General features: G+C 41.8%; 15 protein-coding genes and 2 long non-coding RNA genes across 29 annotated transcripts; 9 read left to right on the forward strand and 8 right to left on the reverse strand.

Moving 5' to 3' along the window:
- Nucleotides 1-5,883: 5,883 nt before the first annotated feature.
- ddx20 (DEAD (Asp-Glu-Ala-Asp) box polypeptide 20) lies at nt 5,884-14,101 on the reverse strand. Its single transcript, XM_026154699.2, has 11 exons — nt 13,869-14,101; nt 10,727-10,821; nt 10,234-10,402; nt 10,023-10,137; nt 9,716-9,858; nt 9,146-9,284; nt 8,954-9,012; nt 8,559-8,641; nt 8,345-8,450; nt 7,542-7,643; nt 5,884-7,411 (listed from the first exon to the last, which is right to left on the reverse strand). Exons 1-11 carry the CDS (start codon nt 14,062-14,064, stop codon nt 6,240-6,242), a joined length of 2,379 nt encoding a protein of 792 aa, XP_026010484.1. The 5' UTR covers nt 14,065-14,101; the 3' UTR covers nt 5,884-6,239.
- Nucleotides 14,102-16,724: 2,623 nt separating this feature from the next.
- Nucleotides 16,725-21,569, forward strand: parapinopsina (parapinopsin a). Of its 2 annotated transcripts, XM_026154392.2 has the most exons (5): nt 16,725-17,767; nt 18,602-18,692; nt 18,776-19,013; nt 19,103-19,345; nt 19,452-21,569. In XM_026154392.2, exons 1-5 carry the CDS (start codon nt 17,437-17,439, stop codon nt 19,590-19,592), a joined length of 1,044 nt encoding a protein of 347 aa, XP_026010177.1. In that variant the 5' UTR covers nt 16,725-17,436; the 3' UTR covers nt 19,593-21,569. The 2 variants fall into 2 exon arrangements, with proteins under 2 accessions (XP_026010177.1, XP_080151481.1); XM_080295355.1 differs by having other exon boundaries at nt 19,103-21,569.
- On the reverse strand, nt 21,233-73,663 carry LOC113013466 (cyclin-dependent kinase 17-like). Of its 8 annotated transcripts, none has more exons than XM_026154383.2 (18): nt 73,527-73,663; nt 63,569-63,729; nt 59,322-59,486; nt 44,485-44,618; nt 37,749-37,874; nt 32,217-32,273; nt 31,995-32,109; nt 31,713-31,807; nt 31,570-31,632; nt 31,353-31,476; nt 30,375-30,495; nt 29,922-30,019; nt 27,467-27,572; nt 27,244-27,286; nt 27,072-27,162; nt 26,896-26,973; nt 25,736-25,856; nt 21,233-24,565 (listed from the first exon to the last, which is right to left on the reverse strand). In XM_026154383.2, the coding sequence occupies exons 2-17, from the start codon at nt 63,696-63,698 to the stop codon at nt 25,753-25,755; spliced, it is 1,650 nt and encodes a 549-aa protein (XP_026010168.1). In that variant the 5' UTR covers nt 63,699-63,729; nt 73,527-73,663; the 3' UTR covers nt 21,233-24,565; nt 25,736-25,752. The 8 variants fall into 8 exon arrangements, with proteins under 8 accessions (XP_026010168.1, XP_026010174.1, XP_026010169.1 ...); XM_026154389.2 differs by lacking the exon at nt 73,527-73,663 and adding an exon at nt 68,818-69,248; XM_026154384.2 differs by lacking the exon at nt 73,527-73,663 and adding an exon at nt 68,701-68,825.
- On the forward strand, nt 73,457-86,038 carry LOC113013467 (transmembrane prolyl 4-hydroxylase-like). 2 transcript variants are annotated; one of them, XM_080295353.1, is made up of 10 exons: nt 73,457-73,825; nt 74,094-74,175; nt 77,795-77,991; nt 78,145-78,235; nt 79,155-79,317; nt 79,431-79,616; nt 79,920-80,010; nt 80,164-80,287; nt 83,302-83,434; nt 84,944-86,038. In XM_080295353.1, exons 1-10 carry the CDS (start codon nt 73,457-73,459, stop codon nt 84,954-84,956), a joined length of 1,449 nt encoding a protein of 482 aa, XP_080151479.1. In that variant the 3' UTR covers nt 84,957-86,038. The 2 variants fall into 2 exon arrangements, with proteins under 2 accessions (XP_080151479.1, XP_026010175.1); XM_026154390.2 differs by lacking the exon at nt 83,302-83,434.
- On the reverse strand, nt 74,393-76,997 carry LOC113013468 (secreted frizzled-related protein 5). The gene is made up of 4 exons (XM_026154391.2): nt 75,770-76,997; nt 75,095-75,270; nt 74,926-75,012; nt 74,393-74,819 (listed from the first exon to the last, which is right to left on the reverse strand). Exons 1-4 carry the CDS (start codon nt 76,294-76,296, stop codon nt 74,500-74,502), a joined length of 1,110 nt encoding a protein of 369 aa, XP_026010176.1. The 5' UTR covers nt 76,297-76,997; the 3' UTR covers nt 74,393-74,499.
- Nucleotides 86,039-86,776: 738 nt separating the features above from the next.
- Nucleotides 86,777-101,184, forward strand: LOC113013464 (sodium- and chloride-dependent creatine transporter 1). Its single transcript, XM_026154382.2, has 14 exons — nt 86,777-87,575; nt 88,878-89,174; nt 92,363-92,494; nt 92,577-92,913; nt 93,186-93,318; nt 94,461-94,595; nt 94,711-94,814; nt 97,639-97,763; nt 97,873-97,985; nt 98,780-98,920; nt 99,368-99,470; nt 99,559-99,659; nt 99,737-99,907; nt 100,129-101,184. Exons 1-14 carry the CDS (start codon nt 87,545-87,547, stop codon nt 100,255-100,257), a joined length of 2,052 nt encoding a protein of 683 aa, XP_026010167.2. The 5' UTR covers nt 86,777-87,544; the 3' UTR covers nt 100,258-101,184.
- A 1,119-nt stretch (nt 101,185-102,303) lies between these two features.
- On the reverse strand, nt 102,304-120,972 carry LOC113013917 (solute carrier family 26 member 6-like). Its single transcript, XM_026155152.2, has 18 exons — nt 120,745-120,972; nt 119,895-120,034; nt 119,524-119,634; nt 118,377-118,549; nt 118,098-118,262; nt 116,125-116,277; nt 115,830-115,912; nt 115,311-115,458; nt 108,271-108,384; nt 107,768-107,845; nt 107,554-107,649; nt 107,342-107,448; nt 107,158-107,227; nt 103,862-103,954; nt 103,593-103,703; nt 103,191-103,499; nt 103,051-103,105; nt 102,304-102,831 (listed from the first exon to the last, which is right to left on the reverse strand). Exons 1-18 carry the CDS (start codon nt 120,882-120,884, stop codon nt 102,668-102,670), a joined length of 2,310 nt encoding a protein of 769 aa, XP_026010937.1. The 5' UTR covers nt 120,885-120,972; the 3' UTR covers nt 102,304-102,667.
- A 14,286-nt stretch (nt 120,973-135,258) lies between these two features.
- On the forward strand, nt 135,259-139,938 carry LOC113013947 (kelch repeat and BTB domain-containing protein 12-like). The gene is made up of 10 exons (XM_026155198.2): nt 135,259-135,402; nt 136,134-136,309; nt 136,721-136,902; nt 137,003-137,135; nt 137,373-137,606; nt 137,720-138,078; nt 138,164-138,437; nt 138,936-139,083; nt 139,170-139,367; nt 139,448-139,938. The coding sequence occupies exons 2-10, from the start codon at nt 136,139-136,141 to the stop codon at nt 139,594-139,596; spliced, it is 1,848 nt and encodes a 615-aa protein (XP_026010983.1). The 5' UTR covers nt 135,259-135,402; nt 136,134-136,138; the 3' UTR covers nt 139,597-139,938.
- Nucleotides 139,939-140,728: 790 nt separating this feature from the next.
- LOC113013555 (bone morphogenetic protein receptor type-2-like) lies at nt 140,729-147,306 on the forward strand. The gene is made up of 11 exons (XM_026154562.2): nt 140,729-141,016; nt 141,236-141,445; nt 141,684-141,842; nt 142,308-142,409; nt 143,500-143,603; nt 143,708-143,929; nt 144,808-144,922; nt 145,185-145,342; nt 145,528-145,681; nt 146,821-146,957; nt 147,039-147,306. The coding sequence occupies exons 1-11, from the start codon at nt 140,980-140,982 to the stop codon at nt 147,153-147,155; spliced, it is 1,515 nt and encodes a 504-aa protein (XP_026010347.2). The 5' UTR covers nt 140,729-140,979; the 3' UTR covers nt 147,156-147,306.
- Nucleotides 147,307-149,017: 1,711 nt separating this feature from the next.
- On the forward strand, nt 149,018-168,537 carry LOC113013554 (NUAK family SNF1-like kinase 1). Its single transcript, XM_026154560.2, has 7 exons — nt 149,018-150,359; nt 154,545-154,665; nt 155,589-155,740; nt 158,029-158,094; nt 164,858-164,977; nt 165,451-165,583; nt 165,691-168,537. The coding sequence occupies exons 1-7, from the start codon at nt 150,024-150,026 to the stop codon at nt 166,878-166,880; spliced, it is 2,118 nt and encodes a 705-aa protein (XP_026010345.1). The 5' UTR covers nt 149,018-150,023; the 3' UTR covers nt 166,881-168,537.
- Nucleotides 168,538-169,590: 1,053 nt separating this feature from the next.
- On the reverse strand, nt 169,591-173,931 carry LOC145423167 (uncharacterized). 3 transcript variants are annotated; one of them, XR_013904277.1, is made up of 3 exons: nt 173,576-173,931; nt 171,985-172,185; nt 169,591-170,609 (listed from the first exon to the last, which is right to left on the reverse strand). It is a non-coding gene; the product is annotated as an uncharacterized LOC145423167 (long non-coding RNA). The 3 variants fall into 3 exon arrangements; XR_013904275.1 differs by having other exon boundaries at nt 169,591-170,613; XR_013904276.1 differs by having other exon boundaries at nt 169,591-170,617.
- Nucleotides 173,932-174,088: 157 nt separating this feature from the next.
- Nucleotides 174,089-179,878, forward strand: nanos2 (nanos homolog 2). The gene is made up of 3 exons (XM_080295356.1): nt 174,089-175,922; nt 178,589-178,649; nt 179,135-179,878. Exon 1 carries the CDS (start codon nt 175,242-175,244, stop codon nt 175,740-175,742), a length of 501 nt encoding a protein of 166 aa, XP_080151482.1. The 5' UTR covers nt 174,089-175,241; the 3' UTR covers nt 175,743-175,922; nt 178,589-178,649; nt 179,135-179,878.
- Nucleotides 179,879-180,541: 663 nt separating this feature from the next.
- Nucleotides 180,542-184,520, reverse strand: LOC145423168 (uncharacterized). Its single transcript, XR_013904278.1, has 2 exons — nt 184,449-184,520; nt 180,542-181,201 (listed from the first exon to the last, which is right to left on the reverse strand). It is a non-coding gene; the product is annotated as an uncharacterized LOC145423168 (long non-coding RNA).
- A 19,362-nt stretch (nt 184,521-203,882) lies between these two features.
- LOC145423170 (uncharacterized) lies at nt 203,883-208,496 on the reverse strand. The gene is made up of 7 exons (XM_080295358.1): nt 208,235-208,496; nt 207,974-208,148; nt 207,789-207,872; nt 207,541-207,686; nt 206,560-207,346; nt 206,054-206,231; nt 203,883-205,885 (listed from the first exon to the last, which is right to left on the reverse strand). The coding sequence occupies exons 2-5, from the start codon at nt 208,052-208,054 to the stop codon at nt 207,088-207,090; spliced, it is 570 nt and encodes a 189-aa protein (XP_080151484.1). The 5' UTR covers nt 208,055-208,148; nt 208,235-208,496; the 3' UTR covers nt 203,883-205,885; nt 206,054-206,231; nt 206,560-207,087.
- A 2,442-nt stretch (nt 208,497-210,938) lies between these two features.
- On the forward strand, nt 210,939-215,211 carry LOC145423169 (uncharacterized). The gene is made up of 3 exons (XM_080295357.1): nt 210,939-211,733; nt 213,176-214,490; nt 214,849-215,211. The coding sequence occupies exon 2, from the start codon at nt 213,446-213,448 to the stop codon at nt 214,415-214,417; it is 972 nt and encodes a 323-aa protein (XP_080151483.1). The 5' UTR covers nt 210,939-211,733; nt 213,176-213,445; the 3' UTR covers nt 214,418-214,490; nt 214,849-215,211.
- An 8,415-nt stretch (nt 215,212-223,626) lies between these two features.
- LOC145422792 (uncharacterized) lies at nt 223,627-228,714 on the reverse strand. Of its 2 annotated transcripts, XM_080294599.1 has the most exons (9): nt 228,579-228,714; nt 226,663-226,971; nt 226,402-226,576; nt 226,215-226,298; nt 225,967-226,112; nt 225,689-225,772; nt 225,390-225,571; nt 224,806-225,030; nt 223,627-224,720 (listed from the first exon to the last, which is right to left on the reverse strand). In XM_080294599.1, exons 2-9 carry the CDS (start codon nt 226,959-226,961, stop codon nt 224,323-224,325), a joined length of 1,593 nt encoding a protein of 530 aa, XP_080150725.1. In that variant the 5' UTR covers nt 226,962-226,971; nt 228,579-228,714; the 3' UTR covers nt 223,627-224,322. The 2 variants fall into 2 exon arrangements, with proteins under 2 accessions (XP_080150725.1, XP_080150724.1); XM_080294598.1 differs by lacking the exon at nt 228,579-228,714 and having other exon boundaries at nt 226,663-228,492.
- A 444-nt stretch (nt 228,715-229,158) lies between these two features.
- On the forward strand, nt 229,159-244,018 carry LOC145423250 (regulator of telomere elongation helicase 1-like; the record flags this gene model as incomplete). The annotated part of the gene is made up of 22 exons (XM_080295516.1): nt 229,159-229,409; nt 230,668-230,857; nt 231,717-231,810; nt 232,314-232,395; nt 233,799-233,859; nt 234,490-234,565; nt 235,905-235,989; nt 236,156-236,221; nt 236,964-237,120; nt 237,408-237,446; nt 237,536-237,608; nt 237,778-237,875; nt 238,004-238,059; nt 238,302-238,373; nt 238,577-238,658; nt 238,847-238,979; nt 240,394-240,507; nt 241,061-241,101; nt 241,608-241,693; nt 242,486-242,563; nt 242,714-242,791; nt 243,986-244,018. Coding segments are annotated over exons 1-22 (1,896 nt in total), but the record flags the coding sequence as incomplete, so codon positions are not given.
- Between the last annotated feature and the right edge of the window lie 3 nt (nt 244,019-244,021).

The raw sequence follows: 244,021 nt of genomic DNA on the forward strand, positions 1-244,021 counted from the left end.
AAGCTGGTTCCTCGAACATGACCGTGAGTTCACTGTACTCAAATGATCTCCACAGTCATCAAATCTCAATCCAGTAAACTCCTTTGAGCTGTGTGCTGCTGATGTGGAGCTGACAAATCTGCAGCAACTGCCAGATGCATGATGTCAATGTGGACCAAACTGTGCAGCTATTAGAGGTGATTTTAAGCACATCAAGTTGTACAGGGAGTGCAGAATTATTAGGCAAGTTGTATTTTTGAGGAATAATTTTATTATTGAACAACAACCATGTTCTCAATGAACCCAAAAAACTCATTAATATCAAAGCTGAATGTTTTTGGAAGTAGTTTTTAGTTTGTTTTTAGTTTGAGCTATTTTAGGGGGATATCTGTGTGTGCAGGTGACTATTACTGTGCATAATTATTAGGCAACTTAACAAAAAACAAATATATACCCATTTCAATTATTTATTTTTACCAGTGAAACCAATATAACATCTCCACATTCACAAATATACATTTCTGACATTCAAAAACAAAACAAAAACAAATCAGCGACCAATATAGCCACCTTTCTTTGCAAGGACACTCAAAAGCCTGCCATCCATGGATTCTGTCAGTGTTTTGATCTGTTCACCATCAACATTGCGTGCAGCAGCAACCACAGCCTCCCAGACACTGTTCAGAGAGGTGTACTGTTTTCCCTCCTTGTAAATCTCACATTTGATGATGGACCACAGGTTCTCAATGGGGTTCAGATCAGGTGAACAAGGAGGCCATGTCATTAGTTTTTCTTCTTTTATACCCTTTCTTGCAGCCACGCTGTGGAGTACTTGGACGCGTGTGATGGAGCATTGTCCTGCATGAAAATCATGTTTTTCTTGAAGGATGCAGACTTCTTCCTGTACCACTGCTTGAAGAAGGTGTCTTCCAGAAACTGGCAGTAGGACTGGGAGTTGAGCTTGACTCCATCCTCAACCCGAAAAGGCCCCACAAGCTCATCTTTGATGATACCAGCCCAAACCAGTACTCCACCTCCACCTTGCTGGCATCGGACTGGAGCTCTCTGCCCTTTACCAATCCAGCCACGGGCCCATCCATCTGGCCCATCAAGACTCACTCTCATTTCATCAGTCCATAAAACCTTAGAAAAACCAGTCTTGAGATATTTCTTGGCCCAGTCTTGACGTTTCAGCTTGTGTGTCTTGTTCAGTGGTGGTCGTCTTTCAGCCTTTCTTACCTTGGCCATGTCTCTGAGTATTGCACACCTTGTGCTTTTGGGCACTCCAGTGATGTTGCAGCTCTGAAATATGGCCAAACTGGTGGCAAGTGGCATCTTGGCAGCTGCACGCTTGACTTTTCTCAGTTCGTGGGCAGTTATTTGGCGCCTTGGTTTTTCCACACGCTTCTTGCGACCCTGTTGACTATTTTGAATGAAACGCTTGATTGTTCGATGATCACGCTTCAGAAGCTTTGCAATTTTGAGACTGCTGCATCCCTCTGCAAGATATCTCACTATTTTTGACTTTTCTGAGCCTGTCAAGTCCTTCTTTTGACCCATTTTGCCAAAGGAAAGGACGTTGCCTAATAATTATGCACACCTGATATAGGGTGTTGATGTCATTAGACCACACCCCTTCTCATTACAGAGATGCACATCACCTAATATGCTTAATTGGTAGTAGGCTTTCCAGCCTATACAGCTTGGAGTAAGACAACATGCATGAAGAGGATGATGTGGACAAAATACTCATTTGCCTAATAATTCTGCACTCCCTGTAGTTGTTGTTTTCTGTTTTTAAAGTGACCATTTTATATTGTTTTTATGGTCCTCGTTAAAAGAGCTTACTAGCTTTTTATGACTCTTTTAAATGTATTTTGTAACATCAATCATGAAATCGTCAAAAGATTTTTTTTTTTTTTGTGATTCAGAGGCAGAACGGTGGCGTGGTGGTTCGCACGGTTACCTCACAGGAAGAGGGTCCTGAGTCCACCATGAGGCCAGGGTGTTTCTGTGTGGAGTTTGCATGTTCTCCCTGTGTTTGTTTGGGTTCTCTCTGGGTGCTCTGGCTTGATCCAAATGTCCAAAAACGTGGGGTTAGTTTTATTGGAAACTCTAAATTGCACATAGGCGCGAATGGTTGTCTGTGTTAGCCTTGCAGCGTGTCCAGGGTGTACCCTGCCTCTCGCCCTAAGACAGCCGGGATAGGCTCCAGCAACCCTGAAAAAGGATAAGCAGGAATGGGTGATGAAATCATCAAAATGTTGTTTTTGTTATTTAGAAATATATTCTTCTTCTTGTTGTCCTAACGTCCTTGGGCATAGTGAACTCTGGCACATCTTTACTCTGAAACACTCGTCGAACTCGTCACACATTCAAACTAAACTAATTAGTTGTGTTTTGTTGCCTGATCCCCAAATTCCTTCATTTCAAAACCTCTCGTGTTGCCTTTGTATTACTTTCAATTAAATATAGATATTAAACGAAGAACAAGGAATTGCATTGTATTTGATAATTTGCACAGCATTCTGACGTTGTTGGAAATTGAGTTGTAATAACGTGTTTGCTCACATGTAGCTGATGATGACTTTGCTGTAGACGTAGACTGTTTAAAACTACTGCCAAATAGCAGCAAATATTACAAACCTTTAAAAAATATATATATCTAAGCATCTTAAGATGAAGACATCTGAAAAGCTTAAGCAGTTTAACATATACATTTGTACGAAGCCTTAGAAAACATATCATAAGCCATCAGGTGGAGATATAACATACTGGTACAATACCAGTGCATCAGGTCCCTTGATTCTGTGCTTTAGTTCTGATCTTGAGGATAGCATCAACCCCTCAAAAAGCTGAACCTATTCTGCCACGTTGGAACAGGATGTGTTTTATCTCTGATATTCCTAGCAGTGACTTAGTGCTGTCACTGGTAGTTTAGTACTGTACACAAGAACAACCGCATAGAGGCAGTATTAGTGTTTAGTTAAACTGTGTGCAAAATTTACATGGGGTTAAAAAAACATAAAAGCACAGACAGAGCTTTTTTCAGTGTTCTTTAAAAAGTGGGGTTAGAGACAGTGTCTTTATATTTACAGCAAAAAGTCTGACATTTAGAATCTGTTAAATCTAGAACGAGGGTGTGACAGGTGTCGGCAGAAGCGAGGCTCCCTGCTTTTTTTTTTATTTCAATTTTTTGCTAAAGACGGCGGTTCATTTCCTGCTTCCCTGTTTCACAACAGGTTGTTTTGTGTCAGCTGCTTACAAAATGACACAGTTTGAAATATATGTAAACATATATTCTGCTCAAGGTGTCAAAAGATTTCATTTTTCTTTTACAAACAACTAAAACAGGTCTGTTGTTGTGTTCGTCTCTCTTTCTCTGTTATGTATCCTCCTTTGATTGTCCTTTTTTTCTGGGCTCAGTTTTCCTCTTACTCTTTGCTTTGCCCTCCTATGCCACCTGTCGTTGTTGAGACTACTGCTGTGCGTAACTTGTCAGGTGTTGGATATTATTTATGACCTTGTCTTGTGTCCCAACTGTGAAACGCCTGATAAAACATCTATATCTGCCACTAATACATAATCTCTGGGCTCCCTTATTCACCCACCTTTAAATCAATGCTTTCAAGTGTGTACATTTTTACCATAGATTCGGCGTCTCTTCCAATAGTGCAGTCCTTTTGACCCAAGTGTTCATGTCAAAATATTCAACCTTAAGTCTCGCAATTTTGGGGGGGGGGGGAACATCCTGGGATGAACAGGAAGATCGTGTTCCGAAACAAAAGAGCTAGGTAACAGAGGAGGAAATGAGGTCTATTGGAGCCTGCACACAGGTCAGCAGCATAACTTTCCAGCTCCAGCTGCTCAATTGTTTTCTTTTCTTTGGTAAAACTGAAGCAGTCGCTCTTCTGCATTTTTCTCGATAAATTGACTACCTGATAGAACGTCAATTAGCAAACCTGTGATAAACGCTTAAGCTCATCTTTTGTTGGGACGGCTGCTTTCTGTTTGGCTGTGGTTAAGCTGTGAAGACGCTGTGTTGGAACTATATGGAAAGGTCTTCTAATATTTACAGTGCATTTGAAGGTGAAATCAGCTAACCTTTACATAGTAACCTACCTACGTCAGGAACTGGGACTGGTGTGGAGGGCCAGACTAATAAATTAATTTTATCCCTTTATAAGCTCATTCGCACAGCCCTCCACAACAGTCCCAGTTGATGACGGTTTCCAGTTCTCTATGAGCAGTATGGCAACTGTGGGAAGGAAAAAGTCAACTTTAACAGGTAGAAACCTCCAGTAGAACCAGGCCCAGGAAAAGGCAGCAATCTGCTGCAACCGGTTGTGGGTGAGTGGAAAGAGACGAGGGCTACATCCACACTAATGTGTTTTCGTTTGAAAACGCATCGTTTTCACTCCGTTTTGGCCTCCCGACCACACTGAGATGGCGTTTTCGCTCAAGGAAAACGCGTTTTGAAAACGCTCTCGAAAACGCACACATTTGAAAACGGTGCTTTCGCGTCGCAGTGTGGACAGCGAAAATTGACTTTTTCAAAACGATGACACATTTTAGTCATGTGATGCAGTCAAGTGACCAATTAAACTAAGATAGCGGAGGGTGTTATACAGCAGTTGTTTTGTTTGCTCTCAATTCTGACAGCCCTATCAGTCTGCACATGCTTCAGAGAGCTTTTCTTCATAATCTTTAACTCGCTTTTGCAACTTTGTACTTTTGAGTTACCCGCAGCAACAAAAATCCCAGTGCTTTTCCTTGACCTTTTGCCGCGACGTTTCAACGAGCCAGAAAGTAAATGAACGGCAGACATAAATGAGGCAGGTCGAATCGTATTGTGCTTCACGCATGCGTAGTACTGGAACGTAAGCGTTTTTGGCTATTTCAATGTGGATGCACAACTCTGTGAAAATAACTGAAAACGATGGTGTGGACGCAGAGCGTATTCAGACGAAAACGCTGTTTTCAAATCTATCCGGGCTAGCGCGGACGTAACCAAGAGCAGAGGGTGACTGGACAAAAGACTCACTATGCCAGAGTTTAATAATTAAATGCCCATAAAAATTATATTTTCAAGCTACTATTTCACACCAAAAAGCCAAGAAGGAAAATGAGAAGACAAAGGTATGCCAGATTACACAAGAACCACACTGAACATCTTTGGGGGGGAACCACACACACACACACACACACACACACACACACACACACACACACACACACACACACACACACACACACACACACACACACACACACACACACACACACACACACACACACACACACAATGGAGCACCATCAGTCATGGATTGGCCTCCCCACCGCCCGGACCTCAACATTACTGACCTGGTGTGTTTAACAGAGAACAAAGCGAAGGACAGCCAGCAACCAAAGAAGAGTTTTGAATGTCCTTCAAGAAGCCTGGAGAACTTTTCCTGAAGAGTACTCAAAGAAATTACAAGAAGGCTTGCTTAAGAGAGTTCATTCTGTGTTGAAAATTAAAGGTGGTCACACCAAATATTAACTTTCCAGCTTCACAGAATTGTACAAAATATGTTTTATGCCTTACATGCTGCATTTGCATTTATATTTCTATCCACCACTGCACATATTTCCAGTTTTTCTAGCAAGATGTAAAGAAATGAGGGATGGCTCAAGAATTACAGCCAGCACTGGTGCCGACAAACAAAATGTAATCTTCATGAGGACCCGTTTAAACAGAATAAAGCAGCTGCACATGCACACTTACTCACTCCGACAGCGTTTGGAAGATTAAATCACCTTCCAATATGAAGAACACACATGCTAGATTAAGATGATTACAGTTAAATGCAGATGATTGGGACCTGGGTGGGTCTAACATGCTTTTACTCCAGGGACTAAAGATCATCTTTGAAATGGTTTTTAATGTAGTCAAGAACTATCAGGTAATCCTCTTCAAATCCATTTTAGAGCAGAATACTGCAGTGAGTCTAAGAGGGCATACCGTCAGGAGAGACGCACAGAGGCCAACACAGTACTGCACTTGAAATTTACTTTTTACATCACAACTTGACTGGGAAAAAACAAAACGTGTGTAATTTATTAGAAAAGTATTTATGACACCAACATGTTATGGGGGAAAAAAAACGTATACTAGCCAAAGTGCAAATATGAATCAAGTGGCGTAGTAAAGACACTTTATGTTTGGAAAACAGGATGATTTAAAAAAAAAAAAAAAGCCTGGTCACGGTATCCACAACTCATTTTCTCATCAGTTCTTCCATGTAGACGGCGTTCATACGATAAGCTGCCATCCAGTTGTAGGCTACATTATAGTAGCTTTGGTAGCCTTGCTCTTGAAACGGGGACACGGAGGCGTAGTAATCATTCCAGGCGCTGTAGCAGGCTCTCCAGTACGTTTCAGCACACCACTCGTCCTCTTTGTCAGTGCAATCTCCGTCTTCCTTCTTCTCCCTCTTCCGGTCCCTTTCCATCTTTTCTTTCTGTTTTTCAGTCTCTTTTTTCATCTTTTTTGATTCTTCTCGGCGTGCTGGGGCCGGAGCTGTCTGATTGGTTCGCCTGCCTGATTTAATGCTCAATGCAGATTCCCGGCTATCGGGAGGAGGCACAGCTCTCCCACGTGTTGCACACAGTGTCTGGTCAGAGTTTCTGAGTGGAGGAGGAGTATAAGCCTTGGGTTTGGTGGGGCTTGCTTGTTGTGTGGGTGGAGAAGGTGGATGTGTCATTGCAATCTGAGGCTTAGTGACAGCTCTGTTCTCAGCTCCTGTGGTCTCATTTGAACTTTCCAGTGTCGCATCATCTTCCATGTCAGATTCAGAACTGGAAGAACCAGAGATGGACCTTGGAGGTGAAAAGTTAGATTTAAGCCGTTCGACATTTTGTGTAAACATTTGCGCTCCATCATCATCAAGTGTAAGATACTCCTTATGCCCATTCTGATCGCTGGGTTCACCATCCTCTCTGCCTCTGAACTCTCTGATGATCTCCACCGATCTCCCCGGACCTGTAGTGATGAAGTCCTGGAAGTCCCGCTCGGCCTCCTCAAAGGTCACAAACTTTGACCTGCAGTGCTTAAACGAGCTGAGAGGAGGGATCTTCGGCAGACTGTCTTGGAGCTCTTTTCGAGTCTGTGTCACCTGAGCAGGCAGAGTATCCTCTGTGGAAGATATCTTTCTAGCATCCTCTTCACAGACTGCCTCTCGCCTGGGCGTTGGATGCTTCTTCTCTGGCTTTCTTTGACTGCCGGGCTCCACAGCTCGATCCTCAATGCAATCAGACACAGAGACGTCAGGCTTTGCACGTCTTTTCTTCTCTGCTCTGGGAAACAGCCGGGATACCGGGTCTGGAGTGGACGCTTCAGTGCAGACATCCCAGTCGCACGGCTCATCCATCAACCTGGGCTCTATCGTGGCTAAAATGACAGCAGACAGATGAGACCGGAATGACTTTTACCGATTAATATTGAATCAAAAGTAGACATGAAGAGAAAAGTTGTGCGTGCTGCATGTAAAAGCCCCACAGAGACGTGAACAGGGACTCACATGGCAGCGCAGACAAACTAAGGCCACACTTCTGAGCGATGGCCATCATCTTGTTCTCCTCCTCGCCATGGCAACAGTAGGTCACAGCCAGTCCCTGAGTGCCTACAAGCAAAATGTAATCTGGATGAGGACCCACTTAAATAACAGGAAGGGATAAAGATGAATGCAAGAGTCGCGTATAATGGGATGGCAGCTGCACACAAACACACGTGCACTTAGAGAGCGTACAGAAGCTAAGATTGAATAACCTCAATTCTGGGAAAAAAAAGTTAAATGCAATTAAATGCAAATGACTGGGAACGTTCTGCCTTTGGTGGTTGGGTCAAAAATGCTATTGATTCAGAGAGAAAAGAATTTGCTAAATTATTTATAAAAAAACATCAGTCTAGGTCAAAGACATATGCCACCAGAAGAAAAAGCTTTGCAACATTTTTTTATTTTATTTTAGGACAATGTTGACAATGTGCCGGTGAATGGCCACTCAAATTGAAAGCAGCATAACTAACCTTTTCATCAATTTGTAAACTCTAAGTAATATTTTTCCCGGAGCTATTCTAGTCTGTGTTTCGCATCAAGCTAATTGCACATCTAAAGAATAGTGTTTCTTCCAAAATGTGAGATGGAGGGAGAATCAATTCTACAAAAAAATAAAAAAAATGATGCAATTTCTCTTCAAACATATTTTCCTGCTGCGGTGCCATTAGCCACCTGTGCTGCCTGACTTGGTGATGTGACAAGGTGAAAATGCTGAATGTCAAACAATGCTTGCTCTCGCTGCCTCTAAAGCAGCGCTGCACACTAACCAAAACGTCCAGCTCGTCCAATTCTGTGCATGTAAGTTTCCCAATCCTGCGGCACATCCAGGTTTATCACCAAGTTGACCTTCTCTGCATCTATACCTCTTGAAGTCTGAAATTGTGAAACACAAAGATTACTCAAAGTTATTAGGCTAACAGAAAAATGATTTCGAAAAATTCATGTAGATGTGTGGAAAGATGGAAGGTTTCTGCATCTCACCAGGTCAGTGGAGATGAGCACCCTGCACTGGTACTGCTTCAGTTTTGACATTGCCTCCAGTCTCTGGTCCTGACTCAGACCACCTGCAGAGGCCAGACACGACACCTCATTAAATCTGATAACGTCAACTGAAAGTCGCTGGCACGGAAGCATTAAAAATACACACATTCACAACACTGTATGAAGGTCATTTTAAATATGTGCACTGAAACGTTGCCAGGCAACACTGCAAATCATAAACCACCTGGCCAAAGAAATAAAGTCAAGAAATGAATGAATTCCAATGTCTAAAATTCAAAAGCAGCTGGTATACCAGTATAGAAATGCCTCAAATCAATTACCTGATTTTTCACAGTATTACCATTTTTACATTACATTACATAAAGCAGTCTTACCAGAGATGCAAACAGCAGGCAGACCTTTGGAGGACAGGATGTCTGCCAGGTGCTGAGCCCTGTGGTAGCAACTCATCACATTAGCATTTGAGAAAGCTTTTTTAAAAATAATTAATCCTCAGATCTAATGCATTCTATATAAAACAAGTATAAAAAATATACTTTTTCTTGGCATTAAATGCAATCACATACCGTGTGTGTAGGTTTGAAAACACCAGCGCTTGGTTGAAGGGGATTTTACTAAACAGCTCTAGCAAGTGCTGCACCTTCTCCTCAAAAACCTTGTGAGGTAACGGATGGGACTGAACCAGCTTGTAATACTGCTTCAGACCTGACAGGGGGCGACACAAGGACGACATACATGCTGTCATTAATTCAACCTGACCTAACAACTTTGGTCCTTCGAGCAGGACGTGCTCTGTCAGTGATGTGTGTGAATTAAAAGGCTCGAGTTCTGAGCTACAGATAAATCCATTTTCTGACATTCACTCAAAATAAGCACAGAGCTTAAAATAGGATCCTGTGGAAGAGAAGAGTGTTTTTAACTTAGCCTTATTACTGTCAATCATATCTCATTCCCCAAGAATCTTCTGTCAGGAAATAATCCCATCAAACATGTCAGTTTGCAGACTTGGTTATCCATGCAGTCTTATTATGCAGAGTCTCTGTTGCTATGACAGCAATTTAAATACATTAGAAAATGTCAAGAGAGGCCAAAACTCAGGAATCTTTATCTTTTCCATTTATTAAAGTGGGTCTTACCTTTCAGGCCCATATCACTTGGATTTAGCCGTACAAAGGTGGGCTCTCTCATGTAGCGGGTGAGGTGCTGAGCAAGGGATTCTGGGTAGGTGGCGGAGAGTGCGAGCATCTGTTTGTTCACAGGCAGCGAGGAGAAGATCCAGCTAAAGAGGACCAGGATGATGGGTGAACTTTAGGTTATGTTGGTTTGTAAATGTGGTTACGACACGATATATAAACGGCTTCAGTCTAAATGTACTGCTTGCTCGCTACAGCGGCCTGCTGCTCATTTAATAGGAGTATAATCACAGAAATTGTATCCTCATACTTTATCTGTTCCTGGAAGCTGCCCTCCTCCAGCAGCTTGTCTGCCTCGTCCAGAACAAACAGTCTGATGCTGGCCGTTGACAACATGCCCAACTCGATAAGCTGCTTGATGCGACCTGAGCACACAACCGGAACACTGTTACCGAACAAAAACAACAGCGGCGTGGCAATTACGTGACGTGGCACTGCCGACTACTATCCCGGGTTCCTACCAGGTGAGCCCACGGCTACATGACACTTCTTCAGGTGGGTTTTGTCCTGACTCACAGGCCTGCCGCCAATGAAAACATGGCACTCCAGGCCCTCCATGGCACAGCCTATGGCCATGACCACCGAGTGGATCTGCACTGCTATCTCACGTGTCGGAGCCAGCACGAGAACCTGGAGGAGGGAAAAGTGTCCAAAATGAAAAAAACAAAAAGGCTTATACTCGATTGGGAGAAGATTAAGGATGAACAGTAAGACCCCAGAGCTAATAAGATTACATTTGTTCTACAAGACCAGGTGTACCTCGTCTTTATCAATCATTCTTCCCTTTCATTCATGCATTTGACACTAAGCAGCTTAAATTCAGCAGAAGGCCATCTGCTGGTCATGAAATGATTAAATAATAAAACTTCCCCTTTCCCTCTTCTGATGATGTTTTACTTTAACCGTCCGAGAGCAAACGTAGGTCATATCCTCATAATCAAATATTACACTGACCTGGGTTGAAGGATTCTCCAGGACCAGAGAGTCCAGGGCGATGGTGCAGAACACGCATGTCTTTCCTGTCCCAGACTTCGCCTGCACAATCAAATCTAAAAGAAGAGACTCAGTGAGCGATGCACAACAGGGCTGGCAAATGACAGTTTTGGCATCAGCAGTTAATTACCATGACTGGGTGAAGTACTGCTGCCTAATCCTCAGCATCAAATCAATTGTCTCCCACCATGGTTTAAATTAACAAGTGTTTACCTCAAGTACAATGAAATTAACTCATTCACTGCCAGCCATTGGCAGTGAATGAGTTAAACCCATTGACTCATTCACTGCAGTTGACGGCTATAGACGTCAATGGCAGTGAATGAGTTAAGCACATTCTGCATCACCGCTGCAGCCGAGAGCTTTTTCAACACACGGGCAACCTCCAAGTGGAAAGCAACTATTCTGAATTTGTACCTCGTAAAGGCTGTAAAATGTTTAAAAGCAATAAACGCTTTTGATCCCCAAGAGTGATTTAGCACCATGATGAACAGTTGTGGTATCTATGATAGTCAAAAGAAGGACTAAAATACTTAAACTGTTTTCTCTGCAAATGATTTAAAAAAATGACCACTTTTCAACTAATGTAGTTGTTTCGAGCTTTTCAAAATAAAATACTTTTAAATATCCTTTAGAACTAAAAGATTTGTTCACATTTGACCACGGCTTTGAGGCAAGTTCACAACAAAAGTCAGTGTACAGTCTGAGTGTAGTACAGCTACAGTAGATGGAAACTTGATTTTTCTAACAATAAATTTCTGTGATTATTGAACAAAACAAAAGCAATATTCCTAAAAATAGTAATAATGTTTTGCCACCATTTCCAATACCATGAAAGCTATGAGGATTAAAAAGGAGTCCATCCGATGAGCATTTTTAACCCAAGCTAAGCTGCTCTACTGTTTCGTAATTCAACTAGATTTGGACTCATCAGATATCATAATCAGAATCCTTTATTATTCCCTAAAGAATTATGTGGTTACAGTTGCTCCAAGACAATAACAACGGTAACAGACCGAACTAAAAGTTCACAAAATAGAAGAAACTCTCTAATATATAGCTCAGTTATGAATATCCAGAATATTACACAGATGAAATACATATTATTGAAACAGATAGAAGCTGAAAATGTGTAATTTGATATTGTATGAAGAATTTTTATAAGGAACTACATTAAAATGTAATACATGATTGAATTATTCAGAGTAAAAACAATTTTTGGAGTACAGCTGAAGTTGCGGGGCCATATTAAACCCTTTTCTAAACTAATAATATAGCAGACCTCTGCAGTTAGTCGATAAATATTCGGACAGTTACACAAAGTTCTTTTTCCCTGTGTACACCTCACAGTGGATTTCATGTCCACCCCAGTAGTCACCCCAGTCATAAACTGTTCAGACTACTTCCATCAGGAAGGAGGTTCTGCAGCATCCGGTCCCGTACCAGCAGACTGAGAGACAGCTTTTTCCATCAGGCCATCAGACTGCTGAACACGTCATAGACACCTCAGCTTCACTACTGGAACTTTAACATTATGCACTCCATACTGTACAGTAACGCCACTGTTTTGCACATATTCAACTCTGTATATTTTATTTTATATATTTTATTTATTGTTTACTCTATTTAATTTGTAAAATATGTGTACACACACACACACGTAGAAAAATATTTAGTATACACATCCAGAAATGCATATACTATTATATATTGTACATATATTTATTAGTTTCAGATTTAGCCATTCTTGTATTTTGCTTGTTTACATTATTGTATTTGCACAACTCTGTTGCTTGTGAAGCTCGCACACAAGAATTTCACTCACATGTGCTGTACCAGTGTACCTGCACATGTGATGTGACAATAAAAGTGATTTGATTTGATGAAGATGTGACTTTCAACTTATTTCAAGGGGTTCAACAGAAGTATTGCGTTAAGTGTTCGAGAATCAGAGGCACCATCTGTCAAAGAGGGCGGAGTTAATGTTACAAACTACGACTGTGAAATCGCAGGGATGCATGGCTGCCTGTGAATCTGGACCTCGAGTGTTTACTGACGATGTGCATGCTGGTAGCAGGAGCAGGATGTACCTTGAAGTGTAAAGGGGAATTCAGATTCCTCCAAGTGCTGCAAAACTGATGGAGCACTGCATCACAATGCAAACGGAAAATGACTCAGAGCATACAGCAGAAGCAACCTGAGAGTTTCAGAGGGCAAAGAAAGTGGGAATTCTTCCTAAACCAGCTGTTTAGGGTCTGGGGTCTTACTGCTCATCCTTTTGTCAAACCTCTGAATTAAAGCTGAACGTTTTCCCTTCAAATACATTTTGACAATTTGATTTAAAATTCACAAAAAAAGCATCAGTGTCCAAATACTAACGAACCTAACTCTAACACACCCAGCTATTGTACAAACAGATTTTTAGATCAGATACACGATGGTTTGTCTCTACTGCCATGATATCAAATGTAATAACCTTTTTACATTACGTTCTTTTAATAAGCCTAGAAGAGCTGGGAATCGAACCGCCAACCTCCCAGTTAGTAGATGCGCTACCTGATTACCCACAGCCAAGTTTTATGTCCTAGATTAATAATCTGCATAAATTTGCCCATAAGTGTGTTTTTTGATTGCAGTAATAATAGTGATAACAGTATTTTTTCATTTCATATTTATGAGGAGATGCATTGGATAAGCGGACGATAATGGATGGATGGATTTATGAGGCATAATATGTCACATCACATTAATCATGTGCGTCTAAATATTTACGACCAGTATGCTTTGCAACAAAAAATTAAAATACTTTAAAAAGCTGTAAAAAAAAAAAATAATAATAATAAAAAAAATCTTAACTATAGTGCCAGTCATGTATCTGAGCAGACATGCAAATTATAACTGATGGTTAACAGACAGATTCTGATCCCTGATGTATGTAAATGCACTAATGTAAGTTAGTGGTTTTATTTCGCGTGCATACATAAGGTATTTTGTTGCTCTTCTTATAAAAATCAATTATAAGTTTTATACACTGAAAACTTTAATATTCCTGCCCCCAGCACACACACATGTGGACCCTCCCGCAGTTTTGTTTTGCACCCACCGAGTCCGCAGCGGCCGAGCGGGATCGCCTTGAGCTGGATCGGAGACGGCTTCTGAAATCCCGCGGCGGACAGTCCGTCCAACACGGGCTGAGACAGCAGCAAGGAGCCGAAGTCGATCCCCTCCGACAGAATCACGTCTTCGGTCCGTTTTCGCGCTTCGATATCGTGAGCTGCTTTCCTCACGGAGGTAGCCATGTTTGCTGTGCTGTTCACTGCCGGTGACCCGGGTAAAAAAAAGCAGAGCCACAGCTGCGCTTTAGCCCCCTCTAGCGATGCGGAGGGGGAATTAATTTCTCTGCACAATCATCTGGGTGTGATTGGTCGATTACACACTTTTTGGCAATAAATCGTATATGGTTGGAAACCCTGTTTATTTCCCCCTTAGTGGTGCTAAATTTTTAAGGAAAATGCATTTGTGGGCTGAGCAGCAGAGTTGACTATGTGGGCTGTGCCCATGAAAAACTTGCAAAATCTTCTCTCCCAATGCCAAAGAAAGTATTCTGCTATTGAATCTTGTTTGGTGCAGTTTATGGGATTGAATTTTTGAAGTCTGAAGAGGCATATTAGCAATTTAATGGTTTATTCATTTGGTAGCATGTGGAAGAACCATCTGAGAACCATACCTCCTCCTCATGCTGGTCACCAGCTTGGTCACGTACTGCTGTGGGATGGTATCCCATTCTTTAAGCAGCATTTGTTGCAAGTCAGCCAATGTGTCAGTGTTGGTGACTCTGGCACGAACAGCACACCCAAGTTGACACCAGAAGTGTTCAATGGGGTTGATGTCAGGACTGCAGGCACACTATTCTATCATGCCCACTCTTGAACTCTGAAGATAGTCTCTGATAAACCTCATTCTGTGAGGCCGAGCATTATCTTCTTGGAGGATAGAGTTCGGTCTCAGACAATGGAAATAATGAATTGGTATTGGTTGGAGAATTACATGTTGAGATCTCTTTGCATTAACAGTACAGAAGTATTCATTTATGGCAAAAGGTCAATAACCCAAAAGTTCTTATTGATGGCCTTTAACAGATCAGTGCAGGAAACTGTCTTTTGATGAGGTTACAGCCAATGTTAGTTAGTGTCTTAACTCTTAAAAAGGATGAATTATTCATTGAGGTTTTTCACCATGCCAAGAAATTGCAAATGTAATCACATATATAGGGAGTGCAGAATTATTAGGCAAATGAGTATTTTGTCCACATCATCCTCTTCATGCATGTTGTCTTACTCCAAGCTGTATAGGCTCGAAAGCCTACTACCAATTAAGCATATTAGGTGATGTGCATCTCTGTAATGAGAAGGGGTGTGGTCTAATGACATCAACACCCTATATCAGGTGTGCATAATTATTAGGCAACTTCCTTTCCTTTGGCAAAATGGGTCAAAAGAAGGACTTGACAGGCTCAGAAAAGTCAAAAATAGTGAGATATCTTGCAGAGGGATGCAGCAGTCTCAAAATTGCAAAGCTTCTGAAGCATGATCATCGAACAATCAAGCGTTTCATTCAAAATAGTCAACAGGGTCGCAAGAAGCGTGTGGAAAAACCAAGGCGCAAAATAACTGCCCATGAACTGAGAAAAGTCAAGCGTGCAGCTGCCAAGATGCCACTTGCCACCAGTTTGGCCATATTTCAGAGCTGCAACATCACTGGAGTGCCCAAAAGCACAAGGTGTGCAATACTCAGAGACATGGCCGAGGTAAGAAAGGCTGAAAGACGACCACCACTGAACAAGACACACAAGCTGAAACGTCAAGACTGGGCCAAGAAATATCTCAAGACTGGTTTTTCTAAGGTTTTATGGACTGATGAAATGAGAGTGAGTCTTGATGGGCCAGATGGATGGGCCCGTGGCTGGATTGGTAAAGGGCAGAGAGCTCCAGTCCGATGCCAGCAAGGTGGAGGTGGAGTACTGGTTTGGGCTGGTATCATCAAAGATGAGCTTGTGGGGCCTTTTCGGGTTGAGGATGGAGTCAAGCTCAACTCCCAGTCCTACTGCCAGTTTCTGGAAGACACCTTCTTCAAGCAGTGGTACAGGAAGAAGTCTGCATCCTTCAAGAAAAACATGATTTTCATGCAGGACAATGCTCCATCACACGCGTCCAAGTACTCCACAGCGTGGCTGCAAGAAAGGGTATAAAAGAAGAAAAACTAATGACATGGCCTCCTTGTTCACCTGATCTGAACCCCATTGAGAACCTGTGGTCCATCATCAAATGTGAGATTTACAAGGAGGGAAAACAGTACACCTCTCTGAACAGTGTCTGGGAGGCTGTGGTTGCTGCTGCACGCAATGTTGATGGTGAACAGATCAAAACACTGACAGAATCCATGGATGGCAGGCTTTTGAGTGTCCTTGCAAAGAAAGGTGGCTATATTGGTCGCTGATTTGTTTTTGTTTTGTTTTTGAATGTCAGAAATGTATATTTGTGAATGTGGAGATGTTATATTGGTTTCACTGGTAAAAATAAATAATTGAAATGGGTATATATTTGTTTTTTGTTAAGTTGCCTAATAATTATGCACAGTAATAGTCACCTGCACACACAGATATCCCCCTAAAATAGCTCAAACTAAAAACTAACTAAAAACTACTTCCAAAAACATTCAGCTTTGATATTAATGAGTTTTTTGGGTTCATTGAGAACATGGTTGTTGTTCAATAATAAAATTATTCCTCAAAAATACAACTTGCCTAATAATTCTGCACTCCCTGTAGTTTTGGGGAGCAATATATTAGTGATTAGTAAAGAGCTTTTTTCTAAATGGATCCATAGATCTGTTGGGCAGAAAATGTATCTTCAAGGTGAATTTCATTCAACAAATCACAATGTCATTTTTTTTCTTTTATTGCACCTTTTCTTTTTTAGCTTTATGGATTCATTCAGAGTTGTGTAGGTATTAAGGATGATTATAAACAGAGACACTGACACTGAGCTCATTCTCAAATAAGCCACTCTTTGTGTCATTAAGTAACTCAATCAGGCTAACATCTCATTAGTTTTTAACAAGAGAACATAAAAAGGTAGGGATAGGTATCCATAAACTACCAGTTTATTCCATTATTGGCTCCAAAATGTGTGACAAACCAGCGGGAATTCTGTAGACATATCGGTCGATCCTGTATGAACGTTTTGCATCATTATTAGCAGCTGCAAATTGACCAATCATGGAAAGTGCAGTCTTAGAGGCTATCAGACAGACTTATTCTCTCCACAATCCGGCTCGGCGGATTTTGTTTTCTGAGAATTGCAAATCATCTGCGGCCTCCTCTCCTCTTACTGGGCTTATTTAGAGGGCCTCGCTTCCCTCTCAGAATATCAAGCACGCAGTATCTGTTGAACAGTTTTGTAGTTGTTCTGATTGCTACATTATTTACCAAATGATTAAAAAAATACTAAACACATACCTGAACCTGCTCTTTCTTTGCCTTGCTGACAATGTGGCCATTTTAGAGTTAGATGTGTTGGATCTGACACTTTTTTGTTTGTTGTTTCTTACCAGGCATCACTGAGGTTTTTCACACTGTGACCAGATTCTTCTCCTGATCTTCACAGAGCAAAATGGAGAGTGCTGCCTTCCACAGAAACTCTTCATCATCTAACAGCTCAGCCAACACGGAGCTCTTGTCCCGGACTGGTTACACAATTCTGGCCGTTATCATGGGTGTGTTCTCTGCGGCAGGGATCATCCTCAATGTCGTGGTGATTGTGGTGACGGTGAAGCACAGACAGCTGAGGCAGCCACTCAGCTATGCCCTGGTTAACCTAGCTGTTTGTGACCTGGGCTGTGCTGTGTTTGGAGGCCTGCCCACCACAGTAACCAGCGCCATGGGATACTTCAACCTGGGACGTGTGGGCTGTGTGTTAGAAGCCTTTGCTGTTTCCTTTTTCGGTGAGTCTACTTTTTCTTTTTCCTCACATAAACAAAAGAAGAAATACCTTAATGTATTCTAGTACAAGTAAAAGTACCTCAAGTAAAACCACCTGAAGGGAATTTTGTTATTTTATGTAAGATTTGCAAAACTGCATCTGAATAAACAATCACAAAAACACAAGACTTCTGGAACAGTGTCCTTTGGACAGATAAGACTATATTTGACATGTCTGCATATATATTGCACAGTGGTGAAAACCAAATATAGCATATTGGCACAAACACTTCATACCAGCTGTTAATCACAGTGGTGAAGAGGTGATGATTTGTATTTGTTTTGCAGCTGTATACCAAAGCATTGTTGAGACAAATGTCAGTCTGACAGCTAAAGCTTGGCCACAATGTGGTCATGCCACAGATAAATGTGTCCAAGCACAGCAGCAAATCTACAACAGAATGGCTGAAAAAGAAACGAGTCGAGGTGCTGTAGTGACCTGGTCAAAGTCCAGACCTTGCTTAGTATTTCAAATGCACACAGTCTGTGGAAACTTTCATTTTCTCATGACTGCTTTTGAACTTTTTGAGCTTAAAAATAGTTACTTAAAATGAATTATTTAAGATATTTTGAAGGGAAGCTTTTGTTTTTAGTTACATTATGTACTGTATTTCATGTATTTATGTAAAATCTAATGTGGAAACTAAAATTTAAAACTATAGTTATTGTCATTGAATTAAGATTAGCATTTCTTCCTTGAAATGTAGCACTCAGGTATAGGACAGGTGTCTCAATAGTGCGCACAAATGCAACACTTAGAAAGCAAAAGTCATAAATTATTCTGTCTTTTCTTGCAGGTATAGCAAGTCTGTGCACAGTAGCAGTCATTTCTGTTGAACGCTACGTAGTGGTGTGTTATCCCATGGGTGCGGTCCTCTTCCAGACCAGGTACAGCAGTGACCATCAAGATCTCACTTGGGAATGTTCCTTGCTGTACCAAGCATGTCAGACACCATCTCTGTTGTCCTTAGGCATGCAGTTGCTGGAGTGGTACTGTCCTGGGTGTGGTCATTTGTGTGGAGCACTCCACCTCTGTTCGGGTGGGGAACTTTTGAGTTGGAGGGCGTCAAAACCTCCTGTGCTCCTAAATGGCATAGCCGTGATGTTGGGGACATGTCCTACATGATAATATTCTTCTTCCTTTGCTTTGCCTTGCCCTTTTCTGTCGTCATGGTTTCTTACTCGCGGCTTTTATGGACTCTCCGCCAGGTGAGCAACAAAGGCTGCGCACACCATATATTTTTGTTGATTGTACTGAAAACATAAAGGAGTCCTCTGCGCTTGAATTTTTTTCCTAGGTAACCAAGCTGCAGGTATCTGAAACAGGAAGCACAAGTCATGTAGAGGTGCAGGTGGCACGCATGATAGTAGTGATGGTGCTGGCCTTCCTAGTCACCTGGCTGCCATATGCTGCGCTTGCACTTGCTGTCATGATAGACTCCAGTCTATATGTTGACCCTGTCATCGCTACCATTCCTGTGTACTTTGCAAAAAGCAGCACTGTCTACAACCCCATCATATACATTTTCATGAACAGACAGGTAAGCTGGTTTGAAGTACACTTAAATTCACACATACAAACAAAGAAAAAGAGGAATTCAGGCTCATGCTGTATGTTCATGACCAACCATGATCGTGTGTTTCCAGTTTCGAGGCTACACTGTTGCTGCGGTTCTGTGTGGATGGGACCCCTGGTCCTCTGAGCCGCAAACATCTGAGAACGAGACCACAGTTCCGTTTTTCATCAAGACCCCCAAGAAAATTGTGCCTAAAAAATCTTTGGAATAGAAATGTGTAGAAATTATTATAGTCTCACTGTTCTCATTATCAACCTCTGCAATGTAGTGCAAGATGGTTTTCACAAATGTAAACAAAATATCAGAGAGTAAAAATTATGCAATGGGCAAGAAGGTTGCACAAATCTTATGTATTAAGGCATAAAAAATAACAGTAATAAAAGCAGCAGTAATAATAATAATAAAAAAAAGATTTCCCTGTTCAGGCAGGCTTCTTTCCTGTTGTCATAACCTTTAATGTATTCAGACAACAGCACAACATCTTTCTTGTCCTCTGTCATTGATATTGTAGATGCTGTCATTGCTTTTTATCTCTTTTAAAGAATAAAAATACAGTTACATTAATCAAGAATAGAGATTGCACAACTCACAGTTTGTTTACAGACATTATTTAAAAGATAAAAAGATAAAACCTCACATATGTGAGCAAAATAGCCTCTGTTTACCTCAGTCTGTCAGTCAGGACCTGAATTATCTCTCCTGGCTGAAACACTGGCACACTTTTTGGGTACGCCTCTTTTGCTTTCAGATGTGGTTTGATTTTTTTGTGGCATAGATTCAACATAGAGGAAACATTTCTCAGAGATTTTGGTCCATATTGACGTGATAATATCACACAGTTAATGCAGATTTGACAGCTGTACATCCATAATGCGAATTTCCCATCAGACCTCATCTTAAAGTTTCTCTGTTAGATTGAAACCATCTGAGTACAGTCAACTTGTCATGATCAAGAAACCAGTTTGATATGATCTGAGCTTTGTGACATGGTGTGAGCAGTAATCAGAAGATGAATACACTCAGACCCCAAGTTACACTGCCACTATGCACATCAGCTGTTGATACAAGGCAGGATGAATCAAGGTTTACATGTTGTTTCTGGCCCTGACACCTGAATGCTGCAGACGAAATCAAGACACATCAAACCAGACAAAGTCTTTCCAGTCAATTTTGATGAACATGTGCAAACTGTAGCACCTGGTGTGGTTTCCCGCTGCTGTAGCCAATCTGCTTCAACGTTCAATGTGTTTTGTGCATTCAGAGACGCTCTTCAGCATGCCTTGGTATCTGAGTTACTGTTGCTTGTTCTTAGCTGGCAGAACAATCAGTTATTTAGGTTACTGTTGCCAGTTTGAAGCGACCTGTCCATTCTCCTCCTACATCTGGAATCAACAAGGTATTTTCTCCCAGAGAACTGCTGCTCACTCTCTTTTTTTGGACCACTCTCTGTCGACCCTAGAGATGGTTATGTACACAAATATCAGCAGCTTGTGAATTACTCTGACCAGCCCATCTGGTGCTTCATGCTACAATCAGAGTCACTTAAATCATTCTTCCCCCATTCTCATGCTCGGTTTAGCTTCAACAGGTCGTCTTGATCATGTCTACATGAATAATTGCATTGAGCCGCCGCTATGTGATTGGCTGATTAGATAGCTGCATTAACTAACAGTTAAATAGGTGTAGCTAACAAAGTGGACCTTAATTTTCACAATGAAGAAATACAGGCAAAAGCTAAACTAGAAATTTATGTTTTGCAGCAAACTGCTAAAACCCTGTGAAAGTAATAGTAAAGAACACTTGATAGTAACGTATATTCAAAAGATTTAAGACAAGAAAAAAGTAATTACATGATTTTTAATTTTTTATTAGGTATACACATCCTCTTTGCTTCTTAAGGTCTGTCCTTCTATATAACCTTTATGGCTTTCATTGATTGAAAAACATAAAATAAAATCAATCAAAATCATCAGTGTCTTGTACTCATTTTGCAACATGATACTTCATTTCAGCCTTTTGGATCCAGCATGTAGAACAGAAAACAACTAAACCTGTGATAAGTTATGTCACAGTTTGATCATTCACAGTCTCTCACGCCTTCCTAAATAAACACAAATGCAATCATACCCATCCTAGTACCATGGCTTTATTGATTACAGAAATATTGCTATGACGGAAGCCCCCCCCCCCCCCCCCCCCCAAAAAAAGCCAGAATGTTAATAGCTGTATCAAACCTGTACACTTTTGTATATACAGAGTGGGGGACCATCTATGTACATGCTACATACTGTCACACTCTGGGAAAATAAGTAGTCCTTCTGACAGTTACTGACATGTGATCATTTTCTGAATCAGTTTTATAAAAAATTAAGAAAGATGCAGAAATGACCCTGTCAGTGCCCGAGGTACAGGAAAATCCAAACTAAAATCACAGGCCATCTCACAGATACAGTACATGTTAACATGTCAGCAGATTTGGGTGTGTGAAACAGTTGTGTGCTTGAACACCTGGTGCTTGGAGGACTTACTTTGGTCCTATTTTTCTTTTGTTGTTGTTGTTGTTTTATGGCAGCCTGTAATAATAACAGCATGAAACAACAGTGTGTCTGAGCGCTTCAAGTCCTGTTAAATACTCAGCCCAGTTAGACGCGCTACATGACAGTTTCTGCTGTATTATACACGTATTGGATAAGTCAGATTTGTCATTCAAACTATCTAGTCCCAGTGCTGCCTGCACATCACACTTCTGTCTTCGTGTACGGTCTCCAGATGGTAAGGTGGTGTTTGGTGTAGAGATCACGCGATAAGGTCATAATGTCTCATGCAAAATTTAAAGGAGGTATTCCTTCTTCAGCAGCAGCTATTTCATATACCAATTAAAACCACTGGTGTTCAATACAGAAACATGCTTAGAGAGATGGCAAGAATAGACTTGGGTAAGTTAGTCTCTTAACATCAACATCTGGGTCAAATAAACAAAGAACGAGTGACAGAAATCGACAGGTTGATGCTGATAAATTGTACCTTGCATACAATTTAAGCCAGCTTTGCAAAGGGTTTCAGGCCACTTCTATCAGGGATGAAACATACAAGACCATCTGTACCTAACACAGCATCCACAAAACAACACAAGGAATAAGTCCTGAGCTCAAGGAATGTGCAACACGTCCCCAGCCAGTCACCTACTGTAAAGACTGAGAACAGCATCCTGGAATTATCTTTGCTTCTGACAAGTAACACATATGATCATATATACAACTTAAAAAAATACATAGAGTTGGGATGGAAAAAGTGGGGATGTTGGATGATCCACTCATGATTTAAAGAGGTAAAATTGGGTGCAAATACGAGGTGTGATCAAAATGTTCTGAGAACCTGTGCATAAAAATCAAACGTCTTACCAGAATAAAATCTACCAATACAGGTCATGGCATGTGCAATCAGCTTCCATCGCAGCTCTTGTTTTTTGATCGCTCCACTGAAGTCTCGTTCTGACCACACAGTGTGCACTCTGAGATTGCACCATGGACTAAAAACTTCTAATAGAAAATATAAACTTCTGTTTCAAACTGACACGGATTTTGTGCAAAGGATCAACCCTGATGATGAGACCCGGGTCTTCAGCTTTTACCAAGGAGTGTTCTGAAGGCAGCATGTCAGAGAAGGAGTGAGACTGGGAGTTTCCTATTGTAATGTTCTACTGTAACGTCCTGAGGAGCCTGATGGGGAATCCATCTGAACTGCAGTGCATACCAGTGTACCATCACGTCTTGCTAACCAGCACAATCGCCATGGATGAAGGGTCGTCGCTTTAAGGAGATCCGGCATGAATCATGGAGGCACAGGTATGGGGCTAACAGAACTGGGCTTCCGGTGAGACAGCTTCCTGTGCACCTCTGCACTGCGCTGAAAGCGGTCCAACGCGAGATTGGCCCTCTTTGGGTTTTTATGGACATGTCCTCAGGACTTTTTGATCACATCTTGTAGAAGAGCTCAACATTAATACCTGCACATCAGACAACAAATCCGGACAACTTCTGAGTCAAGGCAAAAGAGGAGGGAGGTGTCTAATAATAAGCAGGTTAGGATTTGTACACTTTTACCTCTCTGTCCTTCAACGATAACTTCCTCGTGTATAGAAACAGGAGCATCTTGTAGCGTAGTGTTCTTTACAGCATATAAGAACGTGACAAATATAATTCATGTCTACTACTAGTATGTGGATTGCTGAGTGTTTTTAACTGCAGTAATGATTTGTGCAATATATCTGTCCATGGGTGGTGAAACTGTTTTTTGTTGTTGTTTTTTTGGTTTATCTGTTTGGGTCTTCTTCATTTCAATATCACTGGTGTGTACTTGATGAGGTATCATAATGACAGCCACCCGGACCGCTAATGAACAATAAGGTGCAAAAATCTACCTCTGTAAACTCCAAAGATCTACACACTTTCAAGTGAGCATCAGCATGTGAGTGTGTTTTTAAGAGAAAAGAGAAAGACGGACAATGACAGAAAAGCAGAGACTGGTTGCATTTAAGGGTTATGTAATAAAGGGCTGAGAGATCAGGCGAGGGTTTAGAGTTGAGGTGCAATATTTAGAGTTTGGATTCAGGCTGAGGTGCGGCATGAAAAAGCTTCTAGTTCTACAGCTCAGTCTCTTTATATACAGCAATAGTCTGAAAGAAAAAACCATGGAAGAGAAAGTCGGGGTTCCAGCTTTCTCTTTCTTTTCATTCAAGTCCATTCGAGACTCCTTCGTCCTCAAACAGCAAGGTCTGTTTTAAAACCAGCTCACATCCTGAACACTGCCCCATACTGGGCAGCAGTAGTAGCAGCAGCAAGGAGATTCATATACTCTCCGACTTTTCTTCCAGCATCACACACATTTTTTTTTCTCTTTTTTATGTTTGGGTTCGAGCTGAGTCTTTATTTTTAAGAATGAAATCTTCAGCCTTAGTTTTGTGTGGGTTTGTTGTCATTTTGCAGTGTGTGTGTGTCTGTGTGTGTCTTTTTTTTCCTGTCAGTATGTATTTATGTGGCAGGGTGCGTGTGTGTCACTCCTTCAGTGTGTAGGCGGCAGGGTCAGTGGATGTATGTCTGACAGACAAGCTCCACGTGTCACTGTCCTCCTCATCTCATCGCCGGCACTAAAACAGCACACTCTGCCTCCTGCTCTTCCCTTGGGCTGAGAGAGAGACAGAAGAAGACAGGGGAGAGAGAGAGGGAACGATGTGAAAAACAAATAAACAAACAAACATTTGGATGTGATTTGGACACTCAAACATTGTAAATTTCACTCCATGCCAGCGACACAATAAATTCAGTTGGGTCCAGAAACACTGGACACACTTTCATGAACGCTGCAGCAATTTGTTTCAGTGTGATTAATCACACAACTTAAACTTAACCAACTAGTCAATCAGTCTAGAAAACATCACAAAACAGTGAACAGTATCTGTGTTGCACCTTTCAATCACTAGTTGATAAACATTAATATTTTACTAGATTGCAAACCTACCAATCATCCAGTCATTTTCTCTGCATTGACCACTCGACTGACAAGTTTTCTAGGGGCTTGATGTGAATCCTGTTAGGTTCAGTGAGGGTGTATGTGTGCTGGAAATGCCTGGCTCAATGTGACAAACCCATCTTCATTGACCTTGCTTTGTGTACATAGGGCACATAGTTGCTGCTAATGACACTTCTCTACTGGAAATGTGAAGAAATATAATGAAATTAAAAAGAGCAGTTTGCGTAATGCTGCTTAAGCTAAATCACACTTACCAAAAGTATAACATACAGCACAGTAAAGCACTCAAATCCATGCTAATTTAAAAAGACTTTTGCACACAAAAGTCAAACAAACCCACAGCACAAAAGCCTCACTTACAGACGCTACATCTCTCGCTGCAGAAATCTAAACAGGACTGGAAAAAAACAAAAAAATCTAATGACCCCCTGTCCTCAGATCACATTCTTTGCTCTTATGAACAAACTGTTGCCCCTTTGATTCCCTCACATGAATATTAGGAGTGGCTTGCTCTGAGAAAAAAAAGGGGATTAGTGAAGTGAAATCTGAAGAATGCTTGTGGGAACAGGCTTGAATATGAAGAGGAACCAACAAAACACAGACATGAAGAAACAGCTAATAAATAATATGTTGTTTTAGTTGACAGGGTGCAGGGAGGGAAGATGGATATAATTAAATGCAATTCAGGAATGGTCTTATATAAAGTGGTGTTTGCAGCAAAGGAGCGGTGCTGACAGAGAAGAAGAAAAAAAGGCCCGGTGGCAGCCAAACAAAAAAAAGAAAGCGAGAGCGAGATTACTGACACATGAAAGAGACTGTATTTACCAGAACAGTAGGGCCACTCAGCCAGTGGAAGTAGAGGAGAGATTGTGACTCTGAGCCCTGGGATTGGCTGCCTCTCTCTGGAAGTACTGCGAGGGTGCGGAGCCTAGCTTATTGGCCATCGCTTTTTTGGGTTAGGGAGAAGGGGGGGAGGTTGGGAATATTGAGGTGTTATGGAAGAGTTGGAGTAGGGTACACAAGGGAGATTAGAGAAAGGATTAAGGAAAAGATGAGCAGTGCAGAAGAAGAGAGCATGGGCACCAAAGAGAAGGGACAGTTTATCAGAACATGACAGCGAGGCAACACAAGCAGAAAAACAAAGATACACACACACAGACTGTGATAAGGACAGAAACTGTGAAACAAATCGAAGCAAATGTTGAAGGGTTAGGGTTAATGTACAGAGACTCAGACAAAGGCAACTCTCCCCAGCTGCATTTCAGCAGCCATGTATACAAGGTTTGGTGGACTGGTTTGTTTACATGTGACGGGACTTCAGGAAAGCTAAACATACTCTAAAATGGATCTAAGGCCACATTCACGTTGCTGTACTGCTGTACTTGAAGCTGACTTAAATGCTAACGCTAGCATGGCAACCAGATCACAGTGATGTGAAGTCTTTTTAGAAAGTGTGTACATTATTGTACTTTATTGAGCCCCGTGGGGAAATTGCTCTCTGCATTTAACCCATTCACTCAGTGAAGCAGTGGGCAGCCATTGGGCGCCCGGGGAGCAGTGTGTAGGGACGGTACCTTGCTCAGGGGTACCTCAGGGTAGCTGTTAAGGGGAATCGAACCCCCGACCTTCCGATCATGGGGCAACCACTCTACCTACTGAGCTATCCCTGCCCTTATGTCAGTCACAGATAAAACTAGATTGTGCTATTTGCTTCCACTATTCGTGAATTTAATATTGCTTCTGAGTGAATGGCATTGTGCGATGTTAATACTGGAACTGGGGGATCTGTGTGTGGTGAAGGCTGAACCTGGTAATAGACCACACAGTGGCATGAGAAACGACAAAAAGCAAACACTTAGAGGAAGAGCGAGAAGAGGAGGAAGACAGGGAGCAAGTCCTATCCTGTATCATACTTTTATCGAGGATTCCTGATTTCTCTCATTTCATCCCTTCCTTCTTTTTCTTTTTAAATCTTGAGCACTTACATGACTCTGGGTAGACTGAGGATCTCTTTCCGGGATCTTTCTGGAGTTGAATCCCTTTTACAGAGAAGATGGATGCAGCTAAAAAAGAAAAACAAAAGAAAAACAAGCAACAAAGGTTATGTGGGACAGTGTTTGTGCAATTAATGTGGATATTCAAGTCAAATGCATGTACTCACTGTCAGCCAGAGTCTGAACCTGTTCTCCAAGACATTTGAAATAAGAGTGTTTGAGAGCATCCTCAGCCAATATCCGCTTCTTTGCTTCAAACTAGGGACACATAAAGACAAAATCATTATGGTGTACATGATCTGTAAACAGCAGATAATTGTAATTAATTATGTTCTTTACCTGTAAGAGTTTTGAGAGCAAGTCATGACCTTCATTGTCTATCCTGTGTGACAGAAAGCAGAGAAAAAAATTAAGAGCGGATGGAAAGAACCGAGAGGAGTGGCAGTGAGATCAAAAGCTGCGCAGGAATCTGGTGTTCCCACTGTTTCCAAATGGTCATTACGTTTTCCTCCAGAAAATGAATCTTAATCTGCACATGCAGGCCTCCACTAGATCTTTATACCTGGGTGCGTGGTTCACAAGGGGCTCTGCGTGGTAGCGGGGAAAATTGTATGTCTTAAACTCTTCACTGGTGGTGATACCAGGCCAAGTCTCTTCTGTGGGAGTACCTGGAGAAGACAAAGAGCATAATTTAATACAGGGAGTGCAGAATTATTAGGCAAGTTGTATTTTTGAGGAATAATGTTATTATTGAACAACAACCATGTTCTCAATGAACCCAAAAAACTCATTAATATCAAAGCTGAATGTTTTTGGAAGTAGTTTTTAGTTAGTTTTTAGTTTTAGCTATTTTAGGGGGATATCTGTGTGTGCAGGTGACTATTACTGTGCATAATTATTAGGCAACTTAACAAAAAACAAATATATACCCATTTCAATGATTTATTTTTACCAGTGAAACCAATATAACATCTCCACATTCACAAATATACATTTCTGACATTCAAAAACAAAACAAAAACAAATCAGCGACCAATATAGCCACCTTTCTTTGCAAGGACACTCAAAAGCCTGCCATCCATGGATTCTGTCAGTGTTTTGATCTGTTCACCATCAACATTGCGTGCAGCAGCAACCACAGCCTCCCAGACACTGTTCAGAGAGGTGTACTGTTTTCCCTCCTTGTAAATCTCACATTTGATGATGGACCACAGGTTCTCAATGGGGTTCAGATCAGGTGAACAAGGAGGCCATGTCATTAGTTTTTCTTCTTTTATACCCTTTCTTGCAGCCACGCTGTGGAGTACTTGGACGCGTGTGATGGAGCATTGTCCTGCATGAAAATCGTGTTTTTCTTGAAGGATGCAGACTTCTTCCTGTACCACTGCTTGAAGAAGGTGTCTTCCAGAAACTGGCAGTAGGACTGGGAGTTGAGCTTGACTCCATCCTCAACCCGAAAAGGCCCCACAAGCTCATCTTTGATGATACCAGCCCAAACCAGTACTCCACCTCCACCTTGCTGGCGTCGGACTGGAGCTCTCTGCCCTTTACCAATCCAGCCACGGGCCCATCCATCTGGCCCATCAAGACTCACTCTCATTTCATCAGTCCATAAAACCTTAGAAAAACCAGTCTTGAGATATTTCTTGGCCCAGTCTTGACGTTTCAGCTTGTGTGTCTTGTTCAGTGGTGGTCGTCTTTCAGCCTTTCTTACCTTGGCCATGTCTCTGAGTATTGCACACCTTGTGCTTTTGGGCACTCCAGTGATGTTGCAGCTCTGAAATATGGCCAAACTGGTGGCAAGTGGCATCTTGGCAGCTGCACGCTTGACTTTTCTCAGTTCGTGGGCAGTTATTTGGCGCCTTGGTTTTTCCACACGCTTCTTGCGACCCTGTTGACTATTTTGAATGAAACGCTTGATTGTTCGATGATCACGCTTCAGGAGCTTTGCAATTTTGAGACTGCTGCATCCCTCTGCAAGATCCATCCATCCATCCATCTTCATCCGCTTTGTCCGGGGCCGGGTCGCGGGGGCAGCAGCCTAAGCAAAGAGGCCCAGACCTCCCTCTCCCCAGCCACCTCCTCCAGCTTATCCGGGGGAATACCAAGGCGTTCCCAGGCCAGCCGAGAGATATAATCTCTCCAGCGTGTCCTGGGTCTGCCCCGGGGCCTCCTCCCGGTGGGACATGCCTGGAACACCTCACCCAGGAGGCGCCCAGGGGGCATCCTTGTCAGATGCCCGAACCACCTCAGCTGGCTCCTTTCGATGTGGAGCAGCAGCGGCTCTACTCTGAGCCCCTCCCGGATGGCCGAACTTCTCACCCTATCTCTAAGGGAGAGGCCAGCCACCCTTCGGAGGAAGCTCATTTCCGCCGCTTGTATCCGCGATCTCGTTCTTTCGGTCACTACCCACAGCTCGTGGCCATAGGTGAGGGTAGGGACGTAGATCGACCGGTAAATTGAGAGCTTCGCTTTTACACTCAGCTCCCTCTTCACCACGACGGACCGGTGCAGCGTCCGCATTACTGCAGCTGCAGCCCCAATCCGTCTGTCGATCTCCGGCTCCCTTCTCCCATCACTCGTGAACAAGACCCCGAGATACTTGAACTCCTCCACTTGGGGCAGGAACTCATCCCCGACCCGGAGTGGGCACTCCACCCTTTTCCGGCTGCAAGATATCTCACTATTTTTGACTTTTCTGAGCCTGTCAAGTCCTTCTTTTGACCCATTTTGCCAAAGGAAAGGACGTTGCCTAATAATTATGCACACCTGATATAGGGTGTTGATGTCATTAGACCACACCCCTTCTCATTACAGAGATGCACATCACCTAATATGCTTAATTGGTAGTAGGCTTTCGAGCCTATACAGCTTGGAGTAAGACAACATGCATGAAGAGGATGATGTGGACAAAATACTCATTTGCCTAATAATTCTGCACTCCCTGTATACACATGCACACAGTGTACACGCACACATAAAAGCAAATGCTCATCCAAATTCCATTGGTGTCTCACCAAGGATGCGGAATATGAGATGAAGCTCATCCTCCACAGTTGATCCAGGGAAGAGAGGTCTGCCTGTGATCATTTCATAGAAGATGCAGCCCACACCCCTGGAAGAACGACAATAAAGTAGTACAAAATTATAGTGTTTTAGTCATCTATTATGCAGATTCAGGCTGCCAGGGGATGTAAAACTATAAACGAGTTGCAAAGTGGTTGTTTTTATCTAATGCATAAAGCAAAAGATTTTTAAAAATCTAACTTTCTCCAATTCTATACATAAATATGAAAAAAGAACCTTTTTAATCAAATTCTACAATGTTTATGTCCTAACATCCATACAAAGTATTTAAATGCTGATGAAAGACAAAAGAAACAACTCTACTCTGAAATATGCTGGTACCTCAGAAGTGACAGCTGCACAAACAATGAAAATGGGCAGTATTGATAAATGTGTCCACTCACCACATGTCAATGGGTGTAGAGTACTCAGTGGAGCCCAGCAGCACATCTGGTGGTCGGTACCATAATGTCACAACTTCATTTGAGTAGGTCTTCGTAGGGACCGACTTAGCTCGAGCCAAACCTGATTTTAAATAGTGAGACTAGTTCATAAACATACAGTTTTGTAATGTGGGCCACCACCTGTGAACCTGTGAGAAGATGTCTTATCCAAACTCTGTAACAGCTTTTCAACTTTGCATAGTGTCGTAGTTGATGAATTTTAAAGTTTTGTGTTCTATGACATAGATCAATTCTTGTTACATTTTTTAACTTTACATATTTACTGTTTATTTTTATAAAGTACAAAGCTTGCTATGCACAAGGATGGGCCTTTAAATTGCATAAAAATGCATTAAATATAATGAATACATACATTAAGGAGAACAGAAACTCAAAATACAGAAAGGCAAAATAGTATCAGGCACAAAGAAGATACACAATACCTGAAAAAAGATCATGCATAAAGCTAGCTTCCATATGAAGTGATATGGAATTAATGAAATATCATGTTACAACTTTTACCAAAGGAGGGGAGTGTTGGGTAATTACTCCAAACTATGTTGTTTTGAGTAGCATGACCTTTAGGAGTTGCTAGTGGGACTCGTACTTGTTTGGGTTAGGGTGTATATAAAAGGCTACTGGGTTCTAAAAAACACACACACACACTTATCTCACTCTGATGGATCCATGTTGCGTAAAAATACTTAAACATGTGGACTGGAGGAGGATTGATCCATCCTCCTCCAGTCCACACGTTTAAGTATCCTTGTCCACATGTTTTTTGAGCCTATCTTTGAAAACTGAAATAATCAAAATGAGACAAAAATAATATTTTAAGTAATTAGCTTGTGAGAACCTTAGAAAACTAAGCAATAAAGGAACTTTCAGCATATTATACAAAACTATCTGCCCTTTAAGTTAATGACAAAGGTGACATACCAAAGTCTGCCAGTTTGAGCTCTCCTTTTTCATTGATGAGCAGGTTCTGGGGTTTCAGGTCTCTATGGAGGACCTTCCTCCTGTGGCAGTACGCCAGACCTCTTAAAAGCTGAAATAAGAAGATCTGATGTGGAGAGAAGAGGATGTAAACAACACAATCAGCCACCAGACACATTTCCATTTTTCAATACTGACCGCTTGTAATACTCTAGATTACCTTAACGTTGTGAACGCTCATGATGCTCCCACAGTCGTCCATATATTGCTTCAGGTCTTTTTCCTGATGAGAAAGAAAGAAAGTGCTCATCTGTAGTTTCTGGTTTCATGTAACTCACACATTAAAAACAAAGTGACACTCACCAGATACTCAAACACGAGTGTTAGGCACTTGTCAGTGTGGATAATGTCATGGAGAGTGACAATATTGGCGTGCTTCAAGTCTTTCAGTAGAGACACTGGAGGAGAAGACAGATTAGACACTGTCAGTCAAACAGAGACAAGCTGTGAGACGTAACACGGCTCATACTTCAGTCACAGCCCGTGGCGCTACAAGACACTTTGTCAAGTTTTTGTCTGTATGTACAAGTGTGCCATGTTGACTTTGGAGGTGTGTGCTTCCAAATCACAACTGTTTGTCAGTACCTTCTCGGATAGCGGTGCAGGGCGCGCCCTCCTCGTGCTCTAAGCGGATCTCTTTCAGGGCGACCAAGTTATCTGTTAACTTACTTCGCCCCTTAAATACTGTCGCATAGGTCCCCTGCAGAGATGTAAAAAAAAAAACAGTAAATGAATGAGTAAAATACAGTGGATGAACACTTTGTTTGCATTGCATTGCTTCTGCTGGTGGCTCTTTATTGACCTCACCTCTCCTAGTTTGTCCAGTTTGATGTAGGTTTCAAGTTTCCCAAAGCCGATCTCAGACTGTGGAGGACAGAGAGAAGGCGTTTGAGGAGGCTGGCAATGACAGGTCAAATCTTGCTTTTGCACAGCCTGATCGGATACTGCATCATATTTAATTTAACTGTCAGCCTCACTACTTTTGAAATATCTCCGACAATTGCAGGTTTCTGAGTCACCAGGCCTTTTTTTATCCTGTAATGTGTACAAATTACAGGGCTGCTTGAGCAATTTTTAGGATTATTCTGTATTTTTGAGTGTGATTCATCTTGAACAACAGTCTGCAGACATAATATTTTCAAAAGGAAAAGGACAAAAATATCAACATTTATCTAGAAATCTGCATCTCTTCAAAGGTTCTTTAACTGTCATTACTGGGAAGGTGTGACGTAATTTACAGATGCACATATACTGTTTGGCCACAAGGTGTCAGTGTAGCAAAGATAATCAAATATGGCAACTACGTTTTTATATCTAAACATTTTTATAGACTATAAAGATGTGGAAGGTAAACACTGCAGAGTGATAACTGAAATAAACCTGAGCTCAGTTATACATGGTTAGCTGTATAATGTATGTGGCTCCTGGGTTTTGAAGTCATGAATTATGGATGGGTGTCGCTATATAAAGCAGTGATGCCCACAGGTCTGTCAGGGTTTATGCCTGTCACTTGTTTCTCACTTTTCCTCAATAATTTGTCTAATTGTGTGACGTTTCCTTTACATTCATTATAATGAACACACTCAACCCTCTTAATTTAGTCTGTCCCATCGTGACAATCGTACAAAGTCCCAGGCCAATGCATGTACGTATGCGTGTGCGAGGGAGGGGGAGGGTCTCCGGTGACCAAGTTAGCTGTTGAAGCATGTGATGTCTTTAAAGGCATGCCTAGAAAAAACACATCTGAATAAGCTCGGATACAAGATGGCATACTTACACACTGAGACAAGTGAGTGTGGACATGGGTAAGCAGGAGTTTAAATGTGCAGAAGTTGTTAATTAACTGACACATTCTTATTTGTGTATTTAAATCAGTGCTTTTATTTGTTACACGTCAATTTCAGCCCTTCAAACTCACAAAAAAGATGAAAGAAACACATCAATCAGAGTAGATATATGAGCTTTTATGTGAAGCAGGGGCATGTACTTTATAATACTCAGCACTGGAGCCCCCCAGGGGTGTGTTCTGAGCCCCCTGCTGTACTCTTTGTACACATATGACTGTGTGGCCACTACCAGCTCCACCACCATCATCAAGTTTGCTGACGACACCGTCGTGGTGGGCCTGATCTCTGATAACAACGAGACGGCCTACCTGAAGGAGATTAGGAATCTGGAGAACTGGTGCCAGAGGAACAACCTCCTTCTAAACGTCAGTAAGACAAAGGAGCTGATAGTGGACTTCAGCACTAAGCAGGAGAGGAACTACCAGACCCCCGTCATCAACGAGTGCCCAGTGGAGAGAGTGGACAGCTTCAAATACCTCGGAGTTCACATCACGCAGGACCTGTCATGGTCCTGTCACATCAACACCGTGGTGAAAAAGGCCCGACAGCGTCTCTACCACCTCAGACGCTTGAGAGACTTCCAACTGCCCTCCAAGGTGCTCAGGAACTTTTACTCGTGCACCATAGAGAGCATCCTGACGGGAAACATCTTAACCTGGTTCGGGAACAGCACCATGCAGGACAGACGAGCTCTACAGAGGGTTGTGCGGTCAGCTGAGCGCACCATCCGCTCCGAGCTCCCTGACCTGCACTCAATCTACAGCAGGCGGTGCTGGACCAAGGCCAGGAAGATGGTGAAGGACCTCAGCCATCCCAACAACAGACTGTTCTCTCTGCTGAGGTCAGGAAAGCGATTCCGCTCCCTGAAGACCAACACAGAGAGACTGAGGAGGAGCTTCTTCCCGCAGGCGATACGGTCTCTCAATCACACCACCACACAGTACTGACCCACACATATGGTTCTTACACACACACTGGACTTTCTGGACTTTGGTTTTGCACAACACTGGTCACTATATTCTTCATTTCCGGTTAATACTTGTACAGCTGCTGTTATTGTGTAAATATTTATTTAGATTTAGATTTCTTCATACATTCTTATATAGTTCTATATTGTGTATTGTGTATTTTGTTGTACAGTTATTTTAGTTTCAACTTTAATTTATATATTTTATCTTATTCTTCCCAGTTAAATTTACCCTTCATTCTAATTTGTGTTGTACAGTTATTTCATTTTTAACCTTAATTTATATTTTATTCCTTCCTAGTTAAATTTACCCTTTTTAATTTTTCATATTTATTTCCTATCTTATTCATAGCCTTTTCCTTTTTTGTTTTCTTTAGGTCACGAGCAGTTGTCCAAGCATTTCACTACATATCGTACTGTGTATGACTGTGTACGTGACAAATAAAAATTTGAATTTGAATTTACATACACTTAGACACACTTTATGCTTAAACGTAAATCTAACACAAAAAAACACCCACACACAAAGACGTTATTGCCACCTCCCCCACAGCTAACCCCTATAATAACAATCATATAATAAATCTTGCCTCGTGAAGGAGTGCGTGCACACAGAAAGGCGCACCTCTCTGCTACCGGTGTGCAGCAGTGCTCTCCGACTGCCTTACCATGTTTTTCATAAGTGTGAGCTTGTGCGCCTGCGTATGCTTTTGATGGCAATAGGTTCATTTCATTCCCAACGCTCTAGCGAGCTTACTCAGCAGAACTAGGTCAGGCCAAGTTTTAGTGACAAAACTGAAGTAAGATAAAACCAAACAATATGTGAGTGTAAGTGCCTTGTCTCAGGCTGCAGGGCAACACAGGCTGATGAACTCATAGTACAAAAAAATGCAGGATGTGAAATGTCTGCAAGAAGATATTTATTGACAAAGAAATCAAACGAATTATCCATATTTCACTTGTAATTACAGTTTCTTTATGTGGTACCTAGAAGAAAGCTTAAGTTTGAGAGCGAGGCTGGATTTATAGTATTCAGTGGGAAAGCTAAAATGATAGCCTTCTGAGAAGAGAAGAGGTGGCAGGAAATGAGAGGTGGGAAGAAAGATGAGGCCATTCATTAACACGAAGCTTCCTCAGAACTATAATCAATCGGCCAATAAACCAGCTTGCACTGTCACCATGTTCATGTAAACCTGCCAACAGCAACAAAAAAGAAAACCGAAGGACTGCACAATACTTAGCAGTCCTTTTGGCTTTCATCAGTTGACAGTTACATCATATGTGACTTACAATGAAAACACAACATGAGCAAAGAGAGAGGGACATAATAATAGGCATTGAAGTTTTTTTAGCTCAGTGTTCTGTTGCTGTAAGGTTGAACGGGTTCGTGGAAAGAAGTGAGTGCTGCATAATATGATTAAGTGTTGTGCTTCGAGATAAAATGACATCTCGCTCCTCAGTGCCATGGAACACTGAGTTTCACTGGACTGCTGTGAATAATTGATTACCAATGTGCAACAGCCATGAGCGAAAACTGATACCGACTTCACTTGCATTACACTGGCAACAATTCGACGCTCAAAACACGTGATTTCAGAGTCTGCGATGGAATACCGGAAACATGATCTACATTACCGTAACATATGACAAGCGCACAGGCAGCCCCGAGGCTATTACATCAGTTTTCTCAGAAACATTTTTTCCAAACATAACAGGATAACTGGTATTGCTTGTTGCAACAGGAAATACCACAAAGGAATTTTTTTAAGCAATTTGGGAGGTGTTTGTTTGCCTGTCTGTGGACAAATTTTGACTTGATAGCATCACAACTCCACAGTAAAAATAAAGGCTGAGAACCAAGAAAGGTGTAGTAAAATCCACAAGCACTCAGGACTCATGTCATACCATTGAGTACCCATGGGTCATCGCAGCCAATGGGATTCCTTCACTAGATAATCTCTAGTTAAACTTAAATCTCTTGTGAAACCATTTATTTTAAACATCTTTAGCTCCTTTTAAATGTACTTAAACTATTTCAGGAGCAGATGAGCAGTGAATGAGGAATTTCTGCAGGCTAATTCATTTCATAGCACAAATTCAAAGTAATTAAATACCGTACATACTGTGCAAACCATGTTCAGACTACTGCACGGTCAGAAACACACTTTTGCATGGATGCATTACCCTATATAAAGGAACGACCAGGACTAATAGAACAAAAACAGTCTGGCTGTGATGCATCTTCTGAATACATGGGCTGCAAGCTCGGCAGAGTGCTCGGGATCAATCAAAACCTTGTTTTCCTGGTATAAAACCTAAATCCAGCTACAGAGTGGCACTAATGTTTCCATTTGTCTTTACTTACATTTGCTTAGCATTTTTCAGTTATCCATGCCCTTTTTAAACCTGACATCTTATCATTCAAGCCCTTTTAGTCCTCTCTTTCCATCTCCTTTTGTACATTTCCTTTCTCTTCCGTGCTCTCTAGCTCATCCCAAGGTGTCCTGGGGTGTAATCCCAGTCAGGAGAGGAGCTGCAGCAGATGAGACTGACACTTCTGCTGAATTATTGATTGATCTATTACATCACACACATACAACAACTCCAACAATACACAGCTCCACACAGCTGGGCAAACCCAACAAAACGCACACTATACATCTAATATATATGACTATCCTCTTCTTCTGCTCCACCCTATACCATATACTTCCCCTCAGAGACTCTTTGCTTTCAAGTCTGTGAGCCTCCTGCAGAAAAGCTACGTCATTAAGTTGCTTCAAGCAGAGAGATTGAGGCGGGCAAATGGACCTGTTTGATAATAACAGCAAAAACGGTTGATGGAGGATGAGTCCTTCATATTTTCCCAAAGAATATCAGGCTTTCAGTAATCTTGTTTAATGTAATGCATTGACTAAGTACACTGAATTCCCTTTAAAATTACGCAAGCCTGTGGGTGGAGTGAAACAAAGGGCACAATAATGTATAACAGGAAACTTGAAAGTTGGAGCGATGGCAGAAACAAAACCGTAATTTGGAAAAAAAAAGTGTGACCAAAATAAAAACCAAGTGACAGAGCAGGGGCACTTCAACAATTAAAGGACATGCTGCATATTCATGAATACAAGCCTATTTCTTTCCCGAACAACCCCTCCTCTCACTGCCAGACCCCAATTCATACCCATAATGCTCTTGGCCTGTATGCATAATTCAGAATCTATCATTCATGCCCCTACTGAGGCATTGTAAGCACTATAGCATAGCCCAGTGTGTGTTTAAAGTGAGTCTATGTTTGTGTCGTTGCTCTGTGTGTGCGTTTTAGACAATAATGGTCCTGGTCAAGCATTTAAGTAGTGTACAATGGCATTGAAAGCTTACATTACTTTTGTTTCTACACAAAGCAGCATGAAAAAGGGCAAGCACACACCCAGATAAAATGACAAAATGACATCAGAGACTAGCTTCAACTGCTTTGCACACATATATATAGATGCAAATGTGCACACAGATAAATTAAGTACTGACCAATGATGCGCGCCGTAGCCTGCGGCTCATGGGTTTGTCAAAGGGCGGGCTGTTCATGGCAAACTTCTCCAAGTAGCCCTCTGGTAGCCTGATATCAGCTGGGAGAGACAAACGTTTGTTTATGTCCTAAAAGAGAAGAACAAATAAACAAAAGGAGACATGAAGAAACTGAAACATGATTTTCAATATTAAAAACCTTTTTCCATTTACAATTATACTATAAAGACATTAGTCCTGAAATATTCAGGATATTCCATACCTTTTAAATTTGGTTTGGTATGATATGTCACAAAAAAAGATTTACAAATGCGCATTAAATAAATCTCGTTCCTTCATCATTTATCAGCTTGTTATTACTTCACCTTAATTAACCATTATGATCTGGTATCAAATCAAAGCTTTTTTTCTTTTTAAATATTATTGGTTGCTTGTCTACTCACAAGCAGCTTGCTCCATCTGTCTCTCCTGGCTGCGAGTTTGTCAAATGAGAGCAGACCTTTGGTTAACAGGTGCCATCTGCTGCTGTGAATGACTGACGAATGATGATGTGGATAACACCTATACTCGCTATGGCTGAATAAGATGCCAGTGCAAGACCACCACATGATCAGGATAAATTCCAGCTAGTTACTGGCTAGTTTTGGCTACATTTTCATAATGCACTATTAGCATTGAGTTTGCATGTTTTCCCCATGTCTGCTTGGGTTCTCTCCGGGTACTCCGGCTTCCTCCCACAGACCAAAGACATGCCAATAGTGGGGTCTAAATTGCCCATAGGTGTGAATGTAAATGCAAATGAGTGTCTCTCTTCAAGATGAATGACAACTGGGATAGGCTCCAGGCTGATCTGCATTTCTTTCAAAATGAAAGCACGCTTGATATTTTTATCTTTTACTTTTTTTGCTAATTAATTCATGTTGTAGTTCTTTTTGACTTCAATTGCTAAGTGCAGCCTCTCCCTCTGGAAGTGTTTAGCTTTAGACGATCACATTTTAGACACAATTTTAGGAATTAAACATCATCATATATTTGAGTCAGTGTTGTTAACAGCTTCTAGCCACTGCAAGAACTTTCACCTTCCAGTCTTTGCTGGAATGCAAATTTCTGTGACACGATCACCGGCAAGGTGCCAGTCACACATTGTTTCCATGGCAGCAGTAGTTAGGTGACCCAGTCAAAACACCCCTCAAGTGTGTGTCCTCAGTGTGAATATGTAGTGATACGTTTGTTTACATGTAACCGTGCAATAGGAGGATATTAAAGTGTGTATATGCCTGAAGATGAGATGTAGAGGTACTGTATGCCTTTAATAGTTTTATCTGAGCTGACTGGCTGACATCACAACATGCATGTCACATGAAAAAAGTATATATAAACTATATGGATGGCGACAACTGACGAATCCTAAAGCAACGCTCTGCATGTTTTAGCAGTATATGCGAGACAATGTAAACGTGAGCCACAGTCGCTTGCACAGAAATGCCTCCTAGCTGTAGTTAGCACATTTGTAAGCTCAACTTAAAATTGGAATCATAAAAGAGAAGAATACGTGTAAGCACTACAACACCATATATACGGTAGTGTTAGACATATAAATACAAATGACTGCAAATTTCATCAAGCAAAACATTTGATATTTTATGCAATTTATAATGAAAGTGACACCTCGTGATCACAACAAAAGTCTTTCACACAAAATTCACTGTCCACACTGTCTTTCAAAGGCGTAACAATAGACAAAAGTTCACAAACACAGCCACTCCTGCCCTCTTATTCACTGGTAGAGACTGAATAAAGATCTAAATACAAAACAAAACATGTGTGCCCCTGTACTCACAATGCAGAACAGCTCTAGTAGCTCCCTCATTGTCCTCCTTAAATGTGTTTTTCTATGCACTCACACACATGCGCTTTCAACGATGCATGTCTCTAACCTGATACATGACTGCACACACTGAGAGAGAGAGAGAGAGAAATAGAGTGAGAGAGGGCTGGCACTGTGGTAGAGTGCCATCCACATACTTAGGAAAAGAAGTGGGGGGGGAAGGGTTGGAGGAGGGGGATGCAGGAGCAGAGGAAAAGAGGAATAGACAGATTCCTGAGGGGAGAAAGGCAGATGGGGGGAAGGGGTGAATGGAGGGGGTGGCACAGAGAAAACATTGTTTTTTTGTTCTCTCCTGCCATCATTTTGTCCTCCATCTCTTCTTTACTTTCTCTCTTATCATCTCCTGAGCCCTATTCTCCTGGATCTCCCTTTTCTTTGTCATTGCAATAATTACACCGACATACGTAATTACTCTCACCCCAACATTTTCCTCTCCCACACTGCCAATCCATCTCCTTCTCTTTCTTTCTCTCTCTCTCGTAAACATGGTCTAAATTAGTCCCATCCACTGCTCACAGCAGTGAGAGGCTCTGTATCTAGAGGCATTTCCCGTAATACTGCTGTGCTCAACACTCTGCAGCTCCTTCAAACGGACACACGCAGCCTGACCGAGACATGACGGCACTCAGAGATTCAGCAGCAAACAGCAACACTATCTGTCAGATAGCACAGGTGCACTCGCATATACACACAAGTTAGGGAAAATAAAAAGAGCCTGCTATATTTTTCTCTCATAAATGTGCAGTTGCAATAATAGATGTTCAAAATTTAAAATATTGAGGTCACTGAATACATACAGTACACAAATACTTAACGCACAAATACTTAAATACACATACAAACACATCCGTAATTACTATATATATATATATATATATATATATATATATATATATATATATATATATATATATATATATATATCCTCTCGAGCTCTGTTTATATATATATATATATATAAAAACACCCAGCACGCCCCTGTGGGCGGTTTATCCTTCAAGCTCGGGTCCTCTACCAGAGGCCTGGGAGCTTGAGGGTCCCGCGCAGTATCTTAGCTGTTATATGGATGGATATATATATATATATATATATATATATTCTCTTTGATACCCAACATCCACAATGACGGCGAAACAACTAGTAGCTCAGTGTTCCAACATTCGAAAGAAGCGACTGCTATCACAGCTAGAGATTGACGAGGTACAACATAAATGCTACGGCAAGGAGGAGTCAGGACGCCAGGTCAGGGGGGAGATATCATCACCCCTACCCGAGATTGGGTACATAGCCCCAAGTGCGATAGGAGAAGGATCGTTGAGTGCGAGAGCAACTGACCTGAAAAATAGGATCATGGCCAAGCTTGAAACCTGGATCCCCCGTAGCCGGTTACCAAGATTACGTGAAGTACCCTCAGAAGGTCTGCTAGATGATGTTAATGCAGCACTACGGACGATACCTACAACCACGATTACCGACACTAACAAGCTGATCTACAATACAGCAGCAGTGATCAGTGAGATGCTTGGCTACAAGTTGAACAGCCACAAGGGGCAGTACCCTCCATGAAGAAGGAGGCTAGAGGGCAAGATCAAAGTAGCACGGAGGGAGGTAAGCCAACTAACGGAGTTGCAGAAAGGTGCGGCAAAGAAGGTGCATAAGAAATACAGCAAACTGTCCATACCTGAGGCCTTGGAAACTGCCAAGCAAAGACTCACAGCCTTGGCCAGCCGCTTGAGGAGGTACACCAGAGAGATAGAAGGCAGGAGAATAAACCAGCTGTTCTCCACAGAGCAAAAGTGTACTCTCAGTGGCAAGGGAACAATAAGAGAACAGCACCACCAAGGCTGGAGCAATACTGGAAGAGCATATGGGAGAAGGACGCAACCCATAACGGCAATGCTCAGTGGCTAGTGGATCTGAGGGCAGACCATAGCGACCTCCCTGAACAGGGTCCAGTAACCATCACAGTGGCAGATATCCAAGAAAGGGTCTCCAGTATGAAGAGTTGGACAGCACCAGGGCCCGACATGGTTCACGCCTACTGGCTGAAGAAGCTGACTGCACTCCACGAGCGTTTGGCAGCACAAATGAACCAGCTGCTAGTTAACGAGAGACACCCGGAATGGCTAACCGAAGGTCGAACGGTCCTGATCCCCAAGGACCCCAAGAAGGGACCGGTCCCATCCAACTACCGACCAATAACCTGCCTCAGTACTACATGGAAGCTCCTGTCAGGCATCATATCGGTTAAGATGAACAGGCACATGGGTCAATACATGAGTGGGGCAAAGAAAGGGATTGGCAAGAATACCAGAGGCGCAAAACACCAGCTACTGGTAGACAGAACAGTCAGCCGAGACTGCAAGACCAGACTGACCAACCTGTGCACTGCCTGGATTGATTACAAGAAGGCCTATGACTCAGTGCCCCACAGCTGGATACTGGAATGCTTAGAATTGTACAAGATCAACAGGACCCTAAGAGCCTTCATCAGGAACTCAATGGGGATGTGGTGTACAACACTAGAGGCCAACTCCAAGCCCATAGCACAAGTCACCATCAAGTGCGGGATCTACCAAGGAGATGCTCTGTCCCCACTGCTGTTCTGCATAGGCCTGAACCCCCTCGGTGAGATCATTAACAAGACTGGCTACGGATACCGACTACGGAATGGAGCAGTTGTCAGCCACCTCCTGTACATGGATGACATCAAGCTGTATGCCAAGAGTGAACGAGACATCGATTTACTGATCCACACTACCAGGCTATACAGCAATGACATTGGAATGTCGTTCGGACTGGAGAAGTGTAGTCGGATGGTAACAAAGAGAGGGAAGGTAGTCAGAACTGAGGGGATTGAACTACCAGAAGGCAACATTGCAGACATAGAGGACAGTTACAAGTACCTGGGGATCCCGCAGGCAAATGGGAACCATGAAGAGGCCACTAGAAAGGCTGCAACCACCAAGTACCTGCAGAGGGTCAGGCAAGTCCTGAGGAGTCAGCTGAATGGTAAGAACAAGATCCGGGCCATCAACACCTACGCCCTGCCCGTGATCAGGTACCCTGCTGGGGTAATAGGCTGGCCAAAGGAGGAGATAGAAGCCACTGACATAAAGACAAGAAAGCTCCTTACCATGCATGGAGGGTTTCACCCCAAGTCCAGCACCCTGAGGCTGTACGCTAAGCAGAAGGAAGGGGGCCAGGGACTGGTGAGTGTCAGCACCACAGTCCAGGATGAGACATGAACATCCACGAATACATTGGGAAGATGGCCCCAACTGACCGAGTGCTCAGTGAATACCTCAGGCAGCAGAAACCCAAGAAAGAGCAGGGAGACGAGGAACCATCATGGAAGGACAGGGCCCTGCACGGTATGTACCACCGGCAGATAGAGGAGGTGGCTGATATCCAGAAATCCTACCAGTGGCTGGACAAAGCTGGACTGAAAGACAGCACAGAGGCACTAATCATGGCAGCACAAGAACAAGCTCTGAGTACAAGATCCATAGAGGCTGGGGTCTATCACACCAGGCAAGACCCTAGGTGCAGGCTGTGTAAAGATGCCCCAGAGACAATCCGGCACATAACAGCAGGGTGCAAGATGCTAGCAGGCAAGGCATACATGGAACGCCATAACCAAGTGGCCGGCATAGTGTACAGGAACATCTGTGCCGAGTATAACCTGGAAGTCCCGAGGTCAAAATGGGAGATGCCCCCAAGGGTGGTGGAGAATGACCGAGCTAAGATCCTGTGGGACTTCCAGATACAGACGGACAAAATGGTGGTGGCTAACCAACCGGACATAGTGGTGGTAGACAAACAGAAGGAGACGGCCGTAGTGATCGATGTAGCGGTTCCGAATGACAGCAATATCAGGAAGAAGGAACACGAGAAGCTGGAGAAATACCAAGGGCTCAGAGAAGAGCTCGAGAAGATGTGGTGGGTGAAGGTAACAGTGGTCCCCGTGGTAATCGGAGCACTAGGTGCGGTGACTCCCAAACTAGGCGAGTGGCTCCAGCAGATCCCGGGAATAACATCGGAGATCTCTGTCCAGAAGAGCGCAGTCCTGGGAACAGCTAAGATACTGCGCAGGACCCTCAAGCTCCCGGGCCTCTGGTAGAGGACCCAAGCTTGAAGGATAAACCGCCCACAGGGGCATGCTGGGGGTTGTATATAAATATATATATATATATAAATAAAAGTAAAGAAGGTTAAAAATATGGGGTTGAAAAGGTGAATAAGAGATCCCTTTAAATGTACCACATAAATGCCATGTGTTCACTATTCACTTTATACAGTCTATCATATAATACACTGTGTATAGTGTATACTAACTGAGAGACAGCTACCACTGAGAAGTGTACATGCAAGGAAATAAGACAAAGGAATGGTCTTATTTCTAAGGTCTAAGTGTAAAGTAACAAAAAATAAGAAGTGTCCCCTTTCTATTTGTTTAGGTTTTACATACAGCACAGACAGAAAATTATTCTCTTTCTTTGCCTAATTTCTAACTTGGGATTTCTTTTTATGTATTTTCTTGTCATTTATCAACCAAAAAAAAGTACCAGTATATCAGCAACAGGCCAATCCTGATATTTGGGCCTGTCCAATTTATCATTTTAGTTCTAAAATTAGCCACAAGGTATGGTTTCCTACATAAAATCTACTTAATATTGTGAGGTGAATAGTGAAGGAGTGAATGATTTCAGACAGTCTTTGGCATCACTATTGAATTTCAATTAATAATGTTGAGTGCAGGTGCATTTTCCCTCTTGATCAAAGAGTACAGTACGCCCGGGCTAAAGGTATGTGTGTGTTTGTGTGTGGGCGTGTCCCAGATCATCATACCTCATTAGAGATGCGCCGATGGTGATTGTTCCTCATACGGACCCTCACTGGACTCTGAACCTCATCAGAGGACGTGCCGGATGCTTGGTCACTCTCCCCATCTGAACCCATCTTCACATTTTCATGGACAATGCCTGTGAAACACAAACGTGCAAAGACTTGAGACTTTTTTCAGGGATTTATGTCTTAGAAAAAGTAAAACAGGGAGAGACAGGAGATGCGACATGCCTTTGGTACAAGGGCGGCATGTCCTACCCACTAGGCTAAAGGGGTGTCCCTTGACATAAATACCTACGCGCAGGTTTTTAGATTGTGTTTAATGACACCCTATTTCATTTCACTACTCTCTCTATGGGATCAGAAGAAAACAAAACATCTGTCTTAAATTTCACTCACCCATTATGTGAATGACACAGTAGGACCCCAACCCCCAAATGATGAATCATACCATCAAGCCACACAGGGGTGTAAAACAAGTGTATAAAATGGTATTGGTAAGATGAGTAAGTACGTAAGTACGAGATCAATATTACCCTGCGTGCAATAGGAGCTGCCATCTCTGTGTGCCAACCCCCCCACCACCACACACCTTCATGTGCCCCAGAATCCATCTGATTAATGAGTCACGGTGCAGCAGACAGGACTGTCTACTTCAGTGATGTGTGAGTTTGTGAGTAAATGTGGGGGAAGGGTGGAGGGCTCTCTCTTTGTCTGGGTCATGTACAGCACACACAGTACGTGTGTGTGTGTGTGGGGGGGGGGGGGGGGGTCTCCCTGGTGTTTGTTTTGGTAAAGATAACTTTTTTCATGAAACTGAAGTAGGCTGAGTGCAGTTGCAAGATCACACCTTACAATCATGTACCGTTTACCCATAAAACATCAGCTCCCAACAGCAGAGCACAGACAGATCGAGGGAAGATTAGGAGACAGTGGGGTGGATGGTTTTGGTTGGAAGAGCTGATGAAGTGGAAAGAAAAATGAGTCCCCAGAGTGACTGCAACACCTCAGTTGTGGGATTTAACAACTGAGGGCCGGTTAGGTAAAGCTATTTATTACAGTGTGCTGTCTGTCAGCTGTGAAACATCTGAGGCTTATTCTAGGATTTGAAACAGGCTGGTCTCTGGACCAAAAAATATTTGAAAAGATAGAAAACATAGAAAAAAGCACAGATAAGTACTTCTAAAACTGGTTTAAATTGGTCTTTATTCAGTCTTTATCAAATTAATAAGAGGGCATAGCGTTAAAAATAATCCTCTGACTCTGTAGTTTCCCATTAACCTAAAAGCTGAATGATACCTATAGTGTGAAATTATACCTTCTGTAAGTCAATTACACAGTGATTCTTGCTCTCGAGAGTTTAAATTTAATTTTCAGGTTCTATAAAAGTTCTAAAGGCTTGTTAACCTAACCTCCTACAGTGATGAGGTGGTGGTACAGAGACAAACAGCCATACTGTTGCATGACCTAGACACAATATCTAGACAGCTATTGCTGAAATGTAGGCATCTAGTGGGCCTCCAAGTCTGATGTATAGTGCGCAGCCTCAAAGACAGGCACAAGGATACAGGGAATGGATATACCTTTGTAAGAAAATGTCTTTTGTCGCATCAGGAATCAGGAATTAACCCTCACAACCAAGATGGTGAAACATTACACTGAAGGTAAGTGACACCACAGGCTGGAGAAACTGATCCGGGATATCTACTGACAGATACACGCACAACCACACGCATGATGAGTAAGCATCACTGATCATGAGTATCACATGTCTTTCTCACTTTCTGAGAGGTCCCGATCTTGTGTGTTTATGTAAACAGCAGATGTGGGTAGATGAAACAGGATGATCTGACCAGGGAAGTAAAATTCCAGTTAGGGCTGGGCCATATTATACCGTTCACGGTAATACCGGTATAATGTTAGGCAACGATAGGAAAATGAAATATCGCAATAGAATGGGAGTAAAACGCGCATGCGCAGTGCCTTTGTTTTCATACGCACATGGCCGATTGTTGGTTTGTAAAAATGGTGCAACTTCCGTGATGTGGAACTGGTTTGGTGTTTGTCCGTCAGATACACAACAAAGCACATTTTTTTGCAGAACATGCAAGCGGCCGTTGTTATTGTCGTATTTGTCGGACTAAGATGCTCTTAAATCTGGGAGTAATCTGGGTCCCAAACTCCGTATATTTGACTTCAGGTCAAACAACACTGCAGCATCACTGAGAGTTGAAAACTGTCTAAATTCTTTGATCTTTAATAAAACGATCAGCATTGCTGCTTTACCAGGTGTAACTATAAAGTTTAACTTCCAGGCATCCATGAAAACAAAAGTTATTACATTTAACGGAGTTAGAAGTTAGCAGGAAGCTAGCGGAAGTTAGCTCGCTAGTTACCTAAGCATGATATAGCATGTTCTGACGGAGAGATTTCTGAAAAAATTCAAACGTACAGCTCTGCTATCACTTCCAACATAAATGAAGACAGGAAACTAAACAGCAGTGACGTTTGTAGGGTTACTGAAGTTGGGCTAGCTGGTATATAATGATGTGCTACGTGATCGCTAGCGACACAGCTATGTTAGCATAACATAAACAGTGAAGCTGGAGGACGAACACTAACACTTTTCCACTTATAAAAGTTAACGTGAAGGTTCCTCATGGTTAGAGACAAATGCAATCTCATGGCAGGATGCTGTAAACGGACCAAACTTCAGTCAGGAGAACAACTGAGATAATCCATCCACAATACGAGGTTAGTCATTAATATACTGCAACGACATGGGAATAGAGCAGCTGCCAGAGAATTCAACATTAATGAATCAATGGTACAGAAGTGGAGGAAGCAAGAAGAATGAGTTTAATAAAGTTTGATTTATCTGACTGCTTTGTTTCGCTTAATGTGCCTTATAATCCCGTGTACCTTATGGTCCGAAAAATGCGTACTGCACACTGCAGTTTAATGTCGCAAAGCACCTCTTTTTAACTTCAGTGGATATTATACATGGTTATGCTCAGGATATGTCAGCCCATTTCTACTGGAAATGCCTTTGGGTTAAACTTTCAGCAAGGAATTTGCATTTGCACTGTTACATTTTTATAAAGCTTTAATGTACATAAAAACCAGCTTCTTGTTTACGTGAAAATAAATGGAAGGTTGTCTTTTTGCGCTAGTAATGTTGTGGAGTTGTATTTTGTCTCGCATCAATTATATCGTCAGTTATATCGTTATCGCAAATTTTCAAATATATATCGTGATAAATATTTTTGGCCATATCGCCCTGCTCTAATTCCAGTATCACACCATTATGTTACATTCTTCACACTTTCTGTCCTAAACATTCCTCTTAGTCACATTTCTTTCAGTCTTCTGCAGTTTCTTTCTCTTCCTTTCCCATAGACGCCTAAGAGCAGACAGTAAATGTCACAAGCTACCACTGCCTCCCCACATGGAGCCAAGCTGGCCTAGTTAGGGTTGCTGACTCCCTGCTAGTTTGTCTAGAGGAGGGAGTGGGCTACTTTTAGGAGTGTCCTTACTTCACTCTGCTCTGCAAATACTACTTAGTTGAAAATCCATCTCCAGCACATGATAGCAACACGTCAAAAATAAAGAAAAATCCAGGGGAAAGAATATCAAAAGAAGTAAAGGAAGACTTACTTGAAAAGCCCTTCATGGAATAGCATTGGGATTTTTTCACATAAGCCCTCACTCGGCAAAGCCACACATTGAATTCAGTACATTGCTCAAGGGGGAAACGGGCGGTATTCGTAGCCACCGTCCACATCCACATTACCCAATAATAATAATAATACCACAGGCTTTGGCTTTGAACTGAATCCTTTCACTTCTCTTTCATGCTCTCAGGTGAAAAGTTCTCAAACTCCTTTTAAAGCACAGGACATCGTGCTTTTTGAATTTGTCCAGAGCAGCACGAACAAAGATACTGCGGTCATTGTGCTGACAAGTAAATGAATAAAAATTCAAAAGAAGAACTTGTCGAACTCTTCACTTCTCTAAGGAGCTCATAGAATCCCTGTAGATAAGCATGTTGCTTGGGGCCAACATGTTGCAAGTTAAGCAGGCACGCAAAGCAAATCATATTTTCACAGTAATAGGTTAAAGATGTTCAAACATGTATGATGAACAGATTCTACTTGCATAAATCTGTGTCTAAGTATAAAGTAAAAACCTGGAACATGCTTGATCGAGCTACTAACATTAATGTCCTACAAAGTCAAATAAAAGTATACAGACAGCATGTATTGATGTTTGCCACAAAAATGTGCCTTCTACCTAAATCCAAACTCTATATTGTAACAACAATCTGATCAGTGGATAAAGTCAGGATGTAGATGAGCTTCTTGAAGACGATGACAGTGATGAGACTCACCAATGCGGTTTCCTGGAGGCCGGCATGAGTCGAGCACTCGAAGCATACGGAAAGGTGACAGCCTCAGTGGGGTGTCTCTCTCCACCATTCTTACCCCCTCTCCCGTTCTAACCTCCCCCGTTTTAAGGTCTCCGACTCTGGGAACACGGGCAGAGCATCCTTGCAGATTGTCTGCCATATCCATTGCTCCAGTGGGTTTAAAGCACTAACATTTGAAGGTGCATTTAATAATGCAAATAAACATTTCATTAAAAAAATCCACTTCAGTTAAGTCCTGGAGCCCAATCAAACCGTGTAGGTGGCACCCAGGTTTGAGTAGCAGTAGCTGATTAAGGATCCAAGCTTCCTGGGAAAAACCCAATCCTTAGGCTACCTCTGTACTGCCAGAAGAGCCCCATGCAGTAAAGAACAGGTCTGACATTATAGGAATTGTGCAGACTGCACAGGCACACTAATCAAAATCCAACAACTCCCTCGGCTGCTACTCCACTTTAACACACTCTCCCTCTTCCTGTGTGTTTTTCTTAGCAGACGTTCCTTCTCTCCTCCCTCTCCTTTCTTTTTCCTCTCTGCAGTCGCTCTCTGCGTGCTGACTAAGGAAGGTCAAACACTGTGCAGGTATGCAAAATGCTGCAGAGACGGTCCAACACGTGCAAGCTAGAAACTGTTACAATCTGCCATCTCAGAATAACAGGTGTTCTGTCATCATCTGCCTTCGTCCGGACACAAGCCCGCAAACAAGGACTGTGTGCAAGGACTCACAACGCACTTAACTTGCAGCTCCTAGCAAGGAAAACACAGCCAGACCTTCCCTTTGCTTCTGTCCTTTGTGACTTCTTCATTTGCGTTCATTTTTCTTCTTTTTGCTGATGTTTTTCTGCGTCTATGGCAGATCTCTTCTCTTTGTCCTCCTTCAACTGTTATTCAACATAGCACTCTATTCAGGCTGTTGTGCTGCTCTCCTTCTTTCCACTCCCTCTCCTGTTCAGTCCCTCCTTGCCTCTGGCGCCGCTATCAGTGTTGTCAGTGCTCCTGCTCCCTCCCTTCACCTTGCTATTACTCCCCTCCCTCTCACATGATAGAAATCTCCATCTCTCTCCCCCCTCCATCTGTCTTTATCTCTCCCTCCCGATTTCTTGCTATCACTGTCTGGGTCCAGAGATGGTGTTGAATATCAGTACAGTCATCCTCTTTTTCTATTCACGAGCCGATGACATTTTCTGCCTGATCGGCCTCTTTCTTGCACTCCATCTTGTTCACCACCTCTTTCTCGTGCTCCCCACCCTCCCTCCTCATGCTTATCGCTCTCTAGTGTAGAAAAATGAAATCCTGAGGCTTCAGAGTGATGCCTATGGCATTCTCTCTGCTCTCCCCTTTCTGCCTCAGTCCCTTCTATATTGACATGAAACACAGGACACAGCAAGCACGCGCTCTTTCCTGCACATCCCACTGCACACAGAGTAACTGTTACAAATACAACTCACATGATGCTGACTATTGGCTATTAGACACACCTGGAGAGCAAACAGACAATTACATCTATACAAACTAACAGCAAGTTCAAAATAATATTAAGAAACAGAACTAAAAGCATTAGGAGCTGATTAAGTAATTTTTTCTTCAAGCTGAGGGATCATTGGGTTGATATTTGTTACATTTATGTGGTACGATCAAAAGGTCTACCCCGCAGAAATCGTTTAGTGCAAAGGCTGTTTTTAGATGAATTCCTGAGAATCCCATTTACGTAGCACTTGTAGCTCTGCGATACATGCTGGCTCTCCTCCTTAAACCTGATTGTCATTTTGTTGAAGTTTGTTTAAGTTGCAAGAATGTCCCCTTGACCAAAACACCACGTCCTGTCCTGGCACATGACAGCATGCTGGGACGCAACATACTCCTGGTCATTACTGCTGAATATCCTCTTTCAAAAGATGCTGTTATAGTACAAGTCCCCAATGACCTCTCATACAAGGGACAAATTCATGTTGCACAACCTTGTTGAACAGCAGCATGCTCGTAATCAGACCTGACTTGGGATATGAAATTTACCACTTCAAATGAAAATTGCTCAAAAATGTCCAGAGACAATGTTCCTATTTCAACCAATACTTGAAATATAATTAACTCTCTGAAGAGCACAGTACCAATACGTCCTAAATTGGTATAGGATACAATTTGCTCAGCATCTTTGCGCATAAACCTAACCCTACAGCCTCTCACGTGTTCGCAAAAAAACGGTGGAACAATATTGGGCATCGGAGGTGGGATTCATAGCAGAGAACGAGACCTGTTAACAATTACGAATAAAAACAGTTGTATATGCTGTCTCTGATTCAAATTATTGCTAGAGGCAACAGTCGGTGGATATTGGTAGGACTTAGTCTTCCAGTTCCTACCACATTCTAAAACCTTGCTTACACCCATGACACCTAACATTAGAAAAGTGTTTAGAGAACATGACTGCATCCAAAATGTCAGCATGATAAGGTGTTAAATGCCATCGTTTTGCCATCACACTTCAAAAGCCTATTTTTGACTACTGCAAAATAAAACCCTACCTCTCCCTCAAGGCCAGTGATAGGCTTGTCTTCTAAGCCTTAGATAACCAAACACACTCATGTGGAGAGCCTCACACACCCTACATGTCAATAATGATGGGCTTAAAAAGACTTAAACAAACTTTGTAATTGTTTTAGACTCTGTAAACATCTTGGGATCTTTGAGATACCGTATTCTTAACACGCTCTGAAAGCATTTTTTAATCTGGATAGGTTACCTTATTCAAAGTGACTTATTTGGGATCATTAAGTACAGAGTAAAGGTCATCTACAGAAAATTAACAGACAGGTATCGATGTACTGTGATGAGCTGCTCAAAACATCAAGAACAAAAGCTCTCAACCCTCCAGCCATCACTGTTTCCCCGCCTTATTAGATTCACAAGTGCAGCTTGTATACATGGAAGATTTCTGTTTTGCTTTGCAGCCACCTCCACAAAGCTTTTTACTTCCCTCCAGGTCTCTGTTACTGTCACTTTATTTGTCCACCTTGTCTTAAACTACATTTTCTTGACTACATTTAAGCTTCTGCATTGTTTTCACCTCCTTTTTAAATCATAAATATTACGATGTGCCTCCAGACAAATAACACAGTAAAAATCAAAGTGCATACAACATCCCTCAGGAACAGGCATACATAGAGACGCGCACTCAAGGCTGCAGGGTGGGAGAATTTAGACTGCAGTAATTACCTCTAAACCTTTTATCTTCATCTAAGGAATCTCATTATTCAATTACTAAGACCAAAGAGCCTACTGTAAGCTACCAGCTCTGTTTATGCTGGCCGGCTACATCTCAACCCCACACCCTACCCCCACCCCATATATGCAGCTCTGAAAAATACATGCATTCATTAGTAACATCTTCCTTCGCTCAGCCATAAGATTCTCAAACAGCAAGTCACCCTAACACACATAAAAAGCTTATGAGACCGACTACATAAAAGGAGTCCACTCCATTGTTCTTCCTAAAACCAATCCGGGAGTGAGCAAATGGATGGCTGAGCATGTATGCAGTGAGGCAGAGGACTACAGCAATTAATACAGCATTAATGCATTACATTAAATCCCTGGCACAGACAACGCGGTCTCTCGTGGTATGGGTGGAGATAAGGGTGGTCTTAACAAGGTGCCAGCTTTTATCTTTTGCACCATTCTGGTCTTATTTGGAGGTTAAATACAGTATTTTGATGTGTGCAGAGGGAAAGAGAAAATACAAAGGGGGGAAAGGAACAAGAGGAGACTTCTTTGACAGTACTGAAAAACAGCAGCCTGAGACAGGTTTTGAGAAAAGCAGGCAGCTTTTAGCACAGCAGTAAAAACAGACGGGAGGACCAGCTAATCCCCAACCATGTAACTACAATTAGAGCGAGCAAGAGACAGAGAGAGAGCGTGACAGAGAGAGGAAGACAAAAAGATGAGGTAGTGGTGAGAAGTAACACTGAAACTGCATTGCTCATCTTTCCTGACTGTAAGTACAGTGTGCTGGGAGTGGGTGTTGGCCCAGATAACAACAGATATCACAAATCTGCAATACCTTTTGGACTCAGACTCCTGGCCAAACACATATAACCCCACAGCCCATTTACACAAATTAAAAGTGTATTAAATTAAACTGATACAACGCAAGTTGGACAAACACAGAGGGAAAAAGTGAAAGGGTGGGTAATCTCTTTAGCGCAGGAACAAGAGATTGCATCATCATGTCACTCTATTAGAGGCTGCAACGTGCTCTGACTGCTGAGTAGCACACAGTGAGTCAGCGAGACCAACTAGTGGGAAACACACACACAGACACGCACAGACACACGCAGTGCCTCTCAACATTTTAAACTATACCTTATCAAGACCTAAATAATAGAGTAGCCTTCTTTCTAGGCTGAGTCAAGTCTATGTCCTTTTAGGAGCTTCTGTACACTCAGTGGCACCCGTGGATTTCCTACAATGAAGTCACTGCCAGATCAACAACTTGTGGGCTCAAGAAGGTAAGATGGTCAACAAACCAATGCATAGTTTTTCTACCAGAAAACACTGATAGCTTTTTTTAAATATGTAAAATATCCCTGAATCTCATAATGAAATGAAACATTTGGTTTGTTTCTATTTTAAAAAAGCACTGTTATCTTAACAATATCGTCAATGTCGACATATAAGCTTTAAAAATATAGTATCAGTATATTCAAATTGGGAAATAAGCAGCATTATTATTATACAAGTACGGCACCATGCAATAGTACATTATCAACCCTCCCCTATGTTGCAGTATCTGTTTTTTCATTAGGATTGTTTTAGTTTTATTCAAGCATTGTCTAGTTATCATATTCCCAGCTCACAGGATTACAACAAACCATAAGCTGCTGTTATAAGTCGAGTTCCCTTCATCTAAAGCTCAGTGAATGCAAGGAGTCTCGTTGCGGTCTATCTCCATCTCGCAGGGTATTCACAACACAAGTCTGATGTGACTCCTGAAGGAGCTGATGTGAAAAACCCTACCATTCCTCCTCACGCTTTTATCATTTCTACCTCTCATTCTCTCATAAATCACAGTTTGTTAAGCTTTATCTCATTCGAAACCCATCTCCGGCATGATCATCCTCATCTTTTCTTTCCATCCATCCCAGACTTTCTTTTCTTCGGTACATTCTGCCCTACTGCTCCTGATATAAGCCGTTCTGCCACAGTGGGAAATGAGATTACTGGGATCCATATAGCCACAGACCACATTACATAATGTAGAGAGAAGGAAAAAGTAATTGCATGTGAGTGCTGTGAGCATGTGTTATATGTGCGTGTTTGTAAATGTTGGATTAAGGTCATTAGAGTTTTATCCCTCCACCCTCATAGTAAGTGTTGCCAGGATAGAAAAGTTGTTTCGGTAAACACTGTTTTACACTCACACACACACACACACACACACGCATGTACACACACACTCACACACACACGCCTCGCCTATAGGAAGCAAAACTGACACGAGTTCAGTACGTGACTATTTCAAAGGGTGGCAGTATTACTCTGGCCTGATGTTTTGTGCGGGTCAAGGTTTATATATTATACAGCTGCAACAAGAATCCTAGTGGATCATCTGTATTGCTAAATATGACCTCAGCATTAACTACATTTTTGCAAAAGTAGATAAAGTTAATCAATTTTACAAACCCAAATGCACAACTGAATGTTATAATGTTTCTAATGAAGTTGTGGTAAAAAGGTGCATATGCTTCTGGTGCCTTCCAGGGCAGCTGTCTGGTCGGTTTGCTCTTCGTATCATTTGTGTTTTATTTGCTTTCTTTTTTCTAAATCTTTAAAGCAGTCGATATTGAAGCACGAACACGGTGTCCCTTATTACTTCCTAGTTCTCTTTCACAAAGTTCTATATTGTTCACACTCAGATGCATCTTGTACACAAAGCACATGCTCACAACACTCACATGCAAAAAAGGATCAAACACACAGAAAACACATGACTGAATGACACTGAAAACAATGAGGAAACTGACTTGTCAAAGCAGCAATGTTCACTGTGGTTATCTGATCATTTTACACAGGTGCATCATTGAACATGAACTTATGATCAATGGCGTGTCCAGCGGGGTGGCCTGGGGGGGCACAGGCCACCCCCCAAACCAGACTGGCCACCCCAGGTGCCACCCCAAAGGCAAAACAATAAAATTCAATCAAATATCAAATGTCCGATTATGTTTTCACGGTGACGCTCAGATATCCGAGTGTAAGTGAATGCAGCATCGCTTCTGCGCTATGCGCATCACGTTAGCAAAGGTAGGAGAGCCAAGCGCGAAAGACGGCACTGCAGGAAACAATTTTTCGGTGAAAGAAAATGACAGAATAAATGTCCCGGTAAGTAATATCAAGTTTGTTGAGTTTAGTAAACTTCGGTGAAATTAGAATACCAAGGAAAAAATAACACTTAAAGAATTATTGCAGCTGTGGAATATTTCAGACAGTATGCTACTGAGGGCAGCTAACATAAGAGTTATGAGTTATAAGATATAATCTAAGTCGTAACATTGCTGTATGGAGCTGCAGATTTGGTTGCAGGTTAACATAGCTGGACTGGCCATCGGGCATACCGGGCATATCCCCAGTGACTTATTTTTTATTTTTTTTGTAATGGCATGAACAATGAGAGGTGGTGGATTGGCCAGATGCAGGTCGATGTGTAGAAATAACTCCGTTGTTTGGTGGTGGCTATGACGGGGCTTCCACAGAGGCAACAGGTGGACTAGGGAAGGGGAGGCAGGAGGAGGGACCCGAAGCAGCCGCCAGTCCGAGTGTCAGGTGAACTGAACTTCAGGTAAGAAGTTATGACCTGCAGTCTATCTGGGTCAGATATAAACCAAGTTTAGGTGGAGTTTATTTTCATGTTGCTGACTTTTTACTGTCAGTTGCAATAACTCATACTGCGTTCTAGCCAGTTTGACGGAGTTTTTATACAGCTGGGTGGGTGCTATGATGTTACTGATAGTGAACTTTATTTTATTCATAAGGTTAGTAGAGTTGCTCCTTAAAAAAATGGAATGGTCCCTCATTCAGAGAAAATATTACGAGTTTCGTATTGAGCTGAGAAGAGACGCAGTTTGTCCCGGACTTTAGCTAGAATGGAAAAAAGACACAAAGCTGGAGTTATTCTGTCTTTATGCTGCACAGCTGCCTCTTCTCTCATTCTCTCCCCCTCCCTCTCCTGTTGCTACTTCAATCATGAAACTGATCAATGATCAGCTGATCGGCTTTTCTCTCTTGTTTGTTTATTGCCCACTTTGCGCCAGAAAGAGGAAACCAGTGGATATTGCGCTAAACAACAGCAGCACGTTTAAGCTTGATCAGCTGTTGTTAGAATGTATTTAATATTAATTTCTAGTATCAGCTGATGTTTGCTGGAGCCACAGCTGTAAAGCTGCTGGTCATGATGTCTGTTTAGATATGTGGTGAGAGGGAAACATGAAGATGAAACCAGGAGATGTCCTTACTGAACCATCAGAGCTGAACAGGTGATGGAGAAACAGGTTTACCTTTTAGGTGACATGAATGAGTTGAAGTTATCAACTGTTTCTGAGAGATAAATAACACCAGGATCCTTTTTTATGTAGCTGACAGCTGGTAACTGTGCAGGGGCGGGTCTAGCAAAGTTTTGCCAGGGGGCCAGGTAGGGCATTAACCCTCCTGCCATCCTTTAAAAAACTCACACCCATCACCCTAGGGACCATTCTCAGCCACGCCATAAAAAGACCATATATCCATATCTTATTCCACTTTAAATTAGCCAACCTTGTAAAACTACTTCTCCCTGAAATATTCATGTAAAGTTTTAATTATATTTTCGTTGTTTTAACCCTTCAAATCCCAGTGTTATTACATGAGCGCCCTGTGTTATAAGCCCCAAAAACCAAAAAACGAAACTAAATATTTCCACAAAAAACCAGTTGAAGTAATATGTGATTGTCATTATAAGTAGGCCTTTAGATGGACCAAAGATTGGCACCAACATACATTTTGACCTGCCATTATTTTTTTGCATTTTTTTTTGCAATTTAAAAATTAAAACTTCAAGGCCCTGAGTCTTCATTGACATCCAAGAAAAGAAGAAAAAATAAAATCATATGATGATAATTTGGGGTTGAAAAATAGCATTTATAATGGAAGTCAATGGGCAGAAAATGGTCCCCAGGGTGATGGGTGTGGGGATTTCTGCTGCTCAGCCATTTTAGGCTGATTTAAGGAATTCACACTGGAATATTAACATTGACAGGTAAAAACTATCCTGTGGCAAGTTTGGTTATATTCCACTGAACACAGTGGAAATGGCAGCCATTTAACACATAGCAGTGGCACAAAAAGGTCCCAAGAAGGCAGGAAGGTTAACAGGGAAAGGGGGGCACAAAGAAATACTTTTCTTTCTTATTCTCATTTAAAATACCTAGTTTTTATTAAATAATTATCTAAATCTTACAACCAAAGTTTTTATCTGACGTAAAATGTATAGAAATCATACATATACCAACAAGACTGTACATCACTGTCACAACAGCATTTGTTTTCATTCAAAGTCTTTATGGCTTTACTACCTGGTGGGTCGGTCTGTAGTCAAAATGCCCGATTTTCTGTCCCAGTCCAGCCCTGCAGGTTATACTGGCAGTGTCACCATGCCAGCTGACTGTATTTTATCATCAGCCAGTGTTGTTCTTTATCAATATTACCAAAGTTTACCATAAGGCAGCATAGAAAGTATTTACTTGCTTTCAGGTTTTATTCAAATGTTAGTCTTTTCATTTGTTTCCCCACTTTTTTCCTGTTTCAAAATCAAACACCAGTTTGTGAGAAGATTATCTTCTTTTTTTAACAGGCAGATAAAGTTTTGCATTGGCATTGGCTAATTTGTCAATTGTTTGTTACAAATGTTCGTATTTTAATTTTCAAAAATGTTTTTGCCCAAAACATATGTGCACTATATGTCAGTAAAAATACTATGCAAATATTGATGTCCTTGAATGCTGAGTAAGCACTGACAAAGCACTGATTGTATCTCTTGTACTTTATCAACGCAGTATCTAAAAACTTTGCACCGTAGTGGTTAAAATCTCATTCTAATAAGAGTTAAAAGTGCATTTGGTTATTAGGTTTATAGGATTATTGAATTATGGTTAAGGGTTGGTAGAATTTTTTTTTTTAAACATTATCTGCCAATTAAATCTGCCACCCTTCTCCAAATCTGTGCCCCTACCTGGCCCCCCCAACAAAAATTTTCTAGACACGCCACTGCTTATGATGTAACTGTAAAAGCCAGTTGGTATAATAAGTACTTTATACAGTGCTATGCAAAAGTATTTAGCCACCCCTCATTTCTTTATATTTTGCTAGGAAAACGGGAAACAGATGCAAACGTAAGTGAAGATACATTATGTAAGGCAGAACAGAGTGTGTACAGATCTTATGAGTTTTAATGTGAACCCCTTTTCCAAATTTTTCTTGTTTCTTTAAGTCTTCACAAACCGTTAGTATGTTGTGCACGTGCATGTGTGTGCGATTCAGATGCTTTCGAGATGGTATTGCATCTGTGAATCAAAATCTGATGGTACTCTTCTGTGTCCATAAATCTATGAGTTTAGTCATCCCAGCTAACAAAGAGCAAGGGGCAGGGTACACCTCGGACAGGTTGACAATCTGATGCAGGCTCATTTTCCAGTTTCCTAAATTTTTTTAAGGACACACTGCACACCATGCTGAAATATGCCAGGTTTAGGGTAAATAGCTCTTTGCTAGTGCAAAAAAACTATTTTATCCCTGTCAAACTGTGATATTTGGTATTTTTTTATAGATTCAACTAAAGAAATGTGAATATTTTTTGTGACAGGCTACTAATAACAAAGCTTACTATCAATTTAAAACTGGAACTTTGCTAAGATTTCTGTTATCTGTAGATACGATAATGGTTCATCCTTGAGTTTGGTGCATTTTTCCTTGAAAAGGCAGGTATAGTGTTAGTGTTAAATAGCTCAACAGACCAAAAAGGGAAAAAAAAGAAACAAGGAAACCGTTCCTCTGAACACGGTCAAGGACTGGGCTATAAACGAATGAAAAAGCAGCCAATGCGCAAAGAAAATTTTAAAAACCTCCAAAAAGCCTGGAGAGCTAGCGCTCATGATCACTTCAAAATTACAAGACAGTCACGCTCCTTGGAATCAAAATATAAGAAAATGAACGGCACTCTGTACAGCAGTGTCAGCAATTCAATTAAATGCCTATAGTGGCATACAGAGCAGCATAAAATATGAATAATCATGAATATTCAGCACCTTTTGTATGTTTCTTTGTTTACTTACAGGTTTCCGTGTGTGTGTGTGTGTGTGTGTGTGTGTGTGTGTGTGTGTGTGTGTACCCAGAGATCCAGTCCTGTGCAGGCTCAGGAAGGCTCTGTCTCGTTCTAGCCCCCCACCTGGCTCTCTGCGCAGGGCGGTGCGGCCCAGATGACCAGCATATTGACGCAGGAAGGAGGGAGCGCTATGGGAGGCGGGAGGGTGTACAGAGCACACCACCATGGGCTCTGAGATTCACAATGAAGACAGACAGCCAAGGAGAAAGAGAGTCCCACAGTGGATGCAAAAGAGAACAGAAAACTCAGAAGGGAAAGAGGTTGATCAAAGAAAAGAGAAAGGGGTTCAGGCGAGAGGAAGAAAACAGTGAAATAGAGAAAAAGATGACAGGAATTGTAAAATGGAATGAGAGAAGAAGAGAAAAAAGATGACACAAAGTCACACACAGACAGGCACAGAAAGGTAGCAGAACATGTAGGAACAGTACAATATGTAGTAGTAAGAGATAAAAGGCTGGAAATGCACACAGCTCCTGTAATCATGCTGTAATCATTCTGTAATTATGTGAGGAGCCGCTGTAGCACGGAAACAGAAATGAAAATAGAAAGTGTACGAGGCATAAGGCATGCATCGTGGAAAATCTGTTGACTCATAGAACTCACAGTGAAGTAGCAGCAGAAAGAAATGCAGACATGCACACATAAAACTTGCAGACACACTGTAGCAGACAGGTCACCGAGCTATGGGAGTAATAATAATCATTGATGTAAGGGCTACAAGAGATTTTTGGTTGTCTGTGTTAGGAAAATGAACACCTAAAGGTCAAAAACTCCTTGAGTTTTTCCAAAGCAAAGCACCTAAACTAAGGACGTTTACATGCAGCATACATGTACTGTCAGCTTTCTTTCACACAGATTAATGTGTAATTATTGAATTCTGTTAGTAGAGTGTGGGTGGAGGCCCACACGACATAATTCTCTTCAAATTGCTCTTCAAATTTCACTCAAATCACCAAGCAAAGGTAAATTCACCAGCCGAGTTTCTTTTTTCTCCGTTTTACTTAAGCAAAACAAGCTAACTGGTCCAGTAATACACTGACAGAAAGGAACTGCAGTGAACACGAGCCTTGACATTGCTTCTCATTAGCAAGAAAAATGTGAGAAGTATTTTCTACCACTCTTTTGTACAGTTTGACTTATATAGAGAGATGCTGTGCACCCAGGGGGAGAAGGGGAGGATACAGCAAGGGAAAAGGACAGAAGGAGATAGTAATGTAGAGCAGTTGGTTAAAGTTTAATGTCTCTCCTCATCACTAGCTCCATTCCACTCCTTCTCTCACTTGCTAGCTGGACTCTTTGGAAATGACATCGGTTTAGCTATCAAAACAAAAGCAAGGGATGTAAAAATAGAATGAAAAGGAGAAAGAAGCCAGTAAGCAAAAATGAATGGGGTAGAGCTATAGATGCTGCAGCCCAGGAGCTGTAGTGACAGCAACAAGCAAGCATCATCGCTCCTTGCCAAGCAGCCAACAGAACACAGCTATATTTGAACACTTAAGCTTTGTTGTTTTGTTTGACACAAAAACCATCTGCCAAAGCTGAGACAACCTCCTTTCTCCCTATGTTCTGACAAACACATACAAAGATAGTGCCTGGGTGCGAGGTCTCTGATTCTTCCCAAGTGGGACCTGCAGTCACGGACGATGCCCAGCAGATGGCACCCAGAGTGTCTTAGGATGACACTGTTTTTCAGACTTTCTTCTAGAAGCAAAGACATTTTCTATCTCTTATGTGAAAACATGAAGAAACAAACAGTGTGTCTGAGTTCTGACAGATTTGGGAATTCCCACACATTCCCAGCGTACACTGCCATTCAGTCTTGATGACTGAGTGGTTAACTGAATTGTTAGGTTAATTGTGATGAAGATTGTGGTAAAGATGATGATGGTTAACATGGATGGCTTCAGTGGGTTATAGAAGCAGATGAAGCTACCATGAATATGCTTCTGTGTAGCATTTGCATGTCTGTATGACTTTATGAGAGTAGTGGACATGAAAAAAAGTGACAAACACACATTTAAACAGGCACATACAGTTTATGAGATATTTGCATTAAGAAATGTGTTATTTCTGAGAGGGCATCAGTGTAAATGAATGACATAAAGTGAGGAAAAGTGAAAGATCTGCTCCCTTAATTCTGTATGACCTTCATCCATCATAAAGGACCTTTGCTTTAACCCTCTCCACCTACACCATCATTTAGTTATTGCTTGGTCTTCTTGTACTGAATAAAAGCTCTAAATGAAGTCGTAATGTCTTGAAATGTTGCAAAACAAGAGCAGGTGTCCTTTAATAACTGCAGTTGCATGAAAAGAAAATCTGCATAACAGATGCTGGAGTCAGACTCTGCAACTCCTACAAGGGTTATGGAGATGACACATCTATTCTTTATCATAAGAACAGTATAAGCTGTTTGTCTGTTTCTTCTACTATACACTGTGTTACTGTAATTCCAGTATATACAGTGGGGCAAAAAAAGTATTTAGTCAGCCACCGATTGTTCAAGTTCCCCCACCTAAAATGATGACAGAGGTCAGTAATTTGCACCAGAGGTACACTTCAACTGTGAGAGACAGAATGTGAAGAAAAAAATCCATGAATCCACATGGTAGGATTTGTAAAGAATTTATTGGTAAATCAGGGTGGAAAATAAGTATTTGGTCAATAACAAAAATACAACTCAATACTTTGTAACATAACCTTTGTTGGCAATAACAGAGGTCAAACGTTTACTATAGGTCTTTACCAGGTTTGCACACACAGTAGCTGGTATTTTGGCCCATTCCTCCATGCAGATCTTCTCGAGAGCAGTGATGTTTTGGGGCTGTCGCCGAGCAACACGGACTTTCAACTCCCGCCACAGATTTTCTATGGGGTTGAGGTCTGGAGACTGGCTAGGCCACTCCAGGACTTTCAAATGCTTCTTACGGAGCCACTCCTTTGTTGCCCGGGCGGTGTGTTTTGGATCATTGTCATGTTGGAAGACCCAGCCTCGTTTCATCTTCAAAGTTCTCACTGATGGAAGGAGGTTTTGGCTCAAAATCTCACGATACATGGCCCCATTCATTCTGTCCTTAACACGGATCAGTCGTCCTGTCCCCTTGGCAGAAAAACAGCCCCATAGCATGATGTTTCCACCCCCATGCTTCACAGTAGGTATGGTGTTCTTGGGATGCAACTCAGTATTCTTCTTCCTCCAAACACGACGAGTTGAGTTTATACCAAAAAGTTCTACTTTGGTTTCATCTGACCACATGACATTCTCCCAATCCTCTGCTGTATCATCCATGTGCTCTCTGGCAAACTTCAGACGGGCCTGGACATGCACTGGCTTCAGCAGCGGAACACGTCTGGCACTGCGGGATTTGATTCCCTGCCGTTGTAGTGTGTTACTGATGGTGACCTTTGTTACTTTGGTCCCAGCTCTCTGCAGGTCATTCACCAGGTCCCCCCGTGTGGTTCTGGGATCTTTGCTCACCGTTCTCATGATCATTTTGACCCCACGGGATGAGATCTTGCGTGGAGCCCCAGATCGAGGGAGATTATCAGTGGTCTTGTATGTCTTCCATTTTCTGATGATTGCTCCCACAGTTGATTTTTTCACACCAAGCTGCTTGACTATTGTAGATTCACTCTTCCCAGTCTGGTGCAGGTCTACAATACTTTTCCTGGTGTCCTTCGAAAGCTCTTTGGTCTCGGCCATGGCGGAGTTTGGAGTCTGACTGTTTGAGGCTGTGGACAGGTGTCTTTTATACAGATGATGAGTTCAAACAGGTGCCATTCATACAGGTAACGAGTGGGGGACAGAAAAGCTTCTTACAGAAGACATTACAGGTCTGTGAGAGCCAGAGATTTTCCTTGTTTGAGGTGACCAAATACTTATTTTCCACCCTGATTTACGAATAAATTCTTTACAAATCCTACCATGTGGATTCATGGATTTTTTTTTCACATTCTGTCTCTCACAGTTGAAGTGTACCTCTGGAGCAAATTACTGACCTCTGTCATCATTTTAGGTGGGGGAACTTGCACAATCGGTGGCTGACTAAATACTTTTTTGCCCCACTGTATGTAGGTGCACACAGTGTAGTGTAGTTGAGCATCACAAACACACTACGTTTCAGTCACAAAAATTTTAACTTTGGCTGTTAATTTAACTGTAGGTCTCTGTGCACATACTGTATGTCTGAGTGCCAATGCTTGCTAATGTGTTTGCATGTACATGTGTGAGGGCACTCGTTCACATCTCTCACCATTGTCCCTGGCTGTGGATGCCTCATCCAAGGCCATCTGTTCTGCAAGTTCGGACAGAGAGTCATCAACGGGCCGAGCACTGCGTAGAGACATGGACAGCCTCCGCTTGATGATCTTCATCCTGTCCATCTTTTCAGTCACACCACTGGGGCCCTCAGGCCTGAGGGGGAAGAAAAGCACCACCTTCATTATAATTATATAATCAAAAGCACTACCTGCAACATGTTCAGAGCTGTCATTATCACCATCGGCAACCACCACATCCATGCTACCCTGTTATTCTATCACTGTGCAGGTAAACTATTGCAGTGCAACCCGTGCGCATTTTCTGCATTTCGTTAAGCTCCCAGAAATTCTGTTTGCTCATACAGCCTGTGTCCTCATTGTTATGTATCCCAAGAGCAAACATTGCAGAATAAAAGACAAAGAATGAGATGAAGAAAACCCACGGAGGGGTAGAAAAAGAGAGAAAAAGAAATGTACAAACAAAAAAAGTACAGAAAATAAAACCAAACTGCTGACAATGCAACTTCCCGGAGGTTTCAGACCAGAGCAGCTTTCCCAGATGAGCTGTGATTGACAAGCATTTCACTGGGTGGTCCATAAACTACATGCAATGAATTAATTGCGTATGAACTGCAGTCTAAAGTATTATCATACGACGCATCGACACATCTACAGCAAATCCTTCAATATTCCATTTTAGCCTGCTGTTCATATGATAACTAAACTGGTGGAAAGTTAGTTGTAAATAAGGCACAGTGTCTATGCATCTGCAGGACAGAAGTATCCCATCCTTAAAATAAATGTGGACAAAGGGACATAGTGTTTTTACAGCAACTTGCTCTATGTATTCAGTGGTACAGCCACACTGTGTGTATTTGTGCTTGTATACCTCTTTGTAAACCTCAGTGAGCTTTCAAATATATATATTGTTTAGGGCGCCTCTCAGTAGACATTTCTATTTCATGAGTGTATGTACAGTACTGTGCCTTTGCATGTGTGGAGTTCTGTGTATGGAAGTCAGTTTGTTATGTCTTCTACTCTCTGCCTTAATGGCCTGAAGGTAGGCACAGCTATGGCAGAGTATTCCTGTCTCCCTTCCACTTCCTGCTCCTTCTATCAAACCCATAAGGGCTTGTGAGCTGGCACGCAGAAGTGCGCAGACACACACTCACACTCACACAGCGACATGGGCAAATACACACTGCACCCACTGCCTTTCTCTTTGTGTCCAACTTTGGAGGCCTCTACAAAAGCCATTCATCCTTTCAGGCTCTACGTTTTTCAGGCCTATTAGAGACAACTAGTGCTCAGAGGGAATTCAAACATTAGCGCTGGGGACAACTGGCCTTTTTTCACCAGAAGATGTGCTTAGGACAATATCTATTGCTCACAACATTGCCTCTGCCAGTTTACATGAGATTACTGTAGTTAGATGTCGTTTACACCTTAGCTGCAAGCTTTTCTTTGAAGATAAAAAAACAAGCCAAAGAAGGGAAAAAACAGAGAAAAAGGAAAGTAACTTGTTTATTTTGTATTATGCGCTACATGGATTATTAGTATGCAATAAATCCCCCCGAATCCTCATTTGCATGCTTTCCCAGACTTCATTAGAGAAGGTGGCTGCTTGGACAAGAAGATTGGGTTCTCCTCACGTAACCTTGGAGTGACTATCCATAAATTTTCAGGAATAAATGAGTCATATTAGGGGGAAACACTTGAGATATAATTTTCTGCCTATTACCCAGATAAATAAATGCCAGTGTTATCATTAAGACAGACAGATATTGCTGGTATCCAGGCAAGCACACACACATAGACATAGACACAGACAAACAGGCACACAACAATAACCAATTCCCCAGTCTTCCTCTTATCTGGGTTGAATTAGCATGGACAGTAACACAAATCTCAGCATCCAGTGGGTCATACAGAGAAGCACTTCTGGGTATCTCTGTATGTATAGCAACTTAAGATTTCCTGTTTTATCATAGAACAAAATAAGGGTCTCTAATAGACTGTTATACAAAATAAACACATAGCATTCATTATAAATATTTCATTTTATGGAAATATAGCTTACTTAATCCTCCTTAAATTGTAAGGTTTGTTATTTTTAAAGATGTTTTTTCAGGAAATTCAAGACAGACAGATTTTTTTTCCACTTGATGAGCTTTGTTTAATAAAACTATGAAGCTAAGGCTATACCACATTTTATTCTTAATGACAATATAAGATGTGTTCAGATGTTCCGGAGCGTTTAAGTGCAACAGTGATGGTCAAGAATCAAATTGACTGTGCACTCAATTTTGAGTCTTGTGTGATGCAGATGGAGCTGCGAGTGTGACGAAGTTGGCAGAGCCCCATCAGTGAATGAGATAGGACATGTGGCTCCATGCTGCAGCATGTGCAGACGGACACCTGGCAAACCACAAATAACTCTGCTATGCATAACTCCCACTTAATGGAGGGACGCACTCCAGATGACAAAGGCTACACTCATTCTCTAGGACATTCAAAAGCATAACAAGCACTGGTGTTTTAGCTCTGAAAGCAATACAGAGCATAAACTCATATGCATTAAGAAGGGCTGTGTAATAAAACAACACAAGAGATCAAAGGTCAACGGAGTAATTGATATAAAGCAGGAAAAAGATAAAACCTCTGACTTTCTACCACACTGTGTTTTCACATGCATGTGTGGGGTGGTTGCATGGATATTGTAGCCTGGAGGTGAACTAAAAGACTCCTGAGGAGGAAAGAAGAGGAACAGTCTGATTTATTCAAGACACACCATTTGGGTTGCTAGGTTACAGGCCCAGACTGGAACCGCAGTTTCTGTCTATGAGGTAAAGAGAAAAGGAAAAGCGAGAGAGAAAGAGGCAAAAAAAAAAGAAGCTGATAATTCAAAATTCGCATCTCTCAGTACTGACACCCAAACATGCCAGTGTCAGCTTCAGAAACTTCCTGCCAAACTTCTTGGGATGAGAGCATAACGGAGCATCATTCATCCAACTTGGCTCTAGGATTATGCCAATTATGACTTCTTCAGAGGAAAAGTAATGAATGGACCACGGGGCCGATGCCTGCACAATGAATGTGTAATATACACACAAGCTGTCCGATGCATTCATAAAACACACATGCACACACACAGAGTATTTCAGCTGTTTGTGTGACCATGGTCTCCATTTTCTTCAGCCATATTGTCTTACATCCAGCACCTATTTTTCTTTTTCTTTTCATTAGAAATAAACAAGCGTTACTCTGAAATTCAATGACACATGAATCATACGCATGCATGCACACACATGCAATGTGGCAGAGTGGAACAGGCACTCAGTGCCACTCCAATGCCACAACATTGCTTTTGCACAGCAGCCTGGGGATGCATGAGTAACGCACAAATCTGCCCAACTACAGAATCCGACACACATCCACCCAGACAATAGTCCCTTCTCATTATAAACCCAAGGGCTTCTTGTCTGCATCCCATCACTAAATCTGAATCTCCGGAGACAGATTAAGAGAATAATATATGGAAAGAAGTTGAATGAACAAGCACAACAAAATAACAAATAAAACATATTGGAAAAGACTGAGCAAAAGATCTAGAATGTCATTGTGTGCCATGAGAGGAGAAGAAAGTGTGACTGTATGATTGTTGGCAGATCTGGCTCATGAGGATCAGAGAAAGTACAGAAAGATTAGTACATGTTCATTTCAGCCTTTGCAGTGTGACTGTTATCATTATCACGATATTAATACAAAGGGACTTTAGATACATAAATGGCAAATATATAACTTTTAATCTTACTTATCTCTTCAGACATAACAATATTATGATAACATCATGGTACAATAACATAGATGCAGGCCTATACACAGAAGTAGATCCGAAAAGCTCATTTGGGAACATTGGGAGAACACTACATTACAATACTGTCATCTATGGAAAGTTGGCACAGTTTAACTACTGAATAACTTTCCATCCAAAACGTTATCATTATGTAACAACAACAACAACAACAACAATAGTAATAATAACAAGAATACACTGTTCTGAATATAAACTACCTTATTCGATTATAAAAATGAACAACATTCAAGAAAATTCTTCCTACTGTGTAACGAAGTGATTTCCTGGCAATACATCCCCACTTTGAAATAAAGAGCTCTTTGCCAAAGAAAAAGGAAGAGTAGAAGGGTCAGGAACTCATGACCACAAATTAAAATACATATTCAAGATCATCACGCATTATTACTGTTCGTGGATTATTAGTGTCATTTTATTTTATTCGGGGTGCATTGCAAGGGCAACAGAAGTAACGGATGCGCGCAGTGTTCAATCTGGACTTCCCACTTTGAGATGTCCATAAATTATTTAGCGCACAGTGATACTCCCAGCACACTTTAAGGAAATAATGTGGAGCCCTGCGTTCGCCAGTGACGTTAATTGTTCAGCGTGTGCGGTGTGGGTTTATGGCGAACATCCACGAGGTTATCGACAGCACTGCAGGACCGCAGCACACTCTCTCTGGACTGTCACATATACGGGCGAGATATCCCGTACAGTCTCGACGTGACTGCGGGCAGGGCGCACACAAGTGAACAGCACAAAGCAGCCCCCACACAGCACCACGTACAGCAAACACACCAAACATACACGGTGGCGCTCCGGCTCGGGCCTGGCTGGGAGATTCCTCCACCTTCCAGGCCTTTTACACTTTCGGCCAGTTCCTCTCTCCCCGTGTTTTCCTGACGCGAGTATCCGGTAGGAGGAGAATCCAGCAGGGCAAAGAAAAGTTAAACATCCGCCAAGCAAGCTCAGAAACTCAAAGGAAAGGGGGGCTGGGGTCATCTTTGACGCTATCCTGACCTTTAAGTTTCTATTTGAACGGCGTAGGGCGCCGAAATGGTTTCACACTTTAGGCTCTGTTGCCCAAGGGACTTAAATTTGGATTGGACTTTGGTGCCCGTGTCGCCATTTATCGGCTTTATCTGCTACTGCGATTCAGTTTTCTGCAGTGATCTGTCTACAGCACTTCCACACAGACGCGCAATCTGACCCCGGTCACGCCAACTTATAAACGGCATCTTTGTTTAACGACTCGAAAAATAAGCCTACCTGGAACGTCAGGTGATCGGACACCCGTGGTTGGGTATCGATGCTGGTTATTATAACACAGCCAGAACGACGACACGACCGAATATAAACAAACAAACGGGAACCGCTGCCACTGACCTGCTAGTGTTTCTGCTGCAGGAGACTATTGTTCCACTTCTGTATGGTAATCCAGGCAGCACGTTGGGATGAAGCCACTGCGACAAGTTCCTCCAACTACTTTGCTGCAAAAAAAAAATACACCAGATCGCCTCCAATCCTTCAAATAATTTGCATCGGAGCGCCGTACGGTGTGTCGCAGTGTCCGGTCGCTTGGATGACTACATAGCTGGTCCGCTGTATTTCATTTTTCGCGTTAACTTTCGCTCACAAACTGCACCGTCCCGTCCGGTGATGATCAGCCATGTCGCTGCTGCTGCTGCTGCTGTGTAGATCCCAAGTGGAAGCAGTGGCGTGATCCCGGAAAACAACGCAAGGGATGTGCGTGTGTGAGATACACTGTGAACGTGTGCGTATCGGAGCCTTTCATCATCCACCCCCAAAACCACCAACTCTTAACAGTGTCTTTCTCAGGAAAAAGGGGGAGGTCAGATAGATTAATTCGGGGTAGCACCGTCACCGGGGAAATTAGCTTTCATTATCCAAACCCCATTCCCATCTAAATATGCACCTCAGAGAAAATTCCCAGTGAATAATGCATAGATATTATGGAAATTCAGCAGAATGATCCACCCCTGCATAGTTGGCATCCACATCAAGGAATTACTGCCAAGTTTCGCTTGCCAGCATCAAACAAACACTCCCGAAGATCCATAATCGCGAAGGCTAAATTAAGACTGATTTTATTCGGCAGGGATTTTTTATTTTTTGGTTTTTTGGTTTGTTTGTTATTTGTGCTGGTGTGGATGAGTTTAATTACACTCCTTAAAAGCCCCGTTTCATGCAGTAATGACCTTATTAACATTATCAGCTTTGTTCTCCTTGTAACGTGGCTACTTTAGAACATACTTGAACAGCTTCGCATGTTTTTGAAGACAATCATTAAAAAAACAATACGTTATTACAGGTGATCCCTTTGTTTTTAGAGGGGATCACCTGGATTCCCCACCAATTGCGTGGGAAATCATAGATGACACAGCAAACAGTTGATGGGGATAACTCTGCCTGCTGAACTTCATCGCCACCACGTGGCTAAAGCAAGAAGCAGAAGCCTGCATTCACGTATAAGACAAATTCTGCAGGGACTGTTTAAAGTAGTCCCTGTACACTTAGCACGCATAGAAGGAGAAAAACATTGTGTCTGGCTTCTAAAACTGCACCAGAACATTGCCTAAACTCTGCGCAACTTATTGCAACAAGATAAGCAACTACAGTAAGCATATATTTTGAAATAAAATTAAATAATAAACACATTTGAGTATGAATGTAGGAAGCATTAAAAAAACGAAAGTACACAAATCATAATAACGATCAAGTAAAATAATTCCAGATATGCCATAGAAATTTTTTCTTATTAACATCAACAAAGACACATGAAATGCTCCCTGTACATTTCCAAACCATACACACTCTATCCATTAAATTCATCTGCCATAAGAAAATGCCACAAACAATAGAGCAGACGTAAATGGCAGTTACATATTTTACACTTTATAATAAATATGTTCTCACATAACAACCATCTTCCTTTTATTTTCCAGCTGCTCCCTTTAGGGGTCCCCAAAACATATCATCTGCCTCCTTCTCACTCTATCACTAGCATCCTAGTCTGTCACACCTCTGCATGCCCTCTTTCACTGCATCCACAAAGGTCTTCCTCTTCCTCCTGCCTGGCAGCTCCATCTTCAACATTCTTTGCCCAACAAATCCACTCTCCCTCCTCTAGACATATCCAAACCATCTCAGGCTCACCACTCTTAAATAAACTTAACAAATTTTACAGCATAATACAATAAATGTCTGCATTGCTTATCAAATTACAAAACACTCTTGAGCAGACAGAAGAGTACAATCTCATTAGCCCCACATCATCATATGATGATTTTTTTTTTATTAAACAGAAATGATAGCTATACATTCGAAAAACTGTACAGGGAGTGCAGAATTATTAGGCAAGTTGTATTTTTGAGGAATAATTTTATTATTGAACAACAACCATGTTCTCAATGAACCCAAAAAACTCATTAATATCAAAGCTGAATGTTTTTGGAAGTAGTTTTTAGTTAGTTTTTAGTTTTAGCTATTTTAGGGGGATATCTGTGTGTGCAGGTGACTATTACTGTGCATAATTATTAGGCAACTTAACAAAAAACAAATATATACCCATTTCAATTATTTATTTTTACCAGTGAAACCAATATAACATCTCCACATTCACAAATATACATTTCTGACATTCAAAAACAAATCAGCGACCAATATAGCCACCTTTCTTTGCAAGGACACTCAAAAGCCTGCCATCCATGGATTCTGTCAGTGTTTTGATCTGTTCACCATCAACATTGCGTGCAGCAGCAACCACAGCCTCCCAGACACTGTTCAGAGAGGTGTACTGTTTTCCCTCCTTGTAAATCTCACATTTGATGATGGACCACAGGTTCTCAATGGGGTTCAGATCAGGTGAACAAGGAGGCCATGTCATTAGTTTTTCTTCTTTTATACCCTTTCTTGCAGCCACGCTGTGGAGTACTTGGACGCGTGTGATGGAGCATTGTCCTGCATGAAAATCATGTTTTTCTTGAAGGATGCAGACTTCTTCCTGTACCACTGCTTGAAGAAGGTGTCTTCCAGAAACTGGCAGTAGGACTGGGAGTTGAGCTTGACTCCATCCTCAACCCGAAAAGGCCCCACAAGCTCATCTTTGATGATACCAGCCCAAACCAGTACTCCACCTCCACCTTGCTGGCGTCTGAGTGGGACTGGAGCTCTCTGTCCTTTACCAATCCAGCCACGGGCCCATCCATCTGGCCCATCAAGACTCACTCTCATTTCATCAGTCCATAAAACCTTAGAAAAACCAGTCTTGAGATATTTCTTGGCCCAGTCTTGACGTTTCAGCTTGTGTGTCTTGTTCAGTGGTGGTCGTCTTTCAGCCTTTCTTACCTTGGCCATGTCTCTGAGTATTGCACACCTTGTGCTTTTGGGCACTCCAGTGATGTTGCAGCTCTGAAATATGGCCAAACTGGTGGCAAGTGGCATCTTGGCAGCTGCACGCTTGACTTTTCTCAGTTCATGGGCAGTTATTTGGCGCCTTGGTTTTTCCACACGCTTCTTGCGACCCTGTTGACTATTTTGAATGAAACGCTTGATTGTTCGATGATCACGCTTCAGGAGCTTTGCAATTTTGAGACTGCTGCATCCCTCTGACATTATAGACATTATAGAATAGACGAGTAATACTCAAAAATCGATGGAATCAAATCTATGAATTTCATATAATGAAAAATGTTAGAAGCAAAATGGGAGGAATGATTATTAAAATACTGTTTGGGGAAAAAGTTATAAAACTTTTTAAGCAGTTTTTGACTTTGAATAATGCATCTGGTTATTAATATAATTGTAGTTATGTTCCAGTAATAATTAAAATTAAAGCAAAGTTAGATAATGCTTTAAAATAACTGTCCAACAAATGTGGTTGTTGTTTAGCAAGACACTTTACCAGGAGTTTGACACAAATAACCTGAAGAGTAAATTTTAGCTTACTTCAGATACACTTTAGAGGGAACACTTTGTTTTCTCCCAGAATGCTGATTTGACTACTACATATTAACATTTTACAGCTTTTAGGGTAATAAAACGTAAACGGGGCAGTATTAAACTTAACAAAATTACTGCAGTCACTCTTTAACCTCCTAGGACCTGCGGTCCACATATGTGGACATCACATTTTGGGTTATTTAGACCAAAATACTCAATTTTGCTCTACATGGGCCTGATATCCACTTACGAGGACATTATACTGCTACTGTTTTATCAAAATTTTAAATGAATATTGTCATTTGTGGCTCTCATTTTTCTTAAAAACAAAAATAAGGTAAAAAAAAAAAAATCTGGTAATTCTTTGTTTTTACATTCATCGGGCCCCAATATGCCCAAATATCAAAGAGAAATTAAAAATGCATGTCGTGGATAAGTTCGGGTCTTAGGAGGCTAAGAGTTGTTGCACCAGGCAGTTCCTCTCTAAACCTCTCAGACGGTCAACTGCGTGGAGCCTGAAGAAGTAAAATCACGGGCACCAAAGTAGTTCAGCAAAGCTTAGAGAAAAGTCGAAAATCATTTAAAACGAATAATTAAATACAAGCTCTTTTTGTTCGGCTGTGCGCCATTAGAGGCCGCTATGGATTTACCAAGACTTCCGAAACGACGACCTGCTCCATCGTGACTCTTTGGCTTGTCCGTCCTGTTGTTAGGCAGGTTGTCAGGGGCAGCGCATCTGTTAGCTAAAGGGGGATTAGGTTTACGTCAGTTAATGATGAATTATATATTAAACAAAGTACACGGCTGTGGGCATACCTGCTTTTTTGCGCGAAGCTGTCTGACTTCTTTGACTGAAAGCGGCAGAGACGACAAGGTTTATTTTTCTCGAAACGGTCAGAGGTTTTCCGCCGAGTTTGCTACATAGGTAGCTAGCTAGTTGAGGTTTACTAACGTCGAGCCATCTGACAAACCAAACCTTTTGACTTTTGCTATAACTTTACCCAATAGTTATCCATATTTATATCCAGCTTTCAGTTGGTGCAATAATAATTATAATAACAACATGGAAGCCGCTCAGGAATATCTAAAAGAGCAGAACGAATTTGACGACAATGACGAACCTTCATCTTTACCTTTCAATTCCCCGTTTCGCTCCACTCGTCTACACATCCAGAGGAGTAATGTCTGCTCTCGGGCTTATTTCGTCGTGGTCATGGTCTTCTTTCATGTTTACATCCTAAATGTTATCGCCCTGCTGCTCTACGTGCACTACAACAACGGGCCTGGGGATCTTGTGAGTGGAGACGGAGGGTCCTCAGCTGCTGACAGCGATAATGGGAAGAGTCTACCCCATCCTGCCCCGTCCTCCAGAGAGCTGCATGTGGAGGATTACAGTCAAAGCTTCAGTCTCCCTCGCATTGAGGGAATACGGGTAAGAAACGGGGACTGTATCGGTATGATAGTTTGACATTTCGACTCAAAGGTTATTGCTCCCATATACATTACTTCCTGTAAAGTTAAGTCAGCATTTCTTTCTAGTTAAAACACATTTCAACTACATTTGACCAACCTGAAGTATTTAAACATGTAAAGTAATTGGTGTGACATGGAAGTGCTATAGCAAAAACCATTGTATGTGTTAGCCATTGTATACTTGGCCAATAAAGCTGATTCTGATTATGTGTTTTGTGCGTCTGCAGGTTGGACATGTTCAGAGGGTGTCTCTTGTCCCAGACAAAACACATGAAATGAAGACGCTTAGTCTGAAACCATTGCTGTTTGGTAAGCCTTGCAAATAAAGACCAGGTATAAAGAAACTTTAAAAAAAACTCTGTAAATTTTCTATTTAACATCTTTTATTTCTTTGAACTACTCTGCCTGACTGGCACGGTGCTGATATTGATTGAGCACTGTAGTTGTGACCATCTTACTGTCTGGTAACTTTTCCTCAACCAATAGTTTGGATATGATTTGGAAAAAAGCCCAACAAAACAACAAATGAAACAAGAAAAGGTTTATTTACAGGCTTATGATTAAACATTATCCCCTAACCACAGCTGTTTAGTGCTTGTTTCAGTTCGACTTTTTCTACCTAAACATATAATCCTAGTTTCTGCATCGATATTGTTTCCACTTGCGTGCAGCTGCCGTCAGGTTCTTGTCTTGTTTCTGCCAGGTGAAAGCTTTGTTGACCACCAGGCGCTCCCCGTGCACTGTTCCTGTCACAAGAAAGGTGCCGCCTCGTGGGTGTTGGCGTGTCATGTTCCTCACGCAGGTGGCATCTCTTTCCAGCCACAGCTCGATGCGCGAGCGCAGCTGACCACCTAGCAAGGGTCCCTGCTTCAGGACGTCCAGTTTACTAGCCAGTGAGAACAGAGATAGACTGACTGGGCTGTATTTGAGCCTTGTCAGTCGTAGTTTCACGACTGGGAAGATGGCAGATAAGCACAAGTCCTTAGTCACATTTACTGTTTATCAAACCTTACATGTGTGTGATAATTATAAAATCAAAAAATATTTATTGAAACTCACCAAAATCACTCCTACAAAAAGTCTCAAGTAAATCATTTGATGAGGAGGCCTCTTCCAGCTCACAGTCCCGACAGCTCGCCTGTGGTGCTGAAATAGTTAAACCACTAATTGAATCACTTGTTGAGTAAAGTCAGCGTCAGCAGGTGTGTCTGCGTAGCCAGTTTCTCACCTCTACGCCCTGCTGTGTCAGCGGTGGTGTTAGTGATGGACGAGATACACATGAGATGGTCCGCGGGATACTGGTCGCACCGCAGAATTTCGGGCCATGGGTAGCCATAGCAACTCATGATCGGTGCACAGCTGTCCTGTACGGATTCACACAAGCTTCTGCAGGGTGAGATAAATCTGATGAAGAAGAGATGGAGAGGGAAGATGGGCAGCAATTAGTAGATGATGGGTTGAAATCAATACCACAGTGCTGGACAACACAACACTTGATTAAAAGAGATTTGGTCCTTGTTTTTTTGTTCCTCACACCTAGACTGCACACAGACTGCTAATGTGATAAAGAGGAGATTTAGGGTTTTTCTGGTGGCCTGGATTCTCTGTGAAATCAGGGCTTTCCCGCTGAGACTGCTGCACAGTTTGCATAGTTGTCAAAAGCGTTATCCCTTGATGACTGTGCTCCTAAACAACATTTTCATTAACCTAGCATTTTGGAATTTTTTTTCTGTTAATAAGTCTGTAGCTACTTGTGGTTATCTTGTGCTTTCAGCAATTATGACTCCTCCAGTATTACACTATCCACTCCATTTCTAAACAAAAACATGGGATATAACGGTTCCTATAAAAAGTCAGATTAATATGAAAAAAATTCTAGTACAAAAGATACATAACAACTTACCTGTCAAGACAGATGGGAGCAAAGAGAGAGCAGAGGAAGATGCGGGCATCAGGGTGGCACTCTCTGGCAAGGAGTGGCAACCAGCTGGCGCTCTGCTGCACAGCCTCAGCAGGAGTCTCGTGGCCCAGCAGGTTGGGCATCCTCATGGTGTTATAGCCAATATTTTGGCACAGGGCCATGCCTGATGGGATAGAGACACAGCGAGAGGAGCTGCTGGGTTCCCATAGTTCGTCTTCGCTGATAGAAAGTGTGGACTTGAAGTTACTAATACCAGGCTCTCCTAGAACTTCGCTATCCCCTCCTGGAAAAACTCTTGGTTTAGAAACACTGGTATCTCCAAATCCAGTTTCACTGTTGTCCACAATACTTGCCCTGTGTCCCTTGTTCTTTACCCCAGATCCAACCTTACCCTCTGTCCTCACTTGTTCCTCCATCCCTGTACTTACTCTCCCGGGACTCACCGCTAACAGATTAATAGGCCCAGCAAGCAGAAGGATGAATAGCAGGGAGGATGAATGGGAGGACATTCTGGATATTTAATGAGGACAGAGCTCTTCTGCTCAGAAGGCAAAAAGTAGAAGAAATCCTCAAGTGTCTCTTTTGAGTAATCGATGATCGCTGTGTGAAAGTGATGGAGAGGATGGCCAAATAGGTGTATTTATAGTGGGTGGTGAGCAGATCTGCACAGGAAGGGGGTAAGGGGTGGTGTAGAGAATTAGGAAAAGGAGAAGAGTGCATATTAAAAGAGAAACATGGATGCACTTACATGGATCAGCAGATATAAATGTGTATTGTAGAGCCAGGTTAATCATTTGGCATTTGCATACATTAAGGCAGATGCAGACCCTGATAGTAGTGAAACTCGTCACTTCTTTCCAACCCACATTTTCGGTCAACCCACACTTAACTACCTTGTTTCCCTCTGTTGTCTTTGTTTATGCATTATTTATGCATCTTTTTTTTAAATTATAAATACTTCTTTCTCATTAGAAACCGATATTGTTCTTAATAGTAAAGAGATTGTTACTGCCCACAGGAGGGGGTAACTTTCCACAAAGAAATGTTCAAGAGAAGTTCATCAGATATTATTCTGAAACGAGAGAACATCTGAGACCCATGTGCAGATAGTAAAGTGCATGCTTTTGCATTTTGTTTAAACATTTGCGCAGGATGCAAATAAAATTGGCGTTGTCCTGCTGTGCAGCCGTGGCCTGATTCCTGTTCAGACAAGCAGGTCACTTCCTTTCCGGGGGAGAAAGAGAGACAGCGGTGGGAGGGAGAAGAGGAAGGCTCAGTCCCCCTTCATTCATATCAGTTGTCACAATTAATGAGGCTTGACTGGACTGGGGGTTAACCAAGGGTGCAGTGTAAAAGGCACGGGTGACAAACAAGGCCCCTACTGTACAAGCGCCAGACCTGCCGGAAGCCTTTTATTAGGATGGAAAATGACTGAAGGCATGGATGAATTATAGGAAATCACGTTTGTAATGTTTGCCTTTATATTGTATCTAATTTAAGAATACTTAGTTTTTTGTCGGTGTAACATATTTTGGGGGAAAACACAGGTAGACTTGCTGAAAGAAATATTTAGGAGCCAAAGAGGAGAAGTAGGAACCTCCTTTTGTTGTTGAAAAACATCCATTTTAAATACTGTAAGGCAGTTTGTTGTTAAAGTTGGCATCACCCTAATGTAGAATGAACTCACACATCATTAGAGACATAAGATTCAAAGAGTCAAAATAAAAGGTGTAAAATAATATAAAAAATGAACTTAAAAAAGAGGAATATGTATGATTTATTCTAATTGTCTATATGGAAGTGAGGACTGGGGAGAAGCTTACATTATTCTCATTCTGTAAGCTGGGAAATTTTAGATTTCCCATAAAGTTTGTAATGGACAGTCACATGGCTTTGTGTATTAGATAATGTGAAATAAATTGGTATTTCATGCAGTATGGAGTCACATGTGCCAAAGGCTCCAATGGATCATAACATCTGCTACTACTGTCTTTATGTTCCTGTCAGAGATCCCTGGCTTCCTGTCTGAGGAGGAGTGCCGTGTGGTGGTGCAGCTGGCTCAGCTCAAGGGCTTAATGGACAGCCAGGCAACAGCATCCAGCCAGGAACAAGAGGAGTCAAACCAGCCCCTGCTTTCACTCAGCACAGAAGAGGTCTTCAGCCTATTGGACCTAAACCAAGATGGGCTGCTTCAGAAGCAGGAGGTGATGAGAGAGAAACATTATGCATCTGCAGTTGCAGGAGGAAAATTGATTTCCAGAAAAAGTCATTTTCTATGTAATGTAAAATTAGATGAACTGTCAGAACATGTTTTGCTTTCTGCTGAGATCAGAAAAACACTCTGGTCTTTCCTCTAGATTGTGAGTCATTCACATTCTCAAGATGGAACTTGGTTGAGTCCCGACAATCTACGGCAGATACTGACCGGTCTGGAATCCTGCCCAACAGGTCCGTGCTCATGTAGTTCAAACATGCATCTCTTCTGTCCTGAGTGACTCTATTTAGAAAAGCATAATTGGATGAAGATGTAACTAAAATTAATTTGGAAGATACTGTTTATAACCTAATCGATTCCTGTTTATTCCACCATGTTGTACCTTTGTTATTTGAAAAAAAAAATTTTCAATTCTGATTGGGCTTTTCGAAACCTGTGTCTCTAAAATACTTAATGTCAAAACATGCTATTCTTTTTTTTTAGCTAGTCGCAATTGGTCTCCACCTGCTTTCAGCAAACTTGTCACATACTCAGTAAATAAGTGCAGGTCAAGTGTGTAAATACTAGGCTAGTCTCCTTCAGTTGTGTGTGAGTGCTTCTGCAGTGGCTGTGTACTGGTAAGAATGGAGTTAACTGCTCACTGGTGGCTGTGATTGCGTGCGAGTCTGTGAGTGGCAAGGCAGGAAGAAGAGTGACACCCTTTTGACCTGATAGCATTGTGCCAGGCGTTCTACACGTCCCAGTCCGGATGTGCCTCGTCCCATCTCATTAAAAACCAATTATTCTCCAACCCCTTTTCTTAATTTTCCCCCGGATACCCTGTATCCCCCCATCTCCCTCCTCCACACTTTTTGGTTTACCAACCCACCCCCCTTCCCTGGCCATCTCTCCTCTGGCACCCTGGAGCTATTGTTGTGGCTGGGACACTGTCTCCCAGGGGAACTGATGGGGACCAGACAATCATTTTTGCTGAGAGTAAAAGCATATTTTTACAGATAGAGGCAAAAGGAATTGAAGAAAAGAAAGAATGGAGGCTGTTATAGTTTACCGTTTCCTCTAGTAGAATTCAAACATAAATCATACTGAAACTGAAATCATGACACTGCTTAACTGAAAGACTGGTTTCTTCTTACTTATGTGTATGTCTGGCAGGGATGCTGACATTGGGGGATTTTAGGCATGTTTATGATGTATCCCAGCATCCAGGACAAGAGAAAAGTGGGAAGCTTCATAGTCAGTTCAAACAAAGGAGCAAGCATACCTGGCTTTTCCAAGGCCCAGGATCTCACCGTGTGCTGCGCACACTCAGGAACAGGTCACTATCCACACACACGTGCGCTTTATTGTGGCGTTATTCATTCACACTCCTGTATCTGAAGTCTTACGATGTGTTATTGTTTTTTAAATTTTTCTTTTACTTTTACACAGAGTAACCAGTCTGACACGTCTGCTCTCTGCATTAGTTGAATTGAGCGAACCACTGCAGGTCATTCGCTATGAACATGGAGACTTTAGTAATTCACACTATGACAGCAGCCCTTCCAACTCAGAGACAACTTGTGCGCATACACGATTGGCAGGAAACACATCTGCTCTCACCGAGGTCCCTTGCCGGTATGCATCTCTTCTGTTGTAATATAATGTAACTTTTTTTTTTTAGAAAGTACTTTTAAAATTCACTTTTATTAACTCATTCACTGCCAGCCATTGGCAGTGAATGAGTTAAACCCATTGACTCATTCACTGCCATTGACGGCTATAGACGTCTATGGCAGTGAATGAGTTAACAGGTTGTTGTCAGACACTTTAATTGTATTTGTGTAACAGAACAATGTCCCCTTTCATAGGGAGGAAACCCCTTTTTTTGCCCCATTTTTTGCATCTCCATTTATTGCTTCCTTTCTTATTTTATTCCAGGTATCTTACAGTTTTATTCTACCTCACCTCTGTAGAAGAAGGTGGTGAATCCACCTTTCCTGTGGCAGACAATCGCACCTATGAGGAGCAGGTGAGTGTCCCTTCATATTGTACCTTACTTTTTCCACTGTGTTTAAAACCTACATATGATAATTCAGAGAGATGATGAGCCATGGAAAGAAATCTGACACTTACTAGACTTATTAGACAAAAGCTGTTTACAGTTTTTTTTCTCATGTCCTAGGCACTTGTCCAGGATGGAGTTGATTTAACAGACACCCAGGAGACGTGTAGCAGAGGGAATCTGAGAATTAAACCTACTGCTGGGACAGTTCTCCTGTGGTACAACCATCTCTCTGATGGTAGAGGTAAGAATAGAAGATTTTAGCTATATTTATTGCACACACAAAGCCAGTAAGCAGTCCAGTATGCTAATTTTGTCTGTCTGCTATTTAATAGTTTTATTTCAGTCTTATTGAATTGTGACAAAATAATCTCTGTACATCTGAATGAGTGGCAGGAAAATTCTTTGTAAAGCACAAAAGCTCATTTACTACTGAATCATTTGAAGAACAGGATCACAAATCATTCAGTGTGACATTAGTATTCATGTAACCTCAGAGCTCGCCACATCCATGACACAAATAACTAGGTTTAAAAGCAGGGGTTCAGCAATGAAAACATCTCGATAACTTAACAACATATTGTATGATTTAAAAAAAGTCCTGGTGTCGCGAAATCGATCAATGTAGAGCAGTGAGACAAACCACAGAGGCCCCAGAAAAGTGCAATCAAACGTTGAGTTTATTAACAGCCAGGAGAAAACATCAACATATGTCTTCTGACCAAAATACGTGTTGTGGACATTTATAAAGCAGTGGGGTACACGCCCCCCCATGCCGTCAATGACAGATTAAAATAGGTTCCAGACCTTAGTCACAGTTAATCGTACATCTCTGTACATCTTTAATAGCTATAAACAGACATAGAACTTCTCATGGTAAATGGTAAATGGCCTGTATTTATAAAGCGCTTTACTAGTCCCTAAGGACCCCAAAGCGCTTTACATATCCAGTCATCCACCCATTCACACACTGGTGATGGCAGCTACATTGTAGCCACAGCCACCCTGGGGCGCACTGACAGAGGCGAGGCTGCCGGACACTGGCGCCACCGGGCCCTCTGACTACCACCAGTAGGCAACGGGTGAAGTGTCTTGCCCGAGGACACAACGACCGAGACTGTCCGAGCCGGGGCTCGAACCGGCAACCTTCCGATTACAAGGCGACCTCCCAACTCTTGAGCCACGATCGCCCCATTTTGATAACACCTTCCATACAAGGTAATAATCTTAAGCCCTCAGGGTCTCTGAGGCTAATTCTTGACTCTGCTCATCTGTTACCAAGTAGAATAAAATGCAACAGGTTTGCAACAAGAAGCTGGAAACATTTGGGCCTCTGCTCAGACCTATTCCTAGATTATATGTATTATATGTACTGTAAGCATGCATTGCAGTTATCCTTCTATGTTCTAGTTTCCCTCAGCATGGATCACCTGGACAGTCACGCCAGTGAAGCTTAAAACCCTTAATGAACTGAACATCAACTCAAAATAGGCACAGATAGGCAATGTGTATAAAATACTTCTAACCGTACTTTTAATAAAGGTTAACATAACGGAAGGATCCTCAAATGGACATCTTCAATAAACAACTGTAATGCAGTATCAAGACTGTGAGAAATATTATTAGGTGAACTAATGCTGTAAAGAATGTTATTAATGCAGTTATAATGATGCAGATTATATGGCAGCAATAAAAGAATTTCTGTATCTCCACACTGGTAAAAGGAAAATGTGTCCTCTTTCAATTCTAAGGTTTTCCATATCAGTCCACAATCTTCAGTCAGGTAACTGCAACCTCAGATGAACATGATCACACGACATTTTACACAGTCATTATTTTTTAAAAGCACTAAGCCAAACAGCAGAGTCAGTGTATGAAAAACATATACCCCATGATTAAATGGCTTGTATAACCATCTTTAGAAGCAGTCACTTGAGGTCAGTGTTTTCTGTACGAGTCTGTGACTTCATATGTCTCTATGGAAGATATTTTGGCTCGTGCATCTTTACAGCTTTGCTTCATTTATTTGAGGTTTGCAGTTATCCATTCATGCACAGCCCTCTTGAGTTTCTGCCACAACATCTCAGTCAGGTTGAGGTCTGTTCTTTAACTGGGCCATAGCAGCACCTTTACTTATTTCTTTTTCAACCATTCTGTTGTTGATTTGCTGCGGTGTTGGGATCATTGGCCCTAATTTACTATCAGTGCTTATGAACAAACAGAAAAATCTGTAATTGATCAATAGTTTCGTACCTGAATTTGTTCTTTAGGAACAAATTTAGAAGTCCTTCTGGCCATGTGTATGAACAAATCACAGCCTGGCTGCCTTGCCAATTAAAAAAATCTTTGAACTGAATGCTACTACTAAAAATAATGATAAAAATTGTTGCTTTTCAGTTAATATTTACGGTGTTAAAACTACCGTAAGTAATCAGAATACTCAAAATTGTTATGGAATCTGGATTCTTTTTCTTTCTTTTTTATTGCATTGAGTTTCTAACGTGTAGACAGTAGATTAGGCTATATGGACCTTGGCCTCCACTAGTTTTTCTTTTTTTCGTGTCGTCTTGTTCATATCACTTTTGATCCCAAAGTTTGTTTGTTTTTGTTTTTTTACTTGAACCACGGTGTCTGTCTCGGGGCAAATCATATTCAGCACTCCTGTTATTTCAGCCTGAGTGTCGCTATTCATCTATTTATTTGAACAATTGTCACTCCTGTGGAAATACTTCAGAAACCTGTTCCTTTTCTGGTTTCCTCCTTGAACTTCAGACACTATTATAGAATGACTTTCTCCTTATTTTTACTCTACAAATGCAGGCTTCTCTCCTGCCATATCATCGTTTCCACTTTCTCTGCGTCACCTGGAGGGAAATGTGTTTCCTTATATAGAAAAATTGGGGCAGGGTAGTATGCAAATCAGTCGTCCTGTCCCCTTGGCAGAAAAACAGCCCCATAGCATGATGTTTCCACCCCCATGCTTCACAGTAGGTATGGTGTTCTTGGGATGCAACTCAGTATTCTTCTTCCTCCAAACACGACGAGTTGAGTTTATACCAAAAAGTTCTACTTTGGTTTCATCTGACCACATGACATTCTCCCAATCCTCTGCTGTATCATCCATGTGCTCTCTGGCAAACTTCAGACGGGCCTGGACATGCACTGGCTTCAGCAGCGGAACACGTCTGGCACTGCGGGATTTGATTCCCTGCCGTTGTAGTGTGTTACTGATGGTGACCTTTGTTACTTTGGTCCCAGCTCTCTGCAGGTCATTCACCAGGTCCCCCCGTGTGGTTCTGGGATCTTTGCTCACCGTTCTCATGATCATTTTGACCCCACGGGATGAGATCTTGCGTGGAGCCCCAGATCGAGGGAGATTATCAGTGGTCTTGTATGTCTTCCATTTTCTGATGATTGCTCCCACAGTTGATTTTTTCACACCAAGCTGCTTGCCTGTTGTAGATTCACTCTTCCCAGTCTGGTGCAGGTCTACAATACTTTTCCTGGTGTCCTTCGAAAGCTCTTTGGTCTTGGCCATGGCGGAGTTTGGAGTCTGACTGTTTGAGGCTGTGGACAGGTGTCTTTTATACAGATGATGAGTTCAAACAGGTGCCATTCATACAGGTAACGAGTGGGGGACAGAAAAGCTTCTTACAGAAGACATTACAGGTCTGTGAGAGCCAGAGATTTTCCTTGTTTGAGGTGACCAAGTACTTATTTAGGGGCGACCGTGGCTCAGGGGGTTGGGAAGCGTATCTGTAACCGGAAGGTCGCCGGTTCGATCCCTGGGCTCTCTGTCCTGGTCGTTGTGTCCTTGGGCAAGACAATTTACCCTACCGCCTACTGGTGTTGCCAGAGGGGCCGATGGCGCGATATGGCAGCCTCGCTTCTGTCAGTCTGCCCCAGGGCAGCTGTGGCTACAACCGTAGCTTGTCTCCACCAGTGTGTGAATGTGAGAGTGAATGAATAGTGGCATTGTAAAGCACTTTGGGTGCCTTGAAAAGCGCTATATAAATCCAATCCATTATTATTATTATTATTATTATTATTATTTTCCACCCTAATTTACGAATAAATTCTTTACAAATCCTACCATGTGGATTCATGGATTTTTTTTTTTTTCCACATTCTGTCTCTCACAGTTGAAGTGTACCTCTGGTGCAAATTACTGACCTCTGTCATCATTTTAAGTGGGGGAACTTGCACAATCGGTGGCTGACTAAATACTTTTTTGCCCCACTGTATAACATAGAGGATCTCTCTTAAGAAACACTTCCAAACAAGCCACACTTATTCAATCTTTTTCTAATTGTACTGTCATGAACATTAGCATTTTACATGGTAGCTGAGGTCTGTAGAGTCTGAGATGTAGTTCATGGGGATTTTTGCGGTTTTTCTAATTACTGTGGAGTCTGACCTAAGGGTGAAATTGCTTTGATATCCGTTCCAAATGTTTTCCACTTGTGAATAATATTTTTTTAACTGCAGAACGATGGACTTTAAATTGTCTTGGAAATGGCTTCATAAGTCTTCCTGTCATTGCTGATGTTTTTCTTCTTTGGCATTTTGTTAACACACAGCTGAATTCTCCAGACCAGCAAACTGCCAAAACGTCTGCTTTTATAGAGTTTCTCACACTCGCTGATGAATGGTTAATCAACTGAATTTGTTCAGCAGCAATGGGCTGCTGCTGCTACTTATCATCTTAATTTTATTTTTAACCTGATTATATTTAACTTGTGGTAAATGGTCAGCACAGTGCAGCAAACATCAAATCTGTAAATCATTCAGTTGTACGTCTAAATGTTTGTCACACTTGTTGTTGGTATTTTTCAAGACTCCAGTAACTGCTAAAACTTTTTTTTCTTCTTAAATGCTGCTTCTCTCCTGGCTTCCACAGGTTGGATGGGTGAGTTAGATGAGTATTCCCTTCACGGCGACTGTCCGGTCAGACGTGGAGTGAAGTGGGTGGCCAACAGCTGGATAAATGTGAACCCAGATTACCAGCAACAAGCCCGCTACCAGAGAGTAGTTGCTCAAAGGCATCAAGCTAAATCAGGCATGGATTATCAGTCTCTCTCACACAGCGACCTCCACCAGGATCTATAGCTGGCTGTTTTTATTGAGAAAAGTCATTCTAATTTTAAAATTAGGTCAGTTTTGCGTCATTGCAGCCAGTGAGTTCTGACAGATGTTTTTTTTGTTTGTTTATTTTAACATTGCCAGATGTTGTAGTCAGATTAAAAATTGCACAAAACAGCACCACATATCTCTGTCTTGCATGTTTAGTGAATTTTACTAGGGAGCTTAATTTGCAGTTATGGAGGCATATTTATATAGCACAGTTAACAAGTACAAATAAATGTAACAGAGGCAATGCCATTCTTTATGAAAATCAAGCCTTACAAATGTAGAGTAATAGATTATATATGGGGTCCATGTGTGAACAGGAAAAGATGCAGTTATGTTTATTAGGAGAGAAGTCTGCTTACCTCCCTTCCTTTTAGGCTTACTACGCTGCTCCTCCTCTTGCAGGTCTATGTCATTTATTGTTATGGAATTCAAGCCTTTTGTTACAAGCCATATTCATCACAGTATACATAAGTGAATGTGTTACCGAGGGAAATTCCTGTGAACTCTTGTATGTCTATTTTGTTCATCAGTTTTCCTTACAGTGAAAATGAGCTTTCGTCATGATTTAATAAGGTGATTGCAGGAATCTTGTATACTGTATAGAATGATCACCTGTCACACTGGCTGTACAAGGCCAGTCCTTCAGGAGTAATTTAAATTAGATTTTCTAGTATTTCAACTTGCGTGTTTTTATTCTCACAACTCAAAGCGTGTTTAATTGTCTGAGACTATTTATTTCAGTGTTATTTATTGTCACCGTCTGGTGATTTAAGTTAAATGAATGCATATTTATAAAAGTTTGATGTTGCGGTGGATCTGTGTTTTATTGTATTTGATATGTCATTAAATACAGTATACAAAACAGTGGTACAAAAATATTAGTGGTGTTGTGTAACTGCTCACATCATGTTATATAAAGAATCGCCACTAGATGTCGCCAACAACATGTACAGTTATGTCTGTGACTTGAATATGAGGTAGTTGTGATATACACGGGGAACTTGTCGGCAATAGTCCCTTTGGATGACCAGCTGATGACGTCAGCGCATATGCGTTACTGACGTTGGTTGATGGAGGTTTCACATTGTAGGCAGACAGGTGCTGTACGTGTCTCAGAAAACTCCAATCGAAACTAACTGAAAACCAACAAGCCTCTTATTAAAACGGCAGCAATCTTCAGTCTTCATTCAAAGTTGTCATGCATTAAAATTTTTGCTCGCATGAATTAAACCTCATATTTCTAAATGTGAAAAATAAATTAAAAACAAATCTCTGAATCTATATTTATCTTTGGGGTGTATTGAGATTTGTATCTTGGTAAGCAGATCCGTAACTACGCAGAAATACCTCTGACAGTGACAGTGAACGACAATCTGCAGGCGATTACATAAAACTGAATTTCTAGAGAAATCTAAATGCGTAGGCTACCTCTGAGTGTGCACACACCTGAGAATTCTAGCGTTTTGACTGGCGTGCTGTAAACACGCACAGCTCGGCTGGATCTCGGAACCACCTAAAACATTTTTACGTTTGTTTGTTTGTTTTTCTACACTGTCGTGGCGGATCTCCAAATGCTTGTGAAGACGCATCTACGGATATGGGTTCTGTTGCCCTGACTCAGGACTCACAGGCTCACGCTGCCGGGCTGACATGCCGTAGTAATGCTGTGCTGCTGATGCTGTGCACACCGCACTGGGCTCTCCTCAGCCAATCACGTCAGCTGACGGCGGGAGGAGGCGGGGGAAGCGTCGGTCACAGCTAACGGACCGCGGAGCAGGTCACATTCTTCGTCCGTCGAATTGCGGCATACCGTTCGGGATAATGGACTTGTAACTGGGCGATTTAAACACAAAAATCATTACCCTAAGGCGCAGTATAATTTTCATTTAGCTCTTATCCATGAGATTCTTCAGGCTTACCTTCAAGTGCTTCGTGGACTGCTTTTGAATCTCCTCCTGTCAACGGCTGAACTGACCGCGGCGCTTTGTGAAATTTTCCATCTCTTGGCTGAGCTGAGGGGTTCCAACGTGAAGCAATTGAAAAAAAAAAACTGAGATTTTTTTTCAAGAAGGAGAAATAACAAACTCAGAAGATCAAAAAAGAAAAAAAAAAGGAAAAAAAGAGACAACTGGAGCACTGAACAGTGTGGTTGCATCTCCCTGTCTGCCTCTCTGAGCCCGCCGGGTGCCTTCTTTGGCCAGGCATTTAAAAACTTCAGCTGCTTCTGGCTAAATAAAAACAGCCAGCTTGCGCTTTTAAAAAATATAAATATATATATATATATATATATATACACATACATATATCTATCTATCTATATATATATATATATATATATATACATTTTTTTGTGCCGCCACTCAGCAGTATGTCACCTGAGTTGGAAGAGAACAGCCAAGGTGAGTATGACGTACGACCTCCACTGCTTAAAAATGACTTCTTAGGTAGGGTACCATATGAGTCAGCCACTAGCTAAAAACATAAACACAAGTAGGTGAATTAAAGCATCCCTGCTTCTGCCACAGTTTTAACATTATTGGATGACGATAAAAGCTTCCACACACCAGCTGCGCTTAACCTGCTTCAAATCTATTATTTTACTGCATCATGCTTGTACAGAGAGGAAATATAAATAAACACGGGACCAGAAGCCAGTCATTTAAGGGTATTTGAGTCTCTAAGGCTACATCTCTAAGCCAGTGTAGCCTTAGAGATGTTCACTGGTGGTGAATACAGAAGACCCTCATGTCAGGGTATAGTCATTCAGCGTTCAGCTTATGAATTTAATGTGCCTCAAGGATATGATGCAAAATACTTAGATCTGTGGTGAAGACAGACAGTGTATACCTGTGTTGCCCGCCAGGTGCCTTCTTGGCCAAGCATTTTAAAAACTTCAGCTGTCTCTGCATTATGTCCTTGAGGCATGGCCATTTTATTTAAGGGCAGATTTTTTCTTGACTGGAAGCTGTTCCTCACACAGATGATTCTTCAACCACAGAGCAACCTTAAAAGAGAGGTTGCTCTGTATATGCTCACATCCCTTACCTTCCCCACTCTTTTCTCATCCTCTGCTCACACACCCCCTCAAAACTGCTCTGATCTGGATTCAGCTGCCTTTGAATCCAGCAAAGAGCGGCTCACTCTAATATTGTGGAAAGACACTAAGAGCCACGTTGCATTTGTGTTTGAGTGGCGCATGAGAAAGAAGAAAAGCTTTGTAAGTAGCAGGGGAGCTTGAGCTGTACCTTGAGGCGGCTTTATGCCGTGTTGTACCGCAGCACGCTAATCAGTCTGTCTGTGAGACAGAGAGAATGAATATCGGGGGAGGGTGCAGTGATGACAGTATAACTGCAACTGAATGTGGGCAGTTTGCAAAAACAAATCTCATGTATGTGTATATTAAGATGTATTACACTCCTGTTACCGCTGGGGGGGAAAGTACGTAATAACTGGCCAAGCTTGCATTGACTATTTTAATGAATGGAAAGCGTGCAGCCTCTCTTTCTCTCTATTCAGCACGAGTGTGGCCTAAGAGACCAGAGCTTGTCTGTCCCCAGTGCTGACGTGTGATGTAAAGATCTGAAACTGTATACTTGCCAGATGATGTGTTGTAATATTTTATGCTGTTGTTATATTAATGCCATTTAGTCATTTCCATATCTTTGTGCTTGTTTTTGAATCAACCCTGTTCTTCTGTCCAGGTGAAATCAGTGTTCCCCAGCTGGACGCAGGGATACTGTCTGAGGAGGAGGGCAGCGCATCAGCTCGCCCTCTGGTGCCTGTGCCTGGGGTGGGCTCAGGGTGCGATGACGGCGGAGGGGGTGGCCCAACGCAGATCCAGGACGATACTGCGGCTGGAAATGGGTCTGTAACAGTACCAGCAGCGGAGAGAGAAACCTGGACCAGACAAATGGACTTCATCATGTCCTGTGTGGGTTTTGCTGTTGGCTTGGGCAACGTGTGGCGGTTCCCTTACCTGTGCTACAAAAATGGAGGAGGTGAGCTCCCAGAGCACTGTGTAAATGTACTCTGAGTAAAACGTTAAGTGTGTATGACTGAGCAGCAGCATGGTGGCTCTGTGTTTAACACTGCTGCAGAGGGCAAGAAGGTTACAGGTGCAAACCTGCTGGTTGGCTTTCCGTATGCATTATCTTCCTAGCACAGATGAGAGACACGCATGTTTGGCTAATTAGCGATTCTAAATTGGTAGTAGATGTCTCTGTTGGACTGGCACCCTTTATCCTCCAACTGTTGTCTGGTGGGATAGGTTCCAGCCATAGCATAAAATAGATAAATGACTGGTATTAAAAGCTAAGGAAAAAAAGCTACCACTAAGAAAAAAGCTTCCATAAGAGAAAGTTAGGGTCCAGTTTGAATACATTGAAGCTCTTTTCTTTTAATGCATTCTTCATGGATGCATCATTTAAAATAACCAATTTAGGAGCTCCTTCACTTCACACTACTGGTGCCATCTGCAAAGATTATACCAAAATTATACCATGATAATTGCCCTTGTATAGCAAAGAAAAGGTGGCTCAGCTATCAGCCCTGAGGGTCACAATGCTGGTGAAAAAGTCCACCATTTAGCCACGAAACCACCATGGGACTAAGTCCTTACTGACCTCTTTATAATTATTAAAATACTATGAATACAATATTCAGCAACAAGAAATTCAACAATTTCCATGGTGATATGAATAAAGTATTTATCCATCTGTGTATCTATTTATAAAATATTATTTAATGCAAAAAAGATTACGAGTTACAATTAGCTTGGTATCAAAATGAAACGTCTATTTAAAAAAGAGATTCTGGGGAAAAAACAAAGTTTCTCAGTAATCCTTTAAAGTATGATCCTCTAACTGAACGATCATTCAGCAGTGAAAATAAACTCAGATAGGCAGAAGGACAACCGTGAAAGTCAATGCGATGAGATAAAGTTAGACAAAGCAGGGCCTGCGTGGCTGTGAACACGTAGCTCAAAAGCCATGCCCCATCATGTGATATCGCCATATTTATTATAGCTGCCTGTTGCTTCATAGGCAGACTTAGGCCGAGCTGCACTACGATCTTCCTCTTCCTTATGTTGGCATATGATGTTATTTGAGCTGTTCCAAGTCCTCCTTTCATCTGTGCCAACTTTGTTCCCTCGTTACCTGACCTGACTGCAGCTTTTGGCCTAGACTTTTTCCTTATCTCTCTTATCTCTGCCCTACCCACTTTTCATTTTATTATGAGGTGTTTAGTTGAAGTAAAACTAAATGAGAGACTGTGTGTCTTAGTCCAGCCCTTTTTGTCTCCCATCTATGTGTCTTGTGACGAGTGGCTCTGATACCCACCTTCTGGTATCATATAACAATAGCCTGCCTCACACAGTCCACCCCCCTGTGTTCCTGCCCAGCGCTCATGAGACAAACAAAGGTGCTCTTTCCCACCCGCCTGCTGATAAGGAGGCATATGGATATGTCACACAATAACCGTCCTGTGACTGCGCCCCGTCCTTTCCCTCCGCGTCAGCGCAGTAACATCCGCTATAGTACTTCACTTTCCACCTTTGACCAACCCAGGGTACACCTTGTAACTCAACAAAAAGTATCCGATAAGAGCTGAGGCTTTAAGTGAGCACTGCTTGTTGGTGAAACAAGGACACGCTCCTCTGGAGACAATAACAGGTGAATACACAAAATTATTGCCCAGACAATCTCATCGATTTATTTGTAACCCAGCTGTTAGGCCTGATGTGTCCGGTTTAGCTATGATTAGAGAGGATTTACTTAAGCCTATTAAGGATGCAGTTGCGTGATGATTTGGCCAATTTGTTTGGGTATGTCAGCACAAGAATTTTCTCCACTCATTCCATTCAGTCGTCCTATCGCATCTTTCTCCCCTTCTCTCTCTTTTCCTCTTTCTGCATCTCTCTCAGTCTCCCACCCCTTTCTCTCTTAGACTCTCGCTCACGAATGTTTCCTTATATGGCTACAGCCCTCTCCTCTCAGAGAATCACATAAAGAAAAATGAAGCGGATGAGAGAGAAATTGTAAAGCATTTGCACAGCGAACCAGGTCAATGCCTTTGTGTGTCATTTTTGTTATTTGTTGAACCTCTGACACGTTGATGTCCCAATTTTTCTGCCAGCCTCTCCGGTAATCTGTCCATCTTTCCCTCCTTTCTTCTTGGCCTCTTTCTGCTCTGCGTCATAGCTGGTCATGTGACTCCACTCCCATCTGCACGCTGTGGTGGCATAACCGAGTTATGTTTATTACTATTCCACCCAAATCATTGCAGGTAGATACAGGGAAGTAAATTCCTTGTGCTGCCTTTTTTGCACCTTTTTGCTATGTTTTCTTCTTCCTCATCAGAGTAGGCTACAGTGTGAGAATTCAAAATGAAGTTATTTATAGAAAACACTTGCTCTGAGCCAGCTGCTGCCGATCAAAACAAAACAAGTCCTAGATGTCTCTATCAGGACTAATAATTCCCATCTGAGTCCACTGTCGTCTCACATTCCCATTTTTCTGTCTCCTCACCTTGCAGTTTTTGAGTTCAAGGACAAACTAGTGCAGTTGCCTCTGCACGCGGGAGACATTGTCTCCCACACTGACTTTCAGCGCAGCTTTTATCTGTGGGCTTGTCTGTCCTCCTCCCTGACTCCCCCCCCGTGTTCTGTGTTGCTTCTTCCTCCTTTTAACCGTTTCTTCTTGAGCTGAACGTTTAATTACACTGTGTGTGTGCACATTCTTAAAGACATTAAACATGACTTTCATGTCACGTTTTCTGCCTGTTTCATTGTCACACATATTCAAAGAGCCTGAATTTGTTAATGCTGCAGTTGAAATTAGAATAAATTATAATATGAATTAGTTGAATTTAATGTTAATGATATAATTAGTTGAAGATTTGAAGATATTAATGAATAGCATTTAATTGTCTCTAAATATGCTTCCTAGCATAACGTCTGTGGGAGTGCGGCTTTGCTAATTTTCTTTTTCAAAGTCAGTCCTTGGTCTATTTACATTTTTAAACATGAAAAAATTAAGTAATGTATTTCTCCAAAGTTTCTCATAGTTGTTTAATTTAGCACATGAGGCATTCATTGTGTTTATTAAACAATATTAATATTACAATAGTACAGTATTGAACACTGTTTCTACCTGTCCGTGATGAATATGAGTGCCGTGTGTTGCAGGGGTTTTCCTGATCCCTTACTTGTTGATTGTGTTCATCGGGGGCATCCCAGTTTTCTTCCTGGAGATTGCCCTGGGACAGTTCATGAAGCAGGGAGGGGTCTCTGCCTGGAACATCGCACCCCTCTTTAAAGGTACGTGCAACACATTTATCTGAAAAGCTATAAATCTAGCCACCATTTTTTGATTTAGAGCTCACCTCTCCTCCTTCATTAGGTCTGGGCTTGGCCTCAATGGTGATCGTGTTCTTCTGTAACACCTACTATATCATGATCCTGGTGTGGGGCCTCTACTTTCTCTTTCACTCTTTCACTAACCCACTGCCCTGGGCCACCTGCGGACACCCCTGGAACACCCCCAACTGTACACAGGACTTTCGACGCACCTGCCACAACCGCAGTACTGCCCAGCCTGCTCTACCATCGTCTGCCGCCACCAACTCCAGCCTCTTCTCCTCCGCATCTCCGCTGAACCTCTCCTCAGCCCAGCTCCTCCTCAATGGCAGCTGCATGGATGCTGAGGGCCTGCGTTCTCCTGTCATTGAGTTTTGGGAGTATGTCATCCCTTGATTAAGCAGGCTTTCTGCAGTTTTTAAGTACATTTTTAAGGCTGTGCACACAGGTTTTTTTTTTACCAGTTGCAAAATGCATCTTATTTTAAGTTTTGCTGGCATTTATATGCCATTTGCAGGATGTATAAGGAAATATAGTTTCAATTGAAATCCAGCTGTGCACTTTATATTTGAACATTAATTACCTCATAGCTTTAAATGTCTTTGTTGTGTTTGGAAACAATGTTTTTCACATCTTTTGTTCTTTCTTCTAGACGTAAAGTGCTTCGTCTGTCTGGAGGGCTGCACGAGCCCGGTGATATAAGCTATGAGATGGTGCTGTGTCTTATAGCCACCTGGATCATTGTTTACTTCTGTATGTGGAAAGGAGTTAAATCTACTGGCAAGGTAAAGTATTTTCTGCCTGTGCAATACAAAATACATAATGTTACAGGGCTGAGTGCAGATTAATATTTATATCCGTTAGTATGCTGCACATAAAAGGTTGTCAGGGATCATGGAGTGCAGTCTAATGTTTGAACGGCTTCATGGAAAGATTTAAATAATTGCAGCATTTTTGCCCTTTGACCCCAAATCAGCTTTAGTGTAATGTGGGGATCAGTGTCTAGACTGAAACACAAATTACTCTAAATATATGCATACTCTTGTTCTTTTAAAAGTTAGTCATATTCTGTATATCTTTTCACTCGGGCTGCAATCCCTAAATCTTTATTATGTAACACTCCGCATACAGACTGCTCAGCCTTCCGTTTTGTAAAAAAAAAAGCCCATTCCTCATTCTTTTGAATCTCCTTATGCTGTAGCATATTGAGATGTGTGTGTTTGCATACTTGTGTCTCCAGAGTAGCCAAAGCTCATAGAAAGAGGGGAAAAATAATGAAAGCCACTGAGCCAGCCAGCTATAAGCCGATTAGTAACTTTCCACCATGTTTGAAAGCTGGAAAGGGGCTTTTCTGTCCATGTTCTCCCCTAGATCAAGGCAAATATGTGCTTTCTCACTGCTTTGCTCTCACCATACTGAAGCTTGGACTTGATTTTTCTATAAGGTAGCAAGGTAGCAAGCTGTGACTTTCTCTGTATAATGTGACAAAGACTGCATTCTGAAAAGGACTGCCAAAACCCCCTGCTATTGCAGGAGGTTTACAAAATATCTGGCTTTCCATTTACAGGCTACCTTTTCTCCAAAGTAATATGACAGGCCTCATTACACATCTACTACAGGAAGGACCTAATGGGCTTCTACTTATGACACGAGTATTTGCAAAGCAGGTAATTGTTTAATCAAAGTGATAAAAACATGCTTAGGCCCAGCTAGATAAGCTGATGAACCATGTTGATAAGCATTAAGCATTTCCAGCTAACCTGTTCATTTAATATGAGGGGCCCAACTGTTTAGTTTTCTCCTTTCACTCAATGCAAGTTACTGCACAGTCTTCAAACTTGACCTCCCCACCCCAAGTATGTCCCAGAAATGTTCCTAAAAGTATTTAGAGGTGTGCTTAACAGGTCTTGTTTTTATCTCTCTGCAGGTTGTGTACTTCACAGCTCTCTTCCCTTACCTGGTTCTGGTTGTTCTTCTTGCCCATGGGGTCACTCTGCCTGGAGCATTGGATGGCATTGTTTATTACCTGAAACCAGACTGGTCCAAACTGGGAGAAGCACAGGTTTAACTTTTGCATAAGCTTTGCTTTGGATAAGAACTGTTCAAATGACATCTAAGAAATGTAAGTCAAAACAAATTTGGGGGGAAATTACTCACACGTGTCTTTTCTATAATAGGTGTGGATAGATGCCGGCACTCAGATTTTTTTCTCCTATGCCATCGGACTAGGTGCCCTGACTGCGCTGGGTAGCTACAATCGCTTCCATAACAACTGTTACCAGTGAGTTTATACACAACATAGAATCAGACGCTACTGTCACTGAAAGGGGGCCAAAATCAGCACAAAGTCATAGCCTGAATCTGCATTCTGCTTCATGTGACTGTGGACTTCAGTACTAAAATAAACCAAAAAAAAATGTATTTCCACTACAAATAGGCTTTCTTTCACTATACACCCAATGACAGGGAGAAGCGCAACCTCAGTCTGACCTTGCTAATGATCACATGAAGACCCAAAAAGATCTGAAACATTCCCTCACTTGCACTTTGAATGCTTTATTGTAAGATCTGATCTTTTCTCTGAACACCACTATGACTATTAGACTAAAACACTGTGCATTAGAAGTCTGATCGAAGATTCACAGTCATAAATAGTCGTAAATATATAAGAGATCTATTTTATCTTCAAGCAAACACCCCTTTATGCATTTCCAACAAATGTAGAATATCAAGTATGCACTCAATGAAAACTCTCACATGGCTTCAATGAAAGTTTTCATTGGTTTGTAAGCTTGCATATGTTTAGCCAGAAGAGACAGATACGTAAACCTATTAAGAGCCTTTTGAGGTATTTGGCTACACAGTAGTAACAAGGATTTTATTTTTGTAAATCTCAAGCACGTACTTATTTAGAGGGCACTTAACGGTATGGGCCACATTTTTTTCCTCTCTTGACCACAAGTTGAAAAATGAGTTCACATGAGAGCTTTTCAGCCCTGTTTCTTACACACATTAAAGTAGGCCCAGAAATAGATGGCAAGATTTCTATAAGCTATTCTTAGAGTTCAGCATGTAGTATATTTTGCATCTGGGTTACAGATTTCTTGCTTTAAAAGTAAAGCAAACATAGCTTGATTAATGATCTGTTTAGGGATCAAACTATCAGCATCTCCACCTGTTGGTTCACCACTTATATGCCCCAAAGTGCACACACTGCCATAAGAGAGAATCTTTTACTGACTCAGGTGTGAATTGTTTAGAATATAGCAGTCAAAGGTCACAGTCCTTGTGACCTCGCAAAACATATTCCTGGCCATAATGCAATAATTCCTCTGCTGATTCATATAAACACAGCCTAAGAATGCTAGCTGTGCACAAAAACAGCCAAGTAGTGATGCAAGCAAGAATAACTGGATATTTCCATATATATCATTTAATATTTATGATCATTTGACATATCTCTTCAAGCTATGACAGGAAAATGCAGTTTTATCGAGCAGTTTCTGGTGCCTAAGTTGCAAAGAAACAGCACACTGTTTTGCACCAAAGTCCTGGTCCAACCAACCTTTTGGCTATGAGGGCAAAAACCTCACACATGCAAGGGGGTGAGAACCGGCCAGTGAAATTTGCCCCTGTAGTGATGCTGGCAATTATTTTATTTTTAGCCTGTGGCGATAACCTGTTCTGGATTGAGCTTGATAAACCACTTATTGAGCTTTTTTCAAAAGTTTAATCATTTACAAGCGTGCTACAGGTATAGATACAGGTATGTATTTTTTTTGCCTCGCTAGCCAACACAGGAATTTCAAAAACGGACACAGAGTGAAGTCTTCAAGGGAAAAATTCATATAAAATAAAGAAATAACAGATATAAATGACAGACAAAATACAGTTTTTTTGAAAGTCCATCTATAAGTTGTGGAATATTAGGAAATGTAAATAAAGTTTTAGACATTTATTGTAGATAAAGTTAACATCACTTTTTAATAACCAAAAGATGAACAGTTCTAGTATTTTATAAAAAATAAGTAGTTTATTAGAGTGAGTGATTGGATCCTCTGAATATACTTACACAGTGTTTACACATAAATAGTAAGCTAAAAAACAAAAGTAAAGTTAGGCGTGGTTTTAGATAGATGGTAGCAGCTCTGTTATGTTGAGTATAACTTTTTAAATTCAGCATTTAACAGCCATGTTTCCTGGTGTGTGATGACAGTTACAGCCTCAAAGAGCGGCTCCATAAAGAGCGGGCAGGGATAGCTCAGTAGGTAAAGCGGTTGCCCCGTGATCGGAAGGCCAGGGGTTCGAATCCCCTGAACGGCTACCCTGAGGTACCCTTGAGCAAGGCACCATGCCCACACGCTGCTCCCCGGGCGCTGCACTGGTGGCTGCCCACTGAGTGAATGGGTTAAATGCAGAGAAGAATTTCCCCACGGGGATCAATAAAAGTGTACATTATTATTATAACTTTAAGTTGTTTGAACAGGTAGGGTCTTATTACGGACTGCTTTCTTAAAACAAACTGTCATTCTGACTTGTTTTGATTGTTTACATCCACACACATGCTTTTGTGCGCTGCCTCAGATTCGTACAGATAGTGTTGACTGAATGGACTGAATTGCTGTTGAAAGCATTTGTGTAACAGTGTTATAATAATCATCACAATGCAACTGCTGTTTGTACATTCTTCATATCAGTCAGCATTCTTGGTTAGACTTGTCAGAATAAACAAAGGAATCCTGCTCACCGTGTAGGCAGATAACAGAGACGTTGTTGACGTAATACTCATTCGAATCTCCTAACATCACTGCATCATAGATATCGGATATTTTCCTTTCATTCTGTATCATCCGTGACCTTGAGACAGGCTTCTTTGCTCTCTATTCTCCACCTGACAACTGCAAAGACAACATCTGCTTTTAGAGAAATTGCTATTGATCCCCAGTTTAGCTTCCCGGCCCATCTCTACTCTCTATGCCAGTGTCTTGAGTCTCTGACACAGGCCTTATGTTACAGCACAATATAATGCATCCTTCTATCTCATTTCATTTATTTTATGTGATAGTTGCCTTGTTTTTTTTCTTCTTCTCTGTATTTCTGTGTAGGGATGCATTTGTGCTCGCTCTCATCAACAGTGGAACCAGTTTCTTTGCCGGCTTTGTGGTATTCTCTGTGCTGGGTTTCATGGCTACAGAACAAGGAGTGGACATCAGTAAAGTAGCCGAGAGTGGTATGAATACACCTTCCCCCCTGAAACGCTGTGCAATTTGTATTAAGTAATAAGCATCACCAGTGAGAGCCACATGTCCACAGTGATGGCTCTGTTTCTTAATGTGCAGGTCCAGGCCTGGCCTTTATAGCCTATCCCAAGGCTGTGACTCTGATGCCTCTGGCACCGCTCTGGGCAGCACTTTTCTTCTTCATGTTACTCATACTGGGGCTGGACAGTCAGGTACTAATGACTGACTTTCCTTTATATCATAATTTTGGAGAAAGAACTCATCTTACACAAGATATATACTAATTTTACTTGAATCTTACGTGCTTTTATTTTTTGGTGTCAATCTAATTCCTTCTCTTTTTCTATCATTCTTTCATTCACCAAAGAGAGACAGAAACAGCCTGAAATACCAGTTTTAGGATTGCATTTCTCAGCTGCCTGTTTGTTGTGTGTCTGTTTGAGCCACTGCCTACATCCATTGTTTTACAGCCCAGGGATTTGTCAATGAGCTTCTGTGTGATTCACACAGAGAGCGTCTGTCTGCTCTCCATTCATTTACTCTCATTTTCAATTCTCTCCCTTTTCTTTCCCTTCTTTTTTTTTTTAACTGGCATAGCCTATGAATATCCTGCCATCTCTGTTAAATAATGTAAAAATAGCTTCGCAGCTGTTATCTGCTCCACTCTTTATGGTTGCTGTAATATGTTTCGAAGAGATACGCATAAGCATTCTTTAACAGGGAGACGGCTCATGATAAAATGCTCACTTGCAAACTTTTAAGTGTCACTTCACTGCATCTGATGTACAACGATTGTCTGAAAGAGGAGTTTATAGAGTAGTTGGTGGGATGACACAGCGTCCACCTCTGTACTGGAAACAAGAACTAGCTCATTTCTGCACCTTTATGGATATTTTTGTGTGATATTTAATGTGTCTGTGATATCAGACAAAAATACTAACACACACAGAGTCGAAGAATTCTCATTCACTTTTGTTCCTCTACGTTCCCTCTTTTTCATTTCCAGTTTGTCGGGGTTGAGGGTTTGATAACGGGAATCATGGACATGCTGCCCCCAAAATCTGCCCTGGGCTCGCTTCGGCGAGAGGTAGTAGCTGCCATCTGCTGCATCATCTGCTTCCTCATTGACATGTCCATGGTTACTGAGGTAAAGTCAAATTTTTGACTAAATGTCATTTAGTTGTATTCTTCAGAATTAGGTATTTTTCTAGTTAGCTATTTGTAGATTACAAATTATTCTAATTAGGTAGATTTAATTTCTTACCAGTCTTGTAGTAAAGATAAGTGTCCTTTATGGAGCTTCTCAACATTTGCATCATAACCTCCTTTTACTAATAATAAAATGTGCTTGTTGGAACTTGTAATTGGAACTGTAAACCACTCTTAGAAACCAACTGCTCACATATTGGCCCTTTTAGCCTTGTACCACTGCTGTGCTCCTAAATTTGTTAGAGTGAATGCATTCTGTCATTCAGACGTAGCTTTCACTTTAGATTTGTGGAAAGATTAACGGAAGGAACTGCATGTCTGAAATGGGTTATGAATTATTAAAAGGATGGTTCTGATGGTCTTCTGCTCTCACCGTTTCTATCAGGGAGGGATGTATGTCTTCCAGCTGTTTGACTACTACTCTGCCAGTGGCATCACATTGTTGTGGCAGGCCTTCTGGGAGTGTGTGGTGGTTGCATGGGTGTATGGTGAGACAGCGCTGCACAAACACAGCACAAATTATACAAACTGCACTGTCCAGGGCATTCTCACAACATCCTTACATTACCCTGTCAGGCGCAGACCGTTTCATGGACGATGTGGCTCGTATGATCGGCTATCAGCCCCTACCCTATATGAAGTGGTGTTGGTCCTACATCACACCTTTTGTCTGTGTGGTACGTGCTACTTCATTTTTTTTTAAGTAAACTGTATCTGCAAGTGGAAAACTAGTAATATCTTGGCATTCATATAGGGAGTGTTCCTGTTCCATGTGGTTAACTACAAGCCCCTGACCTACAACACAGTGTACACATACCCCATCTGGGGTGAAGCACTTGGCTGGGCGCTGGCCCTATCCTCCATGCTCTGTATCCCTGTCACTGTTCTCTACAAACTACTGCGCTGCAAAGGATCTTTGCGGGAGGTCAGTGTTCATGGGTGCTGGCATGTCTGTTCACTTGCATTCTCCTGTTTCTGTTTACTTTTGATCAGTAGGAATGCGTCTCCTTGGATGTTGCCATCACTCATCTATGAGTTATTTGTTCAACTGATTTCCTCATTAATCATTAAAGAGGACTTATTGCAGAAAACTAAATTGTCCGTCCCGTCCCAAAAAAACCATCTCATTGTGTTTTTACTCTGTAGCGCTGGCAGCACCTAACCACACCAGTTTGGGGCAGACATCACTTGGAGTACCTGGCCCCTGAGAGTGAGGCCAAACTGCTGCCCCCTGCAGGAACCAAGGGGACGCTGCTCTTTGAGAGTGTCATCTGATGAGTTGAGCTCCACAGAACAAAAGGGTCATCTTTGACAGCAGCAGACACGTACATACGCGAACAAACTTACAGATTAATTACACACCCTTCCACTTTAAAACTGTAAGAAAGACCTGGACAATGGACCAAAGATTAGATTGGAGAAAAACAACCATGTATTCATCACATGCTGATATACCCTCTGCTCTGTTTTCTGACTCTACCTCGCTGGCTTGCCCCTCTCTTTCTGTCCCACTCCTGCGTTTGTGCTGTTCTGTCCTGTATTGCTTTGTCTGTGTGATGTAGTTTGTAGTTTGCAATATCTTCCCTTTCCACGCCTTCCTGTCCACGTTTTAACAGCCTCACTCAACCCAAGCAGTCATGCCATCTTCAATGAGCATAAACTTAAAAGAGTCTGATGAGTTGTTTTAAAATTAAAGACCTCATATCTGCTGCTGATAATGCCACGGTCTGAATGCTTATGTGTGTAGATGCACGTATGCCTGTGCCCTTGTGTTTATAACCCATGTCCCGTGCGTGTGTGCGTGTCTGTGTGAACGGGTGTTGCGTTAGACCGTGGGTCACGTTCTGTGGCGATGGTATTTTCCATTTATATGTAACATTGCCTTCAGCCATTGTTTCCTGCCAACTGTTCTCTGTGAATTAACTGTACAAAAAAACAACTTCCATTAGTTAAAAACTAAAATTATCATGACAAGCAATGCACCACCAATTCCAGCTATGTATTATAAACTAACTTAAGTATCCAGTGTGTTGTACGGTCTGTGAATCAGTGTTAATATTTGGAGGGGATGATGATTATTATTTCCATGTGAAGAGAAGGAGAGAAACCTCTGGGTGAGCTGTTTAAAGAGCAGGAGGCTGGGATGACAGAGAATTGCTGTGACGCCTGATGAGATGCAATAAATGGCCAGATAAAGATGGATGTAATGTGTTTTTATGGGTCTTTATTTACATTCTCATTCATTTTTATTCAAATAAGATATGTACAGAAAGTACAGAAAAACAAAAACAAACTCCATAGATGTTCAACAACTGAATGTTTTCAACATTTTAACCTTTGTGTTGTCCTTGGGACATTTTGTCCCTGTGGACCACAGGTGTATGGAAATCGGGACGATTGTTTAGTATGTAAAAGATGGATGAAGTCACTGTGATGTCATTCAGTGGTCTTTGGACTGTTTGTTTTATGGAGATAAATGTTTAACCTCAGTTTGCTGCTCCGTTTGGTCTCATTTCATTAACCCTCATAATGTCCTCCCGATTTCCATACACCTGTGGTCCTCAGGGACCACCGTTAGTTAACATCCAGGTAGTTAAAAAAATAGCTTAGACCTTTATCAGTGTTCCTGCAGGCTCATCATTTATTTTGTTAGCATCTCATTAATTAAGAGTCATAAACATGTCTATTATACAGTTTACACATAAATACACATTGTACGCTGTCTAAACATTTGTGCACTATCAAATACAGTTCCTACATTTTTGAAAGCTAAAAAGTAAAAGATGAGGGAAAAAAGCAGGCAGTTATCAGCACACAGACAGCAAATCATATTCTCATTTAGCTTCTAAACAGGCGCACTGTTTAGCTTCTGATATGAGCAATAGCAGATGACACGCAGCCCAAAAATAGAAGGGAGCTCAAGATGTCAGAGCAACCACACATGTAAATAATGACTGTAAATAGACACGCATTTTGTTACTCTAAAATGTAACAGCTATTACACAATGCATGCCATTCAGCTCATTACTGCGGGCTTTGGGAAGGGGTACTGTAAGAATTAAGGCTTTGTGGGGGGGGGGGGGGTGCACAGCTAAACAGTAACACTGTTCAGATTTTATTGGTTATGCGTTGGAGACTTTTGGCTTTTGTTGTCTTTAAAAAAATATCAACTGGTAGATGCACGCCTCTCACATATGAGTGTCCCTCTGGGGTCAACCTTTCTTTCTAACACTCTGCTCTCTCACACTGGCTATAAATACAGACTCCTATTAGTCCACTGTTACATTCTCCCACTAAAGCCCCGCCCCTTCCCTGTCCCTTGCATGCAACACAGTGTGAGAGAGCTGCAGTGACGTCTTGCTGTATATCTCATTAGAGGATATCATAAAAAGCCTGTTGCCACAGCAACCGCTCCCTATGTTTCCATAGCAACCGGGCGCCATGTCAAGGTGGTTCATTCTCCCTTTACTGAAAGGGGAGGAGACGATGGTGAGTGATGAAACAGAAAGCAGCCTGAAAAGAGGAGGAGGAAGAGGGCTAAATTTGAGTGAATCTGACCCCTGCTGGTCACATCTGGGTGTTGCGGGACACATCCTGAAAGAAATTGGAAGATCCAGAGCTCAATGTGTGAAAATATCTCAAAGAATGTATTTCTTCAATGGCAAGTGATAAATAAACAGAGAAGTCAAAAGTGTGATAAGTATTGATGGTGACCCACAAGCACAAAATAAGCCTTCCACTGTTTCTTGCGAATATAAAGCACTGCATCGTGGACGGTGATAAACAGCCGGCTCTTTGGGATGGAGGCTGAGAAGAAATCCGCTGCTTCCAGCTGTTCCACGACACAAGCTGTTTTACCACACATAAATGGAGAGAAATATGCATGACAATGAGAGAGCATATTGTAGTCATCTAAATAAATATTCATGTGTCATTGTCATCTGACAGGGCGTAGCAGGGCTCCACCGAGGCTATGACCTTGTCGCATTCATTATGTTAAGCTTCAGTGCCTTAATTCAGCATTAAGGAGAACCCTCTGTCTCTGTTTTTGTCCGATGTGTCCTTTACCTTGGCAGCCTGCTAAGTAGATGTCCAAATCAACTTCTCCAAAGTCCCTGAAAATCTGGGAGAAAAGGACAAATCTCACGTTAGTTCTCTCTTTGTCATCCGTTAGAAAAATGATAACATTTCAGCAGGCACACACATACATTTTTCAGTGTCTTCACAGTGACTGTGTCCACAAAGCTGGTTGTGGAAATGTCCAAGATGATGCTGTGCGTGCCCGATTTGCAGGCCCGTTTTTTCTCTTCATCGCCGTGCCGAGAAAACTCTGTGATGTGGTCAGAACCTGTGGCTGAGTCTGAATCTGACATGGTTATGTCAGGTTCATAAGCCAAGTTCATTTGGCCTTTATGAAGGCCATCTGTAGCTGTTTCTGTCATGCTAAAGTCCACACTATTCCCGTTTCTCTCTCCTTTTGTTCTTTCAGAGACAGTTTCTATGTTCATCTGGGACTCCTTTAAAGAGAATGTGCAACTTAGTGACTAAAGATTCTGACTTACTGATATATTTTGGAAGAATTAGCAAAACCTTAATTTCAGATCTCATACTTGTTTTTTTGCCTCCTTCTTGGTTTTCTTTTTCTCTTTCTCTTGTCTACGCTTCTGCTTTGCATCTCGTTTCTTCTTTGCTGATAGCAGCTTCCCAATCTCGATTCCAGTCTGCAACAAGAGCCAAGCATCACATTAAAACAGAAAGAGGAGAGAAAGTGAGAAGAGTGAGAGAGATAGTGAAAGCAATTGAGGGTGCTGTAGAAAGCAGAGGCAGATTTCACACATACGCACACAGAGCACAGATTATTGAACACGCAACCACATACCTTCTCCTGCAGGACCTCCAAGAACATCTCGGCATTTGTGTAGTAGATAGTTGCAGATGAACGGAAGATTTTAATTCCAGGAATCTCTTTTGCCTGCATGAAATCACACATTAGAAGGTTTAAGAAACTCACACCCTGCTCTTATTTCATTTGCAGTTTCTGCTTTCCTCAGATGTTGTTTGACTAAACGGAGCTCCTCTACCACTTAATGATTGTAAGTAGATGTAGCCTTACTCACAGTGCCCCACTACCAGGGTAAATCAAAACAAATTAGCATCTAGAGAAGGTAGTTGCACGCTTGCCACCTTACTGCAATCGGTGTAAATGGAAAGGGAACAACCTAATTTCTAAAGTCTGCAATTCTGTGAAGCTGTGATTACAGCTCCAGGAGGAAAAAAATCTGAATGTTTAAACAAACATGCCAAGGTTTACTCTTGTTTTTTTGTCTAGGAAACCCTTTAATACAGAAGTGCTTAACAAACATGTTTGACCACCTGTCATAAAAACAAGAAAATTAAAATATTTTAAAATTTGCCAAAAGCTTGTTTGACACTAAAAGTTAACCAAGCACAACATTCAACACTAACATGTCAAAGGATGCAACTAAGTAGCTGCAATTTGGCATGCTAATAAAAAAATAATGCGCTGGACTATTTTTGCTGCTTTTTTGGTTAAACAGTCAATTTGAAAAATCATGGATAGTTTGGTCCCGCCTTCACTGTTGTGATTGGTGTGGGGGTAGGGACAGGCTTAGGGCGTCGGGGGGTTCCCCGGAGGCATTTTCCTTGGGGGGCTCAACCCGGGGTAGCGGTCATGTCCGGTTAGGGGCTCTGTTGGCTCTCAGGTGACTGTTTCCTCGCGGCTGCGTGCAGCGGGACTAGGGGAGGGTCTGTGCTGACGGACGTGGGTTACTGACCTGGTAGCCTGGTTGCCCCTGGGTGGGTCCGGGATGGGCGTGAGGTTCTGGGGGCGCTCCGTCTCTGGGCTGGGGCCCGGGCCGGGCCTCGGGGGCTTGGGTCCTTGTTGGTGTGTTGCCGGGGTTGTGGGCGGGTGGGTGCATGGGGGCCCAGCCCTGGAGCAGGGTGCCGCCGGTGCATCGAGCCACCTGGGGGGCTCTTCAACTGGTGGGGGAGATTGTCACATCTTGCAGGAGCTTTCCTCTCCTCAGGGGCTCTCTCTACAGGAGGGGGAGATACAGGAGAGGTGGAGGAAGATCTCAGCCTGGGTGTTTATTGTCTTATGTAGTCTGGAAGAAGAGTGGATGGTGGGGTGGGTGCAGTTTTCTCTGTGGTGGGGTTGGGTGGACTGTCCTGGGCTCTGTGGGGCCGGGGGGCGCTGCTGCGCTGGGCCCCGGTCTGGATGGGCATGGGCCCCCTTTCCCTGGTGGGTCGCGGAGTATGGGGGTGCCTACTGGGGTCAGCGGGGGAGCTGGCCCCAGGGAGGGGTCACTTGCCCCTCCTTTCCTTCCCTCCCCAGTCGGCCGTCCGACTGCGGTCTGGGGCCTCCCTGCTGCTGCGGAGTCGGGGCGGTCTGCCTCCCCCCACCGCAGGGAAAAGGGTAACACCACCTGGGTCTGGGTGCAGTTCCCCCCCTCCAGGGGCAAGGGTACCTAGACCCGGGGCTTAGAGTACGCTTGGGGAGTGTGATCGTGTGTACAGCGTCTCTTTATGTCTGTCTCCACGTTGGTTGAGTGTGGAGTAAGTGTATATGAGAGCATGAGGGTGGGAATGGATGTTTGTATCTGTGTGTGCCTGTATGTCTGTGTCTATATGTCAGGTTGGGTGTCAGGCGCCACCTCTCTGGGGACATCTCAGGCCCTCCAAGGTTTGGAGGCCTATCTCCCCCCACCACCACTTCCCCTGCCAGTGGCGGACTCCCTCAGACATCGGTGCGTTGGTGGTTCTTTGTGTCCGGGGATGGGCGTCCAGGTACACACCGGCTCACTCCTTGGCGGCCGCTTATCGGGGCCTGGAGCCTGGGGCTTGCTCGGGCCACTTCGGAGGTGGGGTGCCCCCGGCCTCTCGGCCTGGGGCTCGGTCACTCAGGCACAGCTGGCTGCCGGCGGAGCTCACGGGCGCGTCACTGCAACTCCCCCTGGCTTCTGCTCCGCGGCTGCTGAGTGAGCCCTCATCTGGGACTCTCCTCAGCTCTTTCTGGGACAGTGGCGCAGCTGCCCCTCTGTTGGTCTTCCTTGGTCTCTTGTGTTCTGGGGGCCTCTGGATGTCTGGAGTTTTGATCTCCTCCATACCTGCTTCATGCCCTGGAGGACGGGGCTGTGGCCCCCCCACACCCTCTAGCAGATCATTACATGAAGGAACCTTTTAAAAAAACAAGCGCGTCCATGCTCACAGGTGTACACACGGGTGATCACACCCACAAACTACACCCTTTTTGGCTGCTACCTCAAAGCACACTGTGTTCTGTTGATCTTATGTGCTGCACAATAATGTTTAATATTTAGTATTTACTGTCATATTCCCATATATCATTGTGATGTTGTTTATTCTATTACTCTTGTTCTCTTCTGCTTGTTTTCTTTTTTCTTTCTCAGCAGGTGACCCAGGTGATTGATATATGCATTTTTTTCTTTTTTTCTTCTTTTTTTTCTCTGCCCGTTCTGTTGGTTTTTGGTTTTTGCCCTTCTCCCCCGTCCCTCTTCTCAGCTGTTTCTCTTTCCCTCTTTCTTTCTCCCCTTCTTTCCCCCAGTCAAGTCTGTCCCATATTCAGTAAGTGAAAATAAAATAAACAATAAAAGGTGAATCAAATGGACCATTATGGCAAGGCTGGGATGGTCAATTTGGTAAAGTAAATCCGTTGGCCATCTTTCTTTGCCTTTAGACAACAATTCTGATGGCAAAAGAGCCAAACGGGACAGGCCAAAAAAAAAGAAAAAAAAGAAAAAAAAAAAGAAAAATCATGGATAACAACAATAATTATATTTAAGCATTAAAAATATGTTTTTGATTGAACAGCTTGGATTACAGAAACGTAACGACAGATTCTAGCCCCACTATTACTTTAAGGCATAAACACTGAGTGGTGGTCCAACAAACTTGTTGAGCACTCTGTTTCACACGTTCATGCGTCAGTCTAGTGGTGTCTTTCATTTCAACTAGTAGCCTTTCAGTCGCTTCCTTAAAGCTGATATTAGTTTAACTAGTGGAGAAGTGGAGAATTCTAAAACTCAGATTTTTAAAAATCTACCACTATATGCATGGTTAATTTCCTCAAGTAATATATTTATTGTTGTTATTAGAATTTGGGCCAGCTTAAACTTTATTTTATATTTAATTTACCTCCTTGTAGGTGTCTGTGTCCAGATAAAGTTCAGTGCCTGGTAAGTTGCCCAAGATTGAGTAACGTGGTCTGAAAGGCATTAAAAATGTCAAAATTACACCAACAATTTCCCTGCATCTCATTTAAGTACCTCATCGTGATTGCATAGACATTACTAATTAATAATTAGAGTTGTGTAGTTACAGTTGTGTTCTGAAGATGAAAGTAAGCATGGAAAACGCAACGGAGACAGCCAGGCCCAGGTCCAAGTTGAGCACGATGGTGCTTATGAATGTTACAAGCCACACCAGCTAGAGGGCGGTATGAACACAAAACGTTAACAAGGTCCACGGTGCCACAAAGGTCACACAGTATTCAGCTGAGCAGAGTGCCTGCTAAAGAGGATTAAGTCTTACCAAGTCAACCTTGTTGGTCTTCCACAGCAAAGAGACATCCATAAACTGCTTAAACATTCCTTTCAAGTTCACAAACACGATTGTGGATAAGACGGCCTGAGGAGCAAACACAGACACTAATGAAATCACGCATACCCATAACCTCACCGGCTCAGAAACTGCCAGGAGGGATGGCGATCATTAGCAAGAAATGGCTCAGGAAGGAGAGTGTTACCTTGGGGAGATCTTCAAAGAGAGGACCTATTTTCAAAACTGTGATCAGCACAATGATGGAGGAAATCACCCCCGCAACCTTCCAAACACACACACACACACACACACACACACACATACACACACACACAATAAATGGTCTCAAGATGACCATAAAAATCAGGTGTAATTTGTTGTAAATGTCTGTGCAAATGATTCAGCCAGTCCAGAAGTTTTCCTTCTTACCCTTCAATGTAAGATCATCATGAAGGCAGATGACCCTCAATCCATGACCCGAGGGTCTCTAATGACTTACCTGCCATACGTCTGTGTGTGTTAACAGTTTAAATGGATGTGTTTAAAATCTTATGTTTGTCACATCAAATACTGATTTTTTTTCCTGTATATTTGAAGATTAATTTATTAAAAAACTGTTCTTCCTCATCCTTTTTTCTTATTTTAGTGCCTGAATTGTTTGCACAGTTGCAGTTTGTGCTGTTCGATCACAGAAGTAGTTGTTTTTACTTGTGTCTTGCCCCCTGTGCTCTCCTGGACAAGACTCCGTGACAACGAGGAAGTTACAGAGTAACAATGAAAAAATCCACCAATAGTGTTACTGAGACCCAACGCGACGAGCTCCTGGAAAGACAAAAGGCAGACAAGACGCAACACTTTGGTTAATGGTATTGATGTGACTTCAGGTCAGCACAACTTTTGGGTCAATGACATCAGTGCACTCCTTATTAATTTTTTTGACCAGGCCAGCACGTCACTGCCACGCTGAGAGACGTGGTCGCAGTAGTTAAGATTCCTGATTGCAAAAAAGCGTGTTGGGCGTTAATTTTTTAGCAGTCTCGCCCTTAGAGCATTTGACTGTTCACACATTGCCTCTGATCCCAGTTAAATAGCTCTGCACGTGTGTCAAAGTGTGCAAACAACAGAATGATTTTTAATCAGTGATGGGAATAACGGCGTTACAAGTAACGGCGTTACTTTTTTCAGTAACGAGTAATCTAACTAATTACTATTCCTATCGTTACAACGCCGTTACAGTTACTAACAAGAAAAATAGTCCGTTACTATTTTTCAACAAACAGACGGTTGAAGCTGTGTTCAGCTTACCGCATCTTATATCAGTTGCATGGAAGTAGCTGACTACGTAAGTAATGTGGACGCTACAGCTTTAAGCAGCTGCGCGCTCTGCAACAGGGCTCACTTAACACCCAAAGAGCCATTTGGACCCGGGTTCCACGCAAAAGAAAACACTTTTTGACATCTAAAATGAAGATAATACTGTATATATTGTTTTTTACATTTATGCTTTGTGTGAACAACTAAGGTGTGTTCCTTATGAAATCCATGAAGTGCTACAGAGAAAATTACATTTTATTTATGTAATTAACACATTTTGAACTCTTAAAGAAATATAACAAAAGGAAAGACACCCAGCTGAACTAAAATGATCCAGCAAACAAAAACTGTTGTGAGCCGCCACCCTTATATGGCCTTTGGGATTTTGGAGCCTTGAACTGATTTTTAAAAAATAATTGGAAAAAAAGCTCTATGCTGCTAAAAGATGAAAAATAGATATTTGCAAAATTCTGCCTAAATATGTATTTTACCTGCTTAATGTGTGTGGCAGGGCGTGGTCTGCAGCGCCGTTGCAGGGGAGGAAGACGCACCTGAGCACCCGCAGTCACGACTCGCCGCCTTTACGTCTGCGCTCTCTCTGCTGTTGTGTTGGTGTGTGTTGGGCTGTGAGCTGCAAAGCTGCAGTCGGCTGTATGCGTACAGCAACCGTGTGTGAAAAGTGGTCAATAAAGAGATGCTGAAAAGCGTGTTCATACAAACATCGTCGGGTCTGCCGTGATATGTTTACAATGGGACTTCTGCTCCTGAACCTCTGCGCACAGTGTCTGCAGGTCGGGGCTGTACGAAGTCACTTTCATCTTTACGCAGGACTGTAAGCTGTCATCTGTGAGGCGTGAGCGATGTTTGTTTTTAACATAGTTCACGGTGGAGAATAGCTGCTGACATAATGTGGATCCGAAGAGCCATATTTGGGCTACCTGGGGTTAAAAATCTCGATAAATGCACGACGTTTCGGCGGGTATACCGGCTTCCGCCAGTGTGACGCTTATTTTGAGCGATGAAAAAATAATAGAATATAATTTTATTTTTATATTTCAATATCACAATAATCTTCCAATTTAGAACTACAAGTTAAAAAAGAACTAACATAAATAAAATACACTTCAGCTAAATAAAATTTATTTTCCCAAACCACGCGGAGCCGCACTATAAGGACTAAAGAGCCGCATGCGGCTCCGGAGCCGCAGGTTGCCGACCCCTGGTCTAGCACGAGACCTGGAGCTCAGGGGGCAAAACAATCGCATGAGTGCTGCTGTTTGACTGAGGAAGAAAAAAGTAGTTGTGGTAAGCCTTACATGACCACTTAAAGACAAAGCAACAAGGTGACATATACCAGTTTATAAATTGTGTTGATAGGCCACGTAAAACCAGAGTCATGATTAACAATATATACGCCTGTTTTTTCCTCAATAGTTTCGTCACGTTTACTGTCTAAGGACAGCGCAGAGCACTCTCTGCCTATGACCCCCCCCCCCCCCCCCCAAAAAAAAAATAAAATAAAAAAGGGGAAGTTTTAGGAGAGAGAGAGAGAAAGACAGCAGAAAAAGAGAGAGAGAGAGTGAGTTTTGAGACGTGAGAGATTTGTGACGTTTAGCGTGTTTGGAGTGTGTAGTTAATGTGTTGTCTTGTGTAGTTAGTGTGTAGTGTTGTGGATAGTTTTGTGTTGTGTGTCAGAACAATGAGGCGACTGCTGTCTCCTAGAAACAGGAGTGATACACCTGCTGCTGTCAGACCTGCAGGTATCAGGCTGTGATGTTTCCTTTATAGTGGACAGAAATGATGTTTTTGGAGAGGCACAAATAATTTGTGGCATCTTATTGAAGAACAGCTGATTGTTCTGTAAATAGTTTGAAATGGTTATTTAAAACAAGGGTAAAAGGTAAATGGATGCAAATAACTTGTGCATATGATTTTAAAATTGACAATTTGTACTTGCATTTAAAGTTATGAAATATGATTCATTAACCCTCATAATATCCTCCCGATTTCCATACACCTGTGGTCCTCAGGGGTCAAAAATGTCCCCATTTCATTTGACTGTTTTTTAAAGTATAAAGTATAAATTGTCAATCAATTCAGTGTTACACCTGAGTTTTACTTAAGACCAACACATTAACCCAAAATTTACCCTACATTATACATTTTAGGGCCACCAGGCCTTGTTTACATAAAGTACACTCTGTTTTTGAGCGAAAATAAAACAAGACAATAAAATATTTAAATGTTCAGATTATTTTGACTATCTGACTAACTACAGAGTCCTGTATGTTGAACTTTAGTGAGAAAGTTAAAGCATAATACACTGTGTATAATGCTTTCAGTGCTCGAGTAGAAAAGCGACTGAAGGAGTATGGGACCTGGCATATGTGCTTGGACTGTGGTAGATTGTCTTTCTCTGTGGCACATGAGAGAGTCATGTATCGTCTGTCACTGGGAAGGATAGAAGACCAGATCAATGTTTCCTCACATCCATCCATCTATCCATCCATCCATCCATCCATCCATCTTCATCCGCTTTATCCGAGGCCGGGTCGCGGGGGCAGCAGCCTAAGCAAAGAGGCCCAGACCTCCCTCTCCCCAGCCACCTCCTCCAGCTTATCCGGGGGAACACCAAGGCATTCCCAGGCCAGCCGAGAGATATAATCTCTCCAGCGTTTCCTGGGTCTGCCCCGGGGCCTCCTCCCGGTGGGACATGCCTGGAACACCTCACCCAGGAGGCGCCCAGGGGGCATCCTTGTCAGATGCCCTGAACCACCTCAGCTGGCTCCTTTCGATGTGGAGCAGCAGCGGCTCTACTCTGAGCCCCTCCCGGATGGCCGAACTTCTCACCCTATCTCTAAGGGAGAGGCCAGCCACCCTTCGGAGGAAGCTCATTTCCGCCGCTTGTATCCGCGATCTCGTTCTTTCGGTCACTAACCACAGCTCGTGGCCATAGGTGAGGGTAGGGACGTAGATCGACCGGTAAATTGAGAGCTTCGCTTTTACACTCAGCTCCCTCTTCACCACGATGGACCAGTGCAGCATCCGCATCACTGCAGCCGCCGCACCAATCCATCTGTCGATCTCCGGCTCCCTTCTCCCAAACTCACGAACAAGACCCCGAGATACTTGAACTCCTCCACTTGGGGCAGGAACTCATCCCCGACCACTCTTTTTCGGCTGAGAACCATGGCCTCAGATTTGGAGGTGCTGATCCTCATTCCCGCTGCTTCACACTCGGCTGCGAACTGTTCCAGTGCGAGCTGGAGGCCCTCACCCGATGAAGCCAACAGAACCACATCATCTGCAAAAATCAGAGATGAGATTCTGAGGCCACCAAAGCGAAAGCCCTCCGCCACTTGGCTGCGCCTAGAAATCCTGTCCATAAAAATTATGAACAGAACCGGAGACAAAGGGCAGCCCTGGCGGAGCCCATCACCCACCGGGACGAGTCCGACTTATTGCCGGCAATGCGAACCAAGCTCTTGCAACGGTTGTATAGGGATCGAATGGCCCGTAGCAATGGGCCAGACACCCCATACTCCCGCAACACCTCCCACAGGACACCCCGAGGGTCACGGTCGAATGCCTTCTCCAAGTCCACAAAACACATGTAGACTGGTTGGGCAAACTCCCATGCACCCTCAAGTATCCTGGAGAGGATAAAGAGCTGGTCCAGTGTTCCGCGACCAGGACGAAAACCGCATTGTTCCTCCTGTATCCGAGGTTCGACTAGCGGACGAACTCTCCTTTCCAGCACCCTGGCATAGACTTTCCCAGGGAGGCTGAGGAGTGTGATCCCCCTGTAGTTGGAACACACCCTCCGGTCCCCCTTCTTAAAGATGGGGACCACCACCCCGGTCTGCCAGTCCACAGGTACTGCCCCTGATCTCCACGCAACATTGCAGAGACGTGTCAACCAGGACAGCCCTACAACGTCCAGAGCCTTCAGGAACTCGGGGCGGACCTCATCCACACCAGGGGCTCTGCCACCAAGGAGTTGTTTAACTGCCTCAGTGACCTCGCCCCCGGAAATTGGCGGGTCATTCCCCTCATCCCCAGACTCTGCTTCCTCCTCGGAAGACGTGTCAGTGGGATTAAGGAGGTCCTCGAAGTATTCCTTCCACCGCCTGACAATTTTCTCAGTCGACGTCAGCAGCGCTCCACCAGCACTATACACAGTGCAGGTAGAGCACCGCTTTCCCCTCCTGAGACGCCTGACGGTTTGCCAGAATCTCTTCGAGGCAGTCCGAAAGTCTTTTTCCATGGCCTCTCCGAACTCCTCCCACACCCGAGTTTTTGCTTCAGCCACTGCCCGAGCCGCACTCCGCTTGGCCTGTCGATACCTGTCAGGTGCCTCCGGAGTCCCACAGGCTAACCAAGCCCGATAGGACTCCTTCTTCAGGTGGCTCCCTTCACCTCTGTTTCCTCACATTACTGCAAATATTCCTCTGTCTCAGCTGACTCCTCTTTCTTGCTTGATTCTTTGTCTTCATCATAATTGAAATGGATGATGTGTAGTCCTCTGACACATCTTCTATTTCAGTTTCACATTCTGAAAATTCAAGAAACTTCAAGAAGCCCAGTCACTTTCTTTCCAAGCTCCTCAGACTACCATGTCCTGGATGCCTGAGAACCTACTTGAACATAGTTCAGATTCTTCATCACTTTTCTTCACATAGCCTTCTTCCACTTCTGCAGGTGGGTGATGTGCTTCTTCAGAGAAAGGGTAGCATGTGCTCTAAATATTGACAATATTTTCTTTATCTTCTAACCCTCGATCTTCCTGATCATTGATTCTTCCTCCTCATTATACTAGAGGACAATGTGCTTTGTTCTACTGCTCATTACTTTGCACAACATGGTAAAAAAAAGTATGCTCACAAGCCTCCAGTGCAATGGAGGCCTGTGAGCATACTTTCCGTGTATGTATTATTGTAGGGTCTACCTTACAATATGAAGCACCTTGATGCGACTGTTGTTGTGATTTGGTGCTGTGTAAATAAAATTTAATTGAATATAGAACACCTGCCAATTATACCCTGAACCCCAGAGGGTTAAACATTTTTTTAAAGTAACGCAATAGTTACTTTTCAAGTAATTAATTACTTTTAGAATATTGTAACTCAGTTACTAACTCAGTTACTTTTTTGAAGAAGCAACTAGTTACTATAAATCGTTACTTTTTAAAAGTAACTTGCCCAACACTGTTTTTAATACACCTCTATGTTTGTTTTGGCATTTAAAAAACAAAACATCCAGGTTCTTTTTTTTTTGCATGCATCTAATTTAACCAAACATTAATCATTTCTCTAATGAACTGATTACAAAATCTGATTTACCAGCAAATTATAAACAGTGCAGTTCAGTTCCAGGACATGAGTTTGCATGGGGAATTATTAATCAGGTTACAAAGAACAAGCAAAAAATCGAAAGTGATGCTTCTGTACTGCTTGTAACTCATTTAATTTCTTCTTGTTTCACACAATGTATCTTTTTATTTTAACATTGAATCATGTAACTGACTGATTCAATTATAGTCTGTTATTATTATTTGGGTAATTCAGACACCTGTGACACTTTAAATAACTCTGGAGGGTGCTGAAGAAATAAGAGAAAGCCATTTCCCAAAATTGCACTACTAGTTAGAACTAAGTGAATAAATAAAAATGCACTGCATGAATAGCGTAATCTCTCTCTTTGAAGCTTTAGAAAAAACAATAAGAGTTAATGAAACAATGTAGACAAGTATTTTTGTTGCAGCTCACACTGTCTGAGACTACAATCTAAGCATAAGATCTAAGAATATAATGCTTTGGTTATTTATTCTAATGCAGGGATGTCAAAAATCGTTTGACATCTGGGGCCAAATCCAGCACAGTTTGATCCTAAATGGGCCAAACTAATAAAACTCCCCTTTCTGCCAGTGTAGCAGATACAGAAATTGCAGGAACTTTTCCTTTATTTAATTGGTTATTTGTTTATTAATTACTTTGATGTAGTATGAATAGCCATAGGGAAGTTGGTAAAAAAAAGAAAAAAAAAGAAAATACATTTAAAAGACATTTACATTTTAAAATTTATGCCCTGCATTATATTTGGTAAAGCTGTCCAGCGGGTCAAATTGGAGTCTTTGACAGACTGAATCTGGCCCCGGGGCCTTATGTTTGACACTACTTTTCTAAAGCATTAGCTGAAGTAAATTTATTTCAATGAACTAAGCACCTGAAGCAAAATGAACAGAAGCCTATGCAGCTGGGCCAAAGCTTGATCAGTGACAACCTGAGTGATTGTTTCCACTAATGTGGCAGGAATAGCAGACTACAGAGTAAAGTCTAATTTTAGGCCAAAGTTGTACTCCTCCTTGTTATGAGAGAGTCAGAGGACTGCTTGTACTGTTTGTGCAGGCCACTGTGCGTGTATGCTTTCCTCACCTGGTTGCTGTCCACCTTGTAGCCATATTTGAGGCCAAATGTTTTGCTCAGAGAAATGTTGATGGCAAAGCCCACAATGGCCACAGCAAAAGCATCTCCTATAACGCCTGAGAAGAAAGTGGTATCTGGAGCACGAGGGGCCTTGAGCCTGGAGCAGAAGAAAAACGTGAGCTGTTTTATCAGCGACACACACAGGAATCTGTTTAATAATTTAGAAACACGTCAAATTAAATTTTATGAATCCCTCTTTAAAGGCCAGTAGCTGTTGTATACATGTATGACATTAATCTCCTATTATGGCTAGTGTTTACCCCACGCTGTTTTATGGCTTCCGTGGGGAAACCTGGATTTTTCCATAACAGGAGCCTTCAGGAGACACGCTGTTACACACACACTTCTTTGCAGATTGTGTGACAGTCTTATCAACAAATTCTGGATTTCTGGCAGAAATGAAAAGGGAGGAAATTTTGTGCCCTGGGTTTACTCCAGCACTTTATTTCCACACAAAGATGAGCTTACCCACTGGGAATTTCTCCAACCACGTCAATGTTGTATTTACTAGGAAGTTCACAGAAATGTGTAATGATTGTTGCTGCTATGACCTGTTGATTAAAAAAAACAATGTCACTCCAGTATCATTAGTTCTTTTTATATTTCTTTCTTGCAAACAGCCCCTTTCGTGTGCAACTATAGCGTTCCCTGGGTCTAGTGTGATCATTGGTGTCAAGACGCTCCCTGCTGGGTGCATAAATCAATACACCTGCTGTTTTACTGGCAGAGAAAGGATGAAAGAAAAACTAAAAGGAAGACTTACAACTACGAGCTCTATTGGAATAGGCAACGGCAGCTTCTGTCGGTAGCAGTCATTGATTTCTTTGACCACAATGAGAACAGCGAGTGCCACCAGGCTAACCACCAGCTCTGGCACCTGAGTCTGCGGCAGCAGGCTGCAAATGTCCAACACAGTCTGTGAAAAGAAGAAAAACAAACAAGTAAGGCAATACAAACAATGATAGTACAAGAGGACTGGAAATTCGGCTAGTACTTAAAGTCAGCAGAAATCTCCAGCAGTGAGGAATACATGTCATCAAAATGCAGCTTCCACTTAAACCCAGCCATCTTTGTGTCTGAAGCAAGTTAATTTAAAGCAAACTTGTGCCTGTCTAATTCAATTCAATTTTATTCATATAGCGCCAAATCACAACAAAAGTCGCCTCAAGGCGCTTCATAGATACAGAGAAAAACCCAACAATCATATGACCCCCTATGAGCAAGCACTTTGGCGACAGTGGGAAGGAAAAACTCCCTTTTAACAGGAAGAAACCTCCGGCAGAACCAGGCTCAGGGAGGGGCGGCCATCTGCTGTGATTGGTTGGGGTGAGAGAAGGAAGACAGGATAAAAGACATGCTGTGGAAGAGAGACAGAGGTTAATAACAGATATGATTCAATGCAGAGAGGTCTGTTAATACATAGTGAGTGAGAAAGGTGACTGGAAAGGAAAAACTCAATGCATCATGGGAATCCCCCGGCAGCCTACGTCTATTGCAGCATAACTAAGGGAGGATTCAGGGTCACCTGGTCCAGCCCTAACTATATGCTTTAGCAAAAAGGAAAGTTTGAAGCCTAATCTTAAAAGTAGAGATAGTGTCTGTCTCCCGAATCCAAACTGGAAGCTGGTTCCACAGAAGAGGGGCCTGAAAACTGAAGGCTCTGCCTCCCATTCTACTTTTAAATACTCTAGGAACAACAAGTAGGCCTGCAGAGCGAGAGCAAAGTGCTCTAGGGTGATATGGTACTACAAGGTCATTAAGATAAGATGGGGCCTGATTATTTAAGACCTTGTATGTGAGGAGCAGGATTTTGAATTCTGGATTTAACAGGAAGCCAAAACAGGAGAAATATGCTCTCTCTTTCTAGTCCCTGTCAGGACTCTTGCTGCAGCATTTTGGATTAGCTGAAGGCTTTTCAGGGAGTTTTTAGGACTTCCTGATAATAATGAATTACAGTCGTCCAGCCTGGAAGTAATAAATGCATGAACTAGTTTTTCAGCGTCACTCTGAGACAGGATATTTCTAATTTTAGAGATGTTGCGCAAATGGAAGAACGCAGTCTTACATATTTGTTTAATATGTGGGTTGAAGTACATGTCCTGGTCAAAAATGACTCCAGGGTTTCTCACAGTGTTACTGGAGGCATGTGTGTATTCTCTTAAACTGCTTGATCTGACTTCTTCAAAGTGTGTTTCCAAGTTCAATATTGTCTCATTACAGCAGGTAAAATTACAACTTCATCTAATCTGATATGTGTGTAATAACATCTAGCATGTAAGCTCCTGTAATTCCCTGCATAGCTCCAGTGAGATTAGCTTCAGCTACTGGAACCATACTGGTGACTGTAATTGGACTGGTATATTTCATGAAGCTCTTTTCTGGCATTACTGGCCAAGCAAAACTTTTACTCTAAAAGCCATGTTCTTATAGTATTTTATATCATGCACTTTGTTGCACTCAAGGACACAAACACACAAACTTTGTATTTATTTACAAAGGTAATAGGAATAACTCATCCATTTATGTAGGTGCAGGCATCATAAAACTGTTGTAATTAGTCCAGTGCAGTCATTAAAGAAAAGTTAATGATATAAATTTTTAACTTTGCAAAATTAATTTTTTAAATGTTTAATCGTAAAGGTCAAAGTAGCACAAAAAGTAAATAAATAGTGACAGCAATTTAAAATGTTAGTGTACTTAAGTGTGAATTGGATAGATAATGATTAACACACTCACATAAATGAGGGAGAGGGGGCCAGTGAAGCGAGACGGTGTGATTCCAAACAGGTACTTGAGCTGGGAGACACACACGTGGCATGCCGATCCTGTGGTGTAGCCACGAATGAGGGGCTCAGAGAGGTAGGTGACCACGAAGCCAAACCTCACCACACCCAACAGAATCTTAGGATGTAAAATGACAAAGTCAGTGAAGGAAAGGAGGTGAAATATGCCCTGAAAGGTTTGCTCATCACTTCACTAAAAGCTGTACGTCTGACACACAAAATAGACACACACCTGAAAGATTCCTGTCAAGACTGTGAGGGAACATGCCACCTGTACTCTGTAAGCATCGCGTTTATCGATGTCCACAGTTTCCGTCCCATTAGTGCCATTCACAATAAAGTTACTGTCAGGTGCCAGCCTTTCTGTCACACTCCCGACCATGATGCTGATCACAGCAAATGTACCTGAGCATACAAAATACAGCCATGTGGACACACAGATATTCATAGAGACATGGAAGAATCAGATTAGCAATGCTCCAAAAGGTTGATTCTGTTCATCTGGACGTAGCGTTTTCAGTGGGAGAAACGTTTCGACACTCATCCGAGTGACTTCTTCAGTCTCAGCTGACTGCAGGTTAGGGTTAGTTCATACAGATTTTACAGTAAATCTGTATGAAACTTGGCACAGAGGTACAGTAGGTGTCCCAGAGGAGGGATGTGTTGAAAGCTGGACATCAACTATTCAGGATGATTTTTAATGAATTTAGGAAATTGGCATAATTGTAGTGTATTGGCTGTATTGAATTGAATATAAATGTCATTTAATTTCTGAGGAATTTTACAGTAAATCTGGATTAAACTTGGCACAGAGGTACTGTAGGTGTCCCATTCGAAGCTTCCTTGGGATATCAGCCTTCCCTATTTCCTACTGTGGAAGGTCAGCACTCTGTACCCTCCGTCCAGGCTCATCTACGCAGGTGTCGACGGGTTTGGCGGGCCACTACGCACAAAGGAGAACAACAAACGCATCGCAGACCGGCACTGGACCCCAGCACCCGAATACTCTGCCGGTCAGAAGGTATGGCTCTCTACCCGCTTTGTTCCCGTCAGGACCGAATTCAAAAAACTTACACCCAATTTCATCGGTCCTTTTGAGATCTCTGCCCTAGTCAACCCTGTCTCTGTGAAGCTGAAGCTCCCTCACAATATGAAAATCCATGATGTCTTCCATGTTTCACAAATCAAACTGTGGTCTGCGCCTGAGTCTGCCTCACTATCCATGACAGTTTCTCCCACTGAAAACGCTACGTCCAGATGAACAGAATCACTTTTTGGAGATTTACTTACCTGGATGATTGAGAATGCATCAAGACAGATTAGCAATGATGTTAAAGCTTTTTTGAATTAGGAAAACAGACATTTTCCACATCACTTACCTATAGAAATGTGTCTCGATGTACCGAAGATGAAGTAGACCAGCACTGGGAAGAGGGAGGTGTAAAGGCCATACACTGGTCGCAGGGAAGCCAGAAGAGCATATGCCATGCCTTTTTAAAGAAGATAGAACGCATATATGTCAGCTTAAAGTCCTTCAGACACATTTTGGTTGCTTAAAAGATTGATAGAAACATCCTTTTTCTGTTTACTGATTAGAGTGGGGTGGGAGAATTGATATCAGCCTGTGTCCTAATTATTGTCTTCAGATTTGGATAAAATTAAGGTAGCTGCTTCTATTACAAACATTTGTACTGAATTTGTGTGGCTAAAGAGTGAGCTCCCTCAAGTGCACAAATTCCCACATACAAACCCTGCGGCAGATGCATGATGCCGACACTGCAGCCAGAAATCAGGTCTCCTAAGGCATTTTCTCTGATGGAGTAACGAGGCAACCAGCTGAGAACAGGGACCCAGGTTAGAAGTATGTGTTTCAGCCTGGGCACCGAACATCTGCAACAGTCATTCCAGAAAGACACAATTTAAGTGCTGATATCGACTTTGTAGTTTGTAGTTTTAATCTTAAATAAATAAAGAATATCTATGTACCTTTTTATATCTATTAGTCTGCTGAAGAGGGATATATACAAAAAGACTGACAATGTAACTTGTGAACTGTACCACCTGTTACATCTTTTATCAGCTGGGGCTGTAAAAGATTAAGTCACTGTGGCTTAGGGTAGAAATGTGATAAGCTTCCATGGAGTAATAACTAAGTATTTAACAAAAATAAATAAATAAAATAATTAATTGCCTTTCTCCTGCATGAATATTTGCCTTCTTTGTCCCAAAGAAATATGTAAGGTAATAAAGTAAGTCTCGACCTCCTCTGCCATGTTGACGCGTTAACAGTTATGAATTCATGTAATTGAACTGTCAATAATTGCTTTTGTGATTCATCAGTATCACTTTTATGGTCAGATATGATGTGCTGTATCACAAGTTGTTTTAAAGGTTAACCAGGGAAAATTTTCAAAAATGATGAACTTTGCTTTGAGATAACAAAACAGTTAACCAACCAGACAAGTCAAACCTCTATCTAAACATGCAAACTCATTCTCAGCTCTTTAGCTCACTTCATTAATATCTTTTAAATGTTGAGAAGTTCTAACCCTAACCCTTTGTCTTTGCGATAACTTCCCATGTCTTTTAAAAAAAATTACCTCAGGGGCTCTTTCACCTGATCACCCAGTGTCAGTTTAGTGGACCAGGTCTCTTTTTGAGCCACTTCATCCAGGCATAACTCATCCAGAACCTCCCTCTTCACAAAATACTCAACGGATTGCAAGTCCTTCTCCTCCATGTCCTTGTCTACTTGAGCAAATGTCCGAGACCTCTGTAAAGTTGGGTTTGTTTTGAGGGTCCTCTTGAGTGGTACGGACAGTTACAGGTGTCACCACTGTGTGAAGAGAACGAACCCCCCTCAGTGTTCTGTAATAATGCGTCTGTGGGAGTGACTGTTCCTTTTCCATCCTGGTAAGAGAAGATCCACCTCCCCGCATGTCCCTGACTGCACACTTGCACACACCTGATGTAATGTGTGTCTGTGTGAACATACATGTGTGTTGGCCTATGGCAAATAATTTGCTAAAAGTAACTTAAAAGGATGAATTGCAGAAACTGCAGAAAACTGCAACTGAAAAACAGAACACGTGTTGTATAATGTAACGAATGTGCATGAATACAGAGGTTTTTTTAAACACTTACTCAATTTTATTTTAATTTTATTTTTCTTCCGTAAAGTGTATTTCCTCAGTGAGGGACAATAAGGGATATTTCTATTCTATTCTATTCTGAACCATTCTCTCATGATCTGCTTCTAAATCATCTATAAACACTTTCTAGAATAGAATAACCTTTTATTGTCATTGTACATTTAAAAATGTTTACTATCTTTATTGTTTATCTATTATCTTTATTGCTGTTGAGCTTCAGTAAAGAGATAAAATAACATCATTTTCATTGTCAGCAGAAAATCCATGCCAGATATTTCTTACGGTGTCTGATATGTTTCTTTGAACCTGGCAGACTAGTAAAAACAGGCAACACCCTCGTGGTCTAAATGTCACCAGCTAATCTTATGTATCCCAGCTGCCTGTTTACATATAAGGTAACTTTGTTACACATGCCATGTTTGAAAAATCAAAAAACAACATAGAAAGGTTTTATTTTTGTTAGAGATATTGAAAAGTCATCTGGGGGGGATGTCAAACCCTAAAAATTTGAGTCTGTACACATGATCTGTGTATGTCTGTCAGTACGGCCACTTAAATATAAAGAATTCTGGCCATTTAGCCTTGAACCATTTGGCCTTATAAAACAAACTCATCAATCACACCGCTGGCATCTATGCAATGTTTAATGTTGAGCTGGTTAACATTTAAAGGTTTTTGTCAAAATGACTTCAACTATTGATTGGGCTCTTCATACCTTGAACAGAAAAAGATAGATAACATAGTCAGTGATATAGCTGGGAGGGAATCATTGAACTAAATGAAGGATTTATATTTTGCCCACACTGAAAAAGGTATTTATATTTTGAAAAGCATAGTCTTTGTTACTTTTGGCAAATATGTTAATATTTACAAGAGAATTGTATCAATCTTTATCAATCCTTTTTTAAAAATTTTTTTCTTTTGCATCTAGGACGACATGTCAATGAACTGTACTTGGCAGAACACATAACTTTAGTCAGACATTGTTTATGATTTTGTGTTCTAACTGGTTCACATTTTAAATGCTGTCCTCAGACATTTATGTTTTTATGATGTTGTAAATGAGGATGACAGGTTGATGTACAAGACAAAACACCCATATCACTAGGAGATGAGCCCTTGAAGCCCAGCTTTTGTTCTGTTTTTGGTTCATTTTAGTCATGGATAAAGTGTAGCAGTTTGTCCCTCTGCTTCTCTGACTTTTTTTTCTGTTCTAAACATTAAAAGAAAAAGTTTCGTTTCTGCACGTGCCAGTTTGAATTTTTTTCATGCTTGTATGAAACTATACATTTATTTTGTCATTTAAGCCTCTTCATGTTTTTGTGTGATCAAGTGACAGCTGACAAAGCAATCATTATAAGCAGATTGCTCCAAGGAGGGCATTATAATTATGAGCTTCATACATATATCAAAGAGTACAATTTAAGTGATAGAGAAAAATATTCATAAAATGAACCCATTGTTTTCTTATGATTGATGTGGCACTTTCTCTGTAGGTTTTTCAAATACTGGATCTCACCACACATCCCTTTGTTTGTATTAACGCTTGTTAACATGTAAACACTCTAACTGCAGGGATGGAAAGGTGAAGCCTTGTGTGTTTTCACTTAACACATATATACATTTTTGTGTTGACTTTTAAGGTTCTGCATGAAAAAGCTCTAGCATACATCAGTCAACTTTTACATGCATACTACTGCAGGTCGCAGAGGTCATGTGATCAGGGTCTGCTGGCTGTGCATCATACTAGGTTGAGAGCTAAAGGAGATGGAGCGTTTACAACAGTGGCCACCAGACTCGGGAACTCTCGCCCACTGAGCCTGAGATCTGCAGATTCAGGATTTCTTTTAAAAAGCAGCTCAGATGTCATTCTTTTAAACCAGTTTTTTGTTTTTATGTTTTTAACATTATGTTGTGAAGCACTTTGTGATATTTATTTTAAAAGGTGCTCTGAAAATGATTTCTTTTCTCACTCGCTTGTAAAGGGTTTCAGATTGTTTTGTCACCAAAAAAGCTTTTCTCCCTGACTGAGTTAGAAGTAAAAAGGTTAAATATAAATGGAAATTCCTAAAGAGCAACCGACCAAGCAACCAACAAAATGGATTCCGCTTTTTCAAAACTGCTTTTGCATTCTGCATTTGGAAAAATAGTAAAGACAGAAAAGGAAATACAGAAGGGTGCAGCAAAGAAAATTCATATCAAGCTGTTTAGTCAAAGGAGCTTGCAAAGAAAAGCGTCTGGACTTCTTTAAGTTACTTGAAGACGTTTCACCTCTCATCCGAGAAGCTTCTTCAGTTCTAAGGTCAAATGGTGGGGAGTCCCAGATTTAAACCTAGTGGGAGAATCCCTACGAATACTTACGAAGCCTTGAAGCTAGACCCCACAAGCAGCTACAAAAAGAAAGTTATAGTTTGCCTTCAAGACTTTGAAAAGGACAAAATCATTGACCGCCTTACATATCACCGCCTTTACCCAGGGGATGCCATACCCTGCATTTACGGACTTCCTAAAATCCACAAGGAAGCTGTCCCACTCAGACCCATAGTCAGTAGCATAAACTCAGCCACTTATAACATTGCAAAACACCTTGCTACCATCCTGGCACCTCTCGTGGGGAACACCCCACACCACATCAAGAACTCCACCAACTTCACCGACAAGGTCCAGAAACTTCCCCTGGATCCAGATGAAACCATGGTGTCCTTTGATGTAGTCTCTCTCTTCACCTGCAAACCCACCATGGAGGCCGTGGAGACTGTCAGAAAACGACTACAAGAAGACAGCTCCTTGAAAGACAGGACCAACTTCACACCCGATCAGATCTGCACACTGTTAGACCTCTGCCTCACAACTACATATTTCAAATACAACGAGGGTTTCTACAGACAAAAACATGGCTGTGCCATGGGCTCCCCCGTGTCACCTATTGTAGCCAACCTTTACATGGAGAAAGTGGAAAGGAAGGCTCTTGGCTCTTTCAAAGGAAGAGTACCCAGCCACTGGTACAGATATGTAGACGAAACCTGGGTCAAAATCAAGACACAAGAAGTGGAATCCTTCACTGCGCACATTAACGCTGTGGATAAAAACATCAAGTTCACCAGGGAAGACACAAAGGACGACTGTTTGCCTTTCCTGGACTGCGTTGTGCACATTGAAGAGAATGGCAACCTCAACATCGAAGTTTACCAGAGGCCCACACACACGGACCAGTACCTCCTCTTTGACTTCCATCACCCGCTGGAGCACAAACTTGGAGTAATTAGGACCCTACACCACCGGGCACAACATGTTCCCTCTAAGCCTGAAGGAAAAAAGAAGGAACACACACATGTAAAGGAAGCACTCAAAACGTGCGGCTATCCTAAATGGGCGTTCTTAAAGTCAGCAAAGAGGCACAGAAAAGAAGATCAGACACCAGCGAGGGAGGATAAGAAGGACAGACGCAACAACATTGTCATCCCCTATGTAGCCGGTGTATCAGAGAAACTCAGTTTTCTCCAAGCACGACATCCTGGTGCATTTCAGACCCAGCAACACACTCAGACAAAAACTGGTTCACCCAAAAGACAAAACTCCAAAACACAGACTTAACAATATGGTGTTTGCTGTACAGTGCAGCGAGGAATGCCCAGACCTCTACATCAGAGAGACCAAACAGCCACTTCACAAGCGCATGGCACAACATAGAAGAGCCACCTCCACAGGACAAGACTCAGCTGTCCATCTGCATCTAAAGGAGTGACCTTTGTCTAAAGGACAAACGTCTTCAAGTAACTTAAAGAAGTTACACATTTGCTTATCTTTTTTTAAGGACAGTGTATGCAAGTGGTCCTCATCTTTGGCTCAAAGTCACGCTTCAATCAGCTTGTGAACATCTATGGTCCCAACACCTGAGGGATGACAAATCTTACTCTGCAGCAATATCTTGAAATATGCAAACCACAGTGACTGTCATTTTCTCTTCTTTAAGGTCATGCTAAGGCATTGTTCTTAAATGCTAAAATGATTTAAGAGCTCTCCAGACCCATATCTTTGCAGGGAGTGTGAAAAATGTGTGCAATATTCTGTGGCCTACTCTTGTTTATGTTAATACTATTGGTCAACAACAGTGCTATACATGCAGCACATGTAGTGTTACATGTTTTCCATATGATCTTGTGCCTTAGTAGCTGAGAAAGCAGAACTAAAATATAGAAAGAACTTCCGTATAGGGGAGTAAAATTAAGTTTTAAACACAGATATATTTTCTTTTACACTTTTCCCTCTTTATTGTGAACTCCACTCTGGCACTCTGTTCATCTGGACGTAGCGTTTTCAGTGGGAGAAACGTTAAGTCACTCATTCATGTGACTTCTTCAGTCTCAGTCTCCACTCCGGCTTCTTTTCTCAGTGAAGCCAACTTCTTAAACATTTAGCCTGTGACCTACAAATAATGTCATCCCTGCTAGGTGAGATGGTATAAATTTCTCTGTAGCCTCAACCTTTTGTTTTTGCACAGCTAAAGACCTACGCAAACAGACACCAAAGCAGTGCCATAAGTCCTGCATGAAACAGCCAGTTTGGCAAGATAACGGCTGAGTGTGCTCAGTGTGGCCTGGGCTGAGCCCACTTGTGTAATCTGTGTAAGTTTAGTAAATTTAGGAAGATGTCACTTTTAAGTTGTCTTTTTTTTTTTATTTAAGAAATGTCTTATATTTTAGCCTTTCCCATTTTTTCCTGACTGCTTTTTTCCTTTCTGTTGACATTTTTGTGGAAACATTTCAGGGAGAATGAAAAAATAACTAATATAATATATTAAGTTTAAGGGTTTGTTCAAAACAATAACTGCCCTGTTGCATATAATAATTCAACATTTTTTAAGCAGCTCTGCAGACACTTTTACTTTATCAATGCACACACATTCATCATCATAAACTGTGGTAAATCTGTGGACAAAGGTCCTGTTGGAAAACTGGGATAGGGGCTGGCCATGTGACAACAGTTTCAGGATGCAACATTTGCAAGGAGGCACATTTCAGAGATGTTAATGTACAGACGACCGGCGTATGTGTCACTGATTAATCTACACTTCCTGTAATCTGCGAGCATCACGCTTCTTGTATCTACTGTTGTGTATTGCAGTATGCTTGACTGTCTGTTAAAACAGTTGTGAATAATTAGCCAAAGTGTGACCTTTACGACCCGCCCAGGAAGCAGACACACCTCCTGAAAAATCTTAATATGTGAAAAAGTTTGTATAATTGCCATTATGTACTTTTTGTGTGTCAAGGCCTTTTTGGGGTTTATTTTCAGCAATCATTTGCTTCAGTAGATGTTTGAACAAAGTTGCTGCATGCCTCATGCCAATGTGCAACATTTGTCTAATCCAGTTCTAGCTATTGTTATCTTTGATGTGTTTGTACATGAGTGTTTAGACGTGCATTCATGCGAGCTTGCATACAAGACACATGAGAAAATGAAGACACAGTACTAGTCGATATTTTAAACATTCTCTCATTCTGTGATTTTTCTCTGTGTTTACTGTTTTTTTCTCCCTGTGGTGACATCAACACATGTGAAAATGTACAATCACCAAATAAAAGTAAGCATTTTGTACACAGTACAAACATTTCTGACTTTTGATATTTGTGAACAAAAGGTCAGTTTTCCCCAAACTAGGATCAACTTTCCTGCTTTTCTGTTCTTTACTTTACTTCCTTTCCCCCCCACGTGTCACGGCACAAAACAGATTCAAACTGAGACTCAGTAACTTTTATTTACAATAACGTAATGGAATAACAGTGTTGAAACTAAACCTAATGCAATGCTAAAGTGAGGAAACAAACTATTAGCTAACAAGCTAGATGACTTTTTTACAGTGAACGGGAACTGCGAGACACAATGATATTCAAAAACTACAATGAATGTAAACTGTAAATAACTGCGACACACCATGAAACATGAACCATGGGAAAGCTATGAAAAACCAGTGGCATACTATGATATACAAACTATGAAGGTGGGTGAGACACTATGTACATGAGCTTTAGGGGATTTTAAACTAGAATATCCCAGAACATGAACTGTGGCAGACAGGGCACAGCAAGGGGAGTGGTGGTGCGAGAGTCAAGGACGGAGAGGCACTGAAACAGATGGGAAGAGTCAGGCTGGTTCTTGTAGGAACAACAGAATAAATCCAATCTGATTTGTCTGAACAGTCTTACTTGATTGCAGGTGGATTAATGAGAGAGAGGAGGAGGCCTGGGTGAGTCAGTAGTAGTGATCCGTGATTCCAAAACAGCAAGAGCAGGGAGGCAGGCAGACTGAGAGTTTAGTGGCTGTTGAAGAGTGACTGGAGATTAGCGTTCAGGCGAGTGAAGCTATTGTAGGATTGCAATCACACGCGTCCAAGTACTCCACAGCGTGGCTGGCAAGAAAGGGTATAAAAGAAGAAAAACTAATGACATGGCCTCCTTGTTCACCTGATCTGAACCCCATTGAGAACCTGTGGTCCATCATCAAATGTGAGATTTACAAGGAGGGAAAACAGTACACCTCTCTGAACAGTGTCTGGGAGGCTGTGGTTGCTGCTGCACGCAATGTTGATGGTGAACAGATCAAAACACTGACAGAATCCATGGATGGCAGGCTTTTGAGTGTCCTTGCAAAGAAAGGTGGCTATATTGGTCGCTGATTTGTTTTTGTTTTGTTTTTGAATGTCAGAAGTGTGTGAATGTGTGTGTGAATGGGTGAATGACTGAATGTAGTGTGAAGCGCTTTGGGGTCCTTAGGGACTAGAAAAGCGCTATACAAATGCAGGCCATTTACCATTTACCATTTGTGAATGTGGAGATGTTATATTGGTTTCACTGGTAAAAATAAATGATTGAAATGGGTATATATTTGTTTTTTGTTAAGTTGCCTAATAATTATGCACAGTAATAGTCACCTGCACACACAGATATCCCCCTAAAATAGCTAAAACTAAAAACAAACTAAAAACTACTTCCAAAAACATTCAGCTTTGATATTTTTATTTTATTTTTTTTCTCGCCTGTCCCATTTGGTTCTTTAGCCATCAGAATTGTTGTCTGAAGACCAACAAGGATACCCAATGGATTTACTTTGCCAAATGGATCATCGTGGCATTGCCGTATTGGTCCATTTGGTCGATCTTTGTTTTTATTATTTATTATATTTTATTTTCAGATGTTACAGACGGGACAGACATGAGTGAGAGATAGGAAAGGGAGAAAAAAGAGGAAGGAAAGGAAAAACAGAAGGGGAGAGGGACAGTGAGAAAGGGGGGGAGAAAAAAAATAAAAATCTCCTGGATCACCTGTTGAGAGAAGAATAGAAAACAAACAAAAAAAGACAAAAAAAAAAACAAAGCAACATACTAAACACAACACCATCGCATTAATCTAGCTAAGTGTAAACAGCAGTAAATACTAAATATTCAATGTTGTTGTGCAGCACGCAGGACAGATGTGCTTCGAAGTAGCAGCCAAGAAAGGTGTAATTTGGGTCTACGAGCAGTGAACACCCGTGTGCATACCTGTGTGGATCAGCGCGCTTGTGTTCCAAAGGTTTCTCCATGTAACGATCTGCTAGGGAGTGTGGGGGGGCCACAGCCCCGTCCTCCAGGGTGTGAAGCAGGTATGGAGGAGATCAAAACTCCAGACATCCAGAGGCCCCCAGAACACAAGAGACCAAGGAAGACCAACAGAGGGGCAGCCGCGCCACTGTTCCAGTAAGAGCTGAGGAGAGTCCCAGATGAGGGTTCACTCAGCAGCCGCGGAGCAGAAGCCAGGGGGAGTTGCAGTGACGCGCCCGTGAGCTCCGCCGGCCGCCAGCTGTGCCTGAGTGACCGAGCCCCAGGCCGAGAGGCCGGGGGCACCCCACCCCCGAAGGGGCCCGAGCGAGCCCCAGGCTCCAGGTCCCGATAAGCGGCCGCCAAGGAGTGAGCCGGTGTGTACCTGGACGCCCACCCCCAGACACAAAGAACCACCAACGCACCGACACCTGAGGGAGTCCGCCACCGGCAGGGGAAGTGGTGGTAGGTGGAGATAGGCCTCCAATTCAGCTTTGATATTAATGAGTTTTTTGGGTTCATTGAGAACATGGTTGTTGTTCAATAATAAAATTATTCCTCAAAAATACAACTTGCCTAATAATTCTGCACTCCCTGTATCAGTCACAGGTGGTGATCCTGGGAGGAGCGATGGTGGCTCCGAGAGCAACCACTGTGGAAAAGTACTGTGACTCACCCAGACCATGACACCATGTTGTCATTCTCAATTCCAACATTATTACTCTAGTCCATCATCAATCATCCAGGCCTCAGGTGACGGTGTCCTGCAGGTTTTAGATGTGCCCTCCATCTATCACAGCTGATTCAAATGCCTAAATTACCTCCTCAACATGTCTTGAAGTTCTCGGTAGCCCCGGTAATAAACTAATGATTTAATTCAGGTGTGTTGACACCAGGTGAGAACTAGAACCTGCAGGACACTGGCCCTTAAAGCCTGGAGTTGGACACCCCTGGTTTAAAACCCATGCTCTCCGTCATTCTCCCTTTTAGACTCCAACCTCTTCCCCATCTCCACCTCAGTCTCAGTCTTCATTTTCACCACTACCCACGTCTAGACTTTGGGGGAGGGGGGTCCTCTCCTAAATCTTCTCACCGCTTGGGTTTCTGTTCTGTCATGATGGGTAATTGGAGTCAAATCGCCAAATTGATTAATTTCTCTATCTCAGTAAATCACGTTCAATTCTTCCAAAGGATCTGTCCTTATTAAAGTAACACTTACTTGTCAATTGATATTGTTTCACTTTAGATAAAGTAAATAGCAAGTGTGACCAAAAACACCTCAAAAAGCATTTATCAGCAAAGAAAAAGAGCAAAAGTCTGTGGACTGTAAAACATATGTGAGTGAAGTTGGCCCCCCCACCTTCTTCAAATCCAACAAAAATGGTATCAAACGTTTGTGCTACGTTTGTGCTGGTTTGTGCTGCTAAAATTTTCGTTTGTGCTGCTTCTGTTTTAAAGATATTAATGAAAATGTAAAGGTCAAAAGGTCAACCAGCCCCCCCACATTACCCAAATCAAACAAAATTGATGTCAAAAGTTTGTGCTACGTTTGTGCTACGTTTGTGCTGCAAAAATTTTAGTTTGTGCTGCTATCATTTTAAAGATATTAATAAAAGTTTCTAGAGGTCATCAGAGGTCAACCAGCCCCCCCACATTAATTAAATCAAACAAAATGGGTGTCAATCAACTGTGCTACGTTTGTGTTGGTTTGTGCTGCTAAAATTTTTGTTTGTGCTGCTTCTGTTTTAAAGATATTAATGAAAATGTAAAGGTCAAAAGGTCAACCAGCCCCCCCACATTACCCAGATCAAACAAAATTGATGTCAAAAGTTTGTGCTACGTTTGTGCTGCAAAAATTTTAGTTTGTGCTGCTATCATTTTAAAGATATTAATAAAAATTTCTAGAGGTCATCAGAGGTCAACCAGCCCCCCCACATTACCCAAATCCAACAAAAGTGGTGTCAAACGTTTGTGCTACTATCATTTTAAAGATATTAATGAAAATGTAAAGGTCAAAAGGTCAACCAGCCCCCCCACATTACCCAAATCCAACAAAAGTGGTGTCAAACGTTTGTGCTACGTTTGTGCTGGTTTGTGCTGCAAAAATTTTCATTTGTGCTGCTTCTGTTTTAAAGATATTAATAGAAATTTCTATAGGTCATCAAAGGTCAACCAGCCCCCCCATATTAATGGAATCAAACAAAATTGGTATCAAACGTTTGTGCTACGTTTGTGCTGGTTTGTGCTGATAAAATTTTTGTTTGTGCTGCTTCTGTTTTAAAGATATTAATGAAAAGGTAAAGGTCAAAAGGTCAGCCAGCCCCCCCACATTACCCAAATCAAACAAAATTGATGTCAAACGTTTGTGCTACGTTTGTGCTACAGGCAGAAATCTAGGTGTGCCATGGGTTCCCACAGGCCCCTGGTCAAAGTCACCAAACCAGTTCGTAAGCCGGTACAGGTGTGGCCAGAAGGGTCCTCAGAGGCACTGCTTTTCCACCACAGGCTGCCACACACGACACCACAGACTTTCAGGAATATACAGAAACGGTCACTGCCTACATCCCAAAATGCATCGATGATGTCACAGAGACCAGGACTATCACTGTCCGGGCCAATCAGAAACCATGGCTCACAGGTCAGGTTTAAATGCTCCTAAGGTTGAAAAATGCAAGCCTTCAGAGCCGGGAATTAGGTGAGTCTAAGAACAGCAAGGGCAAACCTGTCACGTGGCATCAGCTACAGCAAAGCTTCAGCGACAGCAGAAATACTTGAGGCAGTGGCAAGGAATACAAACCATCACAGACTACAAGCCCACTCTACAGACAGTGGTGACACAATCCCCAGACAGTGTGTGGAGATCCCTTGCCAAAATCAGTACACGCAAAGCTCCAGGTCCTGATAACATCCTTGGACAAGCACTGACGGACTATGCTGTGGAACTCACAAATGTCTTCACAGACATCTTTAACACATGACTAGGGTCAGGCGATCGTTCCCACATGCCTCAAAGCCTCCACCATCATTACTGTACCCAAGAAGTTATCTATCTCCTGCTTTAAGGACTACCGTCCTGTCAAACTCACCTCCATCATTATTAAGTTAAGTGCTTTGAACGGTTATAATAATAATAATGGATTGGATTTATAAAGCGCTTTTCTAGGCACCCAAAGCGCTTTACAATACCACTATTCATTCACTCTCACATTCATGCATCAAATCAAATTATCGCTTTCCCCCAACCTGGATCCATTTCAGTTCGCATACCGGTCAAAACGCTCAGCCGATGATGGAATTTCAACTGCCCCTCACTCAGCCCTCACACATCTGAACACTAGAGACTCATATGTCAGAGTGCTGTTCATAGACTTCAGTTCAGCATTCAACACCATCATTCCCCAGCAACTCATTCACAAACTGGATCTGCTGGGGATCAGCACCTTGCTGTATAACGGGCTGCTAGATTTCTTGACAGGAAGACAGCAGACAGTACGGGTCGACAGCAACACCTCCAGCCCAAGAACACTGAATACGGGGGCTCCCCAAGGATGTGTGTTGAGCCCCCTTCTCTTCACTCTGCTGACCCACGACGAGATCTACTACAGGGGTGAAGTTAACCATCTGGCAGAGTGGTACAGCAACAACAACCTGTCCCTGAATGTGGAGAAGACCAACAGTGACTCTACTTCCTCTGCAAACTGAGAAGCACAAGCGATTCAACCCCCATTATGAGCACCTTCTACAGAGGCACAGTTGAGAGTATCCTCACCAGCTGCATCACTGTGTGGTATGACTCCTGCACTGGGTTCTGCAGGAAAAAATGACAACGGGTAGTGAGAGCAGCCGAGAGCATTGTGGGGACCTCTCTTGCCTCCCTCCCCAGGAGATCTACTGCACCTGCCTCATCTGGAAGGTCGTCTCCATTACAGGTGACTCCACTCATCCCTTCAACAGCGTCTTCAATTTGCTGCCATCAGGAAGGATACTGAAGAGCCTCTGGGCCAGAACCAGCAGACTGAGAGACAGCTTCATCCATCGGGCTGTCAGGATGCTGACCATCTCTGAATCGAGAAGGGGGGCCCAAGGGTACATCTTTTGCCATCTTACAATGCTGTGATTGTAGCCATTCCCCACTTTCTGTGAATGGTACTCATGGCCATTGATCAGTAGGCTTTGATTAGTTGTCATTGATCAATGGTCATAAGAATTTGCATACTAACAATCATGGAACTAACCCCCCAGCACATTGTTCATTCAGTGGTGCTAGTTTCCTTCACTATGCAAATGTACTGTTTATAAGGTTGGGGAAACCTGCAGTCAGCTGAGACTGAAGAAGTCACTTGGATGAGTGACGAAACGTTTCTCCAACTGAAAATGTCCAGATGAACAGAATCAACCTTTGGGATTTACTTACCTGGATGATTAAGCACGCATCAAGACGTTATTTTATTAAAAATTTTAAAATGTTAGCAGCACAAACAAAAATGTTTGCAGCACAAACCAGCACAAACGTTTGACATCAATTTTGTTTGATTCCATTAATATGGGGGGGCTGGTTGACCTCTGTTGACCTCTAGAAATCTTTGTTAATATCTTTAAAATGATAGCGGCACAAATAAAAAATTTTGCAGCACAAACGTAGCACAAACGTTTGACATCAATTTTGTTTGATTCCATTAATTTGGGGGGGCTGGTTGACCTTTTGACCTTTACATTTTCATTAATATCTTTAAAACAGAGGCAGCATAAACAAACATTTTTGCAGCACAAACCAGCACAAACGTAGCACAGTTGATTGACACCCATTTTGTTTGATTTAATTAATGTGGGGGGGCTGGTTGACCTCTGATGACCTCTAGAAACTTTTATTAATATCTTTAAAATGATAGCAGCACAAACTAAAATTTTTGCAGCACAAACCAGCACAAACGTAGCACAAACTTTTGACATCAATTTTGTTTGATTTGGGTAATGTGGGGGGGCTGGTTGACCTTTTGACCTTTACATTTTCATTAATATCTTTAAAACAGAGGCAGCATAAACAAAAATTTTTGCAGCACAAACCAGCACAAACGTAGCACAAACGTTTGATACCACTTTTGTTGGATTTGAAGAAGGTGGGGGGGGGCCAACTTCACTCACATGTAAAACATTTATACAACAGCAGCATTTCAGAATAGTTTTTTGTTTGCTTGTTTGTTTGTTTGTTTTATAGATTTTTGATTTTTGTAATAAAAATGCTTTGATAATAAAGCTTACATGGATGATACCGATTTCTTTTAGTTCAAAAAAGGTTATAATTTAAATTATTTTGGAAAGCACCCTTGAAAACCAATTTCTGTTTCTTATCTGGACTTGTTGTTGATATGTTATTGTGATGTTTTTCAACAGTGATTTGATTATACCTTCTAGAAAATGTCCACTCTTTCTTTTTTTTGACAGACTTTCAGGAAAAACAGAAGCTGTGGATTGAAATGTTGCCTTTGTATAAATGTTTAAATAGTTTTTTTTTGTGTGTTTTTTGTTTTTGTTTTGTTTTTACTAGAGAGCCAAATGTGCTCAGACCTTTTTCCCCATTTTTTTTTTATTTTTCTAGTATCTGTCACTACTATGAACTTAGGGCCCAACAACATTTAAAGCACCAAAATGGTGTAGGTACCATCTGTAACCAGAGAAGCTGCTCCAGCTTTTTAAAATTTTAAGTGACAGAAACGTCAAATTATAGACTTCCCAACTGAAACTTCTGGGAATATTGTTGGAAATGGAGAAAATAACTTACCATTTCACTTTAAATTTTTTTTTACTTATTTCATAATTTTAACAAATCATTTTTTTTGCAGTGGCAGAAAAATCAATAGAACTTTTTGAAAACAGTTGACTCACAGTCTTGTGGACATCCAAAGCCTCAACAATCACCTGCATTAAAGCCTCATCAGTGAGTTTCCCAAATTAACAAATAGTTAGTTTTATATTCTCCTTAGTTTTAATTTATTTGTTTTAATTTCTTTCAAAGTCTAGTTTTTAATTTTTATTTTATAAAAAAAAAAATCACATAACTTTAGATTTTAATTTAATTTTAGTTAACTATCTTCAAACATACCTGTTCACGTCATGTTAATTATTCATGTGGTCTCTTAATGAAATTGCACATTTTTCCTTAAAATAATTCTATAGAATTATTTTAAGGAAAAATGTGCAGATTTCTCTTTATAAAGAGAAATCTGCACATTTTAAAGTAATGAGAGTGAAACGCTGCATGAATGAGTTTAAGGACAGACTGTTCAGTCATGTATAGAAACCTGAACAGGCCTGCAGCCCCACCAGCACTTGCTGGTCTATTTTAAACTCGTTTTTGACAGTGAACATGCTGTTGACCCCCACTCACCAAAACAAAATGGCACAGAACACGAGAGAACTGGCAGCAAACAAAAACTTGACACAAACAGCCCAGCCTGTGTTGTAGTTTTGGCAAGGAAAACTGACGTAATCTCATTTTAATACTTCTAATCTTGGTTCTTTGGACAACACTGGTATGGTAACTGTTTTTCTGCATGTGCTTAGCAAATATAATGCATGCTATTTCTGCTTCTCTGAACCGTGTGTGCGTGTCTGTGGGCTGTTTATGTGTAGCTCACGCACACAGAGTGTGGTTATCAGCTGCAGGGGTGGAACCACAGGTCAACATGTAGTAGAACGTAATCTACAAACAGGTCAATGCTATTTAGCTTTATGAAGTATATTAAATGTTGCATTAGTTAAGGCAGACTCTTTAACATGATTGGTGTACATGTCAACATAATTTATAAAAACAAAAGAAAGATGTGCTCATTTGAACCGCTGTTCACACTTAAAAGCATGATCAGAGTTCACACTGCTCATGTGTTCATAATATAATGGCCATTGTGACTGGCATGAGTTAGCTCACTCATGCGAAGCACTCCCGGCTGAGCTAATGAATACACTTGGTACTCATTAGCTCAACGCGAATAAACAAAAAGTGGAACTAAATATGCTCCGTGCATGGATCAGACCCACGGAGGAAAAGTGCATAGTCATTCAGTCTCACGTGGGAGAAAACTTTCCATGCAGTACCTACTGACAACAGCGAAGCTGCGATAGTGAAGAGCAGGTAGATGCAGTTGAAACTGCATACAAGTGTGCATAGACCAAACTTTCACAGATGTTCACTCATTTTGTTTATTGATTTATTTAATTGTAATTACTGATGCATTTTCCACAACTCCCCTCTCTTCAAAACAAGAGTCCATGGATGCTGAGGTGCTGCACTCTGCTCAAGCAGAGCATGGCTCACTTTTGCTAAGGCAGCTAGAGAGGATGAGAACAACTAAGGAGCTCACTGATGTGGTGCTGCTAGCTGAAGGGATCCCCTTCCATTGCCACAAGGTGGTGCTGTCTGCATTCAGTCCTTACTTCCAGGTAAAATAGTCAGGAACAATAAACCGTATGCTTGAAGGAAAATGAAGAACACTATTTAAATTATTTGCAATGCAATTATTTTTATTTTCCTGTAAAATACCTGAAGATATGCAATACTCAAAAGCACTTATGCACTACATAAAATTACTTCCATATTACTTATTATTCTAAACATAATACTAAAATCTACTTACAGTATAATTATTTCTTTGTTTCCGGTAATTTCAAATAAAATACATTGGAAATCATGTTGTATTGCAGGGGAATTAAGCCGTTCGTTGCAGGCCATATTATAAAGTGTTACCATATTTTTTATTATTTTTTTCTGAACTACTCCAAGCATATGCATTAATGAGATGCAAGGCTGTAGTTGTATCATTTCTTACTGTTCTGGTGAATCATTGTGTCCAGGCCATGTTTACATGTGGTCTGAAGGAGACGCACGGAGGAGAAATACCACTCAGAGACACTTCTGCACAAAGCTTAAGGCTGCTGCTGGACTACATGTACTGTGGCGAGCTCCCACTAACAAACAACAACATCCAGGGAGTGGCCGTTGCTGCCTTTCTGCTACATGTAGACGGAGGCTTCAGGTGCGGTGAAACTGACAGAGGGGTAATTGGTAAAGGTGTCACCTGCTAAAGTGCAAGTTTTATGCTTAAGAAGTACTCTCCTTGTTTTTACTGAGGTAAGGTTGTGCCAGAGTCACATGGAGGCCTGTATGGACCCGTCAAACTGTGTTGGTCTGTACCACTGGGCCAGGAACTTGGGAGCAACTAGCCTCGCTGACTGTGCCTTGCGATATCTTTGTCAACACTTTTCACAGGTAGGGTTTAAGTATTACCAATGTGAAAGAATCCCTCAGTCATAGTCTTTAAAAATGTTCATGAACCTACGATTAATGAAGTTAGGCCTGCCCTAAATTATCAGAAGAATCAAAGTTCAGTGAAGCTTTTGAACACTGAGGAAATCTCTGAATATCTTTTGTTCATTTTGCAATGTTATTCTTATTTTATATTCATTACTTACAGTATACTGTCTTTCTTTATCTTTGTTTAACTAGGTTTGTGAAGAAGAAGAAGTGCTAGAGCTGAATGCTCAAAGTCTTGGGGAACTGCTTGGCTTAGATGACCTTAACGTATCACAGGAGGAGGTTGTTTTGGAGCTGGTGCTGCGCTGGGTGGAAAAGTACAGGGGTGACTCAGAAAGGGAAGCCCAGGCTGTGGAGTTGCTCAGGCATGTCCGACTGGAGCTTGTGGATCCTGGATTTCTTTGTAAAGCAAGGAGGAGAAACCCGGTATGAAGAGATTGGAATGAGGTCCAAATATAATAAGGAGCAAGACTCCCTATTTATATTTGTCCTGAGATAAGTATATAGATATATCATTCTTATACTTATGATTCTCTCAGGTGCTTCTGCGGGATACTGAGTGCTTTGGGATGATTGATGCTGTTCTCCAGACGTCAGGTCTCTGCGAGGCCGCAGCTCCTCCTCGCCGAGCTCTTCGCTATGGCATGGAGACAACAGATTTGCTCCTTTGTTTGGGTGGTGTGAATAAGGAGGGCGTCCCTGCGCGGCGTGGAGGACTTGCTGACCTCAGTTTTTGCTTTGACCCCCATGCTAGGAAGACTTACTACATCCCCTCTCCCCTGAGGGGCTGCAGCATAGTGGGACAGATCACAGCAGGCGCAGTGAGCCGAGAAAACATCATAGTGGTGGCCGTAGAAGCAGAAGACCAACATCGAACGAAGGGGGTTGATATCTACAGGTTTTAATCCCTTTGCATATCAGAAATCTTTTTATCAATAGGCACCACACTGAATTAACAAATGAACTACTTGTTTATCTTCCAGGTATGACAGTTCAGAGGAGAACAGCTGGGGGAAGTTGTGCTCAGCAGCTTACAGGGACATGTATGCTTTAGGGCTCATAGGAGATGCTCTCTATTTAATCGGTGGTCAGATGAAAGTGCGTAATCACTACGTCATCACAGACAGCATGGAGCGATGGTCGCTGAAGAGAGGAGGCAGCTGGCTCAGCTTTGCTCCTCTGCCTCTTCCATTAGCCAGTCACTTTGTTGTGACACTGAAGGAGCATCTTTATGTGCTGGGGGGGTGGACACCACAGGTACCCAGACTCACCATCTTAACCGTTTAAAGCCTGAGCCATGAAATAATTGCCCCAAAAATTCATCTTTTTAAACTGAGTATTTATGGAACCTTCTTACAAAATAAAAGAAAAAATGTATTTGTATATGTGAGTTTGAATTTTTATCATACTTGTTGTGTCTGGCCTTTTTTTTTTTACATGGTATTAGTTTAAAATGTAATGTAAAATTTATTTAGGTTTTTCACGGGGAAAAAAATCATACTGAAGTTGTGGAAATCTCAAAAATTTACAAAAACTTGCCATATAAAATCCACAAACTGGTTGTTTTTCCCCTGAACATTAACATCAGTATTGTACTTTTATTTAAAATCATTTTCGTTTTTTAAAAACAATTCCACACGATAGAGATGGTGAAATAGTTACTGAAATATTTCTGCTTCTCATTTGTCCAATATGTCCCCATGTCCTCATCTTTTTCTTCATCTCTCTGCCTAAATCTCTCTTCCTGCCATTCAGGATCACCCTGACGACGAGCCTGACAAGCTCAGCAATCGTGTGTTTCAGTTTGACCCCGGCAAAGACAGATGGACAGAGTGTGCCAGCATGAAGTACTCCAGGTACCGCTGTGGGTCAGCTGTACTCAATGGAGAGATCTATGTATTAGGTCAGTCTACCAAAACACATAACTGTATCTATGTTAGTATTGTGAAATTTCTGCACTGGAGCAAGAGTAGATGCGTTTGTTTCCAGGTGGTATAGGATGCGATGGAGAGGACCGTGGGCAATCGCGTCGTTGCCTGAGCTCCGTGGAGATCTACAACCCAGATACAGACACCTGGAGACCAGGACCAACCGTCCCCACATCCCTACTTTCCCTTCGAACGAACGCCTCCAACGTAGGAGTAGTGGATGGAAAGCTCTATCTCTGTGGATACTACAAGGGGGCTGGTCAGTTACTGAATGCCTGTCAAATAATTTTTAAAAGCACTTTTGCATGCGCTCAAATAATTTTTCTCTAATGGCTGCAGGCCGTCATGAGATCATCACCAAGGAACTTTTGGAATTGGACCCTGCAGACAATGTGTGGACAGTTGTGGAAAGACGAGCAGCCATGCACGACAGCTACGACGTCTGTCTGGTGGCTAATCTTAATCCTCGAGATCTCTTCACACCCTAATCCAGCTCCTGCTGGGCCAGTGTGTGTGGAAAGTAAGCGTCTATACGCTAAACCCGGAAAGTCTCATTCAAAAAAGCTTTATTCACTCTTGGTATTTGGAAAAAAGAATAACCAGATTCATTTTCACTATAATTAACTAACAACTTATTTTTTTGCTATATGAGTATCCAAAGTCAAACTTTAGATAATGCAGTTTTATGTTATATATCAATGGGACATTAGCTGTAATTAAATATATATTGTGTTGTATGATATGTTCAGTCAAAAGTCTGTTTGTTACATGTCTTGTCCAAGCAATAAATTTTACCTGTAAATGTAAGAATAAAAGAAAAATCAACATTCTGTTCTGTGTAATTTCTATATGTGGTATAAACTGTTAAACTGCACGTGTTAGTTTAAGGTCACAAAATCTTGCCTATACAAAAGTCCCTTCCACCACTTTAACTCTTCTTTCAGTAAAAAGAAGGATGGCAAGAAAAAAAAGCTAATTTTATATTTAACAAGCTATTTATTTTGCTCTTCCATCAAACTACAGAAACCACAGAAGCCTCACACTGACTGCTACTTGTTTTTTGTTGTTGTTTTTTTCTGTGTGTTGTCAAACATTACTTGGACTGAAAGGATGTCAGCAGAAGAACTTGGTGACCTCTTAGTGAGAAAACATTTTAAATATATTTTCCTCTCCTTTTTTTTGGATAACTGCATGTTGAAATGATATAATAATAAAATGAAATAATAAAGTGACGTGAAAAAGATGGAGGATTCAGGTGTGTGTTAACGCAATGCCACAATCTTACCAGGAATGGACGTCCAAGTAGATTTGACCCAAGGTCAGACTGTGCAATGCTCATTAACTACAAAAATCCCAAAAGACTCTCCATGCTTCAATCAACATGGTAGAACAATGAACACCAATGAACACATCTGTATACCAAAGTATTCTTGGGTCAGATCTGAAGACAGTGGGTCATAAAATTGGAAATTCCCAAGCATTCACACAATACCTGGTCTTTCATGCACTTTTTTAAACGAATAATAGTGATATAGTCAGTCTAAAAAAACTCTACATTGCCCTTAAAAAAACATTTCAATTCATTAAGATGAATGCAGATTTCACTGTAGTATTTGATACAGCAATCGTGACTTGAGATAACCTAGCGCATACTTCCAGAGTTCTTTGAAATTGCCATTTTGTGAGACCTTGATGATGATAGATGATGCCGATAGTCTGGGAGGCTAAATTTAATGTTTTAGACAACAAGTGTCCTCGCGCAAGGATACAAGAGCAGGTGTGGGCTGGTGGGAGGTGCGCTTGCAAGCATGAGAAACGAATCTCACATTCTCAGGACAGTCATTCAACTTCGCCGCTCAGGGTGAATAAACATGCTAGTAGAAAGGTGGTGGCTGATTTTGGCCTTGGGTGAGTATTTTTAAAATCATCTGCCAATCTGCTGTGTTGTTTGTTCCTTTTTCTGTGTCTGATTTTGATTAATGATGGCTGCTAATAGTTACAGGTTGTGTTGCTTGTGTTGTAAAAGGACTGTTGACTAGGCTAATTTAGACTCCTATGTTATTAATCACCGTTGTCATCTTACATTATACGTCCGACTTTCTTTTTATTCTTTTTTTTTATTCCCAGAATGTATTATGTGCATCTACAGCAAGCCCTTACAGCAGAAGAGAAGGTGTTTTTTTCAAATAACAGAAAGTACAAAGCATAACTACAGGCAGAATAAGAAATACACTGCTGCGGGCAGTGTGAGCGGGTCAGTGCAAGTTTGTGAGACCACGGACTGTTGCGTGGGCTACTACCGGATCATTAACGGCACACCAAAAGCTGACATTCTTGGTAAGAAGCCCGTATGTCTGGGCAAGTACGTGGAGTGTATAGTGGGTGATTGAAAACAACAACAACAACAACAACAACAACACATTTTTAGCACATTAGCAAAAAAAAATCTAATGATTGATAAGCTAGTTTAAAGAAAGCTCCCGCGCCAATTGTAACAGCTGAAATGTGCCACGTGCTGTGAAGTATAATGAAGTATGTAATATTGTTTGTCGTGCTCCTGATTTTTCGATTGCAGCTTGTGACAGAATTGAAAAGTCATGCCCAGATGAAACCTGCAAGGCACAAACACGCATCAACAATCAATTCTTGACGTGCATGTGCAACACAGACCTCTGCAATGGCAACATTACTTGGGGAAAAGAACAGACTTCACACCCCTACTCTTATTTTTCAGGTATGGTATTAATAAGGTTATATAACCGTGAATTACTAAATAAATGTATAATTTAAGAATAATACATCATAATACAATTAGAAGCATTTAAAAAGCCTAAAACACTTCATGTCCTTCCCGAGGCAACCCCAAAGGAATTTGTGCCCCTCGGGGAATCAAACCAAAGATCTTTTTCTTGTTAGGCTCTTGTTATGCTGAATATATATTCAGGTGGTTGACAAATTTAAGGAAAAATCATCATTAAGTGTAACATTACCAGACACCCAACACTTGGCATTGATTTGTCAGTATCTGGAACAGTTAGCCATCACCATGCCAGCAAAATGGCTCACACACCATTACAAAGATCTCTAGCTCAAATTGTTGTGTTTTTCCTTGAATTCTTCACCCATTCGCATGTGCGATAGATATGATCATTCATTCAGAATTCAACTGGCACCTAATCCTTTTTTCTCCCCTTTTTAGTCGTCTTCATGAAAAAGGCTGTGAAACCTCTGGTTGGGATTTTGCTCTTTATGTGTTTCTGGATCGTTGCTGCTCAATGGAGAAGTTGCCTAAAAAAGAAAAGTAAAGTTCTTTTTTCTTCAAAAACATTATTTATGATTTAAATACCACTTGAGTAATTCAGTTTGACCTGACTGACTCCACTGCAAAAAAAGAAAAGAAAAGAAAAGAAAAAATAGTGAATCTTCTTTTACACCTTCAAAGTTATGCTTTACCCTCAGATTTCTCAGAGAAGTCCAGCATGCAGGGCAAAAACACTCAAATTCAGTTTGCTATTTTCCTAAAAATAACAATGTCACTTTTAATGCTTTTTTTTTTTTTAATGCTATAATTTAATTAATTATTCATTTTGGCAGTCTTAATTCCTAGGGTCAGGACTGCCAAAATGAAATAATAAAATTATCATGAAATAATTAAATGTGTCAATAATTAATTAAAATGTGAAATAAATAATTAATAATTAATTAAATATGTCCAAATATGTATTTAATTAATTAACTACATATATATATATTTGATTAATTATTGACACATTTAATTAATTATTTCATGATGTATTTATTTATTATTTAACGGTCTATTTAATTAATTCATTTTGGCAGTCCTGGCATTCCATACTTGTTGAGTCGTTCTCTGGGATGTGTAACTTGCGTGAATTTCATTAAGGGATAACATCGCATGTGATAAAAGTTGACAACAAGCTGGCCAGCTCAGAGGTTGAAGACTGTTTTGTTTAAGGTCCATTTTCTGCCTTCAGTTTTACATTTTTAGTGTTTAATATTTGCATTGCATGTTCACATCAATCAACTGTGATGAGATATTAGGTTTACCCGTCTATTTTTAGTATTAATATGGTAATAATGTGTCCATTTGTCTTTTTTAATTCCACAGAAGAATAAAGCTATTGTTTCTACATTTTCTCAACTTAAATTGAGTTCCCATGATGTCTTGGCCTTGAAATGCCTTCATTCTATGTGCTACGCTGACCTTGGTTTTTATCTGTGTTACGGTACTCCCTCTGCTACTCTTCAGTCACATTTCCATGCTCTCAGTAACTAATCAGGAAGCTTTCAAATGAATGGTGGCTTTATTGTACTACCAGATTACTTTCTATGAGTGGCAACTAAATCACTTCTTTACTATAATATTTCAGAGAAGAATCTACAGTCCCCCAGTCATTACCACATCCGACCCTCCTGTTCCTGCCAAATGACAAAAACCTCTGAGATCGACATCAGTCAGATCGAGCTACAGCAGGTATGCTCTGCTATGAAACAGGTTAATTCCACAGTAGGTAGTGTGCAAATTATCAGCAAGAAATGCATACAGGTTCTGATTCTTTACTTGTTTATGTCCTGCAGATTGTGGGCCGAGGGCATTTTGCAACTGTTTTTCAAGGGACATACCAGGGCTCTGTGGTGGCTGTCAAATTTTTACCTGCAGCCTATGAACATAATTTTAACACAGAAAAGGAGATTTATGAGCTACTGCTGTCAAAGCATACTAGCATTGTGAACTTTCTCGGTGCTGGGAGGAAACCAGATGACAAAAGCTGGTTCATCGTGCTGCAGTTTGCTGAATATGTGAGTGAAAACCTTTGCACGAAGACAACAGCTGCTCAAGGAAAAAACTGCATGGAACAGACCAGAGAAATATTTGTAAATAATACTAAGAGTCTGTTACAAGTGACAAATAGAATATATAGGTAAAAGAAAAATATTTATTCAAATTATCTAAAGTAACGTGAGTAAATGTTAAAGAAAAATGAATAAATGAACAGGCGCTAAAAATGTCAAATTATATGCCAGGTTAAGCCACTGTGTTTAAAAATATTTATTAAACCAGCTATTCTACCCACATCTCTTATTTAATCACAATGACTTCAGCTCCTTTTTGATCCCATCGGAGACTGAAGGAAACATGTCGCATTATGTGACTCATTCATCATTAAAACCATTTCTGATCAGATGTCTAGTCCGAGACAGAATTATCGTAGAGTAAGGCTAATAAAATTATTGCAAACACTAAGTGGAAACGATTGTAAAGATTTTAAGATGGGTATACTGAACAAAACCATTAATAAAGGTTTAATGGGTCAGGGGTCAGGATTGCTGCCTCACAGCAGGAAAGCTTCCTAGTTTGAACTTAGTCTTTCTGTGTGGAGCTCTCACATTCTCATAGTCAGAAGACATTCATGTCATATTAAGCTGTTATTCTAACCTGGACATAGATCGGATAATCCGGTACTGTATGGTTAAACCTTGTAGGACTTCAGTTGATCAGTAAGAGTAGAACAGCTCTACATAAAGTTTAAAACTAATGCTAATGTGTGAAACATAATTGCTTTTCTATATTTATGGTTGAATAGTTTATGTTCGATGGCTCTAAGTCTATAGCGCTTTATGTATTTGAAACCACTGTATGCTTCAAGTACGAATGACTATTATCCCTTTGATTTCAGGGATCTCTTCATTCCTTTTTGTCAAAACAAACCACGAGCTGGATGTTCTCACTGAACCTGTGCCAGTCGCTATCACAGGGACTTTCCTATCTCCACTCTGACCTTCTCAGCCATGGTACTGGCCAGAATAATATTGCAACAAATGCATGTGTGCATGGGTTGTCTGTTTGATGTGGGAAGCATAGAATGCATGTTTTTAAACTATTATCATCAAGAATAAAGATGAGTTGTTTTTATCCAAACAATGGATCTACTGCAGTGATTCATCTAATGTGGCCACAAATCTTAAATAATGATAAGCTGTTTATGTGAGGCTGTCTTGGTATGTGAGAGTAAGCTACAGGAACAAAATATTGTTTATTGGATTTTTCATACAGATTTGCACAAACCTCCTGTGGCCCACAGAGACCTCAGCAGCTCCAACGTGCTGGTGAAGGCGGATGGTACCTGTGCCCTGTGTGATTTTGGATGCTCCACCATTCTGCGTTCTTGTTCAGAGCCTTACCGCAGGCACAACCAGAATAAAAACACAAAGGTGAGACACAGGTACTACTGTTTATCCACTCAAATCCTCTTATTTAAATAACAAAACAAAACAACTTGAAGACCTAGACTTGCTGCTGTTTTTTGAAGTAATTAAAATTTCACACTAGAATTACATGAAATCAAAACATCCAATATTATTACTTATTTCTAATAGATACATTTGTATTTTTGTAGTGTATTCAACTGGGCACGCTGCACTACATGGCTCCTGAGATCCTGGAAGGCTTTGTGAACCTGAACGAAAGCGTGTTTCTCATGCAGGGTGACGTTTATGCTTTGGGTCTGCTGCTGTGGGAGATCTGGATGTGCTGCTATGATTTATTTGAAGGTTAGTCATTATGAGTAGATGATATGATGTTATGATGTTCAAAAATAAGTCCAAGGCTCTTTAGAGTAGTACAGAAGGCCAAGGTAAAGTTATTCAGAGTACCTAAACGGCTTGGCAAACTGTAAAAAGGTTGCTGTATATTGTGTAGCTGTAAAGTGCAGCTTTATTTGACTAGAAATTATCTTTTTTTTTTTTTTTACATGTAAGGTACGTACTACAAGAAAAAGCTTTTGTGTTTCTGTTCATGGAGTGAAACTGTGGAACAGTTTGAATATGGAATTAAAGCAACGTCCAAACAGAAAACAGTTGAAAAAGAGTTATAAAAATATGATCTTCTCGAACTATAAAGAAAGGGAAAATATTGATAATAAGTGAATGTCTCTATTTAAAAAATTTCATGATGTGATATTATAGTATATAGTATATATTATTTCAGAAATCTGTTCACTATTTTTATTACAAATTATATCAGTAAGGAAGCTGACTAAATATTAACTGATAACTTATGGCAAAGGGGTGGGATTAAATAAGTTTGTACTTCTTCCCACTCCCTTTCAACATGTAAATGAATCAGAACGGTAGCAATATTGAAATGTATTGACTTTTGTATAGTATTTTCTCTCTCTCTCTCTTATTTTCTTTACAAAGTGTACCTGTATATTGTTTACACGTTTGAAATAAATTAACAAACAAACAATAATGGTGCAGCAGTGCAAATGATAAATGTCATGTCATACACCTGCAGTGTTTCTGATGTGTTTGGAGTCAAATATGATACTTTTAATGTAGTCTGAATTTAGAAACAAAAAACTGCAGGTCATTCAGTTTTCTCTGCTTTAAGGCGAGCCTATTATTGTAATGGGTTGTCATTATCAACAGTACAATTTCAGGCTGTTGCTAGAGTGTCCAGCTTTCATTCCTCTCAGAAAATATCAATTACCACACTGGCTTTTCAGTGGGTGTGTCACTGAAAGGGGAAAACTGATCTGAATCAGAAACTGGTGAATAGTGCGCTCCAGCCGGCCTGGTTTCCCAGTTGCTTGAAATCTGATAGTTAATGCATTGGTTTCTGGGCTGACAAGTCATATTTTCAATTCACTAAGCCTAGAAAAAACTAATAGCACTGCTTCCACCTGCAGGCGGAGCTGCACCACAGCATCTTTTGCCATATGAACTAGAGCTGGGAAGCAATGTAACACTGGAGAGCCTCATGCTGTACGTGTCCTATATGGACAAAAGACCCTGTATACCTGAACACTGGGAACTGCTACCACAGGTATTCTTGCATAGGGGCTTTGTGGTACCACTTACACCTGTGGTGTCTGTAATGTGTGGACTAAATGTTTATTGTTCTCAGGGAGCTGCGCTGAGGGAGCTCCTGGAGGATTGCTGGGACAGTGATTCAGAAGCCCGACTGACAGCTCACAGTGTTGTGGAAAGAATAACCTCTCTTCAGTCTTCTTACTCTCTGTGACTTCTTTTTCTGTTGTCTTTTCAGGTAGACATGATTTTGGACTGCTTTCCTTCAGAAACCTTTTTCTGCACCAGCTGCCATAATGATCTCTTATCTGGCAGTTCTGATATAAAGTGAACTCTGATAGCATTACTCAGCAGGCTCATAGGCATTTCTGTCCCAGTTTACTCAGAGCTATACTGACAAGGAGACTGAATTTCATCTCATTAATAGTACCACTGACGCCTTACTTCAGCAGGAACTGGTTTCACTGTTTCTTTTAAAGCCCACAGGATTTGTGTTCGTGCTAATGGAAAGCCCTGTGGTATATATTACAAAAGAGAACCGACCAAAGTAGCAGCCATGCAAGTTCAAAACATCTCAGAAATGCAACAAATATCACCCAAAAAGCAAATGTTTCATACGCATAAACTCAATTTAAATTGAACCTCTCCCTAAACGGTCACTCCTAAAAAAACGAAAAAGAAAAAAGATAAGATCAGAGTGTTTCCTTTGTTTCTTACTAAATATTCCATGATCAACTGTAAGTGGGATTATTGGAAAGTGCAAGTATTTATTTCAGTTTTAAATTTCAAGCTAAATCTAATTTTTAGGTCTTCAAACAAAGAAACATGAAATTCATGTTTTATTGACATTTATTCTTCATTAACTTCAGTATCTCAATGATTGAGTGCTGTTTACTAAGTTACTGTTACTGTTGAAGTTACTAAGTAACTGTTGAATCCCAGGAGACTCCCCCAGTGCATATATCTTACACTGTGTAACTTAGCTGCCTTTAAATTAATGTGCATTATGTTACCTTTTTAATCCCATTTATCACTTATGAAAGAGAGGATAGCAACAGGGACAAACTCCAAGCGTACACCGTTTGACTGCTGTGGCTGGGCTTTGAAGGTGATGCAGAATACCAAATATAATATTCATTTAAAAATGTGTAATCAAGGAAACTTATGAATTAGAGAATTTTCATTTATTAAATTAATTATAAAGATTATTTTAAAACTGACCACTAGATGTCACTGTTCACTCACATCTATTTGTTTGCAGTGGAAACAATGGATTGTGATCTCATCACAAATCTATTCTCAACACTACAACAAGGAAAAAAGCCAGCATGTTCAACATGTGGCCACATTCTTCTGGCTTACACTTGAAATATATTTATTTAAGCATTTCGTTGTTTAAACTTTTGCATTCAACTGAAATGTTGTTTTCATGCAAAAATGTCACTGATGTTTCAGAGATGCATGCTCATGCCTCAGCAGCATGTCTTTTGATCTCCAACCTTCAACCACAAGTTTAAAACTGTTTCTTTGGCATTGCCTTATTGTATGCTGCATGCACTGAATTCCAGTATGTAACTGTCATTACAAATGTTGCTGTGATTAAGTCAAAAGTTTGCACAAAGCTCCAAAAATATGACTTTATATGTCATCAAATTTTAACAACAGTAGAGAAACAAATGAGAAAGAAGTATTTGAACCAGTATAATATGCTTGTGGTGGGTAACCCAACGAAGGAGTCAGTCGAGGATGAATAAGTTTAACAATTTCCAAAAATCCACAAAGAACAGTAAACCTCATTTTAACCCTTGTCCTACTTTTAAGCCCACTTTCTGTTAGTGTTCTTTTGATGTTACCAACCACAAAAGCCAGAGACGTCATGTACTGCAGTCTAATGGTCTTGCAGATATTCTGGGTGATTTAGTCATGCACGGAAACATCTACTAGAGAGCTCACAGTTATGCTGGTGTCCTGCCTGATGCGGTTTCATTAGAACTAACAAAAGCGTTTCTTTTAATAAAGCAGCAGAGCCACTGTGGTATTTTAAAATGCTATATCTTCAGTTTCAAACACATTGCTTTCCTCAAAATATCTTGTAGCTGTGAACTCCTCGTCCAGCATATGATAAAGCTCAGTCCTTTCAGCTGAAACTGCTACTGACACTAATGATTATTTGGAATAACTTGTAGTTTCCACTTTTTTAAACTCACCTTGTATCACATAAGCTGGAGTGGGACCTGCTGCTGCTGCTGCTTCACTCTCTCTGGCTGCGTTTTAAATTAAGGGCCACACATTACCTGGTGTTAAGTTCTGCTAGGGAAATTTGGCAGATATAGTGCAGATACTGGTTTAACAACTGCTGACAGCTAAACCATCCTTAACTTGTTAGTTGTACTCTGCACACAACACAGCCACAGAGCATGTATCTCTCACTGTCCTTTGCTTCTGCTGTCTTATTTCATGACGTTTAACCGAGGTTACTTTATCTATAACAGTTTTTTTTGTTTCTTTGTTTTACTGTTTAAAATGTACGTTTTAAATAAAAGAATAAAATCCCTTTTCTTTGACTGCAAAGTCTCTGCCAACTTCCTCAGAGTCTTCGAAGCTCGCCGCATGGCACAGCATCACCACAAATGTCTGATTGAAGTGATGGATTTAGGGTAAATCTGACCCGCAGGACATTCCCCGCATGCCTTCTTCCCCCGTGTTTCTGCCGCTGGGTAGGTCAAGTATTCGCTGGAAAAACCCAAATTAATCCCAAACGAGTGTGACGCTCGGGGATGTTGCCTTGTGGAGGCTCCACCCCTCGCCTCGGAGCGTGTGGTTCCCGTCGCTCCTGTTGCTGTGTTCCTGAGACTGAGAGTGGTAGTAGAAAACAACAGCTGGGCCGATAGATCAGACGGCTTTGGGGCATTTCTTAATTTTCAGACCATTACAGAAGCCTCCTTTAAACGTGTGAGACTCTATATGGACAACCCGATCATTAAAAAGAGCTCCAGCTGCTTTTTATCAAAACTCAAATTGATTTGGGGATCCGGTCCCGAGGAAAGCTGCTCCTGACAGGTGCGCAAAGTGCGCAGAGAGGATGGGCAGACGTGAGGCGGACAGCAGAGACGCAATGAACACTAGCGGACGCTCCGAGCTGGGCTGCCTGCAGGACGCGGCGTCCAGCAGCCAGCATGGCGGCGAGCAGTCACCGAGAATGGACAGCCGCCGTGCCTGCAACGCGGAGAAGCGACAGAGAAACATGAAAGTAGGCGTGGAGGCGCTGGGCCAGGCATCCACAGCCACAGCGTCCATTGAAGTAAAAAAGCATCAGCACAAGCACAACTTAAAGCACCGTTATGAGGTGATGGAGACGCTGGGGAAAGGCACCTACGGCAAAGTGAAGAAAGCGGTGGAGAGAGCGAGCCTGAAGACGGTAAGATGGTCACCATAACCCATCATATTATACTGCCTCAAGCTTTTCGGAGCTGTGTGGCTGAAGGACTCGTTATTTCCTAAACAAAGGGCGAAATGTGGTGAAAGGAAACGATAAATTATCAGTTTCTGAAATTGATCTGACCTCCTAACCTCGTCTGCTGACCCTGTAAAAAGCCTATAAAAAGTGTAATGTGATTCCCATGCTTTTACTTTTCGCCTGTGTCTTCATGCGTCTGTGCTTGCGTGCTGCACTTGCCACAGTGTTGCTCAGTGGTAATTAAATATTAATTTGAAGGTGGAAAGAACTTCGTGGGGGGCGCTCTGCGTGTGGTAGGATATGCGTTGATCCTGAACCCATTTCTTGTGCTGCCAGCTTGAGATGCCTTTGGTCTGACTCACTCAGCAATTGAAAAAGGGGATAAAATCACTACAATAGGTCTGCTCCAACTAGAGTCTGACCCCTAAAAACCCAGACTTAAGCACACACACACAGAGAGCAAGACATAATACCATAACAAGTTTCTATTTAACTTCACAATCTGAATATCTAGGTTAAAACAGAATGTGGTGCCAGATTAGTTTGAATAATCGTGGGTTTATGTCTGGTCAGACCTTAATCCCTCCCTCTGTGCTGTGATCTGAGAGGACGGGGCCTCATCAGTTTCCTTTCTGGTTTATTTTAGTAAATAAACACAGTTCCATAATCTGATTGCGACAAAAAAGATGATCCTGATTAGAGTGAGTTTCTCACAATTTGTCTGGCTCCTTCAACTGTGATTGCCAGATCTCCTCACTGATAGTAACCCCCGCCAGGTGTGGAGACGTCGTAGCCCTCACCAACTAGAAAATGTCTCAGTATATCAGAGACTGCCTACCCCCCTTCCCTCAACCCCCACCAGTTTGCTTACAGAGCAAATCATTCTCAGCCCTCTATTGTACACCTATGACTGCACACCAACCCAGCCAACTAATGACATCGACACGTATGCCAATGATGTCCTGACGGTGCTCAGAAAATAACCTGAAGCTTAACTCCCTTAAAACAAAAGAACTCATAATGGACTTCATGAGGCAAAGATAGGTCTACTCCCCACTCATTATAAATTAAGAATGGGTGGAATCTGTAGAATCACCCACATCTCCATGGATCTCACCTGGAGCCACAACACCCTGGTAAAGAAAGCCCAACAGCAGCTTCATTTCCTCTGTGTCCTGAGGAAGAATAACCTGGACCAGAAGTGGCCTTCTACAGCTCCTCATTGGAGAGTGTGCTCTTCTACTTCCTGGGTGTTTGCTACGCAGGGGCCACAACAGAGAACACGAAGCCTGTGCAGAGCGTAATTAACATCACCTAAAACATCAGTCACTGCCCTCTACCACCCTTGGAAGCCATCGCCAGATCCTCCTATCTCAGGAAAACCAGGGCCATCACAGGCGACCCTTTGCACCGCGCCCACCACCTGTATGACCTGCTGCCTTCTGGTTGGCGCCTCAGGTCAATCAGGTCCCACACCTTCAGACTCAAAAACACCTTCTTCCCCTGGGACATTCAGACTGTCAAAAAACACTTTCTCCCCACACCCCACCCCTGCCCAATCACCTCACTAATCTGAGCCATGGCCTGAGTTACCCTCATCACTCATGCCACTCACACACGGACTCTATTCATACCAGGTCATTTCTTTGCACGACTTTCAAGCACTTTGCAACTTGTTTTCTGTTGTGTACAATTCAATTCTATTCTATATCTTAACATGTAGTGAAGCATGTATAAGAGACTGCTGGTAGGATACAGAGAGATGAACAAGGCCGTGTGTGTGTGTGTGTGTGTGTGTGTGTGTGTGTGTGTGTGTGTGTGTGTGTGCGCGCGCGCAGGGTGAGTGGGTTTGGTAGGACAAGGGGGAAAAGCTGAATTCCTTGAGCCATTAGCAGGCACATACCAAGGATTCTTTGAAACAAAACAGGCATTATTTTTGGAAACAAGGCTAGCGGGCTGTTTTGTGAGCTTGGGGAGATGGGAGAGGAAAGCAGGAAGAAGAGCAGGAAGAGAAGGCACTATGAGTGATTTTATATTAAGGAGCTCACTTGAGACTTGTTCCTGTAAAGTGTCTAAGTGGTTTTCCTGTGACGCTGCAAGAAAGGAATGTAAGTCATCCTCATGAATGCACAGGGTAAAGCAAAAGGAAAGATGAATAACCAGCCTTGGTTATGCAAGCTAAGTATTCTGTGGTCACTTACCCTGGTTTGGAGCCTCACTTGTTTTTAAAGCTTAAATATCGTAGGCAAGAAAGAAAAAAAAAAAGGAATTGAAGCAATCAGATAATGCCATCAGAAAAAAATTCTTGTTTCCTTTCTTGCATTTAATGTATATGTCTTTGCCCAGTTTCCCATCAGTTCTGCAATTCCTGGTTAAGGAAAGGGACGGCTTAAGGCTGTGTGTAGATGATTGGAGGTCAAGGGTCACTCTGGCAGGAAGCCTGTATAATTCTGCCGCTAAATCGTTCACAGATGCAGCAGGGACCTTTAGTGATGCTCAGGCTCCTGGGATACATTTGTGTGTTTGTGAGAATAGCAGGGTAGGAAGGAAGTTGGTGCACACCCCAACCCCCATGATGACTTCATACAGACAAACACACCTGCAATAAGTCAAGACTGGAGTCAGCAGGAAAACAAGAAGGGGATGGGAAAGCTAGTACATCCCTTTGCACATCTAAAATTGCCATGCCATCATAATATAGGCCGTGATGATGTCAGAGAACGCCTGAATGACTCCCACATGCTGCGTTGTGTTTCCTACACATTGTTGCAGTTTGCATGGTTGCAGTTTTTAGAGGAAACGATGAGATGTTGTTGGTGAGAAGGATACTTTAGAGGTCATATCTCTGCGTGATGCATCTGCAGGATATTTGCAGGCATAAGGGTGAGATCACACAAACAACCACAGCTTCCTCTACTCACACATGGCCCCTTGAAATCAGTCAGATAAAATGCTCACTTTGCCCTGAACCATACCCAGAGGGTCTGTATTCCCTGTGTCATGTGTCACTTCAAAGTCTTGGTAGTAAATTAGAGCTGAGACGGCAGTAGAATTTTTTGACTCCCAGTCTATATCTTGATGTGTCTAATCCATAACTTTTATCTGTTATATTGCACTAAATCATCCCAGTAACTGATTTTACAGTCTCCCCTTCTCTTCCTCACATTGCTTTAAGTATTTGGGTCATAAATGGCTCTTTAGTGAGCATCAGAATCTGCCTCCCCAACTTTTTAATATCTGCCCTTCAGCTGATGACCTCATAAATCAGAAGGTCACTTCAGTCTCAGGGGTTCCCTGGATGGTGTTCGTGTTGTGTTGCATAACTATCATGGTTGATGGAGCGTGCGAACTGTGTCTCTTCCAGTTTTTCGGAGACATTTTTTTCCCCCCGCCAGCTGAGAAAACTCGAGTTTTGACCTGTGGGAGCTCACCCACAGGGACATGCAAAATTATACAGCGCATGTTTCGTCCCATGTTTAAATATCAGCCTCACAAATTAGTCCCATGGCTTCAGCTACTTGTTATATTCCACGTCTCTGTTGTCCTTTGTGTATTTTAGGCACACTCCGATGCCTCGTTGTCTGCCTGCATGCACTTGTCTCGTCTTTGTAAAGTGTTGATTATGTGACACTTATTCTATCCAACCAGTTTTATAGGTTTGTTTTAGGATGCATGTTTTTATTGCGGGCCTGCGTGTGTGTGTTCAGAAGCTTCGGGTTGCACTGGTGTATGGGATTAAAGAAGCAGAGTGTGAACACTGCAGCTGTCAACCTTCTGCCTCTGAACATCTCACATCACGAGATCTGCTCTCACCATGCAGCCTTTAAACCCACATAATCATGTCTAATACCCAGAGATTTTATTAGTGTATGAGCGTGTGTGTTTTTAAGCATCAACAGTATGTACAGTATGCCTTTGTTTCCATGTTTGGCTGTGCAGATGATGCATGAACTGTTTATTTATTTGTTGCTTTGATGGAGGTAAAGCAGAAAATGGTTAAATTTGTGTGTTTTCTGAGGAATTTATGGAAATTAAATCTACTGGCTCAAGTTTTATTACTCAGTCACTAGATTTAACACATGGTGTATGAAATTTGGATACAACCTTTTTTGTATAACATCCTCTAAACTTTGTCTTCCTTCCAAGGTGGCGATCAAGTCAATCCGCAAGGAGCGCATCACCGACAACCTGGACAGAATTCACATCCAGAGAGAGATTGAGATCACATCTTCACTCAGTCACCCCAACATCATACGCTTCCATGAGGGTAAGATGACACTGACACACCTTCCCACGTAATCAGACAATTTCATAGTTTGGTATCCAGCTAGCGTTTAGGCAGTCAATATTTTAAAGAACGTTAGTTGAAAGATATTAAGTTCCACAACACACACAGCAGCATTTACAGCAGTGTTGTTTAACAATGCCAGGGGCTAAGGGATAACGCTGGTAATGCTCACAAATCCTATTTGAAGCCCAAAACCAACAATGACACGACCCAACTAAGTATTTCCTATTTGTACAAAGAATCGTACACATGTCTTCTTACTCCGTTCCATAAACTTGCATTGTTGTTAAATACTTAACTTAAAATCATATCACTGATGCACTAATTTGGGAAAAATATCCCAAAACTACTACAAATACCACTCTGGGTCAATTCAGGCTAAACCACCAAAATACTCACTGCAGCAAGAAGGAATCTCCCCAAAAATGATTTGCTAAAAGCTACAGCACCCAGAAATGAAACAATATGATGGAAAAGAATTGTAAAACTTCTAAAACAGCCTTGAGAGATGGTCTTTGGTATCTTGTTTCATCATCTTGTAGTGTTACTTAACAATAAAAACAGAAGATTTTTACCCTTATTCACTAAAGGTCTCCCATTTATTGTTGGATGGGTATTGTTGTTCAATAGAACAAATGAGGAGGATGTTATAGTCATCAATAAGATAAAAAATTCCAGTTAGCCCCACACCTGTCACTATACTTAAGTATATCATTTCGATTGGTAGCCATTCATCAGGTGAGACTCTTTTAAAGTTGTACAAATGACAGAAACTGCAGATATTTCTGTTTCTATGAAGATTTATTGAAATCAATAAGCATTTGCATACACGGATTACACAGGAGTTGAAAACCTACACAGCCAAAACAGCATTAAAGGTTTCTGTTTTCCTGTGTTGACAGTGTTTGAGAGCCGGGATAAGATTGTGATTGTGATGGAGTACGCCAGCAGAGGAGAGCTGTATGATTACATACAGGAGAGGAGGCGACTGCCAGAAACAGAAGCCCGCAGCATCTTCAGACAGATTACATCTGCTGTCCACTACTGCCATAAGGTTTATACACACCAAACAACCTACCCACATGTGTTCTGCAGGTGCCCAACAGGAATACATTACAAGTTAGCAAATTGCACACAGGCACGTGTGCACACATGCAAATACTGTACCGCTTAAACCAATAAATCCTAATCCTATTACTGCAGAAAAACTTGACTTGAGTTTTCAGATCTCTTTGGGTTAAGAGCGCATTATAAGGCTCGATTGTTCTTTACAGTCACACACTGACACATTTAACAAACGCTAAATGAGCCTCCTTCAACATTATTGTAAGCCTTGGCATAGAAACAAACACTTCTTTGTTTCTCTGATTTATTGTTGTGTACATAAAATCAGGCCAGAAAGCAGGAATTATCGAGGACTTATAGGGCTTTGGAGTTGACGTCACGCCGCAATGCATTGTGGGAGCGCAGCTCCATTTTCGGGGTCTACGAATCAAAACAAACACACTGTGTTGGAACGACGACGACAAGAAACATGCTTAAAAGCAGCTCAAAAGAAAACGGACGGTATAGAGACCGATTGCGTCCAGAGGCGAAGCAGCGGTACTTGAAAAAAAATAGAGTGCATCGCAAATCTGGACCCATTTGAAATACGGCAGTGGAGTAAAGACCCAGACGACTTACCGCCACTGTCCTACCCCGATATCTTCACGTATCTTGTTTGTGGAGTAAGCGCTTACACAGCGAACCAGTTTCGTAATTACAAGTCACTGGAGGCACACATCCAATTTACAAATGGCTGGGTGCAAGATTTGGCTATTTTCAAGCCGCCAAACTCTGAGTACGTCGTCAAAGTAAGTCAGCTGGAGTGCACCAAGTGAAATAGCCATTTTCCACCCCCCACCATAATTAATGTTACACATTTATCATTTAACTGCTAAAATATCGTTATCATATTATATGCCCATAATTGTAAAGTACATGCAAGTTAACACATTGATAATCGGGTAAATTATTAACGCCAATTTGTGTCCTTCCTGTCTCATTTCATTTATTGTCTTTACATCAACCAATCAAGTCACTCCATTCTATGTTTGATCGCAATTTCTATAACTTCTGAGACCACCAACGATGATATTATTCAGCTATAAAGTGTGATGTGAACATATTTAGAACTTACCGGAATGAAAATGTCTTGAGCACACCAACTGATATCTGGAGACGTAACAGAACTTGATATCAGCTCGTCTCACGGCTGCTATCCAGGCTAGACGCCTTCGTTTGGTAATATCTGATACATGAGCTCCTTCATGTTGCTTCCAGGTTGGGAAAGCATAAAAAGACAATCCAAACTTATTCCCGTGCCAGTCGTAAGATCGAACATTGCAGCCGACCACACAGCAAGTACGAACCATGGCTATGCTTTCGCTCCTTACTTAGACCCCCAAAATGGCGGATCGGGCCAAAATCCTTTCCACGCCCACCCCCGTGACATCACGCTCCAAACCCCTATTAAGTCCTGTTTAAACAGAAGTGCATTACAGTGGAACTTAGGATATCTGCCTGACTGTCAGCTGAGCTGGACATGGGGAAAAAAAGGCAGTTGTTTTGCTTTTCTTATTTTGGCAGTTTGGACTCTGTGTGAATCTGCTCACGTTAAACTTATCATTCAGCTTCTGCGTCTCTGTGGTGTGCAGGGTGATGGAATTTGGGCTCCTCGTGCCCTTGAATATTGTCCCAAAATAGACATGAATGTTCCAGCGTGAATGAATTATTGAATGTGCCTCAGAGGTATGCGGTGCACATGGAAAGATGAGCAAGACTTCACGAGAAAAATGGAAATAATCGAGGGCCATTCACTGCTCCGTTCACAGGCATTTTAAACGATAGTAAAATGCCTGTAAACGACCTGATAAACCACATCTAACCATACGTGTGTCTGCCGTGCTTGCACACATACACACATAGTGCAGTTACATGTAGCACACAAAGCACTGTCTGAGGTCATTGGCCATTTCCTTCACATAAGAAGAGAATTTAATAAATGAAATAAAGTTTGTTTAAGACGAACTGACAGGAATGTTTAAAGTGTCACATGATTTCCTGGGTGACCACACCTAATGAGGTACTACATATGCAATTTATTTTGCTACAAATAGTGTAGATTTTGAGTCATCTGCCTTTTCCTTGCACACTTGTGCTTAATGCCAGTCGGCGACTCAAACCGTCATCCGATGAAAAAACAGAGCACCTTCTCATGCTTGAGAATAATTAAACAGTCTGATGATCTTCCTTCAGACTCTCCAAGAGCAGGACCTCAAGTGTGTTTCTCCTGTCTTGCAGAATGGGGTTGTGCATCGAGACCTCAAGCTGGAGAACATTCTTTTGGACCAAGATTTGAATGTAAAGGTAGGATCCTAAGAAAATATTGTGCACTAACTGAGCCATCTTGCCACATTTCCTTAGCATTTAATGAGATAAGATAAGATAGAACTTTATTAATTCCTCGGGTGGGTTCCTCTGGGAAATTCTGTTTCCAAAAGCACAGCACCGACAGAAGTTACAGTTACAGAATGTTTTATATATATATATATATAAACAAAAAAAAACACCCAGCACGCCCCTGCGGGCGGTTTATCCTTCAAGCTCGGGTCCTCTACCAGAGGCCTGGGAGCTTGAGGGTCCTGCGCAGTATCTTAGCTGTTCCCAGGACTGCGCTCTTCTGGACAGAGATCTCCGATGTTATTCCCGGGATCTGCTGGAGCCACTCGCCTAGCTTGGGAGTCACCGCACCTAGTGCTCCGATTACCACGGGGACCACCGTTACCTTCACCCTCCACATCCTCTCGAGCTCTTCTCTGAGCCCTTGGTATTTCTCCAGCTTATACACACACATATATATACATATACACACACATATATATACATATACACACACATATATATACATATACACACACATATATATACATATACACACACATATATATATATGTTAATGCAGCACTACGGGCAATACCTACAACCACGATTACCGACACTAACAAGCTGATCTACAATACGGCAGCAGTGATCAGTGAGATGCTTGGCTACAAGTTGAACAGCCACAAGGGGCAGTACCCTCCATGGAGAAGGAGGCTAGAGGGCAAGATCAAAGTAGCACGGAGGGAGGTTAGCCAACTAACGGAGTTGCAGAAAGGTGCGACAAATAAGGTGCCTAAGAAATACAGCAAGTTGTCCATACCTGAGGCCTTGGAAACTGCCAAGCAAAGACTCACAGCCTTGGCCAGCCGCTTGAGGAGGTACACCAGAGAGATAGAAGGCAGGAGAATAAACCAGCTGTTCTCCACAGAACCAGCAAAGGTGTACTCTCAGTGGCAAGGGAACAATAAGAGAACAGCACCACCAAGGCTGGAGACGGAGCAATACTGGAAGAGCATATGGGAGAAGGATGCAACCCATAACGGCAATGCTCAGTGGCTAGAGGATCTGAGGGCAGACCACAGCGACCTCCCTGAACAGGGTCCAGTAACCATCACAGTGGCAGATATCCAAGAAAGGGTCTCCAGTATGAAGAGCTGGACAGCACCAGGGCCCGACATGGTTCACGCCTACTGGCTGAAGAAGCTGACTGCACTCCACGAGCGTCTGGCAGCACAAATGAACCAGCTGCTAGTTAACGAGAGACACCCGGAATGGCTAACTGAAGGCCGGACGGTCCTGATCCCCAAGGACCCCAAGAAGGGACCGGTCCCCTCCAACTACCGACCAATAACCTGCCTCAGTACTACATGGAAGCTCCTGTTAGGCATCATATCGGCTAAGATGAACAGGCACGTGGGTCAATACATGAGCGGGACACAGAAAGGAATTGGCAAGAATACCAGAGGCGCAAAACACCAACTACTGGTAGACAGAACAATCAGCCAAGACTGCAAGACCAGACTGACCAACCTGTGCACTGCCTGGATTGATTACAAGAAGGCCTATGACTCAATGCCCCACAGCTGGATACTGGAATGCCTAGAATTGTACAAGATCAATGGGACCCTAAGAGCCTTCATCAGGAACTCAATGGGGATGTGGCGTACAACACTAGAGGCCAACTCCAAGCCCATAGCACAAGTCACCATCAAGTGCGGGATCTACCAAGGAGATGCTCTGTCCCCACTGCTGTTCTGCATAGGCCTGAACCCCCTCAGTGAGATCATTAACAAGACTGGCTACGGATACCGACTACGGAACGGAGCAGTTGTCAGCCACCTCCTGTACATGGATGACATCAAGCTGTATGCCAAGAGTGAACGAGACATCGATTCACTGATCCACACTACCAGGCTATACAGCAATGACATTGGAATGTCGTTCGGACTGGAGAAGTGTAGTCGGATGGTAACAAAGAGAGGGAAGGTAGTCAGAACTGAGGGGATTGAACTACCAGAAGGCAACATTGCAGACATAGAGGACAGTTACAAGTACTTGGGGATCCCACAGGCGAATGGGAACCATGAAGAGGCCGCTAGAAAAGCTGCAACCACCAAGTACCTGCAGAGGGTCAGGCAAGTCCTGAGGAGTCAGCTGAATGGTAAGAACAAGATCCGGGCCATCAACACGTACGCCCTGCCCGTGATCAGGTACCCTGCTGGGGTAATAGGCTGGCCAAAGGAGGAGATAGAAGCCACTGACATAAAGACAAGAAAGCTCCTTACCATGCATGGAGGGTTTCACCCCAAATCCAGCACCCTGAGGCTGTACGTTAAGCGGAAGGAAGGGGGCCGGGGACTGGTGAGTGTCAGCACCACAGTCCAGGATGAGACAAGGAACATCCAAGAATACATTGGGAAGATGGCCCCAACTGACCGAGTGCTCAGTGAATACCTCAGGCAGCAGAAACCCAAGAAAGAGGAGGGAGACGAGGAACCATCATGGAAGGACAGGCCCCTGCACGGTATGTACCACCGGCAGATAGGGGAGGTGGCTGATATCCAGAAATCCTACCAGTGGCTGGACAAAGCTGGACTGAAAGACAGCACAGAAGCACTAATCATGGCAGCACAAGAACAAGCTCTGAGCACAAGATCCATAGAGGCTGGGGTCTATCACACCAGGCAAGACCCCAGGTGCAGGCTGTGTAAAGATGCCCCAGAGACAATCCAGCACATAACAGCAGGGTGCAAGATGCTAGCAGGCAAGGCATACATGGAACGCAATAACCAAGTGGCCGGCATAGTGTACAGGAACATCTGTGCCGAGTATAACCTGGAAGTCCCGAGGTCAAAATGGGAGATGCCCCCAAGGGTGGTGGAGAATGACTGAGCTAAGATCCTGTGGGACTTCCAGATACAGACGGACAAAATGGTGGTGGCTAACCAACCGGACATAGTGGTGGTAGACAAACAGAAGAAGACGGCCGTAGTGATCGATGTAGCGGTTCCGAATGACAGCAATATCAGGAAGAAGGAACACGAGAAGCTGGAGAAATACCAAGGGCTCAGAGAAGAGCTCGAGAGGATGTGGAGGGTGAAGGTAACGGTGGTCCCCGTGGTAATCGGAGCACTAGGTGCGGTGACTCCCAAGCTAGGCGAGTGGCTCCAGCAGATCCCGGGAACAACATCGGAGATCTCTGTCCAGAAGAGCGCAGTCCTGGGAACAGCTAAGATACTGCGCAGGACCCTCAAGCTCCCAGGCCTCTGGTAGAGGACCCGAGCTTGAAGGATAAACCGCCCGCAGGGGCGTGCTGGGTGTTATATATATATATATACATACACACACACACACACACACACACACACACACACATATAAATACAGAGACAAATAAAAATAAAATATACGAAGGGGATAAATAGAATAAATAGGAATAAAAATAAAAATACAAGTGAATTGCACATTTCAAGTATTGAGTCTATTGCACCATTGACCATTTACAAAAGTATTGCACAAAAGGTATTGCACAGTGAGGTGAAGAGGCACTACAACTTAGTTGTTCCCCCCTCCTTTGTCCTCCTGTCTCCCCTCCCTCTCCCCTCCAGAGAGGAGTTAAACAGTTTGATGGCGTGTGGGACAAAGGAGTTTTTAAGTCTGTTAGTTCTTGTCTTGGGGAGAAGCAACCTGTCACTGAACAGACTCTTCTGGTTGTTAATGGCCGTGTGCAGAGGATGCCCAGCATTGTTCATAATGTCCATCAGTTTCTTTAATGTCCTTTTCTCTGCCACTGTCACCAGAGTGTCCAGCTTCATGCCGACCACAGAGCTAGCCTTCCTGATCAGTTTCTCCAGCCTGCATGAGTCCTTCTTTGCTGTGCTGCTCCCCCAGCACACCACAGCATAGAAAAGTACTCCAGCAACCACCGACTGGTAAAACATCCTCAGGAGCTTCCTGCAGATGTTAAAAGACCTCAGCCTCCTGAGGAAGTACAGTCGGCTTTGGGCTTTTTTATACAGGTGCTCTGTGTTGCATGACCAGTCCAGTTTATTGTCCACCCACAGCCCGAGGTACTTGTACTTGTTGACCACCTCCACCTCCTCCCCCTCTATCTGAACCGGCAGTGGACCTTCTCTGGACCTCCCGAAGTCCACAACCAGTTCCTTGGTCTTTGAGGTGTTGAGTTGCAGGTGGTTTGTGTGACTCCATGCGACAAAGTTCCTCACCAGATTTCTGTACTCCTCTTCCTGATCATCCCAGATACACCCCATGATGGCCGTGTCATCTGCAAACTTCTGAATATGGCATAATTCAGAGTTGTAGCAGAAGTCAGAGGTGTACAGGGTGAGGAGAAGAGGGGACAGCACAGTTCCCTGTGGTGCTCCTGTGCTGCTGACCACAGTGTCAGACGTGATGTCCTTCAGCCTGACGTACTGTGGCCTGTCGGTGAGGTAGTCGGAGATCCAAGCGACCAGGCAGGGGTCCACCTCCATCCTGTTCAGTTTTTCCTGAAGCATACAGGGCCGGATGGTATTAAAGGCACTGGAAAAGTCAAGAAACAGGATCCTGACCGTGCCTTTTCCCCCATCCAGGTGTGAGTGGGCTCTATGCAGGAGGTACAGGATGGCATCCTCCACTCCGACACCCGCCTTGTATGCAAACTGTAGTGGGTCCTGGGCATGTTGTACCTGTGGTCGGAGGAGGTTGAGGAAGAGCCGCTCTAGAGTCTTCATAAGATGTGACGTCAGTGCCACCGGTTGGAAGTCATTCAGCTCATTGGGCCGGTTCCTTTTGGGGACCGGGACGATGCAGGATATCTTCCATAGGGCGGGCACTCTCCCCAGTCGCAGACTGAGATTGAAGACTCGTTGTAGCGGCTCCCCAAGTTCAGCAGCACATGCCTTTAGCATCCTAGGACACACCTTGTCTGGGCCTGCTGCCTTCCTGGGGCGAAGCTTCCTCAGTTGTCTACTGACCTGATCCACTGTGACACTTGGAGATGTTTGGGAGGAGGGGAGGGGGGGAGATGTCTTGCTGCTGAGAGAGGGATTGGAGGAGGGGGTGTCATGGTGTAGGAAGGGGGGGGGAAGCGAGGGAGGTAGGAGAGTGGGGAGAGGACTCTGTAGTAAAGGTGAGGGTGAGGGTGGGGGGGTTGTGGGCTGGTCAAACCTGTTGAAGAAGTTGTTGAGTTCGTTTGCCTTCTCCACAGTCCCCCCCACTGTGCTTTTCTTGGTGTTGTGGCCTGTGATGGTTTTCACACCATTCCAGACCTCCCTCATATTGTTCCCCTAACCCTAACCCCTTCCCATTATCATCTGATCCATGCTACGTGGATTGTTTTGCCGCCTCCAACATAAAATGCAAACACAGTGTACTTTCAGGATATATGTTGGAGCATTTTCTACCCAGAGGAATTTCAATGTGTTGTTGAGCAATGGACAGTGAATGTGAAAAAACACAATGTAAGGCCTTACAAAAGAACCCAGGGAATATTTCTTGCCTTATTTGGGCATTGTTCTCCCTATATCAGAGCTGTGCATGGTCAGCAGGGAATGCCGGGAATTTAGCGACAATCTTGAGGATTCATGCCAGTCAGGGGGTTTACGTATGTGTGCTCTGTCTGTCAAAAGAAAACGCTATGTGCAGACTTCTCTGCGGGTCTTCATTCGCTGCCAACCACATCACCGGAGGTTCACCGCACCGGCCTTTCTCGGCATCTGCTGCAGGAAATCACCGAGGCTCTGTGCAATGCGTTGTTATGTCTGCACAATAGCTGCTTAATGGCATCTGTATGGGGCAGAGAGAGGCAGATATGTGAAATGTTAGGTCATGTCAGGTTTAAAGTAGAATATTAGTCTGTAGAGTGTAACTTTGTGTTTGACTTTGTTTTCGTAAGCATTTGGTAGTCATTCATTCACTCTTCCAGCTTCATGAAGAACTGTCTCACTATAGACTGAATGCATGCAAACATATGGGAGTCCAAAGAAATGTGCTAATTGCCACTGGATATATATGAACAGTGAGCTGGCTTGCATTTACAGTGTTGTCTTCTTCAATGAGGTCTTTGTTTCCCCGTATCTCTCTACCATGGAAGTGAAGCTGTCATTGTGAATATTTTTAACACCACGAGGGCTGATAGTGAGCCAGCATGCATGTTTATAATCTTCGCAGATAGAGGAGAGACACAGTATGTCTGCGTATGGCTTTCAGAGCCTCGAGTGAGTGATTGTTCCATTACGTGGGCGTAAGCAGCCTGATGCTTTTGGCCCGCTCCCCTTTTCCTCGCTCACACTTACTCTGGCAAAAGCTCAGCATACCTGCAGTATTTTTGGCTCCTTTAAAAGGAATTGCTTTTGAGTTATTGTGTATTTTCTTTCCCACATGACTAAAAGCTTTCCGTACATAGTCACTGAAAAGGAATTTAGATTGTGTGAGGCCGAGTGCTAAAGTGAATGAAACTCAGTGCAGGATTCAGTGTGAACTGATTAGTTCACTGTGACATAAAGTTTGAGATATCAGTGTTTTGAGTTTGTGGAGAGACATCTGGACTGAGATCTGTTGTCTTGTAATGTGACAGTTACGCCATCTATGATTCACAGTGTCACATGAACCTCTTGTGTTTACTTGACACAGAAAATGAGCGCAGACACATCCAGCAGCTGTGAAAGCTTTGAATAGTGTCAGCAGTAGGAAGAAATAAAAATAATTATTAACAAAATATGTTAATTTGCATTCTTTCTTTTTTGCAGCTGGCTGATTTTGGCCTCTCAAATAATTTCCACAAGGGCACGCTGCTGCAAACCTACTGTGGAAGTCCGCTCTACGCTGCCCCAGAGATCGTGAAAGGGCTCCCATACCAGGGACCAGAGGTTGGTCAACATGCTGTTAATTCCCAGCATTATGGATGTTAGGTTGTTTTAAAATGTTCACAGAATAATCAGTTTTGTTTACTGCAAGACTGGAGGGCTGCTTTTGGTGAGATTACATCATCATTTAATGTCACCACATGTGGCTGGTTTTCTTTTAAAACAACAGCTTTCTAGTACATTAGCTAATTCTAACAACTTGCATTGTGGGTATTGTACGCACCAGATGCTGGCATGAAAAAAAGCTCTTTAAAATGTAAAAAAATTATGATGTCGCTGGTTCTGCTGCATTTTGTGTCTTTCATGAATCCAACATTGTTATTTATATTAGTGCAATGCTAAATTACACTAATTTAGCAGTGTAAAATTCATATCTTCTGGATTAGTGTAGCTTTAAACCACAGTACATCTTCTTTTGTTCATGAATATGCTTTAAAATAATATAATATTTCATTCTGTATGTGTTTGTGTCTTAGGTGGACTGCTGGGCACTGGGGGTGTTGCTGTATGCCCTTGTTTACAGCAGCATGCCATTCGATGGTGCCAGTCACACAAAACTCACAGAGCAGATCAGCCAAGGTCGCTATCGCAGACCCAACCCCCCCTCTGGTAAAGCTTCATAACTTTATTTTTTATATATATTTTTAAATCTGTCAAATGGGATCTGGTTTGTCAGCGTAGTGGCCATAAATAACTGTTGACTCTGTCCCCTCCAGACGCCTGTGCTCTCATCGGCTGGTTGCTGACAGTGCGTGTGGATGAGAGAGCCACGATAGAGGACGTGGCTAACCACTGGTGGGTGAACTGGGGATATGAAGAGAGTGTGTGTGACTGCCCTTCATTTCCACACCAAGAGTGCCCCTCCCCGCTGCTGGCTCGCTACATCGACTGGCAGAATCAGGTTGCTGCTGCTAGCAGTTTGACGGCGGATGCAGACTGCCTGTCCTCAGACTCTTCCGGTCTTCCTCAACACGCTTCCAACCCCTTTTACTTCAGCTTACCTCTAAAGCACGAATGTGGGGGAGGTGCAAGGGTGCGCGGTGGAATATCGAGTCTTAGGAAGTCTCGCAAGGAGAATGCGATTCCCCAGACTGCACAGGGAGCTTGCAGTGACGTTTGTTTAGCAACTGCTTCTTCCGTGGTGATTTCCTCCAGTTCCACTTTTGAAAGAAAAAAGCCCAAAGGTATTCTGAAACACCAGAGAAGTTTAGATTCAGTCTTTCACACCCCTCCCAGGGATAACTCCCCCTCTCAGCTCTGTAACACTGCACCGCAGCCCTGTCGAACACACAGTCTTACTCATGCGTATGTTGACGTCCTATCAACCAGCCTTCTGTCTCCAACTACATTCAGTCAGCCGTCGTCCAAAATGCCCAAGAAAGGGATACTAAAGAACTTGTATGGTGGGGAGTCAGGTTATGGTTCCTCATCAGACAGAAGGGGCTCAGGTGTAGGAAGTACAGACAGTAATGCAGGTCAGTCCTGTTCCCACAAACAACAAACATGTCTCCCTGGAGTTGAAGACAGTCCCACAATGCGCACAGAAGCAGTAAGAAGACGTAAGGGTATTTTGAAACGTAATGGAAAGTTTTCTCGCAGCCTGGATCTTCCTGACAACCACCAGTCTTCTCCCTCTCCAACTCCTGCAATATTCCCAGAGGCTCTGCAGCATCTCCTCCAGACTGCAGGGGATGCTGAGGGCCGTCATAGCCGCCCCTCTAGTGTTGTGAGCGAGGATAGCCTCTTCTCCTCCGATTCCTTTGATCTGCTGGACCTTAGCTCCCAGTCACGTCGCAAGATTTTCTCAAGGGGGGTGCGGCACAGCTCAGAGGACGATTTGGAGCAGCTGAGAGGCGAGGCGGACAGGGTTGTTGGACAACGACAAACAAAAAAGGAAATGCTGTAATACGAAGCGTATTAGAAACTTTAGTGTGCTGAAAAACTGGGTTTAATTCCAGCTCTTCAGTTCAGTTTTATGTGATAATCAGTGCCTGCGATCTTGAAAAGACTTCATGAACTCTAGAAAGGTTGCATCTCAAGTACACAGACTCTCATGACCATTGCACTGCCGATGTAAAGCACCATGTCTCAGCATATTTGCAGCGATAAATTAAAGTGTAGCCTCTGACTGTTTAACTGTGTTCCTCCAAATGGGACCTGATTTCCAGCAGTTTGCAGAGACAGGACAGAATAGTCTGTTTAATGGACTCGGTCCGACCTCACCTGCACAACAGACTCTCCTTGTAGATTTTTGCAGATTGATGTTGACAACTCTCAAAATCTTTGTCTGAAGGCTGTCATCTGCTAACATGGTAATCCATGCATCTTTGATTTATCGACAATCATTGTATGAGTAAGTCAAAAGACTTAAAGATATTTCCATCCACCTGCATTTTTTGACCATTTTGGATATAAAATCTGAGGTGTAAGTTCAGAAAAAAAGAAGAAAAAATACTTTTAAAGTTCAAAAAAATATGTGTGTATTGATAACAGTGAAATGTGGCAAAGTGCAATTGAAACTAGCTTTTTATACACTAATCGTGCATGAAGCATGTCAGATAGAAGCATACAGTATGTATGTGAGAACTAATGGCGAGGAGGAGCATTAGTTAAATTAATATATGAAACAAATGTAAATATAATTTCATTTTTTCTGCATTCTTTGGCAGTGCTACTAATTTTGCTGGTGATCTTTTGTAATATATAATTTGCACACTGTTGTTCTGCAGTGGTTGTGATAACACCCGGCAATAAATTTAACATCATCAGCTACTTATACTCAAGTATCCACCTTCATGCAGTCACACATACATATGGAAACAGATATGCATAGAAGTTTGCTTTTAGCTTAATGATTTTCTGAAATGTGTTCAAATGTGTGCAGTGTTTGGATGGAAACTAGACTGTAGCAACTTCTGTTATGATGATAAATTCTGCTCAGTTGACCTTTGGGATACTTTGTGGCAGCACTTTATAAACCTTATATAAACATTGCGACATGGTTATAGCGCACTAAAATGTAGCAGATATCAGGACATTTTAAGTGTTCAGTATTAACCTGTATAATCTGTCAGAAATTCTAATTTCTCATCTGAGAATAAATTGTGTTTTTATTCATTATCTGTTCATGCATCATCCTGCTTATGTTTATGCACTGTGGGCTTGCACAAGAGGAGCTATGGTTGTTAACAGACACTTCACATTGGTTAAACCCCATTTGTTAAATGTTTATATTCCGCTTATCTAAAATGCTAAGGAAAGTAATGCCGATGTCAATATTTTTTTTCAAGTATATTTATGCCACACAGTGTTTCACTGTGCACAGTTTGCTTCTTTGCACCAACACACACAGTGTGAATAGCAGATAGATCACATTGCTTTTTACCGTGACACCACCTGTGCTGCTCTGGATGTTTAGGTGATGTATGCAGTAGATGTATGCAATATTAAATCTGTGATTTTCATACTGTGAGAGGAAATACAAAGAATTCTCTTTAACTTTTTTTGTTTGTTTTTTTAAAATATTTTTGTTTTTCTGGGTAAAATAAATTATTTGAATCTGAGCAGTTTGCAGTGTCTTTTCTGATGAAACGATAAATAAAATCAGCAGCATGTTGTAAGACGTATTGCATCTTGACCAACCATAGAGTTTGTACTCGAAAGCAGGGATGTTAGTTAGTTTGATTATTTGTCTGAGTGTGGAAGACAAAAAGATGTCTATTTAGTTACCTTGCTGTCTTCTTCTGTGTTTCTGTCTCCATAAACTCAGCTCTAGTTGGCCCACAGATTGTTTTCATAGTTTTTAATGGACTTGGTTATAAAAAGAAGTAGGCACAGTTTCTTTCTTTAAATGCTCTACAAAAAGGAAACATTAACTGTGGAAACAGCAGATTTGAAAAAGCAGGTTTCATTAAACAGTTATTCCAATGTTGTGTTTTGAAAGCCTGTCCAATGAGTAAACACTTCATAGATTGTTGTTTGGAGATTTTCATTTTAAGGATTACATTTTTCTGTATGGATTAAAAAAAAATGCCAACATCTCCAAAACAACAAAACTCACCAGAAGGCCTTGTTTAGATGTGAAGAAGCCCGGCATGGTCTTTGATAAACATTATTATTTTATACCATTCACTTGCCTGGTTGTAAATTTCTTTAAGTCTTCTCCCCATTTTAGGACACTTTATATAATTTGAATTGATTGATTGGAGAAAAAGTTGGCCAGCAGAGGATGAAATCCAGAGCAAAGGTCAGATGGTGACTTTTCACAACACTCATATCCCGTCAGTGTCATGGGGACTATTTTGTTACATAAGAACAACCATTTAACTGTGCTGAGCTAATGTTTATGCTGCATGCACAGCGAGTAGATGAGTAAATGTGATACAGCCTTTATCTACACCCAAGACTTCTGGATTCTCAATCATTGCTTAAGATGGGTTGTCATCAAAACTACTGTACTGGGAGGTGATTTGAAGAAATATGTTTAAATCATCAAAACATCCATCTATCCACGTTCTTCTTCTTATCCAACTCAGGGTCAGTGGCACAGCTGGAGGCTCTAGCTTTGAAGTGCAAGTTAACCTAAAATGCTTGTATTAGGACTTTGGGAGAAAGCTTGGGTATCCAAAAAAAGCCCACAAGGGCATGGAGAGACAAACTGTAGGAGTGCTCCAGAGGGAACCGTGCTAACCACTGCACTGCCATGATGCCCAAACATATAAATTCCTGACTATTTAATGACGCTTTAGACTCCAAATTGTGATCTATGTCCCAAGGCACGCTCATACAGTATAGGATGTTTTTAATAATGATTCTCTTACAGTTGAAGGTATTGCAACATTAGCCCCTTTAAGACAAAGCACCGTTATATTTAATGGATTTGTTCCAAGCAAATTATATTTATTTATTTATTATCTCATGTTTCTGTGTTATTTGTCTGGACATTCATTAATAGGTACCACATGATGATTATATGTTTGCCTGTGCAAAGATTTATGTTGCTCACATGATTTTTTTTGTAACGCAATGACTTTATGAACAATAACGATTGATTATTAAACAGCCAAGTTTAGAATTAAAAACAGCTGTTTTAGCTTGTGGTGTTACACAACAGCACCTCATCTGGATACTTCAAATTTCTCCGAATTCACACATTTGTTTTAAATTAGGGTTAGGTTAGGTTAGGTTAGGGTTTAGGGGTTATGGGAAAAAAGCCAGGAGAGGATGGGACAAAAGTGGAATAACTGAAAAAGTAAGAGGTGTAGAGGGCTGATGTTGGTGTCTAGGTGGGGGTTTTGGTGGGTGCCGGACGCTGTGGCGAAGAGGCCACGCCGATGGCTTCTTCGGTTCTGGAGATATGGCGAATCGGACCAAAAAGGATGGGACAAAACGGTCCCAGTCGGAGAAAGGAAGGTGCAGAGGGCCTGGGTCCACCACCACTGTACTCAGCAGGCCCTGCCGGGTCGTTCGACACGCAGCATGGCAGGGATCGGTGACATAACATGTAGCAGTTTCCCTTCACAGAAGCGTCTGCAGCAGGTGGGTGGAGGAGGAGGCAGCAGAACCAGGCCTTTGGAGCACTGTGTCATCTCCTGGTCCTGATGCTTTGAATCTCCCTCTCTGTCTGTCTGTCTGTCTGTCTGTCTGTCACACACACACACACACACACACACACACACACACACACAGAAGCTGGTCAAGTGCTGTGCAACTGGGATTGCACCTGTCGTCCACAGGAGGGCGCCTAGCTGGGAAGTCCAGTACATTCCATATTAAAGTTGTTGCAAGTGCATTTTTTGTGTAAAAGACAGACACACACACACACACACACACACACACACACACACACACACACACACTGTAAGGTCTGAAGTGCAAAATTTGAATTACATTCCTTTGTATCTCTCCCTCTCTCTCTCTCTCTCTCTCTCTCTCTCTCTGTCAACACACACACACACACACACACACACACACACACACACACACACACACTGTAAGGTCTGAAGTGCAAAATTTGAATTACATTCCTTTGTATCTCTCCCTCTCTCTCTCTCTCTCTCTCTCTCTCTGTCTCTCTCTCTCTGTCAACACACACACACACACACTCACACACACCAAAGCACACAGACAGAAGCTGGTCACAACTGCTGTGCAACTGGGATTGAACCAGGGGGGCTCCCTCTGCTGGCTCAATGCGGTACAAAGTGTCAGAAGGTGTTAGATATCTGCTTTTGACAATCAATTGCACCTGTCGTCCACAGGAGGGCGCCTAGCTGGGAAGTCCAGTACATTCCATATTAAAGTTGTTGCAAGTGCATTTTTTGTGTAAAAGACAGACACACACACACACACACACACACACACACACACACACACACACACACACACACACACAGTAAGGTCTGAAGTGCAAAATTTGAATTACATTCCTTTGTATCTCTCCCTCTCTCTCTCTCTCTCTCTCTCTGTCTCTCTCTCTCTCTCTCTCTCTCTCTGTCAACACACACACACACACACACACACACACACACACACACACACACTGTAAGGTCTGAAGTGCAAAATTTGAATTACATTCCTTTGTATCTCTCCCTCTCTCTCTCTCTCTCTGTCTCTCTCTCTCTGTCAACACACACACACACACACACACGCACACACACACACGCACACACACACGCTCAATGGAGTATAAAATAAAGACCGGGGCAGTTCTCTCACTGGAGTCTCTTAGAGTGGAGGCTGCCCTTGCTAGCAAGAAGTTCTGTGTGTTTCTCTTCTCTGAGTCTTTACTGAAGAAGTGTTTTATAACATTTTCCTTAACAACTGACATGTGTTTTTTGTGTAAAAGAGAGACACACACACACACACACACACACACACACACACACACACACACACACACACACTCAGCGGCTCAGAGATGAGGGAAAAACAACAGAAATCAGGATAGATTTTAATGTCAGGAGATGCCCTGTGATGCTGGGGCCATTGTGTAAGATTGGAATGTGTACCAGTGGCTGGTGGGTGGTCCTTGAAGGTCCCAGGAGGAGGCGGCGAGGAGGCAGCGGGTGGCTGGGCTTGAGCTGTGGATCAGGGACGTCATTAATTCTGCCTGGTGCTGCGTGTGCCCTGTGCAGCTTGGATGTCTGCCGCTGACGCTCTGTGGTTCCTGTTCTGCTGATCTCCTGGTCCACACACGGCTTCAGGGTGCACTGTACAAGGGAAGAAGAAATGCATCATTGGTTACCAAAATAAAACAGTGTCTTTCTGCCTGTGTCATTCTGTTTGGTTTCTTTGAGCGTTTGTTTCTTAAATACACAGCAAGTGTCACTCTCTCTCTCTCTCTCTCTCTGTCTCACACACACACACACACACACACACACACACACACACACACACACACACACACACACACACACCAAAGCACACACACCAAAGCACACACACACACACACACACACACACACACACACACTGTGTATCATCACTGATTTCTATAATCCACTTGATTCCGATTCACAAGGTCCAGATTCGATTTGGTGCAATTTTTACTCAGAAAGTGAGAGATCTTATAATTCTGATCATTTATCAGTACTGACACTAAACTTTATCAGAGATGTGACCATCACAGCACATGCCGTTGTGTCAAAGTAACTGAGAATAAAAAAATAAAAAAATAAAAACATAAAGGAGATTTTCCTGGCATGGATTTTATAGCAGATAACCTTAAAAATATTCTGCAATTATACCTAATTTGAAAAAGTTTACATTTCTTCAGTATTGAACAGCAGAAATTAAGCTTTCTTATCCGACGTCATTTACAAAGGAAAGAAAAGACAGCGGCCGCCAGCGCTGTAAACAACGGTAGACTGATGGGTAATAAGCGAATGAGTAATGCAGAAAACACATGTTTGAGATGGGAAACTTTTCTTGAAGTTTCTCTCACAGTTAGCTGTGCGTGAACTGTGGGTTTCATCGTGTTGGAAGCAAAACAGCAAAAGTAAGAAGGAATTAAGGATGATATTAGCCCCCACGCCGACTAAGCTAATTCTGATGCTCTGTTTACGTCTTCGTGTGGAATGCGTTTCCTGCTCTCATTTGCTGGTTGTTGTTGAAATAGTTTTGTGAGCTTTAACCTGAGATTCTGGCGTTTCTGGTAAAACACATTTATATTCATTCAATTCAGGATTTAATGAATCGATATCGCTTCATTCAAGCTACTCACCTGTCTATATCCACCTCCACTTCCAGCTGGACCACGGACAGAGGTCCCGCCCCGACTATCTCTGATTGGTTTAGACCACGAAGGGGAATGACGTGTGTCTGTTGTTGAACACATGGACGTCTGTCGCTTGGCGAGCGATCGGGTGGTTTAGCGAGTGTCAGCCTCTTAAGTTTAAGACAAGCCCGGCTGCTTTTTAAGCGACGCGGCGCTAGCTACCCAGCTAGCTCAGTACACAGGAACTACTTCCGGTAGTTATACAAAATAAAAGCGTCCCCCATTATAATCCGCTATAATGCCATACTTCCGCTGCGCGCGCCGTTGATATATACCTTGGCTTTACATTAATTGTGAGAAAACAAAACAAACAAATAACTCACCGTTGAGTCGATTGTGAGGTAGTGTAAAGACGAATGAATCGGCTGGGTTATTGCACGCTGTCAACTGGTCTGTAGTGTAGGATTTGTCGATATCTGACAAGTAGGCCAACCACAGGGACACAGCGGCCGCCTCCATTACTCCCGACATACCACTAGAGTGAGCCAGCACACCACAAATGAAGTTTTCTTGTTCTCCATTCATTTCAATGGGAAAAAACTTGCATTAAAATATTCATATTTAAAAAACTATAGAAGTAATAAACACCAAAAGTCATAGCAACTCATTCCAGCTCCAGCCGCACACAATGATATATCATATGTGAACCTTGTCTCAAAACTGTGGGGCGAGTTAAGGTCCAAAATAAACACCAAAAGTCATAGCAATGGTTAAATTTCTGAACTGCAGGCTCAGTAAGTAAGTAAGTAAGTAAGTAAGTAAGTAAACTTTATTTATTAAGCGCTTTTCACAGACAGACATTCACAAAGCAGCAGTGATGAGACGCAGGTCTTGCGTCCATGACTGCCCTCGTGAGTTAAAGACAGCTGCAGTGTTTGTGTTTTCTAACTCAGGTCTCTCAGCTGAAGAACTGCGGGGTGATTTTAAGAAATCCCCTGTCAATTGGTTATGAGCAAAAATTGTTTCTATAAAATAAAAATTAAAAAAACACAAAAAAAAAACCCAGTTTCAACCGTAACGTGAAGTACACATTTTATTATTTTTTTCCTTTTAGTGAAAGGAAACAGCCGTCGCCGGTATGCTAGTGCGCACGCTCCACCCCCTCCTACGCCTCTTTTCCCCCCTTCTTTTTGCTTTGTAAATAAACAGAAATGTGACTTTTGCTTCATAAACAGTTTGACAAACAAGTGGTGCCTGCAGGGTGTATATTCATGGTATAACCGGCATAAACACAGCCTCACTTCGTGTGTGATTGTGCAGGAAATACAACTGTGCGCTCAGCTACGAAAAAGGACCGCATCTATCCATTTATCCTCATCTCACCTCTATGTATGTGCTCTCTTTGAGCGCAGGTGCGGCTCTTTGCTGTGACACATCTCTAATGTAGTCTAGACGCTCCGGCGCCAGGGGTCATCGGGTGACACACACACACACAAACAACAAGTAACACAACATGGACCATGAACTCTGCGTGACTCAACTATACCAAGACAGTTCACCTATTACGAGCCTTTAAAGTAAGCTTATTGCTAAATAGTCTTGATATTTAATCAACAGGTAAGGTAACACCTGATTCTGTTCACATGGACGGAGTTTTTTCAGTGCTAAATAGTCTGCACATCCCGGCTCTTATTATTTATTTTGCTGCGTTATTTTGCAAAATTATCTAATCTAAAAATAAACTACATAAATGAGTGCGATGCAATATTTTGCTCTTGGTGTTTTCAGTCCTTTATGTCCATCTTATGTGTCCTTTTTTTCTGTTATCAATCAACCAACCGATCATTCGATTAAAGGCCTGTCAACGGGCTTCGTAAAGGTTCTTTTAAGGTCACCAGAAAGCTACATAAAGACTGCACCTGCACCTGCACCAAAGTTCTTTTTTTTTTTCTCTCTATCTCCGAACATTGTTGCATTTTAAAACCTTCTTCAGTGAGCTATAAATATGAGGCGCTCCAAACACACTCTCAGTTTTACTTCTGCCAAAAAATGACCACAATGCCGAGACGACTGGAGGTCCAGAACTCGATCCTCACTGGTGGGGACAGCTTTAACATGTGGCACGACTACATGAATCTGAGCCAAGTGTTCGAGAAACTGTGCAGCAACCGTGAGGTTGATAACCGAGACACCGAGCGTCCAAAGAAGGGACAAGCGCCCCCTTGGAGTAAGGTCCACACTTCCACTCGGGGGAAGAAATCCTCCAAAAACTCATCACAGTCCAGTCCGACCAGCAGCGCGTCGGACACCAGCAGCAGCGCCTCATCCTCGGACTACTGCCGCTTATGCAAGCAGAACGGGGAGACTCCGAGGGTGTACCTATCTCACAAGCTCAAATCAGACGACGGGAAAGTTTTCTGCCCCGTCCTCCGGAACTACACTTGCCCGATCTGCGAAGCCACCGGTGACAGCGCTCACACACGCAAGTACTGCCCGCAGATGAAGTGCGAGGCTGCTGGGAGGATGCAGACGGTAGGCAAGTTCTGGTAGCTGCTGAAAACTGAAGCTGCGAGAAACTGTACATATTTACCGAACTGTTTGGGGTATGTGTTCGTGTTGGCAGAGACCGTTTCAGTTCCAAAGACTGTTTCAAGTTTGACTGTCAAACACTCCGCTGCAGTCTGCAGCAAGGAGCTCTCATCCAGCACATCTGTGGAGCCCCGAGCCGGGGTGAGCGCTCTCAAACCTCGGAAAAAATTAAACTCTTTAAAGTCCTCGAGTGTTTATTGTTGTTGTTATTGTTGTTGTTGTTGTTTAATATGATACAATTTCGGGGGTACTTCATAGGTCACAAGTGAAACACTAAAGTGGCTAACCTTTCTGTGGAATTAAATAGATTTCTAAAAATGTGCCCATAGTGTCAGTGCGCGAGTCTTTTAGTTAAAATGCAAATGCTATATTATCCCTCATGTCAGACAGATTATTCGACAAAAATGTCAGTATTTTGTCTTTTTTTTTTTTTTTTTTTTGGTATTATAGAAAATTTTTAACTCACATGCAACTATTCCACTTGAAGTTACAGATGTACCTGAACTCACCAGAGAACATGCGTCATAAAAAAATAATTAAATTAAATTAAAAGTAACACTTCAAGGCAAAAGTGAAACGATTATGTGAAGTGAGAAATTGAATTAAGGTTCAATAGTTTTAGTTTCAAAATAGAGGGGCTGGGGAAATACAGTATACAAGGTCAAAACAGAGTTTGTACAAGTTTGTACAAAGACAGCTGCAGTGTTTGTGTTTTCTAACTCAGGTGTCTCAGCTGAAGAACTGCGGGGTGATTTTAAGAAATCCCCTGTCAATTGGTTATGAGCAAAAATTGTTTCTATAAAATAAAAATAAAAAAAAAACACAAAAAAAACCCCAGTTTCAACCGTAACGTGAAGTACACATTTTATTATTTTTTTCCTTTTAGTGAAAGGAAACAGCCGTCGCCGGTATGATAGTGCGCACGCTCCACCCCCTCCTACGCCTCTTTCCCCCCTTCTTTTTGCTTTGTAAATAAACAGAAATGTGACTTTTGCTTCATAAACAGTTTGACAAACAAGTGGTGCCTGCAGGGTGTATATTCATGGTATAACCGGCATAAACACAGCCTCACTTCGTGTGTGATTGTGCAGGAAATACAACTGTGCGCTCAGCTTCGAAAAAGGACCGCATCTATCCATTTATCCTCATACCTCACCTCTATGTATGTGCTCTCTTTGAGCGCAGGTGCGGCTCTTTGCTGTGACACATCTCTAATGTAGTCTAGACGCTCCGGCGCCAGGGGTCATCGGGTGACACACACACACACACACACAAACAACAAGTAACACAACATGGACCATGAACTCTGCGTGACTCAACTATACCAAGACAGTTCACCTATTACGAGCCTTTAAAGTAAGCTTATTGCTAAATAGTCTTGATATTTAATCAACAGGTAAGGTAACACCTGATTCTGTTCACATGGACGGAGTTTTTTCAGTGCTAAATAGTCTGCACATCCCGGCTCTTATTATTTATTTTGCTGCGTTATTTTGCAAAATTATCTAATCTAAAAATAAACTACATAAATGAGTGCGATGCAATATTTTGCTCTTGGTGTTTTCAGTCCTTTATGTCCATCTTATGTGTCATTTTTTTCTGTTATCAATCAACCAACCGATCATTCGATTAAAGGCCTGTCAACGGGCTTCGTAAAGGTTCTTTTAAGGTCACCAGAAAGCTACATAAAGACTGCACCTGCACCTGCACCTGCACCAAAGTTCTTTTTTTTTCTCTCTATCTCCGAACATTGTTGCATTTTAAAACCATCTTCAGTGAGCTATAAATAGGTCACAAGTGAAACACTAAAGTGGCTAACCTTTCTGTGGAATTAAATAGATTTCTAAAAATGTGCCCATAGTGTCAGTACAGGATTGTGAACATCGCAACGCAAAGTTTTTGATTTCTCTCAAAACATATATTTCTTTTCATGTTGAACAGATAATATCTTTAATTTGAGTCAAAGTGATTTGCACTTGAACACGCCCACCAGAAATAGACCGGGACCCATTTTTATTCTGCATGGCTGCTGGAAACATCATGTCACATCTTTGATTAATTTCATCTGAAAATAAACGTAAGTAAAGCCAAGTGTGTTACAAAAGCTTTTATAATTTGTATTGCCAAAATCGCAGAAAATAACCCCATTTAAGCTGGGTCGACAGCCACCCCTAATTTTTGCATGATTGTAGCTGCTAGCTATAAGCTAGCTAGCTATCCTGCGCAACGTTAGAACTGGTTACCAGAAACCGACCATCACAGTCGGGAATACAAGTTAGTATACTGGTAAAACACGGCTTTTTGCCTAACTAGCTAGCGTTACCACGATGCATCGGTGGTGGATAAAGCTAGCTAGCATAAGTTCATAGTTCATAACATTCATAGTATAACTCCGTGCTCCGCTTCGTTTGAATTTTTCTGGTGAGCTCGCGGTTTCTAGACACAAGCTTGTGTTTGTGCGCGCACGTTTGTCTCTCTTCATATAAATATGTGTTATGTGTGTGTACACCGAGCGCAAAAGATAATTATTAATGTGCATGATTTAGAGACAGAAATAACAAGCCAGCATATAAGATCAATGACATAAGACTAATTCCTTTAATTGACTTTCAGGCGCGGCTCGGAAAAATGTGCATTTTCTGAAGAAATTTTAATTTTAACAGCAAAAAATTGACCCTATGCCAAACTTAGTTGCTAATGGCTGGTCTGTAGACTGTTTGGTATGTCATGTTACGTATTTCTTGGTTTTTCTATGTAATGTGTTTTATAGAGAAGTAACATTATTCTTTTTTTCTGTATGCTTTCAGAACCACAGATCGCTCCATCCATTCCATGGCTGAAGCATACATTTTCATTTAATCTGAACAGGTATCATTTTGCATTTACACTGCACATCCTTTTTAAACATTTCATAATAATCTAGACTCTCCCTCATTATCCTCTCATTCACCTTGCTGATGTGTTGAGGACTTGATAAAAGAATACATGGTATGTCCATATCTGTTCTGTCTCTACATGAGATGCAGTCTCTTGATGTAAATTTGACAACTCTGCTATTAAATGCAGTGATTAATGTAGGACAGCAACGATTAATCAACTCATCAAGTTAATATCTTAGGGTTCTGTATTGTTTTCTTTTTTTTTCTTGGGCTTTGTGGAACATTTATGAAAATGTTCCACCATTGATTTAATTTAATGATTATGCAATTCACAATCTGATTAGTCAAATAATTGTTCTAATAGTCTGTGACCAAACAACTATCAAAATAGTAGTTTATTATGGTCAAAGATTTATCAGGTGTGCCAGACTTCAGTTCTTCACTTGTACATTTTGTTCCATATTTTACCTCAAGATATCCCAGAAAGATGAAGCTGAGGAAGAGCTGCAGAGTACCACCATGGCACTCTTCGTCTTCAGGGACAACTCAAGCCTCCTACATCAGCCTCGAGACATCGGGATAATCATTGATGGTGTGGAAGTCCTGAATGAGTTGCCTTCTGTGGCAGCTGGAGTGGCAATGGTCTTTGGACTCTGTTATGCTCTTAATATGGAATATCCACGAGGATTCAGGTTCACCTTTGAGGCTCTTCAAAAGATTATGATGGAGCTTGACTTTAACAAGATGACCTCTAAGATTCGCAAACTTAATTGTGAACTTAACACTGCACAGTAGTGTGTTTGCATGCATGTGTGCATGTGTATGTGCACATGCATGTGCATGTGTGCTTGGTTATTTTGCTTGGTTGGCCTGCAGTGGTATTCTACATTCAAAATTTATAAGAACACCCATTTGAAAGGGAGATTTAAGTTGATTTCATTGATACATGTGTAGATTTTTTTTTTTACATTGTACAGGCACAGTGCACATATAAACATTTTTGAGTACTTGCAAATTGGTTTAAAAATAGTTTTTATAATGGTTTTATGCCAGTTTTAGACAGGTTGCAGGTTTTATACTGGTTTTCAAAAGATTGCAGGTTTTATAAAACAAACATTTCTCTAATCATTTCTGCTGTAGCACTAAATCTGTATATTACTAATCCTCTCTATTGATTATAGTTAAAATGGTTTGGAACAATAAATAATTTTGAAATAATTGGTTGGCCAACTGTCTTGTTTTTTATAGGAAATGCAGAGCATTTTTGAACTGAAATGAAATGTAAAAAATATAGTTTGAATATATGTAAATCAATTACCTGGCTTCAACACAAACATATTAGTTCATGTTAATTTGGTTCGATGTGAATACATTAGGTTGGTTAAATTTCAATATATTAGCTTGGTTCAATAATTAAAATATGGTTCTATGTAAAAAAATCAATTTGGATCAATGCAAAATTTAAAGTTTCAGTCAAGTCTAGTAATATTGTTTATATCAACATAAAAGTATCAGGTCATATCAAGTGACTCAATTTGGATTCTATAAAGCCAAATATTTTGGATGTGACAACTGGACATCATTTTTTTTAATTTGAATAGGGTTATTTTTTTTACAGTGTAGTTTCTCACAGCTTTTTAAAAATTCTCTTGCTTTATGGTTCTTAGCGCTGTTACCAGTCTTTGCATTTATCATCGTTTTTTCTCTTTTTTCTTTCATGTTACACAAACATGATTACATATTGCATATGAATCAAGGTTGCGCAGAGGTGGTTGCATTTCCCAGACAATCATGCAAAATATATACATTTCTTTTTTAAAAAATGACATGGTGCGACAGGACTGTAGCACAGTAATACAGCAACATCAGAGGCAAATTCCATTCAAGTTTTGCAAGCCTAGCTTTGAACTTTATTTAAATAAACGGCAGTGACTCGTTATGACAAGGATCATTCTTAATCTCACTCAAACCATGCTGAACGGCTCTAACCCAATTAGGAACATAGGGTTGTTTTTTTTGTTTTTTTTAAAAAGAAAAGAAAAACATAACTGAACACAACAGTATGTCAGTGCAGTGACTAATCAGGCAGTACAGTTTCAGGAACCGTTTTAACTGAGGCAGGATGGCATTTTGGTTTTTAAATGGGCATTTAAAACCTGAAATAATCCTAAAGGCTTAGACAAAAAGGTGACATTTGTTTTCGAAATTGAGGTGATGGGCATCTTAGTCGCTGTCACTCCTCTCTCCTCTCTGGAGCAGCCTCTTTCCACTGGAGGGCACGGGAACCTCATGCTTCACTGAGACCTTTGACTTGCTTTTGCTGTCCTTGTCAAGCAGCTCCAAACCGTCATTGATCTTCTTCAACATCTCGTAACGCTCACGCCCACGAACAGGGAGGAGAAAAACCTCCTTGTCGTCCCCCTCAGCACTGGAGGTACATTTGGACTTCTTTGTGGATGTGGTGTCAGGAGGTGGTGCGCTCTTTCGTTTTTTCGCCTCTTTGGTGCCGCTCTCCTTCTTCTGTTTATTGTCCTCCTGTAGCTGTAACAAAGAGGGACGAAATAACAAAAAAGAGAAACATATTTGTCAAGTAATTTTACCCCCCCCCCCAAAAGTGGCATTTAACATGATGATATTCTACTGCCTTCTGGGGGAGGGAAGGAACAGCGGTTTTTCTTTTGAGTTTATATTCAAGTTTTCTCCTTCTTGCCCCCTCTGGTGTACAATTTCTTCCTTTTTCCTGTTTAAAAAGAGTTCACATATTTTGTCATTTGACTGTAAGCAGTGCAAGGAGGAGATGCTCGCTTTTTGCATGACAGTCTGCCACTTCAGTCTTCCCTTTCTTTATAAGGCTGGAAAATACTTCAGACCCCTCCTCAGGCAGTAAGGGGCCTGAGGTGGGGTCTGAACTGTGGGTACCGGTATGAGGAGAGAAGGGGGACAGGACTGGATAGTGGCTTAAAGTTAGGATTTGGTTTGATTAGGTGAGCCGGTTTTTGGTTGTGTCTGCTTATGATTTGAAACAGGTCTGAAATGAGAGAAAGAGGAGTTTGTTCCTGGGCAATTATAAGACAGTGGTGTCCCGTTTTCCTTCTCATTAATCATATGAGAAGAATGAAGGCGTTTTAAAGATTTTTGAGTTGAGGTTTGTCCTTCTGCAGCTATCAGTTTTCTAAAGAACTCGTCCTCCTCATACTGCAGACTGTTTAGGAAACTTGGCTCAGAGCTGCAGAAGTTCTTGACTGTCGTACATTTGTGGTTAGTCTGATGAAACTCATTTTCAGTGTACTGACTGAAAGTGAACAGCGGGTCCTGACTCCACGTCTGTGGTAAAGGGTTAGGGTGTTGAAAAAAGATCAGGGAACCAGCAATCGCCGGTTCCTTGAGATGCACTCTCCACCGTGGGACAGGATGGTGGTACCCCTGCCCCAGTTCAAAAAATTGCCCATCTTGGGTTTACTAATTAAACGGCGCATAACCACAGGGCAACAAAGACAGTTGGCATTACTTGTTCAACCAGCTATTCTTATAAACCAGTAAAAAGCGTTGGCACTAACAGCACAACTGAGTTACCTCAAAACTACAGGAAGACAATAGTCCTAATGCTTCACAAGTCTGGGCACCACATACGTACATTTCTCAAAATAAAAAAGGATAGATGAGGCTGAAAAACAGCACCAAAGACAATATGGTAAAAATTTTATTAATTACATACAGTATTTATAGTTTTTTTATTGCACTCTCAAGTTAGTTTCAAAACAAACAATAGTGCAATTAACTATACACAAATAGAAAGGTACCATGCAACATACAAACAAGCGTAATACAAAGAAAAAACGTGTAGTTTGATTTTTCTTCTTTCCTTTTCATACAGCTTGGAGCTGCCTGCAGCTGCAGTAGAAAAAGCAAAGACCTGCTTCTGAGCAGGATACAGGGCAGACTGCAATGACTTGTCAAGGCCTTCCATGGTGAGAAAAAAAAATGAAAATTAGGCTGGTTATATTGCATGGGGCAGTGTAGCAGACAGTACTGGACTATTATCTTTACAAAGCATCTACTGTCTTAAATACTACACTAAGAAGACGTGTACAGCAGGAAAATGTTAATACAAGTGGAAAGAGTTGCATATAAATTAGGGAATCTGTCCGCATTTGGTTAATTTCTTCTTGTAAAAGCTTATTAAAATACGCACATCTTTGGTCCGTGCTCAAACCCACGACTTGGTGAAACTTTGGCTTCAGAATAACCAGTGAACACAAAGGAGGAGCTACATAAGATTTACACATAAGAGCTGCTTTAGGGAGCATCTACAGCTCTGATCAGTTAAAGCAAACTTCAAATGAATATATGTATGGGTCTGAAATTAAGACATAAAAGGAGCGTTGAAACAAAATAATACTAAGACAGCATCTGTGGCCTGATTAGAAAAGTGTTTCTTTAAAGTAGGGGCACTGTTCGATGATCCACATTGCCGACTGGGGCTGAGATTTTTATATTTATATATGTATAACATAAAAGCACCTTTTTTTTCAGCAGACTACAGCTGCATTAGGATATTTGTCAACATAAGCAAAATTACACACGTAAACCGCGTACACACACACACACACACACACACACACACACACACACACACACACTGTGAGGTCTGCAGTTCAAAATTTGAATCTCAGAGCTTGGTGTTTTTGTCTCCCTCCAGTGGACAAATGCAGGTATGATTAGGGTTGGTTAGGGTTAGGTTAAGGGGATTTAGCCAGAGCTTGACGGAATAAAATGGAATAACTGGGAAAGTAAGTGTCGTAGAGGGATGAAAGTGGTGTCTACGTGGGGATTTTCTGCCGCTCCGCACGCGCTGGTGAAGACCCCATGTCGATAGCACCAACGGTTCTGGACTTGGTGTAAATGGGTCCAAATTTGACGGAATAAAAAGGTCAAAGTGGCAGATAGGAGTGTCCGATCGGGCCGATTCCACCACCACTGTACTCAGCAGGCCCTGCCGGGTCGTTAGACACGCAGCATGGCAGGGATCGGTGACATAACATTTAGCAGTTTCCCTTCACAGAAGCGTCTGCAGCAGGTGGGTGGAGGAGGAGGCAGCAGAACCAGGCCTTTGGAGCACTGTGTCATCTCCTGGTCCTGATGCTTTGAATCTCCCTCTCTGTCTGTCTGTCTGTCTGTCTGTCTGTCACACACACACACACACACACACACACACACACACACACACACACACAGAAGCTGGTCAAGTGCTGTGCAACTGGGATTGCACCTGTCGTCCACAGGAGGGCGCCTAGCTGGGAAGTCCAGTACATTCCATATTAAAGTTGTTGCAAGTGCATTTTTTGTGTAAAAGACAGACACACACACACACACACACACACACACACACACACACTGTAAGGTCTGAAGTGCAAAATTTGAATTACATTCCTTTGTATCTCTCCCTCTCTCTCTCTCTCTCTCTCTCTCTCTCTCAACACACACACACACACACACACACACACACACACACACACACTGTAAGGTCTGAAGTGCAAAATTTGAATTACATTCCTTTGTATCTCTCCCTCTCTCTCTCTCTCTCTCTCTCTCTCTGTCTCTCTCTCTCTCTCTCTCTCTGTCAACACACACACACACACACACACACACACACACACACACTCACTCACACTCACACTCACACTCAGCGGCTCAGAGATGAGGGAAAAACAACAGAAATCAGGATAGATTTTAATGTCAGGAGATGCCCTGTGATGCTGGGGCCATTGTGTAAGATTGGAATGTGTACCAGTGGCTGGTGGGTGGTCCTTGAAGGTCCCGGGAGGAGGCGGCGAGGAGGCAGCGGGTGGCTGGGCTTAGGGTTAGGGTGTGGGGAAAGAATAGGCCCGGCTATGCCGGAACCTGAGTGCACGGGCCATCAATGGGACTGGTGTTGGTGCCCCCTGATCAAAAAATTACCCTAAGCGGGTGTAGTGCACTGTGGTGGGCCATTCGCGACGTTTCGGCTTCTCTGAGCCTTCTTCAGGCTTGGCCCACCCGCTTCTTGTGTTCAATTTCGCCACTCTGGGCCTTTTATACTCTTGCTTTTCATTTCTGTTTTTCTTAACTTTTTCTGTTTCTTATTTTTTCTTGTTCTCAGTTTTTTCTGCTTTAGCTCTCCCTTTTTCTATCTTTTTCTGTTGTTCTTTGTTCTTTCTGTTTTTCTTTATCTTCCTCTTTGTATTTCTGTTTTTCTTTATTCTTGTTCTTTATTCTTTCTGTGATTCTTTATCTTTCCCTTTATATTTCTGTTGTTCTTTATTCTCTCTGTTGTTCTTTATCATTTCACTTTATTTCTCTTGTGTTCTTTTCTTTATTCCTTCTCATATTTCTTTAAATGGCACCCCCTTCTTTTTAGACATCCCGTCCTGTTCTGTATTTTTCTTTTTCTTTATATGGCACCCCCTTCCTGTAAATCCTTTCCTTTTGTACTTTGTCTTTTTTTCTGACCTTTCTTGTCTTTTTTCTCTTAGCTTAGGCTTTTAGGGCTCCCTTAGTTAGGGCTAGAAGGGGAGGGGGGAGGGGGGCAATGGGGTTAGGGTAAGGACAGGGTAGTGGGTGGGGGGCTCCCCACAATGAGGGAGAGAGGCAATGGGCAGGGGCACCACCAATCCCAGGAGGCACAGGCTGGTTAGGGTGTGGGGAAAGAATAGGCCCGGCTATGCCGGAACCTAGGTGCACGGTCCATCCATGGGACTGGTATTGGTGCCCCCTGATCAAAAAATTACCCTAAGCGGGTGTAGTGCACTGTGGTGGGCCATTCGCGACGTTTCGGCTTCTCTGAGCCTTCTTCAGGCTTGGCCCACCCGCTTCTTGTGTTCAATTTCGCCACTCTGGGCCTTTTATACTCTTGCTTTTCATTTCTGTTTTTCTTAACTTTTTCTGTTTCTTATTTTTTCTTGTTCTCAGTTTTTTCTGCTTTAGCTCTCCCTTTTTCTATCTTTTTCTGTTGTTCTTTGTTCTTTCTGTTTTTCTTTATCTTCCTCTTTGTATTTCTGTTTTTCTTTATTCTTGTTCTTTATTCTTTCTGTGATTCTTTATCTTTCCCTTTATATTTCTGTTGTTCTTTATTCTCTCTGTTGTTCTTTATCATTTCACTTTATTTCTCTTGTGTTCTTTTCTTTATTCCTTCTCATATTTCTTTAAATGGCACCCCCTTCTTTTTAGACATCCCGTCCTGTTCTGTATTTTTCTTTTTCTTTATATGGCACCCCCTTCCTGTAAATCCTTTCCTTTTGTACTTTGTCTTTTTTTCTGACCTTTCTTGTCTTTTTTCTCTTAGCTTAGGCTTTTAGGGCTCCCTTAGTTAGGGCTAGAAGGGGAGGGGGGATGGTTAGGGTTAGGGTTAGGGGTTAGGGTTAGGGTTAGGGGGTTAGGGTTAGGGGAAGATAAAGTTGGGGGGGGGGTTAGGGGTTAGGGGGGTTAGGGTTAGGGTTAGGGAAAATGAAGCTCCCCCCTGCACGAGGAGGGCGGGAGCAGTGCACGGGCCATACTTTACTGTCCCTTCCCAAGACCCACTACGTCTGCCACTCCGTCTTCCGTGTCCGTTACTCTCCGGTTCCGAATCAGGTAAGTACCTTCCTTATTTAGGCTTCCAGGTAAGTACCGTATTTTTATTATTGTTGTTTTTAATCCAATTGCATTAATATGCTTTTCTTACAGGTTTTTAAATTTTTTACTATGCTTTTAGTTTTCAATCAACTGGTTTTTAATTGTGCTTTTAATAAAATTTATATTTTTCCAATGAATTTCAGTCTCCGTGTTGTTTTTCATGAATTCCAAATTTTAGGTTTCAAATTAGTTTTTTAGGCCATAAGTAAACATGAAAATGAATAAAATTTAAATAAACCTCCCCCAAAAATAACAAACTAAAATAACAAACTAAAATAACAAACAAAACATTTTTATTAGTGATGCATGGCTTGCGCTAGCTTTCGGCGGTGTTGTGCCTTCTTCAGGCTGTGCTCATGCATCAGTGGCCAAATTCAAATAAAGGAGACTCCTCTCTGCCCCCTCCTTTTATAGGCTTTTGGCTCCTCCCCACTGCATAGCATCCAAAGTGCCGGATATACGTGACTTTCCGTTTTTCCTTTTTTCCACTGCTTTCTTTTGCTTAACACTATCCATTTCCCTTCCTTTCTCCTTTCCTACCCTTGCTTTGCCTTCTGTTTCCTTTTACTCCTAATTCCTGCTTCCTTTCCTTTGGTTTACATACCCTCCTTTCCTAATTTCCTACATGGCCGTCATTTGTGTTTATTTCTTTGTGTCTTGGCCTTAATTTTACTTGGGGTTCTGTTCATTGAGGTTAAGGTTAGGGCTGCACCATGGATGGGGCTAGGATTAGGGCCAGGATTGTGGCTGGTTAGGGTTAGGATAGGATCCTGGGGTGGGGATAGTTTAATTAGGGCCGAATTGGCATAGGGGTTAAATTTTGGGTCCAGATTTGGGGTCAGAGGTAATTGAGGGTGGGGGGCAACCAAACAGGGCCCGTAAGCGGCTTTGGCAGTAGGCCTTGGTCAATCTGGTGAACCAGCGGGTACACAGCAGGCACTGGCTGGTAAGGGTTAGGGAAAATGAAGCTCCCCCCTGCACGAGGAGGGCGGGAGCAGTGCACGGGCCATACTTTACTGTCCCTTCCCAAGACCCACTACGTCTGCCACTCCGTCTTCCGTGTCCGTTACTCTCCGGTTCCGAATCAGGTAAGTACCTTCCTTATTTAGGCTTCCAGGTAAGTACCGTATTTTTATTATTGTTGTTTTTAATCCAATTGCATTAATATGCTTTTCTTACAGGTTTTTAAATTTTTTACTATGCTTTTAGTTTTCAATCAACTGGTTTTTAATTGTGCTTTTAATAAAATTTATATTTTTCCAATGAATTTCAGTCTCCGTGTTGTTTTTCATGAATTCCAAATTTTAGGTTTCAAATTAGTTTTTTAGGCCATAAGTAAACATGAAAATGAATAAAATTTAAATAAACCTCCCCCAAAAATAACAAACTAAAATAACAAACTAAAATAACAAACAAAACATTTTTATTAGTGATGCATGGCTTGCGCTAGCTTTCGGCGGTGTTGTGCCTTCTTCAGGCTGTGCTCATGCATCAGTGGCCAAATTCAAATAAAGGAGACTCCTCTCTGCCCCCTCCTTTTATAGGCTTTTGGCTCCTCCCCACTGCATAGCATCCAAAGTGCCGGATATACGTGACTTTCCGTTTTTCCTTTTTTCCACTGCTTTCTTTTGCTTAACACTATCCATTTCCCTTCCTTTCTCCTTTCCTACCCTTGCTTTGCCTTCTGTTTCCTTTTACTCCTAATTCCTGCTTCCTTTCCTTTGGTTTACATACCCTCCTTTCCTAATTTCCTACATGGCCGTCATTTGTGTTTATTTCTTTGTGTCTTGGCCTTAATTTTACTTGGGGTTCTGTTCATTGAGGTTAAGGTTAGGGCTGCACCATGGATGGGGCTAGGATTAGGGCCAGGATTGTGGCTGGTTAGGGTTAGGATAGGATCCTGGGGTGGGGATAGTTTAATTAGGGCCGAATTGGCATAGGGGTTAAATTTTGGGTCCAGATTTGGGGTCAGAGGTAATTGAGGGTGGGGGGCAACCAAACAGGGCCCGTAAGCGGCTTTGGCAGTAGGCCTTGGTCAATCTGGTGAACCAGCGGGTACACAGCAGGCACTGGCTGGTAAGGGTTAGGGAAAATGAAGCTCCCCCCTGCACGAGGAGGGCGGGAGCAGTGCACGGGCCATACTTTACTGTCCCTTCCCAAGACCCACTACGTCTGCCACTCCGTCTTCCGTGTCCGTTACTCTCCGGTTCCGAATCAGGTAAGTACCTTCCTTATTTAGGCTTCCAGGTAAGTACCGTATTTTTATTATTGTTGTTTTTAATCCAATTGCATTAATATGCTTTTCTTACAGGTTTTTAAATTTTTTACTATGCTTTTAGTTTTCAATCAACTGGTTTTTAATTGTGCTTTTAATAAAATTTATATTTTTCCAATGAATTTCAGTCTCCGTGTTGTTTTTCATGAATTCCAAATTTTAGGTTTCAAATTAGTTTTTTAGGCCATAAGTAAACATGAAAATGAATAAAATTTAAATAAACCTCCCCCAAAAATAACAAACTAAAATAACAAACTAAAATAACAAACAAAACATTTTTATTAGTGATGCATGGCTTGCGCTAGCTTTCGGCGGTGTTGTGCCTTCTTCAGGCTGTGCTCATGCATCAGTGGCCAAATTCAAATAAAGGAGACTCCTCTCTGCCCCCTCCTTTTATAGGCTTTTGGCTCCTCCCCACTGCATAGCATCCAAAGTGCCGGATATACGTGACTTTCCGTTTTTCCTTTTTTCCACTGCTTTCTTTTGCTTAACACTATCCATTTCCCTTCCTTTCTCCTTTCCTACCCTTGCTTTGCCTTCTGTTTCCTTTTACTCCTAATTCCTGCTTCCTTTCCTTTGGTTTACATACCCTCCTTTCCTAATTTCCTACATGGCCGTCATTTGTGTTTATTTCTTTGTGTCTTGGCCTTAATTTTACTTGGGGTTCTGTTCATTGAGGTTAAGGTTAGGGCTGCACCATGGATGGGGCTAGGATTAGGGCCAGGATTGTGGCTGGTTAGGGTTAGGATAGGATCCTGGGGTGGGGATAGTTTAATTAGGGCCGAATTGGCATAGGGGTTAAATTTTGGGTCCAGATTTGGGGTCAGAGGTAATTGAGGGTGGGGGGCAACCAAACAGGGCCCGTAAGCGGCTTTGGCAGTAGGCCTTGGTCAATCTGGTGAACCAGCGGGTACACAGCAGGCACTGGCTGGTAAGGGTTAGGGAAAATGAAGCTCCCCCCTGCACGAGGAGGGCGGGAGCAGTGCACGGGCCATACTTTACTGTCCCTTCCCAAGACCCACTACGTCTGCCACTCCGTCTTCCGTGTCCGTTACTCTCCGGTTCCGAATCAGGTAAGTACCTTCCTTATTTAGGCTTCCAGGTAAGTACCGTATTTTTATTATTGTTGTTTTTAATCCAATTGCATTAATATGCTTTTCTTACAGGTTTTTAAATTTTTTACTATGCTTTTAGTTTTCAATCAACTGGTTTTTAATTGTGCTTTTAATAAAATTTATATTTTTCCAATGAATTTCAGTCTCCGTGTTGTTTTTCATGAATTCCAAATTTTAGGTTTCAAATTAGTTTTTTAGGCCATAAGTAAACATGAAAATGAATAAAATTTAAATAAACCTCCCCCAAAAATAACAAACTAAAATAACAAACTAAAATAACAAACAAAACATTTTTATTAGTGATGCATGGCTTGCGCTAGCTTTCGGCGGTGTTGTGCCTTCTTCAGGCTGTGCTCATGCATCAGTGGCCAAATTCAAATAAAGGAGACTCCTCTCTGCCCCCTCCTTTTATAGGCTTTTGGCTCCTCCCCACTGCATAGCATCCAAAGTGCCGGATATACGTGACTTTCCGTTTTTCCTTTTTTCCACTGCTTTCTTTTGCTTAACACTATCCATTTCCCTTCCTTTCTCCTTTCCTACCCTTGCTTTGCCTTCTGTTTCCTTTTACTCCTAATTCCTGCTTCCTTTCCTTTGGTTTACATACCCTCCTTTCCTAATTTCCTACATGGCCGTCATTTGTGTTTATTTCTTTGTGTCTTGGCCTTAATTTTACTTGGGGTTCTGTTCATTGAGGTTAAGGTTAGGGCTGCACCATGGATGGGGCTAGGATTAGGGCCAGGATTGTGGCTGGTTAGGGTTAGGATAGGATCCTGGGGTGGGGATAGTTTAATTAGGGCCGAATTGGCATAGGGGTTAAATTTTGGGTCCAGATTTGGGGTCAGAGGTAATTGAGGGTGGGGGGCAACCAAACAGGGCCCGTAAGCGGCTTTGGCAGTAGGCCTTGGTCAATCTGGTGAACCAGCGGGTACACAGCAGGCACTGGCTGGTAAGGGTTAGGGAAAATGAAGCTCCCCCCTGCACGAGGAGGGCGGGAGCAGTGCACGGGCCATACTTTACTGTCCCTTCCCAAGACCCACTACGTCTGCCACTCCGTCTTCCGTGTCCGTTACTCTCCGGTTCCGAATCAGGTAAGTACCTTCCTTATTTAGGCTTCCAGGTAAGTACCGTATTTTTATTATTGTTGTTTTTAATCCAATTGCATTAATATGCTTTTCTTACAGGTTTTTAAATTTTTTACTATGCTTTTAGTTTTCAATCAACTGGTTTTTAATTGTGCTTTTAATAAAATTTATATTTTTCCAATGAATTTCAGTCTCCGTGTTGTTTTTCATGAATTCCAAATTTTAGGTTTCAAATTAGTTTTTTAGGCCATAAGTAAACATGAAAATGAATAAAATTTAAATAAACCTCCCCCAAAAATAACAAACTAAAATAACAAACTAAAATAACAAACAAAACATTTTTATTAGTGATGCATGGCTTGCGCTAGCTTTCGGCGGTGTTGTGCCTTCTTCAGGCTGTGCTCATGCATCAGTGGCCAAATTCAAATAAAGGAGACTCCTCTCTGCCCCCTCCTTTTATAGGCTTTTGGCTCCTCCCCACTGCATAGCATCCAAAGTGCCGGATATACGTGACTTTCCGTTTTTCCTTTTTTCCACTGCTTTCTTTTGCTTAACACTATCCATTTCCCTTCCTTTCTCCTTTCCTACCCTTGCTTTGCCTTCTGTTTCCTTTTACTCCTAATTCCTGCTTCCTTTCCTTTGGTTTACATACCCTCCTTTCCTAATTTCCTACATGGCCGTCATTTGTGTTTATTTCTTTGTGTCTTGGCCTTAATTTTACTTGGGGTTCTGTTCATTGAGGTTAAGGTTAGGGCTGCACCATGGATGGGGCTAGGATTAGGGCCAGGATTGTGGCTGGTTAGGGTTAGGATAGGATCCTGGGGTGGGGATAGTTTAATTAGGGCCGAATTGGCATAGGGGTTAAATTTTGGGTCCAGATTTGGGGTCAGAGGTAATTGAGGGTGGGGGGCAACCAAACAGGGCCCGTAAGCGGCTTTGGCAGTAGGCCTTGGTCAATCTGGTGAACCAGCGGGTACACAGCAGGCACTGGCTGGTAAGGGTTAGGGAAAATGAAGCTCCCCCCTGCACGAGGAGGGCGGGAGCAGTGCACGGGCCATACTTTACTGTCCCTTCCCAAGACCCACTACGTCTGCCACTCCGTCTTCCGTGTCCGTTACTCTCCGGTTCCGAATCAGGTAAGTACCTTCCTTATTTAGGCTTCCAGGTAAGTACCGTATTTTTATTATTGTTGTTTTTAATCCAATTGCATTAATATGCTTTTCTTACAGGTTTTTAAATTTTTTACTATGCTTTTAGTTTTCAATCAACTGGTTTTTAATTGTGCTTTTAATAAAATTTATATTTTTCCAATGAATTTCAGTCTCCGTGTTGTTTTTCATGAATTCCAAATTTTAGGTTTCAAATTAGTTTTTTAGGCCATAAGTAAACATGAAAATGAATAAAATTTAAATAAACCTCCCCCAAAAATAACAAACTAAAATAACAAACTAAAATAACAAACAAAACATTTTTATTAGTGATGCATGGCTTGCGCTAGCTTTCGGCGGTGTTGTGCCTTCTTCAGGCTGTGCTCATGCATCAGTGGCCAAATTCAAATAAAGGAGACTCCTCTCTGCCCCCTCCTTTTATAGGCTTTTGGCTCCTCCCCACTGCATAGCATCCAAAGTGCCGGATATACGTGACTTTCCGTTTTTCCTTTTTTCCACTGCTTTCTTTTGCTTAACACTATCCATTTCCCTTCCTTTCTCCTTTCCTACCCTTGCTTTGCCTTCTGTTTCCTTTTACTCCTAATTCCTGCTTCCTTTCCTTTGGTTTACATACCCTCCTTTCCTAATTTCCTACATGGCCGTCATTTGTGTTTATTTCTTTGTGTCTTGGCCTTAATTTTACTTGGGGTTCTGTTCATTGAGGTTAAGGTTAGGGCTGCACCATGGATGGGGCTAGGATTAGGGCCAGGATTGTGGCTGGTTAGGGTTAGGATAGGATCCTGGGGTGGGGATAGTTTAATTAGGGCCGAATTGGCATAGGGGTTAAATTTTGGGTCCAGATTTGGGGTCAGAGGTAATTGAGGGTGGGGGGCAACCAAACAGGGCCCGTAAGCGGCTTTGGCAGTAGGCCTTGGTCAATCTGGTGAACCAGCGGGTACACAGCAGGCACTGGCTGGTAAGGGTTAGGGAAAATGAAGCTCCCCCCTGCACGAGGAGGGCGGGAGCAGTGCACGGGCCATACTTTACTGTCCCTTCCCAAGACCCACTACGTCTGCCACTCCGTCTTCCGTGTCCGTTACTCTCCGGTTCCGAATCAGGTAAGTACCTTCCTTATTTAGGCTTCCAGGTAAGTACCGTATTTTTATTATTGTTGTTTTTAATCCAATTGCATTAATATGCTTTTCTTACAGGTTTTTAAATTTTTTACTATGCTTTTAGTTTTCAATCAACTGGTTTTTAATTGTGCTTTTAATAAAATTTATATTTTTCCAATGAATTTCAGTCTCCGTGTTGTTTTTCATGAATTCCAAATTTTAGGTTTCAAATTAGTTTTTTAGGCCATAAGTAAACATGAAAATGAATAAAATTTAAATAAACCTCCCCCAAAAATAACAAACTAAAATAACAAACTAAAATAACAAACAAAACATTTTTATTAGTGATGCATGGCTTGCGCTAGCTTTCGGCGGTGTTGTGCCTTCTTCAGGCTGTGCTCATGCATCAGTGGCCAAATTCAAATAAAGGAGACTCCTCTCTGCCCCCTCCTTTTATAGGCTTTTGGCTCCTCCCCACTGCATAGCATCCAAAGTGCCGGATATACGTGACTTTCCGTTTTTCCTTTTTTCCACTGCTTTCTTTTGCTTAACACTATCCATTTCCCTTCCTTTCTCCTTTCCTACCCTTGCTTTGCCTTCTGTTTCCTTTTACTCCTAATTCCTGCTTCCTTTCCTTTGGTTTACATACCCTCCTTTCCTAATTTCCTACATGGCCGTCATTTGTGTTTATTTCTTTGTGTCTTGGCCTTAATTTTACTTGGGGTTCTGTTCATTGAGGTTAAGGTTAGGGCTGCACCATGGATGGGGCTAGGATTAGGGCCAGGATTGTGGCTGGTTAGGGTTAGGATAGGATCCTGGGGTGGGGATAGTTTAATTAGGGCCGAATTGGCATAGGGGTTAAATTTTGGGTCCAGATTTGGGGTCAGAGGTAATTGAGGGTGGGGGGCAACCAAACAGGGCCCGTAAGCGGCTTTGGCAGTAGGCCTTGGTCAATCTGGTGAACCAGCGGGTACACAGCAGGCACTGGCTGGTAAGGGTTAGGGAAAATGAAGCTCCCCCCTGCACGAGGAGGGCGGGAGCAGTGCACGGGCCATACTTTACTGTCCCTTCCCAAGACCCACTACGTCTGCCACTCCGTCTTCCGTGTCCGTTACTCTCCGGTTCCGAATCAGGTAAGTACCTTCCTTATTTAGGCTTCCAGGTAAGTACCGTATTTTTATTATTGTTGTTTTTAATCCAATTGCATTAATATGCTTTTCTTACAGGTTTTTAAATTTTTTACTATGCTTTTAGTTTTCAATCAACTGGTTTTTAATTGTGCTTTTAATAAAATTTATATTTTTCCAATGAATTTCAGTCTCCGTGTTGTTTTTCATGAATTCCAAATTTTAGGTTTCAAATTAGTTTTTTAGGCCATAAGTAAACATGAAAATGAATAAAATTTAAATAAACCTCCCCCAAAAATAACAAACTAAAATAACAAACTAAAATAACAAACAAAACATTTTTATTAGTGATGCATGGCTTGCGCTAGCTTTCGGCGGTGTTGTGCCTTCTTCAGGCTGTGCTCATGCATCAGTGGCCAAATTCAAATAAAGGAGACTCCTCTCTGCCCCCTCCTTTTATAGGCTTTTGGCTCCTCCCCACTGCATAGCATCCAAAGTGCCGGATATACGTGACTTTCCGTTTTTCCTTTTTTCCACTGCTTTCTTTTGCTTAACACTATCCATTTCCCTTCCTTTCTCCTTTCCTACCCTTGCTTTGCCTTCTGTTTCCTTTTACTCCTAATTCCTGCTTCCTTTCCTTTGGTTTACATACCCTCCTTTCCTAATTTCCTACATGGCCGTCATTTGTGTTTATTTCTTTGTGTCTTGGCCTTAATTTTACTTGGGGTTCTGTTCATTGAGGTTAAGGTTAGGGCTGCACCATGGATGGGGCTAGGATTAGGGCCAGGATTGTGGCTGGTTAGGGTTAGGATAGGATCCTGGGGTGGGGATAGTTTAATTAGGGCCGAATTGGCATAGGGGTTAAATTTTGGGTCCAGATTTGGGGTCAGAGGTAATTGAGGGTGGGGGGCAACCAAACAGGGCCCGTAAGCGGCTTTGGCAGTAGGCCTTGGTCAATCTGGTGAACCAGCGGGTACACAGCAGGCACTGGCTGGTAAGGGTTAGGGAAAATGAAGCTCCCCCCTGCACGAGGAGGGCGGGAGCAGTGCACGGGCCATACTTTACTGTCCCTTCCCAAGACCCACTACGTCTGCCACTCCGTCTTCCGTGTCCGTTACTCTCCGGTTCCGAATCAGGTAAGTACCTTCCTTATTTAGGCTTCCAGGTAAGTACCGTATTTTTATTATTGTTGTTTTTAATCCAATTGCATTAATATGCTTTTCTTACAGGTTTTTAAATTTTTTACTATGCTTTTAGTTTTCAATCAACTGGTTTTTAATTGTGCTTTTAATAAAATTTATATTTTTCCAATGAATTTCAGTCTCCGTGTTGTTTTTCATGAATTCCAAATTTTAGGTTTCAAATTAGTTTTTTAGGCCATAAGTAAACATGAAAATGAATAAAATTTAAATAAACCTCCCCCAAAAATAACAAACTAAAATAACAAACTAAAATAACAAACAAAACATTTTTATTAGTGATGCATGGCTTGCGCTAGCTTTCGGCGGTGTTGTGCCTTCTTCAGGCTGTGCTCATGCATCAGTGGCCAAATTCAAATAAAGGAGACTCCTCTCTGCCCCCTCCTTTTATAGGCTTTTGGCTCCTCCCCACTGCATAGCATCCAAAGTGCCGGATATACGTGACTTTCCGTTTTTCCTTTTTTCCACTGCTTTCTTTTGCTTAACACTATCCATTTCCCTTCCTTTCTCCTTTCCTACCCTTGCTTTGCCTTCTGTTTCCTTTTACTCCTAATTCCTGCTTCCTTTCCTTTGGTTTACATACCCTCCTTTCCTAATTTCCTACATGGCCGTCATTTGTGTTTATTTCTTTGTGTCTTGGCCTTAATTTTACTTGGGGTTCTGTTCATTGAGGTTAAGGTTAGGGCTGCACCATGGATGGGGCTAGGATTAGGGCCAGGATTGTGGCTGGTTAGGGTTAGGATAGGATCCTGGGGTGGGGATAGTTTAATTAGGGCCGAATTGGCATAGGGGTTAAATTTTGGGTCCAGATTTGGGGTCAGAGGTAATTGAGGGTGGGGGGCAACCAAACAGGGCCCGTAAGCGGCTTTGGCAGTAGGCCTTGGTCAATCTGGTGAACCAGCGGGTACACAGCAGGCACTGGCTGGTAAGGGTTAGGGAAAATGAAGCTCCCCCCTGCACGAGGAGGGCGGGAGCAGTGCACGGGCCATACTTTACTGTCCCTTCCCAAGACCCACTACGTCTGCCACTCCGTCTTCCGTGTCCGTTACTCTCCGGTTCCGAATCAGGTAAGTACCTTCCTTATTTAGGCTTCCAGGTAAGTACCGTATTTTTATTATTGTTGTTTTTAATCCAATTGCATTAATATGCTTTTCTTACAGGTTTTTAAATTTTTTACTATGCTTTTAGTTTTCAATCAACTGGTTTTTAATTGTGCTTTTAATAAAATTTATATTTTTCCAATGAATTTCAGTCTCCGTGTTGTTTTTCATGAATTCCAAATTTTAGGTTTCAAATTAGTTTTTTAGGCCATAAGTAAACATGAAAATGAATAAAATTTAAATAAACCTCCCCCAAAAATAACAAACTAAAATAACAAACTAAAATAACAAACAAAACATTTTTATTAGTGATGCATGGCTTGCGCTAGCTTTCGGCGGTGTTGTGCCTTCTTCAGGCTGTGCTCATGCATCAGTGGCCAAATTCAAATAAAGGAGACTCCTCTCTGCCCCCTCCTTTTATAGGCTTTTGGCTCCTCCCCACTGCATAGCATCCAAAGTGCCGGATATACGTGACTTTCCGTTTTTCCTTTTTTCCACTGCTTTCTTTTGCTTAACACTATCCATTTCCCTTCCTTTCTCCTTTCCTACCCTTGCTTTGCCTTCTGTTTCCTTTTACTCCTAATTCCTGCTTCCTTTCCTTTGGTTTACATACCCTCCTTTCCTAATTTCCTACATGGCCGTCATTTGTGTTTATTTCTTTGTGTCTTGGCCTTAATTTTACTTGGGGTTCTGTTCATTGAGGTTAAGGTTAGGGCTGCACCATGGATGGGGCTAGGATTAGGGCCAGGATTGTGGCTGGTTAGGGTTAGGATAGGATCCTGGGGTGGGGATAGTTTAATTAGGGCCGAATTGGCATAGGGGTTAAATTTTGGGTCCAGATTTGGGGTCAGAGGTAATTGAGGGTGGGGGGCAACCAAACAGGGCCCGTAAGCGGCTTTGGCAGTAGGCCTTGGTCAATCTGGTGAACCAGCGGGTACACAGCAGGCACTGGCTGGTAAGGGTTAGGGAAAATGAAGCTCCCCCCTGCACGAGGAGGGCGGGAGCAGTGCACGGGCCATACTTTACTGTCCCTTCCCAAGACCCACTACGTCTGCCACTCCGTCTTCCGTGTCCGTTACTCTCCGGTTCCGAATCAGGTAAGTACCTTCCTTATTTAGGCTTCCAGGTAAGTACCGTATTTTTATTATTGTTGTTTTTAATCCAATTGCATTAATATGCTTTTCTTACAGGTTTTTAAATTTTTTACTATGCTTTTAGTTTTCAATCAACTGGTTTTTAATTGTGCTTTTAATAAAATTTATATTTTTCCAATGAATTTCAGTCTCCGTGTTGTTTTTCATGAATTCCAAATTTTAGGTTTCAAATTAGTTTTTTAGGCCATAAGTAAACATGAAAATGAATAAAATTTAAATAAACCTCCCCCAAAAATAACAAACTAAAATAACAAACTAAAATAACAAACAAAACATTTTTATTAGTGATGCATGGCTTGCGCTAGCTTTCGGCGGTGTTGTGCCTTCTTCAGGCTGTGCTCATGCATCAGTGGCCAAATTCAAATAAAGGAGACTCCTCTCTGCCCCCTCCTTTTATAGGCTTTTGGCTCCTCCCCACTGCATAGCATCCAAAGTGCCGGATATACGTGACTTTCCGTTTTTCCTTTTTTCCACTGCTTTCTTTTGCTTAACACTATCCATTTCCCTTCCTTTCTCCTTTCCTACCCTTGCTTTGCCTTCTGTTTCCTTTTACTCCTAATTCCTGCTTCCTTTCCTTTGGTTTACATACCCTCCTTTCCTAATTTCCTACATGGCCGTCATTTGTGTTTATTTCTTTGTGTCTTGGCCTTAATTTTACTTGGGGTTCTGTTCATTGAGGTTAAGGTTAGGGCTGCACCATGGATGGGGCTAGGATTAGGGCCAGGATTGTGGCTGGTTAGGGTTAGGATAGGATCCTGGGGTGGGGATAGTTTAATTAGGGCCGAATTGGCATAGGGGTTAAATTTTGGGTCCAGATTTGGGGTCAGAGGTAATTGAGGGTGGGGGGCAACCAAACAGGGCCCGTAAGCGGCTTTGGCAGTAGGCCTTGGTCAATCTGGTGAACCAGCGGGTACACAGCAGGCACTGGCTGGTAAGGGTTAGGGAAAATGAAGCTCCCCCCTGCACGAGGAGGGCGGGAGCAGTGCACGGGCCATACTTTACTGTCCCTTCCCAAGACCCACTACGTCTGCCACTCCGTCTTCCGTGTCCGTTACTCTCCGGTTCCGAATCAGGTAAGTACCTTCCTTATTTAGGCTTCCAGGTAAGTACCGTATTTTTATTATTGTTGTTTTTAATCCAATTGCATTAATATGCTTTTCTTACAGGTTTTTAAATTTTTTACTATGCTTTTAGTTTTCAATCAACTGGTTTTTAATTGTGCTTTTAATAAAATTTATATTTTTCCAATGAATTTCAGTCTCCGTGTTGTTTTTCATGAATTCCAAATTTTAGGTTTCAAATTAGTTTTTTAGGCCATAAGTAAACATGAAAATGAATAAAATTTAAATAAACCTCCCCCAAAAATAACAAACTAAAATAACAAACTAAAATAACAAACAAAACATTTTTATTAGTGATGCATGGCTTGCGCTAGCTTTCGGCGGTGTTGTGCCTTCTTCAGGCTGTGCTCATGCATCAGTGGCCAAATTCAAATAAAGGAGACTCCTCTCTGCCCCCTCCTTTTATAGGCTTTTGGCTCCTCCCCACTGCATAGCATCCAAAGTGCCGGATATACGTGACTTTCCGTTTTTCCTTTTTTCCACTGCTTTCTTTTGCTTAACACTATCCATTTCCCTTCCTTTCTCCTTTCCTACCCTTGCTTTGCCTTCTGTTTCCTTTTACTCCTAATTCCTGCTTCCTTTCCTTTGGTTTACATACCCTCCTTTCCTAATTTCCTACATGGCCGTCATTTGTGTTTATTTCTTTGTGTCTTGGCCTTAATTTTACTTGGGGTTCTGTTCATTGAGGTTAAGGTTAGGGCTGCACCATGGGTTAGGGTTAGGGGTTAGGGTTAGGGGTTAGGGTTAGGGGTTAGGGGGTTAGGGTTAGGGTTAGGGGGTTAGGGTTAGGGGTTAGGGTTAGGGGTTAGGGTTAGGGTTAGGGTTAGGTTAAGGGGATTTAGCCAGAGCTTGACGGAATAAAATGGAATAACTGGGAAAGTAAGTGTCGTAGAGGGTTAGGGATGAGGTAAAGCAGGTCCCCCTAAAGGGTCCTGGGTGCACTGTCCATCAATGGGGGCCGGGAGATGGAGACCCTGCCCGGGTGGGTTAGGGTTAGGGTAGGGTTAGGGTTAGGGTTAGGGTTAGGGTTAGGGTTAGGGTTAGGGTTAGGGTTAGGGTTAGGGTTAGGGTTAGGGGTTAGGGTTAGGGGGTTAGGTTATGGGGAAAAAGCCAGGAGAGGATGGGACAAAAGTGGAATAACTGAAAAAGTAAGAGGTGTAGAGGGCTGATGTTGGTGTCTAGGTGGGGGTTTTGGTGGGTGCCGGACGCTGTGGCGAAGAAGCCACGCCGATGGCTTCTTCGGTTCTGGAGATATGGCGAATCGGACCAAAAAGGATGGGACAAAAGGGTCCCAGTCGGAGAAAGGAAGGTGCAGAGGGCCTGGGTCCACCACCACTGTACTCAGCAGGCCCTGCCGGGTCGTTAGACACGCAGCATGGCAGGGATCGGTGACATAACATGTAGCAGTTTCCCTTCACAGAAGCGTCTGCAGCAGGTGGGTGGAGGAGGAGGCAGCAGAACCAGGCCTTTGGAGCACTGTGTCATCTCCTGGTCCTGATGCTTTGAATCTCCCTCTCTGTCTGTCTGTCTGTCTGTCTGTCACACACACACACACACACACACACAGAAGCTGGTCAAGTGCTGTGCAACTGGGATTGCACCTGTCGTCCACAGGAGGGCGCCTAGCTGGGAAGTCCAGTACATTCCATATTAAAGTTGTTGCAAGTGCATTTTTTGTGTAAAAGACACACACACACACACACACACACACACACACACACACTGTAAGGTCTGAAGTGCAAAATTTGAATTACATTCCTTTGTATCTCTCCCTCTCTCTCTCTCTCTCTCTCTCTCTCTGTCAACACACACACACACACACACACACACACACTGTAAGGTCTGAAGTGCAAAATTTGAATTACATTCCTTTGTATCTCTCCCTCTCTCTCTCTCTCTCTCTCTCTCTGTCTCTCTCTCTCTCTCTCTCTCTCTCTCTCTGTCAACACACACACACACACACACTCACACACACCAAAGCACACAGACAGAAGCTGGTCACAACTGCTGTGCAACTGGGATTGAACCAGGGGGGCTCCCTCTGCTGGCTCAATGCGGTACAAAGTGTCAGAAGCTGTTAGATATCTGCTTTTGACAATCAATTGCACCTGTCGTCCACAGGAGGGCGCCTAGCTGGGAAGTCCAGTACATTCCATATTAAAGTTGTTGCAAGTGCATTTTTTGTGTAAAAGACAGACACACAAACACACACACACACACACACAGTAAGGTCTGAAGTGCAAAATTTGAATTACATTCCTTTGTATCTCTCCCTCTCTCTCTCTCTCTCTCTCTCTGTCTCTCTCTCTCTCTCTCTGTCAACACACACACACACACACACACACACACACACACACACACACACACACACACACACACACACACACACACACACACACACACTCACACTCAGCGGCTCAGAGATGAGGGAAAAACAACAGAAATCAGGGTAGATTTTAATGTCAGGAGATGCCCTGTGATGCTGGGGCCATTGTGTAAGATTGGAATGTGTACCAGTGGCTGGTGGGTGGTCCTTGAAGGTCCCGGGAGGAGGCGGCGAGGAGGCAGCGGGTGGCTGGGCTTGAGCTGTGGATCAGGGACGTCATTAATTCTGCCTGGTGCTGCGTGTGCCCTGTGCAGCTTGGATGTCTGCCGCTGACGCTCTGTGGTTCCTGTTCTGCTGATCTCCTGGTCCACACACGGCTTCAGGGTGCACTGTACAAGGGAAGAAGAAATGCATCATTGGTTACCAAAATAAAACAGTGTCTTTCTGCCTGTGTCATTCTGTTTGGTTTCTTTGAGCGTTTGTTTCTTAAATACACAGCAAGTGTCACTCTCTCTCTCTCTCTCTCTGTCACACACACACACACACACACACACACCAAAGCGCGCGCGCACACACACACACGCACACACACACGCTCAATGGAGTATAAAATAAAGACCGGGGCAGTTCTCTCACTGGAGTCTCTTAGAGTGGAGGCTGCCCTTGCTAGCAAGAAGTTCTGTGTGTTTCTCTTCTCTGAGTCTTTACTGAAGAAGTGTTTTATAACATTTTCCTTAACAACTGACATGTGTTTTTTGTGTAAAAGACAGACACACACACACACACACACACACACACACACACACACACACTCAGTAAGGTCTGAAGTGCAAAATTTGAATTACATTCCTTTGTATCTCTCCCTCTCTCTCTGTCTCTGTCTCTGTCAACACACACACACACACACACACACACACACACACACAGTGAGGTCTGCAGTGCAACTGGGATTTAACAAGAGGGGCTCCCTCTGCTGCAATTGCATCTGTGGTCCACCGGAGGGCGACCAGCCGGGACGTCCTGTGCTTTGCATATTAAAGTTTTTGCAAGCGCATTGACATGTGTTTTTTGTGTAAAAGAGAGAGAGACACATACACACACAGAGAAGCTGGTCAGCTGCTTTGCAACTGGGATTGAATCAGAGGTGCTCCCTCTTCTGGCTTTTTCTTATGCACACTATTAAAAAAAGTTGGGCGCACCCAAATCAGCGTTCAAAGATTGATGGCTCCCTGTCAGAGCACTGGCTATGAATTTCAGATCGATCAGGCCTTAACTTGACAAAAAAGTTATCAATCGTTCTTTTCATCTTTTCTCATTGCCCACGGTCAGTTATATCCACTTCTGTCGGTCCTAGGATATTCACAAGGCCTGTGTATCATCACTGATTTCTATAATCCACTTGATTCCGATTCACAAGGTCCAGATTCGATTTGGTGCAATTTTTACTCAGAAAGTGAGAGATCTTATAATTCTGATCATTTATCAGTACTGACACTAAACTTTATCAGAGATGTGACCATCACAGCACATGCCGTTGTGTCAAAGTAACTGAGAATAAAATAAAATAAAAAACATAAAGGAGATTTTCCTGGCATGGATTTTATAGCAGATAACCTTAAAAATATTCTGCAATTATACCTAATTTGAAAAAGTTTACATTTCTTCAGTATTAAACAGCAGAAATTAAGCTTTCTTATCCGACGTCATTTAAGTACAAAGGAAAGAAAAGACAGCGGCCGCCAGCGCTGTAAACAACGGTAGACTGATGGGTAATAAGCGAATGAGTAATGCAGAAAACACATGTTTGAGATGGGAAACTTTTCTTGAAGTTTCTCTCACAGTTCACGCACAGCTCGCTGTGCGTGAACTGTGGGTTTTATCGTGTTGGAAGCAAAACAGCAAAAGTAAGAAGGAATTAAGGATGATATTAGCCCCCACGCCGACTAAGCTAATTCTGATGCGTCGGTCCGCTCTGTTTACGTCTTCGTGTGGAATGCGTTTCCTGCTCTCATTTGCTGGTTGTTGTTGAAATAGTTTTGTGAGCTTTAACCTGAGATTCTGGCGTTTCTGGTAAAACACATTTATATTCATTCAATTCAGGATTTAATGAATCGATATCGCTTCATTCAAGCTACTCACCTGTCTATATCCACCTCCACTTCCAGCTGGACCACGGACATTTACTGATTGGTTTAGACCACGAAGGGGAATCACGTGTGTCTGTTGTTGATCACATGGACGTCTGTGGCAAATTTTACAAACACTTCTCATAATGAACGAACTCAGGAGGTTCAACGTTCCAGCGGTGAGCTGCTCTGTGCCACTTCCTTGAATATTAGCTGGGGAAATCAGCCAGATCAGCAGCAGGTGGACACAATCACACAGGTGCGTGGGCCAAGAGCGAGAGCCCGTAAGGATCTCCACCCAGGCAGAGAGGAGGAGGAGAGACAAAGAAAACAAAAACGAACAACAAGAACAACAAAACCTGTAGCCAGCGTGAGCGAACCAGAGAGACACGGGGACCGTGACACATTTTCCCCACCAAGTTGAAGTCACTGATTTTGCTGTTCCAGACTTTTGGACTGAAAGTGAACAGCGGGTCCTGACTCCGCGTCCGTGGTAGAGGTTGACTGTCATGTTGTGTAAAGGTGGCATCCTCCTGCCCTCGTAGGAGTTTTTTGAGCTGTGGATCTAAACAGCTTTTTTTATTATTATTTTTATTTTTGCTTTGCCAGACTTCTACAACCTCAACTGAAAACTGTACGCTCCATGGTAATCCGCTGTTACTGGGAAAATATAAGTCAATGCAGTACTGTGTAAATACAGGGAGTTTATTGAAACACAAAGAACTTCAACAAAGCATAGCATGTTAAACCATGCAATCTGAATGGGAAAAAAAGCCCCCCCCCCCCCCCCCCCAAAAAAAAGTGGCATTTAACATGATGATATTCTATTGCCTTCTGGGGGAGGAGGTGGTGCGCTCTTTCGTTTTTTCGCCTCTTTGGTGCCGCTCTCCTTCTTCTGTTTATTGTCCTCCTGTAGCTGTAACAAAGAGGGACGAAATAACAAAAAAGAGAAACATATTTGTCAAGTAATTTTACCCCCCCCCCCCCCAAAGTGGCATTTAACATTTAACATGATGATATTCTACTGCCTTCTGGGGGAGGGAAGGAACAGCGGTTTTTCTTTTGAGTTTATATTCAAGTTTTCTCCTTCTTGCCCCCTCTGGTGTACAATTTCTTCCTTTTTCCTGTTTAAAAAGAGTTCATATATTTTGTCATTTGACTGTAAGCAGTGCAAGGAGGAGATGCTCGCTTTTTGCATGACAGTCTGCCACTTCAGCCTTCCCTTTCTTTATAAGGCTGGAAAATACTTCAGACCCCTCCTCAGGCAGTAAGGGGCCTGAGGTGGGGTCTGAACTGTGGGTACCGGTATGAGGAGAGAAGGGGCACAGGACTGGATGGTGGGTTAAGGTTAGGATTTGGTTGGGGGAGGGAATTGCTAAAAGTCCTCATCTCGTCTTCAAATCCCTTCTTTCCTGTATTAATGAGAATCCTGCGACAGTCTGTTCAGACCCCTCCCTGACTGAGGAGGGGTCTGAACCGGGTCGGGTAGAAGCTGGAGTGGAAAATGGGTTAGGGTAGAAAGGGAAGGGTGACAGACAGTCACACAAAAAGCAAGCATCTCCTCCTTGCACTGAAGTGGCTGCAATCAGCTGGAGGTCCAGGCTCCAGTGGATGAGGGTACAGGTACTCAACAGGTACAGGGGGCAGCCACGGCATGTTGGTCATGAACTGTTGAGATGGAGATGAATGGCTGCTGGGGTAAAAACCAAACAACCCAACTATGGAAGGCTCCTCACATACCCTCGAGGATACTGGGCAAACCCCACTCAATGAGGGCACCTCAAGAGCCGAAAGAAACATCCAAAATTATTGTTTTATATTATATTATATTATTTTATATTATATTGTTTTATAAAAAAGCAAGAAAAATCTTTTCATTTCAGACTGTTGAGGCACACTTGGTTGAGTGGAGCTTCAGTGGCACTGTAAACTATCTGAAAACACATTCACTTCAGTAATTATAATCTTTTAAATGGAAGTAGATCAAACAAGCAACAAGAAAAACTACTCTCGTTCAGTGTAACAAAAAGCACTGTAACAGCTTCATATAGCAGAAGCTTCTCCTGACCACTGGAGCATAGCTGATTCTATAATGAACAGAATAAACAATTATTGAAAGAAGAAGAACTTATTTCTGTCCAAAGGACCTACTGAGCATTGGAACTTAAGAAAGGTGAATCACTCCTCCCACTTTTCCAAGGCTTATGGGGATGGCTCATTTACACACTGGTTCCACTGTTCTAACATACACATTGCTGCTCTACTAGTCGAGTGAATGTTGTCCTTCTGTGCCGAATATCACAGTAGGAAGTGCAGGAATCTGTTCATCTAAACCTGTAATAAAGTTGTTAAGATCCAACATTGTGGCTTGTTCTTTACAGATAAGGGCCTTAGAAAGATTGCTGACTGCTCTGCCTTTAGTCCCATTTTCAGCTCCATCACTGGTATTCAGTCCAAAGTTATAAAACCAGATTTTCCACAGGGTGCTTTCTCCAACTGGGCCTCACCGGGTGGCAACATTTCGCTCATGGAAATCTGTCGATCTGTACCCCTCTGCTTTATAGGACGGAGGAGTCTGTGCACATAGGAGTCACCGATGATCACAGATATTTTCTTCACATGAAGATTCCAGTCCTGCAGTTTCCTCTGTGTGTTGGGGTCTCTCGTTGGAGTGCAGACCTGTCGTTCTGGTGAGGATGGAAGACAATAAGAGGAGGAGTCCTCTGTTATTCTTGTTTGGAGGCAGGTCTGCACACAAGGTTTCAATCTGTGTAGGTTTGTGAGTGTAACTCAAAGCTGTATTGTTTCAGTGAGGGGTTGACACGGTTATTCAGCTGTGTCGTTTCCCTGCTCACCTGTGGCTGTTGTTCTGGTTTACTGGGTGTGTCACTGCTGGTGTGGTAGCTGGATTCCAGTCTGCTAGCTCGGCTATAACCACCGCCTGGTTCTGGTCCAACGACTCGGGCTGGAGACGGCGGCCCAGGTTCCGTTTCTCCCAGGATGCTGCCATCTCAAAGGGGCCTCTCTAGAAAACTGAAAACAAATTTTAAACTCATACTCTATGCTTTGGTTATAATAGTCATGAAGGATAAAAATTGATCTCTGAGCTGAGTTTTTAGCATCTCCTCAATTAGAGTCTGTGTCCTTCTATTGAGATAGCTGGTTTAATCAAAGTTACTAAGTTTGTGGTTATTTTTATTCAGAGATTGATGATAACGGTCTTCTGAAACATTTTTCTGATGATCAACCGCTTTAATAAGTCTGTAAATTTTGCAAACTTTAATAAAAAAAGTGTGGATCATCCGATTGTACTCTATTCCTCCGAGGTTCAGCTCTTTCATTCAGGGTGGATTTTACATACCGTTTGTCTCTGGCCACTCCTCGTTAAAATCTCCGATCTCCACCAGTCTGTACAAGGTAACAGATCATGTTGTTTTTTCATGTTAGGCTTCTTCTGGGTTAGGCCTTCCTGTTGCTCATGGTGGAAGATGGGTGCCTTTGTTGACCTAGGAGGGATAGCTGGAGACAGGTATTCTGAAATTGCCTTCTTTATTTTTTTTAACGTAATTTGAGATGGGCTACGTAAAAGGTATTTGCACATACCAAGGCAACTCTTTGGATTCCCCGTCCATAAACATCCGACAGTTCTGAAACATGGTTTTTTCCACACAGAGGATGGGAGAGGAGGAGGGGTGAGGAGGGGAGAGATGGATGGGGAGGGTTCTGTGGGTTCATAAAATGGAGGTGGTCTGGTCTGATGGATTCCTCAAGCAAACGTGTCCGGTGGCAGTTTTATTTTCACCTAAATAACATTTGGGTGGGAGGAATCGGATCCAACGCATGGCTTCTTTTTAAACAATTATTCCCCGTTGTTGTAGCCGTTAACTTTTTAAGTGTCATGAGGGACTGGTTGTCTTGTATACTGGGCTGCGGAGCAACCCAGGCCTGCAAGATGGCATTGACAGTGGGCTTGTTGGTGTGCCATTTCTCCTTGTCCAAAGCCATCTGCACACGTGCAGGCTGAGGTGGGTAAAAGTATTTTCATTCTGAAATACATACAAAACAAACAAAGCAATGCAACAGAAGAGGCTTCTACTGAGCTTGATGCTGACTCAGCCATAGCATCCCCAGGTTCAGTGCTCAGGTATCTGTGGTTTTTAATGCATGCAAATTAATTAGAGCCAAGAGAGATGAAAAAACCAAAATACAAGGGGCGAACATCTCTGACATACAGCAACATATGTGGCTGACTGTTATGAGTCCAGGGTTAGGGTTTCTCTGTCAGATCAAAGAAACAAATCTTTCTTAATATGCTATTGATCCAGTTAGGTCAAGCACTCACCTCGCTTTCAGGCGTTTTACATCTAATGATGGGTTGGACAGTGGGACCCCACATTCTCCTAGGAAGAACTTGCCCCTGTCATCGCTGCCAGCAATTTGATTTTGCAAGGACACTGGACGGATGTTCCTAAAATAGCAGTCCAACAACTGCAGAGAAAAAAAGGAATCAATGTTAAATATCTCATAAAATCAATTCACAAGGTGCCTATAGAGCAAGAAGAGAGTCGCTGCTGAGAATGAATGACTTACTTGTTCTTCCTGGCTGGTTATCTTCAAGTTACCACTCAGCTCAACACCATCAGCTACTGCTTTCCGCGCCATCCAGTCCTCTACCTGTGTATGTAAAAAAAAGGTGTTGGAGCTTAAAGAAATACAGACTTACATCAGCTGTCATTTCACTTATCGTGCACTTTGGTTGTTGGTGGCGCACTTACACAAAGTTCTTGAACAGCATTTCCTGTCAGTCCATGTTGTAAAATCAGGATGGCCTCGCAGTACTGTCTGAAGGTAGTCATTGCATATGTGGGGATGCAATCACCGCCTGAAAGTCTTGCGTGGAAATATTCAATATCCTTCTTGGCCACGGCAAGAATTTCCTTCTTATCAGACCTATTGCAAATGTGACAGAGGTAAGACATTATTGAAAGTTTGTATGTGTCATCCAATATGTGGAAGTGGCAATAAGGTCATCATACCTCGCTGTTGGCACAACTGTCGAAAACGCTTGGGGACTGTTCGTGATGATAAATCCACGTGTTTGAAGGCGAGTGCAGAGTTTAATGCAAGATTCTTCATCCTTGCAGTACTCCTGGAGCTCTGAGAAGTTCCAGACTCTACCTTCATTAGAAAACAGCTTCTGTGAAGCAATGGCTCTGGAAGCTTCTTCCTCACATTCCTGTGGTGTGCAGTCTTTCAGGCACACTCTGCTCAGGTCGACACACACGACTTCAGGAGGCACTGTACAAGGGGAGAAAAGAGTAGTCTGTTGCCACAAACAGTACAATCGCCTTCTGCGTCTGTCATTCTCTTTCGTTTGTTTGAGCGTTTGTTTCTTAAATACACAGCAAGTGTCACTCTCTCTCTCTCTCTCTCTCTCTGTCACAAACACAGACAGAAGCAGGCACGTGGGGGGGGGGGGGGGGGGGGGGGCTAGACGGGCTTGAGCACCCGCCCCTTTCCTGATGGGTGCCCAAAGTGGCCTTTTGTTGAGGCAACTTTTAAAAAAAATTATTTTTTTTTGTGTGTGTGTGCGTGTGTGCGGAGTCCTGTCTGTGCCCCTCAACAATAATATTTAACTAGTAATCTGGCTTGCATCAGTCAGATGATCACATTTAACCAATGATCGCCCTTGACGGCAGAACGCGCTGGTTACAAGCCGGGAACGAGCTCACAAATAGCACGCGCATTTTTAGCGGTCCGGAGCTGTAGGAGAAACACAAGTTAACTCAGAGACACAGACTGATGCGACAAAAACCAGTAAGTAGGTGTACAGCGTACACTGTAGTGTGTAGCACCCAGGAGTATTGGCTTATTACGTACACGTTGGTAAGTTGTCTTGTTGCAACTGACGAACTGAAACAAATGAGCGTGCTGTGTGTGCAACAGCGCGACAAACATTACCTGTCCTTGTATTAACTGCACAGGTAGTGCTGGTCACAGCTGCTGGCTACCTGTGCAAGGCTGTCATGGGTCTGTAGCTTTGTCCCCGTTTTAGGGAACATATTTAGTTTTAAAGTAAGTTTTCGGGCTTTTCCTGCCTTTCTGGAGGGATTATATTTCACTAAAAAACGATCTAATATGGATGTTCACTTAATTATGCATTATTATAATTATAATATATTTTTTTAAAAAGCTGCATTTTAAAGAACATACATTAAGAAGCAGATTATATTAGATTTATATTTTAAATACGACAACATTTGGATTTTACAGCAGTAAAATTATTGTATCTCTACAGTTTAAACATGTAATAAGCTTTCCCCCTCCACAGAGTGGATAGTGAAACAAATGGAATCATCATAATGACATTATTTCATATTTATTACTTCCCCCTCCTCATTGCTTTATTATTGTAGCTCTAGTAATAAATAAATATGTAAGGATTCTGGATCAGCACAGTGATGCCCATAGTATATACAGTATTCTGAAGAAGGTCTAAAATGTCACTGTGTGTGCATGTGTGTGTTTTATTTAGATGGATTTTTAAAAAATAATATTACTCATGATATAACATTGTCCAGACATGGCTGGTAAGGACATGAGGAGGAAACAGTAGGAGCTGTGTGAGGCTACTAAAGGCAGGGCTATAAAATTTTTCTGTCATCATTTTATTATAGATTAAGTGCAAGAGTTGTGGATAATTAGATTATTATGACTGAATGACTGAATGTTGTGTAAAGCGCTTTGGGGTCCTATGGACTGGAAAAGCGCTATACAAATGCAGGCCATTTACCATTTACCATAAGCGCATTGTCCGCGGGTAACAACAGCAGGCGGGCAGGCTCGGTCGGGTTTATAAGTGTCCAAGATTACATGTGCAACCTTATCACCGACGTTTAGAAGCGATCTGCTCTCGTTTACTATAAAACTAAGGGACTTGGGCCCTGTGCTTCGTACGTCGCTTACTACATCCAAGATTAAATGAAACATCCAAGACCAAATCATCGCGCTAACTCTGAGCTCGCTATTCCGGTTCCCCGAACACACCTGTTGTTGACGATTAGTATAGCTGGATGAAGTAATGTGAGATCACTGGGTGGCCCAACAGGGGCTACGCATCGATAGTAGAAACATTGATCGGCAACCCTTTGATTGGTCGGCGAAAATGTCGAAGGAGCGCGCTCGGTATTTTTCGGCAGCAGAGCAAGAACTCTTGAGTGAGGGATTTCAGGAGTTTCAGAGTTTAATTAAAACGCAAGGGAACACTGCAAAGGCTGCAAAAGCAAGGAGAGAGGGCTGGCAGAAAGTTGCTGACAAATCAAACTCGTAAGTAATTCAATAATAACAATAATAATGGAGTGGATTTATATAGCGCTTTTCAAGGCACCCAAAGCGCTTTACAATGCCACTATTCATTCACTCTCACATTCACACACTGGTGGAGGCAGCTACGGTTGTAGCCACAGCTGCCCTGGGGCAGACTGACAGAAGCCAGGCTGCCATATTGCGCCATCGGCCCCTCTGGCCAACACCAGTAGGCGGTAGGGTAGATTTATCATATCACACCATATTATCCAATATTATATTACATTATATTATATTATAATATGTTATATTATATCCCCTTTCACATTAGAGCCACAACAGGACCCACTAGAACATGGGAACAAGTAAAAGTGAAATATAAGAATATTCTACAGAATGGTAATATTTATCACTTATATTGCTTTTAGTCTCTTGGAAAGAGACCCTGGAATACTCTGTTTGTTTGTTCATAACAGCAACCAAGAAAAGGGCAGAGCAAAAAAAAAGACAGGTGGTGGTCCTGCACCCCCTCGTCAACAAGTTGGTTAAGTGAATAATACCCTCACGGGAAAATCGATATCTCTCTATGAGCACACTGTCGCGCTGAGCTAAAGGATCCTGTCTGTCCCGCAATATACGCTGAATTCTGAGGACTCTCCTTATCAATCTTGCACCTTCCGCAATGGGTTGCTCGCGTAAACGGACAGGACATGGCTGCGACAGACTTCCCAAATCCACCTTCGCTTTTATAGCCGTGGTCTCTCATCTTGATTACACGAAGTAATTTACAATTACTACTCTGAAATATGAATTACATCTGTAATAATCACATACATGTAATAGAATGTTAATAGTACATTTCCCTTTTTTAGGGAATGACCTGTATGTATCTGTGTGACATCAATAAAAGGATCAAGTGCTGCATTATCTTTAGTTACATTGATGTTATTTATTTATGGTGAAACAGTGGTGGAATATCGCTGTTGCTTTCGTATGAATGACGCGGACATACCTGCGTGGCCGCGATCTAATCCTGTTTACATAAAGTAAGCCTGCTCCCGAGCAGGTTTACGCTTACGGCTCTGTTGCTATGACAGCAAGTCCCGGATGGGCTTCGGGGAACCGAACGATCCAGGATCACGCGAAATCGTCAACAATCTAATCCAGCTAACTTACTTAGCGCGGTACGAAGAACAGGCCCTTGGTGACATAAAACTTATCGAGAAAAAGGTAAACAACATAGACTGAAAGGAAGTCGTCGTGACGTCAATCTTAAGGCGACAGCCTTAAGATTTAAAAACATTATTAAAAACATTACTTTTGTCGTAACCCTCTAATTCAGTGGTAATGTAAGAATGCTTATGGATGAGCACTTACCTCCGAAAGCGTTAGCGGAATGTTCACTGTGCACAATTTCACGCACGCTGAGTCCAGCCCTGTATATGCCGCTTCAGGAGCAAAGGTATTATCATCCAATGGCTGTTCCCATCGATCTCCGCTTCGCTCACAATTTGCAGATAATTGGTGTCTCTACATGATCGATTGACAGTGTGAGATGACAGAAGCTCCATTTTCTGCTCAATGCACGTCTATTTCCAAAGCAGTTTAGCTCAGCTTTCTATCAACGACTACTTCCGGGTCATAGGTCATTCAACGCAGCTGCATTTTAAAAATTATTTTGAAGGTAAAAATAAAATCTATTTTGCTTTTGGTCCATGCTTTTATATTTAATTTGTTTGTATTGCAGTGTGGCTGTCTGAGAGAAAATACTTTTGAAAGCTTTTGAATACATTTTAAGATTGAAAGTGTGTTTGTGTATTTTTTTTCTTTTTTTTAGGCATAAAGACCTTTATATTGTTTAAAAATATGAAGGTCATCGATAGTGACACACAACACCACTCTTTTTTCCCACTTTTTAAAGCAGAAAGACATGCTCAAAACCTGAATTTTTGGCTTGAGTTTGTTCAATGCTCAAAAATGAAAAAGAGAAGAAACAGGGCGCCACCTGGTGGACTAATAAAAAAATCACAACTCTAAGGCCCCTACCTCAAATCGTCAGTGAACGTGAAAAGATCACTTTTAAATTAATGGTAATGGTTGGGCAGTGAAAAATAGCGTTTATAATGGATTTCAATGGGCCAAAATTTGATAATATAATTTGTTTTGTGTAATAAACAACTGCAAGGATAGATGATTACAACGAATAGGTGACTAATACATAAAAGTAATACACAGATGAATAATGATTATGAGTTATGATGCGTAATCATGGGAACAAGCGGGTTTACAAACGGGAGCAGCTGATTAGCATTAGAAAAGCTGAAATAATACCTCAACTGAAGCCACAAAGCCTGAATAAGTTGACACAGAAGAGACTTCAGTTTCAAGGCAAGGCAGAGATCCTTCCTTCCCACAGTGATTGTGGTCTTCAACAACTCTTTGAAGACTTGATTAGTCTGAGCTGCAACAACACCTAATTTCCCTCTGGGATTAATAAAATACTACTGAATTGAATATATATAAAGAATACACATTATATTGAAAACATACATATATATGACCATACCCATTTCTTACAAGTTGCATGCGTAATTTATATTTTAAAGTCAGTTGATAAACTACACAAACTATACAGATATACTGTAATATATATATATATTTCTATTTTATAGGTGACTGCTGCAGAGGTGACCCATGTCTACCACACTGTAAAGCACGGTTTAAGTTATAACTCGGGTGACTGTGCACTCAAACTGAATGTACGAACGCTGAATGACTCCAGTATTGCCAAAAAGATGTCCTTTGGGAGGACGAAAGCTGAAGCAGTTGTCACAGATGTTGTGTCACCAAAGGCAATAGAAGAGGTGATCAAAAAATAGAACAGTGGTGCAACTTCACCATTCTCTCTTCACACTGATGCTTCAAATAAGGGAAATCGGAAGATGTTTCCCCTTGGCCTTGCAGTTTTTTACACCAGAGGCTGTAGTTGTCAACAAGATATTGGATTTTGTAAAAATCCAGATGAGTCTGCAGAGGGAATAGTAAAAATAATACAAAGCTCTCTTGAAAACGTGGGGCTATCCTTAGATCAGGTTTCTGCATTCAGTGCTGACAATGCAAATTATGGCATCCACAACTCAGTCCTCACAAAATTCAAAGAGACCAACAGTGAGATCCTTCGTGGCAACTGCCATGCACATATTATTAATAACACTGTGAAAAAAGTCCTGGACAAGCTCTCTGTTGATGTGGAAAATATTGTCCTCAAGATATACAGCTTCTTTTCCACCTCTGCCAAAAGGAGAGAGTCCCTGAAAGAGTTCTGTGAATTTTGTGACATTGAATTCCATGATATCCTGCGCCATGTTGTGACGAGATGGCTGTCACTCAACCCTGCAATCACCCGCCTGCTGCAGAACTGGGACCCACTGAAGTCATATCTCATCAGCATTGGTGAGGAATGTCCAAGGCACCTGAAGGAATTGCTGAAGTTGACAGAAGATGCTGCTGTAGTTGAGGGAGAGGCAGACATTGTGGAAGTCTACCTCCTCTTCTGTAATAATGTCATGTGTCTGTTTGAAGAAGTGGTGAAAAAACTGGAGAAGAATGTAACCACGTCTGTTGACCTCTATTCCATCATGGAGTGTTTCCTGAAAAGACTTTTTCAGAGAAGAGATAATGGGTTCTACGGGTACCTAACAAGACAAAAGCTCCAGCGTCTCTCGCCATCTGATGCTGATGGTGCCAGGCAGGAGTTTACAGCCTTCCTAGACACTGCCATCAGTTATGTCCGGAAGCGGTTTGACTTTTCAGAAGAAAACTGGTATTTCCACCGGCAGCCCATCTCTCTAGCATCTGTGAAGATTTCCTTTGATGACATGGAGAAGATCATTGAACGGCTTCACCTTGTTTAGCCTCACTGTGTACTGTTAAACTGTATATGGTTGAAGTGACAATAACGCCGACTTGACTTGACCTGGCTGGCAGGTAAGAAGAAAACATTTGCCAGTGAAATGATAAACCATGTTTTAATAGTATTGATGGTTAAAAATAAACAAATACAATTGATAGATAACATATATAAATAAAACCATAATCATTAACTTTGTTTGTAGTGTATATACACACGCATGCAATCTTTTATACACTGTTTTACAAATTCAAGGAGTTCATATACTTAATATAATGATGGATAAATACATAATAAATAAACTATACTTATTGTATTGTTTAAATGCTATACAACGTTATAAACATATACAATACATTTTTTCCATTTATTTACCACTGTAAATGTTCTATGTACCACTTAGGATTTATGTCAACTTCTCATCTCTATTGGCAGGTTAAACATCTCTATGGCTGAGCTTTATGAAGAGTGTGTCACTGCAACCAGCCTCCTGAAGCACCTCACCAAAGAATTCAATTCAATTCAATTCAATTCAATTTTATTTATATAGCGCCAAATCACAACAAAAGTCGCCTCAATGCGCTTCATAGAACATCAGGAGAAGGAAAAGTGGCAGTCCAAGGGAACAGCAGAGAAGTGGATGGAAATTCTTCAGGCAGCTGACCTCCCCAATATGCAGGCTGTTGTATCCTTTGTACTCAGCATCCCATGTCTTGCTCAGAGTTTTACTCTGCAATCCTGAACGACAAACAACTCCTAACTGCAGCAAGAGCTAAAAAAAAAACACAAATGGAAAAAGTAGTCTGTTTCCACATAATGTAGCATTGAGCTTGAGTTCATGAGTTTGTTGGGTTTTTTTTACTTCAACTTTCAGCTACAGTCAAGGCCTTTGAGGCACAAATGTTGTGTTTACAGGTGTTCCACAGACTTTTTTTTTTGCACTTTTCTAATTGCACTAAATGTGCACTGTTACAATAATGTTTTTCTTTCTATTGTTTTCTATTAATTTATATAATTTTAGTTTAAGCAGGACAGAGTTCTTTGTGTTAATTTTGTCATTTTGCACAAAAAGTGAAGCGTACCAGTCTTTCGTTTAGGAAAGATACCTATTTTATTGTGTTAATGTTATCATTTTGCGTTAAAAATAAATGGATAAATTATCATTTGTTTCCCATGTGTTCATATCACAAAGAATATGCATCTACTTAAATGAACTTCAAGTCAAATGGTTAAAAAAATAATGTCACACACAAAAAAAGAGCTAAAAAAATTCACCACACAGGGAAGGGTGAAGACAATTGGGCCACGAGGTGTCCCTTATTTATTTTTCAGGGAGTTGGCAACCCTACTTGGAATTGAAAAATGCAAATGACCAAAAATGGTCCCACAGACAAATTTCGTGTTTGTGTAATTTTAGACATTAAAGTTCTTCTTGTCAATAACTTTTTGAAAAAAGAAGTAAACCTCAAAACTTATTTCTACATTGAGAAACACCACCTATAAAAGGGCAACACCTCTCAGTTCACTCATTTTGGACCTAACATTCAGACCATCAACAGCTCTCTTCATTGGGGATTTATCTTCTTTGGACCTTAAGGTAAGTTCAGTAATTTTTGGTGTGTGTGTGTGTGTGTGTGTGTGTGTGCGTGCACTTACCTGCTGTGTGTGTGTTAGTGATGGGTTTTCCGGCTATCCTGGAGCACTTCTGTTGTCTTTTGTACGTGTTTTGAGTTTTTATGTCCTTCTGAGTTTTTACCTGCTTCTGAGTTTTTACGTGTTTTCACGTGTTTTGGAGTTTGTACATGCTTCAGCGTTCGTACGTGATTTGAAGTTTGTATGTGCTTTGTCTCTAGGGGCCACCGTAAATATACTCTTATTTATTCAACTTCTGTTGTCTTTTGTACGTGTTTTGGAGTTTTTACGTGTTTTGGAGTTTGTACATGCTTCAGCGTTCGTACGTGATTTGAAGTTTGTATGTGCTTTGTCTCTAGGGGCCACCGTAAATATACTCTTATTTATTCAACTTCTGTTGTCTTTTGTACGTGTTTTGAGTTTTTATGTGCTTCTGAGTTTTTACGTGTTTTCACGTGTTTTGGAGTTTTTACGTGTTTTGGAGTTTGTACATGCTTCAGCGTTCGTACGTGATTTGAAGTTTGTATGTGCTTTGTCTCTAGGGGCCACCGTAAATATACTCTTATTTATTCAACTTCTGTTGTCTTTTGTACGTGTTTTGGAGTTTTTACGTGTTTTGGAGTTTGTACATGCTTCAGCGTTCGTACGTGATTTGAAGTTTGTATGTGCTTTGTCTCTAGGGGCCACCGTAAATATACTCTTATTTATTCAACTTCTGTTGTCTTTTGTACGTGTTTTGAGTTTTTACGTGTTTTCACGTGTTTTGGAGTTTTTACGTGTTTTGGAGTTTGTACATGCTTCAGCGTTCGTACGTGATTTGAAGTTTGTATGTGCTTTGTCTCTAGGGGCCACCGTAAATATACTCTTATTTATTCACTCTACATAAAATGTAATAAACAAATCATATAAAAAAAAATCAACTATTCACAATTAAACTTTTAACTATTTAAATTTTCAGCTTTTTCCTTTTACAAATTTAAAGTGAAAACAACACAAAACACTGCAAACCACAACACAGTGCACTTACCTGCTGTTTGTGTGTGTGTGTGTGTGTGTGTGTGTGTGTGTGTGTATGCACTTACCTGCTGTGTGTGTGTTACCTGATTTTATTGTGTGTACTTACCCAATTTTTTTCTTTTTACTTACCAGATTCCACCAGCCATGGAGGATGTTGCTAGGGAGAACATGGATGGTTTGGCCACAGCATTTTTGAGTTCCTCCAGTGTTTCAGATTTCCTTACTGACCCAGAGATCCTCATTCCTCTGCAGGCCAGTACTATTGACAATGCTCATGAGCAACTAGATGCTCAGTTTGATTTCGATGGCATCGTTATCGAACTGAAATTCCTGGAAAGGTTGAAGCTGTTGTTTTCAAAGTTCAACCTTTCTCTGTACCGGATCCAACAACTGCGCAATTCTTGGCATTTAATCAAGAAACATTTGGATCTCACCAAGTTTTCCATTCAAGGCCTGGAAGTGCTACACAAGGTTCGAGGCATCGACCTTATTGAGCTGGACGAAGGTTATAAATTGCATGTTGTTGCAATTCCCAGATCCCTTGTTAAGGTGGACAAAGCCTGTCAGTCCCCGGGATATTTTCTCACAGAAACCATTGAACTCATCAATGGTATGATGGTCAACTTTGTGAAGAGTCTTAGAACCCTCCCAGTGGGAGATCTTGATCGACCCTCTGTACAGAAGACAGTCCTGCAGAACAAAGGGTACATGAATGTCCTACCTCAGGATCAAGAGTTCGTGCTTTGTACTATTGATCAGTCCAAGGATTTGTTGCTTGAACATCCGACATTGGATCTCCATTTTTTTGTTTACAAGTTTGGCCAAAAGTCACATGAACCACTCATTTTATCCAAAATCACAGATTTCCAGAATATCGTTCGGTGTTCTCTGCATGTGGCGTGCAATGTGATTCCAGATGACACCAACACCCAATTTTTTTGGTCTAGAGCTGGTTTACAGTTGTTGGTTGGGCCAAGAGCAACACTTTTCACCGCCATGTCCATGCACGAGTGTGCAAACTTTCAGACAGTGCTGGATCAACATGAGCTGGATGTTGCTCCAGCTTTGGCTAAAATTGCCAGTCTGCCGTTTGTCACCTTTTGGCAGTTTTACGTGTCCAGTCCACACACCCACTATCAATCAACCTTCCGACACCCAGTAAGTGGGTTGATAGTGAATTGTGGGCTGAGCCACCCCAACTACCAGAAAGCTATTCACACACGTGCGGAGGATTACTACGTCCACATGCAGGACCTTGCCATCAAGTCCAAATGCAACTACCCCTTGCGCATTGAGATGGTCCAGGGGCTGGATGAAGAGCATTTAGGAGAACTGAAGGAACCCATTCCTGCTCACTCTTTCTTCCGGATTCCTAATATCCAAAGGTTATTGGAGAACGTCCCAATGCTCGTACCTTTCCAATGGAAGGAGGAAGAGTTAAGCCTCCAGTCTGTCCTTTCGCAGTGTCTAACCCACATGGTTGAGGAGCTCTGGCAGCTGGGCCAACAGCACGAGGGCAAAGGTGGGTTTCTGCCCACGTGGAGAGCCTTTCAGCTAGAAATAGCACTAGAAGAGGCATTCCATGGACACCCCTTGTCTAACGTTGACATTGTGTATTCCTCTGCCCTGGGCACAAGTTCTCGGCATGAATTCAGTGCCACACATGTCCGGGGCTTCATGGCGCTTGGCCCTGCAACTGGGCCAGCAATTGAGGACACACCTCCCCCTTTGTTACACTGGACCAAGGATCCCCTACAGGTTCTTCGAGTTCGCAGGGTGTTTTCCCTCACATGTAACATGGGGTGTGAGCCTGCCATAGTTGGTCCCTCACTTCTCCTCCTTCTGCTGCAAGATATTTTTCGGCGAAATGAAGAGATCCCCGTCGCTGCGCTCCAGGGAGCCAAGTGCCCTGAGAATTTGAAGGGACACGTCAACCTTTCCGCATTGGTTGAGAACCTCGCCATAAGGGACTCTTTTCCAACACCTTTCACCTTCTCCAGGGCCAGGGTGCTCATTGAAGATTGTGGCAAAGATGTTCAAGAATGCCTGAAGGCTGGCTTCGTTGAAATGAAGATCAGGTGGTTCCCCGACTTGAAATTTCGTGATCTCCGGGGAACCCGTAAGGCAACTTGGAACTTCGTTGACTTTGTTGAAGTCCACAACGATGACCAACAGCCTTCAGTGGAGGCACAGTCATCAGCCATGGTTGGAGATATTGCAATGGAGATGGAGCGACGTTCGCTTTGCTATGCCCGGAATCTTGACAGATACAAGGAACATGGCATGCCATGGTTGGTCGATGTACTGAAAAGGCTTCCAAAACAGATCGATCCTGAAACTCAGAAGAAAATTCTCGTTCTGGTGAGTTCAGTTGGCCTCCTGATGAACCGGGATTTCGTATCTTTTGAGAAAATCAAGGATCTGCTACTCGAGCTAAAGGTCAGTCAAGCGGACCTTCAGAAATGTAAGATTCTGTCTACATCTCCATGTCAGCGTACGTTTGGATTCACCCTGTACAAACTGTACTACGACATCCCATATCGTATGGTGATCCAGCCAGTGCATCCAAAGAAGAAGCCTCCAACACTGCAACTGGAGCTTGATCATGTGGAACTTCCCGTCCTGCTGGAGGATGAAGAGCCTCAGGTTGTGAGCACAAGCGCAGTGTTCATCCCTGCCAATGTCAGCAGGCGTTGGTCAGACATAGAGATAGGCTTTGTGAACACGGACCCTTCAGTCAGGGTAAAGAATGCATATGCACAGTATGTGCGGGATTGCAAGGCTGCAGGCTTGTCTGCCCGGTCTTACCAGGCATTTGTCAAGAAAAGACTGCACTTGGTGTCAATGTTGGACAAATAAAGAATTGGTGTTACAGAATTCACCAATCCAGTGCTTTTTCAAGTTATGGTGTGATGAAAAACTTATTGTCTTTTTTTTTTAAACTAAGTTTTGATTTTTTTCCCCATGTTACACGAGTGTGATGCCATGTTACGGTTGTAAACATGTTTCCAAAATTGTTAATTTTACCTTGTTTGCTTTGAAAACGTAATTCTTGTAATCAAACAATAAATGTTCGCTTTGTAAATATATCTGATAATTCTGTTTTTGACATCATGTTCTGTTAAAAAATCATTGTTGAGATGAAAATAATGTATGTTATTTTTGTAAACATTTGTGAGAGAAAATGAAAAAAAAAAAGTTAAATTTTCTGCGTCTGTCATTGTCTTTCGTTTGTTTTTTAAATACACAGCAAGTGTCACTCTCTCTCTCTCTGTCTGTCACAAACACAGACACACACACAGACAGACAGACACTGTGAGGTCTGCAGTGCAAAATTTGAATTTTAGTGCTTGGTGATTTCTCTCTCTCTCTCTGTCTGTCTCTCTGTCACACACACACACACACACACACTTATTTCTGCACAAACTCGCCTCACCTGGGAGACATGAAAAATATTATCCATCTTCACCTTAATAGGCAGAACCAGCTGAATGGTAACAGGATTTAACTTTGCTTCCGCTGGGAAAGGACCAATAAATCGAGAATATAAACCCTTCATGCTCCTTTCAAGCTCCCCTACCCTGATACTATGTACATTTAAGATAAAGCTTTTTTTGTTTTCAGTAGAGCAGGGCGATATGGCCAAAAATATTTATCACGATATATATTTGAAAATTTGCGATAACGATATAACTGACGATATAATTGATGCGAGACAAAATACAACTCCACAACATTACTAGCGCAAAAAGACAACCTTCCATTTATTTTCACTTAAACAAGAAGCTGGTTTTTATGTACATTAAAGCTTTATAAAAATGTAACAGTGCAAATGCAAATTCCTTGCTGAAAGTTTAACCAAAAGGCATTTCCAGTAGAAATGGGCTGACATATCCTGAGCATAACCATGTATAATATCCACTGAAGTTAAAAAGAGGTGCTTTGCAACATTAAACTGCAGTGTGCAGTACGTATTTTTCGGACCGTAAGGTGCACGGGATTATAAGGCACATTAAGCGAAACAAAGCAGTCAGATAAATCAAACTTTATTAAACTCATTCTTCTTGCTTCCTCCACTTCTGTACCATTGATTCATTAATGTTGAATTCTCTGGCAGCTGCTCTATTCCCATGTTGTTGCAGTATATTAATGACTAACCTCGTATTGTGGATGGATTATCTCAGTTGTTCTCCTGACTGAAGTTTGGTCCGTTTACAGCATCCTGCCATGCGATTGCATTTGTCTCTAACCATGAAGAACCTTCACGTTAACTTTTATAAGTGGAAAAATGTTAGTGTTCGTCCTCCAGCTTCACTGTTTATGTTATGCTAACATAGCTGTGTCACTAGTGATCACGTAGCACATCATTATATACCAGCTAGCCCAACTTCAGTAACCCTACAAACGTCACTGCTGTTTAGTTTCCTGTCTTCATTTATGTTGGAAGTGATAGCAGAGCTGTACGTTTGATTTTTTTCAGAAATCTCTCAGTCAGAACATGCTATATCATGCTTAGGTAACTAGCGAAACTAGCGAGCTAACTTCCGCTAGCTTCCTGCTAGCTTCTAACTCCGTTAAATGGTAAATGGCCTGTATTTATATAGCGCTTTTCTAGTCCCTAAGGACCCCAAAGCGCTTTACATATCCAGTCATCCACCCATTCACACACACATTCACACACTGGTGATGGTAAGCTACATTGTAGCCACAGCCACCCTGGGGCGCACTGACAGAGGCGAGGCTGCTGGACACTGGCGCCACCAGGCCCTCTGACCACCACCAGTAGGCAACAGGTGAAGTGTCTTGCCCAAGGACACAACGACCGAGACTGTCCAAGCTGGGGCTCGAACCGGCAACCTTCCGATTACAAGGCGAACTCCCAACTCTTGAGCCACGATCGCCTGTAAATGTAATACATTTTGTTTTCATGGATGCCTGGAAGTTAAACTTCATAGTTACACCTGGTAAAGCAGCAATGCTGATCGTTTTATTAAAGATGAAAGAATTTAGACAGTTTTTAACTCTTAGTGATGCTGCAGTGTTCGTTTGACCTGAAGCATCACTAAGAGTTTAGGACCCAGATTACTCCCAGATTTAAGGGCATCTTAGTCCGACGGCCGCTTGCATGTTCTGCAAAAAAAATGTGCTTTGTCGTGTATCTGACGGACAAACACCAAACCAGTTCCACATCACTGAAGTTGCACCATTTTTACAAACCAATTCTGGTTCATCTGTTTCACTCAACAATCGGCCATGTGCGTATGAAAACAAAGGCACTGCGCATGCGCGTTTTACTCATATTCTATCGCGATATTTCATTTTCCTATCGTAGCCTAACATTATACCGGTATTACCGTGAACGGTATAATATGGCCCAGCCCTAGTTTTCAGTATATGTAAAAGTATGGCTTTGTTATTCTATGTAATAATTTCTGAAAAACCTTTAGGTATTTATTTTATAAAGTCCATTTTTTATAATTTCAAGTAACATACTAACAGCTTCACTGTTCACCTTTCGCTCTTATAATCTAGCCAACCTTTATGTACTTGAGTAAGAAAACGGTATCTCACTGTACGGTAACTGATCAGCCAGTATGGTTTTAGGAAATTTTGAATTAGGCAGAATGACATTTTCATTATTGTTTTTATTTTTTATTTATTTATTTATGTATTCATCTTTGCTTTACCACCCTTCTGAAATCTCAGCTGAAAACCATATTCTCCATGGTAATCTGTTGTTACTGGGACAGTGGAGGCTTGGGATGTAATGCCATCTTTTTACAAACTGTCATTTGGTATCTCTCCCTTAATTGCTGGTCATTGATGAGCAACACATCGATGCAGCTATCTGTCCTCCATATGTACAATTATAGAAACATACAGACACACAGACACCTTTTAAGCCCTTGTCCTCTGATCAGGTGTCCATGTAGCATTTACCTGGACCACTGTCACCAAACCACCTGTTTCATAATACATATAATGTTTAATCTGCACTGGTCACTCCACGTTATTGTCATTGATATTTATATTTAAAAGTGCAATACTGTAATTTTCTGCTGCTCATTCCTGTGCAATATCCCATCTGCCCTCCCGTCATATTTCTTTTCAAGATTTTCTTATTTAATCACTAGTGTACATATATTTATATTTATAGATAAATATATATTTAGTCATCTTTTCTCTTTTACCATGTCTCTCTAATATTTTGCTCCTTACTATTTTTATTTTTTCTTATTATTTTATTTTCTTATATTTTCTCCTACTGTATCATGCTGCTGAGTGACTGCTGCTCGTCAAACACATTTCATTGCAATGTTGACCCTGTGCTAACTTGCATATGACAAATAAAACTGAAAACATGTAAGCTAATGGTCCCAACGTGCTTAAAATACATTTTTTAATTATCTGTGTAATTTCTGTTCATATTTAAATTAAGAGGGGGTGGCAGTAAAAACTCTAACAGAAATGTCATCAAGTACACTTTCAAACGATTGCGCTGTACGGACTCGCGTACTTGACTACTGAGAAATGACTTTCACGTCAGACTTAGCGGCTCTTATTTATCCAAAGTGCGACACCTGAGCGCAGACCCGGGCTGTTAAACAAATATGAGCAAATGCAGATGTCAGACAGACTGTCCAAATTCTCCCAAAAAATCTGCAGGCACCTGTTTAAAATTAGGGTTAGAATAGAAAATTCTAAGTCTATTATTGAGATATTCTTATTTTCTGTTAGTAGTTAATCTTTGCAAATGACAAGAGATAATGCCTAGATATCTCACCTCATCTTTCATCTGTGTATTACATATTAACTGCAGGAGACACTCATGTAGAGCTAGTATCTCACATTTATTATTATTATTGTTATTATTCATCTGTAAACCTGACGTGTTTCATAATTGCCTTGGCTATGTTAATCCTCATGCTCTTCAGGAGGCGTCAAGACGCGGGGAACACAAATGAGAAATTAAAATGGAGCCACAGTGGAAGCAAAACCAGACACCTGAACATGGAAACACAAGACTTTCACAATAAAACACGAAACGGTGAACGTAAATAATACAATATGAAGCAGAGTTAAATTTGGAAACATCACACTTTATTTCAATACGTAAATTAAAACAAAACAAAAAACCCTCAAACCACATTTAAATTACATGCAAGACAATGTAAAAACATCTGTGTTTTTTTAGAATAAAATCACTACATAAAAAAAGCCCATGCAAAGAGAAGAGGAAAAGAACAGATAAAATGAAAGTCAGCTGTCCAGCCACTCCAAGTCTTCCCCTTCACCACCATAAGATTTCCGAGTTACCCCGTAGTCCCATAATACCTCCTCACCAACTGCGATGTCCTTCAGGGCAATGAAAAGTATTGTCTCCTGAGGTCCTGCAGGGAAGTTCATTGTAAACTTCTGTGGCTTGGTGTTTGGATTTTTCCGGGAATGGTTCATTCGCCTCCCATAGGTGTCAATGTCGGGATGACAGGCACAGGGGAATGCAGTGGCATCGATGCACATCCCTCGGTCACACTCGTCCCTGAAGAAGAACAGATACCCCGACTGGGGCCTCCGTTTCCCTTCTGCTTCAGTGATATATGTCCCGTGGTAATCGCACACTATATCCCCTTTGTGGAAAGGCATAAGTGCGATCACACCTGTAAGTTGAAAGAGACCATCGGTCATGACAGGGCTCTTAGAAACGTTCACTTGCAATTTGTCTAAATGTTGTGTGCATTTTACCTTTGCCCTTCCGTTCCCCGAAGTCTTGCAAAGCCAGGCCCTTCCACTTCTGCTCTGCAATCGAAGACATGAGGGACTGGTTGTCTTGCATACTGGGCTGCGGAGCAACCCAGGCCTGCAAGATGGCATTGACAGTGGGCTTGTTGGTGTCCCATTTCTCCTTGTCCAAAGCCATCTGCACACGTGCAGGCTGAGGTGGGTTTCCTCTTCTGCCAACTGACTGACCTAAATGAAGTGGTCACAAAGCGATGTACAAGAAATAATGCAAGTGATTATTGCGGCTTAAAAATGAAAAATCAACCATATGCATTTTAGTCAATCACGTATTTGTACCTTAAAATATTCCATATATTTATAATTGAGCTATCTGTGTATATTTGGGTGTACAACATTGAGTCGGTTGAACTTACATGTATTGTATTATTTAATTAGTTCAGACTGTTACTGCTATTGTCTCTACACAAGTGTATTTCCACATAATTTTCTTAGAGATTATTAAAGTATTTTCATTCTGAAATACATACAAAACAAACAAAGCAATGCAACAGAAGCAGCTCCATTAACATGACATGCCCAGGCCTTACCGAGAATGTACCCAACTCTGTTCTTCAGCTGAATATCCCTCCATTTCTTGTAGTGGTGTCTGTGCTGTAGAAAGCCAGCCTGTACACACTGCCGTTTGGATGGTGGCTCTCCAGTCAGCGTGACCGGGAAGGCCTGCAGGAAGGCATCCCATTCTTGGAGTGGCAGATGCGTAGATGATGTGCTACATGAAAGGTGTAGAGGAGGGGATGCATCAAATCCATCAAAAGTTTTTAAATGTGGAAACGTGTAACACAGGTTGACTTGTGGTAGTGTGTGATATTTTTAAAAAAAAGTGTACCTGGCCTGTCCTGGTGTCGGTAGTCCTCCTACTGAGCTTGATGCTGACTCAGCCATAGCATCCCCAGGTTCAGTGCTCAGGTATCTGTGGTTTTTAATGCATGCAAATTAATTAGAGCCAAGAGAGATGAAAAAACCAAAATACAAGGGGCGAACATCTCTGACATACAGCAACATATGTGGCTGACTGTTATGAGTCCAGGGTTAGGGTTTCTCTGTCAGATCAAAGAAACAAATCTTTCTTAATATGCTATTGATCCAGTTAGGTCAAGCACTCACCTCGCTTTCAGGCGTTTTACATCTAATGATGGGTTGGACAGTGGGACCCCACATTCTCCTAGGAAGAACTTGCCCCTGTCATCGCTGCCAGCAATTTGATTTTGCAAGGACACTGGACGGATGTTCCTAAAATAGCAGTCCAACAACTGCAGAGAAAAAAAGGAATCAATGTTAAATATCTCATAAAATCAATTCACAAGGTGCCTATAGAGCAAGAAGAGAGTCGCTGCTGAGAATGAATGACTTACTTGTTCTTCCTGGCTGGTTATCTTCAAGTTACCACTCAGCTCAACACCATCAGCTACTGCTTTCCGCGCCATCCAGTCCTCTACCTGTGTATGTAAAAAAAAAAGGTGTTGGAGCTTAAAGAAATACAGACTTACATCAGCTGTCATTTCACTTATCGTGCACTTTGGTTGTTGGTGGCGCACTTACACAAAGTTCTTGAACAGCATTTCCTGTCAGTCCATGTTGTAAAATCAGGATGGCCTCACAGTACTGTCTGAAGGTAGTCATTGCATATGTGGGGATGCAATCACCGCCAGAAAGTCTTGTGTGGAAATATTCAATATCCTTCTTGGCCACGGCAAGAATTTCCTTCTTATCAGACCTATTGCAAATGTGACAGAGGTAAGACATTATTGAAAGTTTGTATGTGTCATCCAATATGTGGAAGTGGCAATAAGGTCATCATACCTCGCTGTTGGCACAACTGTCGAAAACGCTTGGGGACTGTTCGTGATGATAAATCCACGTGTTTGAAGGCGAGTGCAGAGTTTAATGCAAGATTCTTCATCCTTGCAGTACTCCTGGAGCTCTGAGAAGTTCCAGACTCTACCTTCATTAGAAAACAGCTTCTGTGAAGCAATGGCTCTGGAAGCTTCTTCCTCACATTCCTGTGGTGTGCAGTCTTTCAGGCACACTCTGCTCAGGTGTGTGCGAATGGACTGTTGCGGCTTTTTACAAAGCAGGCAGTAGACAATGTTTCTCTCCATCTTGTTTGCACTGTAAATACAAAGAGTGAGAGGCAGAAAGTGAGAGAGAAAAACTGCATACCAATTTAGTTTATTTTGATAGTATGAGAAAACAAACAAAGAACAACAACAATACATCCACACACAAACTTTGCTTCCATCCCACCCCCCCAAAAAAACTTAAAGAAAAAAAAGTTTTAAAACAAGTTTTAAAGTTTAAAAATGAGGAGAATGGCACATGCAAGTTTTACATGTTCAACCTGTCACGGCTGCCGAGGCGAGCCGTGTGGATTTAGAAGGAGGACCCAAGATGCAGGCAGTGGATGAGATACCGGTGGTTTTATTTACAGAGGTGTAGAAGCAAACAAACAGTGGGGCATAACAAACAACTAAAGACACCTAAACTGGGAGAACTAAAATAACAGACCTGGGAGCATATGACAACGGATGATGAATAGCAGAGAGACGCAGACGAGGAACAGGACTCCGTGGAACACAGGGTAACAGACTGACACAGAGTTACACAGACTGACACGGAGGAACACAGACGAACCGGCAACAGGCAGGAGAACACACAGGGCTTAAATACACACACCAGTAATCAGGGGTTGAGAGACAGGAGGGCAACACAGCTGGGAGGAATCTGGGCTGACGGGACAGGGGAAACGTAAACTGATCACACTCACATACGACGCGGACCTTCACAATAAAACAGGAAACTTGCATTAAAATATTCATTAAAATACCTCATTTGTAGATACCATCATTTTGTAGACCGCGGCTGAATACCCGCTAACTAGCTTTAGCATCCAGCTTCACCACGAGACAAAGAAATCACCCAAACACGCATAAATTCCAATCCAGGCAGAGAGACATACGCATAAATAAATCACTTTCAAACCGGGAGACGCTTAATATCCACTAAATAGCTTTAGGTGCCGAACATGACCACGACAGACAAAGAATCACCCAGTCACATGAAAAAAATCGCGATCGCCAAGATACACATACAAAGAAAAAATCACTTCGCTTCTTACAAGTTTTAATTACAAACGATACCTCTGGAATAAAGTGACGTCCAAGTGCTAACCACACCATCATTTTGTAGATACCTCATTTGTAGATACCATCATTTTGTAGACCGCGGCTGAATACCCGCTAACTAGCTTTAGCATCCAGCTTCACCACGAGACAAAGAAATCACCCAAACACGCATAAATTCCAATCCAGGCAGAGAGACATACGCATAAATAAATCACTTTCAAACCGGGAGACGCTTAATATCCACTAAATAGCTTTAGGTGCCGAACATGACCACGACAGACAAAGAATCACCCAGTCACATGAAAATAATCGCGATCGCCAAGATACACATACAAAGAAAAAAAATCACTTCGCTTCTTACAAGTTTTAATTACAAACGATACCTCTGGAATAAAGTGACGTCCAAGTGCTAACCACACCATCATTTTGTAGATACCTCATTTGTAGATACCATCATTTTGTAGACCTCGGCTGAATACCCGCTAACTAGCGTTAGCATCTGCCGAACATGACCACGACAAAGAATCACCCAGACACATTAAAAAATCACTTTCAAAGCTAAATTTTAAACCGGAGAGAGAGAGATACACTTACCTTGTCAAACCTTACACTGTTGTTCCGAATACTTCAGAAAATGATGTTCAAATCTCAATTTCAAAACGTAGGAGAGGTGGACAGATGCATGCGGGTCCAGCATACGCTACGGTGTCTTCTAAGGTCAAATTCAAACTGGAGGAGGGGCGGACTGACGCGCGCCGTTGATAGTGTCATCATTACGTTAATCCGAATAGGCCGCACCACTCCCGGCATACCACTAGAATAAAGGAATTATCGGCCCATATTAACGAAAAATAAGTCCAGTGTGAAACAGTCGCTTGGCGAGCGATCGGGTGGTTTAGCGAGTGTCAGCCTCTTAAGTTTAAGACAAGCCCGGCTGCTTTTTAAGCGACGCGGCGCTAGCTACCCAGCTAGCGTCAGTACACAGGAACTACTTCCGGTAGTTATACAAAATAAAAGCGTCCCCCATTATAATCCGCTATAATGCTCTTATTGTGAAGGGCAAGCGGGACGCCATACTTCCGCTGCAAAATGTATTCTAAACGCTTTTAGGTTGTTTTTTTAACTCACTTTATGTGTCTTCCACAATGTTATTTCTCTTTCCTACAGTGTCTGTTACAAATGCTTAGGCAGGACCAATTAAGTAAATTATGCGATTAGTTATCTCGCGACTTCTTGGACAGCCAATAGCGATCGTCCTTACGTAGGCGTTGACAAAACTGGGCGCGATTGGGAACTGCTTTCTACAAATCGTCAGAGGACAGGATGCCTTCGCTGACTCTTAGGGGAGTGACAGTGAATTTCCCCTTTTCTCCGTATGAATCTCAGAAGGCATACATGAACAAAGTAATCGAATGTCTTCAGGAGGTAAGAATCGACTGTCATGTGTATGTCTGTTGATGGAAATGGGGGCAATACCGAGTAGTCATGGCTGCTGGGCTTTGGAGTTGACACATTTCTTGCAAGTATCAGCTCGTCTCACAGCTGCTATCCAGGCTAGATGACTTCTTTTGGTAACATCTGATACACGAGCTCCCTCATGATGCTTCCAGGTGGGGAAAGAATAAAAATAGAGCCGATTTTCCAGCTTATTCCCTTCCCGATCGTGCGATTTAACAACCAACAACACATTAAGTGCGAGCCATTGCTGATGCTTTCGCTCCTTCAGCCCTTTGTTTGGCCTGCTAAAATGGCACTTCGGCAGTCACACCCCCTCCCGTGACATCACGCTCCAAAGCCCCATGAAGCCACCATGCTTACCATTTGCCGAAAGACAAGCCGTCTGACGTCTGCTTGTCCAAAATGTAGCTTCACATAATATAATGATAATAATGGGGAAAAAAACATATGACAAAAGAGGCTTCATGTCATTGACCTGTCCTTAGAATTTCTTTACAGTTTCTATGTAATACAATAAATAGCACTCTGCTGACTTGTCTTGGGTTTACCCTGGCTCTTGACAGCTGACAAACAGCTCAAATACCCCCGATGTTTAATCAAGAACTGATTTAAAAATCTGCCTTTTCATGTGTATGAATGATTACAATGTTTTTCAATCATAAAATATTTGCTCTGGCAGTGAAAGCTTACTGAACCTGAACCATCCTTATGTTAGGCTCCCGAGACAGTTTTGCACTAAACATGTGGTTGTGTACTCTCTCTGATAGTTTTTTTCTACTTCTCACCACACTACACATCTGGCCAAAGGTCTGATCAGTTTATGCAATTGCAAGGTGTATATCCACATATCAGCCACAAGTCACAAGAATTTCTACTTCTACAGTGCTGGTCAGAGTTTGATCAAACTTGTACACAATTGTCACCTAATGGATCTTGACACACGCTGTGCTGTTTTATTTATTTATTTATTTTTCACCTTACCTTTTAACTGATCTGTGCAGATATCTGCCCTTTTATGAACCTGATCTGCTAGATATTTCTTTCTGCTAAAAGGGAGATCTTTTTCCACAATGCCAAATCTTTGCTCATAAAAGCGTAGTCTAATACCTGGAAGTCTCTAATATTTTAATGTTGTTACCATCACAATTTGTGTTTTTGGGTTTTCTCCGTTTGTTTTTTATTTTATTTTATTTGATGTATATCTTTACCTGTCTGGTTATTTCAGAAAGTCAATGGGGTTCTGGAGAGCCCAACAGGCACAGGTAAGACTTTGTGCCTGCTGTGTGCCACCCTGGCCTGGAGGGAGAACTTCAAGGACACCATGTCTACCTGTATGATGGCAGAGAGGCTGGGCCAGGAGATGTTTCCAAACACACCTATGTCTTCCTGGGGGACAGCTGACGGTGACAAACCATGTATGTTTGTATCATCTGCAAATCAAGAGTCATTTGTAATTTTACTTGTCAAAGAAGAATAACAGATACATATACAAAAACGCAAAGGATATAAGCTACGAAGACATGCTGTGTGCTTACATCGCTATGCAATAGAAAATGAGCTAGCACTGATTTCTTTATATTTTGATAAATGGTAAATTGACTGCTTCTTCTATAGTGCTTTTCTACTCTTTTTGAGCACTCAAACCACTTTATATTTTGTTAGGAAAATAGGATTTAACGATTCACTCAAACATGTAATGTTTCCAAACATACATGGAAATATTCTACATATTTCAAGACAGCATTTGTACTACTCTAACAAGGTTGTAAGTCAATATTTGGTAGGATGTCCTTCTTCCATTCCCTGTCAAGATGGGTTGTCATCCCCATGTTTCAGCTATGCATTCAAATCGTACAAAGAATGGTTGAGATGTAGGAGGCTGCTCAGCTTGGTGTTCAGGGGCTCCATGAGGTGGTAGCACAGCTAATAGCTGTGGCAGGTGCTCAGTCTCTCGCTTTGGGAAAACAGCTGTTGTAGAAATGTCAATCTGGACAGAAGGCTGATATAGAAGTTTAGAATATACATCATGTTGCAACTTTTGCATATTTATTGCTCAGCTGTTTAATCTGTTCAAACTGTATTGTCTGTGTTCTTTTGGATCATTGCATAAATTCTCAAATTTCTTCAAAGACAGATTTGCGCATATACACTGTTAGTAAATGAGGCCCAATATCCCAGAAGTTTGACTTGATGGTATACTATGTTAAAAAGTGTTCAGTTAATTTTTTTCAGCAACGTATAAAGCCCTAATTGTCTTTTCTTATTGTTGTCAAGCCTACTACACTGATGTCCCCAAGATCATATATGCAACGAGGACACATTCTCAGCTTACACAGGTTATTAATGAGTTAAAGAACACTTCATACAGGTAAGCATTTCTAACTTTTTGATCATGCATGATTGTCTGAATGACAGCTATTCACAATATAAAACAACATTTCTAATAGGTTTTGTGATCATGGTGTAATGAGGACACCAAACCCCTACTGTTAGTATATACTAGGGAGATACAAATTTTAATTACCAGGTTTACAGTATACATTTTAGTATAGCTGAATTTGATCCTGGAATGGTACAATAGCTACCGTTTTTATTTTGTTTTGTTGTGTAATGAGTTCAGTTTCACAAAAAAACACTCAGGCCTGATAACTGAAACCTAATAACAGAATGTATCTGACAAAGTTTAACAGGCTAAAAGATCTCAAAAAGCAACACACAAGTCCCAATTAACCAAATACTACTGGTGCTTTAAAGGGTTATTACATAAGCTATAATCATTTTGAAGTCTTACTGAGTGCAGCACCTTTTGTCTGTTCTGGTTTTTTTGGCTATTTGTGGTAAACCAGTTCTCCCATGTCTCTTTCGATTCAGCCCAAAGGTGTGTGTGATGGGCTCAAGAGAGCAGTTGTGTATTAACCAGGACGTCATGTGTCAGAAGAGCAACCACGTCAAAGTAAGTTATAAAGGCAATATTAGAGATATAAATATAATGGGATGTTTTAACTGCTATGTCTAATGAATTGTTTTAAACACAAAACAGTGAATTTCTTCAAGCTCACTGCTGGAAAAAAAGGAGGAAAATCTACTTAAAGTTTGACTACATTCACAAAGAACAAAAATCAGTTGTGCCAACTGTATTCTATTGGACTTCCACTCGAAACAGTAACTTCATCCTTGTTCTGGTCAGCCGCCAACAGTAGCATTATAAAATCAGTTCTCCACCTGCTGCAGGTTCTGGTTGGTGTGGTGCCTTCAGTGTGCATTAGATCTCAGGAACACAAGCACTACTATCGCCCGCTCTAGTTCAAGACGGTGGAGCTTTATTATATCTGAGAGCAAGATGAATTCCTCATTTTTGTGGAAGCAGCTCAATGAAACCAACGGCCACCACACCAGCCCCTTTACATGAATTCCAAATCCTGCTCCTCACATACAAGGTCTTAAATAATCAGGCCCCATCTTATCTTAATGACCTTGTAGTACCATATCACCCTATTAGAGCACTTCGCTCTGCAGGCCTACTTGTTGTTCCTACAGTATTTAAAAGTAGAATGGGAGGCAGAGCCTTCAGTTTTCAGGCCCCTCTTCTGTGGAACCAGCTTCCAGTTTGGATTCAGGAGACGGAGACTATGATCATGCTTAAAACCTTCCTCTTTTCTAAAGCGTATAGTGAGGGCTGGATCAAGTGACCCTGAATCCTCCCTTAGTTATGCTGCAATAGGTGTCTACTGCTTCTACATTTTAAATATTTACAACATTACATCATGACAATTTTCTAATTTTGGTGGGCTCAGGCCATTTGCTAGTAGTTGTCTTTCTACTGCGTGCCAATAGTGCCTCTACCAACTTGTTATACTTGTTCAGTGTCAAACAGGGAAACCTATCCAGGGTAAATTTTCTCAGAGTTTAAAGTAGGCTACTCCTCCACATTCAAACGAGCCAGTTGAGGTGGTTTGGGCATCTTACAAGACCTCACCAGCATGTCAAAAAATAGTTATTTCATCTGCAACAAGAGTGTCTCAACCGTGTTTTTCACGTAACAGTCACATGAAGATTCACCTTCCAAGGCCTCGCCCCGCAGGCCCTCTCAGTCCCAAAGGTCAGAGACGGGTCTCCTCTTCTCCAGTGATTTATGGTGCCTGGGTGTGCCAGTCTACATATAACTTGCAATACCTAACTGTGTGTGGAATAAAGCATAAAAGACATATGTGACGCTATCCTTTCTAATGTCTGTATGTGTACTATTAAAAATGAGCCAATGAGCTAGCTGGTGGAAAAAAAATGATAAGTAACGGGTTATGGGTAGATAGTTAGTGATTTTTGTCTTATTGTGGAATCAATTTTTTTGTTTTTCAGGTTCATATGTGCAGAGGAAAAGTTTCCACCAGGTCATGTGTCTACTACAAAAAACTTGAAGGTAATGGTCTAACAGAGTGACTATATCCGTGTAGCATAATAGTCTAGAAAAGCATGTAATTTACCTTTTTTGTTTGTGTTGTACAGACTACATATATCATTCAAATATTATATTATTCAACACTAATAACTTTCTATGTATCGCACAACCTTGGCCTCACGTACTACTGTGAGGAAGTTTGAAGTCCAGGAATGTCCAAAATGTGGATATTAATGAAATGTCTACTGCCTGCTTTTAGTGGCTGTAAAAATTTGAATGAAAATTGTTATGTTGAGAATGTGGTCCATGCATTTGTTACTTCGAGGATAGCAAATTATAATAACTTGTTATGACGCCGTTCTATAACTTATATAAAAATCCCCCATTTGATAGAAAACAGGAAACTTGACACGTGTCATTTTTATACATCTCTCTGTAAATTTTTATCTGCACATATGAATTTGGTTTCTTGTGTATAAAGGACTACTTGTGTTTATATCTGTCTTGCTATAAGAGCTGTGTAACCATCCCAAATTTCTAATTTCTGGGAATATAAAGGTTTAATCTATTCTATTCTATTCCATCAGTGATTTATAGCAATTTATCTTATAAATACTCAATCTTAAGCTTGATCTTCTTTTTTTCTTCTAGAAAAGAGCACTGATAGAGACTTTGTTAGTTCTATCCTTGATGTGGAGGATTTGGTCCAATTTGGCAACAAGCAGAGGTGTGTAATTGATGTGTTCTTTTTTTTTGTAAATTTCTGTTTCACTAATAAGTCTCTGTTCTGCACTTTCTTACTTTGGTAAGAAATAATCAGCATTGGCAGGTGGGTATGTCTCTGTGTGACACCAAAGTATTGTCTTAATAGTAGCTAATGAATCAAATAGTATTTTATTAATCAGTCACTTGATTAGTAGTATCCTCTTTACTTCAGTATAAGATGCTATTTAGCGCTGTCCAGCAAAACCCTTTAAAACTGTAGCCAGTGTGAAACCCCTGTAGGTAATCTATAGATGGGTCACAACTTAAAGTTAAGCTGAACTCTTGATTGGAACAGTGAGGTGACCCAATAAATATGTTACAAAATAGAGGCATTTCATTATAGTGGGTGGAGTGGGTTAAGTGACTTGCAAAATGAATGGGGCTTAACAGATATTTGGTGTTAACCGTTTAGGAATTGCAGCCATTTTTAATGCATCGTCCTCTATTTTTAGCAGTTTAAAAGTAGTTGGATAACTGACTGATAGACAGTTTCATGGCCAGGTAAGGACTGGTCTTTCATCATTTCATGACAAATTAAGCAGAAAAAAGATCTAGAGTTGATCAAAGTGTTGAATTTGTATTTTGTATCAGTTCACTAAAACTTTCAATACAAGGACCAAAGTCATATCAATACAATTGAAGGAGAAACATCATAATGCTGAAAAAACCCAAAGAAATCCATCAGAGGTCGAAAACAAAAATAAATAAGAGTGGTCAAATCAACAATCTAAAAGTACCTGGGTGTACCATAGCCGAAATAATAAAATGGCCACTGACACCTTATATAGGCTACTGATATCAGGACATACGGTGTCCTCACAGTTTATAGAGATCTTCACCCAAACTCCAGCACCCCAACCAATAGAAAGAGGCAAGGTGATTAGTGAGTTCAGGATGAAACCCTCAGCATCCATGAAGACACTAGCAAGATGGGCCACCCGAGATGAGCTGCTTGGGTGACTCAAATACATGATAAGGAATTGTCATGCACAATCCCTCTAGCACACGCACCATTGACATGGCAACTAGCAAAGGCTGGCTTAAAGGACAGCACAGAGGCTCTGATTGTGGCACCACAACAATAGGCCCTAAGCACCACTTCAATAAAGCCAGGAGTCAACCATAGCGCACAGGACCGAAACTGCAGAGTGTGCAATGGCTCCCCGGAGACTATCCAACACACAGTAGCAGGATGTAAGATGTTATATAGGCCTGGCTACACTTAGACCCAGCTATCAGGATGGGTCTGTTTTTGTTTGAAGTTCATGTATTTGATTTCGGATTTGCACATTTTTCCACAGAGTCTGTCCTTACTACCTCTCTCGTTCACTGAAACAAGAAGCAGATGTCATTTTTATGCCATACAACTACCTGCTAGATCCAAAGGTGAGCTCAGTCATCCATCCTCATTACATCTCAGGATGATATATGTGACCATAATTGAGCATTGAAAGAGACTTTAGTGTTATGATTGGCACTGTCATTTCCAATTTCCATGAATCCTAATATTCAACTGCCACTCTCTCGCTCTCTCCGTCTTTCCATTCCACAGAGCCGTAAGGCACTCAGTATCGACCTGAATGGAGCTGTGGTTATCTTTGACGAGGCTCACAATGTGGTATGGTTATATCTTTCCTTTGTTAAATGTATTCACTAAGTAAACTAAATTAAAGCTTCGAAGACCAGAAGTGACCCACTACTAAGGCTTTCAAATTCATTTTAACTTGTATGCCACATAGAGCCTAAATAAAGACCGCTGGGCTGCTCAAACCCTAAGCACATATTAAAACAAATGCTTCCAGATTTTCCTTTTGTTTTAGTGTAGAGAAATACAAGTACATGCACAAATTCACATTAATGAACTATCCTTTTGCAAGCCAGATATTGAACAGCATAGCTTCACAAAAAAATGCATTTTTTAATAAATCCCATGTCATTACTGTGCATTACAAGTGATTGATTACAGTAGATCTACAATTTCACAAAATGCTCAGTGTACAGTATTTAAACATGAACAAATATTTTCTTTTATTAATTAAAGAACCTAAAAAACATAAATTCAAACTCCTGTATGAAATGTACTCTTGGGCATACTAAAGTACTAATGTCATCATCATGCCATAATAGTTGAAGTGAAATGTATTAAAATTTCCAGTTACTTAAGCTTTACAAACAATTTGTAATAAATAAAACACAATGTGGTGCGATCACTATTATTTATAGGCTGATACATATTCCATTTTCAAACATGAAGAGAACGTTTGCAGACCTTTCAATTTGGGGTAGCAATGTTTATATTATATTATATTAGATAAAACTTTATTAATCCCTCCGGGAAATTTTACTTCTTTTATTTGCAGGAAAAGACATGTGAAGAATCAACATCATTTGATCTCACTCCCTACGATGTAGCCTCAGCCATTAATGCTGTGGACAGGCTGCTTGTGGAGCAGTCTAAAGAAATCAGCCACAGAGACTCTGTGAATGTAGACTTTCATGGAGAAACCTCCGCTTCTGGTAAGAAAACCTACTTGTCTCAATTTCTCAGGTTATATACATGTTTCTAAAAGAGTTTTCCATGGAATATAGTATAGTTATGTATAAATTTCATGGCATTTTGGGCTACTTGTATACTTGTATAAGTTTGGATTTACTTCTACCTTCTAAGTCTTCACTAACTTTATTAGCCTTAGTTTAGCCTTGGCCTTATTAAATTATTAATAGTAATAATTTTTTGTTGTTTTGTAAAGCAAGTAAAGGATTGTCAGCTGCACGTCTTTTAATATTTTCTTTTTTTGTTTTAGGTTTCAAATTAGGTTTGTCCACCATTGCAAAAATCAAACGTAAGTATTTATTAAAGTATTGCGGAGTCAGTCGTCCTGTTGGTTTGTGACAAGAGTTAATTTTCAAAACTTATTTTCTGCTTTAACAGAGATACTACTGGATCTGGAAGCTGCCATTGATGCCTATGATCCAAGTGATCAAGGCATTACCAAACCTGGAATGTAGGTGACAGCATGGTAGAACAAATAAAGTGTGGTCATAGAATGTCTCTGTAGTTAGTACCTTAACCGTAGTGCGGGTTCTCACTTAAAGCTGCTGAGAGAATGATTCTGAATCTTAACTGTTATAATAAACCTAATAAGCACTGCATGTCTCTATGTTGTGTCTTAGCTTCATCTATGAGGTGTTCGAAAAAGCTAATCTGACCTTCAGCAGCAAGACAGCAGTCTATGAAGCTCTGGAGCACATCATTGGATACCTGGCACAACGTAAGGCATCATATTTTGGCTTAGACACATTATCACATCATTTATCATTTGTAACATTGGCTGGTTTTATTATACCGATCAGTGCAACTAATTAACAAATGACCTGTTTGATGCATGTTTCTCCTCAGAGCCAGGAATATTTCTCAATACTAGTGGACTCCAGAAGCTTTCTGATATCATACAGGTACACTTTGTATGGCTATTAAAGAATTTGGTCAATATTAAACTTTTTTTGGGGGGGGGGGATTTTTGTCTTTTTGAGTGAAAATTAATATGCATTGGTCCCATATTATTTGTGTGGCCTAACAGATTTGATTGAGGACAGTCAATAAAATTATAGAATTCATTACTCTTCGTTGTATAAAGAGTAGTTATTTAATCACCTTGTGGCATGTTTGAAGGTTCTCCTTTGTTTTGTTATTTCAGCTGGTATTTTGTGGTGAACCGTCAGAAAAGGAGAAACTACACCAGATGGAAACCAACACGGCTCATTTCAAGGTGTGTTCATTAAGTCAATGGAATTTTTTTTTTTTTAATTTTTTTTTTTGGGGGGGGGGATACAATTCGTGTTCATATTGGAACCAGCTAAAAGTAGCATATCTTTGCCACAACTATCACCATTGTTCCGGTATATTAAATTTAAAAAGAAATCTTGGAAATTAAATAACTAATTATGAGCTTCTGTCATTTGTTCGGCTCAGGTTCATATCCATCGGGACACCAGCATTCACTCAAAAAAACATAGTGTTGATATGTGGGCTTCAGGTTCATCAAAAAAGCAAGGTAACGGTGCACAACCTGATGCATTGTTGTGTTACATGGATCCACATTGACAGAATGAATTTTATTAATACCATTTATATATTTCCGCTAGAGTGTGAACCCTGTTAAAAGTTATAGTTTCAATCGTTATTAGTGTATGAAAGATTCGTACTACAGGTAAATGTGATGTGTTTCTCTGGAAATTGCAGGAAATATTCTGAGTTACTGGTGCTTCTCTCCGGCCTTCAGTATGCAAGATCTGGTGAATCAAGGCATTCGCTGCATCATTCTGACAAGTGGTACCCTATCGCCCCTGTCTTCTTTCACATCTGAGATGAGAATGTAAGTTAGCTGTCACTCTGACTGCCCTGCTGCACAATTACATTTTTCCCACACCAGCTTGAGTAGCAACTACTTTAAAATAAAAAAAAATAAAAAAAAACAATCACCTTTATACCTGTTTAGTCTGAACATTGAACAGAAGAATTAAACCCTTTCTACAGTGAACTGCTGTTTGATGTAGAAACTGTTCACTATCTCATAATTTAAATCTTCTGTTCATTATTTGATTTTTCTAGCAATTGAACGATGCTCAACATAAAAGTTAATGATTCATTTTATAGCCAGGAGAACTTGTTTGACATGGTCTATGAATAAATCAGAATGATTCTGACAATACACAGATCTATGTAATCCTCTAACAATTTGTTAGCATCCAAAGGCATTGTCATCTCTGCTATATACAGTGTAGTATATAGCGAGACAAGACGATGAGGCTCCAATTCCATGCAGTGCAAATGACTAACAATAAATATAAGAAGAGTAAGAAACAAATACACACTTTATGACTAAAGTAAAAGGATCAATAACAATTTAAATTTACAAGTTACAGTTGAAAGAGTTAAATTGACCTTGATGGTCAAAGGAGCTTGCAAAGGAAAGCGTCTGGACTTCTTTAAGTTGCTTGAAGACGTTTCACCTCTCATCCGAGAAGCTTCTTCAGTTCTAAGGTCAAATGGTGGAGAGTCCCAGATATAAACCTAGTGGGAGTTTCTCCCCACAGAGGGACAAAAGGACCCCCTGATGATCCTCTAGTCGCCTGAGCCAAGGTGGGAAACTGGGTGTGGGTCCCAATCAGCCAGAGTTTCGGGTGTGTTCATTGTGAAACCTGGCCCCACCTTATCATGCGAATTCCTGAGGTCAGATGGCCCAGGATGTGAGTGGGCGTTAAGGCGTCTGGGAAGGATCTCAAAACTGGATTATAGATGGCAGAGAGTTGGTGTCGTAAACCCCGCCTCTGTTCAAAGATGGTCGCTCACAGTGGACATAGATGGCTTCTTTCACTCCTCTTTCAAACCATCTGTCCTCTCTGTCCAAAATGTAAACATTGGCATCCTCGAAAGAGAATGCCAATTGACCTTGATGTTATTTAAAGTGACGAGTGTAGCAGCTTGTAAATATGGGCAGGATTCTTGAGAGTGGAGTTAGTCAGTATGACACATGCCGATGAATTTGCGGCATTTTATCTTTACATTTTCAAAAAATTCTGTCTAATACATCTAACATATATGGTTTTCTGTAAGTGTAATGCTTTTTGAAAATGTTGTAACCTCCAATTTTTCTGTCCTTCACTGAATAGAAATTCATCATGAAGTATCATATGAAGTAGCATTACTAGTAAACTTTTGTTTGCTGCATGGACAGCGGGGTAAACCTAAAACTTGATCACAGTGAGTTTCTGCTCCTACTCTTACAGAGAATTCCCAGTATGTCTGGAGAACAGCCATGTGATTGAGCGCGACCAGATCTTTGTGGGCGTCATTGCACAAGGCCCAGATGGAGTGCCCTTAAGTTCAGCGTTTGATCGAAGGTCAGTATTCTTTTTTTAGCATATGATTACTTTCTAACAGGTCACTTTGGAAATTTGCAGTTGTTTGAAATGAAATATGTTTTGCCATATGCCTAAATACAAATTAAGGTGCATGGCAAAACTTATAATTTGCTCATTTATTTGCTAGTTTTTCTGACTTCTGGAGTCAATTATCGTTGTGTAACGATATTTTTTTCTCATGTTTTGATTTATTATAAAGTCAAGTTAAATCCTTTTATGTGTATGTAAGACTTTAGTTAATTTTTATATAATACTAATTCAAGAAAACAGTCTTTTCTATGCACTTTGTATTGCAAGATAAGTATTAGAAAGAACACCCCACCAATCATACTGTTTTATATTCTGCACTCCAGATGGATTGAGTGCGTTAAAATATTTTTCATGTTAATTGTGAGGACTGCCTTAACGCGTTTAAGCCTGTTAACGCCAGATTAACGTGTGAACGCTGACAGAACTAATATATACCTACATTGGTTCTGACTGTGAAGTTTTTACTTGATTGCTAAACTCAAACTTTAAATTTCTGTCACAGGTTTGTTCCTGAAAACATGGCATCTTTAGGCAACACTGTTGGTAAGATCACAATATACAGTATTGAAATTGTTTGGTTTTGCTGTTTCTAAGGAGATTTTTTTTTCTTACTGACATCAGCAACACTGTTAACTTAATGCTCTGATCTTCATGGTTATTTCATATTGCTTATTATCTTTTTCATTAAGTGATGACGTACCTGAACCCAGTTTCCGGGCCCAAACTACTCTGCATTTATTGAGGCTGTTGTGTTTTTAACACATTTTAAGGCTTTTATCTTGTTCTATTCAATCTGAACAAGCCCATTTTTAAAAAAAAAAAGTTAGCGTCCATCCTTCGGCTGTATGTTGTAATGTTTTTTTTTAGAAATCTCTCGATCAGAACATGGCGTACTATGTTTAGGTGGAAACTAGCAAGCTAACTCTCTGCTAACTTTTAACTCTGTTAAATTTCATAAATTCTATTTTCACAGATGCCTGGATTTTAAACTTAATTGTTACCTTGGTTTTGATTGTGATACAGTTTTGTAACCTGTGTTCTTTTCTCAGCCAACCTGAGTCGTCTGGTTCCTCATGGACTCTTAGTATTTTTCCCTTCCTTTCCTTCAATGGAAAAAACATTGGAATTCTGGAGGGTAAGTGTAATTCAGCAGAATCACCTGTGGAAAACCATAAGGGTTTGGTTTTTTTTTTTTTTGTTTTTTAGCTTTTCTAGTCACTTTTATGTTTTGTGTTCTCTTTCTCCATGAATTATATTTTGTATTGTCTAGCAAATTAGAAATACATTTAATGGAAATTTAATATACAGACAACTCTGCTATTGTTTCCAGTGGATGATGGGCCATGCAGACGAGCTTTTGCAACAGTCGTATACGGATCGAATGGCCCGGAGCAATGGGCCAGACACCCTTCTCAAAGTCCACAAAACTTCTCAAAGTTTTGTGGACTTCTAACTATACCCTTACGTTCACGTGGTCTGTCCAGCATTCTCCCTGGTAACCCTGTCCCGGGTAGTAGGAACTGTTCCTTTGACGTTCTATTACCAGGGGCCTTTTAAATCGCTCTTTGTGTGGCCCCTCAACCAGGACCAGTTTGCCATGGGTGACCCTACCACGGGGCAAATAGCCCCCTCACAATTTAGCCTCTGGGATACCTGGGACATACAAACCCCTCCACAACGATAAGCTGGTGGGGCGGGGAGCCATCAGGGTGCGTAAGGGTACAGTGTGCATATTTTAAAAAATAGTAAAGATATCAAAATATAAATGTAATAATTAAAAGTAAAAAGCCTTTTAACCAGTATGAACTCATTTCTTTCTTTCTTTCTTTTTAAGTGAGGTACTCCACAGTCAATTTAATCATTTATAACAATCTAAGATGTTAGTGTATAAAGTAATTTCCTGCGTGTGTATATGTGTTATCACCAGGCTACTGGACATGCAAACCGCATTGAGAAGTTAAAGCCCATGTTTGTTGAACCTACAGAGAAGGGCACCTTTAATGAAGTTAGTATTTATTTATATTTTAGGTGTCTTATCACTCGGCTGTGAACCCCTCTTTAAACATTTCACATCTGAAGAAATATCCTAAGCTTTTTATAGTTATAAAAATCTAAAGATTTGAAAGAAATTGAGCTTCTTTCTGTCTATTCCTAGGTCATTGATGGTTATTACACCAAAGTCAATGATCCCCGATCCAAAGGAGGAGCCTTCTTTGGTGTGTGTCGAGGGAAGGTGAGGAGGCTGTCCATGGACTCTGCAAAAGTCCTACAATGTTTTCTGTTGTCATGTTTCAGCTCCAACTTTTGCTGTATAGTGTGGGTATACAGTTGTGATCAGAAGTTTACATACAATCATCATGATCATGAATGTTCGTACAAATCATCCATCTGTACCATACTTGATAGTTGGTGCAGTGTTGTTAGGTGTTAAGCCCTCACTTTTACTCGTCCAAACACACCTTGTAATTGTGGACAACAACTCGATCATTGTTTTTCTCGGTCCAAAAAACTGTTCTCCAGAAATCATTTGGCTTATCTATGTGGACACCTGCAAATGTTGTAGTTGTTGATATCCTAGAGTCCCCCCCTTCAGAGCATGGTAAAGTAGTGAGTCATTTGAATATCTTGTATTTAATTGAAGTTGTTTGAACTAATGATCTTGGAATTGCAGTTCAGAATGGTTCCAAGAGACCTTCCCAATTTACATAAACTGAGTTCCTTGGACTTTCATGTTGTTCTGAATATTTGTCCTTTTTATGCTTGCAAAGAGAAACTTCCAGCTGTAATAAATCACAATCACTGATGAGTTTAATGGCCTTGACCTCATCAATTTGAAAGACAAAGACCTTATGAAAGATTTAAGTGGATGTCTGTTGATATTTGAGTTTATTATATGCCTTTGACCCTGTGCGATTAATATAAAATCTCAATTAATTTAAAGTAGTGCATCCAATAATGTTCAAGTCATAATAGATGAATGCTGTAAAACCATTTCAACCTGGAAAAAGAGCAGTTGAAAGAAATCATTAGAAGCCCAAAATAATCATGACATTCATACCCATGATGAGTGTTCATAAACTTCTGATCACAATTGTATATGATATTCAAAGGACATGTCATATCTTTGGTACCCTTGTCCTCTTGTGTCAACATCAGGCAATTTTTTTTCTTTTGTTTACAAGTGTATTACCATACAATGTTTTGGGAATGACTGTTCATTTTTGTGACATGAATATCTCTCTTTGTTAACCGTTTTATGCTGTTTTTCCATTTTGCAACCTACCTCTTTTTCTATGATGGCTGTGACTAATTGGATAAACATTTAAGAAAACGTAGATATGGAGTTAGGATTCTCTTTCATTTTAATGTAGGGTTACACAAAAACTTTCTCTCAAAGCTGCTATGTAATTATATCTTCTTGTCTTAGGCGAGCGAGGGTCTGGATTTTGCAGACATGTTTGGT

Source organism: Astatotilapia calliptera, chromosome 20, assembly GCF_964374335.1.
Source record: "Astatotilapia calliptera chromosome 20, fAstCal68.1, whole genome shotgun sequence".
Lineage (NCBI taxonomy): Eukaryota > Metazoa > Chordata > Actinopteri > Cichliformes > Cichlidae > Astatotilapia > Astatotilapia calliptera.

What these genes read in the sequence shown, in the direction of transcription:
- parapinopsina (XM_080295355.1), top strand. Translation starts at nt 17,437, where the DNA reads ATGGAGAGTGCTGCCTTCCACAGAAACTCTTCATCATCTAACAGCTCA. An exon ending in GCGGTCCTCTTCCAGACCAG is followed by an intron (nt 18,693 to 18,775) that starts GTACAGCAGTGA and finishes TGTTGTCCTTAG; the next exon opens with GCATGCAGTTGCTGGAGTGG. An exon ending in TTTTATGGACTCTCCGCCAG is followed by an intron (nt 19,014 to 19,102) that starts GTGAGCAACAAA and finishes TTTTTTTCCTAG; the next exon opens with GTAACCAAGCTGCAGGTATC.
- LOC145422792 (XM_080294598.1), bottom strand. Translation starts at nt 227,078, where the DNA reads ATGTATTGTTGTTGTTCTTTGTTTGTTTTCTCATACTATCAAAATAAA. An exon ending in ATGCTGTTCAAGAACTTTGT is followed by an intron (nt 226,299 to 226,401) that starts GTAAGTGCGCCA and finishes TTACATACACAG; the next exon opens with GTAGAGGACTGGATGGCGCG. An exon ending in TAACCAGCCAGGAAGAACAA is followed by an intron (nt 226,113 to 226,214) that starts GTAAGTCATTCA and finishes TTTTCTCTGCAG; the next exon opens with TTGTTGGACTGCTATTTTAG.
- LOC113013555 (XM_026154562.2), top strand. Translation starts at nt 140,980, where the DNA reads ATGCTAGTAGAAAGGTGGTGGCTGATTTTGGCCTTGG. An exon ending in CTCTGACCTTCTCAGCCATG is followed by an intron (nt 144,923 to 145,184) that starts GTACTGGCCAGA and finishes TTTTTCATACAG; the next exon opens with ATTTGCACAAACCTCCTGTG. An exon ending in ACCAGAATAAAAACACAAAG is followed by an intron (nt 145,343 to 145,527) that starts GTGAGACACAGG and finishes GTATTTTTGTAG; the next exon opens with TGTATTCAACTGGGCACGCT.
- LOC113013917 (XM_026155152.2), bottom strand. Translation starts at nt 120,884, where the DNA reads ATGGAGGAGAAGGACTTGCAATCCGTTGAGTATTTTGTGAAGAGGGAG. An exon ending in CAGGTGAAAGAGCCCCTGAG is followed by an intron (nt 120,035 to 120,744) that starts GTAATTTTTTTT and finishes TGACTGTTGCAG; the next exon opens with ATGTTCGGTGCCCAGGCTGA. An exon ending in GCACAGGGGGCAAGACACAA is followed by an intron (nt 107,846 to 108,270) that starts GTAAAAACAACT and finishes TGTGTTTGGAAG; the next exon opens with GTTGCGGGGGTGATTTCCTC.
- ddx20 (XM_026154699.2), bottom strand. Translation starts at nt 14,064, where the DNA reads ATGGCTACCTCCGTGAGGAAAGCAGCTCACGATATCGAAGCGCGAAAA. An exon ending in GCCTGCTGTTTGCATCTCTG is followed by an intron (nt 8,642 to 8,953) that starts GTAAGACTGCTT and finishes TGGCCTCTGCAG; the next exon opens with GTGGTCTGAGTCAGGACCAG. An exon ending in TGGACGAGCTGGACGTTTTG is followed by an intron (nt 7,644 to 8,344) that starts GTTAGTGTGCAG and finishes TTTTGCTTGTAG; the next exon opens with GCACTCAGGGACTGGCTGTG.
- LOC145423170 (XM_080295358.1), bottom strand. Translation starts at nt 208,054, where the DNA reads ATGACTACCTTCAGACAGTACTGCGAGGCCATCCTGATTTTACAACAT. An exon ending in ATGCTGTTCAAGAACTTTGT is followed by an intron (nt 207,873 to 207,973) that starts GTAAGTGCGCCA and finishes TTACATACACAG; the next exon opens with GTAGAGGACTGGATGGCGCG. An exon ending in GTAAAACGCCTGAAAGCGAG is followed by an intron (nt 207,347 to 207,540) that starts GTGAGTGCTTGA and finishes TAAAAACCACAG; the next exon opens with ATACCTGAGCACTGAACCTG.
- LOC113013947 (XM_026155198.2), top strand. Translation starts at nt 136,139, where the DNA reads ATGGATGCTGAGGTGCTGCACTCTGCTCAAGCAGAGCATGGCTCACTT. An exon ending in TGGGGGGGTGGACACCACAG is followed by an intron (nt 138,438 to 138,935) that starts GTACCCAGACTC and finishes CCTGCCATTCAG; the next exon opens with GATCACCCTGACGACGAGCC. An exon ending in TGGATACTACAAGGGGGCTG is followed by an intron (nt 139,368 to 139,447) that starts GTCAGTTACTGA and finishes TAATGGCTGCAG; the next exon opens with GCCGTCATGAGATCATCACC.
- LOC113013467 (XM_026154390.2), top strand. Translation starts at nt 73,457, where the DNA reads ATGGAAGCCGCTCAGGAATATCTAAAAGAGCAGAACGAATTTGACGAC. An exon ending in CTCGCATTGAGGGAATACGG is followed by an intron (nt 73,826 to 74,093) that starts GTAAGAAACGGG and finishes GTGCGTCTGCAG; the next exon opens with GTTGGACATGTTCAGAGGGT. An exon ending in CTCACCGAGGTCCCTTGCCG is followed by an intron (nt 79,617 to 79,919) that starts GTATGCATCTCT and finishes ATTTTATTCCAG; the next exon opens with GTATCTTACAGTTTTATTCT.
- LOC113013554 (XM_026154560.2), top strand. Translation starts at nt 150,024, where the DNA reads ATGGGCAGACGTGAGGCGGACAGCAGAGACGCAATGAACACTAGCGGA. An exon ending in CATCATACGCTTCCATGAGG is followed by an intron (nt 154,666 to 155,588) that starts GTAAGATGACAC and finishes CTGTGTTGACAG; the next exon opens with TGTTTGAGAGCCGGGATAAG. An exon ending in TCCCATACCAGGGACCAGAG is followed by an intron (nt 164,978 to 165,450) that starts GTTGGTCAACAT and finishes TTTGTGTCTTAG; the next exon opens with GTGGACTGCTGGGCACTGGG.
- LOC113013466 (XM_026154383.2), bottom strand. Translation starts at nt 63,698, where the DNA reads ATGGACAGGATGAAGATCATCAAGCGGAGGCTGTCCATGTCTCTACGC. An exon ending in ATCGGCGCATCTCTAATGAG is followed by an intron (nt 37,875 to 44,484) that starts GTATGATGATCT and finishes CTTCTCTTTTAG; the next exon opens with GACATAAACAAACGTTTGTC. An exon ending in GCTCAAACTGGCAGACTTTG is followed by an intron (nt 30,496 to 31,352) that starts GTATGTCACCTT and finishes ATTTAAAATCAG; the next exon opens with GTTTGGCTCGAGCTAAGTCG.
- LOC113013464 (XM_026154382.2), top strand. Translation starts at nt 87,545, where the DNA reads ATGTCACCTGAGTTGGAAGAGAACAGCCAAG. An exon ending in GTTGGAAGAGAACAGCCAAG is followed by an intron (nt 87,576 to 88,877) that starts GTGAGTATGACG and finishes TCTTCTGTCCAG; the next exon opens with GTGAAATCAGTGTTCCCCAG. An exon ending in GGTGGTTGCATGGGTGTATG is followed by an intron (nt 99,471 to 99,558) that starts GTGAGACAGCGC and finishes TTACCCTGTCAG; the next exon opens with GCGCAGACCGTTTCATGGAC.
- nanos2 (XM_080295356.1), top strand. Translation starts at nt 175,242, where the DNA reads ATGACCACAATGCCGAGACGACTGGAGGTCCAGAACTCGATCCTCACT.
- LOC145423169 (XM_080295357.1), top strand. Translation starts at nt 213,446, where the DNA reads ATGTTTCCCCTTGGCCTTGCAGTTTTTTACACCAGAGGCTGTAGTTGT.
- LOC113013468 (XM_026154391.2), bottom strand. Translation starts at nt 76,296, where the DNA reads ATGTCCTCCCATTCATCCTCCCTGCTATTCATCCTTCTGCTTGCTGGG. An exon ending in GCTCCCATCTGTCTTGACAG is followed by an intron (nt 75,271 to 75,769) that starts GTAAGTTGTTAT and finishes CTTCTTCATCAG; the next exon opens with ATTTATCTCACCCTGCAGAA. An exon ending in TGACACAGCAGGGCGTAGAG is followed by an intron (nt 75,013 to 75,094) that starts GTGAGAAACTGG and finishes TAACTATTTCAG; the next exon opens with CACCACAGGCGAGCTGTCGG.